General features: G+C 33.3%; 2 protein-coding genes across 2 annotated transcripts; one reads left to right on the top strand and one right to left on the bottom strand.

Annotated features, from left to right (window-relative positions):
- Positions 1–27,802: 27,802 nt before the first annotated feature.
- On the top strand, positions 27,803–28,520 carry LOC126887885 (uncharacterized; the record flags this gene model as incomplete). Its single annotated transcript, XM_050655780.1, has 1 exon — positions 27,803–28,520. A coding segment is annotated over exon 1 (684 nt), but the record flags the coding sequence as incomplete, so codon positions are not given.
- An 82,236-nt stretch (positions 28,521–110,756) lies between these two features.
- Positions 110,757–243,504, bottom strand: LOC126888826 (runt-related transcription factor 2). The gene is made up of 6 exons (XM_050657241.1): positions 242,592–243,504; positions 180,989–181,106; positions 178,728–178,735; positions 140,759–140,878; positions 125,395–125,604; positions 110,757–113,845 (listed from the first exon to the last, which is right to left on the bottom strand). Exons 1-6 carry the CDS (start codon positions 243,016–243,018, stop codon positions 113,214–113,216), a joined length of 1,515 nt encoding a protein of 504 aa, XP_050513198.1. The 5' UTR covers positions 243,019–243,504; the 3' UTR covers positions 110,757–113,213.
- Between the last annotated feature and the right edge of the window lie 44,854 nt (positions 243,505–288,358).

Below are 288,358 nucleotides of genomic sequence, written 5' to 3'. Positions count from 1 at the left end.
AAATAAGCACGCTTTTAGACAGTTTTTCGCAAATAACTCAAATAGTAAGTATTTTGTCGAAAAAACATTCTTAGCTAAAATATAGCCTGTAAAAAAATTTAAAAAATGGTGTATATATCACGTCTCTACACCTAGTAGGAGCAGAGTTATAGCTAATGAAAAATAGGTTCATATTCGTCAAATTCCAAATGGAATACTTTACCGTGAAATAAACGAAAATGAAGCACATTTCGGGGAAAACTCATTACAACTTATTTAAAGTGTTTAAAAAAAGCTTCATTTTTGTTTTATAAAAAAAATTTCTAGCATCGAAATTAAACAACTTACGCTCAAAATAAAGTTAGTCCCTTTTGGTTTTGGTAAAAAATTCGAGAAAATCACCCCCTAATTAGTATCTTAAATGAACTTAATCGTTACGACTTCACAAGTTTCTTGACTCGTGTATATATTGTTTATATGATCTGTAAGTGTCATCGGTTCAAAGCCCTTATTATTGAAAGGGCTGTAGTTAAAAGGGGTTGAACGAGTCACTGATCACGAATGTATGGAAATTTAGAAACACCAAATCTTAATCAATTTTTGTCTAACAGAAAAACAAAAACATACATGAGATTCAGAAAAGCAAATCTGACTTTTTTTGTTTTTTAAGATTTTTGGTATCTTTAACAATTTTTAAGTTATTTTGAAAAAAAGCATATTTTTCAAAATTTAAATTTTTAAAAATTTTACTTTGAAACCAAATTTTTTTCAAAAATAAGCACTTTGAATCGATGTTACTTACAGATCATATAAACACAATATAAGTAAAATAATTTGTGGAGCGGTAACGATTAATTTCATTTAAGTTGCTAATTAGGTGGTGGTCTTCCCGATTTTTTTTGCAAAAACAAAAGGGACCAACTTTATTTTGAGCGTAACTTGCTTGAATTTAATGCTACAAACTTTTTGTAAAAACAGAAATAAATCTTTTTTAAACACTTTAAAAAAGTTATAATGGGCTTTCCCCAAAAAGTGCTTATTTTTTTGGATATTTCACGTCGAAATATTATATTTGAAATTTGGTGAATATGAATCTATTTTTCACTGGCTATAACTCTGGTTCTACGAGATCCAGAGACCTAACTCGTACACCATTTTTTTTTACTTTTTTATAAGCTATATTTTTGCTAAGAACGTTTTTTTCGGCAAAATACTTACTTTTTGAGTTATTTGCGAAAAACCGTCTAAAAATGTGGTTATTTTGTTGAAAAATGAACATATTCACTCGCAAATAACTCGAAAAGTGTTGACTTGGCGAAAAAGCTCTATAGAACAAAAGTTACTTAAAATTAGTCAGTTTACCCATTTCCGGACTTACTTTGGACATATATTTTTTCATCCCCAAAAGGGGGTGAAAGTCACCCCCAGGACAAAAGCACAAATCGGCACAGTATCACTTTTTCTCTTTGACATGTAAGCTATACGTATGCCAAATTTCATGTCAATCCAAGCGGTTCTTTAAAATTTAGAGCAAAAACCGTGAAAGAATGGACTAACAGGCTACATATCTATTAAAACTTATCCACTTTTTCAAACCAGATCTACACTTAACATTAGATAACATCCCTACAAAAACTTCCAAGCACTTCTTTGTCGGGAAGTTTACAGCAGCAAAACTCCTTGGCAACATCATCCCCCCGTGCTCTCGATGGCAGTTAATGAAAGAGGATTTCGCACGACAACCCTGTTAAGACGAAACGCGCAAAATGTCACTTCGAATATACTTCGTTAAAAAAAACTAAAACGAAAGAGAGCGCGTTTTGAATCGAGGATTTTTAATCGGGACCTCGTTAGTAGGCCACTTTGACGTGCCTTCGGTGAAAGTCTGGAGTTCTGTTTTATATAAGTAAAAGCAGTTCAAGGATAAAATGACTTTTATGATCACAACTGACACATCTATTTTTAATTATGACCTCTTTTGATCAACTATTCGTTATAACATATTACAGAAACTTAAAAAGAAAGGTTACATAGTAGTAGTATACAAGAAAAGTTAAATATACAAATAAATCATTGAAGAACATTTTCCTTTCCCTTCTCTCTATTTTATTACTGGTCTTCCTATAATTCTTCTCTTCAATAGAACATAGTTTAAGGCCTCCCTCAACGAAAAAGGTACGTAATATCAATAAAAATGTTAATTCAGACAACAAACGCAATACTTAAAATTTGTCCAATTCTTGGTTTTATTGGAACAACAAAGCGATGTTCATCAATTCATTATTTTCGTTAGTTGAGCCAATGTATTACGTTTATTGAATGGATGAACATTCATTATGTATACCATAATATCACTTTATTGATATTACGAACTCTGTTCATTGAGTCAACGAACACTATTCATTGAAACAACAACGTCGTTAATTGACCGACGAAGACTATTCGTTGTGTCAATAACAGTGTTATTTCTCCTAACGTATTTCGTTTATTTCTACAATTATTTCCGTTTATTCTGACAATTAATTCCGTTCATTCCCACAATAAATACGGTTATTCTTACAAGCGATTATATTCATTCTTACAATCAGTTTCGTTCATTCCTACTATGAACGTATTTTATATTAATAATTACTGAATGCATTAGCCCAATGTATGATATTGATTAATAATAATTTTGCAAATCTCCCTTTTTTGTCCTAAACCTAATGGACTTTACACTGTGTGATTTCTCATAATATGAGAAATCATATTATGATTTCACTTATACAGTGCGCTGTAATAAGTGTTACACTCCCCCTCTCCCTTATTAACTTATTTATTTTTAGCACGTAAGCAAAACGCTCGGATAGGTCGATTTTTAAAATATTCAAAGTATATTATAACATCAATGTTTCAAACTTTACACGATCCCTCTTCAGGTGACAGGCATAACTTTGATTTTTTTTTAATGGGAAAGTACATCACGTGACGGCTCATTTAAAAGCGTTTGAAATAGTGATTCCAAAAATGTATAAAACTTTAATCCTTTTTGAGAGCGCAGGTGCAAAATTTTGATCGAATTCTTTTTAAACGCATTCATTTTTTTTGGAATCCTGAGAAAACTAATAAGTATTTTCGAAAAATTTAAACGCAGAATAAAAGATTACATTATTACCGACGGCTGAAAGTCCCTTAGAATAAACAAAAAGTTTCTTTTGAATGGTATATTTAAAATTAAAAATCATACTAAATTTTCTCTTTTTCGCCCATTTGACTTATTAAAATAATCATTATAGAAGTTCTCAGGGACTTCAGACCCTCGATAATACTGTAATATTTTTTTCTGCGTTTAAATTTTCAAAAATACTAATTAGTTTTCTAAGGATTCGAAAAAAAAATTAAAAAGAATTCGACTGAAATTTCACGATAAACACGAAAACTTCCTTCTACTAAGGACTACACTTGGAAACGAAATGAAATTATTATTCGGCACTTCGGCAGAGGTACCAGCATTGTTTAACAAAAAATTCTTTGTTAAACAATGGTAACATAGAGAAGCTAGGGGTATCACGATAAGGAAAAGCCGTTACATTTCAAATGGTCAAGCAAAACATTTATTGTCTCAACAACTAAGTTTATTGTCACCATGAACGTTTTGATTGTGGTTATTAAACGCAGTAGTAGATTGATTAATGCATTCGTTGTCACAACAATCAGTTTACATCTATACAATAATCATATATTACTCTAAATTAACAACATTTTTACATTGTTTTAATGAAATCTGTACGTTGTCACGATAAACCAAGGTAATTGCTTGTCATCTACGAAATCAAGAAAGTGAGTTGCTGCCAAAATTAACATTATTTAATAAATATACGAAACTAAGTTATTGGCTGAATAAATTGAGCGTTATTGATTAATGTACTCTAGTTATTTTCACAATTATTATTCAATCATTGTGACAACAACCCAAATACATTCGTCAATGTCTAAAAGTTCGTTGAAACAAAAAATTAAATTGTTGTTACAACGAAATACTATTCAATAAACACTGTTAATCAATATTACGAACTAAATTTTTTTGAGTGCTGTTTTGGCCATCGTTCGTCTTTCATAAAAGTTGTTTGGATTCTATTGTATCTACGATACATATTGCAAATCCTTTGTGGTCGTGTTCGTATTTCTTTATTTAAGATGTCACCTCCATCCTCTTTTCCCGAATCTTCTTTATAGGCCATACTTCACTGCAGTACACTAACGCAGGTCTCATTTAATACCTTTCCTTTTCTATGACTTTTCTTTCAGCCCCTCCTAGATTTTTCGATCCTGGAGTAACCCGCTCATCTGCTTCCTGTTAAATCAACCAGCCTGTATTCTATGGGCAATTTCTCGATCTAGTGTCCCATCTTCCGTTATGTAGAGGCCAAGGTATTTAAATTCTCCTACTCGTTTTTGGGGTGAGTTAGTCATAACTCGCCATGCTGGCAAGACGGGTAGGCGAGTGTGGGGGGATTAAGGGAAGGAATTTGGGGTTTAGGGTAGGATAATACTGGGGTTTGGACCTGGTTTCCTCTAAGTGGGGAGTGGAGAAAAAACCAGGAGCTCGCGTGGGCAGGGACGCTAACTCCCTGAAGTAAGTCTATCCTCTATCGGGATCATAGAGGTGTACCTACCCGCTACCGCAACACAGTCGCACACCGCGCACAGTCGTAGTAGAGAAATACCACAAAAACGACGACATGGCCAAAGCCAAAGTGGAAAGAAACTGACACCAAATGGTACAAAACAGAGAAGAGTGGAGAGCTAGGCCTTTGTCCAGGAGTGGATGCAAACAGGCTGAAGAAGAAAAAAAACTCGTTTTTGATATTGATATATAATCAACAGCGCTCCTAATGTATTCAAAAATACATTATTCTAGAACATCTCGATCAGTCCATCTCTATTCTTTATTAACGCCGTATGTTCCGGAATATCACAGTCACTATTCTGAATACCGCGAGGATTTTCTTACCTGATTCATCTCTCAGTCGAATTGTGACAGATTATACGGGTTATATATAAGATAAGCTTTTCCGTTACTGCTCCCCCTTTATATCTGAATGTCTAGATCAGCAACTCTATATTAAGGCTTAGGATGGCGGAATCTACAGAACTCTGCAGCTCTGCATAAAGCTCTCAAGAAGAAATAACAAGTCTATTCTCTTTAAAAGCAAGATCTCTTCGAGTTAATGCAACACACAGTAATTTCCTACAGAGTGATGGCTGACTCCTCCGGTTAAGCCAACCGGACTATACGACCAACACGCTTCACATTCTTGCAAATTATTACTTGTTCGTTGAATTATACGTCTTAGTTATCCGTTGTAGACTTGTTGTAGATGGGCAGGCCAATATAGTTTTTCTAGTCAAGTGAAAAAGGTCAGGTATAATTTTTTTGACCCTCAGTAATCGATTTTAGGATATCCGCAGCATCACTTCATAAAGCAGCAGTCAAAGAAACAGCCGTTTCTTGATATATCTTGATCAATAATTAGCTGTTGCAATAACTTCAAATTATCTAAGGTGTATGAATCAAGAAGACCTCCAGTCCAATGATTGCAATTTGAATTTCATGCCACGTGTCATTTCATCCTTTTTTGGTTCTTCTTTCACTACAGGATCTAAAACTACTGCATTCATTGGCGGTAGCACTTTCGTTTTCAGCAAGGACAGCATGGTTGTCATACTCTCAAATTGTTTGATGTTCTCTTTCACATGGTCTGCATTTTTCTGTATTTTATTGATTGTTCTAGAAACTTCTTTAAATGTATCATTGTTCTCTCTACTTACTTCTTTAATTATTTGAGAAGTCTCATCTAATATTCTAGAAACATTTTCTAACTGCTTGTTTTTTGTCTAGCTGCTTCTTTGATAATTGGAGGAAACTCTTCGAATATTTTGGAAATATTTTCGAATTTATGATCAGTTTTTTTAGAAGTTGTTTTAATCCTTTCCGAAATATTTTCTAATTTTTCATCAATTATTTTCGTTAAAACTGGTTCTTCTGCGGAGGGTCTTGGAATAATTTCTGTATAATAACAAATTTTCTTTTTCCATTACAAAAAATTTTTAACATTTCACCATTTTTTGTTATAGCAGTATGTAATACTAATTGCACAGAACTGATAATAATACTGTACAAATAATTCACAGCAAAGTGAGAAAATTACTTTCATCTTTAAACTGCCTTAACCCCATTTTGCATACTTTCCCAAGTTTTACCATTATATATAGAGCAGCACATTCCTCGCCTAAATGTGATAAGAAAGTTACACTTAGCGCGACACATTTTCTCAAAGGGTTGCTCCAAGTGAAATTTGATTCCCAAAAGAGCACCTCCATCTCAACTCAATGTAAATACTCTCCTCGCCCTTATCATATATTCATTATCATACATTAAGTTTCGGGTTGTCAGGTGTTGATTCAATTATGAATGAACTCGACTCATCCAGAACTCAAGCTCACTCTCTCCAGAAATTTGATTATTTAGTAATGAAAACTATTAGACTTTTCTAAGAATGTAAATATTAAATTTCCAAAATATATTTCTACTACACAGTAGAAGAAAACTTGGGAACAAAGTAGACACAAAACAAGGAAAAATTCATTTAATTGTAAAAAATTCTTCCTAAACTTCTTCCTCTTCGCGTGAATTATTATGCTTTTCAACGTCGAATTGTTTATTTTAATGTTTGTTACTGAATATACTTTTTTTATCTTTTTCTGCTTATAGACGGAGAGGCAGCGCTGAAAAATCTCTTTGAATTTACTAAAGCTAGATTTTTCACAGTTGATTACTGTAAGTGTGTAGAGAAACATACTGCGGTCGGTCAAGCGAAACGTAGAACAGGGGTTACTGAGAGGGTATCAAAGTTGCTTTCCTACGAAGGTAATTAAATCCATTTACTAAGGCTGAAAATCAGTACACACATTCTAAATTGAATATAGATAAAAGTTATTATAGTCGGTCAGCTGTATAACGGGACAGAGCCGGTCGGTCGGCCCCAATGAATGTACAGGGTTATTCACTATATTTTGACCCCCTTGTAAACTGCTTTATTTGCAGAATTGGAAAGAAATGTAAAATACAAAAATTATTCGATTTTTTAATTAGGATTTTTTGACATATATATCGTACTAGTGAAGTCATTCATTTGGGCGTGATGACGTAATGGACTATTTTTTTAAATGAGAATAGGGGTCGTGTGTCAGCTCATTTGAAAGGTTATTAAATTCTCTATACAGTAATATAAACAATAAGATAAACTAAAAATGTGTGTACCATTTTTATATATTCGGCTGCAATACGAAGGAAAAACAATCTTACTTTTTAATCAGAATAAGGAGTGCAGCCAGTCCCTTTAACTGCAATTTTCTGCTCTTATTGGAGCTTCATCAGAAGGAACGTAGGCACTGTTCTCCTTAATCCAATCAAATCGCATCGAAATGTTTTTCCAAATATTGCAGCCAAAATGATGGTATTGGGTGGCTAGCGCCATCTGGCCGTAAAAATACGAAGCAAGCTTTCAATCCTAATAGCAAATAATTAATATTGAAAAATATCAAAAATTACTAAAAGATTTTTAAATTGAAAACTTACTGGTACATCCCCATGTATACACCTCCAAGACTTCTACAATTTGCAAGTCATATGGATGCTGCAGTAAAGACGATAGGGAAGGAATTCTAAACTTTGCAATTCAAATCCCCCGTCTGCAGCCGGTTAGGAACTGAAAGATGCACCATAGTTACTCTACTGAGTAATAAGAAAATAAAATAAAAATGTGTGTACCATTTTTATATATTCGGCTGCAATACGAAGGAAAAACAATCTTACTTTTTAATCAGAATAAGGAGTGCAGCCAGTCCCTTTAACTGCAATTTTCTGCTCTTATTGGAGCTTCATCAGAAGGAACGTAGGCACTGTTCTCCTTAATCCAATCAAATCGCATCGAAATGTTTTTCCAAATATTGCAGCCAAAATGATGGTATTGGGTGGCTAGCGCCATCTGGCCGTAAAAATACGAAGCAAGCTTTCAATCCTAATAGCAAATAATTAATATTGAAAAATATCAAAAATTACTAAAAGATTTTTAAATTGAAAACTTACTGGTACATCCCCATGTATACACCTCCAAGACTTCTACAATTTGCAAGTCATATGGATGCTGCAGTAAAGACGATAGGGAAGGAATTCTAAACTTTGCAATTCAAATCCCCCGTCTGCAGCCGGTTAGGAACTGAAAGATGCACCATAGTTACTCTACTGAGTAATAAGAAAATAAAATAAAAATGTGTGTACCATTTTTATATATTCGGCTGCAATACGAAGGAAAAATAATCTTACTTTTTAATCAGAATAAGGAGTGCAGCCAGTCCCTTTAACTGCAATTTTCTGCTCTTATTGGAGCTTCATCAGAAGGAACGTAGGCACTGTTCTCCTTAATCCAATCAAATCGCATCGAAATGTTTTTCCAAATATTGCAGCCAAAATGATGGTATTGGGTGGCTAGCGCCATCTGGCCGTAAAAATACGAAGCAAGCTTTCAATCCTAATAGCAAATAATTAATATTGAAAAATATCAAAAATTACTAAAAGATTTTTAAATTGAAAACTTACTGGTACATCCCCATGTATACACCTCCAAGAATTCTACAATTTGCAAGTCATATGGATGCTGCAGTAAAGACGATAGGGAAGGAATTCTAAACTTTGCAATTCAAATCCCCCGTCTGCAGCCGGTTAGGAACTGAAAGATGCACCATAGTTACTCTACTGAGTAATAAGAAAATAAAATAAAAATGTGTGTACCATTTTTATATATTCGGCTGCAATACGAAGGAAAAACAATCTTACTTTTTAATCAGAATAAGGAGTGCAGCCAGTCCCTTTAACTGCAATTTTCTGCTCTTATTGGAGCTTCATCAGAAGGAACGTAGGCACTGTTCTCCTTAATCCAATCAAATCGCATCGAAATGTTTTTCCAAATATTGCAGCCAAAATGATGGTATTGGGTGGCTAGCGCCATCTGGCCGTAAAAATACGAAGCAAGCTTTCAATCCTAATAGCAAATAATTAATATTGAAAAATATCAAAAATTACTAAAAGATTTTTAAATTGAAAACTTACTGGTACATCCCCATGTATACACCTCCAAGACTTCTACAATTTGCAAGTCATATGGATGCTGCAGTAAAGACGATAGGGAAGGAATTCTAAACTTTGCAATTCAAATCCCCCGTCTGCAGCCGGTTAGGAACTGAAAGATGCACCATAGTTACTCTACTGAGTAATAAGAAAATAAAATAAAAATGTGTGTACCATTTTTATATATTCGGCTGCAATACGAAGGAAAAACAATCTTACTTTTTAATCAGAATAAGGAGTGCAGCCAGTCCCTTTAACTGCAATTTTCTGCTCTTATTGGAGCTTCATCAGAAGGAACGTAGGCACTGTTCTCCTTAATCCAATCAAATCGCATCGAAATGTTTTTCCAAATATTTCGATGCGATTTCGATGCGATTTGATTGGATTAAGGAGAACAGTGCCTACGTTCCTTCTGATGAAGCTCCAATAAGAGCAGAAAATTGCAGTTAAAGGGACTGGCTGCACTCCTTATTCTGATTAAAAAGTAAGATTGTTTTTCCTTCGTATTGCAGCCGAATATATAAAAATGGTACACACATTTTTATTTTATTTTCTTATTACTCAGTAGAGTAACTATGGTGCATCTTTCAGTTCCTAACCGGCTGCAGACGGGGGATTTGAATTGCAAAGTTTAGAATTCCTTCCCTATCGTCTTTACTGCAGCATCCATATGACTTGCAAATTGTAGAAGTCTTGGAGGTGTATACATGGGGATGTACCAGTAAGTTTTCAATTTAAAAATCTTTTAGTAATTTTTGATATTTTTCAATATTAATTATTTGCTATTAGGATTGAAAGCTTGCTTCGTATTTTTACGGCCAGATGGCGCTAGCCACCCAATACCATCATTTTGGCTGCAATATTTGGAAAAACATTTCGATGCGATTTGATTGGATTAAGGAGAACAGTGCCTACGTTCCTTCTGATGAAGCTCCAATAAGAGCAGAAAATTGCAGTTAAAGGGACTGGCTGCACTCCTTATTCTGATTAAAAAGTAAGATTGTTTTTCCTTCGTATTGCAGCCGAATATATAAAAATGGTACACACATTTTTATTTTATTTTCTTATTACTCAGTAGAGTAACTATGGTGCATCTTTCAGTTCCTAACCGGCTGCAGACGGGGGATTTGAATTGCAAAGTTTAGAATTCCTTCCCTATCGTCTTTACTGCAGCATCCATATGACTTGCAAATTGTAGAAGTCTTGGAGGTGTATACATGGGGATGTACCAGTAAGTTTTCAATTTAAAAATCTTTTAGTAATTTTTGATATTTTTCAATATTAATTATTTGCTATTAGGATTGAAAGCTTGCTTCGTATTATTAATAAGATAAACATTTTTTTTTATTAATTAATCAATTAATTTTATTATAAATTTTTTTATGGACACCCTGTAAAATTATTCATGTTAATGTTTATATTACTGAATAGGGAATTGTATAACCTTTCAAATGAGCTAGCACTCGACCCCTATTACTATTCAAAAAATAGTCAATTACGTCATCACGCCCAAATGAATGACTTCACTAGTACGATATATATGTCAAAAAATCATAATTAAAAAATCGAATAACTTTTGTATTTTACAATTTTGTCTAATTCTATAAATAAAGCAGTTTACAATGGGGTCAAAATATAGTGAATAACATTGTACATTCATTGGGGCCGACCGACCGTCTCTGTCCCGTCATACAGCTGACCGACTATAATAACTTTTATTTAAATTTAATTTAGAATGTGTGTACCGATTTTCAGCCTTAGTAAATGGATTTAATTACCTTCATAGGAAAGCAACTTTGATACCCTCTCAGTGTCCCCTGTTCTACGTTTCGCTTGACCGACCGCAGTATGTTTCTCTACACAATCACAGTAATCAACTGTGAAAAATCTAGCTTTAGTAAATTCAAAGTGATTTTTTAGCGCTGCCTCTTGGACTATTATAGCCATTGCTACCATTTCTTTAATAGCATTACTTTTTTTGTTAAATATTGCTAACTAAGATCTATAAACTGTGCTTGACTATGACCTGGTAAAGATTATCAGATCAGTCTTGTGTAATAGACACTTCTACGTTGTGCTAAATATAAAGAAAAGTAGATGGAGAACTCAAAAAAATTGCCTCCCTCGAGGAAGCGTTATGGCGTCGTCCCTATTTAACATCTACATCAACGACCAGCCAATGCACCCCTAAACTGAGAGTTTTGTTTACGCTGATGACCTTGGTATCGCCGTAAATTGGAAAACTTTCACCCAAGTAGAGTTGACAATGGCTTTAAACATGATGTCAATGTAAAAACTCATTAAAACTAAACCCTACTAAAACCCAACTATCTGCATTCCATCTCAACAACCAATTGGCACATGTAAAACTAAATGTATCTTGGGAGGGACAACACTTGGAACATGCTGATAGTACTGTCATACTGAGTCATACTTGACCGGTCGCTAACATATAAATTCCACTGTAAGAGTACAAGACAAAAGGTTACTACGAGAAACAACCTTCCCCGGAAACTTGTAGGGAGCAAGTGAGGTGCCAACCCAAAGGTCTTAAAGTCAACAGCTGAGACCTTATGTTTCTCAAGAGGGGAATATGCTTGTTCTGTCTACGGTAGATCTAGACACGTCCAACCAGTCACCACGGCATTAAATGAAACATGTATAATAACTACCGGTTATATGAAATCTACCCTTCGATCCCTACTGTACCGGGCAGCTGGATCCGCATCACCAGAAGACCGTAGATGCGCGTTGCAATATGTGGAGAAATTTAGGCAAACTTTCGATGAAAGGCACCAATTATTTGGGTATGATAAACCATCAGAAACCAGCCGACTTATATCAAGGAAAAGTTTCCCCTACACACTGTTTCCCCTACACTCAGAACCACCAAATGAAATGAACCTGGACTGGAGAACCTGGCGGAAACTAACCGAATACGCACCGACGTTGCCCCTGTAAAACAGAACCTCATTAAATGGGGTATAAACACAAATAACGACGCACTTTTTGTATGTGGGGAAATACATAATGTGGAGCATCTGTGAGTACGTATACTTTGTACACCATAGTGCACCATCGATGATTTTTTTTTATTTAAAAAAGACAAAGCCGCATCCACCCGAAGGTTATTAGCGACATTTCTGTAACATTTGTAACAATATTTAATCAAAAATTGGTAAAAATGGATTACAATTTGTAGACAATTAAACCTTTGCAGCAATAATCAAATTCCACGCACTAACACTTTATTTTTGAAATGAACTTTTAGATCACTAGCGACACTCCGACACTCTCTTCCTGATGCATCATTAGTGATAGCGTTACGCGCACTAGTATCTGCTTGTTCATATTTCCTTCTATGCCTATGTGGGATGGTATCCACTGGAAGTTGATTCTTTTGAAACTTTCTTGAGCTTCCATTAGTTCAGCCTCGGTTCTTTTCTCAATGGGGTGTTTATGGTATATATTTTGCATAGCTTTGACTGTGCTAAGAGAGTCGGAAAGGACTGGACAACAAGGGAGGTTTTTAATATATACGTGTTTGATGGCTTTAAACAAACCAAAGAGCTCTGCAGTATAGATTCTGGAATTCGGAGAAAGATGTAGGAGCATAGCAAGACGATGAAAAATCCATCAATATTCTTTTGAAGTAGAAACTTGAATCTTAATGTTGGCTTAATTGAGATGTGTCACTTTCCCAGTCCGATGCCTCACTGCAAAGATAAATATTGATTTTTTTCTTTATGGACGTGAATTTTCGTTTTATGGATCTTTCCTTTAAATGGGGGTAAACTTGACTGAGCATATGGAACAAAGCTGATAGGTCTGTGGTATATTCTTGAATTGTGGTTATAGGATCTGTTGATCCACTGATATTCGTTAGGAGCATGTTAAGTTGATCAAAGTTTAGAGGGAAAGGTAGAGAGTGATTTTCTATGAAGTTTTTAGCAAGGTCAAGTAAGAGAGAAAATGAGCATTCAGAAGTGCTTGCTGAACTAATTTTAGCTTTTTTAGATTTTGCTTAGCCTTTAGGTGGTGGAAAAATGTTACATTCTTTTGAAGATGGATCTGCTTCAGGTGAAATCATTTCATCAAAGGTACGTTTTGGTTGAATAATTATGTGACTGTCTTTATTTGATGCATCTACTTTGTTCGGTATCTCCGGGACATTAGAAATAGACATTGGTTCACACTGAGAAGGGTTTGTATCATTGGGTGCTTGCAAAGATATATTTGTTGCGCTGGATACCGATGCGTCATTGTTTTGGTTGGGGTTTAGTTGAGCTAGTGGTTCGGAGCATTGTGATGAAATGTGACCAGGTTTCTTGCATCTAAAGCAAACTAAACTGTCTTGAGAAATAAATATTCTATATATCGTGTTGTCAAAAACAAGAATAAATGACTCTGGTAGTGTTAGACTGTGAGGACTGATATAGATTTCTCTTCGAAAACTAAGGATGTGATTGTACTCAGGCATAAAAGCACTAATTTTGAGGAATGTCATGGGGGAGACAGGAACTATGCCGATGTTTTGTAACTTATTGATTAGCAAGTCGTGCGGTATTAAAGGACATACGCCAGAGAGCACAAGTCGTTCCACTGGTGTAACTAACCTTCTTGCTCTGACAATTTCACCTTGAATTTCTATTTGATCATGACTATTCATAAAATCATCCACTATTTGTTTATTGGATAAATATATACATATGCGATTATTAGATATTCTAGAAGAGAAGATTATATTTTTCGGTTGAAATATATTTCCAAGTGGGAGAAGGTAGTCTTGAAGTTTTCTAAGGCACTAAAGATAATTGCTTGGGATTTTAAAAGAAATTGCACTCTCGACGCTGCCAAAGAGTATGACTGTGATGCTTTTATTTGACTTTGATGGTCTTGTATTGTAGAACTGTTGTCTGATTCCATGTTTGAATTTATTTCGATAAACGTTAAGTGAAAAGTAAGTCCGACCCTGTACACCTGCTAAAACAGGTATATCGGTCTTTGCTAAAAGCGGTTATTTTGCTGGTTAAACTGGATTTTTTTATTGACAACAATAAGAAATAATTGCAATTTGCTGACTTTAATGCTAATTTAACTGGATATTATGTAAATAGTTTGTACATTTACAGTTTATTTCAATATATCCCTGAGATTCACAATTTATAACTTATATTAAACTTTGTTAATATTAAAAATATTCGGAACCCACAATGAATACAACATTATAGTTATCGATGCAGGACCGGTCTCCCCCATCGATGATTTATGGCTCGCAAATATAAAGCGTGTAGACGTAGCCCGATACTGGACAGAAAAACTGTAGTTATTGCAAATTTCATGGCTCATTGTGTAACTTTGAGTTTACTCGCAGATTTTTGCGTCAGTGTTAAAGTCTCTGCTCCATAAGTTTGTACAGGCAAAACACATTGGTTATAAACCTTTCGCTTAAGAATTGAACTTTTTAGAATATGGCTTAGTTTGCCAAATGCTGCCCAAGTAAGACCTATTCGCCTCTGTATCCTGTAAATTATCAGCGATTACCTACAAGATCATCCACAAACCTCAGATGATTTAATCTCCCTCCATCTATATCGATGCCCATATCTGGCCATTGAGTGCCCTTAAAGATGAACTCTAGAGCTGCCGTAAACAATTTAGGTAAAATATTGGCTCCTTGTCTTACTCCTTGACCTAAGCTGAATTTTTCTGTGTCTTCTTGTAGTCGTATACTTGATGTAGCGTTCTCAAATATGTTTTTAATTAGTGACGTGTACCTGTAGTCTATTCGGCTTTGTTTTAGAGCTTCCAGTACTGTTTCAAACTCTACAGAATCAAAAGCCTTCTCGTAATCTACAAATGCAAGAACAAGTGGTATGGTAGAAATCAATTTTAGCTGTTAGTCTCTTCGTTATGATTTTCATAAAAAGTTTGTACATATGTGTCAAGAGGCTAATGAGTCTATAATTTTCTAATTCAGTGGTATCACCTGTTGGTGTACCAAGACTATAACTGCATTGTTCCAGTCTTTTGGAATTGTACCCACATGTAAGCAATTCTTAAACAGTTCGCTTACTGATTTTTTCAATAACGAGTCCATCATCATCAGGAGATTGATGATTTTTCATTTCCTTTAAAGCTTATCTTACTTCTGGCACTGTAATGGGTAAAAGTGCTTCATATCCCTGATTTATAAGAGTCCTTACTGATGTCGGTTAATTTTCTTGTGATCTTTGGCTGTCTTTATAAAACTTTCTAGTTATTTTCAGAATGTTTTGTTCAGAATGTTTTGAATAAAGTAATTTATAAATAATAAAAATGTATACCATTTTTATTCAGTTGCAATGCGAAGGCAAAACAATCTTATTTTCCACTTAGAATACGGAGCGCAGTCCAGCACTCTGAATCGACGATTTTCGACTCTTATTGGAGTCATCATCGGAGAGGCCTAGGCCTGCTGCTCTCTACTCGAAGTGACCAAGCATGAAAGCTTATCCCCACATTGCAACTGACGTGTATGGATTAGGTGACTACCAAGCTGCAGACGGGGGTTGTGAATTGCAATGTTTAGAATGCCTTCCTTTTGTCTTTACTGCAGCATCCATTTGGCTTGCAAACTTTAGAAGCCTTGGAGGTGTCACCAGGGAAATGAACCAATAAGTTTTCAATTTAAAAATCTTTTAGTAATGTTTTAAATATTTTTCAATATTATTATAGCCCAATAAATGACCGTTTTGGAGTGTAATTTCAAGGGGCAACTCCGAATTGGATGAAAATTTGGATTTAGGTTCTACTTACCCTCCACTTCAAAGTTGAATTTGTGCCGTTGGTTGCTTTTACTTGGGGGGTGACATTTACCCCTTCTCGGGGGGTGAAAAACGCGTGTTTAAAATAAGGCCGGAAATGGATAAATTGACTTATTTTAAGTACGTTTTGTTCTATAAAGTTTTTTACGTAATTCAATACTTTTCGAGTTATTCGCGATTTAAAAAAACTATTTTTTCAGACCGTTTTTTCCAAATAACTCAAAAAGTAAATATTTTATCGAAAAAAATATTTTTAGCAAAAGTGTAGCCTATAAACTAACGAAAAAAATGGTGTACCAGCAAAGTCTACCAATTGAGTAGAAGCAAAGTTGTAGCTTATGAAAAATACGTTCTTATTCGTCTAATTCCAAATCGAATAATTCAACGCGAAATCACCGAAGAAAGGAGCGTTTTTCGGGAAAACCTTATTAACATTTTTAAAACATCGAAAAATAGCTTATTATTTGTTTTTTTACAAAAGTTTGCAGCATTAAAAATAAACGAGTTACACTGAAAAAAAAGTTGGCCCCTTTTTTTTGGTAAAAAAAATCGTGGAAATCTGCCTCTATTTAGCACCCTAAATGAAATTAATCGTTTGGCTTTACCATCTATTTAACTGTATGTGTATTGTTTATATGATCTGTAAGTTTGATTGGTTTGAAGTGCTTATTTTTGAAAACATTTGGTTTTAAAGTAAAAAAATGTTTTCTAAAAATTTTTGAAAAATTTCATTTTTTCAAAATAACTTAAAAAGTATTAGTGATATGAAAAATCTTAAAGAGTAAAAAATGTAGGTTTTGCTATTATAAATATGCTAGTTTCATTTTGTTTCTCCGTAAGACAAAAATTGGTTAAGATATGGCTGTTCAAAATTTGCGTACACTCGTGATTAGTGACCCATTCAAGCTTTCTCAATTATAACCCCTTCAAAAATAAACACTTTCAACCGGTGAGACTGAGAGACCATATAAAAAAATATAGGTAAGTAAATTGTTTGTAAAGCGGTAGCGATTAATTTCATTTGGGGAGCTAAAAATGGCAAGATTCTCATGATTTTTTACAAAAAAAAAAGAGGGCCAACTTTATTTTGAGCGTAACTCGCTTATTTTTAATGCTAAAACTTTTGTTATCAAATAAAACAAAGCTTTTTATAAACACTTTAAAAAAGTTTAAATGGGTTTTTCCCGAAAAGTGCTTAATTTTTCAGTGATTTCACCTTGAAATATTCGATTTGGAATTAGACGAATAAGAACGTATTTTTCATAAGCTACAACTTTGTTTTATTTGATTGATAGACTTCACTGATGCACCATTTTTTTGGGTTTTTTATAAGCTACACTTTTGTTACGGATATTTTTTCGATAAAATATTTACTTTTTGAGTTATTTGCGAAAAACCGTCTGAAAACGTAGTTTTTTTGTCGAAAAATCAACATTTTCAATGGCAAATAACTCAAAAAGTATTGACTTACGTAAAAAACTCTATAGAAGAAAAGTTGCTTAGAATCAGTCAATTTATCCATTTCCGGTCTTATCTTGAAGGTATGTTTTTTCACCCCCGAGAAGGGGTGACTGTCACCCCCCAAGTAAAAGCAACCAACGGCACAATTTCAACTTTGAAGTGGAGGGTAAGTAGAACCTAAATCCAAATTTTCATGCAATTCGGAGTTGCCCCTGAAAATTACACGGTATCGCCGAATTTCCCGTTCATTTACTGGGCTATTAATGTTGCTATTAGAATTGAAAGCTTTTACGTTACCTTTTAATTTATACATATTTAAAAATCTCCATTCCGTCTCTGTACCTGCATATTGAAAACTTGGTTGCTGAATATTATATTCTTATAAACGAAAAATATATACCTACCACGATTTTCAACACGATCATCATATTCTCGTCCTCCCCAGTCGAGGAAAAGTATTCGCTCTCTATTCTATTCACAATTTATAAACTCGCTCTGCTGACTTATATCTTTAAAAGTAGACTAGTCTATATTAATCCATATCTTGTTAAGGGGGGGGGGGTATGGTTTGAAATCAACATATCAAGCACATTTTTGTGAATTTTTTTCGAAGCTATGGTACAGTTATTTTATTTTTAAATAAAATAAACATATTAACTACAATTCAAAGCATATTTAGAAAAAAATTCAATCCAACATATTGAAAAGTAAGCCATTGGTGACAAATTTTGACAGGCAGCTCACAAAAAAATGGATTTTGCGGTGGACATCAGAACTCGTCACTAGATCATACGAAACAAAAAATTCAAAAAGATTTAATTAGCTTATGAGTTTTACGAGGTCACAACGTCAAGTTTTTTTATTTTGAATGATTTTTGAATTTTTGGCATCACTCAGAAATCAAAAAATTGAAATTTTTGGTAAAAATTTTGTGAAAATCAACAGATTTATTATTGTTGAACAAAAAATAAGCAAAAAAGAAAAATATCTCGACGTTGTTACCTCATGAAATGTCTCAAGAAAATATGTGCAAAATATCAGGTAGATCGGCCAAGTAGTTTTTCAGTTACAATGTCCACCGCATTTGAAGAAGTAGTTTTGAGAAAAATGCGTTTAAAGTTTTGACAACTGCATCTTCATCTTCTTATTTGTCTGCCAAATCGTGAAGTGATGCACAGTGAAATATATTTTTTGAATCGAGGAGTAATTTACACAAGAGGAGGCGAACAGTTGTTTAACATTTCTCACTACGCTCACGCGTGCTAGCGCGAAGTCGCGGCAAAGCGAGTCGAAGGTAGGAATATTCAAACACGCTGTATCTCTGGTAATTTTACTCCGATTATTTTGAAATTTTCAGAGAGTATTATTGAAAGTATGCACTTTTATTTGAAATAATAAAAAAAATTTAAATATTTCAAACCATACCCCCCCCCCCCCCCTTAATAAAAGATGAACAATGTGGACATATTTATTTAATAATTTTTGCAAGAATTCGAAAAAAAGGGTAGTAACAAAACAGTAGGTCCGTCCATATAGAGAAAATGTCTTGAATGAAAATGGAACGAGAATGTTTGACCTATATGACCAGTAGGTATTCGTTGAGAATATGTAATGTTAGACATAAAGAGATACAGAAATATACATAATATATGGTGTACTTTACGAATATACGACTGTTTTGGATTACCGCGACAACGAATATTTTAGTGTGCAACCTAAGAAGTACGAAAGTATTTTGCTCTAATAATTACTCCAATAAACAACAATATAATTTGCAATTTACTTTCGTTCTTCATATTTTGCACAGTAAAATATTCGTTGTCGCGATAATCCAAGAGGGTCGTATATTCGTGGAATGGGGTATACAAAACCAGTTCTCACTCAAAAATCAATAATACACTAAGTATGTAATTGGTAGACAAGAGCCGATGATCCACCATTATTTGGTGAAATCAAGAATGTACATGAGAATTAACTATCACAACAGTCTAATAAAATAATGAAATGTAATGAATGAGGGTGAAAACATAAAATCAAAAAGTTACCTTACTGATAAACGAAACGATGAAGTTGATCTATTTTCTTTATAAAATTAGACTAGTATCACAAACGAAAGATATACAAGGAATACAAAAGATATATAAATACACGTAGCAACAGAAGAAGGCATGGGAAGAAAAAGTTACCAGATAACTATAAAAACACAAAACCATATTGGTGACACAACAAAAATAGACAACCAATTAAAAGAAAAGAGGAAAGCTTACCAAAAGTTGATCAAGAGGACAGAAGAGAATATATAAGGCAAACATACGAAAAAAAAAATAAATAAGGAGCAGAAAACACCAATTTTGGCATAAAATATAAGGATACATAGATCAAAATAAAATTTAGTAAAAATCAAAAGCAAGGAAGGGATGGAAAGTAATTATCAAATTACAAGGAAAACGATGTCAATATATCTAATCCGCTAACTTACGAAATAAAAGACAGACAAACACAAATTGCGGATTATATCTGAAAAAGAAATGAGACATGAACTAAACTGATAAAAAATAGCAGAGCAACTGGCCCTAGAGATATACCTGCAGACCTGTTAAAACACATCCCTCGAGCCTTAATACAAAAATTAAAACAAATGCTTATTTGGTGGAAAATACCGAAGGAATAAAAAATGGCACCATAAAGAATGGCTACTTAGACACCATACACAAGAAAGAAAACAAAAAATCTCGATGGATCTTTGGAAAATATACAATGTGCGCATCACCTTCTGTGGGTAGGTTATATGGGAAAATCATTAAGAAAATATGGGGGAACAGCTGCGAACTTTAGAAGAACAGAGTGGTTTTTGTCCCAGACGCTTATGCGCTGATAATATATTTTGTATAAAACAGGCAAGAGAAGTGTAGGAAGAAGAAGAATCTCATGGTTGCGTAACTTGAGGGAATGGTACGACATCAACCGAACTATTCAGAGCAGCAGCATCTAAGATTAGAATAGCAATGATGATTGCCAACCGCCGTCGCGGAGATGGCACGTGAAGAAGAAGATAAAACAGGCCACAGAAAAAACAATAGCATTCAACGCTCAACTGCACATTGTATTAGTGGACCTTAGAAAGGCCTATGATAGTGTCACAGTTAACAACTTGAAACGTGAAAAACAATGGAAAATCACGGAGTAGATAACACCTTTACGAACACAATGAATGTAGAATAAAAGTTGTTGGACAAAACTACTCACAAAAACTTAAAGTCGATAAAGGACTTCGACAAGGATGCTGCGTATCTCCGACTTTTTTAAACATTACATAGATGAAACACAAAAAAGTGGAATAAGAAATGTGGAACATTTTTTATCTTCAAATTAGCGCTATTTGTGTTCAAACATATTAAAGATACATTATTTCAACAAAAAAAGGATATAGGCACCTGTTAATAACTTCAAAACTCAACAGTTTTCAAGATTGAAACTCTTAGTTGTGATATTTGTGTGTTAAAGCACTGAATACCACATGTGTAGATAAGCATAATTAATAGTTAAGTCTTATAAAACCAGCTCAAAGATCACATGCTCGCATGCTCATGAACATAAAAAAGAATGTGTGTGTATTTTGTACGCACGTAAGAAGATATTCTTCTATTATATAATAGGTAATTTAAACGAAGTAAATATACTTAAAAGGGTATTTGTACTTATTTTATTTAAAAATCAAACTAACTTTCTTATCTACCACTTTCAAAAAAGAAGAATATCTTCAAAAATTATATAATAATATACTTACAATCATAAAATCTATAAAAAAAAATAAAAAAATAATAACTTGCTTGGGGCTTGAACCCACTTCACGTCTACCGCGCCGTACGAAAGTTGACGCCATTTCAAACTGCACCAAACTCTCGTATACGTCATGTGGGAATATACACAAACTAAACGTTTACACCATAAATTTATATGAATTTAATAAAATTATTAGTTTGATTTTTGTCGAAATAAAATCCAACAAAATATAGAGTAAGAAAACGATATATGAGATGAAGATTTGTAGAAAGTTTGTTCGTAATCAGATTATGTAAATTAAAGCATTGCCTACTAATAGGTAACTACATTATTTTGTTTACATTTTCCAAATAGATAGGTATTGAAACTATTAGGTATTTCCAACTGAAACATTTAGAATTACGTACCTGCGGCTTTTCAAAACTATTTAAAAAGTCACTATAATTATAAATTTGATTTTATTTCTGTCCACACATCAATAAAAACTAATATTATACAATATTTTTGTTTACCGATAACCTCCATGTTGAACAATTATTGACAGATCATTTCAAAATTTCAACACCCAATCAGAGCCCGTATAACAACTAATACCATACTGTCGGTGTGCGCATGCGCGGGGATCAATCAAATTTTACCCTCAATCGATTCGCCGCTAAAGAAGAATATCTTCAAAAATGCTTTGTTACTCCTGATAGAGCTACAAATATGAAATTTATAGCGAAAAATAAAATTTTAGATTTGAACTTTGTCTCTTTCTTAATATCAACATTTTATTAAAGCAAGTTGACTGAAATCGTAATATTATCCTTATCTTCTACATATTTCATTTGTACAATTACTGAAGGACCACCCTGTATATTAAAACAATAATAAAATTGAGCAAAACATACATAAATATACTGTCATGTAAATCCCGCTATGACGCCAAACATAAAATATGTTCCTTATTGTCAATACTTTCGATTGTGTCGGTACATAACAATCATGGTGATAGTATTTCCTAATGAGACAAAACAAATGGTATAGGTATTCCGTTGGAGACGTTGGTGTAGCGGGGAGTAACGAGCGGTAGTATAAAGTGCTTCCTTATAGCTAATCCGACCTGCAAATATTCCCCGTGTATTTAGCAACCTGCAACCCCTTTCTCATTAATTAGTGTAACTCCACCCGAGGGACCACGTCTCACCCCCTACACAATCACCCTTTCTTAAGGACCTAACTAAATATTAAACGCCGCGGCAGAGTAGGGCTTGCTTTCAAAAACTTTTCACATAAAAAATGGATTAATATACGACCAACAAATTTATAAAAGTGCAAATACGGCCTATGATAAAAACGAAATATTTGAGCTTTATAAGAAATTTATTGTACACATAATGATACTCCTTTTTGATTTGATTTCTACATTTTTCTATAAGTTTCCATCTCAGGTTCGGTTAGGTTGGGTTCAATACATACATAATACCCAGACAGCTCGCTGCAATATATAAAATTCTTCCCCCAGTGCGACAAAAAAATGTTTGTAATTAGGGTACGCATTTTTGAAGTTATTCTTCTTTAGGCGCGATTGATAGTAAAATTTTTCATAAATCTACGCGCATGCGTACACAGACAGTATGTAGTTCGTTTCTAATATTTCAAGAAAGTATCTGTATCAGCGCAAATAAGTCATTAAAAGAATATATTAGTGTTTTTAGTAAATGTATTATTTATTATAATTTTTGTGTCTTTGAATTTCTCTTCTTCTGTAGTAAGATAATAAAATATGTAGGTATAACATTTTTATCACGATAGCACTCAATCTATTTGTCACCGTGTTGTGTAATTATATCCGAAACTTACGTGTCAATTAAAGGAGACTCGGTGGTCTAGTTGTTGATCGTTCGGTCAGAGATCGAAAGGTCCCGGGTTCCAATCCTGGACGATTCATTTTTTTTTATTTTTGGTTGTTTTAATAAAAAATTTTTGAAAGTGGTAGATAAGAAAGTTAATTTAATATTTAAATAGAATACAAATAACCTGTTAAGTATATTTACTTCGTTAAAATTATATAATAGAATAACTTCTTACGTGCGTACAAAGTACACACACATTTTTTTTTCTAATCGGCGAGGTTTATCCAATGATGTTGGGTTTATCGACCACGTGACTTTCTCTCTGCTCTGCTGCCGATTTGATAAATTCCGCCAATTACAAAGATATGCCTACCCTAAATACAAACACTTTTTTATTTTTAGTTGCAGTGCGCAGTTTAGGAATTATATGTCTGTGTTTCAGTATATCGACCTGAGAAGTCTATTGTGGCTCATTCCTAGATTATGGTTGTCCTTTTAACCCAGCCTTTTTAACAAAGTCCATTATGGCCTTAGGTGACACTTGTACGATATCGTAGGGCTCGAGTTGATAATGCTCAAATGTATTGAGCCTTATCCTATCCAATCCTAGTATCCCAGGCATCGTTATTCTGGCAGAATCTGCTATTCTGGCTAATGATAGTGACAGTATGCTGTTAGGAGACCTGTGATGATTCGCAGATAATTCCTCTTCATATCTAGTAGATTTTTAGATCTCTTTTTCAAAGGTTCGCGTATAAAAGCCTTAGAATATTTAAGACTCGTTTTTTCACACCAATGGCTACGTTTCATCCATTCCATTCAATCCTATATTTTTCTTTCCTTATATCTGGGCCTACGAATGTTTCTTTTGTTTTTTCCCTGGTAGCTTGGTCTGCATTTTAGCTCCCCTCAAAACCAGTATATCAACGCAGCTAGAGTAAACTTACTTTGTTACTTTTTTCGATTTAAATCAGATTCTGAAAACAGTTCCAAACTTACGTGAAATCAATCCAATTCAATTTTAGTGCCGTTATAGCCGCCAGGCTATCATGTATAAGTTATATAGTTCTGTTCCTGCAATTCTTCTTTATTGGTTTCTACAGGCACATCTGTACAGCATAAATTTCCGATTGAAAGGTAGTAGAGTAGATCTAGGCTTTTTCACTAAGACTTAGCTTTGGTTTTTGGATACAAAATCAGTGTGCAAAGGCATTAATCAGAAGTTTTTGGGGTCGCTGATCGCGAATATTATGACCACGATGGTCTCCAACTCACTGGTTGACCAGGAGTCGTCTCATCACTAGAAGTATTTTGTAGAAATTCGATACAAAATCAGTGCAAACTGATTACTGGGTTTTTACGATCGTTGAATATTAAAATTATGTCGTCAATGGCCTCTGAGACACCTGTTACTCAGAAGTGTTCTCGTCTACAATAATTTTATGAAAATTCGATACAAAATCAATTGGTCCTGTTCATCAGGCGCCCCGGAGACCATCGCCGACATGAAGTTCGGATTCAGTAGTAGAGGGTTTGCACTGATTTTATCAATTTTCTAAAAAATTCCAGGAGACAAGGCCCGTCATGGTAACCAGGTACATTTGAGACCGTCTCATTCATGATATTTAAAATTAGCGTCCCCAGTAATAAGTTTGCACTGATTTCGTATCGAATTTTCATTATAAGACTCATATGGACAAGACTATGGATAAGACTCATTATGGTCACCAAGTATCTCGAAGAACATCGCTGACGTAATAATATTATTCAGTTACCTCAAAACCAAACAAGTAACGAGTTTGCATAATTTTGTATCAACTTTTTCTAAAACTCCAGGAGAAGAGGCCCATCATGGGTACCTACTAGGTGCCTCGGAGACAATCGCCGACGTGATACTAGTGTTCATCTACACGAAAAAACTTCAAGTAACAAGTTTTGCATTGATTTTACATGCAATTTCCATAAAACTCCAGGAGACGTGGCTCATCCTGGGCAGCAGGTGCCTCGGCGACCATCGCCCTCATGATATTCAGCTAGCTCAAAAAACCCCCGGATAGCAAAATTGAAGTCACCCCCGTTAATTTATTTCGAATTACATCATTTTTTATTACTTGCATGCATTCATATTTATGCATTTTGGAATCTGCATTTTCCTTGTTCAATAGTGCAATTTTCATTTCGTCATCATTTTTGTTCATCCAACTACAAATATTTGGTAGGTTTTGGAATTTTTGTTGCTTCATTGCCTCGCCTAAATAGTAATAACTTTCCTAACGAAAATATCAGGAAAATTCAGTAAAATTTAAAATTGTATCCGTCTCTGTATTTCCTGTTCTAAATATTGAGATACCCCTCGTATATTTCTTTAACCCGCATTTTCTTCCCTCGCCTCTTTACTTTGAGTTGAGGAAAGATGCGTTAATTTAATAGCGAAAATAGGCCATTAGCACTTACTTCTTATGCTGAGGAAATCGAATAATAATTAAGGAAACAATTCACCTGAGCATTACTAATTAGTTACTACTTTTAAGACCTTTTAAACTTCAATATTATGATGCATACAGTAGGAAAAATGAAAGAATACCCATGAACGAACATATAAAACACGCTGTATTTTTCTGTCACCGTATCACACAATTAATTGGCCAGCGCAAGTACATGTAATAATTATTGTTACATGTACTTGCACTGGACAATTTTCTTTGTGACACGGTGACAGGAAAGTACAGCGTGTTTTATATGTTCGTTCATGGGTATTCTTTCATTTTTCCGACTGTATAAACTATTTAACATCATCAGTTGTAATTAAACTTAAATTTTCGAAAAAAGGAAAAAAATAGAACTAATAATAAAATATAATTAATAATAAAATCAATAAAATATTAGAAGAATAGATAATGAAGAACTCCTACCACATACTGAAAGTTCTCAGGACGACGCTGACGTAGTGGATCTGCTATTGAAAGACACAAGGCAAGAAGTTAAACAAATAGAAGAAATTTAAAAAATTATACATACTGGAATTCTTAGAGCACGAGGATCAAATCTTACGAAAAGAAAATATGGCTCTGAGAAATGATCTACTGAAGTATTGAAAACAAAAACGAGAACAGCCAGGGTAAACTAGAACAAGTGGAGAATAGATTACAAGTTATGGAAAAATCCTATAAGGAGAAGAACGTTATAGTTTAGGATCTAACAATCTATAAAAACGGTACTAACACATTAAGTACCGCAATGGAAGTTATTTTCAATAAAAATGTACAGATAAAAGTAACAATCAAAATAGTGAGACTATGAGTAAATACGTGGCTATACAGGGTGTAACAAAAATACAGGTCATAAATTAAATCACATATTCTTGGACCAAAAATAGTTCGAATGAACCTAACTTACCTTAGTACAAATATGCACATAAAAAAAGCTATAGCCCTTTGAAGTTACAAAATGAAAATCGATTTTTTCGAATATATCGAAAACTATTAGAGATTTTTTATTGAAAATAGAAATGTGGCATTCTTACGGCAGGAGCATCTTAAAGAAAAATTATAGTGAAATTTGTGCTCCCCATAAAAATTTTATGGGGGTTTTGTTCCCTTAAACCCCCCAAACTTTTCTGTACGTTCAAATTAAATTATTATTGTGGTACCATTAGTTAAATTCAATATTTTTAAAACTTTTTTGGCTCTTATTATTTTTTCGATAGGGCAGTTTTTATCGAGTTGCGGCTTCTTTTTTAATATGTTTACATAAAAATTTTATGGGGGTTTTATTCCTTTAAAGCCCCCAAATGTTTGTGTACGCTCCAATTAAACTATTACTGCGATACCATTAGTTAAACAAAATGTTTTTAAAACTTTTTTGCCTCTTTGTATTTTTTCAAGAAGGCAACTTTTATCGAGATATGGCTTCTTTTTTAATACGGTTCAAAATATACCTAAAAATGTAAATCATACATAAATTTTCATATTTTTACCAAGTCTCCATAATCGTACTTAACCATATACAAATATGTGGTGGATTTGACAAATATTTAAAATATCTCGATAAAAACTGAATTTTCGAAAAAGTACTAAGAGCCAAAAAAGTTTTAAAAATATTGTGTTTAAGTAATGGTACTACAATAACAATTTATTTGGAACGTACACCAAAGTTTGGGGGGGTTTAAAGGAACTAAACCCCCATAAAATTTTTATAGGGTGTCCAAATTTCACTATAATTTTTTCTTAAGATGCTACTGTCATAAAAATGCCATATGTCCATTTTCAATAAAAAATCTTTAATAGTTTTCGATATATTGGAAAAAATCGATTTTCATTTTGTAACTTCAAAGGGTTGTAACTTTTTTATATGCAAATTTGTACTAAGGTAAGTTAGGTTCAATCAAACTATTTTTTGGCCCAGAATATGTGATTAAATTTATGACCTGTATTTTCGTTACACCCTGTATATTATAGAACTTCAAAATATGGCTGACAAAAAGCTGATTACCAAAAATAAAAAATTAAAAGCTATACGAAATAAAAAATATTCATTGATCTTGAGAAAGCATATGATAGAGTTCCTCGAGAGATTCTGTGGTGGGCACTCAATACGAAAGGAGTCCCTGGTGAATATGTAAAGATTGTGAGGGATATGTATGAGGGAGTTACGACTAGTGTTAGGACAGGTGTGGGAGAGACTGATAAATTTCATGTGAAAGTAGGATTGCACCAAGGCTCGGTGCTTAGTCCGTATTTATTCTCATTAGTTTTGGACCAGATAACAGCGAAACTACAGGGTAACATTCCATGGTGCTTAATGTATGCTGATGATGTCGTGTTAGTAGGAAATAGTGAAAGAGACTTAGAACAAAAACTGGAACAGTGGAGACATGCTCTGGAGGAAAAAGGTTTAAAACTTAGTAGGACAAAAACAGAGTATTTGGAATGTTCATTTAAAGATGGATCTACTACAAATAAAATGGTATCTTTGGATGGTGAAATGATTGTGAAAAGCAATAGTTTTAAGTACCTAGGATCGGTATTACAGAGTAATGGAGAAATAGATGGAGATGCATGCAGTAGAATTAGGGCTGGATGGATGAAGTGGAAAGAAGCGAGTGGTGTGTTGTGCGACAGAAAAATTCCAATGAAGCTGAAGGGAAAATTCTATAAAACAGCCATAAGACCGGCTATGATGTACGGAACTGAATGTTGGGCAGTGAAAAAGAAAGAGGAACAACGAATGCATGTGGCGGAAATGAGAATGCTTAGATGGATGAGTGGAGTGACAAAGAAGGATAAAATTAGAAATGAGTATATTAGAGGAAGTCTAGGTGTGGCACCAATTGATGCCAAAATGAGAGAGCATAGGTTAAGATGGTTTGGTCATGTTCAACGTCGAGACGTTAATCACCCAATACGAAGAATAGCTGAAGTGCAGATTCCTGGAAGGAGTAGGAGAGGAAGACCAAAGAAGACCTGGGGGGAGGCGATAAGGCAGGACATGTTGGTAAAGGGGATTAACATTGATATGACCCAAGACAGAATTGGGTGGAGAAATGCAATTAGGGAAGCCGACCCCGCATAGGGATAAGGCAAAGAGAATGATGATGACGAAATAAAAAATATATTTAAAAAAAAAAGAGCAAAAAAAGTGAGCAAAATGAAGACATATCAAGATAATGTTCAGGAAAATAATAATAGATGGAAAGATATGAAAATGGAACAACAGTAAACAAACGCTAGAAACTGCGTAAGTCAAATAAAAACTGAATGAGCAGTCTGGGTTAAACAGGGGAAAAACTTGGCACAACGGGTAGAAAGTTTAAATATACAAGAGCTGCAAGAAATAGAAAAGAGGCAAAATACATGGAAGAATTATTTGAAAAGCAAAATTGCCCAACAAATGAAGGAACTAGTACGACTAGTATGTCAGCAAATAGATGAGATAATAAAAAGAGTATTCTGTAATTTTCTTCTACTTCTTCTAGTGCCGAGTCCACTATTGACAGTTGAATATAACATATAACTATTGAAAATTCGTCTTTATCATCTGCTTTTGTTAAAAGCCTCTGTGTTTAATCTGGTCTAATCTCAAATGTTTCTCAGCCAGGATATTTGTTGCTTACCAGAACCCCTTTTTTCTTCGATTTGACACTTGATAATCAACTACAACAGCTCACACTTATCATTTCTAATTATGTGCCATATATATGCTCTCTTTCTCCTTTTAATTGCGGTAAAAAACTCTCTGTCTTTTCCTTTTCGGACATCTTGGCTATTAGTGCACCCCAATATGTCTGTGTAGATTTTGGCATTGGATCCGACCATCACTTGTAACACCGTTGCCGTATCCTCTATTTTTTCATACTATCGTACGTTACAATTTTTTGTTATATTATACACGAGCGGGACACCCTCAAAAAGCGCTTAGTTTTCGTGATAATGACCACGGAGGGGTGAATGGCTAATTTTATTGATGCTTTATATTTTCGAGGGTGCTGAAAACGAAAATGAGGTTTATTTTGAATTTTATGTGGGTGAACATTGTCAAAATCGCAATTTTAAAGTAATAATAAAAAAAAATTAAATCACGTTTTTTGCGTTTACCTCACTACAACTCTGTTTTTCTGAAATTTTTACAGTGTATAGCTGTAACATTTCTGAAGACAAAGGTACCTGCTTCAAGTTTTTATTCTTATCATGATGAAGGTTATGAATTTTTCAAAGAAAAAGGTGCGGATTTGTGCATTGCAAAGTTTAATCGCAAAAGTTGTGTGACGAAGTTTAAAATTTAGCTTCTTAATCACGTTTATTTGAAAGTAGAGATTACAAAGAAGTTTTCTAGTAAGTTTTAGATCCAAATGTTTTATAGAAAAAAAAAATAGTGCAACTTTTAATGTCGACATTAGAAATCCCCAATATAACGCTTATTTTTTGAGGGACAGACAATCTAGGTCTAATTTATCACCTTAAGTACTATACTTGTATTATAAGCTTTCATTTGACACCTCATTTGTCATTCTACTTAGTATAATGAAGGAGAAGTAAACGTTCTTATTCTATTATTCTTGTAGGTACATTTAACATTGATTGAAATTATGAAAGAAATGGCATGGCAACACTGTGACGCACAAACATAAGATTCAGCTATGCGTTACATAGGGTGCACTAATAACCAAAATGTCCTTCTTTTCTATATAACACCATTTGGATTGTAATATGATCGCTCCATCGTATTTTCAAAATTCTCCTGAAAAGCCACATCTCACAAGCTTCCAGCTTTCTAATTAAATCAACATTAACAGTCCAAGCTTCGACACCATAAAGAAGAATAGAGTAAATATAACATGTTACTATCCAATATCGGATTTGCAGACTGATGTTACTCAGAAATTTCCTCATCTTCAAATAGGCTGCTCTTGATTGCTCTCTTTGTTGAGAGGAGTGCTCTAAGGAGAGCAAAGAAGTTGTTCAAAAAGGGGGAAGTCAAACAGAAGATGCTACAAAACAAAAAATAAAGAAGACAAACCAAAATATGAAATAATACGAAGAATAATGAAACAAATATAAAGAGGAAGAAACCGTATGTTCTCAGAAGAAAAATATAAACCAACTCTAGAGAAAAATAACAGTAAGAAGACACAAAATAGAACACTTTTAAACTAGAATAAAAAATTATTTCTGTTGGGGACAAGGTACTCGCCAGATAAAAAATAGTGGAGTCACTGAAGGTTTTCACCTCCGATTTCGTTGAACCTTCATCGATTTTCATGAAAATTGGTAAGTAGTTAGAAGATACTTCAAGGAACAAAGGTGACATGATGTTAACTTGGGTTAACCAGGGCTTTTACCCTGGGGGTGGTTGCCACCCCTTCTCGGGGGTGAAATTTTTTTATTAAAAATAATACCAGCAATCGATAGAGGGGCAACTTCTAAGCAAAATTTGTTATATAAAGGTATTAACATAAATCAATACTTTTTGAGTTATTAAATATCAAAGATTTTATTTTTTCTCAAAAAAATGCATGTTTTAAAGCTGTTTTTCACGTATTACTCAAAAACTATAAGCTTTTGTAAAAAAGCTATTATTACCAAAATTAAAGATAATAAAAAATTGAATACACTCCCTACTTAAAGAACTAAACTAATGTTATTTTAAAGTGAGTTATGGGTAATTGAATGTATATTTTTTCGACGAGTACTCAAATCTAAGTATTCAAGCTTACATAACGGAAAAACGATGCATTTTATAGAATATACTTGTTAAATACTTGTCAAAGTACTTCGGAATACCTATCAAATGAGCTGCAGTAGAAGTTAATAGCATCAAAATTAAGCAAGTTATGATGAAAATAAGAGAACCCTTTCGATTTTTTTAGGAAAAAGTTAAAAACTAAACATACGCCATTTCCGCAAAAATTAAAATTTGTAGTAATCCTCACAAGAATTTCTTTATGTTATCATAGTTAATTATTTCAACAAATTTGACCGGTTTAAAATGCATATTTTTGAAAAAAAGGTATAATTTATAAAAATCAGAATTTTTAGAAGTATCGTACTTTTCATTTTCTTTTGATAATAAATCCAAAAATACTCAATATACGTAAAAATGATAAATAACTAAATTTTAGTTTTTTTCTGTGACAAATAGTTCACCCATTTTACTATTTTCGTAGAGTAAAAAATAACCGAGTAGAAACGTTTAAAATTTCAATTTTGCTGCGAGAACCATGTAATCGGGGCCATTTAACCTTTTATTTTTAAAAAAGTAAGAGGTATAAATGACTATTTTGACGTTTTTTAATAGCTCTTGGAATAAAATTTTAACCAGTTATTAGATGAACTTGCTACTTTAAAATTTAACGGAGTTATTTACAAAAAAAGCAATAAAATATTTTAGAAAATTTTTTAAAAGATACATTTTGAAACATTTTTGGTGCATAAACTTTAATGCTATCAACTTGTTTGAGCACTTATTTGATAAATATTTCAATGAGCTTTGACAAATGTTCAATAAGTTTATGTTACAAAATGCATCATTTTCCCGGTATTTAAGCTTGAATACTTAGATTTGGGTACTCGACGAAAGAAATATATATTCAATTACCTATAACTCACTTTCAGTAAACATTGAAAGGTTTTTCTAGAAAGGAATTTATTTGATTTTTTATTAGCCTCAATTTTGACAATAATAAGTTTTTTGTAAAAACTTATAGTTTTTGAGTTATTTATGAAAAATCGGTTAAAAACATGCATTTTTCTCACGAAAAATTAAAATTTTTGATCTTTAATAACTCAAAAAGTTTTGATTTATTTTAATAACTTTATATAACAAATTTTGCTTATAATTTGTCGCTCTATCGAATTGTGGGGTTATTTTTTATAAAATAATTTTCACCCCCGAGGGGGGTGGCATCCACCCCAGGGTAAAAGCGCAAGTTGGCACCATGTCACCTTTGTTCCTTGAGATATCCTCTAACCACTCACCAATTTTCGTGCAAATCGATGGAGGTTCAACGAAATCGGAGGTAATAGCTCATATTCACCTTCAGTGACTGCACTAAAAGCATTTTGAAAAAATACTAAAGCCACATCGAAAAAAAAAAACATATTAAAAAATAATTTTATACCTTATAAGCGAAAAACTCCGGGTCTCGAATATCGTATTATATTTGATTGTGGATATAATAGTCAAAGCAGAACAGAACAGGAACCGAGAGGAGTCGGGAGCAGGGAAAAGCTAATATCAGGAGTGTATTGAATCCGAGGTAGTAAATAATAAGTTGGCACCCCATATTTTGAAAACGTGTTAAATGAAGAGACCGGGGATCGTATCTAGAATCAATTTATGTTGGCAATATTGCATATTTGTGTTTCCCGCGGGACGCCCAGATATCCAGTCTGCCCTCGAAACCTCGGATATACAATCAGGGCTGGATTTACATTTTTCAGGTGCGAGATATTACTTTTATTTTTATTTAATTGAGTTTAGTGTGAGCTTATTAAAGGCAAGGGCCAAAAGAAGTTGAGATGAGAAAACATCTACATACTTTCTTTAGTCCGTAATATATTACTAAAACAGTTTAACGGTAAGCAATATTTTCTTTTTTTAAAACGTTTTTTGGGGCTTGGTGTTTGTCATTATCTCCACAAATTTTGTAATCCATTTTAAACATACTTCTATGTTTCCTAGGCACCTGCAATTTTCAGAATAGCTCAGAACTAACTAACAATGCAATATTTAATTGCTATTATATGGATAAATGGATTTTTTAAATTTCAAATTATTTTAAAAATGTGACTAATAATAAAATGCAATGACATTTAAATACCATTTTAAAGTACGCTAACGAATCGATACGTGGTGGCTAAGTGGCAGAGTGGTAGACTGGAGATTGAGAGGTCCTGAGTTCGAAACCCGTCTGTTACATATCTTTTTTAATTTTTTTAATAAATGAAAAAAGTTAATATAATTAAAATTCATATTTTATAAGTTAATTATTATATATAAATATTATATATTCCATTTTAAATATTTTCTTTCATTTATATGAGTTTAAATCCGCTAGAGAAATTATGCCTCTAAAAAAGTTGATTACAAAATTCTTTTATGATATAGAAATTGAAACAACAAAATAGTTTATAATTTAATATTGTTATATTGGGTCATGTAAATAATGAAAACGTTTTATTATAAAAAGTTCTTTTTTATTAAAGTGTAATTATTAAGTAATCTGAATCTAGAAATCGATCTCCAAATAGATTATTCTAAAAGTTTTGGGAAAATTGTGTAACTTAGTTTTGTTAGGTTAAATGTGTCTTTCAAAAATTGATACACTTGGCCTAGATTAGTGTTGTGACGATAATATAATTTTATCGTCTAGAGCAGCGGTTCTCAACCACCGTGTCGAGACACACTGGTGTGCCGGAAGAACCTATCAGGTGTGTCGCGAGATTTACGAATACGATATTTTTACGAATACTATGTTTTTACTTGTTATAATATACCAATCATGTATTCAACCATTTTTTTAACTATTAGGTACATACCACGTTATACCAATCAATAAAGTGCCAATCCGTACTTAATTGTTTCCTCTCTAACTGTTTTTAAAATTTAACCGAGATAACTTGCGTTATGAATAGTTGCGCAAAGCGGGAGATCTTGTTTACTGTACTTACCTACCACTAGCAAAAAATTGTACATATAAGGGTGTCGCGACTCTGTAAGGAGTACGTTAGTGCGTCGCTGAGTAAAAAAGGTTGAGAACCGCTGGTCTAGAGTACGCCAATGAATTAAGTAAAACACGTTTTTGTACTGTTTCGAACGATATAAAAATCGGATCGAAAAGCCTAGTTGATTATTATTCTTGGAGCGTTGATCGAAGAATCATAAACAACAGCGAGGTACAAGAGGTGAGTTTATGTAGGTAGTATTTCTCGACCATTTTCCGCTGTCGTTTTGGCGAGCTGAGCGAATCCGACAGTTTTCTTCTTACCTATCCTTTTACCTATCCTTATATGAGCGGTGATCGTATATCCTTTATATGTCTTTTCATCCGGCGAGGTGGCCGGGATGTCCTTTTTCTCCTTTCCTTATACATTCATGTCGTATTAATAAAAGCAATTCCTATTTCGCGCGATCGTCAAAATCATTCATTCATGTACAAAAATATCGTCACATCGGCGCGAACAGAAAGCTCGATGCGTAGAAATTATAAATATATTTTTTTAACGAACTTAACGAGTAATTAAGACTAATTATCTTATCTTCTGTATGTTTTGATTCCAAATAAAAATGTTTTAAAAAGCGAACTCTTTTTTTTCGACGATAGTGACCTGAAGCAACAATCAACGCAACGACCTCGTTACATTGGCGCCCGAGCAAACATTTTAAAAGGGTTTAAGACATTTAAACGGATTGTACGAATTTATATTAAAATATGGCGGAATCAGACGGTACGGTGGGTTTAGAAATAGCGGATGAGACGGTAAGCTGGGTATATAAATTAAAGAAAAACTAATTAATCAACTTTTTGATAGAATTTAACTTAGAGACGACAGGTAAATTAGACGATCTTCGATCAAGAATGGTCTTACACTTACGCTCAAAAAAGACAGGCACAGTTACCAATATCGAAACTGAGGATCCTAAAACAGAAAATACACAAAGGAAAATGAACACAGTCAAATAATGGACACAATAAGAAAATGGGGCTTACATTTTGACGGATCCAAAGACCCCACAGAAATTTGGAGAGGCTATACGAACTTAAAAGCTGTTAACGGATTCGAGACAATGCTTTATTGAAAGCACTACCAGAAGTATTTAGGGGAAAGCGATACTATGGTTCCGAAATGTGACGATAATATAATTTTATCGTTTAGAGTACGCCAATGAATTAAGTAAAACACGTTTTTGTACTGTCTCGAACGATCTAAAAATCGGATCGAAAAACCTAGTTGATTAATAATAAGTTGAAGAATAATAAACAACAGCGAGATACAAGAGGTGAGTTTATGTAGGTAGTATTTCCCGACCATTTTCCGCTGTCGTTTTGGCGAGCTGAGCGAATCCGACAGTTTTCTTCTTACCTATCCTTTTACCTATCCTTGTATGAGCGGTGATCGTATATCCTTTATATGTCTTTTCATCCGGCGAGGTGAGCGGGATCTCTTTTCTCCCCTTTCCTTGATTAATTGACAATATATTGAAAAGGCAACTTATAATACCATAGACAAGAAGATAGGAAACAGACAAAACTTGAATGAACACCTGACAGGTGTAGCAGTTAAAAAGAATTGGGTATGTATTAAATTTTTGCAAAATAATACAAAGGAAAATAAAGAAACATTTCACTTAGCAACTTTTTGCATTATATTTAGGATGATGTGAAGAAAAAAGTGTGCTATAGAAAAATGGGTGGAAATATAATATAACACATGCATCCAAAAGTGCATAAACATGATCGCTGAAGAGGAATACGCCATCAGAATCGATCCTTCTGTGGATCTGGTGCCCAAAACCCTTAAAAATCTAAAATATAACATGTCTCATCAGTGACATTTTGCACCAGACGTTCCGGGTGTCAGTTCTGATGGCGTATTCGTATTCAGCGACACCAAAAACCACCTAGTAATCTATAGTGCCAACAACCCTCGAAACTCCACAAGATAACATCCTTAGCAGTGACAGTGGGCACCAGGTGCTTCGGGATCTGTGCTGATGGCACATTCGTTTTCAGCTACCCCAAAAACCCGCCGAGAAATCGGTTTGCATCAATTTAGTGCCGATAACCCTTGAACATTCAGATGACGTGCCTTAACTGTGACCCTGGGTCCCAGGTACTCCGGGGGGTCGGTTCTGATGGTGTAGACGTGATCAGAGACCCCAACACGCCCCAGTACCAAGATCTGGCCCTTAATATTCATATTTTGTTAATGCACTTTTGGATGCATTTCCACCCATTTTTCTATAGTAGACTTTTCTTGGCATCGTTCTGAACACAATGAAAAAGTTGCAAGTCTCTAGGAGCTGTATTTACACTGAAAAAAATATTGTACATAGTACCAATGAACGCCAATCATTGACTTTATTTACATTGATTCCATGAAAATTTCGTTAATACTATAAACACGTAGTCATTAAGTAATGACTAATTAAGTAAGACCATATTCATTATTACAATGTAACTCTATTCATTAAAAAATAATGAATAGAATCATTAATCCAATGAATCTTTTTATCTATCCAATGACTTTTTTCATAATACTAATAATTTGTTCATTGTATATATGAAATTATACATCAGGATTATGCGGTTAAATTAATGAATATAAAACGTTGCACTAATGTACAGTGTTCTTCAAATTACGAACTCGTTTATTGAATCAATGTTTTCGTAACAATAAATCAATGTTTTCGACTTTGATTAATAACTCGATACATTGTTTTGATGTAACGCAATCATTGTATTAATGTAATATACCTGAATCAATGATCAATTCATTGTAGCAATGGTCTTGTACATAAATTGATACATTTCTTAAAACTCTATAAGTGTTTTTATTGGTGTAAAAATATCACGTGACAACAGTTGCAGCCTTCTAGCAGACAGTCACCCTGCAGACTCTGAGGAGCGGTGTTTGGCACTAGTGATTTGTGATTTGGTTGATTTTTCTAAGGTATGTTACATATATTTTTAACTATTTATAAATTATTTTGTTGGATTTCTATAAAAAAAGTTGTACTTCTATTTCCACTTTTGCAGATTGATATGGACTTTGGAGTGGCATTTGGAAATGGAAATGGACTTATTGATGGATGGGACAGCAATTTCGAAAGAATTATCTCCTTTCTTCAGTGTGAAAGTCATATTAGGGATAAAACAAATAAATTTTTATTTGAAAAGATTACCCATGAAGACATTACGGAATGTAAGTACGTACCTATTTCATTATTCAATCCTGCATATCCAGTATTAATTAATTTTTGTTCTCTGTAAATTTGTTCAAAAGCTAATTCGACACATAGGTAAAATAAAATAGCAACCATTTGAAAATATTTCTAAATGGTGTAATCTTATAAAAGATTAGTAAATTAAATCTTTAGGTGATTAAACCGTAAATAATTGAAAAATATTATTAACTCTTGCAGTAGGTAGTATCATCTATCAAAGTAAAAATAAACATCTCAACATCTAGCAATTTTTTTCAGGATAAATTAAAATATTTCTATAAAAAAAGTGATACCCAAAAATACAACTATGTTCACTATTTGGATTTATTTTTTTATAATAATTATTAATATAAATTGTAGATGGCTAACATGCAGTTATTCTTTGGGTTCTACATCGATATTTTGTACGAACTACAGTGGAACTCCGATAAGTCGGCCCCCGATAACCCGGAAGTCCGGCTAACCCGGACCAATTTTCATCAGACAAACATTTCAACAATAAAAATGTATGTAATATAATATTTGAGAGATAATGGGTATTTGTGCAATTTTAACTACATATACGATAGTAACAATGACTCATGGCACACGACGTTCATTGTCGTGTTATCGGAAATAACAGACACCTGTAGTATCCTTTAATTATTTCAAACTGTCTTAGCATTGTTTAAAAAGGACTAAAAGACTATTCAAAAATTCTTTTTTAAACCATGGTCTTAGTCTTTACCGTTATTAAATAACATAACATCGTTGCGATTGAGACCGTATTGTGTGTAGTACAGTCGTATTGTTCGCTTCCGTTCTGTAATCGTGCTTCAGATAGGTTTGTGTTTGCGTGTTTTTTTGTCTACGTAAAGGCAACAAAACGTAAAAATGTTGTAGTGACAATGGAAAAGAAACTAGAAGCATTAGGTAGAATTGATAAAGGCGTAATTGATACGTAATTCAGATGTATACTGTGCATATATATTTCATGTTATTTCAATTATAACGGAGTTTGTATGTAAGTATACCGTATTTTATTAATTTTTACCATTTTCTCCGGCTAATCCGGATTTTCGATAACCCGGATCGGCCGCGGTCCCGATTAATCCGAGTTAACGAGGTTTCACTGTAATAAAATATACCATCAGAGATTTTCAGTAATCATTCTTACATCGGGAAGACCCAGCAAGAAGTCGAAGATCATATTAGATTTTTGAAATCAAAGAAAAATGCCATTCAACCATTTGCTTTTTGTATGGGTGGTGATAATAATTAATCCCAAAGAGATGTTGTATTTATGGAGATGTTATTGTAGATGTATTTATTTTCACGATATCAGGTATACATTTTTTATATAATATAAATATATATATTTTTATATATTTTATAAGAAGAAGCAATTTCTGTTATATTTAGTTCAGTTTTTTCCAAATTACATTATAAAAAGTTGGTAGTGTTAATTAAAAATATATGTTGTTTTTTTTTCTTTAAACTTATAGATAATACTTAACATTAGTATGAGAATCGGCAAAAAATCGTTGCTTCAACCTATATTTGAAATATTTATGCAGATATTAAGTCGTCATTTTGTTTAATTATTAACTATTTGTATGTTATATAAAAATATACATGAAGATGCCATTCACTGAGCCAAAAAAGTACGTAAATATAATGAAAAAAACATTGATTCAAAAACGGGGATCATTAATTTTCGTCCAATGATCACTATCGTTGGTCCAATGTAAGTAGATATTTTAACTAATGCTCAAAAACATTAATTTCTATGAATTAGTACGTTGATTCAGTGTACTTTCTAGTTAAGAATTAATGTACCGATCCATTGATTCAATGTCCCGATCCATTGATTCAATGTACCGATACATTGATTCTTAACTAGAAAGTACATTGAATGAACGTACTAATTTATAAAAATTAATGTTTTTGAGCATTAGTTAATGTATGTACTTACATTGGACCAATGATACTTATCTTTGGACGAAAATTAATGCTCCCCGTTTTTTAATCAATGTTTTTTTCATTATATTTATGTACTTTTTTGGTTCAGTGTAGAAGTCGATTTATTCCGGAGTTTTTAGTGCTAAATGCCCTGGTCTAATCAAATGAAAAATGGAAAGGATAACCATTATAATCAGAAAAATAAATCAATGAGGGATACAACGATACACGAGAATAAATTAGAGAACAAATAGTGCTAAAATAAAAATAGGGAAGGAAAGCCATGTGGCAAGGACATGCACTAATAGATAGACAACAGTAACCGAACGCAAAACATATATTGAAAAAAAGAAGACCTGTATTATGTTCTTTATTCCAAGGTATTATGATTCCAAAAAGTAGCTGAGAAAAACTGGCTTGCAGAAGCTCAAAACACAGATAAATTTACACAGTGAAATTTACTTTATATGCAGAATTTTCAGTGATTAAGTAATAGTCTATATTGTATATAAAAATTCGAAAATATTGTAATGAATACATCTTAAACGAAATCCCATAATATCAAGTTATTTGTCATCATCGTTGTAACGTTAAGACTTAATCATAAAATACATAAATTATTAATAGAGACGCTCTCAGACTTTCAAACATTTCATCGTTTCTGTCTATATGAATATCGCGTAATAAATATTCAGCAGTGTTTGCTCTGTACACCAGTATACACCGAGCACCGCTTCCAAATTTATATCCATCAACTTGCAAGTTTCATGGTAATCCCTTAACACACATCACAGTTGGCCGTACTCTGTCTTAATCTTTACCAGTGCAGCCCCCTAAGGGTCTCAAACAGAACTTATATATAATATTTATTTTACATATTTTTTAATAACTTCTGCAATATGGTGATAATGAAAGTACTCTTTTTTTTTTTGGAAATTTGGAAGATTTAGTAAGAGTATTGGAGGCAAATTAAGGATTTTTTCGATATATCTATTAGTCTAAAAATTAAGCTGCAAAGATATTTTCTTAAAACTTACAATAATATTGTTTGCAAAGAAAATATTTGTTAAGTAGGTACTGGTCTGTGGTACTAATGTGTATTCCCATTTCTGTGAGTTTCCTTCTCCAATTTGTTATTGCCTCCTAAAAATAGATTTTAAATGGCGTTCAGAACAGAGAACATCTTTTTATAAGCGTTTCATCTCGTCTTCATCTCTTAAATTTCTTTCCAACATTGCTTTGGAAATGTCCTTCATCCACGTGGTTGGTGTATTTCTCGTTTTTGTTTTTTTTTGTGAAGATCCATTCGAACACTTTTTGGAGAGTTTTCTTTCTTCTATTCGTCTTACATGCTCGTACCATAGTAGCTATTGTTTTCGATGTCAAATATAATTTTTCTTTCTATTCCAATTTCTTGCTTTTAATCATCGTTTCTTATATATTCTAGTCTAGATCTTCTTGCTGATCTCCTCCAAAAATCCATCTCGATAATAACGAATACTAAATGGTTGGGTAAATCTCTGGCTGTTAGTTTTTCTATAATTTGTTGTAGTACGAAAATTCTCTATATTTTCTCTTTCGCAATGATGTAGTGGCGTCATGTAATTTGTTTGATTATTTCTCTCCAATTACTTCTCTCCTGTACATGTTTTTTTTTGCTTCGGGGAATGAGTAACGAGTTATGTTCTTTAATTGGTCCGACCAGCGAACTGGAGATCTTCCTCTGGATCTTTGCCTTCAACTATCATTCGTTCCATATTTTGGTATTACTTACTTACTTATTCCTCTTCACTCCATGCGGAGCATAGAGCGTCAACTGTCTGCCTCCATTCTGTCCTGTCCTTTGCACTAATCTTTATTTATGCCCAGGTTTTCCCAATAGCATTAATTTCTTTTTCCACACTCCTTTTCCACGTTTCTACGGGTCTACCTGGTCTTCTCTAGCCATGTGGTGTGTATTCTAGGGCTTGCCTCGCTATGTCTGTATCGTAACTCCATTTCCTTTTGCATATTGTCTTAGATATAGGTACCTGGTTAGTTCTTGTCCATAACTCTTGGTTTGATATGCGGTTTGGCCAGTAAATGTTAAGAATCTTCCTTAGGCATTTATTTATAAACAGTTGCATCTGTCAGATACATTTTCTTGACACTTTTCAAGTTTCTGCTCCGTATAATAACACAGTCTTCACGTTGCTGTTAAATAATCTTATCTTGGTTTTACTTGTCATCTGACGTGAAAACCACATTTTCCTTAGCATATTGAATACGTTTTGATCTATTCCTATTCTCCGTTTTACGTCCTCCTCCGTCCCTCCTTTGTTGTTCAAAATACTGCCTAAGTCGTTAAATTTCTCTACCGTTTCTAATTCCGTGCCTCCCAGTGATATTCATATTTCTCTTGGTGTATTTATTTTCATTATCTTAGTTTTTCTGACGCTTATGTTAAGTCCGACCTTCTTCCCTACTTTTTCAGTTTTGCGTTACATGTGTTGTCTTTTTTCTGTTAAAAGGCATATGTCATCTGCAAATTCCAAAGTCCTCAAGTTGGTTAAAAACCTTTCATCTTATTCCAGTCTTATTACTAGTAGCCTTAGACTTAGACATGATCCAGTCGATTACTATCAGGAATAAGGTTGGAGAGAGCACACAGCCTTGCCTTACTCCTATATCAATATCTATTTGTTCTGTTAACTTCCCTTCGTGGACTATGCGTGCTGTGGACCCTTCGTAGAACAGTTTTATAATTCTGATATACTTGGGAGGCATTCCGTATTTCTCTAGCAATTTCCATAAGGCTTTGTGATCTACACGATCAAACGCTTTCTCGAAGTCGATAAAGTTCACATATAGCTTATTCTGCCACTCTAATGATTGTTCTATAATCGTTCTCATCGTACAAATGTGGTCAATGCAGGATCTTCGTGCCCGGAATCCAGCTTGGTTTTCTCTTATAACTTTATCAAATTCCTTTTTCATTCTTTCAAGCATAATCCGGGTCATTATTTTGCTTGTTGTGCATAGCAGGGTGATCGGCCTCCAATTTTTACATTTGAATGTGTCGCCCTTCTTAGGAATTTTTACAATTAAGCCTTGCGGCCATTCTCTGGGTAGCTCTTCGGTCCTCCAAATTTTATTTAAAAGTGTGTACAATATAGAGGTGGACCTTTCGATATCTGCTTTGATTAACTCAGCAGGGATATTTTCTAGTCCGGCAGCTTTTCCTCTTTTTAATTGTTTAATTGCCTCTTTTATCTCTTCATGGGTGAATTCTTCGCTGTTCATATTCATTGGTTGTCTGTTAGGTTCCTCTTCTACTTCGTTTATTATATTCTATTCTTCATACATTTCTTTCAAATATTCCATCCATCTAGTAAGAATTTGTTGTTCTGTTTTCTGTATAGTTGGTGAATCTAGTGTTTATATTAATTCTTCTAGTATTGAATTATTTGTAGAATAATCGGAGGGAAGGGAAAAGGTACACGTCAGCAAATCTTGAACCTCAGACAACTCACAGAAAAGCATTGAAAATTTCAAGTACCTATGATAATATGTTTTGTTGACTACCAGAAAGCATTCGATTGTGTATCTTTGGCCCATTTTAATAGAGATGGGTGCACCAATACATCTGGTTTCTGGTGATATGACATAGCAGCAAATGCACAAAACTGTTAGATCTCCTGCGAAGAGTTGAGTTGAAAAGCATTAAAAAGTTGGTCTCAAAATTAATAAAGATAAGACGAAAATAACAGTGATAAATACATTCCACATTATTCAGCAATAACCACTTGCGGGAGACAGCACAGCACACCAGGTAGGAGACAGCTTCAAGTATCGCGGATCTGGTATAGCTAACAATGGCAACTGCAAAGCAAAGAAGAAGTTTGGAGATACATTAATATAGCAAAAATTGTATGAGAAGCCTAATTAAAGTTATGAAAGATAGATCTCATCAAAAGTGAGATTGGTGTTCAGAATTCACACAAGAACACAAAAAAAATGTATGCCTTGAAGGTGGTGTTGGATAAGAATGTTGCGTCCAGCTTGAACAGATCATCGAACAAAAGTCCCCATTTTAAGCAACTTGGCACTAAAAGAAAGGCTGTCTACAACATGTTTGCTGCCAATTCTACAGGTCTTTAGTCACTGGGTTCCCAGAGGTGACAATAATTGAAGGAATTAATAATTGTTTCTGGAAATGTTCGAGGGAAAAGAAAAATAGGGCGTTCACCAGCCAGACGGTCTGACCAAATTCATAATTCAGCGTGCCACCCGTTCTACGCAACTCTTAGATCAGTTGAAGGTAGTAGTGATGTTGAAAAAGTAACTATTCGTTACAACGTACTCGTTACTTACGAATACCGAAAGTAACGATTACTATACAGAGAGACAAATCGTTACTTTGATTACTCTGATTACTTCGTTACTTCATACCAATCGTATTGAGCGAGTAACGATCATCTACTTTGATTACTTTGATTACTCTGATTACTTAGTACCAATCGTATATCAGAGCGAGTAAAGACTATTGTATCTACTTTGATTACTCTGATTACTTCGTACTTCGTGAAAGTCGTTATTATATCGGAATACCTGTACAAAATACCTACCTACTGAGAAATACGATTCTCGATATGATTACCGGTACTCAAATACAAAAAGTAATCATATGCCTAGTAATCAAATGATTTTTATCTCTTAAAAAGATTGGTGAAGGTCGTTATTATATCGGAATATCTATACAGATCTACCTACTGAGAAATTCGATTCTCGATATGATTACCGGTACTCAAATACAAAAGTAACAAAAGTAATCATAGTAATCAAATCATTTTTATCCCTTAAACAGATCGGTGAAGGTCGTTGTTATATCGGAATACCTATACAACATACCCACATATTGAGAAATACGATTTTCGATATGATTACCGGTACTCAAATACAAAAGTAATCATAGTAATCAAAGTAACGAATACTGTAAATGATTACTTTATACAAAAGTAACGATTTTTAACGAATACTCAAAAGTAACTATAATCAACATCACTAGAAGGTAGGGACTAATGGAGAAAATTTGTTAGGGGTAGTGAAAGAAATCATGATTCTCTGTAATGATGAAGCAACCAGAGAGAACATAGTTTTTTAAATACGTTTACGCGAGAAGAAAATTGCGATTTTAAAACTGATAAACTGTTAATATGGCCTTTCCCAAAGATCCACCACTGGACTGAAGGTATAAACCAGAAAGTGATCTTTGGAATGCAAATTTATATTGTAGATTATTGTAATTTTCTTAGAGTTTTCAGGGTTGTTTATGTAGGGAAATAACTTTCACGAATGCTTTAATTTTCTGGACTAAGAAATGATCATTATTGGCTGAGTTGACTGTTATATGTATGTAACCAATTTTATCTCACAAGGACTTTAATAGGTCCATTATTACAATTTTTAAGAAGGTTTTTAACGTATGTAAAATTGGTTATTCGGTTCTCTTTGCATCATTTGGAATTCGCATAATAGTCCACGTTTATTTCATTGGTTATAATTAATCTATTGATTTTGTTCTCTGGATTTTGGTCTGGATCACGAGATCTATTGATTTTTATCGATCTTATTGGACGAATAATTTCTGTGTTTTCTTAATATCAAATCATATCCATTATCTCTAAACTTGCTCCTGCGTTTTATAGTAGGGGAGGAAAGTATGCTAAATGTGCAGTCACTCGAGCGTTTTGGGGACCTATTGGGTTGTGAAGATTAGGTTCTAAAACCAAAAAAGTTAAGTCAAGTTTTCCATTTTAGCGGGGACTTTCGATTTTTAATTTAATTTTCCATTTCTAACAACCGTTTTTTCCTATTATAGCGCCATTTATCAAAAATTCGTTCAAGTAAAAGTTACTTATTTCTGAAAGGAATCCGAATCTGAAATAAAAATGAAAAGTAACCCCCCACCCCACCTCCGTGGGAGATCGTGTTTGGTGCCATTCGACAGATTTTTTAAACATATTGAATAAGTGTATTTTTCAGTTTTTAGATCTGATGTTCATTTCGCGAAATATCGCGGGATTAGTAATTAAAATTTCAAATTTACCCCCACCCCTTTCCGTGAGGAGTCGTGTTTGGTATCATTCGATAGATTTTTAGACAAATATTGAGCATGTATTTTTTAGTTTCTAGATCTATCCTTCATTAAGCGAAATATTCGCTTTTTTCTTGTAAAACTTTGTGACTCACCCATTTCCTTACGCCCCGATCAAATCGTCAGATTTTTGAAATATACACTGTTTTGCATGCACTTAACTTACCTTATCTTAATCTGACGATTTCAAGTTTTTCTAAGGATAGATTTTTTTCGGCCCCCCTTAACGAACTCCCCTGTGTTTAGAGCCAATATATCGTAGAGATACATCTACAGGGTACCAGGTTCCCCATATGATAATCTGACGCGCTCGAGTTACTGCAAAAATCCCCGCTTGGGTTCCCCTACCATTAGTACTTTTTTCTTGTAATTTGTTGCTGTTTGAGTTTTTCATTATATGTACCTTCTTTTCTCTTAATATTGTTTTAGTTTTCTTTGTTCAATATACATACTCACTTTTAGCGTCTTTTGATTCTAATTTTAGTATTCTTAGTCTTAATTTACTTCGTTTCTCTAATTATTTTCTACACGAATCTAGGTTTTGTTTGGGTGGCTCTGATGGGCTTATAAGGGTAAAACGTTTTCAAGGCGAGAGACGAAATATAGATTTTTTGAAGCCAGACAACCAAGCATTATGGTATGGGGTGCTATCTGTTTGGGAAATACATCACCTCTAGTTCGTACTAACGATACTCTGATATCTCGACGATATATTGGTGAAGTACTGTAGCCGATTTAACATCCTTACCTACAAACCATTCCAAATGCGATCTTTCAACAGGATAACGCAAGTTCTCATATTGTCCGTGATTCCATGGAGTTCATACAAGAATCTGGTACATAGACTTTGGAGTGGCCATCAAGATCAGCTGATTTGTCACCCATCGAACATGAGTGAGATATGGTATGCTCAAACTTAAATCGATTGCTACATTCTCTCGCAAGCTTAGAAGACCTGTGGCATGCCATAAGAACAATAGGGATGAGTAATCCGCATTATGGTATCTTCTTCTTAAAGTTCCCTCTCCTATCGGAGGTTGGATATCATAATGGCTATGGTAACTTTGTTGGCTGCTGCTCTGAATAGTTGTAATGAACCACAGTTAAACCATTCCTCTAAGGTTCCTCAGCCAGGAGATGCGTCTTCTTCCTATGCTTCTTCCTCCTCGGATCCTTCCTTGAATAATAATTCTCAGCAACTCATTTTTCTTCTCTGGTAATGTGACCCAAATATTCCAGTTTTCTAGTTTTTATACTTTTCTACAGTATGATATAGACCAGGGGTTCCCAACTAGCTACTGCGTACCACTTGAAATATTTTGAAGATTTTGGCGTACCACCAAACATCGGGGTGGGGGGCGGCATGAGAAACGAAGGAAATTTTTTTAGAAATATATCTACTAATTATTTCTAATTCTAATTCTTCTCGATGTATGACGGACTGTCTACTTAGGCATTCAGGAGCAATTTTCTTTATTTTTGCTGCTAACCCTGTCAATTTACCTGACATATGAATGTTTGATTCAAGTGGTTTGCAGAACAAAAAGTCTTCTTCTGTAACTTCTTCCTAAAAAGTAAAAATCAAAATGTACAAATACTGTAGCTGTGCTATGTTTGTTATATCGGTGCTTTCACCTACTTGAAATGCAAAATATGTGCATTCTTGAAGTTCACTGTGTTGTTTGACAATGTTTTTTTTTAATTTCTTTGATTGCCTTTTCTGCTAACACGGTTTGGACCATTTCCACAGAGGCCGGTAGTAAAAGGGCCTCACCTATTGTATGAGGCTTTAGGCTTTCCATCCTTTGCAATTATACACCTAGCAAGGTAGGATGCCTCTATTAAGTTAGTATCATATTTACAAAGAGGGTCATGCATTTATTTTCTTTCGTAAAAAAGTAGGTGCTCTTCTAAAAAAAAATCGATTAGCTTACCAACCACAGCAGAGTGCTTTGTGTGTTGGTGACGTATCAGCATAGAAGGCTTCATGCATTGATTCAAAAGCGTTTCGAAACAAATAACACGTTAAAGAATAGGATTGTTACTATTTTCTGTGCCAGAATTCACTATAAAACCACACTGTAAGTAGGTTACGTGGTATTTCCGATTGGCTGGCGGTTTGGGTTTTTAACACTATCCTTTGAAGTCCCAGAGGTCATCCAAACTGCTTTATAGCTTAATATGGAAGCACAACAACTGCACTGGCACTTTCGCAGACAGGGGCCCATTGTAATCGCTTGTTTCACCCACATGACGCGTACCACTTGAAATCTTGCCGCGTACCACCAGTGGTACGCGTACCACCGGTTGGTAACCCCTGATATAGACCACATAATTCGCCACACATTATTAAATTTTTGGTGAAAATGACGTTGGAACTTTTTTTATAATGTTAAAAAAATTATAATGTATACTTCCATAATAAGTACTTAAACAATATTTGTCCTTCTAAGTGTTACATTTTTTTGGTCGTCAGTATATTATACAATTTAAGTCTTAGGTGTATCTACTCTTTTGCGTACTCTTTACTATAATACAACTCACCCTATATACGTACTGATAAAAAGAACCGTATAACAAACCATATAAAACAGATAACTCCACGGACCAAAGACAACAAACCCTAATGCCTTCCCCTACCGCCCTCCCCTCGTTCTATTGCCGTCGCACACCACAGCGCGGCGAGCGGCCACCCGCTTAACTTCAATGCAAGATTTAATTAAATCCAAGTCTTGATTTATTGTCGCTTGAGCCTCTAACCTCTCCCTCCGCCATACCCTTCTCTTTGCGCCCATTTTCCATTTTGTCCTTGCTACCAAACGTAACGTTCCGTTACTCCTTTCGCCCGCCAGTGGTCTTTCCACTGTCGCTGTTTTGTCGATGTATCAAATAATACAAAAGCATGGAAAAATTCAAGTCTTTTAAATTTTTTACACTTAGGTATCTATATCTCACCCATTAAGTGAAAAACTAGTACGCTATATTTTATGATTAATTTTCAATAATCAAAAAGCTACGAGACAGATCTTACTGAAACATTAAAACACATACGTTTGCGTAACAGAAGGACATACGTTAGAGACACCCAATACGTCCTCTTATATTAACTTTAATAATGACTTTATTTCAATATTTATTATTGTTTTGAACAGCAATGATAGGATAATATGTAATGGGTTAAAAATTATCTCCATTGCATCTTTATTACCAAACTCTTTCAACCCCGATATTTTGTTTTCATTTCTATCTTCGATGTTCAACATCTTGTTTATGCAAAACCAGTGGCGTACTGAGAATGGTTCCGCGGAACCAGGGCCCGGGCCCTCAGGGGCCCGCTCTAATATGCTTTTTGTTTTTTTTTATAATTTGACGGGGACATTTTGATCTACACACAAGTACACACTAGGAAATGTAACTACTAATTAAACTTTTGGAATTTTTCCATTGATTTTATATTAAACTTTTATTTTTGTGTAAGTACTTATTAATGAAAACGAAGAATAGCTATTCATAAAAAAAATTGAAAACACAATTTATTAAGAAACACAGGGAACGCTTTTGTAAGGATAGAGATTGTAGGGATCACCCTAGAGGTTTGATTCCGATGTTCATTTTTTAAAAACTGTTTTAGTTTTCCGATAACGGTTTTTAATTATGACTTGAGATTTAGATGTAGAAAATGTTTGAGTTCATTGTTTATAAAAACGGATGGCGTAAAGTGATCAGTCATGTCAGTATGAAAAACGATAGGGTTAATATTAACTTACTGTTTTAATAGTCCATTGTTTTTTAAGTGTTTCTAACATTAAAAGTAGGTAAGTTACGATTAAAATAATGTTGGTATCTTTTTTTTGGTTGGTAAAAAAAATCGTGAAAATCACCCTCTAATTAGCATCCCAAATGAACTTAATAGTTACCGCTTCACAAATTACTTGACTTATGTGTTGTTTATAATATAAAATATGTCAGATTTGTTGGTTCAAAGTGCATATTTTTTGAAAAGGCTGTAGTTAAATGGGCTTAAATGAGTCACTAATCACGAGTGTATGCGAATTTTGAAGAGTCATATCTTATACATAACCAACTTTTGTCTTCAGGAAAACAAAAGGTCCAAAATATTCACAATAGCAAAATTTATTTTTTTACTAGTTGAGATTTTTGGTATCACCAATAATTTTTAAGTCATTTTGAAAAAAAAAATTTTCAAAATAAATTTTTTTTTAATTTAAAACCAATTTTTTTCAAAAACGAGCACTTTGAACCGATAAAACTTACAGATCATATAAACAATACATAAGTCAAGTAACTTATGGAGCGATAACAATTAATTTCATTTGGGATGCTAATTAGGGGGTGATTTTAAAGATTTTTTAATAAAAAAAGTGACCAACTTTATTTTGAGTGTTACATAATACTTAATATTGATGGTAGAAGCTAAAAAAATACAAAAATAAAGCTTTTTTAAAACCTTTAAAAAAGTTGTGATGAGTTTTTCCCAAAATGTGCTTCATTTTTTGGTCATTTCACGTTAAAATATTCGATTTGGAATTTGACGAATAAGAATATAATATACGATCCAGCTCCTACTGGATCTACAGACTTTGGATATTACACCAGTTTTTTTCACTTTTTTATAAGCTATACTTATACTAAGACTATTTTTTTCGATAATAAACTTACTTTTTGAGTTATATGCGAAAAACCGTCTCAAAACGTGTTATTTTTTGTTGAAAATGAACATATTTACTCACAAATAACTCGAAAAGTATCGAATTAGTGAAAAACATCTAAAGAACTAAAGTTTCATAGAATTAGTCAGTTAATCTAATTCCGGACTTATCTTGAATGTATGTTTTTCACCCCTGAGAAGAGGTGAAACACACCCCCAGAGCAAAAGTACACATCGGCGCAACATCACTTTTTTGTTTGAAATGTTTGCTATGTGTATGGCAAATTTCATCTCAATCCGAGCGGTTCTTTAAAATTTACAGCAAAATCCTTGGAGTAAATGGACTATAAATATTAGCTTCAGCTTTTATAAATTATGATAATTATATTTTATGATATATTATGATGATCTATATTTAATGTTTATTAAAAACTTTTGATATTAGTCCAGAGAAATAAGATTTTTCTCGTGACACATCCCCCTCCAGGCCGAAACCAAATTTTTTGAGTAGTATGGACATCTATATTATTAACCTATATGTTTCCTGCAGCCGATTTTGATGATATACATAGTTATAAAGAAATGAAGATCAAAAAACGCTAAATTTTAGCTTTTTTCGTCTATTACCAAAAAGTTAAGCACTTTAAACCAATTTGAGTGTAAGAAACTCATAAATCGTATAAAAAACTTCAATATGACGTTCGCTGAATATGTCCATCCTTATTGGTTGCTTAGAAAATTGCAAAATAAATCATAAATTTTGAGTTTTTAAAAATATTCATAACTTATGTAAAAATTAACTTAGAACCTTCTTATTACACGGAATGCTGATACTTCTTGTACTTAAATTATATTTTAAATTTCAAAGCAATTGGTCAAATAGTTTAAAAGTTATTTAATTTGTTTTTCCCAAATTCATTTTTTTTGCAACACTACAAGTCAGAAAATTATGAGGCTACAATCATACTTCGGACAGTTTATGAAAGAAGAACATTTATACTATTACCATTATTAAAAATAAATGACAAAAAACAATTTTAAACAGTATAAAATTATTTTGAAAAAACATGTCGATTTTTTGCGTACTTAAAAACAATTAGAATAACTTTTTAACCGTTACCTGTAGAAAAATTATTTTTTCATATTTAAAAAGACTGAATTTTTATACATATTTAGAAAGAAAAACAACTGTCCTAGGACAATTAGGGGCAAAGTTAGCCCCCCATTTATTTAATTCACATGCTTTTGCAAAATAATTTTGCAATATTAATAATTATTTTTTTGTAATTTTTTTTAATTAAATTAATACTGTAAATTTCCTTCTTCCATAAACTATCCAAAGTATTACTGTAGCTTCATCATTTTCTGACTTACAGTGTTGCAAAAAAAATAAATTTTGGATAAACAAATTAAATAACTTTTAAACTATTTGACCAATTTCTTCAAAATTTAGGGTATGAATTAAGCACCATAAGTCTCAGCATTCTGTGTAATAAGAAGGTTCTAAGTTAATTTTTACATAAGTTATAAATATTTATAAAAACTCAAAATTTATGATTTATTTTGCAATTTTCTAAGCAACCAATAAGGATAGACATATTAAGCAAACGCCATATTGAAGTTTTTTATACCGTTTATGAGTTTCTTACTCTCAAATTTGTTTAAAATGACTATTTTCTTAGTAATAGACGAAAAAAGCGAAAATTTACCGTTTTTTGATCTTCATTTGTTTATAACTATGTATATCATCAAAATCGGCTGCAGGAAATATATAGGTTATTATTATAGATGTCCATAATACACAAAAAATTTGGTTTCGGCCTGGAGGGGGCTGTGTCACCAACAGGCTATTTTTTTTCCTTATTTCTCTGAACTATATACAATGTGTGTCTATATTGGGTGGGCGAGCCCGCATACCAACTGGAATCAGGGCCCGCTGATCTATCAGTACGCCACTGTGCAAAACTCTGCATATTTGGTGAAATATTACAAGAACAGAAAACTAAATAAGGCAACCAAAGATATCAAAAGACAACGCTTGATGGAGCTTATCAATGAGATGGAGAATGATCCGAGGGGAAGGCCATATAGTCATGACTCACCTGAAAAGCCATTCATTACCAACACCTAAATGGCCTCAGCTCCTAGAGAAGATTGTTCCTGCGCTATTCCCTCAACAAAACTTTTTTTAATCCAATCGATGAGTGCGAGACGGAATCCAGTGAATAACGTGGGATCGATTGATGGATGCGTGCAGTAGAGTAAGAAATAATAAAGTTCCGTTCTTGGATGGAATCCCAAACATCGTTTTTAAAGCAGCCATCAAGGAATCACCGATAATGTTCCTGGAGGTTTACAATACATGTCTTAAGGAAGGTACTTTCCAGCACTTATGGGAGCAACAAAGTCTAGTGCTGCTCCCGTTGAACAGCTGGTTAACAAAAATCAGTATAGTTTTCGAAAAGGACACTCAACTTTGGAATGGGTTAATCTTGTCAGTAACATAATTAAGGTGAAGATCGTGACGATGATACAAAGTAAAGTCTTAAGGAATATAAAATCCCTGAAGGAGTACCACAGCGTTCTGTGCTAGGCTCCATTTTATGTAATGTAATGTACGATGGGTTACTAAAGCTAGAATTATCCAGGGATATTAGGCTTGTGGCATATGCCAATGACGTGTCTGTGGTGATCGTCACAACCCAAGTAGCACCGAACGGGTTTATTAAGTATTTTAAGGATGCTTTAAAACTGTAGAATAAAATTAAAATTAAAACCATTTGGTTTTTAAGTAAACCTTAAGGTTGCAATAAAACCGCTTTCTGCATAAAAGGGCCCACTCTGAAAGAGGTTAATAAAACTAAAAATAAAAACCTTATTAAAACGTTGTTTTCTTAAGCAACTGGTTTTAAAGCTGCTGTGAAAGTGCTTTTAAAACCACGTTAAAAGACACTTTAAGTGCAGTCAGTTTTATAGCAAACTTAAAAGGTTTTCTTAAATGGAGACTTTTAAAGACAATTTACCATATTAAATGATTATTTAAACCCATCTACTCCATATAAGCCAACAATTTTTTAGATATGTGTTATGATAGGTAAATACGTATTTGTAACCATCAAATAAAAAAAGTACTTGGTTATTTCGGACTGTCAAGGTAGAAAAACACTTGCGCACCCAACTTTATTGATAATGTTAACAAAAGTAGGTCTAAATAACTCACGCGCCCTAAAATTTCTGACTTTTGTAGATTAAAAAATAAAAATAATTAAAAAACTTAAATCCGAAAAATATTAATTTGAAAGAAAAATAATTTTATCAACAATTTAAATGTTTTATTGTTAAAATAAATCGATTTTATGTCTTTAAGTCGCTTATTTATAATTTTTCTGTAAGCCTTAGATTGTAATCTATCATGGCTTTTAGCATCCCCAGAAAGCAATATGGCCAAAATTCAAATAAAACTATTTGGTCTATTGACAGAGAATTGTTAAGATCAAATGGTTTTATTTATCCTACATAAAAGCAAGGTTGCCTTGGAATTAAAACCGTTTAGTTTTAATGCTGCTGTCCATAATGCCACTCGGTTTTAATGTGAATCTAACCTAAAATCGAGGCGTCGCGTCGTAGTGCTGTGTGTGTTTTATTTTTCTTTTAAACTGACCAGTTTGTTTATATTTTAAGTACTTGCGACTTATTTCTTTCATACTAATTGTACTTCCACTTTTTACAACACACTATACTACTGTTTTGCTCTAAAAAAAATGGCCGACCATTTTGGACATGAAAGAAGAGGGATGAGTTTAGTTTTACTGTTTCTGACACGATGCATAGTTTAGTCTTTACGATAACCAAATTGATTCAGTTAAGAGAGTTTGGTTTTAATATAGCCTACTAATTGCTTTTAAAAAAAACTTTAGAGAGAACTAAAAAAATAGTTTTAAGGCATATGCAAATTGCGTACTGCAGGTATTACTTCTTGAGATCAAAGTGCCGACATGGAAGAGGTTTTACTGTCGTTCTTTATACTGTGGCAATACTCTGAAAACGAGTATCAAACAGAATATCCGACCAGAGACCTCAGTAGAAAAATGCGTTTATCGCCTTCGATGCATTGGGAAGCAATCAGCACATTTGCGATGGAAGTACTCCAGGATATTCGTCGCATTGAGAGCAGACGAACTGGAAATAGAGACGGTTAGAAGGAGAAAAAAAATGACAAAAGAACAATGGCTAGATTTTCCCCCGTGAAGTAATTCCTCTTAATTGCAAACGAGTTGTACTCTATTTCTGTCTAGCATATCTGCCAATTCCATACTGCTAACTGTAAAACTTCCAAGATTCTTCCAAGAACCTATCCTTATTTCTCTATCCTTTAATGGTGTTCTGCCTGAAAGACTCCTCACCTGGAAATTCAAACTGAGGCCTTGTTTGCTTCTAGAATATTAGGTACTTATGTCTCAAAAAACCGCATCATCATCATTCTCTTTGTCTTGTCCCTATGTGGGGTCGGCTTCCCTAATTGCATTTCTCCACACAATTCTATCTTGGGTCATATCAATGTTAATCCCTTTTACCAACATGTCCTGCCTTATGGTCTCCCCCCAGGTCTTCTTTGGCCTTCCTCTCCTACTCCTTTCAGGAGTCTGTACTTCAGCTATTCTTCGTATTGGGTGATTAACGTCTCGACGTTGAACATGACCAAACCATCTAAACCTATGCTCTCTCATTTTGGCATCAATTGGTGCCACACCTAGACTTCCCCTAATATACTTATTTCTAATTTTATCCTTCTTTGTCACTCCACTCATCCATCTAAGCATTCTCATTTTCGCCGCATGCATTCGTTGTTCCTCTTACTTTTTCACTGCCCAACATTTCAGTTCCGTACATCATAGCCGGTCTTATGGCTCTTTTATAGAATTTTCCCTTCGGCTTCATTGGAATTTTTCTGTCACACAAGCACACCACTCGCTTCTTTCCACTTCATCCATCCAGCCCTAATTCTACTGCATGCATCTCCATCTATTTTTCCATTGCTCTGTAATACCGATCCTAGGTAGTTAAACCTATTGCTTTTCACAATCATTTCACCATCCAAAAATACCATTTTATTTATAGTAACTCCATCTTTAAATGAACATTCCAAATACTCTGTTTTTGTCCTACTAAGTTTTAAACCTTATTCCTCCAGAGCTTGTCTCAACTGTTCCAGTTTTTGTTCTAAGTCTCTTTCACTATTTCCTATTAACACTACATCATCAGCATACATTAGGCACCATGGAATGCTACTCTGTAGTTTCGCTGTTATCTGGTCCAAAACTAATGAGAATAAATAAGGACTAAGTACCGAGCCTTGGTGCAATTTTGCTTTCACCTGAAATTTATCAGTCTCTCCCACACCTGTCCTAACACTAGTCGTTACTCCCTCATACACATCTCTCACAATCTTTACATATTCGCCAGGGACTCCTTTCTTATTGAGAGCCCACCACAGAATCTCTCGATGAACTCTATCATATGCTTTCTCAAGATCAATGAATACCATATGAGAGTTGGTCTTTTTATTCCTGTATTTTTCCATCAGTTGCCTTACAATGAAAATTGCATCTGTTGTTGATCTACCCTGCATAAAGCCAAATTGATTATCGAATATTTCGGTTACTTCACGTATCCGTCTATCAATTACTCTCTCCCATGTTTTCATGGTGTGGCTAAGTAGTTTTATAGCCCTGTAGTTTGTACATTGTTGTATGCCTCCCTTTTTTTGTAGACAGGTACTAATATATCTCAAAATATATACTATCTATAAGACTATACATACTATCTATAATCTCAAAATACCGCAGCATTTCAGTACAATTTTTATGTAAAAAGATTGTCGGATCGAAACTTCTCAGATAATTATGCACTAAGTATCTTGATGAGATTCAAATCAGGCGATTTGTGTGGCCTGATCATTGACCAGATTTATATCTCTTTGAACAGATTCAAGATAAGATTTTAAAAAGTATACAGCTACGAAACATATGCCGCCAGCACAAATTCTATGCTAGCCCTTTTCTATTTTAACGGTGACTTGTGTTATTTTGTCGATTAATATTACTGCATTTCCTTCCAGTGTTTCTTACAATTTTCTCAAAGAAATACACACACCCAAACTTTATGGAATCATCTGATATTTCTTACTATTTCGTGCGAATTTAAAAAAAAAACACACGAAGTCAAACAATATTTATTTTAAAGCAATTTAATAACAAATACATAACAACTAAATAACACAAAAAAGTATTTAACAAACCAATTGAAAGTAGTTGTTTGAAAGTCAATAGCATACAAAATTTAATGTATTGTTATATTTCTATTTGATCTGAAAATTAAATTTTGATAATTATAAGCAGAATTCAATTTAATATAAAATATTTTCAATTTTCTCAACCACGGGCATATAAATTTAGAACAACCTGTATACAACAAATTGTTATATTTAATTTTAAGAAGTGATTAGAATAAGCTTACGAAACTCGGGACAATGCGCCGAGAATAAACAAAGTGAATGGCGAGTACCATTATCGTTGTTCGCGGAAGGTTCGATCATTAGCCTATGCTAAATAAGACTCAGTTGAAATAGACAATAGGTCATTATCGTTGTTCGCGGAAGGTTCGATCATTAGCCTATGCTAAATAAGACTCAGTTGAAGTAGATAATAGGTCATTAAATTTTGTAAATAGTAGAAAGTAATTTTAGAATGGGAATTAATTATTTTCTTTGAAATCCATTAAGCATATTTAGAAAGATTAAAAATTGGTTTTGAGGAAGACTGCGAATGAGAGTTGGTGGTGGAAGTTTGATTTGTGAATCTGGAAGGGATATTTAGAAAGTAGGGGAATGAATGAAAAGATAGATCAGAATGTTTTGAGCTGTCGAGAAGTGAAGTCCAGTAGTAGACGGTAGTGTACGGAGAGTGAGAAAGCCGGTGTAGTTCCGTGAGTGTGGAGTATCTATCGTGGAACGAGAGGTAGGCCAGGTCGAGAGTAAAGAACCTCCTTGAGCCAAGAGTGTCCCGGTAGCTGATTGAAGTTTCGAAAAAGGTAGAAACACGGCATCACGACAGAAGCAGGAACGGGAGCTATACGAGCTAGTTTTCAAAGGAGAACATTACTGGAAGCCAGGACGAGGTTTTGATCGCAGCCAAGGATAGCAGGAAACGGGTCTTGTGTGAAGACATTCTCAGTTCACCAGAAAAAGGTCAGTCTCATTTGTTTGGACATGAATGTATGGGTTTTTCGTATTAAATACCACATTTAAAATTGAAGAACATAATCAATAATATCAGAAAAGCTTCATCAAACTTAAATAGAATTGTTGCTAATAAATCCTAATAGTTAAATGTTAATAAAAACTTTCAATTGGAAACCAAAAGGAAATAAGATTCCCATGTGTAAATGTTATGTTTAGGAATAATAAGATATAGCAAATATTAAGCAGTGATTGCCATTTAAATAAAACAAACAATATTTTGATTATAATTGTAACCCATATGTGTGTATTATTTTACTCTTTTCTTTCCTATCCCGATTAGGAACCATTGAGAAATACTGAGAAGCCACGTAAGTAAGTAATTAATTTTATAATTCGCCCTGAGATTGAAAACATATTGATATGTGATCTGGTTAATTAATTAAATTATTATTAATGCATTGATTAAATTAAATGACAAATAAGAATATTATCTCATATCAATAATCAAGATCGCATCAGTATATATGTATATAATGTATAATTCATATAAAATGAATAATGTTTAAATTGTTTTTATTTTTTTTTGTATTTTGTGGTAGTCAGTGTTATCACTTCTAGTCCTTATGCAAGCTTCAGTTTGCATGGGCACGCTCCTAATCAAATTATCAACATTTTGTTTTGGTAGGTTGCTCCATCCTTTAAGAACAGCTTGTACTAGCCGTGCGGTATTTTGTGGAATATCCCGACGAGCTATAATTTTTCTTTTAAGCATATCCCATTAATACTCTATAGGATTAACCTCGGGTGATCAAGCAGGCCACTCCAAACAAGGGACACCTTCTGCTTCAATTATATCTGTAGTCACTCTAATGGTATGTAGAGGTCCATTATCATGCAATAAAATTTAATTTTCTCCTGTTGCACCTCTCCAGAGCCTGACTACAGGTTATCAACATACCTGTGAGCAGTTAAAGTTGATTGGATGAAAATTAAAGGAGTTTTTTTACGGATCACAATTCCTCTCCAGGACATTACACTTCCCCTTCTATATTAATTTGTGAACTGATCTGACAGTTTTCATTATTACTTTGGCGACTTTCCGTTGCTTTATTTTTGAGCTTTCCTAGTTCCTGTTACCTAGCATAGGTTTTGGAGAGAACGCTCTGTATTACGCCTAGCTCTACAGCTATGTCCCTCTGAGAACATAACTTTCTCCACAAGACCAATAATCTTTCCTCGTTGTGAGTTCTATAACCCCACATCAGGCATATTTTCGTTTATGGACGCAAAAGCTAGTTTATTTATTTTCGTTCAATTTGCAACTCAAGCAAATAACCTATACCGTACCGAGCTGTACTATCCGATTGTCTCATATATTTTGTTTATTTTCAATAAAATACTTTATTCTTCGCAACTACATTAAGTTTTTTCAAAAGAAATAAATATTACTTTAAAATACATGGTGATTCCATATAAATTTGTGTGTGTGTAGTATTGTCATTTTCTCTCGTGTTGTACACTCTACTTTTTCCCACTGGATGGGGTTTTGTCAAGAGTTCAAACTTCAAAATTAAATAATTTATGTGCTTTTAGGTATATTATATGCCTAAATTGAAAAAAAATACATATACACACAATATGTAGGTAGGTATTTCATATTATTAATATTTACATACTCGATTTATTTAAAATTATAATTCACAATTATATTTTTTTACAGTTTTAACAGGTAATTCTTGGTAAGTTTCGCCTCAACACATTTTGTTTGACAAAATAATTTTGTGTTTGTATTGTGCATGTTACCATGAAAACGGCGATCATGTATATAGAAAACCGGCAATGGTCGACTTTTCTCACTGCAATAACCGACTTTTCTCACTGCGTGAGAAATGTTTCCTTTTAAATATATGTAAGTAGTGAGAGAAGTGGCACATTGTATAGCAACCATAAAAACAGTTTATTTTCTATTTTTTTGTTGCTTCTCTTTTCCTTTTTTCATCTAGCTTTCTGCTTAACATATGATATAATTTAATAACATTGCAATATCCCATATTATTCATCTTTCGTTTGTTACTTTTATAAACTTACTTATAACATTTGTAAAAATATAGTATTTCGCATTTAACTTTCTTGAGTATAAAAGCAGAGCTGCCTTTAAACCCAAATAACTCTTGAAATGAAAAATCAATACTCCCAATCAGGTCACTGACTGACCCCAACCCTCCTTCAAGGACAGCGACTCGCATTCCAGCGTTGAACTTTCCGGAAAATCTTAATTTTCCTCCGACCAATTGATCAAAGACAGCTTCTCGTCCACCTAGACTTCCAATAAAAATGTAATAATCAACCACATGCGTAAACCGCAGGATTCGCGACCAATGCGAAGAAGATTTCTAACCGCAACCACGCCCATTTTAACCGCAAACCAACCACAATAAGAGGTGACGTCGCGGCGTCGATAATTTGGCGACTGGAGGCGTCTTACCTCATACTCTCCGTCGTCGAATCGTATAGAGCTTTAACTGGATGGATAACCTATGATATCATATTTAATATGCCCATATTTTATTAAAAAAAAAACTATTTTACCGATTTTTTAATATACTTACGTGGACAATTTTATAAGGACTGTACTGAAATTTTTTTTGAATTTTTATGATTGTGATAGAATAAAAATCACATAACTTAACATATCTTTTCCTTGTGAAAATCCAATGATATAAAAAATAATAAGATATATTTTAAAAACATACGAAGTTTATTTGAATTATGTGATATACTCATAATAAACATATTATGATTATAATTCATTTTGTTGGGATGTACCTATTTGCCTTGAAACACTACGCTGGCAAGGCGGGTTGGTGACTTTTCAATTCAGACGCTTCTAGGTTTGTGATCTTATTTTCTAGGTTTGTGATCTTATCTCTCTCTCTCTCTCTCTCTCTCTCTCTCTCTCTCTTGTCGTTTCCCCATTACAGAGGATCGTGATTTCTTCTAATATTCCTAACAATGTTTCTCCATTGGTCTCTAACTTCAGCTGCTCTAAGAGCTTCGCAGAATGAGTTTCCAGCTGAATGCTTTATTTGGTCGGACCATCTAGTTGGTGATCGTCCTCTTGATCTTCTCCCCGGAACGTTTCCAGAAACAATTAATCTCTCCAAACTGTCGTCACCTCTGCGAACCACGTGACCAAAGAATTGCAGAATTGGTTGCAGACATATTGTGGCCAGCCTTTTTTAAATATTGAGTTGGTTTAGAATGGAAACGTTTGTTCTATGAGCTGTCCAAGGTATGCGCAGCATTCTTCTCCAGCACCACATCTCAAAGGCTTCAATTTTTTGGCGTTCGCAGGCGCGAAAAGTCCAAGTCTCTGCTCCGTATAGAAATATTGAGAATACAAGGGCATTCACCAGTCTCATCTTGATATTTTGAGAGATAGATCTGTCTTTCCAAACTTTAGTTAGGCGACTCATCGCATTTTTTGCCATACCAATACGTCTCCGAACTTCTGCTTCACAGTTAACATCGTTAGTTATACAGACCCGAGATAGATAAAGGTGTTTACTATCTGGTATTCCTGTAACATGTTAGTCAGTTGAATAGTGTCGAATCTGTCGACCACCATAATTTTTGTCTTGGCTTTATTGATTTTCAGACCAACTTTATTGCTTTCATACTCAACTCTTCGCAGGAGACCAAACATTTCTTGCTCATTTGCTGCTATAAGTGTAGTGTCATCAGCAAATTTTAAATTGGAGATTTTCCTACCAGCTACCGTTACTCCACCGGCCCATCCTTCTAAAACCATCCTCATAACATGTTCACCATAAATGTTAAATAAGTCAGGTGACAACACGTATCCTTGTCTAACACCTCTCTCGGTCTTGAATTGGTTTGAGAACTTCTGATCTAGTCGTACTGTCGCTATATTAGACTGGTACAGATTTTTAATTAGTGTCACCAGGTGCATTGGTGTGCCCATTTCTATTAAAATTGATCATCGATTTATTCAGCTTACACAATCAAATGCCTTTTGGTAGTCAACGAAGCATATAATCATAGGTATGTACTTGAAATTCTCCAGAATTTTCAATGAGTTGTCTCCGGTTCAGGATTTGTTCCCTTGTACCTTTACCCTTTACAAACCCCGCTTGTTCCTGAGGTATTTGGTAATGTAGATAGGTTTTTTATCTGTTTTTGATGATATGCAACAAGATTTTACTAGCATGTGTTATTACTTTATTAGTGACAGTGTGCGGTAGTTTCCACATCTGGTAATAGTTCCTTTTTTGTGTAGTGGGATATAAATTGAGGTACACCAATCAGAAGGCCATTTTCCTGAATTCCAAACAGCGACACAGATAGTAAGACACAGTAGGACACAGCTTTGTCACCTAGTAACTGTAGTATTTCACATGGTATTGAATTAATGCCTGGAGATTTATTTCTCTTTAGTGATTTAATTGCATCTTTGAATTCAGCGAGTAAGACAGTAGGTTCTCTAGGGTAGTCAGAAGGCAACTGATTTTTTGCTGATACCTCGTTATTTTTATATAGCTCGCCACAGTAGTTTCGCCATGTTTCCAATATTTCATCAGTATCGGTCTTTAAATTACCTTCCTTAGAGGCCACGTTTGAGGTTTAAATTCTCTGGTAAGGAGTTTGATGATCTTGTACTATCCCTAATATTAAAGAAATTCCAACTCCAGCATCTTCGCCGTACCGAAAGTATTCTTCGTCGCCGTGGGTGCCGTTCTGGACTTCATCCGTGACCCTGGACAAGGGACCCTTAGTAGGTGCTAGCTTCCCGGGTCAAGAAGCTCCTGGAATCTGCGGAAGGCAGGGATTGATTCACTTTCCCTGATAGGACTATCCAATAGAATCCAAGGGACTCCAAAGGAGTTCCTACCCGCTACACATAGAACCAAGGGATCAAGACCTAAGGAAAAGAACAGGTATCACTGATGTCGTCGAACGTATAGCCAAGCTAAAATGGATTTGGCCAGGTCACGTGACGAGAATAAAAGACTCAAGATGGACCAGAAAACTAATTGACTGGCGCCCAAGAGAAGACAAACGCAGCAGAAGACGATCACCAACACGCTGGATGAACGAAATTAAACGAATATCTAAGAAATTGCAACAAGACGAACAGAACCGTGGAAAGTGGCGAAAAATGAGAGAGACCTTTTGGGAGAAATGTCCAGCAGTGGACAGAAGAGGTTGCATGATGATGATGATGATGATGATGATGATGATGATGATGATGATGATGATGATGATGATGATGATGATGATGATGATGATGATGATGATGATGATGATGATGATGATGATGATGACGATGATGATGATTATAATACCTACCTAAGAACATTTTTGAAAACATGAATTTAATTATTTTTTTTTATATATAAAGAGACTCAATTATATTTTTTCTGTTGATTACTTTGAACTTTTCATACAACTTTAACTTCTGATTTACTTACAATAAAAACCTGGTCCGACTCTAAGTTACTGTGTTTTAGCTTGGATAAAACAGTAGCCTTATAACCTTTGCTCCTTAATAACAGTCAGATCAGTACCGTGGTTTCTGCCAAATTTCTTGGTATTTTATAGACAGCAACTTGAAGTGGTCCCTTCATATAGATTTGTTAAGTAAGAAACTAGCCTCAGCTGGCTCTGTAATAGGATCTGTTTCGAAGGAAATCAATTTAGCATTTTCCAAAATAACGTATTTTTCTTTTTTCGAGTCTCATCTTCAATATCGTTTTCTTTTTTTGAGGTTGTAGTACAGAACCCCAGAGACTGCTCCAAGTTACCATGGTAGTCAGCGTTGGCCTAAGATGGTTGCTTAAGTTTCCTGGTAGGGTTTCACCATGTTCCCGGAGGTTATATCTTGTAACATCGGCGTTTAGCCGGTTTAATATTACTTTTAAATAATGTAAATCGAATTATAAATTCAACCATTGTTTGGTTCTGGGGCTATTTAGCAAGTATTCAAATTCACTGATGATGGACCGATAGGTCTGAAAACGTTCTGAATTGGATAAATTTTATTCAATCTATTGGGATTTTTTAAATTTTAATAAATATACCAAGTACATAGAAGTGGTTTTTACTTCAGGTTAGATTTTTTTAACTATATGGTATACAGCCAACCTAGGGAACTTCCCTTTTAGTTTAATATATTATGGTTCTTTGCATCTTCATATCGGATGTTGTTAGGATGTCTGAATAAAATGAATTGTGTTTTGGTAAGGTTAAGAATAACTCTCCTTTTTTTGTACTACCTGATGATTTTGTTAAGTTGATTTTGTGCTCTATCGAATACAGATGGGTGTTTCGGTGTCCTGTGAGCGGTACTTTCAAACAGGACTACAGTATTGTCAGCATATAGCAGGATAGACTCTGATCTGCTTATGGGGTGGGAGAGATTACTGTTGGTAACTGTTAATAAAACGAGAGCTAAAATTGAGCTCTGGAGGACTAGAGATTCTAGAGTGAAAAGTGTCGAGGATTGATTGATGACTTTGACATGTATTGTCTGATTGGAGTAATAGAAGTGTATAATTTTAATAAAAGTAGTTGGTAGTCTAGCAAGGTGAAGCTTTTCGATCAGGCTTGTATGCCAGATCTGATCAAAGGTCTTCTCGATAGCTATAAATATGCCTAGTGGGTATCTATGGTGTTCATTGACGGATTGGAATATGAAAGTGGCTGCTTCAATCAATGCATTATGTCTGGAGTGTTAAGCTTTTAATTCTTATTGCAAATTTGGGGATAATATGGGATATAGAAACCTTCCGGGTCCTCCCGTAGACTTTACCTAAAGTATTTAGAAGGGATATTGGTCTATATGTTTCTGTCCTGATACCTTTTGTTGCGTGTTGTATATCTTTCAAAGAGCAAGAAGTAGGAAAATAGTCGAAAATAAGGCAGTCATTGATTACTTTGATAAGCAGCGGAATAATACTATCAGAAATTTTTTTGGGGCATATTCTGCGTATTTAAACAGGGTCAGCAGATGTGTTTTTTATTGGTTAAATTATATTTGATACTTATATCGTTACCAGTACCTACATATTGGCTACTCGTTATAATATAAAGTTGCAGAGAGATAAAGTATAGCAGAATCACCATAATTTTAAGCTCTATATGTGCTGTGAATCTTATATTAAGAGATCCACCAAAATACATAAGGTGTGGTGACTAGTCCACATAGAGGGCCTCTAAAAGGCTTTTATGACAGACTATTTGACGGGGTATACAACTATGGTAGACGCAAAAAACGATTTAAGAACCAAATATAGGAAATCTTAAAGTATTGAGTATAAAACAGTGAAAACCCAAGGTAAATAATTAGTAGGAATGGCGCCTTCTATAAACTTTTTTTGCGATATCACCAAAAATATATTAACCTAAAAAATTCATGAAAAGTAAAATTCATAAAGTTGTTACATTTTCTGGAAAATTGTAAATGAAGAATATAAAAACTGACACCACATTGATCTAAAAATAAATCACATTATTATCAAAAATATTTTTATAATTTTTCGTTAACCGTGGCGCTCTCTGTGTTACAAGGGAAGAAATTCCCAAGATTTTCTCAAGGAGTTGAAAGAAATGAGTCGGGAGAGCGTCTTTTTAGTTTCTTAGAATACCAGGGAGAGAGCGAAAGGTCGGGAAAAACTGGCAAAAAGAATAAAATATTCTGACTGGGGCTGCTTTAAGAAACTACATGGTATATTCAATATATATTTATTAAATTAAACGATTATGTATTGAAATGTTTAAATAATAAAATAGGAGTGTACATATTTATTCGTTTGTAAATTATTTAGGCATTTTTTGGATTATTGTGGGATAGTATTCTGGCAATTTTTTGAAAATCAATTTAAATTTTATTAAAAAAACCATAAAATCCTTTATAAAACGTATATTTGTTAAAATGGATGGTTAAAAAAGAAACATAATAGTATCTTATATGCTTTTTAGGTATAATGATGGACGACTCTGAAATAAAGGAGCTTATTATTCTAACTGGGAAATATGCCACAATTTAAAGCTGGGACAGAATGATATAATATATAGCTTCAGAACAATATTAAGAAGGAGTTATTAACCAACTGCGGGGCCTTCCAGAAATGGTAGAAACTCATACATGTAAGTACCTTTTTAAAAATGTGTATACCTATGTATCAACTATAATAGGTTTCTTGAATGTATCGTCTTCTATAAAAATATACAATACAACATACAACGCTATATCAAATATGGCGGGTGCAACGCTGAGGATATTTTCTGTTAATTTATTTGAAATAAAGAAATCAGTTAGTCTAAAAGAAATATATGTTTATGGTTAAGAAATGTTATTGCCGAAAACCGTGAATTACTTAATATATATTAAGTGACTTAGATGTAAACTAATAATACTTTCCCGTAATAAAATTTCTTAATGATTAGGTATGCTGTCTCTTTTAGATTATAAAAATTAAGAAAATTACATATTATTTTGTCTGCTTCAATGTTCTACATTGGTTGTATTTTCCCTCTTGTTTTAGCTAAACATTGTTTATTGTGTGACTTAATATTATACAGATAAATAATTAATATTTCATTAACAAAAAGAAAAAAATAAACAAAGATGTGTAGGTTAAATAATGCCATGTTTGAACTAAATATGATTGATTATTATTAGTATTAATAGTTCTTATGTGGGGCCGTGTATTTGTTTTTTTTTGTATTTCCTAAATTTGTCAAAATAAATATCTATATCTTTATAAAAAAATTTTATTAAAGTAAGTTTACTCTTTCTACATAACGATTTTGTTTTAGTGAATTGCTGATATACAAAGTGCTATTAACAAAAGAAGGAAAATTTGAGGAAGTTGGATTTGCCTCTCCATCCTTTTATTGTTGTGTAGAAGTCAGTGGTTTAAGAGTGGAGAAAATATTTGTATGTAATAATAACGTTTTATATCTTGTTTTATTAATAAATAATGATTTTACCTTAACACAATGATTTATTTCGCCGTATGTAATATCACTTTATTTTCAAGAAATATTAACTTAACTATAAATATACGTTTATCTCTGCGATATATATTCCTTAACATTAAATAAATTAATTATTTATAGTAAAATAATAATATTCCTTACTAAGAAATATTACTGCTCAGAAAGAATAGTTTTCTAATGTGTAGAAAATATATTTTTATGACTAATAAAATTAATTAACATCAAGTGTAATTTCTTTCTGATAAATGGGTTTGAAGTTTGCCAGAAAGTGATAGTTCAATCATGTTTAAGATATATTTCTTTGGCTATAGTAAAATTTATTTGAAATATTTTAGAAAATTATATCTTACATACAAAGATATATTTCTTAGGCAATATGCCAAGTCGATCTTTCTTAAATATTAATAAAGTTTCTTTATGTCAAGAATTTTTTTCTCTCGGTGTAGAGCATGAAACATTATATATTTTAAACATCCATGTTTAATTTCACATTTTATTTCTATGTTCCTATGACGGATTAATTTAAAAGGGTTTTTACCCAAATATTTTTCACTTTGGTGGTTAGCATGTTACATTCACGTAAACACTGATGATGATCGGTCATCCGATCGAAAACTAGTTGTGTTCTATGATGTAGCCCTGTATAGGGATTTTAAAAAATATGCCTTTTATAAAGGATTTTATGGTTTTTTTTAATAAATGGTATACAGCCAACTACAGGAAAAATTTTTTCTTCGTGGATTTTTATATTTTATTGTTTTTCTATGACGTTTGTCGTCTAATATAACTGGCATTCTGTATCTTTCCTTCGGGTACTATTTGCTTAAAAGTGTATTGTCCTTCTCGTAATATATTTCCTAAGTAGGGGAACAAGGGGCTTGTTGTAACAGGGGTAAGTAGTAATACGACTTTTTCATAGGTTATTTGACCGTTTTTAACTAATTTAGCTGAATCAATCTTATTCTCTTATCTCCCTGCAAATGACACCGTCTAGCCAGCCATCCTCCGATAGTTGCAAATAGTAGTTTTGTGCACGTGCTTTATTTGGATGAGGTAATTTAAAATTTGACTCTCATACAATTTTGGTTATGGCTATTGTTTTAAACGGAAATTAATCTTTCGGTGTTCATTTCTTTTCTAAATTTAGTTATACTTTGATGTTGCTTAACGATTTTACGATTAGCAAGATATTTTTACAGTTATTTTAATAAATATACAAAAGTGTGCTACGGGGTATGTTGTAACAAAACGTTGGGGCTTGTTGTAACATGTTACAAATTGCGCTGAATCTTGCTAAATTTATGATCTACAATATAAAAACGTATTATTTAGTTTAGTAATATATAGCAAAAATATATATGATTGTTTAATGAAATTTATCTGTGAAACTAAAATTAACCTCTAAACTTTTAATCCTGATAATTTGATATATTATGTACATATGAAAAGAGAAGAAGAAGAAGAAGATGTATAATGGAAAAATGTGGTGGGCAACTTGGACAGTCCACAGCGGCCAGCTGCAGCTTTTGAACTGAGTAGAGAGCTGTGGAAGAGTTTGCTATGGAACTCTAAGGACCTCATTGCCTTCTTTATGTATGAATAGAAAACAAAAAGTTGTGACTGGCTAATTGACACCCAAGTCTATGCCATAAAACAAAAACAAAAAAAAAATAGTTTAGTCATAGTCCAGAACGAGACAACATAAAAGAAAATCAGAAAGGGCAACTCAAAGCCAGGAAGTGAAGTCTACGAGTTAGGCTGAGCTGAAATTTTAGATAATCTATGTAGCAAAAAGCAAGCAAGTAAAACAGCACGGACTGTGTCATGTATTTTTGTAACGATATAGAAAAAAAGAAAAACATTAAGAGTCTACAAGTGGGCTGTACTAAACCAGGGATAGTTTTTACAGCCGAAGAAGAAAGTAAAATGGCTTCGTATATTCTGAAGTGCACCGAAGTATATTTTGGACTAATTCCCATGAAGATGCGAAAAGTGCCTTACCAATATGCTGTGAAACTCAGTGCTAAGCAACTTCCTTCTTCTTGGTATTAAAATTATACAGTTGGTCCAGATTCGGTCCAAAATTTTATGCGTAGAAATCTACATTTATATTTAAGAACACCAGAAGCCACCTTATTAAGTCGAGCAACATCTTTCAACAGGACCAACGTTGGTATTTTCTTCGAAATATTCCAAAAAATTCAAATTTTCGTAATGTTACAACCTGCCCCAATAGATGTTACAACTAGCCCCAAGCGCGGGGTAAGTTGTAACAATGCACTTTTTTTGGTAAAATGCTAGTTGATTAAAAAATAACAGTCTTCTTAACTTTTCTTCAGTTCAGTTTTATTCAGAAAGAGTTAACCTAGCGTTTAGTGTTTAATTAGTGATAATTGGGAAAATTGCTGTCAAGATATATTTGATTTTATGAAAATTGTTACAACTAGCCCCCTGCTCCCCTATACAGTCTTCTTACTTTTTTTACATAATCAATTTTGCTATCATGGAAGTCCGTTCTTCCTAATATTTCTTTATTTCTGACTGTCTTTCCACGATATTCTAACATTCGGCGAAGTCACGCATTTAACGTCTATGCTTCCATTCCATTTAATAGATCAGGCCGAACGTAACACTTTCACATCTTGTATCTCAGGTTGGTGTCCTCAGAAATGGTTGGTGTCCACCTTTGTAACAATACCAAAAACAATATACGCCAAAGATTGTTCGGACTACAGGACAATATCACTAATAAGCCATACCCTCAAAATATTTCTAAAGGTGATTCATGGAAGATTATACAGAAAGCTAGAATATGATATGGATGATACCCAATTTGGGTTCCGCAAAGGACTTGGAACAAGAGAGGCATTGTTTGCGTTTAATGTCCTCTCTCAAAGATGCTTAGATATGAACCTGGATATTTACTCCTGTTTCATCGACTTCGAAAAAGCGTTCGACAGGTTCCGACATGAAAAACTAATAGAATTATTGAAAAACAGAGATATAGACAGACGAGATTTACGAATTATCATCAATCTGTATTGGAATCAAAAGGCCAATATAAAGATAGAAGAACAGGAGTCCGAGAATATTGATATAAAGAGAGGAGTAAGACAGGGTTGTGTTCTGTCGCCGCTACTGTTTAACCTGTACAGTTAAGCCATATTTCAGGAAGCGATAGCGGAGCTAAGTGATGGAATCTCTATAAACGGAACAATAGTAAATAACATAAGATTCGCGGATGACACCGTTATAATGGCAGACACCCTGGAATCACTACAAGAATTGCTAAATAGAATTAACGATTATTGCATTCGATACGGACTAAAAATAAACAAGAAAAAAACTAAATTTATGATTGTCTCAAAAACAGAACATGGAAATGAAAGGTTAATGATAGAGCAAACCCAAATAGAAAAAGTTAAGACATACAAATATCTGGGAACCTGGGTTGATGACAAAAATGACCAAAGCAAAGAAATTAAAGTCCGAATTGAAACTGCAAGGCAAGCATTTATAAAAATGAAGACACTGCTTACAAACAAAGACCTTCAGTTGCCTCTCAGATTGAGGGCTCTAAGATGCTACATATTTTCTATATTGCTATACGGAATGGAAGCTTGGACATTGAAGAGACAACACATAAGAAGAATAGAAGCGTTCGAAATGTGGTGTTACAGAAGAATATTGAACATTCAGTGGGTTCAAAGGATTACCAATGTTGAAGTGCTACGACGTTTAAATAAGGAGTTAGAAATTATGAAAAGTATAAAAACTAGAAAACTGGAATATTTGGGTCACATTACCAGAGGAGAAAAATATGAGTTGCTGAGAATTATTATGCAAGGAAGGATCCAAGGAAGAAGAGGCATAGGAAGAAGACGCATCTCCTGGCTGAGGAACCTTAGAGAATGGTTTAACTGTAGTTCATTACAACTATTCAGAGCAGCAGCCAACAAAGTGACCATAGCCATTATGATATCCAACCTCCGATCGGAGAGGGAACTTTAAGAAGAATCTCAGGTTGAAATCCAACTTGTGAGCAGTCAGACGTTTCAAAAAAGCATTTATGGCTTGTTCTACTCTGCTCATTATTTCAGTCTCAGGGTCCCAACTCTAATTTAGCAGTCAAACCAAGTATCTAAACTGTCTGTCTTTGGAAGGCAGGCAGTTTAAATACTTGGCAGGATGAACAAGGAAAAGAGCTTATGCTTATAATAAATAAAAGAACGGAAAAGACAATATTTTGGTCACATCTTCATCATCATCATCATCATCATGGTGCTACAGCCCTTAGAGGGCCTCGACCTTCTCAAGCGTTCTACGCCATTCTGTTCTGTCCCTTGCCTGCACTTTCCAGTTGCCGACTCCGATCTTCTCGGCATCTTGTGTTAGCCCGTCCATCCACCTCAACTTTGGTCTACCCCGTCTTCTCATTCCCACGGGTTGAGCTGTTAGAATCTTTTTTATCATGTTCGATTCAGGGGCTCGGACTACATGTCCTGCCCACTGCAGGCGATTTCGCTTAACTATAGTGATAATGTCTTTTCCACCAAACGTTTGCTTGTAGATATTCTGCAGTTCAAAGTTATATCTACGCCTCCATATTACGTTCTCACAAACCGCTCCGAATATCTTGCGTAGTACCTTTCTTTCAAAAATTGATAGAGCGGATTCATCTGTTTTAGTTAGCGTCCATGCCTCTGAACCATATGTGAGAACGGGGACTATCAATGTTCTATACAGCCTTATACGAGTTTTTTGAGACAGACGTTTGTTAGATAAGTACTTTGATAGACCATGATAACACCTGTTTGCAATTATTATTCGCCTTTTTATTTCCTCAGATGTGTCATTATTGGGGTTAACCGATGCCCCTAGATATATGAACTCTTTGACCGCTTCGAAGTTTTGGTCATTGATGATTAGATCTGCATCAACAATTTCAGCTCTTGTGTTTGTGTTGGTCGCCATGAATTTTGTTTTACTTTGATTTATATGTAACCCCATTAGTTCTGCTGCTGCTACTAGATCGGTTAGGATTTCCGCAGTTCTCGCCCTGGTTCTTGTTATAATGTCCACGTCATCTGCATATGCAAGAATTTGGACTGATCTATTAAATATTGTTCCTCTGCTATCTAAATTAGCGTCTCGTACAACTTTTTCTAAAGCTACATTAAAAAGCTGACACGCCAGCGCATCTCCCTGCCTTAACCCCTTATGTATTTCAAATGGGGTTGGCGAGTCTTTTTGAATTTTTACTGCTGATAGCATCTTCGCCATTGTCACTTTTATCATAGATATGAGTTTTTTTGGAATTCCCAACTCATTCATAGCATTGTAAAGACTTGGTCTTAAGACACTGTCATATGCCGCTTTAAAATCGACAAAAATATGGTACATATCTATGTTAAACTCTTGCGCTTTTTCGAGAATCTGTCGTAGTGTAAAGATCTGGTTAATGGTTGAACGTCCGCACCTGAATCCTGCCTGATATTCTCCTAGAAACGTTTCGGTATAGGGCTTCAATCTCTCGTGTAAAATGTTTGACAATATCTTGTATGCTGTATTTAGGAGAGTTATTCCGCGGTAATTATTGCATTCCAGTGGGTTTCCCTTTTTGTGTAACGGGCATACTAAGCCTAAACTCCATTATTCAGGCATTTGCTCCTTAGACCAAATTTTACAAACAATTTCTCGTATCACCTTGGTGATCTGCTCTCCACCGTGCTTAAATAACTCTGCTGGGATGCCATCACTGCCTGGAGATTAGTGGTTCCTTAGTTTTTCAATAGATATTTTCACTTCTTCTACCGAGGGGGGTTCCACGAGCTCCTCATTTCGGTATTCCAGCTCTATGTTGTTAGTAGGTTCCCTTCCAGCAACTCTTGAAAGTGCCCTACCCATCGTAACAGGATATCATCTTTGTTGGTAAGTAAGTTACCTTCCTTATCATTGCAATAATTGATTCTCGGTTTGAATCCTTTCTGACTCATATGGCTTTCAAGCCGTTCTAATAAGTCATTTTCGGAGTCTCGTTTCTTCTTTCGGTGTATGCGTTTTTCCTCTCTTCTTAAGTTTTTGTATCTATCTATTGTTGTCCTAGTTTTCCGTTGTTGCATGGTCCTAAATGCCTCGTTCTTCTCATCTGTTATTTTTTTGTAGTCTTGGTCGAACCAGTCGTTTCTTTCTTGGGTTCGGGATATTCCCAAGGTGCTTTCGGCTGCTAAATTCAGAGCCTCCTTGCAATTGTTCCACATTTCCGTGCTTGACTGGTCGACTGCCCAGGTGTGTTCTAGGATTTCTTTTATATTTGACTGGAACTGTTCCTCTATGTTTTCATTTTTTAGCACATGTAAATTATATTTTACTTGTCTAGTGCCCCTTTCTTTCTTGGCATTGGAAATTCTTTGTCGTAACTTGGCTTCTACCATGAAATGGTCTGAGTCAATATTTGCGCCTCTGTAACTTCTCACGTCCATTAGGTTTGTAAAGTGCCTTCTGTCAATTATAACATGGTCAATTTGATTTGTGGTATTTCCATTTGGTGATATCCAAGTTACTTTATGGATATTTTTATGATTAAAACATGTACTTCCCACAATTAAATCTTTGGAAGCTGCCATACTAATAAGTCTTAAACCATTGTCATTAGTAACGTCATGAAGGCTGTGTTTACCAATATAATCTTGGTAGCAAATCTCTTTTCCTATCTGGGCGTTCATGTCTCCAATGATTATTTTAATATCGTTTTTTTTTGGTCACATCTTAAGATATCGAAAATACGAACAACTCCAACTTAAAATTGAAGGCAAAATCAATAGCAAAAAGGGACCAGGAAGAAGACACAACTCTAGGCGTAAAAACCTACGACAACTGACGAATATGACCTCAATAGAATACTTCAGAGCGGCTGCAAATAAGATTAAATGGGAAAATTTAATGACCAACGTCCTTAAAGATACGCCGCCGTAAGAAGAAGAAGTCTTTGGAATTCTTCTCAACCTACACATTATATCTTTGTGTTTGGGTAATTATTTTTACCTATTATCATTGTTTTTGTCTTTTTTGTACTTATTTTCAAACCCAAAGCTTCACTTTACAGAGATAGATCGTTTAAAACGTTCTGCAGACCTTCGATGATATCTGCGATTATCACTGTTTCATATAATATTAGATGTTCGTAGGTTCTTTTTTATATCATGTCGTTTGAAATATATCATATCCTCAATCTTTGAAAGTTTTTTGTTGTACTTGCTTACTTTTACTTTTTCGTGTCTGGATCCGACTAGTTTTTCTGCCCAATATCGGGTTACGTCTACACCCTTTTTATTTGCGAACCATAAATCATCTAAGGTGCACTGTGATGGGCAAAGGCTGCATACTCTCAGGTGTTACACGTTCTGTATTTCCCCACATTCGCAAAGTGGGTCGTTATCTGTCTTGATGCCCCATTTAATAAGGTTACATAAGGTACTGTTGTACAGGGGCAACACCTGTACGTATGCGGTTGAGTGTCCGCCAGGTTCTCCAGTCCAGGTTCATTCCATTAGGTCGTTCTGGATGTAGGGGGAACAGTTCGGGTAGTTTCGCGTGGAACGCTGACATTTCTCATAAACCTTTTCCTTGATTTAAGTCGGCTGATTCCTGGCGGTTCGTCAAACCCTTATAATTGGTGCCTTTCATCGAAAGTTTGCCTGAACTTCTCCACATATTGTGAGGCGCATCTACGGTCGTCTGGTGATGCGAATCCAGCTGCCCGGTACAGTAATGGAAGAGGGGTAGGGGGTAGGCTTCATACAACCGGTAATTATTCTACATGTTTCATTTAACGCCGTGGTGACTTGTTGGGTGTGTCTAGATCTACCCCAGACGGGACAAGCATATTCCCCTGTTGAGAAACATAAGGTCTCAGCTGTTGACTTTAAGACCTGGGGGTTTGCACCCCACTTGCTCCTGTATTGGGATACACTGCATCTCAGTAATCATCTTATTAAGACAAATTCTTTAATAATTAAATGTCTCTGGTAAAACAAATACGTTTGTTTATAATAAATACGATTTACCTACATTACCACATCAATGCATGCGGTTTTGATACAAGGTCAGTTTGAAATAATAATTAGTATACGTTATTTATAATCTAGTCTATTCAGCAGTTTTAGTATCACTCTCACTTTTTGTTTATATAAAACCAATAAACACGGCAATCCACTTTTAGTTATACTTTCACGGAGAAAAGATTAGTCAATTAGTATTTGAGATCCCAGCGGGCAACATCACATCTATTAAATATTATACCACCAGCTACTTACCGTTATTACTCCAACGTACAAATAAATTTATTCACAGTGAGTATTGTTACTTCATCAACCCTTATGGTAGGGGGTAACCACCCCTTAATTATCTGAGGTGGCTCAGAAGCTAGGAGCCACCATACTCCCTACAAGTTTCCGGAGAAGGTTGTTTCTCGTAGAAACCTTTTGTCTTGTGCTCTGACAGTGGATTTATACGTTAGTGACCAGTCTAGTATCACTCCAAGATATTTGAGCCTATCAGTATGTTCCAAGCGTTGTCCCTCCCAAGAAAAAGAAACACTTTGTTGTACTTGTTTATGAGTTCTCTTCATATCTTTTTTATTAAATTTTTGGGTTTTCTTAGTTTTCTTTTTTTCTGCTCTTTTATATCAACCTTTATTTTTGGCACCTTTAAGTATTATTACAATACATTCGTCCAGCTTTTTAGAGTCAACAACACAGCAGCAGAGTTTATTATTTTGTATTTTGTCAGCATTTTTTCGTTCTTCCTTTTTTAGATTTACCGTTTATTTATACCCAAACCATTCTCAGAATGGTACTGTATAATTATTTAAAATTTTCATATATTGTTTTCATCTATAAAAGTATAGTGACAATTTTCTCATTTTTATTAAATACCACTGAGATCTGACTAATAAATTATCAGTCCAGTATAAAGCCTAAAAGTTTAAGAACGCCTTAAACTCACCCCGTACACTCAAACCATCCAACAAAAAAGGCCAAAACAGCCATACGATTTCCTTTAACAGCGTCCGCAAGTGGAAAATCGATACACGACCCGAACTCTCCCGAGAAAATCTTTTCCTGACGTGGTTCAAGAATCCTTGCACTTTTCCCGTGACATTATATAAGAGCTCCATATTAAAAGCTGTAAGAAAACTCTTTTAAGTTTCGAGTTTAGGCGACAGACAGCGCTGTTTGTGAGTTACACTAAAAAATAAAAAGTGAATGTCGAGGTCACTGGTGTGTGATAAGATTTTTTTTGGAGGTTTGAAGAAAATATTTATAGAATTTTATTTTTATATCTTTATATAAAATATAATGACTGTTTTCTATTTAAAAAATTTATATATTTGCTTTATAACGTAGTTATTAATCACCCTATCTACACCCCATCTACATTTTTTAAACGGTTTTCTTTAGTTCAATCGTTTGAGTCAAATCTTTAGACGTTAATTTGACTGCTCTTCTTCAATACAAATGAGTAAACATTTGCAGACCTATGCATTCGCGGAAACAATACACGAATAGTCAATAATTTTTTTTTAATGGCAATTAATTGTTTAAATAAAAAAACGATTTTAATAGAAAATGCTTAAATTCTCTTGTTTTTTACAATCTAGAAACTTGAAACTTTTACATATTGTAGCTAATTATGTGAACTATACATAATTTCACTTTTTACGTTAATTGTTTACGTTATGCTTCATAAATAAACAATAAACTTTCAAATGATTTGCTAATTCCGACTACTTTTCATGTTTGTACATCATGTTTATAAACATCCTAAGCGGCGACGATTTTGAACGCTAATATCTTTGTTTATATAAACATCGAGTCAAATATCAATACGATACGAAACAAAACTTCAACCAAAACTCGTATTCAAAAACTTCGTGTTTTTAATGTAGTCTTAGAAAAACCACCGGTAGAGACGTTTCGTGCTACAATTAACATTGGAATTCGTAATTCGCGAGAAATTAACAGGGTCTACACCGTGAAATGGTGAAGCATTACAAGAAATGGAAAGACTGCGCAAACTGTAATAGGTGTAAATAATGATTTTGATTTAAGAAATGTATGAAGAAATTACAGAAAATGTACGATGCATGTATCAAATGTTGAAATAAATGCAAAAAATGTGTCTATCATATACATCCTTTTTTTAAACATGACGATGTATTTTAATGTTTGAAAAGTGTAAGACTAAAAAGTAAAAAAAAAAAATAAAAATTTTTATTAAGAAACGCTTTTCTTTAGTTATGAGTGACTAAAATTAAAAGTATAAAAAAATCAACAAAAAATCAAGATATAAAAAAATTCAAACTCGAAGGATTATTACAAAAAAATTATTATGCAGATTAAATATACAAAAAAGATTCGTTAAAAAATTGAAAAAATCTAACACATTCGTTAAAGAAAAGCGTGGAGCGCGTAAGGTAAAAAAGTATCTGTCCTCAAACCGTTTCTTCGATGAAAACGAGCCCCACGCTTTTCTTTAAAGATTGTGTTAGATTTTTTCAATTTTTTAACGAATGTGTGAGATTTTTGTATATTTAATCTGTCTAAGAGTTTTTTTCGAATAATCCTTAGAGTTTGATTTTTTTATTTTTTCCTTTTTTGTTGATTTTTTTATAATATTTTTAAATTTATTCACTCATAACTAAAGAAAAGCGTTTCTTAAAAAAATTTTTTTATAAGTTTTTATTCTAAATAACTTTTTTGTATGTTCTGTACCATAATGGAATTATCGACCAATGTCGCACTAAAATGTCATCCACTATATACAGGAAGTATACTGTATACAGGAAGAACATAAAATCTTATCCAACTTGTTTATTTTAAAGATTAAACAAAATCTCAGGGACAAACGCTCGCAATCATCGATTTTTTAAAACTCAAATTTATTTGGTTTATCCTGAACTTTTCGTAATCCTACCAAACTAAATTTAATTCTACTGCTTCTTCTCATATCTTTTTGCCCTCCCAGGCATCGGATTAGGATTCTGGTTCTTCCTTTAACCATTTTTCCTTGTATTCTATTTTTGGCCATTGTCTTTAATTTTCCAATACTTTTCTTCTTATCGTCCCCATTTCTTCGATCTGATCTATCCATTCTCTTCCGGGTTTTCTCCTTCCCCTTCTCCTTTACTTTCTACCTCCCAATTTTAATATTTGCCTTTTAATTTAATGCTTTCTGGAATTAGGAATTAATTAGGCTAGTCGGAACCAGAACATTTGCTTCTTTTTAATATACTCAGTAATAGATTTCGGCTTTGTCATTTATCTGATATCCTCATTTCTAATCTGTCCCGTTTTCTCTTCCTGTACATTTCTCTTAAATGTATCATTTCGATTGCATTGATTTTTGATTAATATTTTTTATAAGTGGTCCATTTTTGGCTGGCGTCTCTTATTATTGGAACTGTTTTCATTTTCTTCTGACTTCCATTTTTACGATTAACTATTTAGATGGGAAATAAGCCCCATTTTTACATTTTTGTATCCTAGTATTGTTGTATTAACCATCTAGTATATTCGTGTAGATTTATTTCTTCTATTTGTTTACTCCGCATGTATGTTGCCATAAGATCAGTCAGCTTCCCAGGTATTCGTAAGTTGTTACTTTTGAAATATTTTTCTATTACATTTAATCTCCTTATTGCTTTGGATTTCCTTTTAATTAACTATCATCAATTTATTTTATTTACATTCATACCAATTTCATTTTCAATATTTCTTCAGTTCATGAATTCATTAGCCTTTGCAATTTAATTTTTATTATACAACATGCATCAGTATCGGTGGAATACTGTTTTATATTCTCGTGATTTTTGATGTTCGTAAGATTATTATTAGATTTAATAGATTTCTATTAGCTCCTATTAGATTTAATTGTCTTGTGGACGCTATACATACATCTATTTGCTTTATCTCTTTCGTGATTTCGTTTTCTGCGGTAATTGTGGCTCCAAGATATTTAAAACTCTTCACTTTTTCAAAGTTGTCTGGGGCTATTCTATCTCATATCTTGTGTCCGTTAATGCAGATATATCTGATTTTATCTTCATATACTGGTTTTTTGCTCTAACTCTAATTAATTGAAAGTTCCCTTTATATTTGTGATTGTATTTCCAACAATGTCAATGTCAATTTTGGTCCATGTACTGTCAGTAGTTCTGTTCTAATTTATGTTATTCTTATATCTTCAGGAAAATATTAAAAAGGAAGAGGTGGATCTAGAGACATTTAGACATATTTTAATGAGCAGGACAGTTTTTTGAAATTAAAAGTTCTGCATTGCATTCCACATCTTATCACTTAGTATGCTTGTCGGAAATTTATGAAGAGATTATGGATAATTATATTGAATTTAGCTGCTTTTTCAAGCAGTATAAAGAAATAACAAACAGTAAAGAAAACTATACAGTGCTAGTCAAAAGTCCGTACCCCCCCCTCGTATCTTTTGAACGGTTATACCTATAATAGTGAAATTTGAAGGGAGGAAATAAATGGACATAAGCTTCTTAACTAGTCATGACAGGTGACGTAATTATGACAGATAACTTTACAGCGCCACTGTGACAGATAATTTTAAATGGTACCTTATGGCAAGTGATACCTCGTTTGAAAGGTATTGAAAATACCTATTCAGTCATACTAATTTTGTTTGAGTTTAGGCTAATTTTGATGAATAAATGAAATAAATATAAAATTGTAGTTTCGCATTTAACTAATAAAAATTCAAAATTCCGCAGATAATTACTTGTCAAAAAGGTTGACGTTGACGTAAAAACTACGAAAGAATTGAAAAACGTCAATTTTTTGACAAAAAAATCATAGGCGGACATTTGAATTTTTATTAATTAAATGCGAAACTACAATATTATATTTATTTAATTTATTCACCAAAATCCAAATCAACTAAAACCCAAAAAATTAGTATCACTGAATAGGTATTTTGAATACCTTTCAAACGAGGTATCATTTGCCATAAGGTCCCATTTAAAATTATCGGTCACAGTGGCTCTGTAACGTCATCTGCCACTATTACGTCACCTGTCATGACTAGTTAAGAAGCTTACGTCCGTTTTTTTCATCCCTCCAAATTTCACTATTATAGGTATAACCGTTCAAAAGATACGAAGGGGGGTACGGACTTTTGACTAGCACTGTATAATATCACGACGAGAAATAAAAAAACTAATTACAGAGAATTAAATAGAATGCGAACAACAGCAATAAGTATGAACGAATGGAAGGCTTCATTCAGACCTAACATCGTATCTGTGCTCGGAAAAAATGATGATCAGATAATAATATCGAAGGGGAGCTGCTCCAAATATGGCCAGAATATTTCCAAAATTTACTAAACATTCATAAAGGGGAAGAACTTGGAGAGGATATATAGATACGTTGGGGTTAATCTACCGGTAGAGAAGCCAAAAATTGACGAAGCATTTAAAAAAATTAACAAATTGAAGGACACAACTAAGAACAAAGGAGAAACTTTTCATAGACAATTACACAACTATGCATATATATGGAATGAATACAATTTGTTTATCGTAATTAATGAACTATTTTTGGTTAACCAAATTGCAGCTTTTAGACATCAAAATGTCTATTTAATTTAATAAAATATCCTCTTGAAAATATCTATCGATACGTTCTTGTCTCCAGTAGCGATGACTGGGGAATTTTCTCTATTTTGCGGTTTCTTTGAAATTTTGAAAGTGTTTGAAGGCGTATTGGGTTCTCTCTATATCTTTGTGCATTTGATGTGCTTTTCAAAAGGGTAGAGCGACTAAAAGGTCGTAAGTATTAAAATTCTTGGAAGTGAAGAGAGTTTTCTAACGTTTCGTTTCCTCATTTGATAAAAAATTTAGTAACAAGCATTTTTAATTTTGTTTTATTAAGTTCGCTCCTAAAATATTTCAGAGAAAAATATTTTTTAGAAAGCATTGTATTGACAAGTTATAGGCAGCTACTAACTTTCAATATTGAATATGGATAATTTATGCTCACTTTGTTTGAATAATATTATTATCTAGATATATCATGTATAAACATAAGAAAGATTCTTTTTCTCCTTCTTAAGGTGACGTATATTTCTGCGTAGGCGTCCACCATACATTGTCTTTTTAAGTGCGATGTTAGTTAGTCAGTATTAAATAGTTCTGTTTTAGCAGCATCACGAAGCATTTCATAACTGTGGATTCATTCCTGTTCATTGGCGAATATTACGTAGCCATGATAGCCATGACATCTTTTTACGTCCCAGACCCCTCTTACCCTCTATCTTTTCTTCGAGTATCAGTTGCTGAAAAGTGTATAGTTCTACTCGTAATATGTGCCCCAAGTATGCAGTCTTCTTACGTTTAACATAATTAAAAAGTTCCCTAACCTGTAAGCCCACTCTGCTTAATATTTTCTCATTTCTGACTGTTCGTTCATGATATTCTAAGCATTCGACGCAGGCACCACATTTCAAAGACTTTAAGTTTGTTAATGTAACTGGCCGTTAACGTCCATGCTTCCATTCCGTACAAGAGCACAGGCCAAATGTAACACTTTAGCTTCTTGTAACAACTTTAGGTTGAAATCCAACAACTTGCAATCAGTCAGAAATTTACGAAGCCTCAAAATGAATTTCTTGATTGTTCTACTCTGCTTTTTATTTCATTCTCAGAGTCCCAACCCTCGTTCAGCAGACAACCCAAATACTTAAATTGCCTGACTTGATCAATTTCTTCTGCAGAGACATAATATATCTTTGCGTTGGGCTAATTATTTCTACTTATAATAATTTTTTTTACTATTTGATATTTATTTTCAAACTCGAACTTCATTTGCAAGATTGAGATTATTTAAAAGGCATTGAAGATCTTTAATGTTATCTACTAGTATTGCTGTGTTATCGGCATACCTAATATTATCAATAAATATGCCATTAACTTCTTCTTCTTCCTTCCTTACTTCTTGAATGTAGGCTTTAAAGCCGGTTTCTTCTTCAACATTAGCCTCCTGAATTGTTTAAATTATCACACCATTCTTTTCTTGGTCTGCCAATACTTCTTCGTCCATTTGGTGACTTATCTCGTGCTATTCGTACTATCCTATCCTCTGCCATTCTACTAATGTGTTCGTTCCACTCCTGTTTCCGTTTTTTCACCCATCTATTTATGTCTTCTACATTACATGATCTTCTTATGTTTTCGCTTCTCTCCCTATCCAACAGACCATTTCCTGATATTCTTCGAAGTATTTTCATCTCTGTTGTTTCTAGTAGTCATCTCGTTTTAGATGTGTCAGGTCTTGTCTCCGTCGTGTATGTTAATGTAGGTCTAATTGCTGCTTTATAGATTCTTGTTTTTGTGTCTTGTCTTAGGTGTTAGTTCTTCCAGATTGTGTCATTACCAGATCCCGCCACTTTACTTGCTTTAAAGCTTTGTTGTCGTACTTCCTCTTCAACATCTCCGTAACTGATTATATCTATTTCCAGATATCTAAATTGTTAACTTTATTAACACTATTAGAGCCTGCCACTGCTTCTGCGAAGGCTTTTTCGACGTATAAATTGAACAAGATTGTAGACAGTATACAACCATGCCTTACTCCTTTAGTATCGTCCAAATTTTTCCCAGATTTTTCTTTTTGCCATTTTGACTACACTTTTTATTATGTCTCTCTTGATAATATATTCCTTCTTCTGGTATTCTATAAATGTTTGGTTGTATGTTTTACGACTTTTTCAAAAAGCACATATTTTGACGTTAGAATGTTTGATATAATAGATACTTTAAATAAAAAAAATACGTTTTTTTAAGATATAAAAAGGCAAGTTTTCACCAAATTTTGGTAAAAGAAAACTTAGTAAAAGATAAAAAAAAACAAATCCTTTTGTTGTGTATTTTTTCTTTTCTAATGAGTACCATAGTATTATATTTTTTTTTTTGTTCCAAAAATTATCGCTCAAGCCTAATCGTTATTGTCCTAATATTGAATAACATCATTATAATATAATGCAATATAAATTATATTGCAAGATATTTTTCTTCAGAATGTTCTGAAATACAATAAAGCTATCTTTTAAGTATCAAATCTCGTTTTAAAAAACAACATCTTAACATACTTTAAATATTTCCGGTTTTCCGAAAGTTCAACATTAACTCAAAACCAAAGAGCAGAGCAGTTTCCCAACGAAACAGCCATCATTAAAATTATATTCTCCGTCAAACGGCCAACGTATGCGTCACTGAACATTATATCCACCCAACAAAATTTAATTATCGTCTTCTGGAAATTCATTCTCGCTACGGAATATGTAAAATCAACGAAATAATATCTCAATAATTCTACAAGACGAAAACCGACGAATAAATAAAGCAGCGAGAGCAAACAAGGCCTAATTTTTAGTTTGAAGTACAAAATTGAATTTAGGAAACACTAATGCAAGCCGCACACCAAAGAAACATGAAACGAAAAACATGAAACATGAAACGAAAAACATGTTTCATGAAAAGAAAACACTGCTAAACAAATCTCAAAGTCCGCCTACCAATGAAACGAGTGTGATTCATGCTCACGACACATTTTTATTTTCGGAGAGTTTCATAAATGGCCGGACATATATTTGTTTAGCAGTGGTTTATTTCCATGAAACGTAATTTACGTTTCATGTTTCTTTGATGTGCGGCCTGCCTAAGGATGTTCCAAAACAAACTTTGAATACTCATTACTAAAATTCTCAAAGCTAAACGACGTTTTTTGTACCATGATGCAAGTAACACACATATGGCTTTTGTTTTCAGTACAGGAACTGCAACAATATTTTTGAAAAAACTAGTGACAGGTCAATTTTTGATTAAAGGGGGACACATTTTTTCAATATTATTTTACTTTTACCTCTAAGACAGATATAACACGATTAATATTGATTGGAACAAATCACAAATACAGAATTATATTTTTATAATTTTGACATTCTAAATTTTGGTGGACGTTATAACTGAATTTTCAAAAGATTTTGTTAAAGCCTATAAAAAAGGTCGATATGTTTCGTATGTCGATATGAAAACAATATACATATAATTCGTTCAATACTGATTGGAACAGGTAACAAATACAGTTTTATATTTTTATAATGGTAGGGGAGCGCAAGCGGGTATTTTTGCAGTTACTCTAGCGCGTCTGATTATCATAGTGCCCTGCAGATGTACCTCTACCATATATTAGATCTTAACACAAGGGAGTCCGAAAAAAATTTATCCTTAAAAATACTCGAAATTGTCAGATTAAGATAAGGTATGTTAAGTACATGCAAAACAGTGTATATCTCAAAAATCTGACGATTTGAGCGAGGCGCAAGGAAATGGGTGAGTTAGAAAGTTTCATAAAAAAAGCGAATAATTCGCGAAATGAACGTTAGATTGAACAACTGCAAAATACACTTAATCAATATTTTGTTAAAATCTATCGAATGGTACCAAACTGGATCCCCCACGGAGGTGGGTTAGGGGTTACTTTAAAATCTTAAATAGAAGCCCCAAATTTTTATTCCAGATTTGGATTCTTTACGTAAAAATAAACAACTTCTATTCGAAACATTTTTTCAAATTATGGATAGATGGCGTTATAATCTAAAAAAACGATTGCTGGAAATGGAAAATTAAATTAAAAATGGAAAGTCCCCACTAAAATGGAAAACTTTACTTAACTTTTTTTCGTTTTAGAACCAACTCTTCACATCCCAATAGGTCCCCATAACGCTAGAGTGACTGCACATTTAGCATACTTCGCTCCCCTACTATAATTTTGATAGTCTAAATTTTCGTGGATGCGCTAACTGAATTTTCAAAACATGTCAAAACTTCAAGTTGAAAAAGCCGTTTTGTTTATTTAAATCATACTAACTTATACTAAATTTTACTGAATTAAAACATCATAAAACACGTTCAATACTGATTGGAACAGGTAACAACTACAGATTTAAATTTTTATAAATTTGATGCTCTAAATTTTGGTGAATGCGCTAATCGTTTTTTTTTATTGATTGAGTTCTCTTAGTACAGGGGTCACCAATTATATTTCCTGAGGGTCAGTTTCTAAAAACCTATGACACTTCCGGGGTCCGGAGTTAACACTACTTGTCTGGTTGTTACAATTCGGTAAACAAATCAAAAGGGTGCAGTGCGAAATTTTTAGGCAGAAATTGTTTTTAACAGTTTTTTAATAAATCCAAAACATCACCTTTTTTGCTCCCGAAAATATGTTTTTAGCATTTTTGAGTCATCTTAAACAAAAAAGATTTTCTGTCAGTTTTCTCAAAACTTGATAGATTTCAAGTTTTAAGCGATTTATAAACTGAAAAATGAGAAAATAAGCATTTTCGAAGCTTGAGAATTCATGTGTACATTATTATTTTTGCCAAGTGCCTAAAGTAAAGTTTAAACATTTAATTTCAAGATTCTGATAAGTTATCGGGGTTTATTTCAATTTCAAACGTTTGTTTTTATTTGCGTATTTAATTAGCACATTGGCAATAATTAATTGAATAAATAAATAAATCATTAAGAAAAAACATGTTAATAATAAATTATAAAATTTTAATAAATGTGAAGTATTTGTTGGGCATTTTTTGCATAAGTACGTACAATATGTATAATAAGTGCGACAGAGACGTTGTTTCCATCCCATTTGTAACAACAGGTCTTATTAGGTTCTTTTACTTAGAGTCTTGCTTCTCAGTAGATTTCTATTGATTCCATAATGATTTTTGCCTTTCAGAATTATTTTTTCTGCTATCTATTAAATCTTTTTTCCAGTTTTCCCTATTGTTACTCCCAAGTAGCTAAAGGTGGATTCAGGTTCAAATTTATGTTTCTGTGTTATTAGATATTTCCGAGTTGTTGTGTCGTCCTTCCTTATCCTCATGCATTTTGTTTTTTGCTGGTTTATTTCTAGCCCTATTTTCTTCGCATTCTTATATAATTTTTTAATCGCTGTTATAAGTGTCATCTTCGTCTTTCGCTCTAATGACTAGATCATTAGCTTTTGCTACTAATTAGTTAAAGTTGATCTGTAATAATTGTTTGCAAAGCTTGTCCTCTTTATTATTACTTCGAATTTCAGGTTAAATGGCTAGCCTGGAACTAAAGTGGTCTAAGTAACAAAACCACTTTTTCGAGAAAATTAAAAAAATACATTTTAATGTATAAGGCGGTTGGTACAGGAACTAAAACCAAAATGTTTGTACAAAAGTTTAATTACGGTTACCAAAAATCTTACAAATATAAAAAAAATTCTTATTGATAACTGAACTTCATTTTGTTAATTTTTTTTTATTTAAAATGTAACATAGACCATTTTAGAATTATTAAAAATAATTAAGTAAACTAATTCATCCAAATCTTCACCTCGAAATGGTGGTAGTATGTCTTCATTATCCTCCGTATCTGCGATTGTAATGGGGTAAAGAAAGATAAAATGGATGATGCACAGAAGGTACAAATTGTAGCATTTTTTTTATATCTTTCATGTTATTAAAAGATAAGGGTCTAATATCTGCGGCAACCTCCGGGGAAAAGTTCTTTAATACTTGTGCAAATTCTTGAAAAGAATTCATTTTATTTAGATCTATAGCATTATAAGGATCCGAGTAATCATCATTGAAAAACATTACCGATGTATCTTTGGAGAACTTGATTCTGCGTATTTGAGAAATCATTACGCCAGAACCCCACAGGGCCTGAGGTGACAAAATTCTTCAACTTATCGAATGACACAAACTTATCCACCACGTTTTTTACACGAAATGGGTGGCGCTTTCGACAATTTTAATTAATTCCATCCATGCTTCAGGAGTGTACACTGGGTTAAATTCTGTGCCCTACTAATAAATGAAAAATCGCCATCGTTGGGTAAATATGTGTGACCGGTAACCAGATAATTTACATAGATATCTTGAATGTTCGGTAAAACGTTAACCATGTACATAAGAAAATGTAACAAATTCCAGTTCCGATTTTGTCCCCCACAACAGTCACTAAAGAGAACAAGTTTTGTAGCATGAGGAGGAATGTCGTTTTTAAAATAGTGATATAAACAACTTATCACTTCTTGAGAACCTCTAGCCCCTTTGGTCTCATACGACATGTCCAGAAAAACGTTTTCTTCACCACTTTCATAAGTATGAATTTCTAAGTTTAACATGTGCATCTGCCTTAAGTAATACACCTCACCGGTATTTATGTGAGATAAGGGAAGTATTCTTTCCAAATCAAATGTAATTAATACACCTGTACTGTCCGGCTTCACACACTCGTTTTTGTAATCTTTCAGAAGTTTCCTAGCCTTTTGAGACAGAGCAATATGCTGGTCCCTTTTTATTTTTACTTCTTCTGATTTTTCTTTATTACTTTCGGCATTTAAACTTATTTGAAATGCATCGCAAAATTTGCAAGTATCTTTTTTAGGTATATAGAAATGAATATTAAATTCGGTTCTAAAGATTTTTTCATAGATACTTTTTTTAAGAACTGGTTTTCCTTTAGTAATTAATTTACATTTAAACAGTTCGTACATTTTGGAAATATTTAAAGAGGGTGCTAAATATTGACGCTTTGAGGTCCTTCCTCCATATAGTGGCTCTTAAATTTAGGAAAACTATTAATATGATCACGAATCCACTTTAATTTCTCCTCGTTTATTTTATTTCCAGGAACTTTTCTTCTTCTTTGATCGGGGAGGGGATATCACTATTTTCGGCTTTTTTTACTCTTAGTGCATAATCTAATCGATGATTTCTTATTTGTAATACTTTAAAAAAAATTTTACACACGTTCTGAACATTTAGTTGAAATATCCGTGAATATTGTTTACGACTCACAGATTCTGGGTGTATTTTTTTTCGGGGACGTTTAGGTGCTTTAGTTCTAACTGTACCACACAACAAGCTAGTTTGAGCGTTCCAATCCTGTAGTTTGTAAAATCTGTCATATACTTCTCTCTGGACATTCTCTGGCACTCTATTACTGCATTTTAGACGACAATTACATTCAATGTAAAAAAACGTTTCAGCGGCCATAACTTTCCCTTTTATACTAGTGTATTTCTCTCCTGAAGCTCTACATCTCTTTCTGACGTATTTCCCCTATAAAGCCTCTTGTTTCATTTTCTTTCTTCCCTTTCTTACTTCAGTTTCGTTGATTAATGTGCTTCATAGACCACTTTAGAATTTAGAATTTTTACTTTGGTAGAAATCAATAGGTCTATGATGCATAGTGTTACATAGACCCCTTACGAATTTTAACAAATTTCAATTTCCCCAAAAGTAAAAGTGGTACCTTTTTATTTTACGGACTCTGACTGAGATTTAGACATAGACCACTTTAGTACTGATAGATTACCCGCCTTTGTTTACAATGATCCATTAGAAGTTATTCCGTTGAAGCTGATCTTTGCTGTGGTGTTCTTCAGTCTCGCTCTTAGCATGTGTCTTAATTTTTCTGGAATTTCAAGATCCTCTAGCTCCACCATCATTTTCGTCCGATTAATTGTATCAATAGGAATTTTGAAATCTATTAATATTAGGTGCAGTTCTCTGCTCTTTTCTCTCGATTTTTCAATTATTGGCTCCATTTACTCTATTATGTTGACATTTAGGTTTAAATTATTTTAATGCTACTTTTGTGTTTTTTCCAAACAAATTTTTCATTACTTTTAACCAAAAAATAAAAAAAATATTCATTAAATTTACAGCATTAGAGAAGAAATTTCTAAGGGAATTTACAAGAAACACAATATGATGCACACAGAAAAATTAAGTTTATTATATCTATAAGTAATTAAATTCATTTTCTTCTTTTCTTTTCTGGACTAAAATTCTTCACTTGAACTTTTCCAATTCAACTAAAGAAAAAAATATAAATATTGCTTGGTAAGTATATTATAATATCATGTCTTACACCTCTAACTTATTCACGAGATAATGCGCATTAACTCAAATAAATATATTCGGCAACCCTGTAATATTATATTTAAAATAAACAAAGTGATACAGCGATATGAAAGTTGCTGAAATTTTCTACCTGGCTTCTAGCCCTAAAGTGAAAATGTCCGAGTGAACAGCAGGCAACATTTTTTGAACTTTCCTTTTACAATTTTGGACCCGCTGTCTCCAGTTTTCAGCCGGGACCGCAGGCGGTCAATTTCAGCAAAAGTTTTCAAACATTATTTACTGAAAGGAATGAGAGAGGATGTACACCAGTATCAGCCTCTTTCTATTTTTATCTCTGCGCGGAATAGCTGAAGCTCGTTTTGGCACAACATTCTCCAAATTTAACGAAAATCATTCCAAGTATTTCTAAAACAATTTAGTTGTGAGTGTGCATATTATAAATAAAAGATGTAATTAGGGGTTTTAATTAAAATTATTTCTCTCAAATAGTTTTACAAGAAACTTGAAAATCCTAAACTCGCGAGTATGCTTGGTAAAATATTGTGGTCATGTATTTTTGAATGAAAATGCAATAAAATTAATCCATCCCATAAAAAAATAAGATGACATTTTTTAAACGTCATTTAATTTTTATATAAAAAATAAATTACCTATAATTTTAGAGTTAAATAATCTTGAACATACAATGAAAAAATAAGGGTTATTCATCGAAATAAATAATATCATATCACATAAGTTGGACCAAACACTATACAGCTGTATTGACAACAATAGTATATTGTACAACAAGTAAGAAAAAAGACATATTTCTCACGAGCGCAGAAGTTTGTTGGCACGAGCCGAGGCACGAAACGAGGGCCGCAAATCAAGCGAGGGAGAAATATGTCATTTTCTCATGTGTTGCATACTGTACTTTTTCTATGGATGCGGTTTTGTCAAGACTTCAAGCTTCAAAATTAAATAATTTAGGTGCTTTTATGAATTGAATAAAATACATAAAATACAAATAAAGTGCATAAATTGAAATAAAATACATATACATGTAGGTATTTAGTATTTAATATTCCTAAAATGTATATATCTTATTTTTTAAAATTCTAATTAACAGTTATTTTTGAACAGTTTTGAAAGGTAATTCCTGGTAGGTTTTGCTTTAACACATTTTATTTGACAACATTAATTGTATTTGTAGGGGTACAGGTAAACAACGAGAAGTGTACTTTTGAAGTGTGTAAAATAAATATTTCCTAGCTGAGCGCTTTCGGCTTATAAAGCATTCTTCAGAGCTATTGTCAAAAAGTTCAAAATACCACTATGAAGAGAGATGGATCCCATGTACGATATACAAATACTTCTATTTCTTATGCAGTTTTTTAATTATGGAAAAAACCTTGTCTGTCTGTTGAAAAATTGCTTAATTTTGCTGTTGGTTTTTGTAGCCGGAAAAGTTAAAAACATCAAATACGAGCACAAAGGACTTTCACACAAAGAACTACATTACATATAACTAGAGAGCGGAATATATGCAAAGTGCATATAGATGCATATATTGCATATTTTCAGACAACAAACACAACATTGCATATTTAAGCTAAACACGATTTATTTTGCATATTTTAGAAATAAATTATATAAAAGTTTAAAATTTTGGAATTTTATAACTTCGATATGAACGAGCTCGTTATTTATCTATCTATCGCTCATCTGGACTTTCCCATTACTACCTGAATTTAACAATTATGGGTGTTCCCAGAAAAATATTATTTTATTAGCGTAGCAAGTCGTAGGTACCTACCTGCTTTTAAGGGTCTAATAATTATTTTGTCAGTTTCCGGCCAACATTTGTTTAAAGTAAACGTTGTATCGTATTTAGTGTTTTTGAAGTAATTGGTATATATTAAATTTAAATATGTCTACCATTCAAAAAAGTGCTTGGATAAAGTGTTTTCCCGAGTTAAAGCTAAGTGAAGACAAAGTATTTTGCAAGGCCTATTCCAAAATCGTAAGTTACATTCATTTTCACATTTCATTTTTTAATTGAGGAACTGACAAACAAAAGCATCATGTCCTACAAAAGAAATTTTTCTGGAAAGAGTGTTTTTATTCGACAAATTCGCTTTTACTTCTATAAAGACGGACATAGAGAGAAGCATCAAAATACAAAAATCCATCAAATTGTAGACAATTCCGCTTTTGTTCTTCATCTTAAGTAACGTACTTTGTTCTTTAAGTAACGTACAAATTGCTAAAGAACTTATGTTCATTAAAGTTAATTTTAGTTTTTTACCAGATTTAATAAAGTCATTAGAACAAAGCAATTTACAGTTAAGTGATTCGGTTAATCTTTTTAACACTTTTTCTGCTCATTGTCAAAAAACTCCCGGAAATACAGGGATTACAATTAGAAATAAATTAAAAAATGTTTTAGAAAAAAATGAGGGCTTCGATTGTTTGAGGAAAGTTGTACGTATTTTTGAAGGCAACTTTTCTGAAGATGTTACGACTTTATATATTGTTTTATTTTTTAGTATTTTTAATATGCATTTGCATATTTAGACAAATTTAGAAAAAATACCTGCATATTTGTAGTAAAAATAATGCATATTATATGCGCATATTTTGGTAATCTTGTGTTGCATATATTTCGCTCTCTACATACATATAACGAATATTTGATCATGGTAAGGTCAAGAAACCCTACCATCTGAAGTGTACGGTGTCAGCATGCAGAATGGTGCCATTCTGGATGCCAATGAAATGCAATGCTGCAATGCTGCAGGCTGACACCGTACACTTCAGATGGTAGGGTTTTTAGACCTTACCATGATCAAATATTCGTTATCTGTAATGTAATTTTTATGTGAAAGTCCTTTGTGCTCGTATTTGATGTTTTTAACTTTTCCAGCTACAAACCAACAGCAACATTTAACAATTTTTTCAACAGACAGACAAGGTTTTTCTCTCATTAAAAACTGCATAGGAAATAGAAGTATTTTATACCGTACATGGGATCCATGTCTCTTCATAGTGGTATTTAGAACTTTTTGACCATAGCTCTGAAGATGGCTTTATAAGCCGAAAGCGCTCAGCTAGGAAGTATAAATTTTACACACTTCAAAAGTACACTTCTCCCTGTTTATCTGTAGTCATCAGTGTGTTCAAAACTATTTCAGTCTTTATAAATCTAAATTTATTCATACACCCTTTTGTACAAACAAAAAACATGCTTATAATTTTATTTATTGATTGCGTGTAGTAAATAAACTTAAAAAAATTCGTAGTGTGTTTACTATGTTTTCAGAGAGAAGAGAGCTGCCACAAGCTCCGTGAAGTAAAAAATTCCCTGGCGCGAATGAAACCCTTAACTTCATCAGGTAAACTTGCGTAAAGGATATATGTACACATAACCTTAAACTTCATTCTGTTAATCTTACTGTAGACTTATTAACTTCCTCTGGGGAATGCATGACTAACTTGTCATAAGTTCGGAGCTCGCTGCTCAAGGGGCCACTTTGCATAAGATATAACATTATGTTTACACATAACGTGAGCAAGAAATTGAGAATATATCTTCTAGAGGAGGTTTACCCCTTTTAGGCCCCTTTTAGGAGGGTCCTCACGAAACTTTAATATGAAACAAGTATCCGGCGATTAGCAAACTCTACTAGAAACTAATTATTAAGTCGCTTGTTTATTAATATCATCTTGAGCTGACGCCATTAAGTACATATCAGGTGTTTTCAATTGTTTTCCAAATAGTTCTCTGTTATTACCAAATTAGAAATCATCTTATATTGATATTGGTATGATTATTACCGATTCAGAGTTATTTATATTTAGTACCTTAATTTTCTCAAGTTTTTTAATCGAAATACCCTAAGTTTGTCTACACGTTTACAGTAAATCTTTGAATTGAATCTAGAACCTTAGTTTTTTCTTAAATCAGTTTTTTAAGTTTGTTACAATTCATTTTATCTAACAATAAAACACTGAAAACGTTTGTTTTCCATACTTCCACAAAATTTATTACAACTATGTGACTACAGCTGTTTCGGCAGAGTGCCTTTCTCAAGTGATTTAGTTTACTATGTGTTTGCCTTTTTAATGATGATATACTAGTATGCTTTACAGGAACTAACAGGCAACTTCTTTTTCTAGGGCACTACAGCCCAAATTGAGCCTTGGTCTCCTTTAATTTTTGCCTCCACCCTTGCTTGTTTGTGGTTGCTCTTATCCATACACTCCTTGTGCGTCGCTGTTTACTATGTCTTCCCAGCGTTTTCTTGGCTTTTCAACCGGTCTCTCTCCCTGCAACAGGCAACTTGACCAATTTCAATCATACATTAATTCACTTCATAGTAATATTCAGTTTACAATAGAAACAGAACAGAATAAGTCCATAAACTTTCTAGATGGAACAATTACCAGACTACACAACAAACATGAGTTCTCCGTATATCATAAACCTACCCATACTAACACAACTATACATAATTCATCATCCCATACATAGACTGACAGAAATTCCCATGTCAAAAAATAACTTCGAGATATAACTGAACATCATTAAACAAATAGCAGTAAACAATGGCTGTAACGAACAACAATTAATACTTTTTTTAACCAAAAACTCCATAAGAAAGCCCTGAAATTAGCGTATCCACCACCACAGAAAGAACCCAGTACATTCTGCTCTCTCACATATACTGGCAAGATAACAACAAAAACAGCCAGATACATAAAAAAGAAAGTAATAACACCAGATTTCAGAACTAACGACAACTTAAGAAAAAATCCATAAAATCCTTTATAAAAGGTATATTTGTTAAAATCCCTATACAGGGCTACATCACAGAGCAGAGCTAGTTTTTAATCGGTTGACCGATCATCATCAGTGTTTACTTGAATCTAACATGCTAAGCAAACACTGATGATGATTGGTCAACCGATTGAAAACTAGTTCTGTTCTGTGATGTAGCAGTGTATAGGGATTTTAACAAATATACCTTTTATAAAGGATTTTATGGTTTTTTGTAATAAATGGTATACAGCCAACTACAGGAAAATTTTTTCCTCGTGAACTTGAATTAAAAGAAAAGATATTTGGAAAATACTAGAGAAGAGAAAAATTGAACAAGATCTAATAGGATGCATTCAGAGTTTATACGAAAAAACGAAAAGCTATGTAAGGACAAGAAATGAAAAATCAAAAGTATTCGACAGCAACATTGGATTAAAACAGGGTTGTTTCCTGAGCCCACTACTCTTTAACCTAGTACTAGATGACGTAATAAAAGAATGCAAACACAAATGGAGAAAATAATATAATGGAGGATATTGGAAATTGAGAAGATACAAATAACTAGGCTACGCAGACTCCCTGGTGATCATTGGGGAGTCAGAAAAACAATTAAAAAGAAAATATAAACATATTTTATTACGAGCTAAAAATCAGAAACATGAAAATAAACAAAGAAAAATCAAAGACAATGATAATTGGAAGACAAAAAGGAAAATATGAAATAGAAGTAGATGGCAAGCAACTTCAACAGGGAGACAGATATAAGTATTTGGGGGTAATCATAAGCCGGGATGAAAAATTAGAAGATGAGATACATGAAAGAATTGCAAAGACTGGTAAGTTGTACAATATCATTAAGAGTAATTTTTTAAAAAGAAAGAAATACCTAACAATATAAAAACGGAAATAGTAAAAAAGATTGTAAAACCCACTCTAACCTATGTCTGTGAATCTTGAGCATTAACAAAAAGGCAAAAGAAAATACTAATAAGCACAGAAATGAGATTTTTGAGAACAATAGAGGGGAAAACAAGGAATGATAAAATTAGAAATCAAACCTTTAGAGAAAATCTGAAAATACACCCAGTTACAACAACAATTGAACAAGGACAACTTAGTCGGCTCGGACATGTACTGAGAAGAGGAGAAGAGAAAATAGAAAGACAAATACATAAAGCGAGAGATATGGGAAGAAAGAAGAGAGGAAGACCAAGAAAGACGTGGACAGAAGAAGTGAGGGAAGCGGCGACAAAAGAGGAATAAAATGGGAGGAAACAAAAGCATTGGCCATGGATAGAAGGAAATGGAAGGAAATGTGGAAGAAAACGACGGAGAACCTAACTCCGTAATAACTCACACCGAAAGGTAGACGAGTTCTATATTAAGTAAAGAAAAACTATCATGTATTTAATTTCCTCATCTTTAATCCATGAATGAACACCATGGTGAAGGTTTTTAAATTGGATAAAAAAACCGTTAATAAAGAACAAAAAAACAAAGAAAATAAACGAAAAATATAGATAGTAATTAAATATACTGAAAATATTGACAATTTTCAAACAAAAATAGCAATTCCAAGGCTTTCCACGACCCTTATCCAATAATAAAATATTCCAAAACTGTTTTATTCAGTGTTCATCGAACGCACGTGGTAGCATCCCCTCACAGGGAATATGTATATGTCCCTGCTACGTATATATTCAGACCCGACGAGGCAGTATATTAGGTTTAATCGACATTTGGATGGCCATTATAGCCTACTAATTAGCGGTGGCAGGTGTACCGTATGGCGACCATGAGGGGCTGTAAAACTTCACTGACCCATCCCCCAATTACATTATTGTTTGCCATATCTAACACTGAGGCGGATCGTTAAGCCTGCAGTATTGTTTTGATATATATTTTATAATACACCTGTAAATTGCATATTCTCTCTATTTACGCGAACTGTTTTATGTTGCATAAAAATATCTCTTATTTCTTTATAGAGTTTCCGGTCAAATAAATCCCTTTAACTTTTGGTCCCCGTTATCTCAGGAAATGTGTAGAATATTTTTTTTTTGAAACAAAGATAAATCACTTGGTGCTAAATCTGGATTAAAAGGGGTACGCATTAGTGACACACACTATACTTACAGTCGGTAAATTTACGAGCAAAATTACATCTACATACCTATCCTTCCCAAACTAAGCCAACTTTTTTGTTGTTTTTAGTCTTTGTTTGCTTACCTTTATTTTTAAGGACCCAAATATTTAGTGATTCAATTTATTACTCAAATATCGTATAAATCGATGTTTCTTTTCTAGTATTTTTGAAAATACATACATGATATTGTTATGATCTGCTTCTTATTAATTTTATATTAATTATTATTTATTTGATTAATTATTTAATTGTCGAAAATCATACATAAAAAATGAATAAAAAATCTCAGGGGTGCCTTTTTATAATATTAAAGAAATGTCTAAATTATCCTACGTTATACTTATCTTCTCTCGTGGTTTCAGTATCTCTTAGTTGATCCTAATCGGGATAAAATAGGAAAAAGAAATAAAGCAAAAATATAAAATAAACATACAGAATTGTCTTTTATTTATCAAAATCAATACTCTAAAAATCTATCAAATCTAAAACCTGTGGACACAGATGTCCGAATGAAATTTTTACCACTTAAATTTATTCTAGTTAAAAAAAACAATTTATCGGTTTGTTCCCGATGACTTTGGTACAACAAAATAAACAAAAGCAAATTATGTATTCGCAAGATTAGCTATACTTCCTATTTACTTTTTGAAATATTGGAAATTTAATTCCTACGTTTTTTACTCAAAATTTTAGTTTCCGAAACATAAAAATATCTTTCACATAAGTTGACTGACCTTTTGCTTCACTCACTCTGATGTCTTCTCGTGACCCAAAACAGCTCTCCCTCGTTGACTATGTTAAAGGCTACTCATCAAAGCCCTCTCCGTTCTCCAGCTTCAAAACTATCAGCATACCAGTACCAATTCTTCAACAAGCCAGGCCTCTTTTGAGGCTATTGATATGATCATAGCCGGTCTTATGGCTATTTTATAGAATTTTCCTTTCAGCTTCATTGGAATTTTTCTGTCACACAACACACCACTCGCTTCTTTCCACTTCATCCATCCAGCCCTAATTCTACTGCATGCATCTCGATATATTTCTCCATTACTCTGTAATACCGATCCTAGGTACTTAAAACTATTGCCTTTCACAATCATTTCACCATCCAAAGATACCATTTTATTTGTAGTAGCTCCATCTTTAAATGAACATTCCACATACTCTGTTTTTGTCCTACTAAGTTTTAAACCTTTTTCCTCCAGAGCTTGTCTCCACTGTTCCAGTTTTTATTCTAAGTCTCTTTCACTATTTCCTACTAACACGACATCATCAGCATACATTAAGCACCATGGAATGTTACCCTGTAGTTTCGCTGTAATCTGGTCCAAAATTAATGAGAATAAATACGGACTAAGCACATAGCCTTGGTGCAATCCTACTTTCACATGAAATTTATCAGTCTCTCACACACCTGTCCTAACACTAGTCGTTACTCCCTTATATCCCTCACAATCTTTACATAGTCACCAGGGACTTCTTTCTTATTGTGTGCCCACCACAGAATCTCTCGAGGAACTCTATCATATGCTATCTCAAGATCAATGAATACCATATGAGCGTTTGTTTCTTTACTCCTGTATTTTTCCATCAACTGCCTTATAATGAAAATTGCATCTGTTGTTGATCTACCCTGCATAAAGCCAAATTGATTTTCGGATATTTCGGTCTCTTCACGTATCCGTCTATCAATTACTCTTTCCCATATTTTCATGGTGTGGCTAAGCAGTTTTATAGCCCTGTATTTTGTACATTGCTGTATATCTCCCTTGTTTTTGTAAACAGGTACCAGTATACTGCTTCTCCATTCGTCTGGCATTTGTCCGACTTCCATAATTCTATTAAATAGACCTGTTAGCCACCTTGTTCCTATCTCTCCCAATGCTCTCCATACTTCCCCAGGAATATCATCTGGTCCTACCGCTTTTCCTTTCTTTATTTTTTGAAGCGCTTGAGCCACTTCCTCGTTGGTTATTTTGGTGACCATTGCTGCTACTGTCTCCGTTGACTCTACAGGCTGTCTGTCAAATTCTTCATTTGATAAGCTGTCAAAGTACTTTCTCCATCTCTTTTTGAAATCCCTTTCGTGAACTAGTATTTTATTATTTTCATCTCGGATACATCTAATCTGATTAAAATCATTTCCTTTCTTTGCTCTCTGTTTGGCTATTTTATATCTACATAATATCAACATATTCTATATTCTACATAATATCAACATTTAAATAAAATTGATTTTGCGCCGAAAATTTTTGTAAAAAATACAGTGTTACTGGAATACAGTGTTTTGTACGGAATAAATCCGTACAAAACGAAAAAAAAAAAGTTTCTACGATGATTAGACACGAAGTTATCGCTAAAAAACCAAAAAACACCTTTTATTTTTTGGAGGGGTCATGGAAGGGGCAAGGGGTCTAAAAAGTTTTTGGTCGAATACTTTTTGATGTAGCACATGTGGTTTTTTTATTTTTGGAATATCGCTGGGAGCATTTTTCACTATCTTAACCCAAGCAGATTTGGCTTCCTATTTTTTTTAAATTGTTGTAATTTTAAAATGTTTATATTTGGCTCTTTGGCTAAAAAGTTTGCCGACTTATATAGGTAAATATCATTCAATCTGTAATGTTGTACATCTAATAAAATACATCGAGTTATATTTTATTTTTGTTTAAAATACACTTAATTTATTAAAAAACCAGAGCAGACAACAGACATTAAATACTTACATTAAAATGTTCTTCACATAAATGAAGACTGTCAGGAACAACTGAAATGGCTTTAATGTCCTTTCCGCATTTACGTAACCACTTTTCCTTATCGACTGGTAATCTACTTATATACTTACTTAAGCCGTCCTCTTATACCTTACATTATCGAGGTGGTAATGGATACTGGTAATCTTACTGATAATCTAATAAATATTTTATTGGGGGTTTTAATGGTTTTACTCTTTCAAGATCTCTTCATAAACTGTATCCAACTCCATAGTAGACAATTTTATATTAGACATCAGCAATGTCATTATAGAATACTATGATGTGACGTCACAAGGGCTCGCGCGCTTTTTCGATCGTTTGAAATGAGTTAAATACACGGTAGACTTTAAATTTGTACTTCTAAGTTAATATGAGGTTTTGAGGTGTGAAATTTTGGAAAACTTATTTTTTAACGAAACTGGACATTATCATGTAATAAAACAAAAATGTGCAAATTCCCTACTGCTTAGATGATAAAATGTGTTTAAAAAATAAAACAATTATCTTCCTTAATATTATTTACTTATATATTATCGTTGTTATGTTACATATCTCAACAAAAATATTATACTTATATAATAACAATAAATAATCATTCTTTACATATTAGATCTAATTAAAGCATATGGTACACTGCCCAAAAAAGTACAGTCACTGCGCCATTCACCAATTTTTAGTTTGAATCCAAAATTTGTATAAAAACTGTAAGTAGTCTGAACTGAATGTATACACCAAGGTCGAAGACGTTGAGAAGGATAAAAAGTGAAATAGAAATAGTAACAGGATGGAAAATCCCTGCACAATATATTCTAAATTCACTCCCATCTTATCATCATCTAACATATTTGGATATTACTGGATATACAGGGTATACCAAAAGGTCGAATATTTCGCGAAATGAACATCGGATCGGAAACCTAAAATAGTTATTTTTCTACAACCACTATTCAAAGTGCACTTTTCTGCACGGTTTTATGTTAGAAAACTTGATATTTTCTCACAGTATAAGATATTTGACATTAGTGTGCAGAAAAGTGACGTTTCTGTGCCTCAAAGTGACGTTTCTGTGCCGCAAAGTTCTTTTCTGCACAGTTGACTACCTCATTCTGAGTAACGTTATATTCTGTTTACATCCGTGGACTACCGCATTCTGCGTAACGTTATATTCTGTTTACATCCGTGGTTAAACTTTAGACAAATATATAACCTATAAGACAATTATTATATTTAACTATAGCATAGAAACTAAATTATGGATGTTACAACTGTTTTATTTTACAATTTTATTCTTATTAAACATTTTATAATTATCAAATAACCAATAAGGATTTAGCAACCTGTGCAAGAGACGTCGAATGAAGTAGGTTTGTGTAAATCCGTGACTGCATAAATATAATGTCAATAATGTGTAATAATTGTTTAAATTTAAACAAATTAAGGCAGTGCATTAATTTTTTAACTGATTTCTGTGCAATTTATTTAGGTATAAGGAATTTAAATTGATTAGTAGGTATTAATTAAATACAGTTTAAAATTTATCACATAGGTACCTATTATAATTAATCGTCGTTTGGAAATTGTGATTTTTATTTTTAGGAAAAACTGTGCTTGTAGAAAAAGTATAGTGTGAAACACGTGCAGAAAGGTAATTTCTCACTCGTCTGAATTGCGGCACTCGCTTGCGCTCGTACCGCAACTTTTCAAACTCGTGAGAAATTAGTACCTTTCTGCACTTGTTGCACAATATACTATTTCCTAACAAGTGCAGAAAGTCATTCTTTTCCGCAAGCGACTGCAGTTTGCCGAACGACGCGAAGCGGAAGTTCGGCAAGCAGTCGAGTGCCGAAAAGAGACATTCTGCAAGAGTTAGGAACAATATTTTTTCTAAGAGTCTTTAAAAAATTACCAAATTTTAATCAATTAATTTAATTAATATCAAAATACATACACAAATTAATTCTTTGACAAGGTTGTCAAAACCAAACTTTCAATATAATTAGTTAGCATGACGACGATCTTGGTTTCCATGACGATGATTCAAAACGACTGTTATTGTCTACCGATTTTACTTTCGAATATTATGTCAAAATAATTTTATTTCATCGAATTGTCGCGTTAATTTCATTAAAACAGGAACACAATAAGATATATTTGAAATAAATTAGTAAATAATATCTAAATATTAGTTTATTGCATGTATTATAATTACTTTAAGCCACATTAACATATCTAAATTATCACGCGTGCGGAAAAGTAAAAACCACGCGCGAAAAAGTAACACGCGTGCGGAAAAGTAACACGCGTGCGGAAAAGTAACACGCGTGCCGAAAAGTGAAACTTTCTAAACTAAAATGCATGCGCGAAAGTAGACATTTTGCACGCTCGTAGAAAAAATATTTTTCCAAAAAAAAATCTTTCAAAAATCTATCGAATGACAATGGCAAAAGTGAGGTTGCACCACCGACGTCATGGGCATGAAAATTGCGTTACCATTTCGTGCCGGAGTTTCGCTTCTGTGTAGTTAGCAATTTTGTGCCCTAGGTAAATTAGAGACGGTCCAAATGAATTGACTATATGTGATGAATGATAAGAGTCCAAATGAAAAACCAAAAAACACGTGTTTAATATTTTTCAAAAACCTATTGAACCCCAACCACGACCCCCCTCCACACCCTGGAGATGAGGTGGGGGTAAGTCAAAAATCTTAAATAGAAACGTCCATTATTTATTGAAATTTTGGATTTTTATTCAAATTGGATTTTGAAAAATTTATTCGAAACATTTTTTAGAATTGTTGATAGATGGCGCTAATAAGTCGCACTTTTCCGATTATAGCGCTATCTATTAACAATTCTAAAAAATGTTTCCGATAAATATTACTTACTTTTTCATGAGGAATCCAAACCTGCAATAAAAAACGGCGTTCCTAAGATTTTAAATTTACCTCCACCCCACATCCAAGGTGTGGAGTGGGGGAGTCGTGTTTGATGTCATTCAGTAGGTTTTTGAATAATATGAAATATGTGTTTTATGGTTTTTCAATTGGAAGTGTATTTCACAGGGTATTAGACCGTTTTTATAATTTATCTATGGTAGGACTATAAATCGTTTTTACCAATTATCGCGCCATCTACCCACAATTCGGAAAAATGTTTTGAATCTTAAGAAATGCAAATATAGCATTATAGCATATGAAATAAGTTACCCCCTACTAGGGGTGAAGTGGGGATTGTGTTTAATGTCATTCGATAGATTTTTGAAAATTATTGAACAAGTATTTTTCAGTTTTTCGATCCGATGTTCATTTCGCGAAATATTCGACGTACCACTAATTTTGGGACACTCTGTATGTATCCACCTGTATCTTCTGTATATTTTGGATTTTTTTAGTTACTGTTCTTACTTTTAAACGATTAATTCATTAAAAACATATAGACTTTTATACAATTTTAGATTCTAATAATTATTATTTGAAAAACAGGCAAGTAGATATTTTTTATCATGTTCAATCGTGACTATAATTTTTTGAACTAGATTGTTATATACAATTTCGCATACAAAAAACTTTTTTCTAGGTACTTGAGATTTAAATTAAGATTAGATTGCACGCAGTTAATCACTTTAAATCACGTTTTTTTGAAAACTAAAGATTGCACTGAATTTATTTATAAACATGAGACATATTGTTACCAGATGCAGATAATACAAAATAGTATAAAAATCTTGGGTATTTTTGATCAAAAACATATTTTAATAAATTAAGACGTACTTTGCGACAGGATTAAATTTATTTAGCTACTAAAATATCGTTAACATTCTATTTGCCTTTATCCCTATGAGGGGTCGGTTCTCCCAATTAAATTTTTTCATATTTTCCTATATTGGATCATATCCTTTTCCATTACAGACATGTCCTGTCCCAGCGTCTCCTCCCAGCTCTTCTTTGGTCTTACTCTCCTACTTCCTCCAGGAACCCCTTGATATTCGTCATCGTCGTATGGTGTAACTAAGTAGTTTTATGGCCATTAGTCCAGAGCAATAAGATTTTTCTCGTGACATATCCCTCTCTAGGCCGAAACTAAATTTTTTGAGTAGTATGGACATGTATAATAATAACCTATATGTTTCCTGCAGCCGATTTTGATGATATACATAGTTATAAACAAATGAAGGTCACAAAACGGTAATTTTCGCTTTTGTTGTCTATTACTAAAAAGTGAAGTACTCTAAACAAATTTGAGAATAACAAATCATATAAAAACTTCAATACTTCAAAACTTCGTTCCCTGAATATGTCTATCCTTACTTGTTGCTTAGAAAATTGAGAAATAAGCCATAAATTTTGAGATTTTATAAATGTTCATAAATTATGTAAAAATTAAGTTAGAACCTTCTTACTACACGGAATGATGAGACTTCTTATGCTTAAATTATATTTTAAATTTCAAAGCAATTGGTCAAATAGTTTAAAAGTTATTTAATTTCTTTATCCCAAATTTAATTATTTGCAACACTATAAGTCAAAAAATTATGAGGTTACAGTAATACTTCAGACAGTTTTGAAAGAAGAACATTTATACTATTAACTTAATTAAAAAAAAATGACAAAAAGTAATTTTAAACAGTGTAAAATTATTTTGCAAAAACATGTCGATTTTTTGCTTACTTAAAAACAATTAGAATAACTTTTTAACCGTTATCCGTAGAAAAATTATTTTTTCATATTTAGAAAGACTGAATTTTTATACACATTTTGAAAAAAAAAACAATTGTTGTCCTAGGACAATTAGGGACGAAGTTAGCCCCCCCCCCTGTTTTATTAATTCACATGGTCTTGCAAAATAATTTTGCAACATTTAGAATTATTTTTTTTTAATTTTTTTTTAATTAAATTAATAGTTTAAATCTTATTCTTTCACAAATTATCCAAAGTATTACTGCAACTTCATCATTTTCTGACTTACAGTGTTGCAAAAAATTTATTTGGGAAAAACAAATTAAATAACTTTTAAACTATTTGACCAATGGCTTTGAAATTTAGGGTATAATTTAAGCACCAGAAGTCTCAGAATTTCGTGTAATAAGAAGGTTTTAAGTTAATTTTTACATAAGTTATGAATATTTATAAAAACTCAAAATTTATTATTTATTTTGCAATTTTCTAAGTAACTAATAAGGATAGACATATTCAGCGAACGCCATATTGAAGTTTCTTATACGATATATGAGTTTCTTACTCTCAAATTTGTTTAAAATGCTTAACTTTTTGGTAATAGACGAAACAAGCCAAAATTTACCGTTTTTTGATCTTCATTTGTTTATAACTATATATATCATCAAAATCGGCTGCAGGAAACATAATATAGGTTATTATTATACATGTCCATACTACTCAAAAAATTTGGTTTCGGCCTGGAGGGGGTTATGTCATCAACAGGATATTTTTTTCCTTATTTCTTTGAAATACATGTAGTTTGTACATTATAGTATATCTCCTTTGTTTTTATAAACAGGTAATACTGCTTCTTAATTCGTCTGTCCATCTTCCATAATTCTATTAAATAAACTTGATAGCCAACTTTTTCTTGTTTTTCCTAAAGCTTTACACATTCCTGGAAATATCATCTGGCACAACTGATTTTCCCATTTTATTTTTTGAAGTTCTTTAACCACTTCCTGGTTTCTTATTTTGGTGACTTGCCGTTACTGTATCCGTTAACTCAACTGCTCAAGAAACTTATGTTGCTGGTTACTGTCTCACTAATTATGTATTATTTTGCAGACATTACATTCATGTAAGAAAATTTCAAATGAAATGACACTGGGTAGGACATATGTGGCCAGAGATATGTCAAGAATAGATCTGGCTAGGGATATACTAAACAATGCATCGGGGTGTAACGTCGATATCACGTACGGTGGTCTAGCTATCTTTGTCTGTCGTGCGAGTGTGAGCGTATCTACCAAGAGGTGGGAGTAATGGAACGACAGTTACACAGAGGCGGCAGCCATCATATGCTAGAGAGAGAAAGAAAGCTAAGCGCCAGTAGAGAGAGATATACAGAGAGAGTCTGTAATTTGGAATAAATTCAATATCTCAAATACTAATTGTTTTTTTGAAAAATGTTCAGACCCGTCGATTAATATTTTAAATTGTCCTTTTTGGCATACAATAATAATGTATACAGGGTGTCCCAATTTAGAGATATGACGTCATCGTTAATTTTCTTAAATGGCAACACTGTCATTTTGATAGCTATTTTGATAGGGTGTATCAAGTTATACACAACTGCCAAATAACAAATTTTTATTCTCAACCATTTACAAGATAATTAGTAAATAACAAAGTTATGTTTGTAATTTGGAATAAATTCAATAACTATAATACTAATTGTTTTTTGAAAAATGCTTAGACCAGTCGATTAGTATTTCAAATTGTCAGTTTTGACATACAATAATAACGTATACAGGGTGTCCCAATTTAGAGATATGACGTCATCGTTGATTTTCATAAATGGTAACACTGTCATTTTGATAGCTATTTTGATAGGGTGTGTAAAGTTATACACAACTGCAAAATTTGAAAATTTCTTCCTTACCATTTAAAAGATAATAAAAAATAACAAAGTTATTAAAAACAAGTAATCAAATAATAATTGAATTTAATTATTTCGAATAAACAAATGCTCATAACGTTGCCCATTGACAATTTAACAATTTAACAATTGAGAGCATCATTATGAGTATTTGCTTAATTGAAATAATTAAATTCAATTATTATTTGATTACTTGTTTTTCATAACTTTGTTATTTTTATTATCTTGTAAATGGTAAGGAATAAAAATTTGAAATTTTGCAGTTTTGTATAGCTTTACACACCCTATCAAAATAGCTATCAAAATGACAGTGTTGCCATTTAAGAAAATCAACGATGACATCATATCGCTAAATTGGGACACCCTGTATACATTATTATTTTATGTAAATAAGGACAATTTGAAATACTAATCGACGGGTCTGAGCATTTTTCGAAAAAACAATTAGTATTTTAATATTATTGAATTTATTCCAAATTACAGACATAACTTTGTTATTTTCTATTATCTTGTAAATGGTAAAGAATAAGAATTTAATATTTTGCAGTTGTATATAACTTTACACACCCTATCAAAATAGCTATCAAAATGACAGTGTTGCCATTTAAGAAAATTAACGATGACGTCATATCTCTAAATTGGGACACCCTGTATACATTATTATTGTATGCCAAAAAGGACAATTTAAAATATTAATCGACGGGTCTGAACATTTTTCAAAAAAACAATTAGTATTTGAGATATTGAATTTATTCCAAATTACAGACTCTCTCTGTATAGACCACCGACCCGAAATGCTCCGCGTTACGCTATTTTTCGGAGTTGGCCAAATCTATGTGTATAAGCTCTTTGTATGTGGCACGACAAAACCGCGAAAGGTGGACGATAAACATTCTACATTGGAGACCACGCGAACATAGTCGTAGTAGAGGAAGACCACAAAAACGATAGCTAGACGACATCAAAATGAAAATGGGAAGAAACTGGCACCAAGTAGCACAAGACAGAGAAGAATGAAGAATTTTTGGGGAGACCTCTGTCCAGGAGTGGATGCAAACTGGCTGAGGAAGAACAAGACATTCATGTATATATTTTTTCTTGTCATGAAATAATCTATTTAGGTGTGATTTTATGCACTTTTGTACTTAATAAGTTGAGTTTCTCTTTTTTGAAAGAATGTTTTAACAATTCATTTGTAGTTCCAAAATAGTGTCCCCGAAAATAGTGCGTTCTTTAAAGGTATAGGTAGAAAAGAAAGAAATAGAAACAATATTAGTAGATGCGAATAATTATTATTCGCATCTACTAATATTGTTTCTATTTCTTTCTTTTCTCTTCTTATTCACATCCACATGCTCACTCAATTTGCGATAATCATCTAATCCTTTTTTCAAAAAATTTTTTTCTTCTCCCAAACAAAGCAATTTCAACTATATCCACAACATCCATTTGTCACAATTTGTACACAACTATATCTATTCAATATCTATCCCATTCTCTCCACATCATCTTTTTCAAACCGTTTTTCGTTTAGTGTCCAATCATAACTATTTCATTCTAAACTAAATCAACCAATAATATTGTACAATAAATCTTTCAAGTTTCACACATCTAGTAGTTATTCCATTCAGCCAACCTTTCACTCATCATTTGGTTTGTTTGGTTGCCTGGTCTCTGGAGTCCCCAGTCTCTCAATAATGTTCATTAGTCTCAATAGTGATGTCAAATTTACTTTTTATACCACAAACTCATCTATCTATCCACCTTTTTATTCTGTTTTATCTACTAATTTAATTAAATAAACACAATTTTTAATTTTCTCATATACTCAATAATCTTACTCAACATTTATCTTCATCTGACCCCACTTTAGTTGTAGCTTAGACACTTTTATCCAAGTTATTAATTTTTCTTTGCCCTAGATGTTATTTAACATAAAAGGACATAATAAAGAAATTTGGACTAAACTTGTAATACAACCTTTTCAGTCTTGTAAATTTGTGTTGATGAACCCATCTATATTTTATTAACTGATAAATAAGATTTTGCATTTACAACTTTTTCAGCATTTGATATCACGACCCCTATTTTGTCTCTAATTTTTCAGCCAGTCTCTCAGCCATCATTTGTGTTGGTTCACAAATATAAATTATCTAATTTCAAAACACAAACCATACATTACATTCTCTGTATGTTGTTTTGCCTACCTTTCTTCATCAATTTACGTACACTTCATTGATGATTGTGGGTACTCAAATTCCCCCCTTCTATTTTACATCTAGATAATCTATTCTCACTGACTCTTTATTTTTATAATTCCAACACACTGATGTTAGCTGTTATCATTGCTTTTACTATAAACAACTATAAATTTAGTAGCTGTGTAACCAACTTTTCATGATACTTCAAGTTCCATTGACAATTATTGTTGTCTTGACATCAGACAGATTCGCTTTTGATATCTCACATCTTAGTTGCCTGTCAGCTCTTGTAACATAATGACCTAATTTTTTACCTTTGACCCACTTACAACGTGTGGGAGTCATATGTTATCCTAGGGCCGTATCCTTAGGGATTATATCCATCCTTTGGAATTTGCTATGTTAGCATTTTGATGTGACTTTTAGTCCATTTTTGAAAGGCTTTGACCTTCGTATTTTTTGGTTGGCTCACCATGTTCTTGTAAGTATAACCAAACTTTGCTTCTACCTTGGTCATCATTTTAAGTTTAACATTTTGATAATTAATATGGTTATACTTATTTTAGGCAACACTGATGATGCTCTTTTTAGAGCGAAAACGTTTTGTTCGATGTTTGTAGCCCTATAGGGCTTTTTAAAATAATATACCTTTTACCAAGACCAAAATTTTTTATTAAATTTTACTTCAAAATTATGTATTATATTCATACCTTAAAGGAACGCACTATTTTCGGGGACACCCATATTGCTTCATATTCTATGTTAGGTTGGCCATTGTGACTTTCATCTCTCATAGAATATCACTCAGTAAGTCTTCTAATTCACCAAAGAAAGCTTTTCTTTCATTCTCCTCACCCAGTTCCCTTCCTAGCTTTACTTTCCCTACATCCCTACACTGTTCTATAGGAAGTAATAAAACAAAACAGACAAATGATTAAACTGTACGATAATTTGATAAAAACAGACAGCGAATTATAAATCCACTACAGTTCATTCATTATAAATTGTACAGTATACATGGAAACAAAAGGAGAAACTAGATGTACAAAGATAAGCCGAAGAAAACACTCAAGAAAAACCAAAGATGATAGTTACGGTTATATTTAGGTAGTTTATTGACGAAGTTATGATGATCATTTTTAAGCACTCGATACACTTATATGCACCTGATAACTATTTCCCTGTAATAGTATAACTTTTTGTTCAACTATGTGGGGTACTCCTATAAACTCAAATTAGTAATTTTATAATAGTTTTTACCTAAAAATCATTGTTTTTGTAAATTGTGTCTTAGGAAACACTGAATTTTCAGACCGCTATCTATTAAATATCAATGGGTCATTCCATTTCAAATCACTCAATTTTGGAGCAAAAAAAATTTTGGACCTCCGATTTGTCTGAAAATTGGTATATAGCTATTTTATATAAGATATTTAAGGTCAAAAAATCTTCTTCTTTTTTTCTCAAAATGTTATTTTATGCGATTTTACAGTGATTTGGTGTTTATTTATACAAATGTGCATTTTCTATCGTAAAGTATCAATGGAAAACATAATATTTTAATAGAAGGGACTCAAAATGTCATTATATGGCATTATAACAAGTTACTTTGATTCAAAACAAGCTTTTGATCAAATTTTATGGTGTAGAAAACGTTAAAATACGTTTTTACATTTTTCTCCATTCCCAAAATACATCATAATAGATTTGGCTGAAAATTTGCCCACAGATAGAAAAAACATATAGCCAGGAAGGTAGTGTCAAATTTGACCGGAGCATTTTAGCATGGCTGCTTTCTTTTTATTTAGTTAGGTATTCCAAAGCTTATTAACAAATGATGTGTCAGCTGGCCCAAAACCGGGGATTTTAGACAAGAAAAGGTAAAATATGAAACTTGATGGAAAAACGCTACAACTTATGTCAAATATTTATCTACATGACTTACAACTCTTAATGGCCTTGCTGACTTCTCTAGTAGCTTTCACTCAGGCAATCCGGGTTCAAATCCTGGCGTTGAAATTTTTTTTGTTTTTAAAATTGACATTTTATTTTAAAAAATAATTATTTTTATAATACCACGTTTGTATTATTTATACTAGGCAATATAAAAAAATCTGTATGTCTTTTATAGAATTATGCATAGAACTTATGAAATAGAACTATGCATTTGATCATAAATATTATGATTGACCTTAATAAGCAAAGTTGTTGTAAATGAACCCCTGAAGCTTCCTGAGTTAGTACGACCAATCAAGTGAAAAAGGGGGTTGCCCTCCCCACCCCCTCCCGACATTTTTTTTATTTTTTGGACAAACTGTTTTTTCTTAATGTAATAGGATGTAGAACCAAAAGATACATACAACCCTAATTTTTCACTTTTCTATTAACAACCCCCATTTTTTAATAGCAATCTAAATATTTCCCTGTTCTCTATAATAGGTATATAAAAATGGATGTTTGTCTGTATGAGGAGCGATCAATCAAAACGCCATAAACCCTGTTTTTTAGAATTTGAGTTAAATTAATATTAAATAGCTTTGTCATGAAATATATCCAGTGGTTACAGCCAATTCCTTTCAAACGCAATATATCCAATAGAAAATAGCTATCGAAAGTGTGCAAATCAATCAAAACACAATAAATACAGTATTTCGCTGAATAACGCCCTCATTATAAAAATAATTATTTTTCAAAATAAAATGTCAATTTTAAAAACAAAAAAAAATCAACGCCAGGATTTGAACCCGGATTGCCTGAGTGAAAGCTAGGAGAGAAGTCAGCAAGGCTATTAAGAGTTATAAGTCACGTAGATAAATATTTGACATAAGTTGTAGCGTTTTTCCATCAAGTTTCATATTTTACCTTTTCTTGTCTAAAATCCCCGGTTTTGGGCCAGCTGACACATCATTTGTTAATAAGCTTTGGAATACCTAACTAAATAAAAAGAAAGCAGCCATGCTAAAATGCTCCGGTCAAATTTGACACTACCTCCCTGGCTAATAGGACTTTAAGTGGTGAGAAGGATTTGAATTATGTTACAATACCAAAAAAGTTACATGCAATATTATAGTCAAAAATATAGGCGTCTACTGTAAGTAAAATTAACTCGAAAATATCGACCTCACGACAAAAATTGTTAAAAAGAAATTGTAATAATTGTAAATACGATTTATTTGGAACAATTTCAGTTCCTACCATTTTGAAAAGTTAAAAATGGCGGAGATATTGAGCAAAACAAGTTCTCCTTTAAAATCAAGATGGCGGCTAACGTAACGGAGGAATTCATTCGTGATTTTAAATTTAGGCTACTATTGACTCCCCTAAAGATCATAAAAATAAAATTTTGGGCAACTTGGCATTCAAGGTCAAATGCTATCCCGACTTGACTAATATATACTTTTGAGTCTGATATTACTGCATGTAACTTTTTTGGTATTGTAATATAATTCAAATCCTTCTAACCACTTAAAGTCCTATCTTTTGGCTATCTGTGGGCAAATTTTTACCCAAATCTATGATGATGTATTTTGGGAATGGAGGAAAATGTAAAAACGTATGTATTTTAACGTTTTTTACAATATAAATTTGATCAAAAACTTGTTTTGATTCAAAATAACTTGTTATAATGCCATATAATGACATTTTTGAGTCCGTTCTATTAAAATATTATGTTTTCCATTGATACTTTACGACAGAAAATGCAAATTTGTTTAAATAAACACCAAATCACTGTAAAATCGCATAAAATATCATTTTGAGAAAAAAAGAAGTAGATTTTTTGACCTTAAATATCATATTTTTACGTCCCGCAGAAGCTATATACCAATTTTCAGACAAATCGGAGATCCAAAATTTTTTGCCTGCGTGATTTGACATGGAATATACCCAATACTTGTAGCACTATGAATTTTCTAAGAGGCTCATTAATATTCATCTGAGCAGGGTGCTATATTCGAGGTGTAAAATATCATATACAAGGGATCTACCTGTTTTATAATCTTCTTCTTCTTCTTCTTCTTCTTCTTCTTTTTCTTCTTTTTATTCTTCTTCTTCTTCTTCTTCTTCTTCTTCTTCTTCTTCTTATGCCGTCTTCTTACGAAGGTTGGCGATCACTTTTTTTACCGCTTCTCTGTCTTTTGCAACGTGAAATATTTGTTCAACACTGAGGTTAGTCCAATCTCTGATATTCCTCAGCCAAGATTTCTTCTTTCTTCTCAAGCCTTTTCTTCCCTTTACTCTTCCTTGCATGATGGCGTGTAGCAGAGAGTATTTATCGTTACGAAGTATGTGGCCCAGATGCGATGTTTTTCTGATTTTAATTGTGTTCATAAGCTTCCTGCTATGTCCAATTCTTGAGTTCTTGACTTCTTCGTTTGAGACTTTTGCAGTACAAGGAATTTTCAGAATACGCCTACATAGCCACATTTCGAATGCCTCCAATTTTCAACGGATTGTGCTTTTAGAGTCCAAGCTTCTACCCCATATAGTAGTTGCGACCAAACATAACATTCGACGAACCTCAATTTTAATGTCTATACTCAAATTCTTATTTGTAAACATTGACTTGAATTTTATAAATCCTTTTCGAGCTATTTCTATTCTGACCTTTATCTCCTCATCTTGATCTAATTGTGAGTTTATAATTATTGCTCCTAGGTATTTTTATTTCTCGACCCTTTCTCTCGGTTTACCCTCCAATGTCAGATGTATGTTGTCAACAGGGTTTCTTGAGATCACCATGAATTTGGTTTTATTTATATTCATTGTTAGTCCCATCTTTTTGCTTTCTTTGTTAATGATATCTAGGAGAATTTGTAAATCGTCTATATTCTCTACCACGAGTGCGGTATTGTCTGCAAATCTTATGTTATTAATGATGCTTTCTCCAATCCTTACACCTTCAATTCTTTCCCATAGTGCCTCCTGAAATATTAGTGAGGAGTACACATTGAATAATTGTGGCGAGAGCACGCATCCCTGTCTGACTCCTCTTTGAATTTACACTTGGTTTTATGATGATCCCTTGTTTATATAAATTTACACCTTGAACAAGAGCATCCAGCTGAATTGAATATTAAAGACTCTCTTATGTAAATAGTAATACTATAATACCACATAGATCGGTGAAAGGTGAAAAGTGAAAGGTTCATTATGTTATTTTTATAAAAATGACTCTAAACAAAGTGCTGAAAAGCCAATATTGAGGTATAATTTACTATTTTTTACAACGAAGGTAAAAATTTGCTTAAATATGAAAAATATTAAGAAAATAAATTTCATATTTGAATTGATATGAAAATAGATCTCTATAGTGCTTACTATGATCAAACGAATGCAAAAAAATGTATCGAAGGTTGTTAGAGTAAATAAATTACTCTTAAGCAACTTTACGCATTACACAATACATGACGAACCTGGTACCAAACGAAAATCCAAAAGTCGACGTCAACGAAATAGCATTGGTCCATAAATATAAATACTTAGGGCATGAAATCCAAATTGCCAGGGACAATCAAACTGCCAAATTACAGAGAAGGATCACCTTAGCATGAGCCGCATATGGAGCTCTATCAGACATCTTCAAGAGCAACTTGCCAAATTATTTGAAAAGAAAGACGTTCAACCAATGTGTGCTTCCAGTCATGACTTACGGCGCCGAAACATTATCGTTAACCCAGGCCCCAACAACGAAACTTAGAGTGGCCCAAAGAAGAATAGAATGGTCACTACTTGGACTGACTCTCAGAGGCAGGGTCAGAAACGAAGAAATCAGAAGAAGGACAGGCGTCACAGATGTCATAGAGCGAGTAGCATGGCTGAAGTGGAGTTGGGTGGGCCATGTAGCCAGAATGAAGGACGGGAGGTGGACCTAAAAAATTACAGTGTGGAGACCAAGAAAAGACAGAAGAAGTAGAGGTAGACCACCTACACGATGGACAGACGACGTCAAAAGATTGCTGGGAATTGGTTGCAGAAAGCCCAAGATCGACAAAACTGGAAGAAATTAGGGAAGGGCCTATGTTCAACTTTGGATGCAGAAGGCTGGATGATCATGAAGCAACTTTAGAGCCAGAATGAGTTTGTAATTTAAAGATTTCTTCTTTAATGCAGCAATAATGTAGACCCACACCAAGCTTCTATTCTATGTGAATATTGACATTATCCAAATGATCAACAGTCTAAAAATTCAGTCTTTCAAGAAAACATATTTACTACAACATAACTAATAGGGTCTCCATACAACGGCATCTCCGTTTTGTCCAGGACCTCTCTGTGAACCATTGCTGCTCAAACCCCTGTTGTGGCCATCATCTTGTCGCGCCGCGGCAGCTGCGCATGTCCCGTTGTTGCTGAGAAGCAAATCGGTAGTACCGTTAACCATTTGCCGCTGGTTACTGGTTGACAGATGGTCCATCACGCTTTGGAGGTCGTTGTGTTGGGCGTGGGTTGTGTGCGTGTGTAAAGAGTGAAAGTTATGGGACTGATTGGCCGCTGAATATAACTGCGAGTACAATAAACCAGGTAAAACGGGATAGATAGAGTTATTACAATTACTAGTAGAGTACGAGCTCTGCGACATGTTTTGGTGCAGGAAGTTGGAACTGTTGTTTACGTGGTTCACTCCTAGAGTACTTTGGGTATTCAGAAGATCATCTTGGACGGGACTTTCGGCTGCACTCGAGTTGTCTGATAAAGATCTAGGACCTGATAAGGTGAAGTCAGTATGGTTACTCGAATATCGAGGTACGAGAAGGGAAGATGTATGTGACGAAGAGTGTGAGTGATTGGTGTGGTTTTGTGCTGACACTAAACCAAGATGCTGGTCTAGATCTGTTGTTGAAGCTTCTGGTATTACTGAAACAAATAAATAAATTTAGCAAAAATGCATATTAATAAATTAAAAAATCGAAAATGACTAATAAAACATAGCTATGTGAATGGAGAGTTGTATTGCTCATTTTTTTTTCGAGTCGAATCGACAAGTTTTGTAATGAAAAACTAAATAAACGTTATCATTTTCACGTAAGTTCATGCATATAAGATTTATTTCATGCAATTTAGATTTTCCAGTTCAATATGGATTCCGTGACCAATGAGGATTGCAAGTGGTATAATTGTAGTAAGTCACTATCAGGTAAAGAATCGATATTTTTCGTTGTGATAGTGGTTCTGGGCGGCTTGTTAATTGGTTGTATTTTAAAATGTTGTGGTTATGGTGACGGAAGTGGAAGAAATATGCAAAGAGCAACAAGAGGACAACAAGTATCCCGCATTGAGTTCGATTTTGACTTCGATTAAGTTTCCATCGACAGCTGTTGAGAAACCCCAAAAACAAACTTTTAAATTTGTATATCCAAAAATTTCAGAACCCCCTTTATCTTAAAATATGTGAAGTGTAAATAGATATTTTGATTTGATTAGAGTTATAGTTATAAATAATATATGTTTTCTACAAACGTGTTTAAAATGCAACTTTTAGCACTCCATAGGAGCGTTAAAAATGTTACTTTAATAGCCCATTAAAATGTTACATTTTTTAAGCCATACCTTGCATTTGTTAGAGGAGTCAGTTTTATTTCTTTAATGTGTAGGTGGGATCAGTAGAAGCTTCAGCTCAAGTTTTTGGAGTCGCCACCCTTGTCCCCCGGCCGCCATCTTGGAAATGGGGTGCAAAGAGGTTTCGCGCTATATCTCGTAAATTACCAACCCTACGGAAAATATAATTAAACATAAAATGTAGCAAATGAAATTTTCTATAATTTTATTTCTATTACTTTTTATCGTCAAGTGAGCAACAAAAAAGATATAAACAAAAATATGTAAAAAATTTTTAACAAGTTTCTTTTTGGAGGTTATAACTTTTTTTCAGTTCATTTTAAAATAAAATAACATTATAGCAATTTTGTAGAGGGTTTTTCAGCGAACAATTTCCACTATAAAGTTGTTTAATTCCATTTATTTACATAATTTATATAGGTTTTACGGCGCTCCAAACTTGACCAGATTCTCGAATGCTCATATGGATACAATAAAAATAAAAGTTTGGCTTACTTTTTTTATCTATATATATTTTTTATTTATACAATTTATTATGATTTTAACATTCCTATGCTATTATTGATCTATTTTTGACCTTTCTCCCCACTATAAAACTTATAACCCTAAGCATATATAGAAAAGGACCAAGAAGTTGTTTGAGGACAAATTCGCCGGTTCAGAAGAAGAATGACGCAACCGCAAAATGCAAAATTCTTAAGAAGAGCAAAAAACGACTATTGATATCAAAATCATAAAGCATGATCAAAATTAGCCATTCACCATACCGTGGTCAGGATCTCGAGATATAAGCGTTTTTTGAGGTGTGCCGCTTGTCTTTGAAGTAACATGACTTTTTCCTATTGTATATTTTGACTTAAAATTTTCCAAGAAACTTCTTCATGAATTATATTTTATTGTTGTGTTGGTTAAAATTATAAACTAAAAAGTTTGTCACTCAACTTTTTTAAGTAAACATTAAACTAACGAAGTATGATGACAAAATGTTTAAATATTAACAACTTTTTTTTAATGTGTTTAAACATTTTGGACAAATTTCATTGTTATCTACATACTTCAGACATGACACAGTAAAATTTTCAAAAGGAAATATTTACAGCGACCAAAGATACAGCGAGGTAAATTTGAAAAATCATCAAAATTGATTTTTGGCATTTTTGTATAAAATTTGATTTTTGAACCTGTTCCTGTTGATGTTTCACCAACTCTAGATAAAAATTAACTTCATATTCGGATTCAGCGACCTCGAAAACATAAAAATAGACCAAAATTGGTCATTCACCTTAAATTTGATTTTCGTGGTCGGCATAACGGTTGATGGCGCTCGCCTAATATATAGATAGAAAAATATTGTTTTTATTGTATTCCTATATGAGAATTCGAGAATTTGGTCAAGTTTGGAGCGCTGTAAAACCTAGATAATAAATAAAATTAAACAACTTTATAGTGAAAATTGTTCACTCTGAAAAATCCTCTACAAAATCTCTATGTTGTTATTTTATTGTGAAATCAACGGAAAAAAAGTTATAACCTACAAAAGGAAATTTCTTACAAAATTTTCTATTATTTTTGTTTATAACTTTTTTGTTGGTCCCTTGACGATAAAAAGTAATAAATATAAAATTATAGAAAATTTAATTTGCTACATTTTATGTGTAATTAAATTTTCTGCAGGATGGCTATTTTAGGAGATACAGTGCGAAATCCTTTTGCACCCCTTTTTCCAATATGGCGGTCGGGGGACAAGGGTGACGACCCCAAAAACTTGAACTTAAGCTTCTACTGAACCCCCCTACTCATTAAAAAAATAAAATTGACTCCTCTAAGAAATGCAACCCTAAATGTAACATTTCGATGGACTATAAGGCACTGGGTGCTTTAAAGTTTTAAGGCACTGCAGTTAAAATTGAAATGTCAAATTTTGAAAACAAACATCAAAATATTTTTTATATTTCATTTATTAACATTAATATTAACAGTACAACTTGCGCAATTTGAAAAAGGTTTTTTAGAAGGTTTTTTTTAAATGTAGTTTAAACTGTATTATTGCATTTTTAACACATTTGTAGAAAAAGACTATTAAAATTTGTTAGAATATACAACAATAAAAGTAGATGTTATTCTATAGTTGTTATGATTTACGTATTGACAATATAGGCAGTTTTGTTGTAATGTAAAGAAAAATATAAAAATGGAATGTCAGTTCAAGTAAAAGTTTTTGTAGTTATTGTCCTGTAATTCAGAATGAATAAATTATAATTGTTGATATATAAGACGTTTGTAGAAAAAATATTGTATGATATATTTTTAATGTTGTTCTGAAGCTATTTCCTTGTGGCATTTTTATGATTAATTATTTATATGGGAAATAAGCCACAATTAAAATGAAAAAAATAATTTTATTAACGTTTCGACGCCCAAATCGGGTGCCGTTGTCAAAATACAAAATATTACTAAAATAAACTAAAGTGTTGTTGCTAAGCAAAAAAATTCTTCTAATAATTTATTTAATCTCACTCATTTATATTGGCAATTCAGACATATATTATACATTTTAAAGTAGAAGACTTTAAAATGATATTGCCAATATTTATGAGTTGCGTTCCTGGGACGACTTACTGAAAGATAGTTCATTCGATTACATGAAATTAACCCCAACTCAAGAATATCCGTCATAAAAAATTATAGCATGTGATATGTCTTTAAAAAGACAACCAAATGCAACGACAGTAAAATTCTCGCGTTAGAGACTTCATAGTAAATCACAAGGGAAAACCAGGAAAAAACCCTGTGATACTATCCCGACATCGTAAGTATTTGGTCTTACATTAATTTACTCTCAAAAAATAATACCAAATTCTGACTTGTAACATGTTTAAATTATAAATATTATTAATAATACTAGATATATAAGTAATACTAAAATATAAAATATGTACTAGCTCGATATTATTGACTTACTAATCTTGGTATTTTCTTTCTATTGACTTCCTCTTTCAGTATGGGTAACCACATCCTACTGCATTCTACCGAGGAATTTGCGACACAATTGGTTTCATTTAGCATAATTAGAGCCGCTTCTTTGATTTTTCTCTTTTTACTATCTGATTCTTTCAGGACTATACTTGAATCTCTCCACTGAACTCTATGTTCATTATCCCATGCGTGTTGACATATTTGAGATCTCTCAAATTCTCTATTTTTAATATAAGATTGATGTTCACTTATTCTAACGTCTAATGGTCTTGATGTCTCACCTAAATAAAATTGTTCGCATTCACAAGGTATTTTATAAATGCAATTTTTTGTTCTTTCTTGATCATTGTTAGGTTTAGTTTTAGATAGAATAGATCTCAATGTGTTTGTTGTTTTGAATGTTGTTGAAATGTTGAATTTATTTCCTATTGTTTTAAGTTTCTCGGATAGTCCTTTTATATATGGTATTGATATTTTCCTCGTATTATTTCTGGTGAATGTTGTAGGATCCCGTTCTAAGTTGTTTTGTTCCATTCGATCCAATCTTGACAATTCCTTATTTATAAACGATAAAGGATAATCATTTTTTAATAAAACAGATGTTAACAATTGTTTTTCTGCTAAAAAGGAATTTTCGTTAGAACAAGTAATTTTGGCTCTATCATATAAGGATTTAATGATTCCCTTTTTAACGTTGATGTTGTGATTTGACTTGTAATTGAGATATCTGTTGGTGTGTGTTGGTTTTCTATACACTTGAGTCTCATATCCAATATCCTTCTTTGAGATCAAAACATCGAGGAAAGGTAGGCTGTTATTGTATTCCTTTTCCATTGTAAATTTTATTGTCTCTTCTTGATCGTTTATAATATTCAGGAATGTATCCAACAATTCTGATCCATGAGGCCATATTGAAAACACATCATCTACATATCTCCACCATACTGTGGGTTTTAAATTTTGTTTAGAAATAATATTAGTTTCGAAATCCTCCATAAATATATTAGCCAATAATGGAGATAAAGAAGAGCCCATTGCTAGACCAAAATTTTGTTTATAGAATTCATTGTTTAGTTGAAAATAGGTATTATGGGTACATAATGTCAATAACTCCATTATAGCTGATACATTTAGTCTTGTCCTAGTTGCCAATGTATTATCATTCTCTAATTTCGTTTTGATTATGTTTAAAGTTTTATCTAATGGTACATTTGTAAATAAACTGTTTATGTCAAAACTTACTAAAATATTATTTGGATTAAATTCAATAGTTGATAATTTGTTTAAAAAATGTTTTGTATTTTTTATAAAAGTGTCATCATTATTAGCAAATGGTTTTAGAATGTTTAATAAGAATTTTGATAGTTCACTACAAGGAGAATTGATGGTACTACAAATGGGTCTAAGTGGTATGTTCGCTTTATGAATTTTCGTCACTCCATAAAAATGTGGTGTCTTACTGTAGTGAGGTGTCATTAATTTTCTTTGATAGTATGTTAGATTATTTTTAAATTTGAATAAAGCTCTATATATTTTGTTTTCCAGTGTCTTCGTTGGATCCTTCGTTAATTTGCTATAAGGTCCATTTGTAATTAGATCTGTAATTTTGTCCTCATATTGTATTTTATTCATTATTACAGTTGCATTGCCTTTATCCGCTGGTAGGATTGTTATGGAGTCATCATTTCTTAAAGTTTTTAAAGCCTTCATTTCCTCTTTGCTGATGTTTTATTTATTTTACTTATTTCCCATATAAATAATTAATATATTTTTAAGGCACTCATGTGAATTGCAGAATTCGCTTCGCTCATTCTGCAAACTTTCACATGCGTGCCTTAAAATTGTACTTTTAACACTTACATCATAAATAACTATTTTCTACAACCGTGTTAAAAATGCAATTTTTAGCACTCCATACGAGCGTTAAGAATGCTACTTTAAGGCACTAGTGCTTTAAAATATTTTTACGGCACTGCAGTTCGTACTGACCGTATACGCTCTGAGCTTCGCTGGTGTCGCTCCTGGCGGATTACTAATTCAACTTTCACCGGTAATTTTTAAATTTATTATTTAATTGTTATCGCTTAATATTTACAACACAAAAAAGTAATTAAATTGTAATAGATTTTTTTAAGATTTTGCTAATCATTTTGACGTTCTATTGATAAAACATGAATTTCTTACTTCGGATACGTTCACAATTATCGTGTAGATGGCGCTAAGATTAATATAATTACAAATTACGGAACATTAAAAAAACTTAAATTCAGTATTTAAAACGTAAATATATTTAAGGTAAAATTATATACCACAGCTTTGACCAACTAATATTTTTTAAAATTAATGTTTTTAATTTTAATTTTAAATTAATCACTTTGACATTTATGTCAAATTTCCGGTAAACGTTTACAGACTTGCCACTACTGGCGCTCGTGAATTTGTAAATATCCCCTCTACGTACGAGCTCACAGCGTATAGACAATTTTGATGTAATGTCAAAAAAATATAAAAATGGAATGTCAGTCAGGTTCAAGTAAAAGTTTTTGTAGATATTGTTCTGTAATTATGTTTGTAGAAAAAATATTGTATGAAATGCATGTTAAAAAGTACATTTTTAAGGCACTCATGTGAATTGCAGAACTCGCTATCGCTCATTCTGCAAGCTTTCACATGCGTGCCTTAAACGTGTACTTTTAACACTTATATCATAAATAACTATTAATTAATACAAATTTATCAGAAACAATAAGTGGTTTTTTATTGATTATAAAAGTTGTTTTTTGTTCTACGTTTTCTGTTCTTCAAATTTTGCTTTATCTATTCATGGGATTTCCCCATACTTCTTCTTCGTTTTATTAGTCGATTTTCAACATTTCTGTTTTTAAACAAGAGAACAAAAAACAAACAGAAGAGAAAAGAGAAAATTCTCTTTTAGATCGGAATGCAGAATGCTTGGTAACAATCCATTGTATGAGCTTTTTACAATTTATAAAACAAACATACCAATAAATAGTGGTAATGGGGGAATTTACAATTTGCATTCATCACCTGTCCACTTATCTAGATAAAAATACAACATATTTATGCATCTTTAGTACTCAAATATCGTGGATACACCACCATCGGTGGACATATGTTTCTTGTTTTTAGAGTCGTCAGAGTGGCCTGTGTAGTAGACAGTCAGATTATAGGGGGTTCTGAAGACTGTAAAAAGAAGAAACATATGTCAACCGATGATGGTGGCCCCTGAATCGAATTAAATCTAAAGATTTATTTCCTTTTTTTTATTTTACTCATATTTGAGTACTAAGGATGCATAATTCTGTTTTTTATCTTATATAAGCAGCGGACAGATGATCAATGCAAATTATAGATTCTCCCGTGTCGCTATTTATCGGTGTGTTTGCTTTATAAATTGTAAAAAGCTCAGACAATAGACTATGACCAAGAATTCTGCATTCCAATCCAACATAAAAGAGAATTTTCCGTTTTATTTAAATAGATGTTGCTAATGCGTCCAGCAGTAAATAATTGATTATTATTTTGCTTAGTAGACAGTCAGATTTAGTTCGCTTCAGAGTACACCACAGTCGATTCTGAACCCTAAAAAAGAAACATATTAGTCTGAGTTGATTATCGGAGAATAGGCCATTTTTGGGAAAAGTTATTTACCAGCAATTTTATTGCCGAAATCGAATCTTATGATTCTATATATTAATAATATAGATATGCAAAGTCCGCAGATAGTGTGCTACTTTTTTTATAAACAAAATGGCGCCCGAAAATCGTGTTTTTTTCAATTTTTGCTCTATAACTCCAAAGATTTTAACTTTAGACCAAAAACACCCAAACAAAAATTCACCACAATTAAATTCTGCATAGAGACGTGTTTTTTCCGATTTACTTCGACGAACGGGTTTTTCCAACAAAAACTTTAATCTTCAACTAAACTTTTAGATAAGTACTTGTTAATCAATAATTAAATAACTTGGTAAAATAAAAGCCCTTTTCGTATGTATTAAAATTCCATAAGCCGATGGAAATTGAATAAACAGTTTAGGAACAATTGAAATGTTAATTAAAAATTTACGGTCACTATAATAACGACAATAATTATGATGCATAAGAATAACTATAATTTTTTCATAAAAAGATACCATACCTATCTAATGTACTTTACAGAATTGAAATTGGACTATTTAAGCGGCCTCAGGAATATTTTAAAATTTTAAGCAATTTTTTGGCTTAAAAACAAATAGAATATATCGGGAAATATTAAACTAAATTAAATCGTGAAAACGGTATTCGAAAGACAGCAGCAGGATGCTTCTTTTAGAATAAAAAACGTTTAATTATAATGAGTGATTCCTGAGATACAACCGGTCAAAGTTGACCGAAATTTACGGCAAAGATATAAACAATAGGATCATAGTTGTCAAACCATCACCTTTTTATTTTTGTCCTCTTTCTCCACACCAATTTCCTCATAACATATATTATTATAATAAAAACTATCGATATTGCCAAAAATAGCAAAATTCCAATCAAAAATTAGGTTGGAGAAAATGTAGCCCTCAAAGTTCAAAATCGGTATACGTTAAAAAAAATGCATTTTCTCGGCTTCCCATGGAGCAATTTCCTTCATTCTTTTTTTGTTCCCAAGTAACTCGAGTAGAGCCATCGAACGAACGTATTATTGAATGTCAAACTTGCTTTATTATTAATAAATAAATTTATAATTTTTATTAATAATAAATATAAAAAAATTTATTTATTTATTATAACACAATATTTTAATTTGTTCAAATAAAAATTGTTTAAATAATTATACAGCTTTCAAATGAGAATATTTATGTTTTTAACTTTAAAAGGTACACTTGTAGTAAGTTTATCTAAAAAAAAGCCTACAACTGAAAAAAATATGTAATTTTCTGTTCTTATAAATAAATTAATCTATTATAACAAAACAAAAGCAAGTTTGACATTTAATAATGCGTTAGTTCGATGTCTCTACTCGAGTTATTAGGGAACAAAAAAAGAATGAAGGAAATTGCTCCATGGGAAGCCGAGAAAATGCATTTTGTTAACGTATACCGATTTTGAACTTCGAGGGTTACATTTTCTCCAACCTAATTTTTGATTGGAATTTTGCTATTTTTGGCAATTTTCACACGTATTATCGATAGTTTTGATTATAATAATATATGTTATGAGGACTTTAAAGATATGAAAATTGGTGTGGAGAAAGAGGACAAAAATAAAAAGGTGATGGTTTAAAAATTATGATCCTATTGTTTATATCTTTGCCGTAAATTCTGGTCAACTTTGACCGGTTGTATCTCAGGAACCACTCGTCATAATTAAACTTTTTTTCTTTTAGAAGAAGCGTCCTGCCGCTGTCTTTCGAATATCGTTTTTACAATTTAATTTAGTTTAATATTTCCCGAGATATTCTATTTGTATATAAACCTAAAAATTGTTTATAATTTTAAAATATTCCTGAGGCCGCTTAAATAGTCCAATTTCAATTCTGTAAAGTACATTAGATAGATATAGTGTCTTTTTATGAAAAAAATATATAATATAATTATTGTCGTTATTGTAGCGACCGTAAATTTTTAATTAACATTTTAATTGTTGCTAAACTGTTCATTCAATTTCCATAGATTTCCGGAATTATAATATATACGAAAAGGACTTTTTCGTTACCAAGTTATTTAATTATTGATTAACAACTAGTTATCTAAAAGTTTAGTTGAAAATTAAAGATTTTGTTGGAAAAACCCGCTTTTTCCGGGGAAAGTTTTCGTCGGAGTAAATCTGAAAAAACACGTGTCTATGCAGAATTTAATTGCGGTGAAATTTATTTGAGTGTTTTTGGTCTAAAGTTAAAATCTTTGGAGTTATAGAGCAAAAATTGAAAAAAACACGATTTTCGGGCGCCATTTTGTTTATAAAAAAGTAGCACACTATCTGCGGACTTTGCATATCTATATTATTAATACATACAATAATAAGATTCGATTCCAGCAATAAAATTGCTGGTAAATAACTTTTCCTTGTATTTTGCTAATTAGCCCAGAGTATATGTCAACCGATGGTAGTGGCCCCTGAACACTGACCCCTAATATGATCGGTCCATGATATTTTCAAAATTTTTCTAAAAAGCCACATCTCAAAAGCTTCCAACTTTCTCATGAAGTCAACATTAACAATCCCCGTTTCGGCACCATAAAGAAGAATAGAGTGGATATAACATGTTAACATCCGATATCGGATTTTCAGATTGAGTCTTTGGTTACTCAGAAATGTCCTCATCTTCAAAAAGGCTGCTCTTGATTGCTCTATTCTTGATCGAATTTCTGATTACGGATTTCGGTCTTTGGTAATCCAGCCTCCTAAGTATTTTCCATGGCATGGAAAAAAATTTATTCCAAAAAATAAAAAAGACACGAATCACCAGACAACCCTATCGAAAAAAATTCAGCATAGAGAAAAGGTTGATAAATGGAACGTATAATGTGCAAGGTATTTGGATTAAGCTATACTAATGTTACAATCAAGATGCAGTAGAAATAAACAAACCAACACACGTTACATGCTACTATAGTTTATTTTTTTAACCAGGAGGAGTAAACTAAAAAGACATACTCACACCCAAGAAAGTCACTAGAATAATAACCAAATACATCTTCTTTTTTGGTTGATCATGTCGGCCCTCGACGGTAATCCATAAATATTATATTAAATTAATACGTCGCTAAAGAGTTCCAAAAACAACTGCTTTTTATATAAAAGCAGACAAACAATCTAAAAATTAAAGGAATATCACAGAAAACAGAAAAATCGCCGATATAACTTAATTAACCTATGAAATGTCACTAGTGTCAAAATTTGATAAATGTCATTAGTGTCAAAATTTTATAACAGTGGAGTAAACTTGCCTGCGGTTGGACCAATTACAAACAAGCAATACAGCGCGGTAAATTTGAATCACTCCTTTTGGTTAAAAAACAAACCATAGGAGCACTCCCGAATCATAATTTTCAATGTAGGTATAAACTTTGGAAATCACGATTTTGAATTTACAATGCATATACATTGTCAATTATAACAAGAATAAAAACCCCTAAACGCCGTAAAAATGAGTGGCGCATACAATATTCCAGCTACAAAAGATCTGATATGAATATTACGTGGCCCGAAAATGTATTTTCATTTTGATGCAAAATAAAATTTTAGTTTTATTTCAAACGATTTTTCCATTATATTTGCTAAATTTGAAGTAAACGCTCCACAAAAGAGTAACTTTGATACAGTTTAAATTTTGAAACTCTTCTGTGGCGCGTTTACTTCAAATTTAGCAAATATTATGGAAAAATCGGTTAAAATAAAACTAAAATTTTCTAAAATAAAAACTAAAAGTCTTCCCGACCTAAAACCTTGTTGTTTTATCTGTTTAGCATGTTCGCAAATGGGGTAGAGAATTCAGTGAAAGCCGAATGAAAATTCACGATGAAGCTGAACTCCTTCTGCTACACCAATTGTGAACATGTTAAACATATATGCACTTTTACCCATAAACTTCGATTAACTGACAATGAATGTCAATAGGTGAAATCCATTTTACGTTGGCGGTAACAGCGACCGGGACCCCCATCTTCGAGGGCTGCTAAGACGACACTGAGCAGCGAGGTGCAACTGATGTAAGTGGTAAGAGAGATGGCGAGTTGATGTGTAAGGCAGCGTTGCCAGATTTCTCCCAGTACGTCGCATTATTTCAGATAAGTAGGCAATCTTATTTCACGAATGACCCTAGTAGATTCAAGTTCTACACAGTACTAACAGAACAAAAATATTAATATACTCACATGAACTAACTGCAGAACTTGTGGTAAAGGCATCTTGTGTGGACGACTGATCGGGTGTACTTCCAGAAAAACCAAGGGCAGGAGTGTTGAACTGAGACGTTGGTGCAGCACAGGAACCTAAGGCTCCTGGTGTAAAGTAGGAGGAGTATGCACCCGCCGTACTGTAGCCCCAATGGGAGTTTGTACTACTTAAACCAAACTGAGGCATATCTGAAACAAAACAAAAAATGTTCTAAAACTATATATTTGTTATATGTATTTCGATTTATTGATACAGACAACAGATCGTTAAGAAGTAGGTCATTTTTATAAAACACAATAATAAGATTAATTACTTACAATTATTTTAAACAAAACTCACATTTAAGTATTTACAAAATTTTTAACTACTTTGAAGGATCTGGTAAACAGTTTTTCTCCATTCACTTATGTTTGGTGCCCTGTATAACTGTATTTTTATGCCTTTGTCTATTTAAAAACTTCTTCTCTTAACGTTACATTCTTTTGTTTTAATTCGCTTATTTATTATCTATATTCTTTTTGATGTCAACGAATTTCGCCGAGCTCTTTTGACTGTTCTTCGAGTTTTTTTCTCACCACTGCCATAATTTTTATATTTTTTTTACGTTTTTCTTCATCTTCTCCCTTTATTGGTAGGAGATAGGAGATCTGCCTATTTTTTGACTTTTGCTGAAAGTCTCTTCCTTTTGATCTCCTTTTCTCCTCTTGTTGCTTTCGTCTGTTATATTACTATCGCATTCAATTCCTGTAATATTAAATCATCATCATTCTCTTTGCCTTATCCCTATGCGGGGTCGGCTTCCCTAATTGCATTTCTCCATACAATTCTATCTTGAGTCATATCAATATTAATCCCCTTTACCAACATGTCCTGCCTAATCGTCCCCCCCACGTCTTCTTTTGGTCTTCTCTCCTACTCCTTCCAGAAATCTGCACTTCAGCAATTCTTCGTATTGGGTGATTAGAGTCTCTACGTTGAACATGACCAAACCATCTCAACCTATGCTCTCTCATATTGGCATCAATTGGTGCCAAACCTAGATTTCCCCTAATATACTCATTTTTAATTTTATCCTGTAATATTAAATATTAAATAGAAAAATAGATCTGCAGCTGCACTTAGCGTTCGTTGACGACGAAAAAGCATTTGGCAGCGTGGAAATGTGGGCAATAGAAAAAGCTATAAACAACTGTAGAATAGATTCCAAATACAGAATGCTAATACATAATATATATAAGAAAGCAACAATGACAGTACGATTGGAAGAAACCACAAAACTCATACCAACTAACAGAGGAGTGCGACAGGGAGATGTTATTTCTCCTAAACTATTTACATTAGCACTGGAAGATGTTTTCAAAACAATGGAATGGACAAACATGGGAATAAACATAAATGGAAAGAAACTAAACCACCTAACTATACAGACGATGTAGTAGTCATAGCATCAAGTTTTGAAGAACTACAAACCATGCTAACCGAACTAGCAAATGAATCCGAACAAATAGGCCTAAAAATGGGGAGACGACATTAAAAAGATAGGAGGAACGCACTGGAAACAGAAATCACTAAACAGAAGCGAATGAAGGAAACTGGGGGAAGCCTATGTTCAAAATTATTATTGAAATTGGACGAATTAAAGGGCAAAAGAAGAAGAAGAGAAATATAATAGAATCAACACATAGAAAGAATGACAGAAAATAGAATGGTACGAATTAATAGTAAGAGACAAATCGCCAAATGGAAGTAGATCATTGGGACAACCGAGAAAAAGATGGTCAGAAAACGTCAATTGAGGCTAAAAACCGAAGTAAAACAAGCATGAGCCTGTTTATAAAGTAGGAAGAAGAAGAAGAAGAAGTTACTTCCATAATCTTTTCAAACTGATCCAAACAAAATGTATATTTGACTAAAATCTATATGCGATAAATAATTTCGCGTTCGAAGCGTATTTTGCATAGTTCGAAAAACAATTTGTTGTGATAAACCGAACGTCCCGTTTCGTTTTTGTAAAATATTTCCGTCAGGACGGTTAGACAACACATTTCCAAAAGATAAAACTGGTGGAGTCCGATAATCCAGTGCTTTGCGTTTAATCCAAACCAATTTTAGGATTCCCTCTGTTGTCATTTTGTTGATCGGAGTGTACTATGTCAATGTGGCTAAAACAGTTGATGAGCATATCGACCAGGTCGCCCGCAGGTTTCACTCTTGTGCATCATGAGTGGTTCATAGCCGTTACTAGAGCTGCTATTTTTTGTTTTGACATTTTTGATTTTAGAACACGGAGTATAGTCCAAGCAAACTCTACAAAAATAAACTCTTCTGTTCAAATGTTTTTATGTTTCGTATACCCTATTCCACGAACATACGCCTGTTTTGGATTACTTCGACAACGAATATTTTATTGTGCAAAATAAGAAGAACGAAAGTAAATTGCAAATTACATTGTTGTTTATTGGAATAATTATTAGCGCCATTTACTTTCGTACTTCTTATGTCGCACAGTAAAATATTCGTTGTCGAATAATCCAAAAGAGGCGTATGTTCGTGGAATGGCCCATATCTACTATGTTCATTGCGCCGTCAATTCATTTATGAACATTTCATTATCATTTTCTAATATTTATTGGGCATATTGTTCTTATAATAGCTATTTGTGTAACAAGGGAGGAAAGTTCTACTTTTCCTCTCTAGAATGAAGTTTACTGCCCGACGGGTAGCGGAGGGCAGTAATCATTCGAGGGAGGAAAAGGCACTTTACTCCCATGTTATACATATGATTTTTCCACCTTCCTCAAATATCAAGTAATTTTTTTATTTTTAAATAATTTATTTATGTAACTAACTGACAAAATTTATTAGAGCGCTAAAACTAACAAGTAGGTACAGTATAACTGTCAACTGTCAAATATAAGTCAAATTATTAATGTAAACATTGTTAAATCAAAATAACAATTTACTGTTTTTACCATTCTGCAAAATACAGGGTGCTCTATAAATAAACGTTAAAATGTATAGATACTTTCGTAATTGATAATAGAATATTGTATAGGGCGTCAATAAGTTATTTCATCAATGACATACCATGACGTCACTTTTACTTTTCCTCCCTAGGGAGTAAAAGTACTTTCCCTCCCTAGGGAAGAAAAGTACGACTTTGCTCCCTACAATCAGGTCAGGAAAAGTATACTTTCGATAGAGGTAGGTGGAAAAAACTGTTTCCTTATTTCATTTACTTTTGGTTTTTTTGGAATTAAAATAAAAAAAAATATAAAACAACGTTGAGCAATTAAAGGGACAGTTTTATAGAAATTTACATCTCTTTTATTGATTTCGAAAAGGCCTTTGACAAAGTAGAGAAACATCAAACAACAAATGTGAAGGTTGAGGGTAGGCTAACAGAAGAAATTCAAATCCGTCGAGGAATTTGACAAGGATGTGTCTTATCGCCACTTTTATTTAATCTGTATAGTAAAGCCATCTGTCAACAAGCACTCGCGGAAGAAGATGTTGGTCTGATAATAAATGGAGGGACGATCAACAATATAAGGTATGCTGAACGATACGGTGCTCCTATCGGGAACGCTAGTAGAACTACAACATCTCGTTCAATGTCTCAATATATATGTACTGTAACAGTTACGGCTTAAAAATTAATTTGAAAAAAACTAATTTTATGGTAATCGCGATATCAAAGAACATCAGAGCTAATCTTGTAATAGACAATACAGCGATTGAGAGTGTGTCCTGTAATAAATATCTAGGTGCTTGGATCACAGACGATACTGATCAAACAAAAGAGATTAAATGCAGAATATACATTGCTAGATCAGTTTTTAATAGAATGCGCAAACTCTTTTGCAATCGTGATATCAACATAAAGTTATGAATACGAATGCTGCGGTGTTATGTCTTTTCCACCCTGTTATATGGAGTTGAGGCTTGAACACTAAGACAGTCGACCATAAAAAACATCGAAGTATTCGAGATGTGGTGCTGGAAAGACCCCATTTTAACAGTCCCCGTTTCAGAGGTTCTCGATTCCACCGACACGTTTCAGCGGCGTTTGGTTCTGCAGCATGCCGTTTGAGAGGCATCGTTCAGGAAAATGAGTAAAAACAGGACCCTCTTGGGGACAGTAGTTTTAACAATAAAAAATGAACATATAAAATTATTTTTTCTTTTTTTATATGCATTTTTTCATCAGCTTTTCATTGAGCCTACATGCAAGCACGGAAATAAAAAATATCTAAGTTATTCTACTTGTTTATAAGCTAAAAAGTCAGGTCTTTTTCAAACAGTTTTTTTAATAACAATTTCAATAAAATGTTAAAATTTTTTTAATACGTCTTAAAATGAAAGTCTCAAATAATCGACTGCGATCTGCTAAATATCTCACAGAGTCACTGTAGGGCAAGAACAGTTGTATAAACAATTGCTCTCTGGGATAAACAAATTGAATAACTTATAAACTATTTGGTCGATCTGGTTGAAATTTAGCACACTTAAATAACTCATTAATAGACATAATTTAAAGTCATTAAATTTTACGTCATTGTGCAAAAAATAAAGTTATTAATATTTATAATTTACTGCAAAAATGAAGGTTTTTTGCAATTATCTCGGTCAATTGTTCATATATTACAATATGCTTACCACCAAATTAAAGAACTTTTTAAGATTTACATTTATTTGAAACATTTTTCTCTAAAATGTACAAGAAACGTTTTATAGTCAAAAAACTGCTTTTTTCATTCTTTACAATTGTTTAAAAAAAAGCAAAATCAGCTGTACGTCTTCACGGAATTATCATCAGTTATCCCTCATCTACCGTTTAAAACTTTGAAAACCCTGTAGAACATTTTTACGTGAAATCGATGATTTTTTTCCCTATTAACTGGGGTATATACCAGATACTTAGATATTACCTGTATATTTTCAAACAAGAATAGGTTAAAATAATATCCTACAATAAAACTAATTACTTATCATTGTCATATTAATATTTTCTTATTGAGACCGCTCTATTGGGGACTGCGTTTATGGGGACCGCTGAATCGGGCTCCGCTGAATCGGGGTACCGCTGAATCGGGGTACCGCTGAAACGAGGACCGCTGTATTGAGACCGCTCAATCGGGGACCGCGCTTACGGGGACCGCTGAATAGGGGTGAAACCGTGGTGCTATAGGCGCATTCTCAAAATATCATGGATGGACCGCGTCACTAACACGCAAGTACCACAAACTTTAGACAAAAGATGCGAAATTATAAATGAGATAAAAACTAGAAAGATGGAATATTTAGGGCACATTATGAGCGCAGAAAAGTACGAACTTTTAAGAAATATCATACAGGGCAAAGGAAGTGTGGGAAGAAGAAAAATATCGTGGCTTCGCAATCTATGAGAATGGTTCGGGTGTAGTTCGATTGAACTTTTTAGGCGCGCTGCTAACAAAGTCGCAGTGGTCATGATGATTTCTAATCTCCGCTAGGAGTGGCACGTGAAGAAGTTTTACGAACAGAGGCTGCTTCACAGTCTATACTCCAGGTTTGATAACACATTTATACTACAAGAACTCCCAAAAAAAAGTAGAAAGCCGTATAAAAATTTATCTGATGTTTGTAGAGCTGAAAAATGCTGCAAAAATATACAAAGTGGTTGAGATTCTCCAGCAACTTTGAAGTGTAGAAAAAGATAAAAGGCTATTAGTACATTATTTCACGGTTTTTGCTCTAAATTTCAAAGAACCGCTTGGATTGACATGAAATTTGGCATACGTATAGCTTGCATATCAAAGAAAAAAAGTGATATTGTGCCGATGTGTGCTTTTGCCCTGGGGGTGAGTTTCACCCCCATTGGGGGTGAAAAAATATATGTCCAAAATAAGTCCGGAAATGGGTAAACTGACTAATTTTAAGTAACTTTTGTTCTATAGAGCTTTTTCGCCAAGTCAACACTTTTCGAGTTACGAGTTGCGAGTGAATATGTTCATTTTTCAACAAAATAACCACATTTTTAGACGGTTTTTCGCAAATAACTCAAAAAGTAAGTATTTTGTCGAAAGAAACGTTCTTAGCTAAAATTTAGCCTATAAAAAAGTAAAAAAATGGTGTATGCGCTAGGTCTCTTGATCTCGTAGAACCAGAGTTATAGCCAATGAAAAATAGATTCTTGCTTTGTACAACTAATTCAATTCAACCCAAACTCTGAAGACGTTGAAAAATCCTAAACAAGGACCAGTCAAGTTCAATCCCAAAATAAAAAATCCTTAGATACGATATCTAATGTGAACGACAACTGACTGAAAATGAAGACATGGAAAATACGTGTAGGTGAATGAGTGTTGCAAGGTAAAAACATGCCATTAACGAAACCGCGTAAGGATAAACTTTGATAATGGACATTTTGCGTCAAAATAGACTGCAAAAAAAAGCAACAAAAAACGTGTAGAGATGATTATTTAATGAGGTTACGCCACTGGCGCATTCATCACATCGTTTTTTACAAAACCCATCCGACCTATGTTACGTCCACATGTTATTGAATCCATTTCAGGCCACAAAAACGAATTAATTGCTTTTTACTTTACTCTAGAACATTTTGTTTTGTTTTGTTGGCGGCGAACTTCGACGCGCGGCGCCGGCACCGGCATTCAAATGCAAATTATTATTGTTTAGTTACTGCAATCCTTTGTAATTGAGTGGTATATATCTATTTAATTCGCCGGATGAGGAATTGAGCCGACTAGTTTTGTACCAGAAAAACTGATAAAACTGATATAACGACAAACTCGAAATAAAAAGTAAACTTCTATGAGAAATACTTCTTTTGTTTGCTTAAAAGCTTTGTCCCCAAAATATAGCCATAACAGTAAAAAAATGATAATCCATATTTTCATGGTCTGTACTATTCTTCTTCTTCAAGTGCCGTCTCCTAATTGGAGGTTGGATATCATCATCACTAACTTTACTCTATCCACCGCTGCTCTAAAGAGTTCTATAGAACTGCATCTAAACCAGTTCCTTAAATTCTTTAACCATGACACTCTCCTTCTTCCTATACTCCTTCCGCCTCTTATCTTTCCCTGTATTATCAGTCTTATACTTCTTGTCTGTACTATACTTCTTTTTAATTTCAGTTTGTAATTTAGTACTTGTTTATATAGTCCCAAGATTCCTAAGAGGAATATACTGCGTCCACGAAGTGTCTCTAGCGAACTCCTGTTCTTGTTAGTGCTTTGATTTTAACTCAGCATTTTCCCATTTCTTTCCTTTCGTCCAGTTGTAACGATGGGCCTCTCAGCAGATCACCGGCAAGGTACCGTGCGCGCATCAACTCAAACGCACTCCCTCTAGGCTCCCTCCACCACCGATAGATGCCAGGTGAGGGACCGCCAAAATGGTATTTAAGAAGAGAACTGATGAAGAACGGTCAATCTTGCGGCATTAAGCTCTAGGCTCTCTGGCTAACTAGTGTACAGAACCAGTAGGCCAATCTGGGTAAATAAACTCTGTAGTGAAGAGATGCTTCGCTCGTAATTAAACAGGATCCATGTAATCGTGTAGTGAACGGTTACCGCCATCTTCGATCCGGAGTTGTTGTAAGGGTGTCTGCGTAGTTATTGATATTTTGATTGTAAGAGCATATATCATTACATTGGATTGAAGTGTAATGAGTTGCGAGTATGTGCGTAATTGCTTCTTGTCTTACATTAATTACATTTTCTTTTGATTGTAGTAAATACAATTTAATTTTTCTTTTCCAGACTTTCGCCAAGGGTGCTTTCTCCGGAATGGGGCGAAGATAGAACGTTATTTTATTTTATTATTTTAATTCTAAACTGTATATTCATATCCTTAACACAATTATTTTATTTTAACCTGTCATAATTCCTGTCATTTGACATATTCTACATGTTCCACTCATTAAAACGCCCATTTGGTGATAAATAGCAGTCTGATTTTGCTCTGTTCGGAGAGTTTAAGTCTGTTCTGTCGGACAAAATAAATGTGCCGTTTTCGTGGTCTGACCGTTCCAAATTTTTAGTCTGTTCCACAATTAAAACTGCCCCTGTTCCAGTGTTCCCATATATCAAAGTTTATCCGACTAGACACCCTTAAGCTATTAACAAATTTTCAGATTGCTATTAATCAACTTTTTTTTCATACGCGGGATCCAGACCTATTACAGTTTTTTTATTTGCTTATCGTAGATAAAATATTGTACGAAACTGTGCGTGAAGTACTTTTTGCGAACTTACGCGATGTATAGCACTCGCGCCGCTGTCGCTCGTGCTCTAAACATCGCGTGCGTTCGCAAAAAGCATACTTCACGAACTGTTTCATAACTAGCTATTTTATCGGATCTTATAATTTATTTTAATGTGGCTTCAGAGCGTTGGTAGAAAGTCTCTTTTTCTTGTTCAATTCAGTCTTCTTTCTTCCATATATTTTCCGTTATGTTTCGTTAACTGCCATATACACTCAGTTCTCTAATGTTCATGTAATCAAAGAGGGTCAAAATACAACCTTTCAGATGCTTAGAAGCCTCTAAAATGAGGATTTATAGAAGACTCTTAGAAATATCTGAATTAGTCCTGTCGCCAGGGGGGGTACAACGGCCTCCTGTATTCAGATGGACTTACCCAAGTTTTTTTTATGTATTTTGACCTGTAGAACACGAATTTTTTGGGTAACAGTTGATCCGGATGTCGATAAGATTGTTATAAACCAAGAAGTTGAGGAATCACATAACAGCGATTTCTCGCAAAACAAAACATTTTTTTGTATTTTTTGGGCCATTTTAACCAAAAAATGTTCCTACAAATTTTTTCGTAGGATGCATAGTTTTCGAGATAAACGAGGTTGAACTTTCAAAAAATCGAAAAATTGGAATTTTTGAACCCGAAAAACTTTTGATTAAAAAATAAAATAGCAATTCTGCTTACCGCATTTGAAAGTTCAAGTCAAATTATATCGGTTTTAATTATTTGTATTGCCAAAAATGTATTATTTTATTGTTAAAACAAAGCTATAAACACCTAGTGCTTGAGTGATGTTTCAATGATTTCTCATTTAAAATCGAACGAGTACGTAGAGGAGGTAAAAGTGTAAGCGGGGCTATTTCTAAGTAGCATGCAATAAAACGCATGTATTAGGCACGGGAAACAGTATGTGTTTATAGCTTTTTTTAACAATCAAAAAATAAATTTGTAGCAATACAAATACTCAAAACAGATATAATTTGACTTAAACTTTTAAAGGCGGTAAGCAGAATTGCTATTTTATTTTTTATTCAAACGTTATTCGGGTTCAAAAATTGCAATTTTTCCATTTTTTGAAAGTTCAACTGCGTTTATCTCGAAAACTATGCATCCTACGAAAAAACTTGTAGGAACATTTTTTGGTTAGAATGACCCAAAAAATACAAAAAAATGTTTTGTTTTGCGAGAAATCGCTGTTATGTAATTCCTCAACTTCTTTGTTTATAACAATCTTATCGACATCCGGATCAACTGTTACCCAAAAAATTCGTGTTCTACGGGTCAAAATTCATAAAAAAAACTTGGGTAAGTCCATCTGAATTAAGAAGGCCGTTGTACCCCCCCTGGCGACAGGACTAAATAGATCGTGTGTGCAGTGGGTTTCTTTAGAGGCTCAATATAGAATGTAAGGCAAATGTGTGATACTCGTTTAAATAAAATTACTTATTTATTATAAATATCATAAACATCCTCTGATCCTAACTTTTTTAAAAAATATTTTCACAGGATCGTTTGTACTTATTATTTTAAAAGTAAAGGGAAGTATCAAGCATCAATCTAACAAAACAATATAACAACTTTAAAAAATTTGGAAAAAAAGCAATAACAGATCAGAATGAAAAAGAATTCTGGAACAGTCCAAGGCCCAAAAAGGGTTGTCGACCCAGTGATGATGATTATGACTAGACATTATACATAGAGATGTCGCATCTTCTTCTTTTCTCTAAGAGATGTCGCTACAGCGCAGCGTCTTAAAACTGGATTTCAATATTATTTTTAGAATTCCACGCAGTTTATTTTCTTCTTGGTTCAGAGGTATTCACGTACCCTACTGAAGACGTCTGGAGACAGATACAGCTGTCCAGGGATGATGGATATCCTCTGAATCGAAAGGAAACATAAACTGTCGTTCACTTTTATCTCTTGTCTTTATCTTTACTTAGATTTTTAGTACTTGGAACTGTCTTTCGGACCTTTTCCTAGACGAGTGAGACAAAATGTGATTGCATTATTTAGAATCCTTTTTGCTTTCTTTATTCTTCGTCTCTTGGCTTATAAATTGTAAAAGTCAGAGATAAAGAATGTTACTAGAAGGTGGTTGCAAGGAATGTCTCAGATTTAAATAATTATTTATCATTTTAATTTTATTTTAATAATGAATTTTGTATCTGGGACGGTTCTTCTTTTCTCTACAGTTCCTGACATTCGAATAAAAATAGATTTCTCAACCGTACAGAAAACCTTGTACTCCAGACTGACTCTATTTTCTTATTAATTAAATCCAAACTCTCCATATATCGTAAATTTATGCGCAAACAGATTAGAGAGAATATTTAGCATTACTGTTTGTATATCTGAGAGTTGAGATAGAGAACATACTTTACATTCAAATCAGTACCTTCGAGAATGAATGGCTTTTGTTTTCATTTAGAGATGTGTATCCCTTGGGGAAAATAAAAGGGTATTTCTAAATTAGATGTATTGGATAGCAGAAGAGAAGTGTTTTGTGTTTATATCTTCGTCCTTGTTGTTTTTTGTGGAACACAAACATTGAAATTTTAATAAGATCAAATAATAAATTGGTTTTATTTTTTTTTTGTTTAAAGTTATATACCATTTTCTTTTCTTTTTATTCGTTTTCCTACATCGACTGCTAGCATCGATGTAGTGTTTCATCGCTTTTGCGAAAAACTAGAATAGAGACGATATACAGATATATGTATGCCAGAGAACAGCAGTTCTCGTCAGTGACGCACTACCCACCTACATGCGACACCATACACGAAATTTTCGATTTTCTAAATCTGACAGAATTTAAAATTCGGTCAAATCCCATCTTAAAATTTAGGAAAAGACTCGCCCATCCATATGTCAACCATCCATTTTGTTGCAAGGGTGTGGATTTTGCGGCCCTTCCCATTTAGGGCCTGTTTTTCGTTCTCGTCCCAAAACTCCGAAAAATTTCGAAATTTAAGTCCGACCTTTGCGCTGATAGTACTGATATTACCTTTCCAACGCATATCTAATTTTGAAAATCGGTTATACCACTAGAAAGCGCTCAAAAATATGACTAAATTTTTATTGAAACAAGGGAAAATGTTTGTGGGTATATGTATGAATGTATTTATGTATGTATGATCAACTATTTTCAATGGAAAACAAGCCACAATTTTATCAAAAAAATGATTTTATTAACGTTTCGACGCCCAAGTTGGGTGTCGTTGTCAAAATACAAAATAATAATAGAGTATTATTTTGTATTTTGACAACGACACCCGACTTGGGCGTCGAATCGTTAATAAAATCATTTTTTTTGATACAATTGTGGCTTATTTCACATTAAAAATAGTTGATTATAAAAATGCCACAAGGACATAGCTTCAGAACAACATATGTATGTATGTATGTGTATGTATGTATCTATGTATGTATCTATGTACGTATGTATTGGAAAAGTTACACCGATCTGATTTTTTCTGTGTTTCATGAGGGGGTCAGAGCCTAGGGTGATAGCAGAAGAGAAGTGTTTTGTGTTTATATCTTCATCCTTGTTGTTTTTTGTGGAACACAAACATCACAAATATGAGTAATTTTTTTTCAGAATAATTGGAGGTGTATGAATACTACTATTAAAAGTTTTTCCCACTTTCCAGCACAAAAATTACATATCCATCAGTGAAATAGTGGCCAATGTCGCAGTAAAGATCTGCTATCCTTAAATAAAACCAGGTTCAAGACTTGCTTGACTCGGAACCACGGGGTTGTGAAGTGCACACCAGAAACAGCTATAGAGGTCTTACTGGACCCCTCCTTTACATATAATTACTAATGGGGGAGGCTAGAGGGGAATATAGACTTTGAGAAAAATTAAGCAAAACTTACCAGATAGATCAGAACATAGTAACACCATAAATGAAATTAGGGATACTGAATGGTCGATGATTCCTGACTATATGACACCTTGATATAGGCTTAAAGTACCTTTCCAAGTGGACGATAGGAATGATGCAGAAAAACACTAAACCCAGACTGCAGGGATATTCCAGGCTCAGATGGGTCTAAAATCCGTAATAGAATATACCTATGTATCTCATGTAGAGATTTTTGAAATCTTGCAGTGTACAAGAAAAATTAATATAAAGGTTTTCGAACTGAAACTTCTTAATTTGTGACAACATCTTCAACAACAACTATAATCGAAGAATACAGTAAGTGAATGGGATTAGAGATTAATACCAAACAGACCAAATTCATAATAATCTCCAGAAACTTGGATGCATTTGAAAACTCCACCATAACACTGACTACCAAGTCCATTGAAAAAGTGAGCAATTTTAAATACCTGGGAACGTGGCTTTTTGAAGATTTGGCATTGGACAGGGAAATAAAATGTCGCATTGGGCAAGCTCGACAAGCTTTTGTAAAATTCAGGAAGTTACTGACCTGTTTAGAATTCGATCTTACACTGAGACTAAGGTTTACTAAATGCTACGTATAATAGGTGCTGCTATATGGCATAGAAGGCTGGACACTTAAAGAGGGATATAGACAGACTAGAAGCCTTCGAAATGTGGCTTTATCGCCGTATTCTAAAGACACCATGGATGGCGAAAGTCACAAATGTAGATGTCCTTAAAAGAATCAGCCAAGAACGCCAACTTTTCGAAAACATCAAGAAAAGGAAAACGGCGTATCTGGCTCTAAACGAAAAATACCAGTTCCTTTAACTTATAATCGAGGGCAAAATTGAAGGCAAGAGAGGAATAGGATGCAAGAAAGTGGCCTGGCTCCGAAACATAAGGCAATGGACAGGGATTAACGACATACAATCTCTGATACACTTTCCAAGAAACAGAGAGTTCATGGAAAATGTGATCGCTAACATCCATTAGTGGATTTGCATCTGAAGAAGAAGAAGAAGAAAAACTAAAACGAATAAATGTAGATAGAGATAGCCAAGCAGCGATGGGGGCAATTATAAGGCCTAAGGTAGACTATAGACCGAGAATTCCGTGTACAGTAAGGGAAAAAAACTCCTTTATGTATTATGTATCAAAAGATGTATATACTTTTAAATAATTTCAGTTGTTACAAAAGATATTGTTTCTAAATATGCAAACAAAACGAAGGCTGATTAAGATAGTTTTGTTTGTGTAACCTCGTAGACGATCACGTATAGTTTTACTTTTCAAAGTTCAAATTATAAGGAGATATAAATAACCCACAGAGGGATTGAGATACGATCATTGTAGTATTGTTATTATTCAGATCGTTACTATGCTAGTGAGCCGTTCTGCGAGAAGGGTGTCCTAAAAGACTACCCCGCGAAATAACATCTTAGTAACCTTATGTTGATTGATGTTGTAAATCGTAAATAAAGTTATAAAGTTAGAGTCAGTGTTTCAACTCGACATTCAACCCCCGCAAGATTATCATGGCAATCTAACAACGTAACAATACCAACATAACATGGCGACCCTTAGCCCTTTAAACCTAGACAGCTGAGACGACAGGAAGTTGAGAAGAAGTAGAATATGGGAAATAACCAAAACAAAGAGAAGAAGGAGCAAGTATTTATAAACCAAGCGGGAAGCAGCGGAGGCACCACAGCTACCAAAGAAAAGGGATACTATATATCTATTCCAGAAATATTGGGAATAGTAACATTTGCCCTAGTATTCATATTCGTCGTCTAGGTTGATATATATACAATGGAGAAGGCAGCTGGAACGACAGATCCGACGAGAGGTGACAAGATCAACGGAACTGCTGAGAGTGGATACCCAGTTTCCAGGAACAGCCACGAACCAATGAGAGAGATAAAAGACAAAGTGAGTACACTGGTTTACCTTTTTTATATGTGTATATTTAATCATTTTACAGCTGGCTATATAGATTTCAGTTTTAATTTTATTATTGTTAAAGAACTTTTCGTTTCGTTTCGTTTGTTTAAATAAAAATTACAATCTCTAAAAATAAAAGTAAAAATAGTATACGATCATGTTTCATTGTTTTTAAATACAAACGCCAAATGCATTAATACAGAAGGCAGGTCATGATTTTTTTTTAGTAAGCAAAACGATTATTTATTACTGCTTCTTATTGCATAAGTGTATCATGGCAATCTAACAACGTAACAATACCAACATAACATCCGAGAGAACTTATAACATGACGAAATATAACACTAGTATGGGTTCCAAGTCACCAGAGAATATACAGCAATGAAGAAGGCTGATACTCTTGCCTGAAGAGTATCAGCTACAAAATACTTCAGAAATTCAATCATAGATCTGCGAATAAGAAGAAGCAGCAATCACATTTTAGTGGTTGTGAAAATAAAAGATGCAGATCATATGAAAAAATGAATTAATTATTAACAAGTATTTGTACAAATGCAAAAATGTTTTTTGTTTCCAAGTAGTATAATTTGTGGTCATATATTTAATATTGTCTCATTGACTAATAGGCCTGGATCCCGCGTACCAAAAAAAAGTTGATTAATAGCAAGCTGAAACTTTTTTAACAGATTAATAATGCCTAGTCGGACAAACTTTGATGTATGGGAACACTGGAACAGGGGAAGTTTTAATTGTGGAACAGGTTAAAAATTTGGAACGTCAGACTACGAAAACGTCCCTTGTATTTTGTCAGAGAGAACTTCCAATTGATTTGTTACCCTTTCATTAAACTCTCATGCAAAAATCAGACTGGTATTTATCACCAACTGGGCATTTTAATAAGTCCGATACGTGGAATATGTCTAATGACAGGAATTATGTTGGTGATACGTAGCAGTCTGATTTTTGCATGAGAGTTTAATGAAAGGGTAACAAATCAATTAGAAGTTATGTCCGACAAAATACATGGGACGTTTTCGTAGTCTGACGTTCCAAATTTTTAAACTGTTCCACAATTAAAAATTCCCCTGTTCCAGTGTTCCCGTACATCAAAGTTTGTCCGACTAGACACCGTTAAGCTATTAACAAATTTTCAGCTTGCTATTAATCAACTTTATTTGGTACGCGGGATCCAGGCCTAAATATAAAAGAGGATAAACAATAATTGTACTTACTGTTGCAGTTACCTATTGGCGGCATTCTAAATCCTGATAAGGGATCGGAGGCAGCAAACGGAAACGGCCTCTGGCCAAAGGCAAAGTGAAATTGTTGTTGTTGTCCTAGAAGAGAGAGCACTATATTAGACTAATTTACTGTCCATATTAGTCCTGTCGCCAGGGGGGGTACAACGGCCTCCTGTATTCAGATGGACTTACCCAAGTTTTTTTTATGTATTTTGACCTGTAGAACACGAATTTTTTGGGTAACAGTTGATCCGGATGTCGATAAGATTGTTATAAACCAAGAAGTTGAGGAATCACATAACAGCGATTTCTCGCAAAACAAAACATTTTTTTGTATTTTTTGGGCCATTTTAACCAAAAAATGTTCCTACAAATTTTTTCGTAGGATGCATAGTTTTCGAGATAAACGAGGTTGAACTTTCAAAAAATCGAAAAATTGGAATTTTTGAACCCGAAAAACTTTTGATTAAAAAATAAAATAGCAATTCTGCTTACCGCATTTGAAAGTTCAAGTCAAATTATATCGGTTTTAATTATTTGTATTGCCAAAAATGTATTATTTTATTGTTAAAACAAAGCTATAAACACCTAGTGCTTGAGTGATGTTTCAATGATTTCTCATTTAAAATCGAACGAGTACGTAGAGGAGGTAAAAGTGTAAGCGGGGCTATTTCTAAGTAGCATGCAATAAAACGCATGTATTAGGCACGGGAAACAGTATGTGTTTATAGCTTTTTTTAACAATCAAAAAATAAATTTGTAGCAATACAAATACTCAAAACAGATATAATTTGACTTAAACTTTTAAAGGCGGTAAGCAGAATTGCTATTTTATTTTTTATTCAAACGTTATTCGGGTTCAAAAATTGCAATTTTTCCATTTTTTGAAAGTTCAACTGCGTTTATCTCGAAAACTATGCATCCTACGAAAAAACTTGTAGGAACATTTTTTGGTTAGAATGACCCAAAAAATACAAAAAAATGTTTTGTTTTGCGAGAAATCGCTGTTATGTAATTCCTCAACTTCTTTGTTTATAACAATCTTATCGACATCCGGATCAACTGTTACCCAAAAAATTCGTGTTCTACGGGTCAAAATTCATAAAAAAAACTTGGGTAAGTCCATCTGAATTAAGAAGGCCGTTGTACCCCCCCTGGCGACAGGACTATATCTACTATTAATCGAAATAAACATTTTCAATTTATAATCAGTTGCATATAAAAAATTTGTGTAGTATAGGTATTTGTAGTGAGCTACAATTGTGTTTATGCAAATTGTATAAATAAACGATCTTCGAAATAAAATTCACACAGCTAAATCTTTTTACCCTCCTGACCCTGATAATCTAAATGAATACTTTGTTAATGTTAGTAAAAATATTACATTAACTATTTTGGCACTACAAGATCTTATTTCCTATCTCCATATGTTGTATAATCTGTGAATAATAAACACGAATTATACGACATATGACAGAAGCTCGAAACAAATGACTGTGAATGAAAAACCCTATTCAGGAAAGATCTGGAATTCATTCTTTATTATAATACCAATTGATAAATCTGAACTAATCCAAACAATCAACAGTATCAAAAGCAAATCTTCCTGTAGTGCTGATGGACTATCCATAAAAATTTTCTCAAATCTCCCAGAAAATGTGTTAGAAGTCCTCATCCCAATAAATAATAATTCTTTTGAGAAAGGTAAATTTCCAGAGTGCCTAATGACAGCTATCATTATTCCTTTTCATAAGGGTGGTGAAAAATTTAATTTAGGTATGCTATTACCTATCCGCTCCGAGTATAACTTTTACCGGAAATTTTCTAGAAAGAAAAAAGTGTTGCCTATACTCTGTCAGCCTTATTATTAAACACGGGCTAACTAACGCCCGACTAACTTTAGTCCGAGGACTAAGTCAATACCATTCATTTTCCCTATTAATAAACAGCGACTAACGATGGACTAAGCTAATAGGTAATAGTAGGTTTAAACCGAGACTAACTTGACATTTTGTATTCATAACCTTACAAACTTGCTAAATGCATTATTTGCTTTTGCTTGGTTGTATAATAAATATATTATAATAACATTATTATGTTATTATTGATAATGGAGAGATATTATTTTATTAATGATTTAAGATAATTAATAGACGAATTAAATGAGGATAGAAATCAGCGGAACGATATTCCTCTTGTGAGTCACATCAAAATATACAAAATTGTAAAAAAATCTTTAGTTTAGAGGAATTAGAAAGTAAATTTAAAGTCAAATACCGATTTTCAAAAGGTACAGCAGTTAATATTAAATACAAAACAATAATACAATAATATAAAATATAGAACACCAGGGAGCACCTTCTCAGAACGAAGTCCAACAAAAAACATCTTAATTAAAATTTATGCAGAAATGGCACCGCCAACTTTTTCTTCTTTTTCGCAAAATTCTCTCCATTTCTCTTCTTTTTCGCAAGGGTTGCCAACATAAATTTGTTGTAACTAGGACTAAGGAAGGTTTAGTTAGTCCGAGCTTAGTCCGTGTTTATTAATGACAATCTTAAAATTAAGTTAGTACTCGCTTAATCTCGGACTAAGTAGTCCGAGACTAGCGTTGGACTAAGCAATTTTTATTAATAAGGCTGTGTGAGTTTCGCTGGTATTGCTTTGCAATAAGATCTGTTTCGAAGGAACTCAATTTACCCAGATAGCACAAGTACGTTTTATGGACATCCAATGGACGTACATCTGTGTACATTGGAACGTCCAATGGACGTCCCGCTAAGGTACAATGGACATCCGATGGACGTCCAACGAATGTCCAGAGTTCACAAAATTGGACGTCCATAGAACGTCCGCTACAAACGTACATTGTACGTTGTATTGGAGCTTTCAGTGTACACCTTATGTACATTCAATGTACGTCTTATGGACATTTGTAGGGCACTTTTCAGAAAGCAATCTAGTATCCATAAGTTTGTGAATACATAGCAAAAAGCTTTTATAGGAAATAGTTCCTTATAATACTAAACTTATAGATACTTAAAAATATTACACAAAATACCTTTTTTATTTCTCTTTACTATAACTTCATTATAATAATATATACTTTATGATAGGAACTAGGAACTTCATTAATGCACGACTGCACTTGCACGATAAACAGAAAACACAAATATATCACAGGATGTATTTTCATAAAGACGAGATTCAGATAATGACGCCCTAGGAAACATGCACATTAAAAGAGGTTTAATCTCTGTTCTGTTTCTGTTCCAAACTATTTTTAGAGTCAGTACCGTTGTTGTATATTACAAGCGCGTTTGCCATTCTGTGAATTATCATAAATAAACCATCCTTCAGTATTCCACAACAATATTAACAGCGATAATCCCCTAAAAGTACCTGCCTAATACTACACCTTTCACGACCGATAGCGCGAAGAGCGACAACGTTGTCAAGAAGATTATCATTTAGTTTGTATTGGGACTTATATAATAGTCGCGTTTTGTGTAAAATATCCATGGACCACAAATGGATGTCCAATGTACGTTGAAATCAAACGTCCAATGGACGTCCCGTAATGTACGTACATAGTACGTCCAGTTTTGGTCCATGGACGTTTGGACTTTAAATGTACGTTATATGGACGTACATCGGACGTTGTGTGCTATATGGGTAGCCTCTTCCAAAATAGCATATTTTCTTTTTTCGAGTCGAATCTTCGAAATGGTCTTCCTTTTTAGGGTTCTGGTACAGCTCCCCAATCCGATGTTATTTTTAAATTACAAAAAAGAGAAATAAGATATCTATTTGTCCTCATAAGAACAACACATTGCAGAAGCACTTTAAGGATCACGGGATTTTAACACTTCCTTCTTTATATATTTTAGAAACTATTTGCTTAATTCGTAAACATCTACATGTCTTTCCAGCAAGCAAGACCTAATCATGACTATTCCACCATAATTCTTCCTTTGAGGAAAATGAGAAAGATTAAGGATCCTATAGAGAAAAATAATTCGGAGAATTGCAGAGTAACAAACATAGGTAATAATACATTTAAAGAATTGATGAACTACGAAGTATAGTAAGAGAACTTTTGAAAGGAGAAAGCATCGTCAGATTCATCAAGGCACAGAGATTTAGATGGATGGGACACATACAAAGCAGAAATCCAGGACCTGAAGATTATGGGAGTTGGAGATTGGATAAACATAAGCAAAAACAGGAACGAATAAAGAAATATTTTGGAAGATGCCAAGTCACATAAGCAATTGTAAAAACCGAAATGTTAATGCGGAGTGATTCCCAGCAACAAATGAATCGGAAGAGCCCCAAGAGCGCGGCTATCAATCTGCTTGCAATGGTGATGCCATGATGAAGCCGATAACTGATTCTTTGTTCTATTTAATTCATTTATGCACTATCGTAATTCAGACAAAAACATTTAACTATTAGACATGTCTTTGAATGATTGAAAAATAAAGAAAATGTTATGTATGTGAAGTATCAATCTTTTATTAACAATTTAAACAGATTTTTACAAAAAAAAAAGAAGTGTTTTACATACAAATTGTCTTCCTTTTGTTGTTTAATTTCAAGAGTTCGTTTATACAAATTACACGCTTAATAAAACGATCAAAACCAACTCTTCTTTCTTTCGTCTTTTCCGCCTAAAGAAGTCCCTTTGTTGCTCGTTATATCGCCAGGCTGTTTATTCGAAAGTTGTGATCGTATAAAGTAGTATAAAAGGTTAACAATTTGTCGGAAAAACCTTTGAAACGGATACTTATAAAGTTGAAAGCCCAAAAACCGGCTGGCACCGCGACGGTATGACGTCACCCACCGCCGAGCCGCGTCTCAAAAGAAATTATGATTTACAAACGACTCGAGCGCCAGATGGATTTTTTTATTCAAAACAATTTTTCGGTCATTAAAATGATTCCAGTTGTAATGTGGATGAAATTTCCTATCTGAATTCATGTGGGCGGTGCTGTTGAAAAATGTTTCTTTTCGCACTGGTTTGTTATTATATTATAATTTAATGCAAATTATTTTAATCTAATATGATCATAAAACGGTATAAGTCCATAGAACATAAATTTAGTAATAGGTAGTATAGTAGTAGTAGTCCTACTTTATATTTATGAGTTTTACATTACAATAAAATGCAGTGGCGACGCGTGACTTTTTCTAAAGTGTTACCAAACCACATGTAAAAAAATCTTATTAAAAAAAATTATTTTGAACCTCCTAAATATAAGTTTTTGTTTTCAATCCTGTGGGATAAAATTAAACAAATCACTATTCCCAAATTATATGTATGTGATTATGTATATGTAACAGGTATAACAATAAATAATAAACAAAATAAACATATTATTCTACCATAAAATTAACATAAAAAATGAACAAGTAGGAAAAAGAAGAGATTTTGAAAACTATTTTTTATTCATATTTTAATTCTTCCACCTTCAATAATATGATTTTTTTCTTCAAAATTATATATAAAAAAAATATACAAGGAGAATAACTTTTCAAGTAGTTGATCAATTACGCAATACGTAGCAACACCTGGCAACACTCTTGCATGTTTAAATGGACGCACACTGTAATCTGTAATAGGTACTAAACTAATGTTACCAATCCTCAAAATGGTGACAATACTGATATACACAGCGTGCCCGCGCGCCGTCTCTAACAGAACAGAGCTAGTCTCGAGCGATAGCGAGGTTTCTCCTGCGTTACCACTGCCAGTATTGGTAACGGCATATAATAACGTGCAATGGATTCACATATCTCGCCAATATTTTCGTGCGTCTAGTTGGCTATTTACTGAATTAGGTACTATTTTAACAAATATTTCTGTTGGTAAAAAATATAAATGGAATTATTTCATAACAGTCATAAAATATTTATTGCAAGATTTTTAACTGTTACCAATGGTAACAGTGGTTACGTGGACGCTTCGCCAGTGATAAAATGCGTTTATTAGAAAGATTAGGTTTTTTTTTTGTTTTCCTAAAATTATTGCATCGAACAAAGTTTTTTTAGTATTTTTGAATCATCGCAAACAAAAAAGGTCTTCACTGATTTTTCTCTTAGGTTAATAATTCTTGACATATAAGCGATTAAAAATTTAAAAATTGCGAAATCGCCCATTTTTAACCCTCAAAAACTATGTGTACCTAAAACTGAAAATTTCAATGTTGCCAAGGTAGGTAGATATTCTTTAAACATCGGTTGATTAAATCCCTAAGGGTTTTTTGCAATAAAATATCGAAAACCCCTTTGATTTTTAATTGTTAATTAAGCGGGCGCGATACTGTAAATACAGTGCGTCCATAAAGTAACGCATAAATTCATTATTTCGTAAACCATTAATATAAAGGAAAAATCCCGAAACAGGTCGATTGTTATTTTTAAATTCCGATTTTTTGGCATATATATCATACTAGTGACGTCATCCATCTGGGCATGATGACGTAATCAATGTTTTTTAAATGAGAATAGGGGTCATGTGATAGCTCATTTGAAAGGGTATTCAACTCTATTCACTAATATAATATTCAAAAACACATTTTTTTAATTAAAATAATTGAGACAAAAAGAAGAATGTATGTAATTTATTTAATTCAAAATACGTTTTACTTTTGCCAGAAAACAGGAAATAAATGTTTATTTGACGAAGAAATATTGTTTTTCGCTTAAATTCAATGTTAAAGCTGACAGCCACCTGTCTCTTGGCAGTTTGAACATTTCGTTTAAACGAAAATCAATGTTTATTTGTCAAATAAAAATTTTTTCTCTTTACTGACAGTAGTAAAATGCATTTTGAATTAAAATAAATTACATATACTCTTCTTTTTGTCTCACTTATTTTAATTAAAAAAATGTTTTTTGAACACCATGTATAAATAATTATGTTAATGTTTATATTATTGGATAGAAAATTGAATACTTTTTCAAATGAGCTATCACATGAACCTATTTATTATTCCTATTTAAAAAATCATCGATTACGTCATCACGCCCAGAAGGATGACGTCATTAGCATGATATATATGCCAAAAAATCGTAATTTAAAAATAAAAATCGACCTATTTCGGGATTTTTCCTTAAAGTCGAAGGTTTACGAAATAACGAATTTATGCGTTACTTTATGGACGCACTGTATATGTACGGAAAAATATTTTAATTCAATTTTTTTTTCACCATCTTGCTTAAAAAGGTTCCCTATTAACATATTTGCAAGTTCACAGGGTCAAAAATGGGTCAAAAATTTTTTAAACAACTTTTTTTAACTTGAAAATTTTCCGCATGTATGTAACAAAAATGCATGATAAAAATTGGCTTTTTGAAAAGTATTAAGAGGCAAAAAAAATTTAAAAACATTGTGTTTAACTAATGGTACCACAATAATAATTTAATTGGAACGTACACAAAAGTTTGGGGACAGATTTAAGGAAGCAAAACCCCATAAAATTTTTATAGGGTGTACAAATTTCACTGTTATCTTTTTAAGATGATCCTGCCGTAAGACTGCCACATGTTCATTTCAGTAAAAAGTCTCTAAGAGTTTTCGATATATTGAAAAAGATCGATTTTCATTTTCTAACTTCGAGGGGTTGTAACTTTTTTTATGTGCAAATTTGCACTAAGGCAAGTTAAGTTTAAAAAAATTGTTTAAACATTTTTTGACCCATGTTTGACCATGGCAACATGCAAATTTGTTAATAGGGAACCTTTTCAACCAAGATCATCATCACTTCTACAACCCTGGGTGGGTCCTGGCTGACTATACAACTTTTTTCCAGTTTGTTCAGTCTTCCATCAACCTAGGGTCAAATGGAATGTTCATTTTCTGGAAATCTGCTTGGATGTTATCTTTCCATCGTTTGTGGGACGTCCGAGTGGTCTTTTGTCTGTAGTAATCTTCTCTAAATTCTAAATTTGTCTTTTTGTAATCTTCTCCCATACCAGTCTTATAAGTCTCTCGTTATGAAGTCTGTGCACGTGGCCCGCCCGTCTTAGTTTTCAAGCAAGATGGTGAAAGAAAATTGAATCAGAATATTTTTCCCACGTATATTTACGCAGGATTTAAGCTGGATTCAGAGCAAACTTTGGAACCAACGATCACCTCCAAACAATAAAACAACTTATCGAAAAATCCATAGAATATAACAAGCCCTTAGTTTTAGCATTCGTACTATTCGTAGATTTCCACAAAGCATTCGACTCAGTAGAACTCGACAGTGTTAAAGAAGCACTAAACGAGAGCCGCATTGATAGCCGATATTCGAGGCTAATATGTAATATATATAAAAATGCGACAAGTTCGATACAACTACACGCTAACAGCAAACAAATAAAAATCCAAAGAGGTATCCGTCAAGGGGATACGTTATCACCTAAACTTTTCATATCGGCTCTAGAAAAAGCGATCAAAACCCTCGAATGGGGTAATAAAGGAATAAATGTGGACGGAGAGATGCTACACCACCTAAGCTACGCAGACGATATAGTCCTGATTGCAGACGATTTGGGACAAATAAAGAAAATGTTGGAATAACTTGGTACGGCATGTCATAAAATAGGCTTAAAAATGAATATAACAAAAACAAAATATATGACGAACTTAGTACCAAGTAAACACCTTGAAATACAAAATGAACAAATAGAACTGGTAGACAAATATATATATATATATATATATATATATATATATATATATATATATATATATATATATATATATATATATATATCTCGGTCACGAAATTAAGATAGGTAAGGACAATCAAACAACAGAAGTATCCAGAAGAATAATACAAGGATGGGCAGCATACGGAGCTCTTAGGGACATTTTTAAGAGTGACATTCCAACAAACATGAAGAAAAAAGTTTTCGACCAATGCGTGCTACCGGTGATGACCTATGGTGCAGAAACATTATCGCTCACAAAGAAAAACGCACAAAAACTAAGAGTAGCGCAAAGAAGAATCAAGCGATCAATGATAGGGGCCATTCTGCGAGACAGGATTAGAAACGAAGATCTACGAGCTAAGACCAAAGTCATAGACGTCATTGAAAGAAGCTGTAACTTAAAATGGAAATGGGCTGGACACGTTGCCAGAATGAAGGACGGAAGATGGACTCGCAAACTAGTTGAATGGAGACCAAGAGCCGATAAACGTAGCAGAGGAAGACCACCAATACGATGGCAAGACGACTTACGAAAGACAACAAAAAACTGGATACAAAAAGCACAAGATAGAACACTTTGGAGACAAACAGGGGAGACCTATGTCCAGCAGTGGATTAAGAGAGGCTGCTGATGATGATGATGATATTTACGCATATTAATTACATGTGGGTACGGTTAAACATAGTGTCGCGCCTGCTTGATTAACAATTAAAAAACAAAGGGGTCTTCGATACTGTATTACAAAAATCTCTTTGGGATTTCATCAATCGATATTTAAAGAATATCTGCCTACCTTGGCAACATTAAAATTTTCAGTTTTTTACATAGTTTTTGAGGGTTAAAAATATGGCCGAATTCGCAATTTTTAAAGTTTTAATCGCTTATATGTCACAAACTATTAACCTAAGAGAAAAATCAGTGAAGACCTTTTTTGTTTGGAATGATTCAAAAATACTAAAAAAACTGTTCAATGCAAAAAAAATAATTTTAGGAAAACAAAAAAACCCTAATCTTTCCCCTCGCCTGTCAAGGTCTTAAGCTGTTCAGAATAGAGTTGCACAAGTTTGACTTGAATGTTTGAACTTGACTTGAGTTTGACTTAATGTCAAGTCAAACTCAAGTCAATCCTTCTGACAAATATTTCAAGTCAAGTCAAACTGGTCAATCGTACAGGTTTGAAAATTCAAACTGTTTGTCAAACTAGTTTGAAAGAGTTTGAAAAATAATTTATTTAGTAGATATACTTTTTTGTCGAGATTGACATGTTAGTTGCCAATTAAGATAAGAAAATTAATAATACAATGAGTGCCACATAAAAGTAACTTAATACGGGAAGCGATTATAATTAAACTAGGGTCGTAAATTTAAATTTCTTGAAAATGATTCCTGAATGCTTAAACTGCTTGCTGGCAAGTTTCGTTTTATCCATATAACTTTTTTATATCTGAGTGTTACTAGATTAAAACAAAGAATTCGTTGGATAGTTTTTTTATCATACAAAGTGTAATTTAATCTACTTCGGGAGCGTTCAGGTTCAAGTATTACGTAACGCAAGTTGGGGGGGGGTCATGTAAAACGTTACGGCGCGTTACACGGGGAGGGGGTAGGATGGTTCGAACAGCGCATTACGTAATAGTGATGTAACAAATGTCATTTTTTGATCATTCGCGAATACGAATGCGAATGCGAATATCTAATAACGACATTCGCGAATGCGGATGCGAATGCGAATGCTCAGTTTTTTTAATTTGTTTTTATTTTTGAAATGTTTTCTAAATTTGTAATGAGAAGTTAAGTGATATTTAGTGTAAATCAATCTGAACCTTAAGCTTTATTACATTATGCCAAATAATAAAACAACGTGAAGGCTGATAATCTGATTATACGAGGTTAAGTTACCTTTTTTTAATAAAAAAGATGAGAAAGAGAATAGATTTTAATTTTATTAATCTAATTTTATTTTCAAATTATTATTTCTCTTCTCTGATATTCATATTCGCAAAACATTGGCACAAATTTTGCGAATGCGAACGCGAATGCGAATATGCAAAAAGATGCGGATATTCCCGAATGCGAATACGAATACGAATATTCGTTACATCACTATTACGTAACATTGTTTTTTTAACTTAAATAAAAAAAAACTACCGAATCACAATCTTCCACCTTTTCAACTTTCGTTTATATTTTACATAGAACCCCTGGATTGTATTATATTGTCCCCTCACCTCCGCTCATGTTACAATAGGATATAATAGTATTCAAGTGTAAAAATCTTAAAATTTGTATTTAGCAGTCAAGCACAGTAATATGTGTCTCAATGGACAGCTCAAAATAAAATGATTTGGAATTTTTATGACTTTCTTTTATTAAAAAAGGCATTTAAGGGCCAGTTAGAAAAACATCTGGTACATACCAATCTGCTAGTTCACTCGAAAATACAATACAAACGTATTGCTGTATATTTGTTGGTATTTCTTTAAAATTCAAAACTAACCATTGGGTTATTAGACCTGGATCCTGCGTACCAAAAAAAGTTGATTAATAGCAAGCCGAAAATTTGTTAATAGCTTAACGGTGCCTAATTGGACAAACTTAGATGTACGGGAACACTGGAACGGTGGAAATTTTAATTGTGGAACAATTTAATAATTTGGAACATCAGATTACGAAAACGTCCCATGTATTTTGTCGGACATAACATCCAATTGATTTGTTACCCTTTCATTAAACTCTCATGCAAAAATCAGACTGCTATTACTAACCAACATGATTCCTGTCATTTGACATGTTCTTCATTTTCCACTCATTAAAATGCCCAGTTGATGATAAACACCAGTCTGATTTTTGCATGAGAGTTTAATGAAAGGGTAACAAATCAATTGGATGTTAATCAATCGGAAGTTCTATCCGACAAAATACATGGAACGTTTACGTAGTCTGTCGTTTCAAATTTTTAACCTGTTCCACAATTAAAACTTTCCCTGTTCCAGTGTTCCCATACATGAAAGTTTGTCTGACTAGACACCGTTAATCTGTTTTTACACCGAAAATTTTCAGCTTGCTATTAATCAACTTTTTTTTGGTACGCGGGATCCAGGTCTATATGGTTTTACCTACATTTATCTACAATTTAAATGTCTTCGGAGACAGGCTACAAATGTTGGGTTTAAATCTTTTAAAAATTAATGTATAAATATGCATTAATAGTATGGTATAACTTATAACTAGTCCCAAACCCAGACATCCAAAGTGAAAGGTATCCTCCAACACCAAATTGTTCTATATGGTCCACATAATGTTAAGAAAAAAGTCACACACACCATTTTCAGCGTCAGGTTTGGGGGGAGAGGGGGAAGAAATCGGTAAATTCGGAGATTTTTACGTTTTTCGTCAATATTTCTAAAACTATGCGGTTTCTAAAGGATTCTACATAAAATTTAAAACAAAAAGGTCCTATACATATTTGTTATAAAATCAGAGGTTCCAGAGTTACGGAGGGTGAAAAGTGGAAGTTTTCGATACTTTTTATATTTTTTGGGAAATTTATAATATTATTACTGATGAAAGAAATTTTCTTTAACAGGATTGTGTTTTGTAAATAAAATTTGCTATTTCAGTGGCATGTTAGTGATAAGCCCTCGAAGAAACGTCAACCTCACCACCCAAAATCATCATCAATTGCCCAAATTGGAAGTGTTGATTATATAACAATTATATATAGGACCTTTTTTGTTTTAAATTTTATGTAGAACAATTTTGTATAGAACATTGTTTACGCTAAAATATAGTTTTAGAAATATTGACGAAAAACGTAAAAAAATACTAATTTACCGATTTCTCCCCAATCTCCCCTCCAACCCGGACGCTCAAAATGGTGTAACTTTTTACTGCACAATATGTGGACCATATAGAACAATTTGGTGTTGGAGGAAGACTCTTTCTTTGGATGTTTGGGTTAGGCCTTTTTTTGACCAGTTATACTATACTACCTCCGTAACTTTGGAACCGTTCATTTTAGAAGGATTATGCAATGGGCCTTTTTTATTTCAAATTGAATGTAGAACATTTTTGTATAAAAGGTTGCTCATGCTAAATCGCATAGTTTTAAAAATATTGACGAAAAACGTAAAAAACTACGAATTTACCGATTTCTCCCCCCTCTTCCCTTCAAACCCTACGCTCAAAATGGTGTGACTTTTTTCTGAACATTATGTGGACCATATAGAACATTTGGTGTTGGATGATAACTTTCACTTTGGATGTCTGGTTTATGCCATTATTTGGATCAATTGTATCATACTATAAAACGCTATAAGCTTTCTTAATAATTATTATCCTAACTGGCGCGCTTATTGGGTTTTATTTGTCTGTCTGCGGTTTAAATATCATATCAGTCAATACATTTCTGTTTATTGAAATTTGTCAAAATTTTTTGGACCTTGTTGGGATTGGGGGATTTCCCCTACCCCTCCCCCACCCCATTACTCCCCCCCGTTGATCCGCCACTGAACAAATAAACACGTTGCGTAATATTCAAACTTTTCAAACTGTTTGAAGATGTTTGAATTCAAGTCAAACCTAAAGATATCGAAATCAAGTCAAGTCAAACTGTTTTATACAAAAAGTTTGATTTTCAAGTCAAGTCAAGTTTGTTGAGTAAAATCAAACTAGTTTGACTTGATGCATCTCTAGTTCAGAACCACCTGTCATTGTACACATTTCTTCTAAATGACTTACTCAAACACATATATACTTAAATTTAAAGTTTACAGGAGTAAGTTTATTTTACCCCCTATACTATGCACCTTTCAATTCATCTGGTAGATACCCGTGCAGGGCTGATGCCTACCAGGTCATGGTTTTTAGCCTTGGTGTGCTATGACTTATCAATATACAAATTTCTAGCCTTACAGGAAGACCGTTACTCGGAGGGTTTACTAGCTCTTCTAATACCCATTTTTTTATATTCTTTGGTAAAATTTATGTTATTAGTCCTTCATTATTTATTTCCTTGTATTTTTAATTTTCTATAAATATTTTTTCACACATAAGTTAATTGTTTTTTATAAATCGTTTGAACTTTTTGTGTCGCCTGTTGATTTTCCACTGATAAAATAGCGCTACGAGACTAGGGGATTCACAGGTTGAAAACAATTTTCCATCTTTATTTATACGCCTATTTTCACGCATTCTTGGGCATAAGAACTCACTCGGGTTAGTCAGGGCAATAAATTACTCAAAGGAGGATGGATTTAACTTCGTTATTATTCACCCTGAATCTATTATTGTTTTGTCTACGATCTGGAACTTTGTTTTACAGGAATCCTGATTAAGTGGAGACAATTAAAAGTTTTTTGTCTTAATCAATTGTTGTCAAATTTGTTAAATAGAAGAAAAGTTTTTTAGTAAGGTAAGTTTGGGCATGTGCACCCGAAAAATGCTTAGTTCGAAAATAAAATTTTGTCAAACATAAAATTCATGTAATCTAATATTATTTTTTATTAATTCTTGTGAGCCTTATGATGAAGTAGGTTTAACCATTTTTTTAAACAGTCAATAATAGGTATCTGAAATTATCAACTTTTTTAAACACCTGAGTGTCACTTGCCCCTATGAAGCGATTTCCTTGTGGCATTTTTATAATTAAGTATTTTCTATGGGAAATAAGCCACAATTTTACTAAAAATTAAATGTATTAACGTTTCGAAGCCCAAATCGGGTTTCGTTGTCAAAATATTATTTTGACATTGAAAAATTTCAACAACATTTTTGTTTATTATAATAGTATTTTGTATTTTGACAACGAGACCCGATTTGGGCTTCGAAACGTTAATACATTCATTTTTTAGTAAAATTGTGGCTTATTTCCCATAGAAAATACTTAATTCATTTGGGAGTTAACAACTCAAAGTAACTAAAAGAAACTTCTTCTTCTTGAAAGGTCTTTACAAAGGTTAAAAAAAAACTGTAACAAACCTTACAAGAACTGTAGATTCTGCGACATTTTTTTCTAAAAGCTCTCCGACATGATGATTTATTTTCCTTTTTCCTGGAAATTACAATCAGCATTATCAGCACTGCGATCTTCCTTGACTAGTTCATCATGTTGTTCCTCCATTCTTGATAGTCTTCCAAAGTTTCATCGTTTTCTTGGTTATAGTCTGGATCAATGTCTGTTTCACTCTCTGATTCTTGTTGCCTTTTTTTTTTGTTTTTGTTTCTTAATGCTTTCCTCTGTTTTTTCTAGGGTTATCCAGAAGCTACTCTTTTTTCTGGTAATTTTTGTTGTACTTGACCATTCGTCATCGAAGATACAAGGAATTCTTCGAAAGCGATTGCACTGGTTGAAGCAATGGACTCGACAGGTTCATAGGAACCATTATTATTTGTAGGTACATTAGTTATAGTAGCCCCATTTATAGCTTCTACCGAATTTTCGGTTGTACCATGTTCAATGTATGGCTTAACGGTATTATTGTAAGCATAAATTCCCGCTCTTTTAAAACCACTTCGTATTATGCCAGGATTCTAATCAGACCACAACTGTTGCATTAATAATGAAAAGGTTTTTTCATTATTTTTTTTTTCACTCTAGAATAAAATACTGATTTACAAGATCATCCTTAAACCTATTTGGTCTTACAAAATTGAACTCTTGGGTTGTAGTAAACCTTGCAACACCAAGAATCGACAAACTTTTTAGTCTAAAACCCTTCGAACAATATCCAATGCTCCATGGTACGTTTCCAACCACACAATACACAACGATCTTGGCATTCCATTCATAAGAGAAGTCATTGACCTTTAGGCAAACAGAGCCAAATAAAGAAATTCAGCAAATGATTTTCAAATCGTAAGAGAATTATACGAACCATCACTACCTATTAGACTTCTAAACAGAACCTAGCCCAAAGACCTTGGGGATTAAAAGACTTTTCGAACCGTTAATGGACGGTACCCGCTACAAGCCATATACCACTCATCATATTTGCTAATATTTCTGTACTAGTGAGTGGAGCGCATTACAGAACAATTTTTAAAGCAATTCCGGAAAAATTATCTTTCCATCCATTCATTTTTGGTTAATTCGTCATAAACATTTTTAGCCTCAAATACTATTAGCACAGTCGCCTTTTCCCATCCTACACTGCATGCCACCAAAACGGTGGTATTTTGTCTTCCTAAAGTACTGGTGATTTGTGTGCATGGAATTACAATTTGGCCAACCAATTTTTGTTTTTGATGAATCACAACTAAAACCACTCTTATCAAGGTTCCATACTTGTACTGGTTTATCTGCAAGTCCTGACCCTTCCATCTCATTCGTCAGTAAATCAAAGTATCTTCTCTCTTTTTTTTTATTTAATAAAACTCCAACAGGAATCTTATGATTATTCTATATACAAAAGTTAGTTCTATATACAAAATATTATAAAAAAATAATGTGTGTGTACTTTCTACGCACGTAAGAAGATATTCTTCTATTATATAATAGGTAGTTTAAACGAAGTAAATATACTTAAAAGGTTATTTGTATTTTATTTAAAAATCAAACTAACTTTCTTATCTACCACTTTCAAAAATGTTTTATTAAAACAACCAAAAATAAAAAAAAATATGAATCGCCCAGGAATTGAACCCGCAACCTTCCAATCTCAGTGCTAACGAATTTCCCACTACTCCAGCGAGGCCCTAGAAATAGACATGTAAGTTTCGGATATAATTACACAACACGGCGACATATAGTGTAAAAATGTTATGCTTACATAATATTTTATTATTTTACTACAGGGAAACACAAATCCAAAAACACAAGAATTATAATAAATAATTCATTTCCTAAAACCACTAATATATTGTTTTAATGACTTATTTGCACGGTCACAGATACATACATACCTATCTTGAAAGATTAGCAATGAACTACATACTGTCAGAACTACATACTGTCAGAACTACATACTGTCAGTGTGCGCAGGCGCGCGGATCATGTACAATTTTACCCTCAATCGATTCGCCACTAAAGAAGAATATCTTCAAATACTTATCTAAGGTCATATTCAACAATATTCCTTAGGCTCTAATATATTACAGTACTACTAGCTAACGTGTACACTGTACACTTTAGCCGCACTTTGCTCTGCTTTTTCACAGTCACGCACTTGAACTTATTGCACTAACTCGAACGGCTTCGTTCTCTTAAGTCTTCTTATCTGATTGGCGCTGTCTAGGAGATTGATGGCCTCGACATTCACATGGTTGGAGAGCCTTTGTTCATGACTCTCGGGAAACTTACTTACTTATTGTCTGGATAACCGTACCCATCTGGAGGTCTCGATGAAGATCACTGTTTCTGAAGTACCATGGAGCTTTGACGATGTTCCTTAATACTTTATTCTGATATCGTTGTATAATTTGGATGTTACTTTCTTTTGTACAGCCCCATAGCTGTATCACATATGTCCATATCGGTTTAAGGATTTCTTATACAATAACAATTTGTTATAAGTAGACAGAGTGGATTTTTTTCCCATCAACCAGTAAATCTTTCTGAACTTAATTTCTAATTCTTCCTTTTTTTTCTTAATATGCGCTTTCCAACGTAGCTTGGAATCTAATGTCATACCCAAATATTTTGCCGTATTTGCATAAGGTATTTGGTTTCTATTTATACTAACTGGGATATGTTGTTCTCTTTTGTTAGCAAAATTGACATGAACAGATTTTTTTTCATTTAATTTAATACGCCATCGCCTGGTCCAGATGTTAATTTGTTCAACAGAATTCTGTAGCATGGTAGCTGCTTCCTTGTGGTTTTGTCCGACTGCTAGAATGCATGTGTCGTCTGCAAATGTCGCAATTGTGTTAGGTTCTAATGATGGAATATCACTGGTATAGAGCAGGTATAGCACTGGCCCCAGGACACTTCCTTGTGGAACTCCAGCTTTAATTTCTCTTAATTCTGAATATGCTTCCTCATTTTTAACTCGAAAGTATCTGTCGGATATATATGATTCTAGTAGTTCAGAATATTGTTTTGGTAAGTAGCATCTCATTTTATGATATAATCCGTCATGCCACACTTTGTCAAAAGCCTGCGCTCCATCGAGGAAAATTGCAGAACAGACTTTTCCTTCTTCTAAAGCTTTTTCTACTATATCTGTTATTCTATGCACCTGATCTATCGTTGAGTGGCTTTCTCTAAACCCAAACTGATGATTAGGAATCAGATTTTTTTCCTCTATAATCGGTTTTAGTCTCTTCAAGAGTAGCTTTTCATATAATTTAGACATGACAGGTAACAGTGAAGTATCTTCTCTTGAGTCTTCAACCTTTTGAAGTTTTTTATAGAAAGTCTATTTATTTTTCGAATCTTCGACCTTTGATAGGTACCTCTCTTCGGGATACATCGAACCTCTTTTTTTCCCTAATTCTTATACAATAATATACAATCTAAGATATTTTTTCATCTTTTGGTGGTTTTCAAAATCTGCAACATTTTTGCCCCTTCTTCCACCTACCTAATCTTCTAAAGTTGATTTAGGAATATTGTACAATAAAGACACTTTACCAGTGGAAAGCTGTCCAGATATTATCAGCTTACAGGTGTTTTTTTAACTACTCCTTTGAACAACCTAAGCCCGCATGGGTCTTTCTCTTATAATTGCGCACTATAATTAAAAGGAGAAAAAACTCATATCAAATGATTGCGATGCGGAGTAAGTGCGCACTTACACTAATAGGCCTGGATCCCGCGTACCAAAAAAAAGTTGATTAATAGCGATCTGAAAATTTGTTAATAGCTTTACGGTGTCTAGTCGGACAAACTTTGATGTACGGGAACACTGGAACAGGGGAAGTTTTAATTGTGAAACAGTTTAAAAATTTGGAACGTCAGATTAGGAAAACGTCCCATGTATTTTGTCGGACAGAACATCCAATTGATTTGTTACCCTTTCAATAAACTCTCATGCAAAAATAAGACTGCTATTACTAACCTTGGTTAGTAATAGCAGTCTAATTTTTGCATGAAAATTTAATGAAATGTTAACAAATCAATTGTAAGTTCTGTCCGACAAAATACATGGAACGTTTTCGTAGTCTGACGTTTCAAATTTTTAACCTGTTCCACAATTAAAATTTCCCTGTTCCAGTGTTCCCATACATCAAAGTTTGTACGGCGAGACACCGTTAAGCTATTAACACATTTTCAGTTTGCTATTAATCAAAATTTTTTGGTACGCGGGATCCAGGTCTATAATGATAATGATTCAATTGCCTCTACACCAGTACATTTTTCGGAGCAATACATTTTTGAAGTTATACTTCTTTACGATCGGGAGTGAAATTTTATAATACCGGGCGCATGCGCACACAGACAGTATGTAGTTCGTTGCTAATTTTTCAATATATGTATGTACTAGCGCTGTCAGCGCAAACAAGTCATTAAAAGGATATATTAGTGTCTTTAGTAAATGTATTATTTATTATAATTTTTGTGTCATTGGATTTGTCTTCCTCGGAAATAAGATATTTTATAATAATAGTAAGTATATTGAAAGTATTTTTGTATACTTCACTTGGTCTATTAAATTTGTCAGTATGTATGAGAAATCTTGTAACCTGTCAAAGCGAAGGGAATATAGCTCAGTGAGAGAGCGTGTGACCGGAGATAGAGAGGTCCCGGGTTCAAATCCCGGAAGATTCATATTCTTTTTTTTTTAATTTTTGGTATCGTTTTAATAAATAATTTTTAAAAGTGGTAGGTAACGAAGTTAGTTTAATATTTAAATAAAATACAAATAACATGTTAAGTATATTTATTTCTTTGAAATTATAGAATAGAAGTATAACTTCTTACGTGCGTACAACGTACACACACATTATTTTTCTCTGTTACTAATATATTCATTTAAGATAAGTTTTATGAAATACAGTTTTTCTACAGTTATTATTATTCTTAACTTACCCAACTTTAAAACACTGAAAATTTTGCAAGATTTAGTTATTAACCTCTCTCTAAGAAAATTTGTGTCCTTGACAGTTGAAGTATTACAACGTTACCAAAATTGATCGTATATACAAAATGTGGGAAGGGCATCACCAAAAATAATATAAACAGTGTTAAATTTTCCATAGAACCTATAATTATGTAGGCTTACATTAATCTGCGTATTGGTGAGTTCATACCTAATTGTTTTTTTTTTGAGTATTTTATAACATTTTGTCTTTCAATAGTTTCATAATTAACTTGCTACAATATAATAGTATATAGTATATCTAGCTACAATCTAAGTAACAAAATACTTGAGGCACTGACATAATACCAATATTTTAAACGATTTTCTGAAATAGCCCCTTGACGTTCAAACTGTAATAATTTCTCCACAATGTGCAACAGTATCAAAAGCATCAGGCATCAGCATACGAAGCAACTCGAAGTTTCTCTCAAGTTGCTTGCTATCTGTCGGTTACGAGTCCTGTGGTTTTCTTAATGCCTCAACTAGAGCATCTTCCTAAAGTTCTATGATTTATTTTCTACTTGTTTCTAATAATTCATCCGAAATTTAGCGAGCGTTGCTTGCTCTTTCGCGTTCTGCTCAATTTGCGTCTATTTTCCGATAATAATATCAGTTTAGAAAGTTAAGTAAAAAGTCTTTATTATTTTCCAAATATCTTTTCTTGAAACTCTTTGTTTAAGTTTATAGTTTCTGTAATATTGCCTAATAAGTTTCTAGATTTTGTTACGAGTTTTTTCAACTTCGAGTTTAACAGGGAATCTCCAAAAAATTATATTTTTACTGAAAGACAACCAAATCTATTGGCGATTTCTATCTTTCATTACAGCTCATAGGTATATCTTCAGCCTGACCTGAATCGATCTCAAATTCTCTTTCGCGTTTTATAGTCATCACATTCTTAGTATATCTCATTTTTTGGCCTTCCATTCTTTAGTAAAAATATTTTCTTTGTGGTGTCTCTAGGGTAATTCTTTCCACATGTCTTCTCGACTTTTAAAACCTATATCATATTCTCGTATGAACCCTTGGAGTTCAGAGCTACTTTAAATTTCCACGAATTGTCTTCCCTCACCAGTCCGTAAATACGAATTTTCGCTCTCTCTCTCTCTCTCTCTCTCTCTCTCTCTCTCTCTCTCTCTCTCTCTCTCTCTCTCTCTCGTGCCTGTTGTTTTGTTTCGATGTTGTTGGACCCTTATTGGGTCCGACGTAATTGTGTGTTTTTTATAATGCCAGTGTTCTTTCATATTTTTGTGAATTTGACTGTTGCCGATGATCTGGATTGTCACACGTCGATGGACCTCGTCTTCGCATCCTGCACTGTTAGTAACCCATTGGCACGACGAAGCCTAAATAACTAAATCGTCTAACCTAACCACTTCGTATCTTTCCACGTTTCTTATCTTTGTTTGGTTGTTTCTGTTTCTATCCATAATGATTACTTTAGTTTTTTTGTATATTTATTTTACTTGTAATTGGAAAACAGATGGAGATACATAGAGTAGAATTAGGGTTGGATGTTCACACTGTTAGCGGTGATGTCATCACTGTTAGTGATGACGCGACGTAGCCTAAGTAACTAAATTGTCTGACCACTTCGTACCTTGCCAAGTTTCCTATCTCTGTTTAGTGGTTTCTGTTTTTATCCATAGTGATTACTTTAGTTTTTTGTATAATATTTATTCTTAAACCATATTTCGTGCTCACTGTGCACCACTTGTAATGGGAAAACAGATGGAGATACATGTAGTAGAATTAGGGTTGGATGGATGAATTGAAAGAAAGCTAGTGGTGTGATGTGTGGGAGAAAAATTCAAATGAAGCCAAAAGAAAAACTCTATAAAACAGCAATAAGACCAGCTATGACGTATAGAACTGAATGTTAGAAAGTTAAAACAAGACAGAAGCAGCGAATGCATATGGCGAAAGTGAGAATGCTTAGATGGATGAGTCGAGTGACAAAAAGGATAAAAGTAAGAATAAGTATATTAGAGGAAGTCGAGTACTGGCACCAATTTATGTCAACATAAGGGAGCATAGGTTAAGATAGTTTGGTCCTGTTCAACGTCGAGATGTTAATTACTTATTACGAAGGAATTGCTCATCTATGGATACACATAGGATCTACATAGGACGAGTAAGAAAGGAACACCAAATAAGACCTGGGAGAGACACTTAGGCAGGGCATGTCGATAATGGGAGTTGATACTGGTATGACACAAGATTATGAGTAAAAATTATGGAGAAATGTAATTATAAAAGCCGACCCACATAGAGATAAACAAAAAGAAAATTATGATGAAATTAAATTATTTACTATCTTTAATGGAGATAAGTTGCAATTTTAGTTTAAGATAAGTATATTTTGACGTTTAGATTTCAACTTCTGAAATCGGTCCGAAGCCGGCTTCAGAAAAAATAGGTCGACAATAGATCAGATTTTTACTCTAATGCAGCTGCTTGAAAAAGGATGGACATTCAATAGAACTATCCATAATATCTTTATAAATTTTCGACAAACGTACGATAGCATTAAAAGGGATCAAAAGTGGAATGCAATGGCAGAACTTTTAGTTTCAAAAAAACTTATCCAGCTTGTTAAGATATGCGTAAATGGCTGTTGTAGATCCAGAGTACTGATAGGTAACAATATCTCAGAAGCAAGTTGTGCAGTTAGCCAAGACCCACCCTGGGGTGTAGTGCTACCAGAAGAAGAAGTAGTAGAAGAAGAAATCGGTCTGGGATGAAAGATTACATTATATGATGCCAACTTTTATCTTGTTGTAACTTCAGGTGTTGGTAGTTCATTATCGTCGCCTTTAGCAAATAGAGATCGAAAGTAGTCTGCCCATGTTTCCTTCTGAATGTGTTTGGCTGTTATTAATTCGCTCATCTCCTTTCTTTGCCCTCTGATCATCCTCCATACTCCTTTTTGTGTTCCGTAGAAGTCGTGTTCCATCGGTTTTGAGAAACTCTGCCAGTGCTCCCTTTTTATTTGCCTCACTAAAGTATTCGTTTCGTTTCTGATTCGTTTGTAGTGGTTGTATGCCTGTTGTGTTTGTTTTGTTCTGTATTGTAAAAAGGCTTTATTCTTTTCTTCACATTTTATCTTAACTTCCTCTCTTAACCACGGGGTTTCCTTCTTTTATATGTGAGTATTCGTTACTTTTCAAAACAACCAAAACAAACGAAGAAATAAACATCGATGAGGGATAGGTAAAGGAAGCATTAAGAAAATTAAAAAATAGTAAATCTCCAGGAGACTACAGAATATCGAACGAACTTCTAAAGTACGGAGGACAAGATCTAACTAAACAACTGTTAAAACTAATACAAAAAAATAACAGAACAAAACAGAATACCACAGAAATTGAGATTAAGCATCCTAATACCTCTATTCAAAAAAGGAGACAAATCGCACCCGGAGAATTACAGAGGAATGAACTTATTAAACACAACACTAAAATTAACAACCAAAGTGATAACAAACAAATTGAATGAAATTATAACATTAGTAGAAGAACAACAAGGTTTTATGTCGGGAAGGTCATGCACTGACGCTATATTATAATGAGGCAAGTTCAAGAGAAATCGTTGGAATAAAACAAATCAGCATATTTATGTTTCGTGGACCTTAAGAAAGCATTTGACAGGGTCACATTAACGGACGTTATCCATTTGTTATACTCGAGAGCAAACATCTGCCAGAACAACACAATAAAAGTAAAAGTGGACGATGAATTAACTGACCCAATTGAAGCGGGCAATTGGATAAGACAGGGGGATTCCTTGAGTTCTTTATTGTTCAACCTGATCATGGACGAAATAATAAAAAAGTGAGAACTAAAAAAGGGTATCAAATGGGAGAAAAACAACTTGAAATAATCTGCTATGCGGACGATGCACTACTATCTCAAAGTGAAGATGATTTACAACGTATGCTGCACCAATTCAACATAATCGCCAGTTTAACATGTTAATTTCCTCACAAAAGACAAAATGCATGATTATAGCAGCAGATTCAATAAGATGTAAATTAATTGGAGCTGGAAGGTCAGATAATAGAACAAGTGATGGAGTTTAAATACCTAGGAATCACACTATCTAGCTACGGAAGGCTCGAAACAGAAGTGGAAGATCAAGTGAATAGAGCAAACAGAGCCGCAGGTTGCCTGAATGACACAATATGGAGAAATAAAAATATCGGAAAAGAAATGGAAGGCAGAATTTTCGGACTAATAATGACATACGCGGCAAAAACACGACCCGACACAGAGAGGACAGAAAGATTGCTCGAAACAGCGGAGATGAAAATCCTTCAAAAAGACGATGGGAAGACTCTATGGGACAGAGCTAGAAATACAGATATACGACGGAGATGCAAGGTGTATAACATTAATAACTGGGTAAGAAACAGAAAACTAGAATGGAATGACCACATAAGCCGAATGACAACAAATAGGATAGTCAGGACAGCGAGAGACGGTTCCTCAATAGGAAGACGATCAGTTGGAAGACCACGAAAACGATGGAACGACAACTTACTAGAGGCATATTGAAAAAACATACAGTCATGTCTATACAAAAAGAAGAAGAAGGACAAGAACTTTTATCTTTCAGCTCCAGATCTATTGAGCTCAATTTATACTTCAATATTTAATAGTTTTCATATGCTTTAGATATACTAAATTCAAAAAAGATAAAATAAATGAAGGAGTGAAATTGGCGAAAACTTGTAATTTTATTTGACCACTCCAAGAATGGTCTGGTCTGGTATATAAAAAGGGACAAAAAATCAAGAGCGTTAAAATGAAGTGAATATTCATCAGATGGCAATTTCCCTAAATTTGCAAGAAAAGCACTCTCGAAGGGGATTAATGGATTGAATTGGTTAATTAATTAATTAAAACTAGCTCATCTACTTCTCTTGTTCGAAATTTAAACCCTTTCGAATATTTCCAACTGTCTTCTGATATATCCTGCGCTACTAGTACGCCGCCATTCTGATCGTTGAAGTATACTCAATTAACATGAGAGTGTGATATATTTTTAACTATTTTTTATGGCTATTTATTTGGTGTATTTAATATGATTTATTATGTGAAACCTTGTGAACCATGTGAATCATTTACTATGAGTAAAACATTGTCTGTTTATATATATTGTTAATAAACATATTAAATTTATAAAATAATTGAGAATATTATCAAGATTTCTGTTACATAAAATATATGTAACAAGAAATGAAACAGAAACTATAATAGGAAGAATAAAAAATGATAACTAACAACGTTTTCACAAGAAATGGAGTATGAATTTTAAGGCCTACAGAAGTAAATATGGCGATTTATCAGAAACCAATGAACAGGAGTGAAAAAAGTAATAGACCCGAAACACAGAAAAGGAAGAACTAAAAATATTAGAATATTGAATAAGTTGCATATATGAGTCCATATTAAATAAAGTAAAGAAACACAGACTTACTCACAATAATTTAATAATACTTTGACGACCGGTTTCGATCTCTACACTATTCAGATCATCTTCAGGTCGGCGTTACAAGTAGTTAAATGCTACAATTAAAGAAAGCAAGAGTTAGAACATTGTCTGGTTGTACAAATGCTAATAGAAAGCCAAAATTTGAAAAGTATGCAACTGTTGACATTTCAGAACAACAAACTGATACATACATATGCACACATATGAGAAACAGATACTCATAAGCATGCATATACACATGCATGCGGTTTATGACTAATTGTTGAACGAGTTAAATTTTAAATCATTAAAAAATTAAAAATGAATAACCATTTACAATTTCGTTGCAAAACGAAAATACAGCCGAACCATATTCTAGTCCAAACAGAGAGTGCTGCAAGCACCTCTACCGGTTTCGAAACTTATTAGTCTCTCATCAGGAGGCCATATGCTGCTCTCCCTGATCCAACCAAAACAAACCCCAGCGTGCAGCCCCGGATTGCAACGAACGAAATGGCATAGATGCCCTAGCCTATTAAAAAATTATTAAAAAATCCTATTAAAAATTTTCATCAAAAATTAAAATGCTCTTAAAATTCAAAAAATAAATAATAATATAATTTTTCTACAACCGTGTTAAAAATGCAATTTTTAGCCCTCCATACGAGCGTTAAAAATGCTACTTTAAGGCACTAGTGCTTTAAAAATTTTATGGCACTGCAATTCTTATTGATCGTATAGGCAATTTTGATGTAATGTCAAAAAAATATAAAAATGGAATGTCAGTCAAGTTCAAGTAAAATTTTTGTAGATATTGTCCTGTAATTACGTTTGTAGAAAAAATATTGTATGATATGCGTGTTAAAAAGTACAATTTTAAGGCACTCATGTGAATTGCAGAACTCTGCAAACTTTCACATGCGTGCCTTAAACGTGTACTTTTAACACTTATATCATAAATAACTATTTGATCTACTTACATGCCGTTACAAGGGATGCGTTGCAAGTTTATCGATAATATGTTTAAACGTCCAACTTATGCTAATGGGATAGCTAGGTGAGGGACAGGGCAAACGAACATGCTTCGTAGGTCAAAACATAGTGAATTTGAATGGATCCTGAAGGAAGATGTGTGCTGAGAAACAGAGAATGTTGTATTAGTAATGAGAAAGACAACGTTCGAGTGGGAATGTTATTAATGGAGCTAAGTACGAAATAGCTTTATTGTAGACACTTGTACTAATGTGAAGGTCTTTGCTCGTAGATGTTTTGAGATATGGACAGAGGTCAAAGTAAGGAAAATGACAAATAGGATAAAAATTTCAAGTATTTATTGTTCCCAATCAAGGGACTTAGTCCTGTCGCCAGGGGGGGTACAAAGGCCTCCTTAATTCAGATGGACTTACCCAAGTTTTTTTTATATATTTTGACCCGCAGAATACGAATTTTTTGGGTAACAGTTGATCCGGATGTCGATAAGATTGTTATAGACAAATAACTTGAGGAATTACATAACAGCGATTTCTCGCAAAACAAAACATCTTTTTAGATTTTTTGGGTCATTTTAAGCAAAAATATTCCTACAAATTTTTTCGTAGAATGCATAGTTTTCGAGATAACCACGGTTGAACTTTCAAAAAATCGAAAAATTGTAATTTTTGAACCCTAATAACTTTTGATTAAAAAATAAAGTAGCAATTCTGCTTACCGCATTTGAAAGTTTAAGTCAAATTATATCGGTTTTGATTATTTGCATTGCTAAAAATTTATTATTTTATTGTTAAACAAAGCTATAAACACCTAGTATGTGAGCGATGTTTTCTATGATTTCTCATTTAAAATCGAACGAGTAGGTAGAGTAGCTACAAGTGCAAGCGAGGCAATTTCTACGTAGCATGCGTTAAAACGTATCGATACATCAGTATCAGACTGCACCAACTCAAAATTTTTCAATATTGAGATAAGTATGAGGAAATGGTTAAATTATGTTTATTTATCAAAAATGAATAACCATTTTCAATTTCGTTGCAAAACGAAAATACAGCCGAACCATATTCCAGTCCAATCAGAGAGTGCTGCAAGCACCTCTACCGGTTTCGAAACTTATTAGTCTCTCATCAGGAGGCACATATGCTGCTCTCCCCGATCCAACCAAAACAAACCCCAGCGTGCAGTCCCGAATTGCAACGAACGAAATGGCATAGATGCCCTAGCGGCAACTGCTAGCAAAAGACTAAGTTTTCACTCTAATGGCATATAACATATCCCACCAGAATGAAAACAATGGGAACCTTCTCTGGTTACACCTCCGAGGCTTCTACAATTTGCAAGCCATACGGATGCTGAGACTAAGGAAGATGAGGGAATTCTACAATTTACAATTCACGTCACATCTGCTCAGCGCGGTAAAGTTCCAACGAGACTGGTTCCCTTCATACTCCACACAGAGTAAATGTAAATCAAAAATGAATAACCATTTTCAATTTCGTTGCAAAACGAAAATACAGCCGAACCATATTCCAGTCCAATCAGAGAGTGCTGCAAGCACCTCTACCGGTTTCGAAACTTATTAGTCTCTCATCAGGAGGCACATATGCTGCTCTCCCCGATCCAACCAAAACAAACCCCAGCGTGCAGTCCCGAATTGCAACGAACGAAATGGCATAGATGCCCTAGCGGCAACTGCTAGCAAAAGACTAAGTTTTCACTCTAATGGCATATAACATATCCCACCAGAATGAAAACAATGGGAACCTTCTCTGGTTACACCTCCGAGGCTTCTACAATTTGCAAGCCATACGGATGCTGAGACTAAGGAAGATGAGGGAATTCTACAATTTACAATTCACGTCACATCTGCTCAGCGCGGTAAAGTTCCAACGAGACTGGTTCCCTTCATACTCCACACAGAGTAAATGTAAATCAAAAATGAATAACCATTTTCAATTTCGTTGCAAAACGAAAATACAGCCGAACCATATTCCAGTCCAATCAGAGAGTGCTGCAAGCACCTCTACCGGTTTCGAAACTTATTAGTCTCTCATCAGGAGGCACATATGCTGCTCTCCCCGATCCAACCAAAACAAACCCCAGCGTGCAGTCCCGAATTGCAACGAACGAAATGGCATAGATGCCCTAGCGGCAACTGCTAGCAAAAGACTAAGTTTTCACTCTAATGGCATATAACATATCCCACCAGAATGAAAACAATGGGAACCTTCTCTGGTTACACCTCCGAGGCTTCTACAATTTGCAAGCCATACGGATGCTGAGACTAAGGAAGATGAGGGAATTCTACAATTTACAATTCACGTCACATCTGCTCAGCGCGGTAAAGTTCCAACGAGACTGGTTCCCTTCATACTCCACACAGAGTAAATGTAAATCAAAAATGAATAACCATTTTCAATTTCGTTGCAAAACGAAAATACAGCCGAACCATATTCCAGTCCAATCAGAGAGTGCTGCAAGCACCTCTACCGGTTTCGAAACTTATTAGTCTCTCATCAGGAGGCACATATGCTGCTCTCCCCGATCCAACCAAAACAAACCCCAGCGTGCAGTCCCGAATTGCAACGAACGAAATGGCATAGATGCCCTAGCGGCAACTGCTAGCAAAAGACTAAGTTTTCACTCTAATGGCATATAACATATCCCACCAGAATGAAAACAATGGGAACCTTCTCTGGTTACACCTCCGAGGCTTCTACAATTTGCAAGCCATACGGATGCTGAGACTAAGGAAGATGAGGGAATTCTACAATTTACAATTCACGTCACATCTGCTCAGCGCGGTAAAGTTCCAACGAGACTGGTTCCCTTCATACTCCACACAGAGTAAATGTAAATCAAAAATGAATAACCATTTTCAATTTCTTTTGCTAGCAGTTGCCGCTAGGGCATCTATGCCATTTCGTTCGTTGCAATTCGGGACTGCACGCTGGGGTTTGTTTTGGTTGGATCGGGGAGAGCAGCATATGTGCCTCCTGATGAGAGACTAATAAGTTTCGAAACCGGTAGAGGTGCTTGCAGCACTCTCTGATTGGACTGGAATATGGTTCGGCTGTATTTTCGTTTTGCAACGAAATTGAAAATGGTTATTCATTTTTGATTTACATTTACTCTGTGTGGAGTATGAAGGGAACCAGTCTCGTTGGAACTTTACCGCGCTGAGCAGATGTGACGTGAATTGTAAATTGTAGAATTCCCTCATCTTCCTTAGTCTCAGCATCCGTATGGCTTGCAAATTGTAGAAGCCTCGGAGGTGTAACCAGAGAAGGTTCCCATTGTTTTCATTCTGGTGGGATATGTTATATGCCATTAGAGTGAAAACTTAGTCTTTTGCTAGCAGTTGCCGCTAGGGCATCTATGCCATTTCGTTCGTTGCAATTCGGGACTGCACGCTGGGGTTTGTTTTGGTTGGATCGGGGAGAGCAGCATATGTGCCTCCTGATGAGAGACTAATAAGTTTCGAAACCGGTAGAGGTGCTTGCAGCACTCTCTGATTGGACTGGAATATGGTTCGGCTGTATTTTCGTTTTGCAACGAAATTGAAAATGGTTATTCATTTTTGATTTACATTTACTCTGTGTGGAGTATGAAGGGAACCAGTCTCGTTGGAACTTTACCGCGCTGAGCAGATGTGACGTGAATTGTAAATTGTAGAATTCCCTCATCTTCCTTAGTCTCAGCATCCGTATGGCTTGCAAATTGTAGAAGCCTCGGAGGTGTAACCAGAGAAGGTTCCCATTGTTTTCATTCTGGTGGGATATGTTATATGCCATTAGAGTGAAAACTTAGTCTTTTGCTAGCAGTTGCCGCTAGGGCATCTATGCCATTTCGTTCGTTGCAATTCGGGACTGCACGCTGGGGTTTGTTTTGGTTGGATCGGGGAGAGCAGCATATGTGCCTCCTGATGAGAGACTAATAAGTTTCGAAACCGGTAGAGGTGCTTGCAGCACTCTCTGATTGGACTGGAATATGGTTCGGCTGTATTTTCGTTTTGCAACGAAATTGAAAATGGTTATTCATTTTTGATTTACATTTACTCTGTGTGGAGTATGAAGGGAACCAGTCTCGTTGGAACTTTACCGCGCTGAGCAGATGTGACGTGAATTGTAAATTGTAGAATTCCCTCATCTTCCTTAGTCTCAGCATCCGTATGGCTTGCAAATTGTAGAAGCCTCGGAGGTGTAACCAGAGAAGGTTCCCATTGTTTTCATTCTGGTGGGATATGTTATATGCCATTAGAGTGAAAACTTAGTCTTTTGCTAGCAGTTGCCGCTAGGGCATCTATGCCATTTCGTTCGTTGCAATTCGGGACTGCACGCTGGGGTTTGTTTTGGTTGGATCGGGGAGAGCAGCATATGTGCCTCCTGATGAGAGACTAATAAGTTTCGAAACCGGTAGAGGTGCTTGCAGCACTCTCTGATTGGACTGGAATATGGTTCGGCTGTATTTTCGTTTTGCAACGAAATTGAAAATGGTTATTCATTTTTGATTTACATTTACTCTGTGTGGAGTATGAAGGGAACCAGTCTCGTTGGAACTTTACCGCGCTGAGCAGATGTGACGTGAATTGTAAATTGTAGAATTCCCTCATCTTCCTTAGTCTCAGCATCCGTATGGCTTGCAAATTGTAGAAGCCTCGGAGGTGTAACCAGAGAAGGTTCCCATTGTTTTCATTCTGGTGGGATATGTTATATGCCATTAGAGTGAAAACTTAGTCTTTCGTTTATTTATCAGTTTCAAATTACACCATCTCAAAATTCCAACCCCATTGTAAAAAATTTTGACTTGTCAACATGCAGAATCCATAATTTTTTTACAATGTCCTAGTTTCATACCGCATCACTTTGAGTTAGTGCATAATGAAACTTGATCGGTATAACTGTTGCCAGCTACTAACTCAAAATGGTCTGTGAAAGCTGTTGCACTGACCGTTACTAAATTAAATGTTCGAAACAATTCAGTGATACAGAAAGAGAAAAACTGTTAAGTATCTACTGGAGTCTCGGTGATTTAAATAGGCAGTGAGATTTTATAGTTAACAATGTAATGCCGGTTAAGCCAAAATATCAATATAAGAAAGAAGGGAGTCATAGAAGCGAAAATATAACTAATTACTTTGAGATGAGTAATGAAAAAATTAGAGTATGTAAAGTTTTCTTTATGAATACTTTAAACATTTCGAATAGTATAATAATGAAAAAGCATGCACAACAATTAAAAAAACAGAGCTAGGTTTTGTACAGCATGACAACCGCGGAGGAAAAAAAAATGCTGGGCGACCAAGGGTGCTAGATGATGAAAAAGAATTCGTGATCAAATCTTTTCCAGTAAATGATTCTCATTATTGCGGAGCAAGAAAAATCAAATCTCTAAACTTAGCCATCGTGTACAGACTGTACCAAGCAAAATGTAGAGCAGAACTGAAAATTCCCGTAAAACTCCATTATTGCACCAAGATTTTCAACAGGGAATTTAATATTGCCTTTTTTCAGCCAAAAAAAAACCAGCGTTGTAAAAAGTATTACAGTAAAACCTGTCAATAACGGTCACTAAAAATGACAGGACTCTTGGCCGATATAAAAAAGTGGCCGCTAATACCAGGTTTTATAGTCCATAAATTTTGGTTTGGGGAACTTTGAAACTGGCTGGCTAGTTCAGGTAGCCGGTTTTGACAGGTGGACGTTAACACAGGTTTTACTGTACAACAACTTAAGTATGATGCACATATCAGAGAAAAAAAATTAGATTCGGTTAGAGAAGGAGTTGGATATCAAAAATTCAAAGGAAGATGACAGTGCTCTGTAGTTTGTTGCTTTCATCTCCAACTTTATTATCACTACCAAATGGAGATCGGAGTGATTTTCTTTTTACATGAGACGCCTATCATGTTACAACTTCACTATATTTGATATTTCTCACAAACCTAGCTATAGTTTTTTGTGGCACGAATGTATTGGAAGCAGAGGTGTTAATGAAATAAGTACGTATCTTTGACAGTATCTAAAGAACCATGGGACCTCAATATGAGCACATATTTTATTCCGATAATTGCCTGGGCCAAAACAAAAACAAGTTCATTGCTTGCTTGATTTTATATTGCTGTCAAAACTTAGCAATAAAAAGCCTAACCCACAAATGCTTAGTAGTTGGACATACTCAAAATTGAGGGTGATGCGATGCATGCCCTCATAGAAAAAGAAAAAAAAGATACCTAAAAGGAAACCCGCTCTATATTTTATCGCAAATGGTTTTGATGATAATTAGACTGGCTAAGAAAACTTCCGATAAAAATATCGGAAAAGAAATGAAAGGCAGAATTTACAAAACAGTCATCAGACCAATAATTACATACGCGGCAGAAACACTACCCGACAGTGTCCGACACAGAGAGGACAAAAAGATTGCTCGAAATAGCCGAGATGAAAACCCTTCGAAAAATCGATGGTAAGACTCTATGGGACAGAGCTAGAAGTATATATATACGACGGAGATGCAAGGTGGATAACATTAAAAACTGGGTAAGAAACATAAGAATAGAATGGAATGACCACATAAACCGAATGACAACAAATATAGTAGTCAGGACAGCGAGAGACGGTTTCCCAATAGGAAGACGATCAGTGGGAAGACCACGAAAACGATGGAAAACGACATCTTACTAGAGGCACATTGAAAAAACAGACAGAGTCATATCTATACAAAAAGAAGAAAAAGAGAAGAATAAAACTGGACGGCCTGGTACGCTACAGAAGAAATTGCCGAAGTGTATAAAGTAAAAATTTACAAAAAATTGGGAACATTTTTATACAAATGAAGCCGGAGACCAAATAAAATGGAGATAAATACAAATTCTAAGAGTTGAGAAAAACCAGCCAAACAAAATAATGTAACAGAAGTCTTATTTTGACGAAAATTATAATGTCATAAATATTTGATAAAACAGAAAGAGCATGGCTTATGAAGAACCATCTCTCACCTTCTCCAATAAACCTCATGGAGTGCCACCACTTAAAAAATGTTATTTGTTGTCGCTCTGCTCCTCGGGTTGAATACCCAGAATCCACTGTGAGTTTTTTCAGAACTTACCAACTTCTGCCGCTACTGAAGAAAGTGACAATTCAGAATTATTTTGATTTTATTATATTTTTTCATAACAAGGAACAATAATAATGTTATAAGAAAAAAATACTTAAATAATTTTATTTGATTTCCATACAAATACCCTATACAAAATGCACTAACTGTTAAAAAATGATGTGTCAAGAGTTTCATAGTGCACCAACTCAAAAAAAAATCTGAATTCTTTAAAAAAAAATTAATCAAAAATTATCATCAAAAAGAACCATAAAATAAGCATCTATTTCCCAAATTTTGTTCCATTTGAAAAACAAATGGACCATTTACAACAGATTAAAAATATTTGCTCCCAGAAAAAATAAGTTAAAGCTGATTTGTGAAGAACTATGTTTTTTGACTTGGTGCACTCTGATACTGATGTATCGGTATGTATTAGGCACGGGAAACACTATGTGCTTATAGATTAGTTTAACAATAAAAAAATAAATTTTTAGCAATGCAAATAATCAAAACCGATATAATTTGACTTAAACCTTCAAATGCGGTAAGCAGAATTGCTACTTTATTTTTTAATCAAAAGTTATTCGGGTTTATAAATTGCAATTTTTCGATTTTTTGAAAGTTCAACCGCGGTTATCTCGAAAACTATGCATTCTACGAAAAAACTTGTAGGAATATTTTTTGCTTAAAATGACCCAAAAAATACAAAAAGATGTTTTGTTTTGCGAGAAATCGCTGTTATGTAATTCCTCAAGTTCTTTGTCTATAACAAACTTATCGACATCCGGATCAACTGTTACCAAAAAAATTCGTATTCTACGGGTCAAAATATATAAAAGAAAAACTTGGGTAAGTCCATCTGAATTAAGGAGGCCGTTGTACCCCCCCTGGCGACAGGACTAACTAAGGTATATCATATATTTAATATCATTGTAGGTGCCTGACACTTTGAAATCTATGAAATGTAGAGGATTATAAGAACACTAATTAGATAAAAAGATAGATCAAAAAAAATTGTCAAAATAATATTGGTTGAAAAACTGTAAAAATTAAAGGTGATCTGAAAAGGAAGGGGTTTCGTTTGAGCTATTGTTGCAGCTATTTGAACGTTGTCTTTCTCATTACTAATACAACATTCTCTGTTTCTCAACACACATCTTCCTTCAGGATCCATTCAAATTCACTATGTTTTGACCTACGAAGCATGTTCGTTTGCCCTGTCCCTCACCTAGCTATCCTATTAGCATAAGTTGGACGTTTAAACATGTTATCGATGAACTTGCAACGCATCCCTTGTAACGGCATGTAAGTGGATCAAAATGATATTATTATTTAATTTTTGAATTTTGAGAGCATTTTAATTTTTGATGAAAATTTTTAAGAGGATTTTTTAATAATTTTTTAATGATTTAAAATTTAACTCGTTCAACAAATAGTCATAAACTGCATGCATCCATGTGCGTATGCATGCTTATGAGTATCTGTTTCTCATATGTGTGAATTTATGTATGTATCAGTTTGCTGTTCTGAAATGTCAACAGTTGCATACTTTTCAAATTTTGTCTTTCTATTAGCATTTGTACAACCTGACAATGTTCTAGCTCTGGCTTTCTTTAATTGTAGCATTAATTACTTGTAACGCCGACCTGAAGATGATCTGAATAGTGTAGAGATCGAAACCGGTGTGGTCGAAGTCTGTGTTTCTTTACTTCATTTAAAAATATTAGGGTTAACTACAAAAACGAAGACATTAATATAAACATTAAGAAAGTGCAATTAAAAAGCAGAAATACAAAATCTGCAGCTTAAAACGGGACTAAATGAACTAAAAAGTCTTGAAAAGCAGTAATGGCGGAACTAGTAACAGCAGTAATTAACAAAATTATAAAACATAATAAAATGCCGGAAAAATGGAGAACTGTCGAACTAATTCTGCTATTCAATAATGGCGATAAAAAGCATTACAATTGAAAAGGTACAGAAATTCCCAGACAAAACCAGAGACCTAGTAGAAGAAGAAAAGCTAATTGGTAAAACATATTTGTTTTCATCGTGTATCTGATGTCTAAAGATTTACCATTTAAAAAAGTTACAACGTTTCTAGGATACGTCCTTTTTTGTATCCAATTTTGTACGTTTCTCGTGGTTATATTATTTATTTTATATTTTGTTTATATACTTAAAATAACATAATCAATTTCTCAATGAAACTTATGCAACTGTCCAAACCCGTTTTTTTATTAGATATTTTATTCTGACAATTTATTACCAAAAACATTTTTATTTGAGCCTTTATCTGGATTATATTTAGGCATGTAAATAATTATATTATTACACATATTAAACCTATAAAATGTATAGCCTCGCTTGTCCATCCAAATTGACATTTCCATTTCTGCCCATAGTGATTTTCTGCCAGTAGCAGGAATATATCAGCAGGAACATACCATCAACCCTTTTCCGGATTAATAAACAAAATTAAAATTACATTGGTGCGAAACAATCAGGCATGTAAAATAATTACGACATGGGGGGAGGACAACATAACTGTACAGCAGGAAAACACTCCTGCCAGAAATGTAATTATTTCCTGCGAGTATATATTAATTAATGTCTGTAGCAGTTGGCGACAGCAGGAGGTGGCAGGAACTAGCAGGACTATCGGGAGAATAGAGCCGAAGTACAGTAGGAATATACTTCGACATGTGGACACTTTCCTGCTGACATGTATTAGATTAGGGTGAGAATCTCAACACTTGCAGGAACGGAAAGGTTTTACTGCTTTTCCTGTGAGTGTCGTCAACACTTAGAGTTTGGGAGGCCGGTGTTAAAGCTTAAAATTAGAGCTTTTTGCAACTTTTTCGGTTCAGTGTAGGATCGCTTTATTTACGACAGCTAAGATTTCGTTCTAATCCAAATAATAAATATAAAATATGTTTATATAAAAAAGAATATTTCATATTAGGTAAGGGTAATTTTTCTCGGGCCCTTGGAATAATCCATGAAGATATCTAGTACTTAAGTTTTATTTAATATAAAATGATAAATAATATATTTTTAGCTATTTTCTGCAAATAATTTTTTGTTATTTTTTTAGTTTTGAACAATGAAGTGCAAAAAAGTAGAGTCACACAAAAAAATTATAATTTAATGAGACCATATTATATGTACTCACTTATTTCTATACTAAGGCTCGCTAGTGATATAGTCATTAGGATAAATAACGTCAGAAAATATATATAAATAGGAAATGTGCAGTTCAAGTGGCAGTAGTAATTAAGGGCATAAGCACAAAATTTCTCGCACTATGTTGTAAATGCATTCATTTTTTTTTCTTATCCTAAGAAAACTAATAAATATTTTTAAAAAATTTAAATGCAGAATAAAAGATTACATTATTACCGAGGGCCGAAAGTCCCTTAGAATAACCAAAAGTTTCTTTTGAATGAGATATTTGAAATTAAAAATCACAATAAAGTTTTTCTTTTTTGCACTACTGTAACTTATTAAAATAAACATTGTAGAAGTTTTCAGGGATTTTCGGCCCTTGGTAATAATGCAGTGTTTCATTCTGCGTTTAAATTTTTCAAAATACTTATTAGTTTTCTCAGGATTCGAAAACAACTAATGCGCGAACATTGGCGCGAAATTTTGCGCATATGCCCTTAAGTTTTTAAATAGTTTCGTCATTGAGTTCGAGTTGTTAACAAGTATTGTAATGTGGTATGCTTTTTCAATAAAAATGATTAAACAGAAGTGTAACAGTGTAACATTGTAAATTGGTGATCTTTTTTAGTTATAGTTATTTAGACCAGTAAGGATATCTGCGAAAAAACGTCTATTTTTGGATGTGAAAGGCGGCATTCGGATTTTTGCAGATAAAGTTAGGTGACACCTTCAGTAATAATAATTGACTTATGCTCCTTCTCAAATATGCCCGGAACATAAAAATTCAAATATTTAAAAATTTCGATAAACCTCGATTTTTTTCTGCTTTCTTTGCTTATAACTTTAAAACGATTCATTTTGGAACAAAGTTGTAGAGAAATAAAATAAAGATAATTGAATTTTGTATGATATACGACTGGTAAAAAATGTCTTAAGTTATTACCTTTTCTGCAATATAGCAATAAATACAAAATAAAGGGGCCAAATAAGTCTGTTGTTATTCAATATTTTTTAACCACTTTGGTGTCACCTAGAACCTTAGTAATTCACTTAACAAATTATTTGTAACATACTTAAATCGTGTACCAAATTTCATTAAAATCGACTTAATAAATTTTGCATAATAAATTTGCAATTTAAATGTTTTTAAAAAAGTTCAAATTTTTTAAAATTTTCCTGAACAAAAAGTAGACCATTTAGAAGTTGGCTAATTTTTTTAAATATAAAGAGGTGCTCTTTTACAAAATTAAAATCGAATTTAAATTAAAATTGCATTTAAATTTATAAACAATTTTTTGGCTTATAAACAAATAGCTTTTTTTAATAATAAAAAAATTAATTTTTAGCAATGCAAATAATTAAAACCGGTATAATTTGACTTAAACTTTCAAATGCTGTCAGCAGAATTGCTATTTTATTTTTTAATCAAACGTTATTCGCGTTCAAAAATAGCAATTTCTCGATTTTTGGAAAGTTCCACCGCGTTTATCTCGAAAACTATGCATCCTACGAAAAAACTTGTAGGAACATTTTTTGCTTAGAATTACGCAAGAAATACAAAAAATGTTTTATTTTGCAAAAAATCGATGTTATGTAATTCCTTAAGTTCTTTGTTTATAACAATTTTATCGACATCCGGATCAACTGTTACCCAAAAAATTCGTGTTCTACTGGTCAAAATACATCAAAAAACTTGGGTAAGTCCATCTAAATAAAGGAGCCCGTAGCACCTCCTCCTGGCCACAGCACTAATTTGTTTATAAGCCAAAATATTGTTTATAACTTTAAAACATTGCTGAGGCTGCTTAATTAATCCGATTTAATTCTGTAAAGTGCATTGGATAGGTGGAGTACTTCTTTATATGTAAAAAAATTGACAAATCTTTGTATGTTCTAGTTTTTGTTGTGGAATATTTTAAAAAATTTAAATTTTTTAAAAAAAGTTTAGACTGCAGAATTATTATGAAAAATCTAGTAAGTCATTTTTAATGAAATTTGGTGTACGGTTTAGCACATTACAAAAATTTTCTAAGCGAATTAGAAGGTTCCAAGTGTAACCTAAGTGATAGAAAATCATTGAATAAGGACAGGCTTGTTTTGCCCCCTTATTTTATATTTATTGCTATTTTGAAGCAAGGGTGATAAATTAAGACATTTTTAACCATCGCATCTGATAGAAAATTTAATTATCTTTGTTTTATTCCTATACGACTTTGTTCTAAAATGAATAGTTTTTAAGTTATAAGCAAAAAAAACTAGAAAAAAACGAAATTTTTTGAAATTTTTAAATATTTTATTTTTTTTATTAATGTTCCGGGCATATCTAAGAAGGAGCATAAATTAATTATTATTAACGAAGTTATCACCTAACTTTATCCGCAAAAATCTGAATGCCACCTCTCACATCCACCTAAAAATAGATCCTTACTGGTCTAATTGGTTAATGCAAGATTTACTGTATTTGATAAAGAAATGGATACGTCCGGACCCCCGCATGGTTGTAAAAATGAAAGAAGAGGAGAGAAGCGTAGACAAGAAGAGAAAGAGGAAATGAGAAGCACAGAGAAGAGAAAGAAGAGGTTGGATCAGATCCGTAGGCAAGAAGAAAAAGAGAGGCGTAGGAAAATAGAGGAAACATCAAAAACAGAACAACAAACAATTTAGAAAACAAAATATTTAGATCAACAATAAAAGGATTTACAATCTAATTGAGAAAGATAAATGGTTGAGTTATTAAAATTCGTACCCACAACTACCTACAACTTCCGTGACTAATATTGTTTCAGTAAATAATGTCGAATCTAAAGAATCATCTTTGATATTTGAAGCAAGAACAATTAGACTAGCAAAATTTTAAAACCACACATGTGGTCAAGCAGCATGAAACATTTTCGATGGTCAAAGCGTTTTCAATTCGAAACTGCAGCTAGAGCAAATCGTTGGACTGAGAAAAAATGGTATAATAGCTTCTTGATAGTATCGCTTCGAGGACAGGCAGCACGCGTCTTGCAACTACTATCTATAACTATCTTATTCAATGTTTAGGGACAAGATATGGCCAACAACATCTAAAGCAGAATATCCAAAGTCAGCTAGAAGTTCGACATCAAAAATATAACGAATTCTTGTAAGGCCTTCGTTATATGTGCCTGCTCAGGCCTAAATATAAATTGCTATACAGGAATTCATAGATGGACTACGGGATGTTGAAATGTAACAAGCTCTCCGAATTCCACAACACAAAACTCTGAATGGAGTATGGAGTACTAATCTCAGCCCAGGGATATGAAGCGGAGAAAAGTATTTCCAGATCTCGCCCAGAATTCGTCACATAGTCCCATTAGAAATAATTATTGTAGACATAGGTCTTTAAGAAATCAATTGTCCACAACTAGCCACAGAAAGGAGAAAGATACTCGGGAATCTGAAGTTGCTCATTTGAAGCAAAAACTAGCGATTAGTAAAAACGAAATAGAAAACTTAAAAGAACAGCTATAAATTTTGCAGAGTGTGTTAAATTAAGAATTACAAGAAATCTAAGATGCTTTAAACAAATATAGTAAAACTATGAAGGCGTTCTGGAATTAGTGGGGGTCTTGTAATCTTTCCAACGGTCTGTTATATCGGAAGTGGGAAAATCCAAAATTTACATTTGAAATATGAAAATGTTGTTAATGTTACTTTAAATATTTACTGACTTTAGTTAGTACACTTATTGACCTGTCATAATTTAATAAAGAAGATAATAAATGATCTTACTCACTTGTTTTCGACCTTGGTTCTCTCGGCCCGTCCACTGTTACTTTGATAGCTTTGTTATACGTAGCGACTTGGGGCGGACTAGAAGATACCATTATTGTTAACGTAAAGCTCTTTCCTGAAAATTAAAAAAACTTTATAAGACTTTACCAATCGTAATGCTCTTATACAGGTGTCCCTGAAAATAACAGGCTCCTTTAAGTTATGGACATAATAAACAGTTTAGAACAAACAAGTTTTATAACAGTTTTTTAAGTTAACCGTTTCCAAAAAAATACATTGTTTTCCATATATGTGAATTTTTATTTTCAGAAAATAAATAATCTGGCAACGTCGTACTCGGTGAAAGAACTGCTGAATAATAACTCGTTTGTGACTTAGGGTATTTAACATAATCCAACCTTACTTATATATTTCCTATTATTTCATGGTGGTTTTGAAATGTACCTAATACCTGCGAAATAAATATATTTCTTTCTAGAACTGGGTAGGACACGTGGCACGGCAAAACAACGAAAGGTGAATGAAAAATATTGTATATTGGAGATCACGTGATGACAGTCGTAGCATATAAGAACACCAAGTAATAGAGGTAGACCACAAAAACGCTGGCTAGACGACATCAAAGCAAAATGGGGAGCAACTGGCACTAAATAGCATAAAACAGAGAAGAATGGAGAACTCATGGGGAGGCATTTGTCCAGGAATGAATGCAAACAGGCTGAAAAAGAAGAAAAACTATTTCTTCTTGGTAGGCTTAGTGCTTTGTTGCCTCGCCTAACAAATTCGCTTTCATTCGATATATATAAAAATATGTATCTAACTATTTTTCTCGTTCTCAGACACACCTAATTGCAGATAATAAAGCAGACTGTTTCGTTTTTCATTGTTATTAAAGAATTTTTAATTTAAAAAAGTATCTTTAATAGCTCGTTCGATGTTTTGATGAATGCAGAGAAAAAAGTTTTTGTTGTGAATAGAGTTGTCCGAGTTTATAGTATGGTGAGTACTTGGGCAAATCAAAGGGTCATATTGTGAACCACGTATGGTTGAAAGAGGGTTAGCCACCGAATCCGTCGCCGTTGGAGCAGTTAGCACTTGGATGTGGAATTCCACCGCCACAGCCACCCCCAAAACGACCGCTAATGCCGGAGCTAGCGGCGGCACGCATTAACCTCCCAGAGGCGGCTGCACAGTGACGGGCACACAACGATTTCGTAAGGTTTAGTTACACATAAATTATATGAATTTTTATACTGATATAAAGAAAAATTTTATTATAAAGCACGTAGCAACAACCTACTAGTACAAGTAATGTGTGTTTTTTAGAAGTATAGACTGGAATAAAACAAACATGTTCTTTTTTTAATTATTATAAAATTCACTTTGATCGATCTTTTGGCATGGCAATTTAAATATGATTTTTGGCATATGCCCTCCACGGTTGGCTATGACGTAGTGTAATCTGGATATCCAAATTTCGCTGACATTTTACAACATTTTTGCTCGTATATCGGCAATAACGCGGCGAATGTTGTCCTCCAAGTGGTCAATCGTTTCAGGCTTATCGGCGTAGACTAGCGACTTCACATATCCCCACAGAATAATATAGTCTAGAGGTGTTAAATCGCACGATATTGGAGGCCAATCCATGGATTCTAAACGTGGAACTATGCAGTTATTAAACGTTTCCTTTAATAAATTAATTGTGGTACGAGCTGTGTGACATATTGCGCCATGTTGTTAAAACCACAATTCCTGCAGATCATGGTAGTTAACTTGGACAATGAAAAAGTCAGTAATCACGGCTCTACAGCCATTGACTACAGCCATTAACGTTCTGGCCAGCATCGTTTTTGAAGAAGTACGGACCAATGATTCCACCAGCCCATAAATCATATCAAACAGTCAGTTTTTCTGGATGTAATGTGTCTCAATATACACTTGAGGATCATCTTAACTCTCAATATCGTAGTTTTGTTTGTTGACGTAGACGTTTAACCAAAAGTGAGCTTCATTGTTAAATAAAATTCGCTTATGAAAATCGGGATCAACGGCGATCTCGTTTTGGGCACATTCACCGAATCTACTCTTTGCTAGGTGATCGTGTAGCTTCAATCCTTAGTTCGATTTTGTGTACACGGAAACCAAGGTCTTTGCGCAAAGTGGATGGACACATATCCTACTGCTCTGAACGATGTCGGATACACTGATACTAATCTTCCTCTATACTACACTCTGCAGCAGCAACAATTTCTTCTGTATGCACTGTACGACGTCTCAGTGGATTCGTGTTATCATTTAGAGTTTTGCTGGGATTTATCAAAATCATAAAATGGAAAATGGACGTAGCCGCGATACATATTTCAAACAGAACCATGATTTTCAGATTAAATTTGCACAATTTGGAAGCGTTGTTTATGCGTCAGTCTATTCATGATGAAAGCAAACTAAAGATAAATCCCTTGACAGCTGATACAATGGATCTATTGAATAAAAAGAAGTATTTGCTTTTACTTACAGGTATTTAAGTATTTACTTAATAGTAATTAAATAAAGTAATTTCTTTAATCCTTTAATCAATTACTATTAAGTAAATACTTAAATACGAGGAAGTAAAAGCAAATATTTCTGTTTATTCAATGGACCCAATGGCCGTCAGTTAAAAAGTGTTGCAAACTTACATTTTTATATTGTTCAAGCAATCTATATAGTGGAATAGGTAAGATTTGTAGCTTTCTTTGGGTTGTTCTACTTTAATATTAGGCCGGCAGCTGGTGTTTTCTGGTAATTAAATATCTAGTTAAAAATATTTATTTATAGTTAGGTAAATACCGTTACAGCAGGACAACGTAGAGGGTCTAAAATCTCTCTATTATTGTATGTGTTAAAATTAGTTTTATCAATTTTTTAATAACATTTAACCTCACAGGGACCTCCTTCTTACCGCATGCTTGCATTAATAACTGATGTAGAATAGCTTTTATAATTAATCTTGTTATTGTTAGAATTACTGATACTAAAAGAACTTTATAAAAACACCGTTAGATCTAAAATTACTTTAGGTATTCAGTTCAAAACTTTTAAAATTCAGCACAAAATGCAAGTATGTCCCCGCTCTTTTTTATTAAAAATACAAAATCTAAAAATATTTTTTTAACCGAGTCTTTTCATTAGTACACTTATGCTTGGAAAATGAATTGCACAACACAACAATTAAAATACTGATACACTTAACTCATTTTCTCCTTCTTCCGTATTTTCTTCGTCACTATCATCGCCCAATTCAATAATAAATTTATTTCCACCATTAATGTGGAAGTGCCCAATCTTCTTATAATATTCTTCCACTTTGATCACTTTGGCGAATCTTTTCTGCCAGTCTACTTTGGTAATATTGGCTACTTCTTTTTTAATTATCTCAATTACCTTTTTGTCAAATTTAGGAAATGTATTTGAACGCCTTATACTTGGTTTTAATTGTCCCCAAATTAACTTAACTCAATAGGATTAAAAACACAAAAGTAGGGGGGAAGTCTCCATATAGTGTGTCCATGCTTTACGGCAATACTCTCTAGAGCGTATAATTTTCTAAATTGCTTCGTGTGTATAACTTCAATAAGTTGTTTTTTGTGTAAAAATCTTCGAAATACAAATCATTTTCCATTAAAAAATTTTGCAGGTCAGCTTTCTTTGAAGATGTATTTGGTATTTTAGTGAGCTGTCGGGAATGATAGGAAGCGTTGTCAATCACTATTACGCTGTTTTTCTCCAAGTTTGGGATCAGCGAGTTTTCAAACCAATCTTCAAAAATGTCAGCTTCCATATTCTTGTGGTAGTCAACGTTACAATCTTCCATTTTCTTCCCACATAATTTTGAAGCATTCGGAACCCATCCCTCACTTCCTCCGCAATGTACAATAATTAGCCGCGAGCCTTTATTTGCAGGCATTTCTGGTATGCACATGCTTGAACCATCTGTTCATCCTTTCTTTACTGTATCGTGGGTATCATACCACGTTTCATCTAAATAATAAGTTCTCCTATTTTCTTGCCTATATTTAGTCATTTCTTCTAGGTACATATTACGTCTGTTGACTATTCTTTGGCTTTCCATAATTGCTTGACGTTTATTTATTTTTTTGAATTTAAAGCCCATTTTTTTTTTATCCAATTTTGAAGAGTTTTCTCACAGCAGTTCATATTTCGACCGGTTGTTTCCAATTTCTTTCTTATTATTTCTATTGTAGGTATTTCATTGCTTTTGTAGCAGTCGTATATTGTGGTTTTCAATAGTTTTACCAATGAAGGATTTAAAGGTCTTGAAAATTTGTAGTCACATCGTTTCTTGCGATGATAGGGTTCATTTTTAACTATTTTATATACAGTAGAAAGTAGAATTTCTGTTAAATCAGAGGTGGCTTGTGCCAATAGTGTTTCATCGAAGCCGAATTTCGTACGTAGATTTTTGTATACATTCAAACATACTTGCTGTGTTTCTGCATTTAAATGCATTCGAATCTTCTTTACGAGCTCTTTTTTTTTAGTAATTACATTCACACTAGCACTGGCAATTTCTACAATATCAGCGTTATCGTACGCGATATTTACATTATCCCACGGGCGCCACATCACTATTCACATTAATTAAATTACAATAATCAACACTTGACACTCTCCAAACGAAATACTAAACCAATATTCAAAATAATTACAGCAAACAAAACACTCGTATCACTTAACACACGTACACTCCAGTACTAATACACTGCTAGCTACCGAACTAAAACTAAGGTTTGGCACGAAACTTGTGAATAGATATGCGGGAGGTCTGGCCGTAAAAACACAGATGCTTTCAAAGGGCCGCTTCTTAAACGTTTGACCTAACATCTATATTTGAAGAATATCATATTTCACCGGCTTAAAGCTATTCCACAATATTTTTTACTTGGACAATACCTCTAAAGAAGCACCCTTTATAAACATATAATAAACTAATTTTTTAAGGTATGACCATAATTTTACACTTTCACTACTCAGAAAGACTAAAATCAAAGGTTTATTATAAAACTGTAAATATCAATTCAACTTTCAATAAAGATTGTTGATAAGGATTTTACAAAACTGGTATTTTGATGCTGCAATTCTGCTACACAGAAAAATTATGGAAAAGAGTTAGATGTTATGACATAAGGGGTCTATTGAATAAAAAGAAGTATTTGCTTTTACTTACAAGTATTTAAGTATTTACTTAATACTACTTGAATAAAGTCATTTATTTAATACTTTATTCAATTACTATTAAGTAAATACTTAAATACAAGGAAGTAAAAGCAAATACTTCTTTTTATTCAATAGACCCATTGGGTCTATTGAATAAAAATTCAATTCAATTCTATTTTTATTCAATAGACCCATTGGGTCTATTGAATAAAAATAAGTATTTGCTTTTACTTACAAGTATTTAAGTATTTACTTAATAGTAATTGAATAAAGTCATTTCTTTAATGCTTTATTTAATTACTATTAAGCAAATACTTAAATACGAGGAAGTAAAAGCAAATACTTATTTTTATTCAATAGACCCATTGCCTTATCCTGCAAGCTTCCAGTAAACGCATTCTAACATCCCGTCGATCTTTTAGTCTCTTTGTAATCGCCAAATAACGGAAGTGGAAAAATGTCTATTGAATGGCTAAGTCCTACGTATGAAACTTTGCAGAGGATTTATTGGGATCACTGCCTATCCCGTGCTAGAGTTTTAAACGATACCACATTTTAAGGGGAATGGGACGTTTCGCCGCGGACGTTTAGCCGCAAGCCCGTTTTGCCGCGAGCCAAAAACAAAAAAATATTTAAAAACCAAAAAAAAAAACGAAACACCTTTTAAACATGTCAGGAGACTGCTGCTAGTCCTAAGTATCGGAAAAAGTGTGAAGGAAAGTTTTCTCCGTATCTTTCTTTTGGCATAGCATTTGATTTGCAAATTTTTTGGATGTAGAAAACTGGATGTAGATTTAAATAGCTTCTAAGTAGACTAGTAAAATGAAGTTTATTATTGTTGTATGTTGACGAACTACTTTTTGTGAAGTGTGAAGAAAAGTTTTAAATAGAGTAAAATAAAATGAAATATAATTTTGTGGTTACTTTCAAAAATTATTAGAAGTGAAAATTCAATATCAATACGTACATGTTTAATTATAACTATCAAACCATCCTGTATGTGTGAGCATTACTTAGATAGTCGTTTCTTCAATTAGTAGGTAAGGTTCTCGTGGCGAAACAGGCCCTCGGCGAAACGGGCTCGTGGCGAAACGGCCGCGGCGAATCCTCCTAGACCCCGTCACAGTATAAAGAGGGACAATAGAACCACTCTCCGAAAAATTGGAAGTAAAATCTTTAGTCGCTCATGGCGACCGCGCAATGTCCCAGTCGCTTTTGCCCCACTTTCGCATTGCTAGTCGCATAGAAACGTACGGGTTTTAACAGGGAAAACCCGCATCCACCACTCGTGAATTACCAATTGCGTACTACCGGTATTACTTCTTGAGATCAAAGTGCCCCATGGAAGAGGTTTTACTGTCCCTCTTTATACTGTGACCCCGTTTAAAGGTGGAAAGGGAGGATGTTGAAAGTGACTAACGTCATGGACGCCATTGGTTAAGTATTAGAGCTACCGCTAAACATTTGTACATTAATAAACTGTGGTACACATTTTGCATGAGAAACGAAACTCTGACATCTTGCAATGTATCAAGTAGGTCTTGTATCTGGTGAGAAAATATGGATTTTTTTAAGATGATTGTGAAACAAACCGGAAATCCATGACATCAAACTCTCCAAGAGCAAACAAATATGGATGAAGTCTAATTTCATGTGAATCTTGATTGCTTTCTTTCATGTGTAGGGTGTAGTTTACATGAAATGGATACCTATTACTCGTCTTACTTGGTAAAATGCCTTCGTCGATATGAATAAACTAGCCACAGTTGAAAGGGCACTGGAAGGAACAATGTTAGGTATTCGAATGTCAGATAAATAAGGAACGACTGGGTAAGATCAGAAACAAGTCGAGGAAATCACAAAAAAAATTGCCAAACTCAAATGGTGTTTCGCAGGTCACACTGATCGACAAAAAGACCAACGTTGGAAAGCCACAATACAACATTGGAAACGTTAAGGCGAATTTAGAGTATTCACTTTAGATGTACACTGTGGATGATTCATCTGTAATGAAAGGTATAAACATACTCTTCATCTACATTTCATCCAAGATGCACATCCAAAGTAAACAGTGAACAAAGTAGAAGGTGTTCCTACTTTTGATGAAATGGATGGATGATTCTTCCACAGGGAATTACTAGTGTAAAGTGTAAACTTGTTTTTTTCGGTATTTTTGTCATAAATTTATATTTTGATACCTACGTAAAATGACTTTCTAGTGGAAAGATGAACATATACATATATTCATAGGCGTAGCGTGACCTAATAATTTGGGGGGGCACGGGGTCTACGGGGCGGGGAGTGGTGGTCCCGTGGAAACTTTTTTGAAAACTACCACTGAAGAACTAAAGTAAAGTATATGTGTATTTTTGTTAAACATTGGTTTTAATCAATTTTTACTATATTGATGGATTGTAAAAAGACTCAATTTCAAAATATACAAGTTTATTCTATTCTAGACATAACTGCATGGACATTTATAACACAAAAACAAATTTGTGTACAAGACAAAGTTTTAAGGTGAACAGAACTACAGTAATGGTTTTCAACGAACCAATTTTCGTTAGTTCTAATGAAGCATTAGCCTCCTATCGGCTAGATTTGAAAATCTGTCAACTAACAGATCTAGTTTTTTATCTTTCATGTATTAAGACGTCAATTCTTGCTCAATAGACATCAGGGCAAGCCCACTTAAGCGGTCTTCTGTCATGGTGCTTCGAAGAAATGTCTTTAGCCTTCGTAGTGTAGAAAACGATCTTTCTGCGCTTGCTGTTGTGATAGGCCACGAAAGTGATATTTCTAGTAGCTGCCAAACATCTGGTGCACTGGCTTGAAGATCATTCTCAATAAAAAAATCAGCCAACTCTTGGAACGTTACTCTTGTGGTTGCTTTGTCTGTTTTGACAAAATTGTTCTTTGCATAACAGTGAAAAAACTTAAGATGTGCAGAGAAACTTAAAGACAAGTTATAAAACTTTTGGATTGCCATAACAGCGTTGTTGTCAATTTCGGTCCAATTAAATAGTAACTGGGCAATGCAGTTGATTTTATCATAATAGTTCTTGGAAAAACGAGATTGCAAGTTTACAATTACTGTGTCTAAAGCAGCAAAGTAAATGTCAGTCTTGAACATCTGTTCAGGTGATTGATGAAATGCAGCATCTGAAGAGCTACTACTAGCTTCAAGTTTTTTCGGAATCTTCCGTTTGCGTGGTAGTGAAGGCCTTTCAACTGACAAACCTTTCATACCATATTTGTTACACTGTTCTTCTGACTCATTCCACATCTGAATAAAGCCATCATCATTTCTGTCCAGTTTTAAACAGTCAATGACTGATTCAACTTTTGCAAAAACCTTAGAAATGTCAAGAGATTCACTCTGCAGTTCTTTGGAGAGTATATCAGTCTGACTCAAAACGCTGTGCAATAGTTTTAAACTGAATACAAATGTGCTGATTTGTTTGGCTAGACCATCAGCTTCGGCTGCAATTTTACGATTTGATACATCGTTTGCAATAACTTCCAAAGTTTCGTACACTTCAGGGAGCTGCTCTAGAATTACATGGATTGCTTTGTGTCGAACTGTCCATCTAGTTCGAGACAAGCTCATCAGTCTTTTCATTTTTGTTTCTCCGCTTTGCTTACATATTGATTCAAATATTGAAAACCTGTTAGCTGATGCATTAATTAAGTTATACAGGTTATTTACTATGGATAAGCAATTCCGAAGCTGTCTTATTTCTTCACAAAATCTCTGAACAGCCAGATCAAGCAAGTGGGCATGGCAGTGTGTGTACAAAGCTTTAGGCTCTTCTTCTTGGAACCTTGAGGCAACACCTTTGAATTTGCTGCTCATGTTACTAGCTCCATCATATGCCTGGCCGTGCATTTTATTTAAGCTTATACCCAACTGCTGCAGATACTGTTTAATAGTGTGATGTAAATTTTCACCAGTAGTGTCTGACACATCAACGAAGCCCAAAAACCTTTCATTGATTTTAATGTGTCCATCTATTTTAGTAATGTATCGAATGCAAATGCTAAGCTGTTCACGGGTTGAAATATCCGTAGTTTCATCACAAATAATTGAGTAGGCCAAAGCCTCACTCACCTCTTGGACAATTTGTTGAAGCATTTCACTTTTTATGCAATCTATTATCTCATTTTGTACCTGGGCACTTTTGTATGAATGGACTGGGGATTTCATTAAAGTTTGGATTCCTTCCTCCATTTCAGTAGATCTCAGTTCTAGCAGTTCTATAAAGTTCCCCCTGTTAAATGAAGCAGTACTCTCATCATGTCCTCTTAAGGCAAGATTCTGTTTTCCAAGGAATAGGATGTTTTCAATTATGAATTTTAAATACCTCCTATTCATCTCAACCATTTTAGTATGTGCCGAGGACAACGAATCTGCTACCGTGCTTCCTGCTTTTCTATACTCATTGAGAAACTGTTTAGATTTTTGATGCATTTCACTCTTCTCATGTTTCCTGAATTTTTCCAAAGCTTTCTTCCAATTGTTCATGCCCAGTTTAGTGAATGACTCCTCCCCGCGACCAGACTTATGTTGACAAAATAGTCGGCATGGGTAACAAAATGCAGCGTCTGTAATGGGGCTATATTCGACCCAATTAAATTCACTGTACCAGGATTCTTTGAACTGCCTCGATTTGGATTGAATCTTGCTTACCTTAAAAACAATCAACAGGCTGAAATGCTCCTTTTGCAATATCTGCACTTTGTACTCCCAATGAAGGATCTCTACTTTCGCCCTGGAATGTAGCATCACGATCTGGGCGTAAACAAGATGGCGATTCATCACCAACGCTACCTCCAGTGCTACTTCCCGCTAAATGTCTATCTTCATTTACACTTTCACTTGAATTTCCAAGTTTTTTAAAGAATGTTAGTACAGAGGACTGTTTCTTAGACATGATAACAAACGAACATCCGCAAAAATTACACAAACAATAGCAGCTCAGCTAGTAACAATAAGCTTATTGAACGAATAAAACGTGGCGACCACCTACACAACACAACACACGCGCACTGAGCTGGTATGATATCCCTCCGCCAGGCGTCGACTGGGCTCGGGTGCATTCGATCGGCTGCTCCAGCTCGGGCGCAACCGGCCAGAGTCGGCTCACCGGCACTTGTAAATTTAGTTGTAACACGCGCATACTTTACACACACAGAATCAAATTAGATGCATACAGAAAAATAGACTAACGGGGGATCTATATTAGTTATTCATTCGTAACTTTTAGTGTATACATATACGTAATTTAAAGATAATTTATATTATTTTTTTCTTTTTTTGCATAATGTTGGGGGGGCACGTGCCCCCCCGGCCCGACGCCACTGCATATATTATATTTCTAGAAATATATCGTAATCATGAGTAATCGTCCCCTGAAGAGGCTCAAGCCTAAACGGGGAATAAATAACATGTCTTGATTGAGTAATCGTGGAATAATAAATCTGAGGACTACAATAAAATATTTTTTTTGTGAAAATGCATACCGGGAAAAACTATTCACACTCGCTATTATTGTTGAGTTAGCAAAAATTGGAAAGTCAGAAAAGAGTGGAGTAGGAAGAGCTGATGTTTTTACTCCTCGTTTATTGTGGTTAAAAAATAGGTAAACTCCCTGATTTTTTTCTAATTTTCAACATTCTTCTAGTAATGCTTTACTTATTAACTCCATGCCAGGACTATTCGCCATTTTGAACAGGTTGTGAAAAGAATTCCGTCAGTGAAAATGTAAATTGCTGAGCTTTTCAATCTACACTTTCACTATTCATTTATCATCCGCAATGTACCGGATGTCCCAATAAGAATGGCTCTCGGTCATATTTCAGGAACCGTTTATAGTAGAGCTTTGAAATAAAAAAATTTATAACAAAAGTTGCCTCAGGAAAAGCCTGGAAATTATTTTCATAATTGTGGGACCACCGCTAGAGGGCGTAATTGAATATCAAAAATTAAAAAATCTAAATTTTATAAAATTTTCCCAATGAAGGGGCACTGGAAATCCGATCGTCGTATTCTTCATAAAATTCTACGCATATTTGATTTGACAAGTTTAGGTCTACCTTTGGAAATAAGAGGTGGGGGTGAGTGGGAACCTTGTTATGAAAAACTGGCTGTGAGTCCGGTTCTGCTCAATCAAATTTTGCAAACTTGATCTTGTTGAAGACAGATCTTTTTCGTCAATGTAAAAGTTATGATTTCGAACCAACTTACTGAGTAATATGCCAGCTAGAAGGCGGTATTTAATTTTTTTCAGAAATCTAGTGTTTCTTGGAAAATATTAAATACAAACATGCATTTTTAATACCATATTACAAAATTAGATAAAATTAGCAACAGAATAGCGAAAACCGCATGTTAATACCTTTTTTCAATCTCGAGATATCTTACAAAACGTGTAAATTTAAAAACATAACTGTTACTGTCAACGGTAAACGAAATAATTCATTAAAAGTAGTGTGCTATGGAAACAACAAAGAAACATTTTCCAGCTGTCAACATATATTAGGTCTTTTCAACGCTTCTCATTTGTTTCGAGCCTCGTTCATATCGTATATTAATATTATACACGGATTATACGGCATATGACAGAGGCTCGAAACAAATGAGAAGAGTTGAAAAGCCCTATTACAAAGAAATAAAAACAACTATTTAGTGATGACATAAACGTTCAAATTTTTGCCCATCATTTTCGTTGCAAACATTTACTCTTTCAAGAGTAGATTGAACAGCAGTCTCAATTTCTGCTCTCGATATGCTTTGAATGGCGTTTAGTATTCTCTGGATAATGTATTCTAGAGTAGTGTATGATGGGCAACAATTTGAATATTTAGGTCGTCACCAAGTAGTTCTTTTTGTTCTGTGTTATATTTAATTTTAATAGTATTGTTTCTCTTTATATTGTTGTTTTAATTAATTATATTTTTATACGTTGACATCTGGAAAATGTTATTTTGTTTTTTTCCACAGCACACTACTTTTCATTAACTTAGTTTACCGGTGATAGTAACAGTTATGTATAAAATTTACACGTTTCTCGAGATATCTTGAGATAGACAAAAAATATCGACATGCGGTTTTCGCTATTCTATTGCTAATTTAATCTAATTTTATAAAGTATAATTAAAAATGCATACTTGTATTTAATATTTTCCAAAGAAAACTAGATTTCTAAAAAAAATTTAATAACGCCTCCCAGCTGGCTTATTACTTATTAGGATGGTTCAAAATGATCACGCTTACATTGAAGAAAAAGATCTGTCTTCAACAAGACCCAGTTTTCAAAATTTGATTTAGCAGAACCGGACTTACAGCCATTTTTTCATAACAAGGTTCCCACTCACCCCCACCTCTTATTTGCAAAGGTAGAGTTAAACTTGTTAAATCAAACATGCGCAGAATTTGATGAAGAATATAATAATCGAATTTCCAGTGCCCCTTCATTAGGAAAATTTTGTAAAATTTAGATTTTTTTATTTTTGATATTCAATTACGCCCTCTAGCGGTGGACCCACAATTATGAAAATAATTTCCAGGCTTTTCCTGAGGCAACTTTTGTTATAAAAATTTTTATTTCAAAGCTCTACTATAAACCGTTCCTGAGATATGGCCGAGAGCGATTCTTATTGGGACACCCGGTACATCTAAAGTGAATAAGTGTAAATTCGCCTTTACAAAGGTAGATGACCCAAGAGGAGGACCACAGGTGACATGGGTAGATGTCATAAAAAGAATAGCCTGAACAAATTAAACGTATGTTGTTTAGGATCGATGAGATGTAGGTATCGATAGAAGGAGTTGAGAGAGGCTTATGCCCAAAAATGGACGATAGAACGCTCAGAAGAAGAAGAAGAAAAATATGGAGACAAATAATTTAGACGTGCATGCCAGCTGCAGTTATTTCAAGGTTGAAATTTTCAGATTTAAAAGTCGATTACTGTTAGAGAAATGTGGAATGTATTGACTACGGGAAGTACCCTATATTATCGTCATGTTAGTGATAGTAAAAGTTAAACGTTTAATTCTTTTAATCATCTACGTATTTTAATAGCTCTTAAAAAGTTTTCAACCTTCATTTTAAAATCTAACTCCCAAATAAATCTTTTGAAACACTGCCAGCTCGTGTCACAATAAAAAATAAGTGCCTTTGTCACGTTCGATGTGCATTATCCTGCAGCGAAGTGTCAAAGCCGCGTTGCGTTGCGTGTCTGTAGCAGGAGCAGGAGATAGACATAATAGGCCCGGTGTACCGCATGAGTGTCTGTGTGGACTTAAAGCAGCAAACACGCCATTTATGGCCGTACCTTGCACGGGCTGTCTCCGTCGCCTTCAGATATATTATAGCTGGAGCTCGATTCTAGTTAGCGGTTCAGACACTTATTTCGTTTTTAGAGGAAATTACCGACACGGGGGAATTTAATCCATACAGAAAAATTTCCTAACATCTTTTAATTGTCTCTTTTAAATATTGTCTGTATATGAGATTAGCCACAGTTGGTTGTAATACAAATTGAAAAAGTATCAAGTTACAAATACTTGGGAACTTTAATAAACGAAACTGGAGACCAAAACAATGGAAAAAAAGACTTATCGAAATTACCAGGGCCACCTTCAGAAAGATGAGAAAATTCTTCTGCAACAGAGATATAAGCATCCCTCTACGATTAAAAATGCTGAGACTACATATTTAACAAGCTATTATACGGTGAAGAGGTCTGGACTCTCAAACATAACAACATAAAAAATATTGAAAGTTTAGTTTCGAGATCTGGTACTACTGTCGAATGCTGAAGATGAGTTGAGTTGAAAGAGTCATAAACTTTAAAGTAATACGAAGGATAGGAAAAGACCCAGATATTTTATTAACGATAAAACGAAGAAAACTCAAATATTAGGGTCACCTGATAAGAGACCATAAATACTCATTACTTCAAAATATAATGCAAGGAAAGATAGAAGGAAAATGGAATCCAGGCCATAAAAGAACGTCATGGTTGCGGAATTTGAGAGAGTGGTTTGGCTGCACCACTAATGAACTCTTCAGGTCAACTGTAAACAAGGTCAAGATAGCCTTGATGATTTCCAATCTCCGATAGGAGTGGGACAAGAAGAAGAAGAAAGTTGTAATGCCAATTACATTTTTATCTAAAAATTTGACGTTTCGATACCTACTCCCGAAGTCGTTCTCAAAAACATTATTAAAGAAATTGTGTTAAAAGAGTGTACAAGTGTACAACCGCCAAGGTGTTGAAGAGGTTATGTCTTATCAAAATTCTTCTTCTTCTACGGCACTACAGCCCAAATTGAGCCTTGGCCTCCTTTATTTTTTGCCTTCACCCTTGCTTGTCTGTCGCTGCTCTTCTCCATACGCGGACCCCTAAAAGGGCTTGTGCGTCGCTGGTTACTGTGTCTTCCCAGCGCTTTCTTGGATTTCCAACAGGTCTCTTTCCCTGCATTCTAGAATTCAGTGCTCTTTTTGGTAGCCTATCCTCTTCCATTCTTATCACATGTCCGGCCAATTGCAATCTTTGTATTCTAATGAAGTCTGACAGGGGTGCTTCCTTATAAAGTTGATAAAGTTCGTTGTTGTATCGACTTCTGAAGATTCCGTTTCTCCTCACAGGTCCTAGTATTCTTCTCAGTACTTTCCTTTCGAATGTGTCAAGTTTGTTTTTGGATGTTTCTTTCAGGACCCATGCTTCACTGCCATGGTCGAATTAAGGTTTTATAGATTCTCATCTTTGTACTTCGGTGGACATTTTTAGACCGAAATGTATGGGAGAGGGTAAAATAAGCTCTGTTTGCCTAGGTTATTCTCTTCCATATTTCTCCATCTTCTGATCTGTCGGCATATATTTCTACTCCCAGGTATGTAAACTTTCCAACCGTTTCAATGTCATCTTCATGTATAATGTTTTGTGGGACTATATTTCTTCTCGTCTGAGTCATTATTTTTGGTTTTTCTGTGTTAATTTCCAGACCCAGCAATTTTGTTTGTGTTTTTAACTCTGGGTATGTTGCCTGTGCTCCTGTTGATGTTCTACTCATAATATTAATATCATCGGCATAAGCGGCCAGTTGAACCGTTCGGTTGGTCAGTAGGTTTCCTCGTTCAGTTTGCATTTGCCTAACCGCATACTCCAGTGCCAGGACAGCAATGTTGGGGCCAGCCCACTTCCCTGCTTTAGTCCCTGCGAAATTTTGAAAAAATCTGTCCGGTGATTTTGTATTCGTACACATGCCTGAGTTTCATCCATTGTGGCTTTAATGAGTGTTATTGGCTTGGGTGGTATTGCCAATCCAGCCAATATATTTATAGTATAGTTTGTTCCTATCAAATTTGAGGTTGACATATTTGGCCACGGTGTTGTAGGCAATAGCCATGCTTTTGCTGAAAAGATCTGAGGATGGATGTCTTAGGCCCTATGATACATTAAATTCTGATTATTCTGTGGGTTTCTGCATTGTTTCTATGTTCAACCTAACCTAAATCCTTTAAATGTTGACAGTTCTTGTGTTATACTACATATTAATAAAAATTATAACCACGTGGTTGGATTTTGAGGATTAAAACCTCACATATTGAAGGTCAATGGGCAACTGATACCTTTTACAAAGGATCTCGTATTTTTCTTTTTTAAGACATTTGCTATGCTCTTTAAATAGGACTCTTTTTATTCGAATCCTGAAAAATTTAAACGCATAATGAAAGATTACGTTATTACCGAGGACCGAAAGTCCCTGAAAACTTCTATAATGTTTATTTTAATAAGTTACAGGGGTGAAAACTAGGAGAAAATTTAGTGTGATTTTTAACTTCAAATATCTCATTCAAAAGAAAGTTTTTATTTATTCTAAGGGACTTTAGACCCTCGGTAATATTTCAATATTTCATTATGCGTTTAAATTTTTCAAAAATATAATTTATTAAGATGAAGTAGTTCTGAAAAAAAAATGGAATTTTTATTTTATTTTTATAATTTATTAGTTTTTTAAGGATCCAAAAAAAATTAACACCATTTCCGTGGTAATATTTTCCAAATCGAACATTCGCTATCTTTGTCATACAACGTACTCAAGTTTCGCAACGTCAACGTCAACGTACTCAAGTCAACAAGTTCGAATAAAAGGGCTGACAAAATAGTGATAATTTTTAAATATTTGGCAAGGCTTCAGAAATATTTTGAGTTGTTTATTAAACAATTTTGATAGTGTATTTGATAAATAAGCGATTTAAGACGTAAAATTGATAAAAAGTTATTTAATTTTTATTATTTATGGAAGATCCCAAGCAGAGAATACACCAGGATATAACATTTGTTGTTAAAGATGTTCAAAATTTATGTAAGCATTTCATAGTAACATTATATTATTAAAAAAAATCACTTTATCACTTTTCCTCTTTTCTCAATTAAATATTAGTTTTTATTGCATAGTATATAAATTACTATAATCACTATAACCGCTTAATAATTTAAGAGATTATAAAAGTAACAGTTATCCAAGAACATTCAAAAGTCATCTCAGAAAGAAAGAAAGAAAGAAAGAAAGAAAGAAAGAAAGAAAGAAATAACAATCAAAGGTAGTGGTAACAATGGCATTATCAAGTAATGTTTATGTAGATATCCATACCAGTGAGAATTTTACCATACGTAATTTGCCGTGTAAAGAAAAAAAAGTAGGGATAGTCGTAAAATATTTGCACTTGTGCTCTTAAGAAATACTATTTTCTTTGTTATAATATGTGTTCCAGATTTATATTTATGATGCTTATAGTATGGTATAGTTAGACCCAAACCCAGACATCCAAAGTGAAAGTTATCCTCAACACCAAATTGTTCTATATGGTCCACATAATGTTCAGAAAAAAGTCTTTTGAGCGTCGGGTTGGGGGGGGGGGGAAGGGGGAGAAATCTGCAAATTCGTAGTTTTTTACGTTTTTCGTCAATATTTCTAAAACTAAGCGGTTTAGCATGAACAACCTTCTACACAAAATTGTTCTACATTAAATTTGAAATAAAAAAGGCTCTATGAATAACCCTTCTAAAATGAACGGTTCCAAAGTTACGGAGGTAGTATAGTATAATTGATCCAAAAAAAGGACTAACCCAGACATCCAAAGTAAAAGTTTTCCTTCAACACCAAATTGTTCTATATGGTCCACATATTGTTCAGTAAAAAGTTACACCATTTTGAGCGTCCGGTTTGAGGGGAGATGGGGGAGAAGTCGGTAAATTAGTAGTTTTTTTACGTTTTTCGTCAATATTTCTAAAACTATGCTTTAGCATAAGGCATGTTAAATAGAAAAATGTTCTACATAAAATTTAAAACAAAAAAGGTTCTATACATAATTGTTATAAAATCAACGGTTCCAGAGTTACGGAGGGTGAAAAGTGGAGGTTTTCGATACTTTTTATATTTACCGATTTCTCCCCCTCTCACCAAAATGGTGTGACTTTTTTCTGAACATTATGTGGACCATATAGAACAATTTGGTATTGAAGGATGATTTTCACTTTGGATGTCTGGGTTTTTGGTATAGTTATATCATATCATAAATATTGCCCAAAAAATATAAAAAGTATCGAAAACCTCGACTTTTCACCCTTCGTAACTCTGGAACCGTTGATTTTATAACAATTATGTATAGAAGATTTTTTATTTTAAATTACATGTAGAACATTTTTGTATATAACATTGTTTACGCTAAAACATAGTTTTAGAAATATTGACGAAAAACTACTAATTTACCGGCTTCTCTCCCATCTCCCTCCCAAACCGGACGCTCAAAATGGTGTAAATTTTTACTGAACAATATGTGGACCATATAGAGCATTTTGGTGTTGAAGGATAACTTTAATTTTGGATGTCTGGGTTATGCCATCTTTTGGATCAACTATACTATACTATTAGGTGATTATGATCATTTTACACCTACTAAAAACTGTTATTTCTACGAGCGTGCAAAAATGTCTATTTTCGCGCACGCATTTTAGTTTAGAAAGTTTTACTTTTCCGCACGCGTGTTACTTTTCCGCACGCGGTTTACTTTTCCACAAGCGGTTTTTACTTTTCCGCATGCGTATCCACCGTCATGGAAACCAAGATCGTCGTCATGCAAACTAATTATATTGAAAATTTGGTTTTGACAACATTGTCAAAGAATTAAATCAACTTTTTAACAATTTTTTTATTATCAAATACAAAATATGTAATTTTAATTATATCTATTTATTATTTACAATGTTTATATTGAACGTACAACTGAAGCCTATGCTTTTTTCTTCAAATATGCTGTTAACTTAAAATAATCGCCTATATTGACATTTTTTTCAATTTTTAATACTGACTTGAGCATGGAATAGCGGGACCACAAAGTATTTGGTTTGCAGATTTTGGATAGACTAATAAAATAAGCCAAAAACACTTCTTCTTTTAAGCTATTGACACTTTTTTCTTTACACCAACTCATAAAAATATTGTATTCTTTCTTGTACCTGTTTGCTGATTTTTCCGGTAACAAATTAAGATAATTGACAACGTCGAGGATAGATGGAGGTAGTTCTTCGTCACTTGATGCCATCTAAATCACTGAATTATTTTTTAATTCCTAAGTAAAGATAAATTTTAAAGTGTGTGACGTGCTTCTTGACAATAATTGCTTTGTTTGACATCGTTGCTATGCCTTTAAAATATTAAAACCTGTACATAACAGGTATTTAGGCACCGCACTGAATTTAATTCGGTGTTATTAGATCGTCGTCATGCTAACCAATTATATAGAAAGTTTGGTTTTGACAACCTTGTCAAGATTTAATTTGTGTATGTATTTTTATATTAATTCAATTAATTTGATCATTTTTAAATGCTCGTAGAAAAAATATTGTTCCTAACTCTTGCAGAAAGTCTCTTTTCCGCACTCGACTGCTTGCCGAACTCCGCTTCGTTTCGTTCGGCAAACTGCAATCGCGTGCGGAAAAGTATGACTTTCTGCACTTGTTAGGAAAATAACTATAGTCTACTCTAATGACGCAATAATCTAGTAGTGAGGACATTTAATTTTATATACGACAATATTTATATCTAATTTCGAATTCTGAGAATACACCATTAGCAGATGATTATTTAGAAGCATCAGCATCAGCAATTCGATCTCCTAACATCTCCTACGTTGTTAATTACACATTGCTGATCTTCTTGAGTGCTGCCTGGAAAATCTTAATCTCACGGTTCTAACCCTTCGCCTTTGAATGATTAATGTGGGATTTACACAAAATTTACCATTAAAGGAATTAGAAGATATCAATACTTAGTTTCGGTGGATCGGATTAAGACTAAGGTTATTATAACTTTTCATATATTCCGCTTGTAGTTGGTGTATATCGTGGAAACTCGTGATTAGTGTTGTGAGTATCTACTAAGTTTCGACTATCTGTTTAAATTGATCGGAAAGTTCTATACCACTCATCTATAAAACGTATATAGGGTGCGAAAATCTTTAAATGCTAGAGATAAACTAGTTCAGAGCGAGTAGACATGCAAATTTAATGTTGGAGTTACGATGGTGTTTTCTTAAAAATGTGAATATTGATCATACAGTGCCACATACGGAATCTTTAATAGTTATCTCTATATTTATGAATCTATATAGTCAAAAAATAAAATTAAAACCACGCTACAAAATACCGCAGATGAAGTGTTGGAAACAATTTTTTAACGAATGTGTGAGACTTTTGCATATTTAATCTGTCTAAAAGTTTTTTTCGAATAATCTTTCGAGTTTGAATTTTTTTTATTTTTTGGCTTTTTAGTTAATTTTTTTATATTTTTAATTTTAGTCACTCGTAACTAAAGAAAAGCGATTCTTCAAAAAAAAATTTCATATTTTTTTATTTTTTACTTTTTAGTCTTACATTTTTTAAACATTAGATCGTCCTGTTAAAAAAAGGATGTATAAGATAGACACATTTTTTGCATTTATTTCAACATTTGATACATACATTGCACATTTTCTGTAATTTCTTAAATCAAAATCATTATTTGCACCTATTACAGTTTTCGAAGACTTTAAATTTCGATAAAAAATGTATGTCCAATAGTCTAGGAGCCAAATAGAGGTCACCGTGTCATTTTCAATTCTGATGGACAAACTCAACGGTTTCTTATGGATTTTTGGCTCCTGATTACGAATTTCGAGGGGGATTACCATCGGAGTGGCAAAAAATTGTTATAAACAAGTTAATTGTTTATAAATTGTTTATAGGCTCTGGCTCATAAACTAAAAGAGATAAAAAAAAATTTTCAAATAAAATTTGTTCCTTAATAAAAAATGAATAAATAACCGTTTACTATACTTAAATTCGACAATTAGAACTCAAGATATTGTAAAATTAGTGCACAATGCAAATTGCAAATTGCAAAATCAGTATTTTTCGAAGCTTTATCGATCGTAACTCGGCTTCTACGCATGAAAATGAGCCTTATAAGGTATCCTTTTAAAGCTTAATTAAGAGGCTTCCAAACAAAGTTTATTAAATTATTTGATCTTCATTTGTTTTAAAGTTATACCCGTTTGAAATTATAATTTTCTTAAAAATATTGTACATTCATTTGTTTATAAGGGTTTCAAGCAAATTTGAGCTATAAACATTTATACTTTAATTAACAATAATGATAGAAAGACTCAAATGGAACAATTTGAGCTTATGAAACTGTTCGTAAGTTTATTTTTGGCTAAGATGTCGAAATTTTAATGGCGCGCTATGAGGCGCAAGAATGGCTCACAGCGTAAAGGTTCACGCGCTAAGATCTCGATGCAAATTATAATTTCTATGTATATATACGTTATCTTCATTTTTCATTTTTGAAGATCCTAATAAAATTTTATCATAGACTTCTTATAATTAAATCATCATAGTGTATCTCGTATCACCTTTCATTCTATTTAGTTTGTCTTCTATTTTTTGTAATAAATGAGAAAAAAAAAACACATTAAAAACTAATATTTCAGAAATATAACTAAAAAGTGAATTGATATAAAAAGTTTGCAAAAAACAGTGCGAAAAAGTAAATCCCATTTAATGCATTGTTACTTCACGCACACTTTAAACTCTTCACGTACTGCTATTTATAATGACAGTTTTCACAAACTAAAAATTTATGCATAATATGAGATAGAGTAGATATAGTATATTAAGTATGGAGAACGGTAAGGGTTTTATACCGATCGAAGACAATTGTTTGGAGGAGGAGCGGAGTGACGACTCCAATTATTGTCTGAGATCGGTTACCCTTAACGTTCGACATGCTCATAACGTTTTTTGCACGATTGATACCATTATAAATTATAAAATTAAACATTTTCGTCATATTGACTAGTTCCATTCATTTTATCAAGATAGATACTTTGGTTGTTAGGTAGTAACTAGGGTGCATAACAACAATGGAGAATTGAGTTTTTATTTAGTTGTCAATAATTTTAAGTACAATTTTTATTATTATAAATTAAAATATGAGCGAAAGTGAATTTGAAGAAATTGAACGGGCTTGGGAAGAAGGGTGTTCCGCAATTATTCCCGAAAAATCCAAAATCCGTTATCAAAATACCTACCAAAGTTTTAAAAAATGGTGCGAAGGCAAGAATTTAAGAATCGAAGAAAAGACTCTATTGGCATATTTCGTTCAAAGACATATGCAGTTGAAAGCTCCTGGAAGCCTCTGGGCAGAATATTCAATGATTAAATCCACCGTTTTTCTTTATGATCGCATTGATATTTCCAAGTTTTCAATTTTGATCGCGTATTTGAAGAGAAAAAATATTGGCTATAGGCCTAAGAAAGCGAGCATTTTTACACGGGAGCAATTTGAAAAATTTCTGATGGAAGCACCGGATGAAGATTTCATTAAATAATTTAACAAATTGTACCATAAGTTTCAATATTAATAAATAATTCGTTAGCTTTCTTTATTCTTTCAAAAAATAAATTAAAATTAAGAGATTTTTTAACTCGACGGTAAGTGAATTACTTAACGTCGAGTTGGAGTACTTACCGTCGAGTTGGATTACTTACCGTTGAGTTGCTAGTAAGTGTCACCTACTGACGTAAAATCTGTCACGGTAAACAGTCAAAAATGATTAATCGTGCAAAAAAATATTTTATAGTATTGTTAACTCTATTATAAAGATATTTATATAGTTTATATAATAATATTAAAAACTTACCATTTTTACCCAAAAGATTTAATCTATGTAATACAAGATCTTTACGAATATTTGCTTTTTCAATTATACGTGCACAACCGTTCTCAGTAGAAGACACTTTGATGTTGATATTTTTTTGACATATAATACATAATTTATTATTAACTAAATTATTCATTATTGCAACGAATCAATATCACATTACACTATTAAGAGACAATGACTTTGTTGTAACAAATAGACAGAATTGACAGTAGTAAATTATATTATTGTAGACATTGATAGACATATAAGAATAGTCAAGGCCTCCTGAGCAAAATAGTGCAACACGAGAGCAGTCGATCGGTATATTTACCATGATATTTATTACTTGACTGTGAGCTGATCTTGAGCCTCAGAGCGTGCTATTATATTTTCAATATCTTGGCCAAAAATAAACCTACGAACACTTTCCTAAGCTCAAAATACACCTTCTTAGTTTTTCTATTATTAGTTTTAATTAAAGTATAAATGTTTATTGCTCAAATTTACTAAAAACTCTTATACAAAAATTAATGTACAAATTATTTAAGAAAATTATAACTTCAAACGAGTATAACTTTAGAACAAATGAAGATAAAGTAATTTGACAACTTTGTTTGGAAGCCTATTAATTAAGCTTTAAAATTAGACCATGAATAGCTCATTTTACTGCGTAGAAGCCGGGTTACGATCGATAAGCGTCGAAAAATACTTAATTGACTGTAAGCCGATCTTCCGCCTCATAGCGCGCCATTAAAATATCGACATATTAGCCAAAAATAAGCTTATGAACATTTTCATAACCTCAAATTGTTCCTTTTGAGATTTTCTATCATTATTGTTCATTAAATTATAAATGTTTATAGCTCAAATTTGTTTGAAACCCTTATAAACAAATGAATGTACAATATTTTTAAGAAAATTGTAACTTCAAACGGGTATAACTTTAAAACAAATGAAGATCAAGTAATTTAACAAACTTTTTTTGGAAGCCTGTTAATTAAGCTTTAAAACGACACACACCTTCTAAGGCTCATTTGCATGCGTAGAAGCCGAGATACGATCGATAAAGCTTCGAAAAATACTTATTTTGCAATTTGCAATTTGCATTGTGCACTAATTTTACAATATCTTGAGTTCTAATTGTTAGATTTAAGTTTAGTAAACGGTTTTTTCTTCGTTTTTTATTAAGAAACAAATTTTATTTGAAACATTTTTTTATCTCTTTTAGTTTATGAGCCAGAGCCTTATAAACAATTTATAAACAATTAAATTGTTTACAACAATTTTTTGACCACGCGGATCGAAATCCTCCCTCGAAATTCGTAATCAGCAGCCAAAAATCCATAAGAAACCTTTGAGTTTGTCCATCAGAATTGAATATGACACGGTGACTCCTCTAGCGTCTATAGACTATAATGTCTAATGTTATTTTAGTAACAGTTTAAAATTTCCAGTATTAGTTAAAAAATGTCAAAAGCAGTTATTCAGTTAATGTACTAGTACACTTTAAAAGACCAAAAATAAGCAATTTTTCAAGATTTTTTTTTCAGAACCTTTCTTAAAAATAAACATAAAACTTTTTACATGTTAATACCTAACTCTTAGAGAATATAAAAAATATATCTTTTTTCATTTATTCACCTACACTATAGAGGGCGCCAAAATCGAGGCCTCGAAAAAAAGTAGTTCCGATGGCGGACAGTTAATCTCAGGATTGGGATCTCTGAAGCAAAAAAGTCATACGGCATTTGAAAAAGGAAGGTTTCTTAAGTGACAATTTACCACCTTTAGTGACAAAGTAGAAAAAAAAAGATTTTACGGAAATTTGAAAAAAATTTGTGAAAGAATCGCCAGTATTTCTTCAGTTTTTCATTGTTAAAAAATATTTATTTTTTGTTTTTTGGTCAAATTATGATAAATTGTCACGTAAGAAACCTTTCTCTTTCAAATGCAGTACGATTTTGTGTTTCAGATATCCCAATCCTGAGATTACTTTCCTGTAATCCAGGAATTCAGTTCCTGTAATTCCAGAAAACCTGTAGCACGTTTTATTGAAAGCCTGATTTTAAAATCCTGTCCTGCTAGTCGCAAATTCAGAATTTTTTCATGCGATATGTGTAGATCAGACGAGATAACCGCTCGAGCTTTTTTTCATTGGCGCTTAATGAGATTGTGGATTCCATTAGCTATGTAGGTGAGCTTTTGGTGAAAAATGCACACTACTTGATGTATTTAACCCTCGCTATTAGGGTTTGTGTTTCACCTCAAACACACCGCGCTCGTTGTAGGGTTGGCTTCATCAATCGATTTTTTTTTTAACTAGCGTTTTGGCTCTGTTATTTTAACTCTTTATTTATTAATGTTGGAAATCGCTCTGTGGACTTCTGGCATTTGCCTGTTTGTGTAATTTACGTAAAAAATATGATTACATACTACAGTTTTAAATTGTTTGTAAAGAACTCGACAAAAATAATTTTATACTGATATTGAAAATATTTGAAAGTAATGTTGCAAGAGTTGTGGTCTGATTCTGTTACAGATAAACCTCTCTAGTATGTTTTAGGTTATAGACAAAAGCAAAATTGGCCTTTAGTTTTTGAGATGTACAATATTATTCAATTTATATCGTTTTTTCTTGTCGGATTGAATTTGTATATCAGAAAAATCGAGCCAGCCTTTTTTTACTTAACTTTTTCATTATTTATATAAGTAATATTTGTATTGGGAATTAAGGACAATTTGAGTTTAACTCTGTTTGAGTTGCTTGTGGGGTGAAATAAGTAGCTTTCTTCTCGATGAAGCCAGTTTCAAGCCCGGATAAGAAAGGAGGGATAGATGAGTAACACCTCTACAGAAAAAATGGTTTGTCTCTCCCGGATTATAGCCCCCTGCAAGGGTTCCTTGTCTAGTGTTACAGATGAAGACCACAACGTTGATGAAGGCGGATGGGAAGAAAATTGGAAATGGTGAATTCGTCGGAAGTGGCAGCCTAACCTCTAGGCGTAGTACAGAATCGTTAACTGAACAATTTAGCACCAGATTATTTGGGTCTTGCTCATGTTAATCTTTAGTCCGATCGCCAAGTAAGCGTGATATAATTTTTCCAATATTATTATTGATGCTCAATCACGACAATCGTCAATTATCATTGACGATTTATTGAAGTTCAAATGACTGAGCTTATCTTCATTTATGTTGATACAGTACTCGTTCAGATCTGACTTACAAGTATGTTCTAAAAGCCTCGTGAATAATTTTGGAAAAAGGGTGCCGTGATCCTCGCCCCATACATAATATATTTGTTTCTTGTTCAGATATTCTTACGCTATCTATTGCATTTTAGTAGATATATTTGTTAATATAGCGAAGTTTTATTTGGTATTATCTCAATGTTTTAAGATTATCTGCTTGCTTATGGTATCGAATGCTTTCTTGCAGTAGACCATAAATATCAGTACTATTTGTATTCTGCAGGCTTTCCTATATCAGTTTCTTTATCGCTAGTAAGTAGTTCTTACTGATATATTCCGACCTTAATCCAACTTGTTCTCTCGGCTAATAGAAGTCTAAATTAGCCTTCAGTTTGTTTTGATAATTTTTGTGAAAACTTTATATTATGTATGGTAGGAAACTGATAGAATGGTAGTTTTTTAGGTCTGTTGTTTCTTGTTTATATGCAATAAAATAGTGACTGCATGATTCCATTGAGAAGGGGTATTTCTTTGGTAGATGTATTGGGTGAAAAGTTTGGCCAAAGGCTGGATAAGTTTATTTCCACTTAGTTTGATCACATCGATTATCCCCAGGGGATTTGTTAGTTTTCATTTCTAGAGATGTCGTTTTGATTTCGTATGGTGTTATTTCTGGCATTAACTCTGATCCACAATTTGTGGTTTTGGACAGGGATTGATCTTGTCTTTCGTTGGTGCTCTCATACATTTCTCGATAAGAGGATCAAGGACCCGAAAATTTCGAGGATTTCGGTTCTATGTATGATGTCTCACTTTATTGTTTCGAGCTTTTCCTCCAGCTTCATCATCTTTTGGTCCGATATTCTGGTCCGATATCTATATGGTCGTCTCTATTATGTATTTGTATTTTAAAACTGGCTCACCTTCTTGTTGTGTATCTTTCATTATTATATAATTGGTCTCTTTTTGGCTTATTTTGGGCCAATGTTTTCCCGATTTTTCAAATATTCTTCTTATATTCTTTTCCAAATCGTCTTCAAGCAAGACATACACTGATGGTTATTTCTCAAATAAATTTCTGTCCATTAAACGTTTTAAATTTAGGAAGCCTTTCAGCCTTAATAATTTTTTGTTCAGTTTTCTCTTTTATGATGTCTAGATTTATATCGATTTTTACGTCTAGATATATATCGATTCATAATAGTAATATCGCCTTGTTTTAAAATTTCCACGCCATGCTTAAAAATGTCTAAGAAATCTGCAGGAATAGATGGGATTATATCTGAAATAATAGTAGTCGACACCCATGTACCAGACCCGTATGCAACAAATTGGATTAAACCTATTTTCGTATCAATCAACAAAATAGGGTTTTTTTATTTAGATATACTTCAAGAAGCATAGTGCACTTACCATCTTGTTACACAAAAAGTGCGATCCAACAGAACTCGTAAATTACCGGCCCATAAGCCTATTAGACCACCTCTAAAAGTTATTCACAAGAATAATAACAAATAGACTGGAAACAAAATTGGATTTTTACCAACCTAGAGAACAGGCGGGTTTTAGGAAAAACTTTGGCACTAACGACCACCTACAATGCATAAAAGGATTTATAGAAAAATCTATAGAATACAACTGACCATTGGTCCTGGCTTTCGTAGACTTTCGCAAAGCATTTGATACGATAGAAATTAACAGCATAATGAGAGCATTGGAGGAAAGTTGTATAGATTATTGGTACTCCAAACTGATAGCGAACATATACAATAATGCAACCATGACCGCCTGACTGCACAAAGATACCAAATCTATAAAAATCAAAAAAGGAATTAGACAGGGAGACACGTTATCTCCCAAACTCTTTACGGCACTACTTGAACATGCTTTCAAACAATTGGAGTGGGACGCCAAAGGAATAAATGCCGACGGTGAAAGGCTCTCCCACCTACGATTCGCAGACGACATAGTTCTTATAATAGACAATTTAAAAGAGATTAGGACTATGCTTACTGAGTTAGATGCCGCCTGTAAAAAAGTTAGTCTAAACATAAATTTTGGAAAAACACAATACATGACAAACCTGGTACCAAGCGAAAATGCAAAAGTCGATGTCAACGAAATAGCATTGGTCCATAAATATAAATACTTAGGGCATGAAATCCAAATTGCCAGGGACAATCAAACTGCCGAATTACAGAGAAGGATCACCTTAGCATGGGCCGCATATGGAGCTCTATCTGACATCTTCAAGAGCAACTTGCCAAATTATTTGAAAAGAAAAACGTTCAACCAATGTGTGCTTCCAGTCATGACTTAGGGCGCCAAAATATTATCGTTAACCCAGGCCACAGCAACGAAACTTAGAGTGGCCCAAAGAAGAATGGAACGGTCACTACTTAGACTGACTCTCAGAGACAGGGTCAGAAACGAAGAAATTAGAAGAAGGACAGGCGTCACAGATGTCATAGAGCGAGTAGTATGGCTGTAGTGGAATTGGGTAGGCCATGCAGCCAGAATGAAGGACGGGAGGTGGACCCCAAAAATTACAGTGTGGACAAGAGAAGACAGAAGAAGTAGAGGTAGACCACCTACACGATGGACAGACGACGTGAAGTGGATTGCTGAGAATTGGTTGCAGAAAGCCCAAAATCGACAAAACTGGAAGAAATTAGGAGAGGCCTATGTTCAACTTTAGAATAGAATAGAATAGAAATATGCTTTATTGTCATGAAAAATTGTACAATGTTATCGACAAAGCTTATAAAAAGTCAAGAAAACAAAACAATAACAATCCAATTTACTAAAATTACATAAATCGTCAATATATTTACAATAATAAAAATAATAATGAAGTTAAACAGAAGTAATCAATTGCAAAATTTAAGTAAATTGCAAATGCATAGTCTACCTAGTAATTAATAAGTTTAAAAGTTAAGCTGTTGCATATGACACCCAAATATAGACAAAAAAAATGATAATAAAAATACTACTTGTGCAAAGGGTACTGTAATTTCTTAGTTATTGATTAAGAAAATCTTCTACTGAATAATATGGTCTTTCAGATAAGTAGGCTTTTGTCAGTTTACGGAATTTGGGGAAAGATGCTGCAGATTTAAGTTGTAGATGGAGATGGTTGTAAAGTTTTTTTGCGGAATATAATATAGATTTCTTTACTAACTCAGAGGACGGGGTCGGCATATAGACGTCAAACGTAGAATTTCTCGTGAAGTAGTCATGATTAGGTCTTAGTGGAAAGACATGTAGATGTTTACGAATTAAGCAAACAGTTTCTAAAATATATAAAGATGGAAGGGTTAAAATTCTGTGATCTTTGAAGTAACTTCTGCAATGTGTTGTTCTTCTGAGGCCAAACAGATATCTATGTATATACACCGTTCTTAGGCCAACGCCCTTCGGTAGGGATCTATGGGGGAGTTTCACCGAGCCGCAAGCCCTTATCCCTTGCCGTACTGCTCCCTCATAGGTCGATCAGATGCCCTCATATTCAGGTCTAAGCGCCAGATTCATATTTAGAATTTTATACTGACGCGTTAGCCTTTTTGTTTTCCGATGTCCTGGGCTGGGCTTGAACTCTCGTACCTCACGGCGAAGTGAAGTGCGGGTCAGCCGCTAGTCGCACTGAGCTATCTGATCGACCAAACAGATATCTAATTGCTCTTTTTTGTAATTTGAAAATAACATCGAATTGGGCAGCTGTACCAGAACCCCAAAAAGGAAGACCATAACGAAGATGTGACTCGAACAAAGAAAAATATGTTATTTTGGAAGATGCTAAATTGAGTTCATTCGAAACAGATCTTATAGCATAGCAAGCTGAGGATAGTTTCTTCCTTAACAAATCGATATGGTGGGACCATTTAAGGTTGCTGTCTAAAAAAATACCAAGAAATTTCACAGAATCAACGGTACTGATCTGGCTGTCATTAAGAGGTAAGGGTTAAAGGACTCCTTTATAAGACAATGCTACTGTTTTATCTACGTTAAACGAGAGTAAATTAGAGTCAGACCAGGTTTTTATTGTAAGTAGATCAGAAGTTATAGTAGCATGAAGAGTTGCAATATTTGAGTTGCTCCAAGTGATACTGGTATCATCAGCAAAAAGAAAGATTTTTCCATCGATTTTTAAACTAGTGATGTCATTAATAAAGACAAGGAAAAGTAGAGGACCCAATACTGAACCTTGAGGTACCCCACATACGATGTTTTTGAGACTAGAGTCTGTATCATTTGCTCTAACCAGTTGTTTCCTATCATCCAAGAAAGATTAGAACCAATCTAAAGAAATACCTCGAATTCCGTAGAAATTTAGTTTTCTTATCAAAATGTTATGATTTACACAATCAAAAGCTTTGGCGTAGTCACAAAAAACGGTGGCAGTGTGAAGATTATTGTTCAGTGCTTGATAAACCTCATGTAGTACAGAAAAGATGGCATCAGTGGTGCATTTATTATTTAAAAAGCCGAACTGATTTTGTGATAAAATGTTGTTTTCAACTAGAAAGGACATAAGTCGGGCTTTTATGAGTCTCTCAATAATTTTGGAGAGTACCGGTAGTAGTGCAATAGGTCTATAATTGCAGGTATTAGATATTTCACCACCCTTAATAAGAGGAATAATGATGGCTGTCTTCAGGCACTCTGGAAATTTACCTTTCTCAAAGGAATCATTAATTAGTGAGATGAGGACTTCTAACACATTTTCTGGGAGATTAGAAAAAATTTGTATCGATAGACCATCAGTACTACAGGAGGATTTGCTTTTGATACTATTGATTGTTTGGATCAGTTCAGATTTACCGACTGGTTTTATAAAAAATGAATTCGAGACCTTTCTTGAATTAGGGAGATAAGCAATGGGATCTTGTTCTGGCAAAATAGCTGATGTAATATTTTTACTCACATTAACAAAGTATTCATTTAAATTTTCAGGGTCTGGAAGGGAAATTGTTTTAGCAGTGTGGGTTTTATTTCGAAGATCGTTTATTATGGACCAAGTTTCTTTTGCAACACTTTTTGAGCTTCCCAAACGGTTATGGTAGTAGTCTTTTTTAGCTGATTTTATAAGTTTAAGATAGGTTGCCCTGTACTTGGTGATATATTCAGTGATAGAAACGTTGGTAGTAAATTTCCTGATATAGAGAAGAGAACGCATATTCTTGGAAGATATTCGGATACCTTTAGTAGTCCAGAGTTTGCGATGTTTTGGCTTAATTGCAATTAAAGGAAATGCTTTATTGAAGATATAGACAAGCTTATCCAAAAAAGCACTGAAATTATTTTCCACGTCCATAGCAGGAAAGCGCCACTCAGAGGTTAAGCATAAATTTTGGAAATTACGAAAGTTCCGGGTGGAAAAAATCCTGCCTAAACGTCGGGTTTTCGAGGAGGGTTTGCTCAAGATATTAAACTTCGTATAAACGGCTTCATGATCAGATAGTCCAGCATTAATAATTGTAGAGTCGACGTCAAGGGATGAAAAATCTGAGACAGTATAATCAATTATGGTAGATGAAGTTTTTGTAATCCTTGTAGGAGAATCAACGTGCATTGTTAGACCATACGATTCAAATATGTTGACCAAGGATATTTGTGTAGCACTAGCAGCAGCATAATCAATGTTAAAGTCCCCGCATAAAATTTTTCTACTTTTATGGGGCAGGTCATCTAACAAATTTAGCAGGTTCTGAAAAAATAGTTCTACGGAAGAGTTAGGTGATCTATAAATGCAAATAATATAAAGATTAAGATTCTTATTGAAAATTAACCAAAACTCAAAGAAGGCTTCACTTAGCAGAAAGTCATATTTTGTTACCGAAGAAAAATCATTGCTCGTAGATAGAATTAGGGTGCCTGCGTAAGCTGAGCTTGGACGATCATACCTAGCAATTGTGGTGTATTTTTCTACAAAAAAAGGCTCGTTGACTTCAAGCCAGTGCTCTGTAACCGCAACGACCGGGGGAAATCCTAATTCCTCTAGGAACAAAAATAATTCATCAGTTTTGTATCTTATAGAACGAATATTAATGAGAACCATGCTAAAGTTGTTATCACTAAAGCAATTTGAGGATTCTAGTCCCTCAGAACACGTCGTGATGTTTAAAAATTTCGTTTTGGAGAGGCAGCGGAATAGTAATTTCGGTGACATTCCCTTGATTTCTGCGGGTGAATAATTCTTTCAGAAGTGAGAAAGATTCTGTAAGCATCAAGATCAGCTTCCACCTCAACTTTGGATGCAGAAGGCTGGATGATGATGATGATCTTAAGAAGAAGCAGGTTTAATTGTCTCGAGAAGGTACACGAAAAACATTTACTGAACATGCGATAAAGTAGAGTATCGCGTTCATCTTATTGGAAAAACAAAATAAAAGTAGAAGATGAGTAAATGTTCCTGAATACATAAAAGAGTACGACAAAGCTGAATTCTTTTGACCATTTTGTTTAATATATATGGGGAATGGATTATTTGCAAAGCGACGAATGATTGGAATGCAGAAATATGCATTGCAGGGAGAAAAATTTGAATCTACGGCAGGCAGTAATAATACTACTGTCCTTGGTAACAATACGCCCTTGGGTTCCCTTTCGCCAAGCCTCTCTATTCTGCCAGTCTTCTTCAGATAGATTTCTTGCTGACATTGCTTTTGAGATTCCTTGCATCCATGTTGTTGATGGTGGTCCTCGTTTTCTTTTCTCTGGTTGTACCCATTCTAATATTTTTTTTGGTAGTCTTTCTTCCCCCATACGTCTAAAATGTAACATTTATGTCTCTTTTCTTTTAAGGAATCTATCTTTATAGAAGTTGTTTCAATGTATGTACTCTATAAAAATCAATTTCATTATGTCCCCTTAAATAATATTCCCTATGGTTAAACGTATGGCCACAGCAAATGTGATATTACAACACTTTTAGAATACTTTATAGATTCCATATAGCAGAGCAGTTCTCATTTCAGGTGTGCGGTCTGCTTAAATTGGCTACTATATATTGACGTGAAACCACTGTAATTAGCTGACTATATTCCCAACATTGATCCGCAAAATGCAATGAAGCTCCCACACAAAATGGCGATGATATCAAAAGTGTAGCGTGCAATACCAGCTCAAATGTAATTACCTCAATACATCACTTTCGGACACAGAGTGTGTATCGTTTGATTTTTCAGCCAATAGAGATAGAAAAATCGCAAAAAATAATGATTAATCCGTTCTTTTCAAGTGAATATTCATTAAAAATGATAAAACACTTAATCATGAGCTAATTTTTGTTTTATTCATTTCAGCCTTAACTACTAACGTGGATGTTTCAGGACGTAGACTCCTGTATTCTCCTTTATTTTCAATATGAATTTGTCTTATATAACTCTATTTGTCTTTTGCATCTACTACGGAATGATTCTTCACACTGCTGTGGAATAAAATGCTCTTCTTCTTCTTCTTTTTCTTATAATAGGCTTCTTGGCCTGTTCCTTACCGATTTTGAGCTTGGATTCGTAACTGTGATGTTGACTGCCAGCTATCTCGCCACGTTTTAAAGGGCCTTCCTATTGGTCTCTTGCCTGTTGGCTTCGAATCCTTGGCTATACGGGCTATTCTCTCGCTGTCCATTCTCGTCACATGCTGATTCCACTCTCGTCGTCTCTGTCTTCCCCACCGTACTATATCTTGTATGTTACAGAGATCTCTTATTCTGTCGTTCGGTATTCTGTCTTTCAGTGTTTTCCCAGTTATTGACCACAACGTTCTCATTTCTGCTGTTCTGAGTATCCTCTTGGTTTCTGCTGTGTCACATCTTGTTTCTATCGCGTACGTCATGATCGGTCTTACATATGATTTGTATATGCGTACTTTCCCTTGCAGACTCATATCTTTGTTTCTCCAGATGACATCCCTCAGACATCCTGACACGTAATTGGCTTTATTTGCTTGCTTTCGGACGCTCTCTTTAACATCCCCATAACTACATATTTCGACTCCCAGATATTGGAATCTAGAGACATGTTCAATTAGTTCGTTGTTAATTACTAATTTGTATCTTATGAGTTGACACTACCTTGACACTACCAGGGATTTTGTCTTAGCTGTTGATATTTTCATGTTGTAGTTCTTCGCCACTGTATTGAAAGTTTGTGCCATTCGCTGTAGGTTATCCTCGTTATCGGAGATTAAGATTGCGTCGTCAGCATAACAGAGGATTTTTATTTGTTTTTCCCCCATCTTATATCCTTTTCCAGTACCTTTAATGTTTTCTATGATTTTGTCCATGACTAAATTAAAAAGCAATGGGCTCATGCTATCCCCTTGTCTGATTCCCGAGTTCATTTCTACTTCCGATGTTAGTTAATTCTCGACTTTTATTCTGGTTTTGTTCTTCGTATTAATGTCTTTAATTATCCTTATCATCTTGTTAGGCTGATTTTTCTCCTTTAGCAATCTTAGCACATTTTCCAATCTTACACAATCGAAGGCCTTAGTCAGATCTATAAAGCACATAAATGCAGGTTTATTATATTCCAGTGCTATCTCAGAAATTTGTCTGGCTATGAATATGGCGTCTATTGTGGACCTATTTTTCCGAAAACCTTGTTGTTCCTCACTAATTGTGTATTCTTCATTGATTTTATTGGCAAGTATGTATTTTTGTTAAGAGTTTAAGAGTTGCGCTCAGCAAGGTGATGGTACGGTAGTTGCTAGGGTCTTTGCTGTTTCCGCTCTTGTGTATAAGTATTATTATACTCGTCCTCCACTGGTCTGGTACACGCTGGCTACATATTATTTCTTGAAAGAGGATCTCTATGTTTTCGATTAAGGTTTCTCCTCCGTATTTCAGGAGTTCATTTGGTATCCCTTCGGGGCATGGTGCTTAAAAAAAAAACAGAAAAGCACCAGGAAAAGAATACAATGCTGCTCCACATAAAATAAACTTTATTTTTTCAAGAAAATTGTGAACGCATGCATAATATTAAAAAAATGGTGGAGGTTCTTACAAAATCCTTTATAAACTGAATTACAAAAAAATTGAGTATTGGTAACTCTTCTTCTTCTTCTTCTCGTTGTCCATATGCCCTATAAGAGCGTCGGGCTTTGGTATCACCTATCCATCTTTTACTCATTTCTTCCACGCCTTACAGTCTCCTGTCATTTTCTACATTTGTTACACTGTTTTCCCGCACTTTGTCCCGATTCCCTCGATTTGTTCCATCTATCCCTTTCTAGGTCTGCTCTTTTCTTCTTTTCCCCTCTCTTTTGGCATCTGTCACTTTCTTTACTAGTCTGTTTTCGTTCCTTTCCCTGTCCATCTTCGTCTTTCCAGCTAGTTTTCTCAGTTGCTTCATTTCTGCTGCATTTATGGCACTTTCATGTCTTTTATTTGTGACTCATATAACAAGCTAAAAAATTAATTAAGCTGTGTTAAAATGCAGTTGCCCTAGGTTAAGTTTTAGGTTTAAGTTTAACAATAAGTAATAAGTTACAGAATGTGTCACAAAGGTGTTCGAATGGACCAGTACTAATCTGATGTTAACTGTTTTAGTCAGTATATGATATATTATAAAGTATTAATAATGACTATTGGTACTTACATATCAGTACAAGAAATATACAGTGTACAATGAGGTGTTATATTGTAACATAGAGCCCCTGTATCTTCCTCGATTTCAAATTCATATGATAATCTAAATGTGTAACTTAGTTGCGTAGGTGTTCTAAATTGTCTCTCACTTATTAAAGTGTATGTGTGAGAGATCCAAAGTCGGTTATTTTTGTGCAATGCCAAAAAAGGTACAAAAAATATATGACAAAAAACAAAGTTGGTACTTATGCAAACATGTCTGGGACAACGAGCACAGAGTACAATGGAAAGCTACATCAATAATCATGAAAGAAACATATATGGAAAAGAGAAGCCAAAGAAGAAGGAGAAACAAGTCAAAAAAGTAGTCCTCCTATTTAACTAACAAAAATCTGTAGCAACCTTATCAGCAGAAGGTAGAGTTTTGTTGGTGGTTACTAGAGGACATAACACAAAAAACACACAAAACAATATGAGGGTAAAAAATACTACCCTCAGATTTTTTCATCCTAATGACTTTTTTTTTCATCGCCCTTTCTACAAGATCGAGGCCAAGTATGTTATTTTGAAAAGCCATATAACCTAATAACAATCAACTTGGACATGCCACAAGAAAGTAGTTTCAGAAAAATATCTAAGGTTCTCCGTTATAAATATTAGACAAGGCGAAAACGGCGGGTTCTTTAGACAAAATATTCCCATGATTCAAGAAGTCGCCCACGCGAAAAGTGGTCTAAATTTTTTTTAACAATTTTTTTTTTAATCAAATTGCAAAAATCAATATTTTTGGTCGGAACACATTTTTTTTAGGTTTTTTGGATCATTCTGGATAAAAAAGGTCTCTTATAATTTTTCTCTAAAGTTAATCGTTTTCGAGGTAAAACCATTTTAAAATTGAAAAAAACGAAAAATGGCGATTTTCAAGGCTTAATAACACGGTTAAAGGTTATTACTATAAAAGTCAAAAAGTAACTAAATCAAAGTTTGAAGTCCCCCCTACAAGGTCCTGAAGAAATTTTTGTCATTATTTGATTACTAAGCTGTTATTTTTAAGTTAAAATAATGAGCTCCATGCACGTATTAGGCGGCCGTCCATGATGAGTGCGAAAGAGATGCCATTCAGGCAGTCTAATGGCGCATCTCACTCGCACTCATATTTACAGCGGCGTTAATACGATCTTACCACTTATTATTAATAATTAAAAATAACAGCTTAGTAATAAATTAGTGACACCAATTTCTTCAGGATCAGGGCTTTAAACTTGATTTAGTCACTTTCTGACTTTCATAATAATCATTTTTAACAGAGTTATTAAGTCTTAAAAAATGGTCATTTTCGCGTTTTTCATATTTTAAATTGCTTATAACTCGAACACGATCAACTTTAGAAAAAAATTATAAGAGACCTTTTCTGTCAGGAATGGTCCACAAATTCTAAAAAAAAATCTCCGGCTCAAAAACTTTAATTCTTGCAATTTGATTAAAAAAAATTGTTAAATAAAATGGACTACTTTTCGAGTGGGCGACTTCTTGAGCCTTATTCTGGGGTGTCTCACGAATGTGATTATGCAAAAAAATCTCATGGGAATATTTTTTCCAACGAACTTGCCGTTTTCGCCTTGTCTATATAAGTACTTATACAGTATGTCCCTGTAAGTTGTATCCATATGGAAAACTTTTTTAATATTAATTTTACGAAAAAAAGTTATTCTTTATAAAAAGCTCTGCATGGTCCAAAACCTAAGATTTAACAATCAAATATCAAATTTTTTGAATAATATACGAGGTATGTCAAAAAGTTTGAATTTCACTCAAGAGTAAAGTAGCTTTATTTTTCGTAATATTGGAAATTGCTATTATGAAAAGTTGTTTGGAATTAAAAACTATATTCTAATATGCAATTACATCCTTCTAATTGGAAAAAAAAATTTTGAAAAATTATGGATAACTCATTATTTTTTCAGTTATTCCAATTCTGATAACTCTTTTATTATTAATTTTACAAAAAAAGTGATTCTTAATAAAAAGTTCTGAATGGTCTAAAACTTACAATACAACCCATCTTATATCAAATTTTATCAATTTTATACGAGGTATGTCAAAAAAGATAAATTTAGATCAAAAGTAAAGTACCTTTATAGTTCAGAATATTTCAATTAGAAGGATGTAATTACATACTGAAACATAGTTTTTAACTCTAAATAACTTTTCATAATAAGAATTTTCGATATTGTGAAAAATAAACGTATTTTACTCTTGAGCGAAATTCATATTTTTGACATACCCCGTATAAAATTGATAAAATTTGACATAAGATGGTTGTATTTTAGATTTTAGACCATGTATAACGTTTTATTAAGAATCACTTTTTTTCGTATAATTAACAATAAAAGAGTGATCTGAATTAAAATAACTGAAAATAATGTTAGTTATCCATAATTTAAAAAAAAAACTTTTCAATTAGAAGGATGTAATTGCATACTAGAATACAGTTTTCAATTCCAAACAACTTTTCATAATAGCAATTTTAAATATTGTGAAAAATAAAGCTACTTTACTCTTGAGTGAAATTCAAACTTTTTGACATACCTCGTATAATATTCAAAAAATTTGATATTTGATGGTTAAATCTTAGGTTTTGGACCATGCAGAGCTTTTTATAAAGAATAACTTTTTTTCGTAAAATTAATAATAAAAAAGTTTTCCATATGGATACAACTTACAGGGACATACTGTATATTTCGCTATTATAGTTCTTAAAACTACTCTTCCAAATTAAAGAAAAAAATGTCTTGTTTTATCCATGCAGTGGTTAGCACAGTTAAATGTTGCAATGTATAATCAATTTAATGTCTGATTGTGTATTCCGCCAACGAATGGCGGCAGACGAACATAGTGAACTGCAATATCTGGCAGACCGACACATTATTGCCAGTTATTTTGGCTAAATTCTATGCCCGATGTTTGTTTTGGGATTCGAAAAATCTCTTTGTAGCAGTTTTGTTTGATCTACTTTTAAATCTCTATTAAATGTCTATAATTTTATTATTAAGAACATGTTTTTCTAATTACCTGAAGGTTGTATACATTGAAGAGCAGCATTGCAACAAATAAAACCGACGAAACCATCAAATAGATTTTATTATTTTTAAGAAAAGATTTCGGAAATCCATACAACAAGTTTTGGAATTTATATGTTTTATATGGTTTGAGACTACCTGAGAAATCCTGTAGGTCCAGACGAAATACCTGCGGAATTACTGAAATGTCTAGACGATGAAACTCCACCTGTACTACTAGATCTCTTTAATGACGTATATAAAACACGAAAAAATCCATCAGGAACAGTTGGTGTCACCTTTGTAACAATACCAAAAACAATATATGCCAAAGATTGTTCTTTAGATTGATTTTTTAGGTAACTCCATTGCGTTTTTACAATATCACTAATAAGCCATACCCTCAAAATATTTCTAAAGGTGATTCATTGAAGATTATACAGAAAGCTAGAAGATGATATGGATGATACAAAATCCGCACAGGACTTAGAACAAGAGAGGCATTGCTTCCGTTTAATGTCCTCTCTCAAAGATGCTTAGATATGAACCTGGATATTTATTCCTGTTTCATCGACTTCGAAGAAGCGTTCGACAGAGTGTGACATGAAAAACTAATAGAATTATTGAAAAATTATCATCAATCTGTATTGGAATCAAACGGCCAATATAAAGATAGAAGAACAAGAGTCCGATAATATTGATATAAAGAGAGGGGTAAGACAAGGTTGTGTTCTGTCGCCGCTACTGTTTAACTGGTACAGTGAAGCCATATTTTAGGAAGCGATAGCGGAACTAAGTGATGGAATCTCTATAAACGGAAGAATAGTAAATAACATAAGATTCGCTGATGACACCGTTATAATGGCAGACACCCTGGAATCGCTACAAGAATTGTTAAATAGAATTGACGATTATTGCATTCGACATGGACTCAAAATAAACAAGAAAAAACTAAATTTATAATTGTCTCAAAAACACATCATGGAAATGAAAGGTTAATACTAGAGCAACCCCAAATAGAAAAAGTAAAACATACAAATATCTGGGAACCTGGGTTGATGACAAAAATTACCAAAGCAAAGAAATTGAAGTCCGAATTGAAACTGCTTACGGGTCTAGGACGTTTCATCGCCGCCGTTTCGATGCCGCCAGTTCGATGCCGATGCCGGCCGATTCATCGCCAGTCAATTAATCGCTATCTGATATATTTCCGAATTTTCGACAGTTACAATTATTAGTTATTTTTAGTATTAATTAGGAATTCTAGGAAATGCGAGATATGACGGCAATGAAATGGACTGGCGATGAACCGGTGGCATCGAAACGGCCGGCGATGAACCGGCGGCATCGAGTCCCATTTCGCTGCTTACAAAGACCTTCAGTTGCCTCTCAGATTAAGGGCTCTAAGATGCTACATACAATTTTCTATATTACTATACGGAATGGAAGTTTGGATATTGAAGAGACAACACATAAGAAAAATAGAAGCGGTCGAAATGTGGTGTTACAGAAGAATATTGAAAATTCAGCGGGTTCAAAAGATTACCAATGTTGAAGTGCTACGACGTTTAAATAAGGAGTTAGAAATTATGAACAGTATAAAAACAAGAAAACTGGAATATTTGGGTCACATTACCAGAGGAGAAAAATATGAGTTGCTGAGAGTTGTTATGCAAGGAAGGATCCAAGGAAGAAGAAGCATAGGAAGAAGACACATCTCCTGGCTGAGGAACCTTAGAGAATGGTTTAACTGTAGTTCATTACAACTGTTCAGAGCAGCAGCCAACAAAGTGACCATAGCCATTATGAAATCCAACCTCCGATAGGAGATAAGAAGAAGAAGAAGAGAAATTCTGAGAAGAATTTTGCCGAACGACACCTGCTATGCATATTTAAGCAGAGAAAAACGGCATACCTGGGGCACGTTATTAGAAACGAAAGATACCAATTTCCGCAAACCTTAATCGAAGGAAAGATCGAAGGAAGAAGTTGAGTGGGCAGGAAGAAAATGTCATGGCACCGTAATGTCAATATGTTAAACAATGGACAGGGCTAAGAAACATAGAAGACCTGATACACACTACAACGGAAAAAGAAAAATGATCAAATGTGATCGCGAACATCCATTAGTGGATTACATAAAAAGAAGAAGAGACTACCATATTCGATTAGCAATGCCGAACATAATTTCTTTTATTAAACAATAAGAATACAGCTAATCTGCAAGATTAATGAGCATTTTCTTCTTTAACCTAATTTTCCCAAAATTGTTTGTAATCTAGATGTCACCTGGTCCATCCTAGTTTTTTGTTTGACATGAAATGCCCACTTCTTTGTTGTGGCTACACAGCACAGCACTTACTCTGCTTTTAACTAACTGCCTACGTGCTTATTCTGGCTACAATGCACAACACTAGTTAAGCCTTGCACAACTTCTCACATTATACAAGCTCGAACGGTTCAGTCCTCTTGAGCCTGAACATAATAACTCAAAAATTTTGGAAGGAATACAGAAATATTTTAACATAGTGCGTCACACCACAAGTCTGGATGAGTTCTATATTGATCCAACACTTCATGCAAAATCTGCAAAAGGTGTATGCGAAATGGAGGAATATAATTTGCCAGAAAAATAATGTTGTTCTTTTTCTACTAGTTGTGATATTATATTAAAATAACCTGACAATATCCAAAATTATATCCAGAATTTATCCGGACCAAGCGGCAGATAGAGCAGCTGAAATAGTTGCACAATCTCAAAACAATAAATAACATCCTAAGAATAACATACTTGTATAATGCCATGTTGCACACAAATGAAAAGCAAGACGCAGATGGCAAATCAGTTGCAATCCAATAGATTAAAATAAATATGACAGATTAAGATGACATGCTCTACAAGCACCAGCGATGGCACCTTTGTATCATTCATTAACAAGCAAGTTAAATAGGGTCACTGAGAGTTGTGAAAAAATGGGGATGAAGATCAATACTGCGAAAACCAAAGTTATGAAAATAGCAAAGAGCAAAAATTTACCCTTTCCAATATATTATGTAAACCACCAACAGCTTGAATACGTACACCAATACAGATATCATGGTTGCTGGCTCAGTCTTAGATGAGGTTTTCGACATTTCTATTTATGTCCAATATTATTATAAGGATGCTCAACATAACGCTGTTGAACAAGTTAAAAGCCTTTGAACTCTGGTCCTGAGTAGAATAGGTACCCATAGGGAGCTGTTAAAGGTCATCAAAGTTAGAAAAGTTAGCTACCTGGGACACGAGGTAATGAGAGACTAAAAGTACCTCCTCGCTCAACTGATCATCCAGGGGAAAGTGGAGGAAAAGGAGGTCCCGGTAGGGCTTAAAAATATCAGAGACTGGACCGTCCAACATCTTTGTTTTGAGTCACATTGGACAGAGACAGATTTGCCAGTGTAGTCGCAAACCTCCACATCACCACAAGAAGAGATTGTATTAACAAATATGCCTTTTCCGCCCATTCGGTCATCAGTTTATAACCCAGTGTCTTCTAGATAAAGTGTAGTATCATTTTTGCTACTAATAGCTACTACTTTTGATTTATGCCACAGTAGTTGCCTATAGTCGAAGATCCGAATCTAGGTCGATCTGCGCCCATCTGCTTTCCGGATGAAACATTTTTGAAGTTATACTTCTTTACCGGCGAAAGAGGGTGATTTTTTTATATGTTAAAACCTATCAGCCCGGCGCATGCGCATTATAACTTTGTTCTGATTGGATGTTCAAATGACATGTCAAAAATTATCCGATATGGCAGCTGTGGTTTGGAGGTAAAGGTAAAGGTAAACAAATGTATAATATATTAGTTTTATTGTTGTGAGGACAGAAACAAAAAAGTTTATAATATTGTAGTGACTTTTAAATAGTTTTTAAAAGCAACAGGTACGTAATAATTGTTAATGTATCATGGGTATAAACCTACCTATTTGATCTGCCAAAATACATAGTATGTAATACTTTTATTTATATAATTTGATTACCATCAAAATTTCTATCAATATTCACCTAATATATTGTTTTTTTACCCTATGTTTTGTTGTATTTTTTCAATTCTAAATCATTTCAATTCAAAATTAAAATAATTTGATCAATTTTCAAAATATTAAAATACCACAAGTTTAATCCGTTTTGTTAGTCGATCTTCGTAAATAATGACACATAGTGTCCGTGGCTAAGCGGAGAAGGCGAATGAATTCCAACACCAACCACTCTTATCAGCGCTGGTTCGAGTCCCAATAGAAACTTTCTTTTTTGTTTTTTTTTTAATACATTTTATGATTGTAAGTATATTTATTATATAATTGTATTTTCAGAAAATACATATTTAGTTAAAAAATTTTTCGACAATTAATGTTCAGACATCATTTGTGGCTAGTTTAATGTGTTTGTGTGTGTTTTATTCTTTTATTATTTTAATTTTTGGCACTGTTCTAATAAAAATGTTTGAGAAGTAGTAAGTATAAATTAGCTTAATATTTAAACAAAATATAAATAAAAAGTATATTAATTTCATTTAAATCATATAATAGAAGTATAACTTCTTACGTGCGTACAAAGTACACACACATTCTTTTTTTTATTAAATGTCATACATAGACAAATATTTCTTGCATGAGTTGCCTATCAAAATCGTGTTATAGCTATCCGTAAAAGGGGGGCGTAGGGTTTAAAATCAACATTTTAAGCAATTTTTTTTAAAGTATGGTAGAATTAATTTATTTTTAAATTAAATAAACACATTTAGTACAATTCATAGATTATTTAAACAAAAATTCAAGGAAAAATATTGAAGCCAACGGTGGCAAGTTTTTAAAGGCACCTAAAAAAAATGGATTTTGCGTCGGACATCATCATTGGATCATGTGAAACAAAAATATTTTATTGGATTATGAGTTTATCGAGGTAACTCTGTCGAGTTTTTTTTAGTTATTTTTGACTTTTTGGTATCACTCAGAAGTCAAGACAATGAAATTTTTTGAACAAAAATGGTGAAAATCAACATATTTATTATTGTTAAATAGAAAATAAGCACAAAACAAAAATATCTCGATAGCGTTACCTCACAGAATGTCTAAAGAAAATATATATATAATTCCAGGTGGGCAGTTCAAGTTTTTGAGTTATAATGTCTACTGCATTTGAGAAAAGCAGTTTTGAAGAACACGCGTTTAAAGTATTGTCAACTTTTATTTTCAACTTCTTTCTGGTCTGTGTCGTAAAGTGATGCACACCGGAATATGTTTTTGAATCGCGGAGAAATTTACAAAAGAGAATGAGAACAGCTGTTGCCCCTTTCTCACTACACTCAAGCGTGCTGGCGCGAACTTGCTGCAAAGCGAGTCGAAGGTAGGGAGATAGGTAAATAGTATTGAATATCCTTACCTTCGACTCGCTTTACAGCAGGTTCGCGCCAGCGCGCTTGAAAGTAGTGAACAACGGTCAACAGCAGCTGTTGGCTGCTGTTGACAGTGTTACCTTTGAGTTACCAAACTAAAAATTGACAGTGTTACCTTGAGAAACTCATAAAATAAAAATTTTTGAATGTTTTGTTTATCATGATCCAATGATGAGTTCTGATGTCCACCGCAAAATTCATTGTTTTTTGAGGTGTCTGTAAAAATTTGCCACCGTTGCCTTATTTTTCAATATTTTTCCTTGAATTTTTGTTTCAATAATCTATGAATTGTACTGAATATGCTTATTTAATTACACAAAAAATATGTGTGAAATGTTGATTTCTACCTATGCAGGTCGTATTTGGTCTATGTATGAAATTTAATAAAAAATTGTTTCATTCCGAAAGCAGATGAGTGCAGGTCGACCTATATTCGGATCCCTTACTACTAGCCACTCATATTAGAGAGATTTTGCACCTCTAATTTTGCAATTCCGTTATGGTTATCGTTATACTACGTCTGCGCAGTAGCGAATATATGATCCATTATCGTTATTAAACATAAGGGATTCCGTAATTTACGGAGGTTTAAAGTAGTGCTAATCGTTATCGTTATAGTAATGGTTAAATTGCTTTGTTGGCAGAATGTAAAAAATTCAGTAAAATTACATTTACATAGATTCTAATTTTGATGACCTATAAATTAAAATATCAAAAACTGTTCAAGTATGCTTAAAATTACAATAACGTTGTGAAGTGAGGTTATGTTTAAATAACGATAACGATGACACGAAAAACCTACTTGACATGCTGCAAAAACTCTGCTTTTTAACGTTGCCGTAATCGTTATGCTTAATTAAGTTAACCATAGCCCATAGCGGAGCCAAAATCAGCGGTTATTTTAAGAGGTGCAAAATCTCTCTATTTTTTCTTGATCTAAGTGTGTAGTAACTTATATACTCTGGGCTAATTAGCAAAATTCATGGAAAAGTTATTTACCAGCAATTTTATTGCTGGAATCGAATTATAAGATCCTATATATTAATAATATAGGTATGCAAAGTCCGCAGATAGTGTGCTACTTTTTTTATAAACAAAATGGCGCCGACAAATCGTATTTTTTTCAATTATTGCTCTATAACTCCGAAGATTTTAACTTTACAAAAAAAACACTCAAATAAAAATTCACCACAATTAAATTCTGCGTAGAGATATGTTTTTCACGATTTGCTCCGACGAAAATTTTCCTCGGAAAATGCGGGTTTTCCTAACAAAAGCTATAATTTTCAAATAAAGTTTTAGGTAAGTAATTATTAATCAATAATTAAATAACTTAGTGACATCAAAGATTTCTTCGTATAGATTGTAATTCCAGAAGCCAGTGAAAATTAAACGAATATTTTAGCAACAATTCAATTGTTAATTAACAATTTACGATCGCAATAATAACCAAAATAATCATGATACATTGATCAAACTTATAAAGCTTATAAAGATGAGATGCTTGTTCAATATTTTATCGACAAAATATAAATTTTTCTTTTTTTTTGCATAATCTTTAAATTTTGAAAAAAAAAATAGTTATAATACGTTGGTCTAATTAGTAAAGTACAAAGAAAGGTTATTTACCAGAAATTTTATTGCTTTAATCGAATTATAAGATCCTATATATTATTAATATAGGTATGCAAAGTCCACAGATAGTGTGCTACTTTTTTTATAAACAAAATGGCGCCGACAAATCGTATTTTTTTTCAATTATTGCTCTATAACTCCGAAGATTTTAACTTTACACCAAAAATACTCAAATAAAAATTCACCCCAATTTAATTCTACATAGAGGCATGTTTTTCCGATTTGCTCCGATGAAAATTTTCCTCGGAAAATGTGGGTTTTTCCAACAAAATCTCGAATTTTCAAATAGATTTTTTGGGCCAGTAATTATTTATCAATAATTATATAGCTTGGTGAAATAAAAGCTTTCTTAGTATAGATTATAAATTCAGAAACCGGTTAAAATGAAACGAATATTTTAGCAACAATTAAATTGTTAATTAACAATCTACAGTCGCAATAACAACCAAAATAATCATGAGACATTGATCAAACTTAGAAAGATTATAAAGGTGTGATGCCTATTTAATATTTTGTCGACAAAATATAAACTTTTCATTTTTTTGCATAATCTTTAAATGTTTAAAAAAAATTGTTATAAACAAATTAACATTTCTTAGAAATTGTTTATTATATTCTAATTTTAAAAAATACTTAAAATACGTATTTCATAGGTCTTGAAAATGAATGCCTTAAAAAATTTTCCAACCATGTGCAAACAAGTTAGGAAACAGCAAAATAAATATACGATATCTCCATTGTTTATAATTTGTTTTAATTGTTTCAAAGCTTAAAAGTGAGTCTATGGTACAGTCTAATTACTCACAAAGTATGTCAAAAATTAGTAAAATGGTTATATTTTAATCAAAGATTAAAAATACTTTTTTTTTGTAATTTTTAGCACGAAAGTAGACTTGATACAGAGCCGGAGATAAAATGTTCACTCGAAGCGACTGACACGCTTAAACTCGCGCGAGTTGTGTATGTGGGCGGGTAGCTACGGTACTGTATTTTTCTACTTTCGCGCGTGTAAATTACAAAAAAATATATTTATCATCTTTAATTAAAATATAACCATTAAGATGATAATCGATATTGTTTTATAAATAATTAGCTTGTACTTTAAACTCACTTCTACGCTTTGAAAGAATTTAAAAAAATATATTAACACCGTAGTAATCGTATGTTTACTTTGCTGTTTCATCACTTTTTTGCAAATAGTTGCAAAAAAGTTTTAAAGCATTCATTTTCAAGATATTTGAAATGCGCATTTTAGCTATTTTTTAAAATTATAATATAATAAAAACTTTCTGAGAAACGTTAATTTGTTTATAACTATTTTTTTTAAACATTTAAAGATTATGCAAAAAAATAAAAAATTTATATTTTGTCGACAAAATGTTAAATAGGCATCTCATCTTTATAAGATTTCAAAGTTTGATCAGTGTATCATAATTATTTTGGTTATTATTGCGACCGTAAATTATTAATTAACAATTGAATTGTTGCTAAAATATTCATTTCATTTTCACCAGCTTCTGGAACTATAATCTAAACCAAGAAGGCTTTTAAGTCGCCAAATTCTTTAATTATTGGTAAATAATTAGTTATCTAAAACTTTATTTGAAAATTAAAGATTTTGTTGGGAAAACCCGCATTTTCCGAGGAAAATTTTCGTCGAAGCAGATCAGGAAAACGCGTCTCTATGCAGAATTTAATCACGGTGAATTTTTATTTGAGTGTTTTTGTTGTAAAGTTAAAATCTTCGGAGTTCTAGAGCAATAATTGAAAAAAACACGATTTTCGGGCGCCATTTTGTTTATAAAAAAAGTAGCACACTATCTGAGGACTTTGCATACCTATATTATTAATATATATGATCTTATAATTCGATTCCAGCAATAAAATTGCTGGTAAATAACTTTTCCCAAAAATGGCCTATTCTCCGATAATTAATCAGCCCAGACTAATAGTGTATAGAAAGTAAGAAGTATTCTTAAAGTTTCTTTTATACTGCATTGTATTGATACCAGTAAGTGGCCTTGCCATGGTCCTCTATTATTTTGTAGGTAAATCGATTGCGTTTATTCTACTTCATTTGTTATTACTAGCAATTCCACTGTTTATCTATTTTGGATTCTATCTATCTGTATTTTAACATTAAAACATCTTAAAGTACCATATCTTTCGCGAACATTTTTTAAAATTTTTATCGTTATTGTGTTCACTATTCTATTAAAAAAACTATTTAAGTTAAAGATAGACTTGGCTATACAAATCCCAATTTAGTCTTATCACAATTTAATTAATTTTACTATATTTAATTTAGAAAATGTCGAAGATTCTTTAACCAATTATTTACATTTTTATATGTATCTCACTTGCTTCCACCATCGATATAGTCGTAAATTCCTGAAATATCATCCCTAGTTCACGAAAATCTTTCTGGAATTTTAAGTGTTAATTTTCTTAATAAGCGATCTCGATAACGTGGTCGATTTTGCTTCCAATATTCTTGCTTTAAAATATTTTCGCAGCAGTGCTCTTGCGAAATTAAAATAGTTGGTTAATAAGTAACATATTTTGATTAAAGTTGAATATGTTTGTGGCAAAAGAAGATAATGAGAAGATTTCGAAAATTATTAACTATATTATGTGTTATATAGGGTGTCCCAAAAGTAGCGGAACGGTCGAATATTTCTCGAACTAAACATCGGATCGAAAAACTGAAAAATACGTGTTCAATCGTTTTCAAAAATCTATCCAATGACATCAAAGATCAATCCTCACTACACCCCCTGGAGGTGGGGTGGGGGATAACTTTAAAATCTCAAATGGAAACCCCCAGTTTTTCTAACAAATTTGTATTCGGCAACTTTTATTCAAGACATTTTTTCAAACTGTGGATAGATGGCGCTATAATTGGGAAAACCATTTATCCTGATACCATAGGTAAATTATAGAAACGGTCTAATATCTCACGAAATACACTTCCAAATAAGAAACCAAAAAGCAGATTTTTAATCTTTTTTGAAAACCTATCGAATGACACCAAACATGACCCTCCAACCCACCCCCTGGAGGTGGGGTGGGGGGTAACTTTAAAATCTTAAATAGCAACCCCCACTTTTTATTGCAGATTCGGATTCGTCATAAAAAATTAAGCAACATTTATTGGAAACATTTTTTAAAATTTCTGATAGATGGCGCTAATAAATCGTATTTTTCCAATTAAAGCGCAATTAAATCTATTAACAGTTTTAAAAAATGTTTCGAATAAATGTTGCTTAATTTTTCATGACGAATCCGAATCTGTAATAAAAGGTGGGATTTAAGAATCTGTAATAAAATCTATTTAAGATTTTAAAGTTACCCCCCACCCCACTTCCAGGGGGTGGGTTGGTGGGTCACGTTTGGCGTTATTCGAAAGGTTTTCGAAAAAGATTAAAAATGTGTTTTTTAGTTTCTCATTTGGAAGTGTATTTCGTGAGATATTAGACCGTTTCTATAATTTACCAGGATATCAGGATAAATCGTTTTTCCCAATTATTATAGCGCCATCTATCCACAGATCGAAAAAATGTTTTGAATAAAAGTTGCTTACTTTTACGCAACTAATTAAAATATGCAAGAAAAACTGGGGGTTTCCATTTGAGATTTTAAAGTTAACCCCCCCCTACCCACCTCCAGGAGGTGTAGTGGGGGTTGGTGTTTGGTGTGATTGGATAGATTTTTGAAAATTATTGAACATGTATTTTTCATTTTTTCGATCCGATGTTTAGTTCGCGAAATATTCGACCGTTCCACTACTTTTGGGACACCTTGTATAAGCCTGCATACTACTTTAAATTAAAAATATAGTACGTGCACAAGAACTCCAAATAAAACAACAAGGCAAACAAACAGGAAAAAAAGAAGAATTCCTAGAAGAGTGAAAGAAATTTTAAAAATCCACCAAGAAAAAGTGTTCCTGTAGTTGGCTGTATACCATATATTACAAAAAACGACTAAAATCCTATATAAAAGTTATATTTGTTAAAATTCTATAAAAAGAGCTACATCACAGAACTAGTTTTCGATCGGATGACTGATCATCATCAGTGCTGACCTGAAATGCGTATAAACTAATAAGATAATGTTTTAAAATTTTGAGTGCGGTTTTAAGAAAGGTTATAGGTTATACTCACGCGATGCTGACATGCTAACCACCAAAATACAGAATTTTTTTTTGAAACGTTTATTCAACAATCTGTTAGTTATAAAAATTGTAACAATAAGCGTCTTTGGGATTTGAAGCAAAAAAATTGACGTTAGAGAGGTCAGTCTAATGACTGGACCTCTAGTATGAACAAACATGACATTCCGATAATATGCTACACACAAACATACATTTTACATTTACAAACAATATATAAACACAATTACGGTGAGTTATAAGACTTACTTATAAATAAGGTCCAGTGGATTTTTACGTTTTAGTCTGTGAGTTTGTTGACTATTATCAAGCAAGTTTATTGCCAGGGCATTTGGATAGCTTTCTAGGCGTTTTATGTACCGACCGAACACTGCACTGAACTATCACTTCACTGACCGTAGGTACTTCTATATCACAATAAATGTCTTTGTTTGACACGAACCATGGGGCGTCTGTTATAGAGCGTAACACTTTGGATTGTAATCTTTCCATTATGGATATGTTGGATTTTGCTGCTGTACCCCATAGCTGGATCCCATAGGTCCGGACCGGTTTGAGTATTGTATTGTATACCAACAGTTTGTTACGTATAGGCAACTTCGATGTTCTGCCCAGTATCCAATAATGTTTACGAAATTTTAAATTTAACTGTTGGCGCTTTTTCCATATATGTGTTCTCCATGTCAAAGTTTTGTCCAGGTGCATACCAAGGTATTTAACGCTTTCGGCTTGTGGAATTGCTTTGTTATTTATTTCTATATTAGGCGATATTTTGCGACATTTTGTAAATATGATATGTTGTGATTTTGATTCATTAATCTTTATTCGCCATTTCTTTGTCCACTTTTCAATGTTCCTAATATGCCTTTGAAGAGATTCGGTAGCTGTTGCGGGATTTTCATCTGTGACTAATATATCTGTGTCGTCTGCGAATATTGTAGTCGTTACATTTTCGTTTGTTGGTATGCCGTGTGTAAACATCAAATATAATACAGGACCCAGAACACTACCTTGAGGGACTCCAGATCGTATAGGGTAAATTTCTGATGTATCTGCTTCATGCTTGACACCAGCAATTCCTGTTCCTCCCAACCACATATACTTATTTTTCAGTCTGCTAACATTAATGCCCGCATTAAAGGCCTGTCTGTAAACTAGCATTGATACGTAGAAATAAAGCAAAAATAGAAAAAGACAAAAATAATACACAGCATACGGCAGAAAATATATAAAATGGCAAGAAGAGAAGGACGCAAGGAACTGCAAGGAGTAAAACAAGTTACTGTAGAGGTAAAGACGGTGTGTTTTTAGGAGAAACAACAGAAAAATTGAACAGATGGGCGGAGTATTTTGAAGAACGATTAAATGCGGAAAGCGGAATACCGGCAGAGATTTTTAAAGCAGGAGGAGAAAAGCTGCAAGAAAAAATTTTCCGACTAATATTAACAGTCTGGCAAAAAGAGGAAATGCCGCAAAAACTGAACAATACACTCATCTGTCTAATCTACAAAAAAGGTGATGAAACAAATTGCGAAAATTATAGAGAAATATCTCTATTAGAAATGGCCTATAAAATACTTGCAAAAATCATCCGAAATAGATTGCAGAAGGAAGTAAACAAGATCATTGGAGAATACCAAGGAGGTTTTAGACCAGGAAGATCAACAACAGATCAAATATGTTTATTAAAACTAATACAGAACAACAGCTACGAACAAAATTTGGGACTACACATGTTGTTCATTGATCTAAAACAGGCCTACCACGCAGTAGAGCGAGATATGCTATACGAAGCAATGAGATTTTTAGGTATTTCAGGAAAGCTGGTTAAATTAGTGAGAATGACGCTCAACAATACAGAAAACAGGGTAACAATGGAAGGAAATTTTTCAAAACAATTCACAGTGAATAAAGGACTGAAATAAAGGACCCTCTATCCACAGACTTATTTAACTTGGTACAGAACACATAGTAAGAAGGATAAAAATTAGTACAAGCGGTACCATATTTAACAGCAGTTTATAGCTTACGCTGATGATCTAGTCATCCTAAGAAGAACAAAGGAACACCTTCAAAAAATCTTCCAAAAGTTCAAAGCGGAAGCAAAAAGGTATGGATTAAGAATTAACCAAGGAAAAACACAATACATGGTCATGAAAGATATAAAGAAAGAGGATAACTATATAAAAATGAAAGGAGAAGGAGATGAATATAAATTTAAGGAAGTATCAGAATTCGAATTCCTGGGAGTAACTGTAACTAATACTGGAAGGGAAGAAAAAGAAATAGATAAAAGATTATTGAAGGGAAGTCGAGTTGTGGGTTCCTTAAACGCGATATTAAAAGTAAAAAATGTATCAAGAGACGCGAAAATCAGAATGTATGAAACGATAATACGACCCACAGTGTTAATTAATCAACAAGAGGAGAAAAAGATACAGATATGTACAAATATATACAGAAATGAAGAAGTAATGAGGATGTATGAGAGACCAAAAATAGCAACAAAAATACGAGCCCAAAGAGCTAGATGGCTGGTACATATTACTCGAATGCCAGGAAGTAGAAACGTCAAACGAATATTAAATGACAGAGCATTGGGAAAAAGGAGACGAGGGCGCCTAAGGAAGAGATGGTTAGAGGCTGCAGAGAGGGATTTAGAAGAAATCGGGGTGAAGGACTGGAGAAACAGTGCAGAGGACCGAAAAGAATGGAGAAATACTATCCAGAATTTAGAAGCCGTAGGCCTATAAGGCCTGTTAGCGCTGTTAGCTATAAAATAGCTTTTATCTAACCCTCCAACTTCTCCTCCAGTATTTCTTTGCTCTCCTCCAATAACAAGATATCATTAGCAAAGAGCATTGGCTCTTCTAAGGAGTCCCCTTCCTTACCGTCTCTGTCAGTATATACATAACAGGATTAAAACAGCAATAAACCAACCGTCACGGGAAATCTTTCGGTAAATTCAAAACAAGTCCTTACTTTGATGTCGTCATATATACTAAGTTTTCAATATAATAGCACAAAAAATAACATCAAAATATTACTCTACATCCCACCAGACTGAAAACAATGGGAACCTTCTCTGGTTACACCTCCGAGGCTTCTAAAATTTGCAAGCTATAACGGATGCTGAGACTAAAGAAGATGAGGGAATTTTACAATTTATAATTCACGTCCCATCTGCTCAGCGCGGTAAAGTTCCAACGATAATGGTTCCCTTCATACTCCAATCCGAGTCAACATGATTGGACAGGAGGTGTATCTAGAGAAGGATCCCATTGTTTTCAGTCTGGTGGGATGTAGAGTAATATTTTTAGTATTGTTTTATGTGCTATCAGATTGAGAACTTACGTCTTTTGCTCGTAATTGCCGCTAGGGCATCCCTGCAATTTCGTTCGTTGCAATCCGTAACTGCACGCCGGGGTTTGTCCTGGTTGGGTCAGAGAGAGCAGTTTATGTGCCTCCTGATGAGAGACTAATAAGTTTCGAAACCGGTAGAGGTGCTTGCTGCACTCTCTGATTGAACTAGAATATAGTGCGGCTATAGTTTCGTGTTGCAACGAAATTAAAAATGGTTATTCATTTTTGATTCTCATACATATCATTCACGAACCTTACAAATTTATCCCAAACTCGGATAAAGGATGAGGGTTTGAGTCAGGAAGGGCGTCCGGCAGTAAAAAAACCTTGCTTCAACAATGGAAAGAAGGAATATGAAATAAAGAAGCATATAATAGCTAAGTAGGCCGAGGAAGGCTCTAGAATCTAGAATAATGGACATTTAAAAAACTAGGATGATTTACGCCTACGAAGGAATTATACAAGAATGCTGCTTATCGCCTACTAAGTCCAAAATATTCTTAGCATAAGAAGTAATGACAAAATACAAAAAAGGACCTGCCATTCAACGAACATACTTAACGACAAATGAACTACAATAACGGATAGATTTTAAATAGTCACGTGAAAATATATACTAAAAGTATTTAAAAACTGTAAAGATGGATGGATTATGAAGCACTTAATTTAAAAAGATGGAGCAGGAATAGGCAACATATGACTTACCGGTTGATTAACGAACAAAAAGTTATTGGAGCTTAGTGTTATTGTAATACAGTTCAATGTTCAATGTGAGCGGCCGTGGAGTAATGGCATATTCGCTGGCCTCATACGCCAGTGCACGTGGGTTCGAGCCTTGTAAAAGATAAACCATTTTCATTTCCAATAATGACACGGGCCGGCTCACCGTGCCTCGGAGAGCACGTAAAGCCGTCGGTCCCCCTGGGCTAGTGTACATCGGCACTAGTTACTTGAAACAGGGTTAAAGATGTAAATGGCCCCGGAACTGTCCGAAAAGATCTTCTCGACAAAAATGCCATACGATATTATTTTTATTATTACAGTTTAATATTACCACTACATCTGAATAGAGTTAAAAGTAACAAAATAGTTTTTTGCTGAATGCAGATATACATCTTCCAATTCTGTTGTAGTCATAGGAACAACACATTATTTTCAGCAAATCTAATAAAAGTCAAAACGTTTATTGAACATTCTGATTTCAAACATCCTGAACTGTTTCATCAGAATGTGATTTTTCTGTCCGAACCTTGTTTGCCAAATATTTGTTCTTGCAGGATGGCTTGAAGGAGGGCATATCTGGATTCTTTTCACATAATGTATCTAACGTACTGTAGCTTTCGAGATTTGATAGTGGTCAGATTTTCTCGGTTCTTCTTCATTCTACTAAGAACCTTGAGTATTCTCCGATATAATTATCTCCCAAATTCTTCCAATATTCTACACATATCTTCATTAAGATCCACTACTCAATACCATAAAGACAGGGGACAATACCTCTGAAAAGGACAGAGAAAACGTAGAGTTGAACACAAAACAAAAAACTATTGTTGGGACATCTGAAAGAGCAATTGGATTATGAATGTCATAAACATATAAATGGACAGTGAAAAAAGGGTACAATATCAGGAACAACAATATAGAAGTATCATAAGAATTCTGTCAAGTTGGTCGATTAAAGAAAATATTATCAAATTTATTAATAATTTTTTATATAGGCGAAACTTAAAAGTTCAAATAGACAACTTTCTTTTAGACTCCAAAATTCAATTAAACGGTATTCCTCAAGGGTCTACTCTTAGTGTTGCACTTTTCCTTATTGCCATCAATGACATCGCTAAGTCACTTAGCCCATTAGTCAAAGCCCGTCTATTTGCTGATGATCTTGTTATATTCTGTCGTGGTAAAAATATATCAACAATGACGACCTATATACAGCAAGCCATTTACAAACTAGAGAACTGACCGAATACTACTGGATTAGAATTTTCACCCACTAAAACGAAAGCAACGATTTTCAGTAAAACTCCAAAGAAACACATAAATCCACCAAAACTCTACCTAAAAAATGTACCAATAAAATATTCAGAATCGATTAACTTCTTGGGAGTAAAACTTGATAGCCGACTATCTTGGCAAGACCACATCCACTCTCTCCGTTTGTCAGTTCAAAATGACCTTAATTTAATGAAAAATATCTCTCATAAACAATGGGGTGCCGATTTCCAAACTCTTATGACTGTATAAAAAACCCTAATTCTTCAAAAGTAGATTATGCTGCTGTTGCCTACAACTCAGCCAAAGGTGCACTGTTGAAAGTGCTAGACACAGTTCATAATTCAGCAATTAGAATTGCACTGGGAGCACACTACACAATCTCAGTTAAAGGTATGTATGTTGAATACATACCTCAACTCAGGAGAGAATACCTTAGCCTCATGTATGCCTCAAGAGTATCAACTAACCCACAGGTACCTGTTTATAAAACCACATTTATATTTATATAGATTTCTATCGACATTTAATAGTGGGAAAAGATTGGATCCTCCGTTTTATCATCGAGTGAGAGCAACGTTACAAAGCTTAGACACAATAATTCCACCCACTTACAATGTTATTAAAGTCAGCCAACACATGTCACCATGGACAATGCTCTCCCTGATTGTATCATTGTAATACAAACCTATCTGTATTCAAGAAATGTGACACACCAGCAAAAATCTTCAATCAGAAATTATTAGAGATATTAAATGGTTTTAATGATCACATCCATATTTTTACTGATGCATCCCGATCTGCAAATGGAGTAGGAGCGGCTTTCACAACAGATAACTATAACAGTTCCTACCAGCTCTCTCCCCAAACCTCCATATTTTCAGCTGAACTCTTTGCTATCATCCAGTCATTAACGTTTGTTAGCACACATGACATCAAATTCCCAATAATCATTAGCGATTCCCTAAGTGCATTAGCAGCCTTAAAGCAAGTATACCCCAAACATATTGTCCTGCTTTTAATTAAGGCTGAACTCTTGATATGCCAACAAAATCAAAGATTAGTTCACTCCCTCTGGGTACCTTCACTTCAATGATAAAGCTGACATATTAGCAAAAAATGCGATTAAAAATCCGTTAGCAGACATCATAACTACTTGCGTTCATACTGATATAAAGCAATATTTTAAGAACAAGATCATGACAAAATGGCAAACAAATTGGAACAAACCAAACTCTACTTTAAGAGCAATCAAACAAAGTGTATTGCCGTCGAAACATCCTACTAAGAGAAGAGACCAAGTGCTCATTTCCAGATTGCGACTTGGTCATACGAAGATCACCCACGACTTTATATTAAAGAAGGAAGCCCTTCCGATGTGTTATGTGTGTAATAGTGAACTAACAGTGCAACATATAATAATTATAGACTGTCCCCTCTATGTTATAGAACGACAACATCAACAGTTACCAAATACATTTGAATATTGTTTTAATATTTGAATATTATATCAATTTTTTACGTACTATTATAGGATTCATTAACCAAATTTAATATAAACTTTGAAATTTGATGTCAAAACAGTTCATGCTAATAACCCTTTGTGGTTGAAGCTAATTGTAAATAAAACAAAACAATATAGAAGTTGTAAATGAATCATAAAAATGGAATAAATCACAAAAACTTGCAAAGTAAACAGTCAAAAACAAAAATATATACCGATTACAAATGCCTACCCTGGAATATAGGTTTGTTTTTATAGAATATAGAAATGCCTAGGAAGAAGAAAATATAGGTTTATTTTTATATGTATTCGTGTACTTTATAATAGTGTTTTATTTTACAACTATGTATCAGTTATTTTAAAGTCCTGTTTATCCGCCTGACAAATTGTTTAAAAAAAATAAATTGAGAAAGCTAAAATTTGGTCCGCTTCAAAAAAAAAACAATTATCCTCAGCCCCAATTTCCAAACATTCGAGAGAGAAAATTGTGCATTCTCTTTGAAATCCCAGAAAACCGAAACATAAACAGAATCACCGAATAAAAAGCAAATGTTTTTCAACGATAATCCCCGACCAAACTTTATTTTTAAATTAAATGATATCAGAGTTTGCAGCTGGAGACTGATAGAAATGAAAAGGGTTAGACAAACAGTTTATTTTATGGGAGATTAACTTTTATATTCTGTTGACAGTTTTCCGGAACCCTGTGGCCGCTCTACCGCATCATATTCCCGCCTTTTTAGTCATGCGTGCAAACGAGAGGAGTTTTCCTTGAGATTTTCGCTGGTTTTCTTATTTATCCCGACGTTAAAATCTCCAAGATTAAGACGGAAATTGAAATTTCCATACTAAGAATTTTTGACAAATAGACGATTTAAAATTAATACATTTTTATACGGAACTTTCTTATACAGTGAGGACTGATCTACAGAAAATACTTTGCTACTAAAAAATATATTCATTGTAAAATAATCAGCAACATTACTTCTATTCGTCTTAGATCCTTTACAAAATTAACATACTTTTTAAAGTGTTCTCTTCTTAATTGCTCTGTTCTACTAGTGCGGTATTGCAAGTTTCATTTCTTACGAACTTTACTGTCTAGCTTCCTGTGAATATGCCACAAAATATCTATAGTTATAAGACTGTGTGTGTACCTGTGTGTAGTTAAACTCTTCTGTAACCAGAATATTTCTAGTGCCGTACTTTTTTACTTTGCATTGTCCAAGCATGATCATTCTAAGGGTTTGTTCACTACGAGGCGCCAAGCCTTACACCGATCAAATGTATCGTACCCATGTATCCAATACCAGGTATACTGTCGGCAAACGTACAACAAACACTGAGTAAATACGAAGGGGGACGACAACAATAGATACAAGGCAAGGATACAATCCATTGCTCTCCGTAGTGAAACGACCCTTAAGTGTGCGGTCAAGCATCGGGCACAGTTTATTGCCTTGATGTTCGCCTTACACAGGTTGTCCATCGTGCACAAAAACAGGTATTGATTGCAATGGAGCAGGTGGTTCATACCCTGATGTTGAGGTATAATTTTCATCGAGCTGGCCCCATCTTGCTCTGGTGGGCTTCATAGCGCCAGCGGCTACGCTTGATCTCATTTGGTTCAATGTTATTCATGTCCTTCAGTCCCATGTCCAGTTCAAGCCAGGCGGTGTGTTTGGTTGCGGAGGATACCGTGCTGGAAGTTCCTCAGGAATGACATTAAGATAACCTTTCCTGGATTTCAGCTGCAGGCTGGACATTTCTAGTGAAATGTTGTGGTTTATATATTGGTTAACATATCATTGGTTTTTCTTTTATTGCTTATTTCAAACCTAATTTTTACACCAACTATCCCAATTTTAGATTACTCGAAGTTTGTATCTAGTAATATACCCACTAAGGCATTGTGGTTGGATATTATATTGCTCTCTATTTTTCGTTACTTTCTATTTTTTCTAAAACATTGCCTTCTCCAAGCTCTCCGCACGGGTAATGTGGTCAAAAAAGTTTACTATCATTGTTGGAAAAACTGATATGTTTGGCTCTTTGACTGCTGAAGGTATTGGATGCATTTTTACTCAGCTCTATCCAACTAAAATTTATTTGGGTTAGATTCTCACTAAACCGGAAAATCAAAAAGCATTGCCAATGTTATCTCTTGCAAGATAAGGATAAGCCACAAACTAATAATTGATCTAACGCAACTACACTATATTTATTCTTGTCCTTACTTAGGTCCTCACTAGGTGTCGTCCTACATTCAAAAGTTGGTTATCATCATTATTATTTGGATTCTGCTTACTACTGCTCCGAAAAACTGATTAGATGGACAGTTCCACCATTCGATGAGATTGCCAAGCGAAGATATCCATCTTTTTAAAACGCTCGCTTGCTTTTAATTTCCCCTGTATAATAAGTTTAGTAGTTGGCGTTAAGATCCTCTGATTATGTTGCCAAGTTGTTGAATTTTCTGTATTTTTATTTCATTAACTAGTTGTGTAGAAGCAGCAGACATACAGATTCAACAAAAACAGATTAATTGGTCTGATGATACATTAAATTTTTTTTTCGCATTATTCATGGAAGAATAAATACTTGTAGATGAAATCCAGTTTGAATTCAAAAATGGTACCGGTGAGAACCACAAACGAAAAAGGGGAAGGCCACAGATGCGATGGTCGGATGACCTGAAGAAATACACTGGGTCAAATTGGATGCAAATTGCCCAAGATAGAGAGGCATGGAAGAAGGAAGAGGAGGCCTATATCCAAGGATGGATGTTTAGGGCTGATAGATAGATAGACCGGTGAGACACTTTTTGGTTTATATGTACTTCTCCAAAAATGCCGCGACCAACCTAAATGTGGCTTTTATTGATTACGAAAAGGCTTTCGATAGAGTATAACATGAAATGCTTTTGAACATATTAAGAACCAAAAGCATCTTTGTAGAGACCTACCTACCGATCATAGAAATCTTGCATTTGAAGTAGAAAGCAGTCATACGAGTCGATAGGCGATTAACCGACGAATATTACATTCAAAGAATGGTCAGACAGGGATCCATTATATCCCCGCTGTTAGTTAATATCTACATAAATATAATTTCCAAACAGGCAACAGGCTTTGCAAGATAAAGATGTTTTAGGAGCGAAAACAAATAATAAATTGAATAATAATAATCTCTAATAATACATTGACGATAATATTATCTTTGCGATAGTCTCCAGGGTCTGGAAGAGCGATTAGATTGTGGAAACATGGCAGGAAGGGAAATGGGTCTAAAAATTAATACTTCTAAGAGACAACTTATGATATTTAGTCGCCAACCTGACAAGAATGCTTCCCTGCAGATGGATCAACAAAACATTGAGAGAGTTACTCACTTTAAATATCTTGGATGCTACATTATAGATCAATTAGACAGCAGTAAAGAAATCAAATACATAATTGAAGCAGCTTGCACAAAGTTTCTGAAAATAAAATCATTCCCCTGTGACCACAGTTTAAACCTAAATTTATGTCAAAGAATGATCAAATGCTACCTATATTTGGTCAGTGTTGTTAAATAGCACAGAGACCCAGATTCTGAGTTGTATAGCCAAATACCTTGGAAAATTAGCTCATTGGATATTAAATTGATGACCAGCAGAAGACTGCAGATCATAAATGTAGCGTGTATCTTAAGAAGCAAGATGAATGACAACAGAACTAAAAAAAAAACAGCGGAAACATAAAGTGGTCTTAGTCTACAATGCCCAAAAGAGATTACAAGATACAAATATGGATATTGATCAATCAATGATATATATTAAAATTAGATAAAATCATTGTCAAATAGACTTGAAAAGAAGAATCTTGACAAGAAAAGAAGACAAATCTGAATATGTTCTTCGTATGAAGCGAAACAAAACCAAAATCTTGGAAGAATAGGTGAAAAATAGATGAAAACCAAAAGATGATATAGAAGGTTTATTCAGTGCAAAAATAGTAAAAAATGAGCTGAAAAAATTTAGGAAAGAAGTTTGATAATAAATACACATTTCGCGAAAAAGAAAGCAAACACAGCAAAAGCTAAAACAGAAGCTTGTAAAAATCTATGCGATACACCAAGGATGGTAAAACGAAGATATACAAAGTAGTAAAACATAGAATAAAGCAATTAAAAGACTTTAATTAATTTAAAGGTATTTTAGACGAAAATAATAAAATCCTAGCTCACGAGAATATGTAAAAAAGCGAGGGAAAAATTGAATTTCGCATAGAGTTAATAAAATAACAAACAAACGATTGGTCAAATTAATGATTCAAAAATTAGGATAGCTAAACCAATAATTGGACTTGAAGACATCCCTGGGAAAGTGTTGATAGCTTTGGAAGAGACAGAAACAGGTTTATTGGTCAACAGGTTTGTTTCATAGAATTATGAAAGCTGAACAAATTGCAGATGAACGAAGAAGTATTTTTTGCAAAAACGAAGGAAATCTTCGACAGTGATCAAAATAGAGGGTCACCAAACTACTTGGCAACACCATTATAATATAGGAAAAGAGTAATTGATAGACGGATACGTACGACAGATCAACATCAAATGCTCTTTTCACTAACAATTTGAGACCTTGAAATAAAAACTGCAATAATTAAGCAATAACTAAAGAGAAGCAAGGAAATCTCAAATAATATAATATAAAACTGATACAGATACTAATAAAGAAAATAAAAACCTAAAAAGAGCTATCAAAGAAACGTAAGGAAATTTCGTAGGAAGAAGACGAAGAGAAAGTCCTGCTACAAGATGGAAAATGTACGTAGGAAATGCTATGATAGATACACACCTAGAAGGTGGCTGGGAGAATAAAATGCTGTAGAGGACAAAAACGGCGAATTCATAATGGGAAATAGTCGAAGAAGAAGGAGGATAATTTTGGGTCGCTTAGTCAATTGTAATCTTCTAAACGACAAAACAAATAATCTGTAACACGAAACTGAGCTGTCAATGTATAGTAATCACAAATACATAAGAAAACTTTGGAAAATGGTATTGTAACACATAAAAATGGAACCATATATCATTGACTGAATAAAAAAATACCAAAATAACATTCAGCCGTTTTGAATCAAACGTATAAAGTACATGTTCTAATAGAAGCAATGATCCCTTACCTCGTCCACTTCTTCCCACAAACCTAAGATCATTAAACTTCGCAACTTGATTCTTCATAACAGCCGTACAGTTCCTCAACTCCGCACAATAATTCTCGTCATTCCCGGCTTTCACAGTCACCACAGTCCCATCTCCAATGTCCCCCAAAGCAACCACTTTGAATGCCACAGGAAGAGTCTTGTTGGACCTCCAATGAGGCGGTAGAACCGTACAAACAAACAATGGACTACCCGTCCGAATCAGCTCCCCGGGATGTTCACTCAAAAAGTCGTTTAATGTCCTTTCGGCGAGAATATCACTGGTCATTTTGGTGTAAGTGTCCTGTATCAAGCTAGTGTTTCCTTCTGGAGTGGAGGTGGTACCTCCAGTACCGGAAGGAGTGTTGGTTAGATGCATTGTTGAAGACGCGTTCCAATCACCGATCATCAGCAAACAGTAGATGGTATTGTCGATTTCATGGTGTTCTCGATTAACTTAATGTTCAATAAATCAACAGAATTTATCACAAAAGACACACAAATTGTGTTTTCTTAATTATTTACATAACAATTTTAATATTAGTTTTCATAAATTGGTAAACAAAAACGTCGAACATTATTTAAATTAACAGGAAGAACTTCGTAAGTTGCGAAACTTTTTTATAAGAGGGAATTTCTTATTTTAATGACACTATCTTGAAGTTTTGGAGTTTTGGTGCATGTCTTTTACAAGTTGTTTATGATGTTTTATAGTATTTTTAAACACTTTTTAACTGATTTCAAGAATGTAGATGATTTACAGAAAATGTTGTTGTTTGATGTTGTTGTGTTGATATTTATCGCGGAACACTAGTTGAAGTTGAAAATATTTTGCACAATAACGCCGAGTTTTGAAATTCCACATGTCGGTCAAAAAATGCATGCCACACGCTCTCGTCGGTGGTTGCCTAGCAACACATGTCAACACTTTTTCTGAATGAAAACTTTTTATAGGGGTGGGGAATCATCGGAATAACGCACACACATATTAGTACAGCAAGTCGATCAGGTGTGAGCAGGTTTTTTAAATTCCATTTACGCGCGCGAAAAAGGGGGTGGGTGGTAATGGTCGAGGCACTCTTTTGCGGCGTGTCTATTCTATCGAAAAGGATATGTTATTGGGATTGCTGGTTACCGCATCTGCCGACATTTAAACCAAAACTAAAGATTTAGCCGGTATGTTGTTGATTAACTAACAAAAACGGCGTGCATCGTACGTTCATTTCCAAAAATAACCAGCTATAAGTGGTTAGAGGAAGACAAGTAGCAGGAATGTTGTCTACTAAAGCAGTAGCTACAGCGCGTTTGATAACCCTTTACTTATCAGGGGAGAGTCGTACACCCACTGAATGAGAGCGAGAGAGACAGCGGACGGCTAGATTAAAACAGAAGCTAACATAAAGGGTACACGTCTGATAGAGAGGAGATAGAGTGTAAGAGAGACCCATCTTGTTTGCGGTCAGAAGCGGGCCGGGCCTAGAGCCCGAAAGAGAAGGAAATACGATGGAAACTTGGATATAGAGCGAGAGAGAATTTCGAAGCGGTTTTTTGGCCACAGAGCGCTAGACGCAGGCGTCACGTATGGAGTGAGATGGTGTACTTTGAACGGATTGTCATATGTTTTGTATTTGGCAACGGGTTGCCGTGATGTGGCTATTATACTAACGGGATACACCGCTACATCCTTTACGCGGTAACACAGGATAAAACGCAAGGATTTAGAGGTTTATTTTGTTCTCTGGCAAAAGTTTGTTTTGTAATTCTTGTGTATACTCTTCAGATTTTCTGGCGCGATAACGAGAATGTGTTTATTATCTCTATAATAGAATGTGGATTGATAGGTAAATGGAAATTTCAGAAAGTTCTCTTTGTTTATTCTTCAGATTAACTTTTTCTATATTTATATTAGAAAAAAAGTAATTTTAATTTAGTATGTCTGTATTTTTTAATAATATATTAAAAAATTATATTTTTGTAAATTCTTTCTAATTAGGCCACATTATTTCCTAACTTGTTATAATTTTTTGGATTTCAAAACTCACTCAGTTATAAGTAAATGGACGATTGTTAGTCACTAAAAACTTTTGATATAATAATTATTAAACGTTTTATTAGAGAAGTCACTACTAAAGTTCTATGTTTTTTATACGCTTTTCTTCGAATTTTTTTCTTCCTATCTAAGGTTTTTTCGCTGGGTTGTATTTTATAAAATGTTTCCATTTTCTTCACATTTTTTTCTTCCTCTCTAAGGTTTTTCGCTGGGCTGTGTTTTAGGAAATGTTTCTATATACACATAGTTTCAAAAGTTATGCATCACCCCTCGTATTCACGATGCTTACGCTTTTATAAATCCGTATCTTTATCACATGTTAATGGGTCGTTTTTATAAAAAATATACTATATTTGGTTTTTTATTTTATTTGATTACCCATTAAATTGACCTGGTTTTGCCAAGGTGTAAACATTTAAAAAATTTATTTTAGTCAAATTTTTGAAAACGCGATTAAAAATGAATCGTACTTTAATTTCTGAGTTGGACCGTATAAGAATTATCGATTTAGTTGAAGAAGGCCATTCACAGCGTTCGTGGAGGAAAGAGTGGGTGTTTCTCAGAGTGATGTCTCACGGATATGAAATAGGTTTCTGGAGACAAACTCTATACGGAATAGAGCTCGGTCTGGTAGACCCCGAGTTACCAATGATCGACAGAGTAGATATATTAGAATTTCCATCCGTAGAAATTCTTCTACGTCTGTACCAGTCCTCCAAAGAGAATTCAGGCATGCTACAGGAGTCAGAGTATCGTTGACTACAATAAGAAGAAGAATTTTAGACTCAGGTTTGAAGAGCCGTCGACCAATAAGAGTTCCTCAGCTACAACCTAGATATGTTTTGGAACGCCTCCAGTGGGCTCAAGAACACATAGAGCTCCCCCAACTGTTTTGGAATTTTGTGCTTTTTCAGACGAGACCAGAATCAGTTTAAATAGTGATAACCGGCGAATTTGTGTGTGGCGAGAGCCAACAAAAGCTGCACAACTAGGCACACACGAATTCGCCGGTTATCACTATTTAAACAGATTCTGGTCTCGTCTGAACAAAGCACAAAATTCCAAAACAGTTGGGGGAGCTCTATGTGTTTTTGAGCCCACTGAAGGCGGTTCAAAACATGTCTAGGTTGTAGCTGAGGAACTCTTATTGGTCGACGACTTCTCAAACCTGAGTCTAAAATTCTTCTTCTTATTGTAGCCAACGATACTCTGACTCCTGTAGCATGCCTGAATTCTCTTTTGAATTCTAACAGACGTAGAAGAATTTCTACGGATGGAAATTCTGATATATCTATTCTGTCGATCATTGGTAACTCGAGGTCTACCAGACCGAGCTCTATTCCGTATAGAGTTTGTCTCCAGAAACCTATTTCATATCCGTGAGACATCACTCTGAGAAACACCCACTCTTTCCTCCACGAACCGCTGTGAATGGCCTTCTTCAACTAAGTCGATAATTCTTATACGGTCCAACTAATAAATTAAAGTACGATTCATTTTTAATCGCGTTTTCAAAAATTTGACCAAAATAAATTTTTCAAATGTTTACACCTTGGCAAAACCAGGTCAATTAAATGGGTAATCAAATAAAATAAACAACCAAAAATGGTATATTTTTTATAACAAAGACCCATTAAATATGTGATAAAGATACGGATTTATAAAAGCTTAAACATCGTGAATACGAGGGGTGATGCATAACTTTTGAAACTATATGTATAACAATCTAATTTTTATAGTATATTCATTGCTACTCTGTTTTCATTTATGTGTTAAAGTCGGGTCCATCGATATTTCGCCCGTCGGCAAATTCAAAGAGATAATATTTGTATGTTATGAAATTCGAGTAAACCGATATCCCTTTATCTAGGCACATGCCGGTATTTTTACAACCCGGTTACTCATCGTAAATCAATCAGTTGAGCACTTAAAAATTTATACTTGGGGATTAGTACAGTTAAAATTGTTAGACAATTATACTATTAAGCAATATAATTGAAACTTTTTTCTACTTTGAAGGACAAAAAAGCAAGTTCATTAGCGGAACGTAATTCAAAATTATTCTGCAAATTACATTTGATACAATATTTGATTAAAATATCTCATTTTTGATGGTAAAAAATATATTAAATACATATATTAATTTGTCTGGACTAAAGGTGGTAAAAGATGGTCTGGAGTTATATTTTTGTTTGAATTTGCCGACGGGCGATAGATAGATGGTGTCAACTATATCCAGTTTTACATTTTGTAGTTTTTCGACTTCATGTAATGTTTTGTCCTGTTTCAATATCTGGCCATCCGCATTTCTCCAAGTCGTTTTATATCACCTTCTTCTCTTTTATGTTGATCCTCTTTTCTCTATTCGCATAACAGGTATGTTGTTACTCATTCTTTATAAGTGCCACACCAGGCGAAGTTGTTCCATTTATACATAGGTACTATGTTATTGACAATCGCCTTATAAACAATGTCTTGTGGGAAACGCCAGATGGAAGAAAGTCTGTAGGTCGGCCTAGAAAAAGGTGGAAAATGCAGTCAAAGAAGATCTTGAGAAAATGGGAGTGAGACAATGGGAATTACTGGTACAGGACCGACAAATATGGAAGGCAATAGTAAATGCGGCAAAGACTCCCGAAGAGTTGTAACTCCATTGTTGATGATGATGGTGTTGATACTATGTTATTGAGTTAATATTCAAGTCTGTCCTAATTATTTAATTTCTCACTCCGTCTATTATTCATAAAATGCCCTGTACTCCTACTATACTAGAAAAACATCTAGCCAGGTATTTATTTGCAAACAGCCTAAAAAAATCTGAAGTTTGTCTTTTGGGACATTTCCATTTCCATGACAGACCTTGTCAAATGCCTTCGAGACATCAAGGAAGGCAACTGTACTGTAGTACTTGTTTTCATCTCTAGTCATCTCTAGCTGTTCTGCCTACTCTATGTATTTACTTAATTCTGTACCATATTTTTGTCAAAAGTCAAAATGGGAGTTTGGTATTAAGTTATTTTCCAAGATAATAGGTTTGATTCTAAGCATAAGCCTCTTTCCAAAAAGCTTTGTGAGAGTTGGTACCATCACCATACCGCCTGGTAAAGACCCCATTTGGTTCTTTGCTAGGCGATTTTGCATGTTACATCTTTTACGCGGTAACACATGATAAAACGCAAGGATTTAGAGGTTTATTTTGTTCTCTGGCAAAAGTTTGTTTTGTAATTCTTGTATATACTCTTCAGATTTTCTGGCGCGATAACGAGAATGTGTTCATTATCTCTGTAATAGAATGTGGATTGATAGGTAAATGGAAATTTCAGAAAGTTCTCTTTGTTTATTCTTCAGATTAACTTTTTCTATAATTTAATTATAAAAAAATAAAACAATATAATTTTGTATATCTATTTTTTAATAATATCTTTAGAAAATATATTGTTGTGAATTCTTTTTAAAGATTGCTCGAAGATTTTAGGGGTTCTTTTTAGGAATTAGGCCACATGATTTAAAATATAGATACAATTTTTAGTAACTAAATACTTTTGATAACAATTATTATAAATATATTATTAGAGATGTCACTACTAAAATTCTGTCTTTTTCTATACGTTTTTTTGCAGTTTTTTCCTCTTGTTTAAGGCATTTCGTTACGTTGTCTTCGAAAAAATATTATTATACAACAACCCATTTTTATATATTTATTAGTACTCTGTTTTCACTTTTTGTTATCTGGTTTTACAGGTTTTTCGTTAGGTTTTTGGCTTCATGTAATATTCTGTCGTGTTTCAAAATCTGAGCAACAATCTGACAAGCCATTTTAGGCAATCTTCTTTTATCCTTTTTTTATTTCCCTTTTTTAATTAACTATTTTGATTGGGAAATAAGCCACAATTAAATGGAAAAACTAATTTTATTAACGTTTCGACGTTAATGATGTCGGATGTCGTTGTCAAAATATAAAATATTACCAAAATAAACAAAAATGTTGTTACTTAGTAAACAATTCGTCTAATAATTTATTTAATCTGACTCATTTATATCGGCAATTCAGACATATATTATACATTTTAAAGTAGAAGACTTTAAAATGATATTGCCAATATTTATGAGTTGCGTTCCTGGGACGACTTTACTGAAAGAAGTTCATTCAATTATATGAAATCAACCTCAACTCAATAATATCCGTCACAAAAAAATCATAGCATGTGATCTGTCTTTAAAAAGACAACCACATGCAACAACGACAGTAAAATTCTCGCGTTAGAGATTCCATAGTAATTTACGAGGGAAAACCAGGAAAAAACCTCGTGATACTATCCCGACATCGTATTAGGTCTTACTTTAGTTTACTCTCAAAACTAATACCAAATTCTGACCTTAATATGTACATATCTTATTTTAAATTATAAATAATATTAATAATACATAGATGTATAAATTTACTATGGAATCTCTAGCGCGAGAATTTTACTGTCACCGTTGCATGTGGTTGTCTTTTTAAAGGCAGATCACATGCTATGATTTTTTGTGACAAATATTCTTTAGTTGGGGTTGATTTCATGTAATCGAATGAACTATCTTTCAGTAAAGTTGTCCCAGGAACGCAACTCATAAATATTGGTAATATCATTTTAAAGTCTCCTATTCTAAAATGTATAAATATATATCTGAATTTCCGATATAAATAAGTCAGATTAAATAAATTATTAGAAGAATTTTTTACTAACCAACAACATTTTTGTTTAATTTATTAATATTTTTTGTATTTTGAAAACGGTATCCGATTTGGACCTCGAAACGTTAATAAAATCATTTTTTTAGTAAAATTGTGGCTTACTTCCCATTACAAATAGTTAATTACAAAAATGCCACAAGAAAATAGCTTCAGAACAACCTTTTTTAATTTCCATGCAGGCCTAAAAGCGGCGAAAAACGCGGTGGTCCACGACTTGATTAGACCATGATGGTCTAGTATTCAGACCGTTGAAGAACACTTAACTCGACTACTAACACAAAGACTTCTGCATTCAAATTGAACAAGAACTTCTATACTTAAACTCAATGGGATCCGCTTTCAGCGGCGCTCCGAGGCTCCAGGAACTTCCTAACCTGTCGACAGCTCTCTCCGAACTGAATGTACCGATCTCCCAAACTCCAATCTTCTCAAATTCAACGCCCTCTCCAGAAATCTTTAAATCTTTTCATTGACAATTCTCGACCCAATTCCGACTTAAATTCACTCCATCAATCAAAATCTTGGCCAATAGAAAATTGCAATTTCATTCTCCGCCAAACCTCTAATTCGACGCCATGCATGTTTCTCAGCCAATAAGAAAATACTCATTATCTATAAGCAGTTTCCTCTAAGCTCCCATGGTCAGCCAGATTCTGACATCGTCAGCAATACTGCACGTGTGAACCTATTGGATTAACACAAACAACTCAAAGGCACTTAGTGACATTCCAACTCAAGTGGACAGAATTCTATCTCAAAAAAACATTAAACTCTTTTGATAGTTAGCCGAAGACAAACAAATACTCTACTTATTAAAGAATTATGAACAAAATCCTCAGACGAAAACAGATATGATATTCACGCTAAAATCCCGAGAACGCAAAATCAATCCAACATAGTGAGAAAACGAATTACGTAATACTCCGAAACACAACACTTGATTAACGGACTGAGTATACACGGTGGAGCAAAAAGAATACTTGGGATTCGAAAACGTTAATGACTTTCGTACCCGTTACAATGTTATATGTTTCGCCTCTTTCTTTTGTTGTGTTTTCAATTTACCTCTCTCTGCCTATTCTTCTTAACACCTCTATATTCGTGACTCTATCTATCCATGAAATCCTTAACACTTTTCTAAATGTGCACTTTTCAAACGCGTTAAGTCGATTTGTTGCATTTCGATTTAATGTCCATGATTCAGCTCCATAGTAAAGCACACTGTGTATATAACATTTAATTAGTCTTAATCTGAGGGCCAATGTCAAATGTTTGCTGCATAAAATCTTTTTCATTTTCACGAAGTTGGCACGTGCTTTTTCAATTCTCACTCTTATTTCTGCAATACATAATAATCGTTATTTTCCAAGCATAAGTCATTTTATTTGCAGTTAGTATAAAACTAATATAATAAATGAAATAAGAACTCGTTGATCTATGACACTAGGTATCGCTCCTCCGAACTTGCACAGAGCGAATATAGATATCGTTGGTTTGGAAGAAAAACGTTACAAGTCGAAAAGTTCTAATTTTCAGGAGAGACGTTTTAAAATTTTAATGTGCTAGTTTTCATTATAATTTTGGTAAGGTAAAAAATAAGAGGTAACATCTTTTACAATATTAAAGAGCCCATTATTATCATTTAAATATAAATAGAAATACCTTTCTTGTTCTCACCTTTCTACCTTGTAACAATTTTTCCCAAAATTTGTTGAAATGTTATTGTGTTGCTCATAATAATTCTATATAAACGCATATTATATCCTGTAAGGAATACTTACCTAAGACGAAATGTAACTATCTTGCATTAAATATTAAATACAAAATCCCCAGAAAAATACGTTCCTTTTTTAACTTGTAACACTGTTCTCCAAAAAACACGTGGTAACTTCCACAACAACTGAAACACAACGCGACGCTCTTCCATAAAATGTAATGCATGGGTTTGACAAAGTCAAACTGTTATAAGTCGCCATCTAGCGGTAATTACATGAGTGCAACTTCTGACAATTTTTTCCATAATAAAGTTTAACATTTAGAGTTGGTTAGAGTGTAAAACATAAAGTTGGTTAGAGGCTCTTAACATAAAGAAGACCAAATTTATGACAATTAGTAAAAAACCAATATTAAACGCTCAACTTACAGTCAACCAACAGAATATCGAAAGAGTTGAGCAATATACATATCTGGGTACGAATTTAAATAGTCAATGGAACCACTCAACAGAAATTAAACAGCGAATAATAAAAGGGAAAGCAGCATACGTTAGAATGAGACCCATTTTCAACAGTCGAGACATATCATTAAAAACAAAATACCGTCTGTTGAAATGCTACATATTCACAGTTCTGCTCTACCGAGTGGAAGCGTGGACACTAAATGTTGCATCTATGAATCGGCTCGAAGCTTTCGAAATGTGGTGTTATAGGCGCATCTTACGTATATCCTGGGTTGACCGAATTACTAATGTGGCAGTCCTGCATAGAATGGGGAAAGAGTGTGAAATTCTCATAACCATCAAAACAAAAAAATTAGAATATCTAGGACATGTAATGAGAAATCGAGAACGTTACGGCCTTCTCCGACTGATTCTCCAAGGGAAGGTAAATGGTAAAAGAGGACCGGGAAGAAGACGCATTTCCTGGCTTCAAAATTTACGAAAGTGGTATAACTCCACTACCACTGAACTGTTCCGCGCTGCGGTAAACAAAATCAAGATAGCCATGATGATCGCCAACATCCGGAACGGATAGGCACTTTAAGAAGAAGAAAGAGAAACCTGAAAAATGGCAATTTTTGAGTTGTAGCGTTCTTCTTCCAAACCGACGATATAATTTGACATTTGGTCCAAAAAATAACCTGTCTCACCAATAGCTAACTTCAACAACGGTTGTTTTTTTTTTCAAAATTTAATTTTTCTTATATTATTTGACCTGGCCTGGTAGATCAAAAATATTTGTTTAATATCAACAAAATAGCATTGATTCGAGGGCAGATATATGTTCGGAATATGTGACCACCTAGAAGATGTTGTGTTTGTTCAGACTGTAATGATTGTTTATAGAGTCAAGTAGCTCTACACAAAATAAAACACACGTGTAGGCTTCCGTTTATATATTAGTTATGGGTCTTCCGCTTGTCTGTTTTGATGTTAGTGGAAAAACGATGTGTGGTCCATGGGCCAACACTGGTCGTCTGGTTACATGATCATTTTGAAATAGGTATCAAACGCGGTGTTGGCGGTTCTGAGGAGAGTTTAAATATGCGGAAACGAACTTTAAGGTATGGGAGTAAGTATGTTATTTGAAAATACAGTAAAACCTCGATATAACGGACTAATTGGGGCCCGTTAGCGTTTGGGATCCACGGGGGCCCCGTTGTTATATAATGTATCTTCGCATGGGCAGAGTTAAGTATGTATAATATTAACAGGACAATTTTAATTTTTTTACATTTGACCGGATTTTTTGTCCGTTATATCCGAAGTCCGTAAAATAGAGGTCCGTTATATCGAGGTTTTACTGTAATAGTAAGAATTAAAAATATACTAAAAACATATCTGATAATTCTACAACAATTATTTATTGTAATAATGATTTTGATAGAAGAAAATTAGTTGATGTGGCCTCAATTATTATCAATTTGCAACATTGTAAAACATGATTTGGAATTTAAAATGTACATACATTGTAAATCATGATTTGGGAGTGCTCGAAGTGCACTCGAAGCAACGATCACAAATGACAACAAATTAGAGCGAAAAGTTGAAACGCGAATAATGGCAGGAAACAGATCTTTCTTTGCAATGAAACATCTAATGAAGGCAAAACTTCTTTCACGAGGTGCAAAAATCCAGATATACAGGGTGAGTCATGAGGAACTGTACATACTCCTACTAGTGCAGTCACTGAAGGTTTTCACCTCCGATTTCGTTGAACCTCCACCGATTTTCATAAAACTTGGTGAGTAATTAGAGGATACCTCAAGGAACAAAGGTGACATGATGCCAACTTGCGCTTTTACCCTGGGAGTAGATGCCACCCCTTCTTGGGGGTGAAAATTATTTTATTAAAAATAATACCATAAGTCGATAGAGGGACAAATTATAAGCAAAATTTGTTATATAAAGTTATTAAAATAAATCAACACTTTTTGAGTTATTAAAGACCAAAGATTTTATTTTTTCGTAAAAAAATGCATGTTTTAAATCGGGTTTTCATGTATAAATCAAAAACTATAAGCTTTTCCAAAAAAATTATTACTACTGAAATTGAAGACAATAAAAAATTGAATACATTCCTCACATAAAGAACTAAACTAATGTTGGTTCAAAGTGAGTTATTGGCAATTAAATGTGTATTTTTTTCGACGAGTACTCAAATCTAAGTATTGAAGCTTAAATAACGGGAAAACGATGCAATGTATAAAATATTCCGGCTAAACATTTGTCAAAGTACTTCGGAATACCTATCAAATGAGCTTCAGAACAAGGTAATAGCGTCAAAATTAAGCAAGTTATAATGAAAATAAAAGAACCGTTTCGAGTTTTTTAGGATAAAGTGAAAAATAAAACATACGCCATTTCCACAAAAATTAAAATTTATAGCAATCTTAACAAGAATTTCTTTATATTAGCATAAGTAATGTTTTCGATAATTTTGACCGGTTTAGAATTCATATTTTTGAAAAAAAGATATAATTTAAAAAAATCATAATTTTTAGAATTAATGTAATTCTTATATTCTTTTGATAATAACTCCAAAAATACTCAATATACGTAAAAAATTATATAAAACTAAATTTTATTTTTTTCTATGCCAAATATTTTTCCTGTTTTACTATTTTTATAGGGTAAAAAATAACCGAGATAGAAACGTTTAAATATTAAATTTTGCTGTGTGAACCATGCAACCGGGGTCATTTAACCTTTTATTTTTAAAAAAGTAAGGGGTTTAAAAGATTAAGTTCAACGTGCTTACATAGCACTTGGAATTAACTTTTAAACAGTTTTTAGACGAACCTGATATCGTAAACACGAACGGAGTTTAAAAAAAAGCAATAACATTTTTTGGAAAAACTTTTAAAAGATAAATTTTGAAAAAATTTTGGAGAATAAATTTTTACGCCATCAACATGTTCGAGGGCTCATTTGATAAATATTTTTAAGTAATTTGACAAATGTTGAATAAATTTATGTTATAAAATGCATCAATTTCCCGTAATTTCAGCTTGAATACTTAGAGTTTTTTACTCGCCGAAAAAAATATACATTCAATTACCTCTAACTCACTTTTAGTTAGCATTAAAAGGATTTTCTAGTAAGGGGTTTATTTTATTTTTTATTAGCTTCAATTTTGATTATAACAACTTTTTTGTAAAAACTTACACTTTTTGAGTTATTGATGAAAAATTGATTAAAAACATGCATTTTTCTCAAGAAAAATTAAAATCTTTGATCTTTAATAACTCAAAAAGTTTTTATTTATTTTAGTAACTTTTTATAACAACTTTTGCTTGAAATTTGTCCCTCTATCGAATTATGGGGTTATTTTTAATAAAATAATTTTCACCCCCGAGAAGGGGTGGCATTCACCCCCAGGGTAAAAGCGCAAGTTGGCACCATGTCACCTTTGTTCCTTGAGATACCCTCTAACCACTCACCAATTTTCATACAAATCTATGAAGGGTCAACGAAATCGGAGGTAATAGCTCATATCCACCTTCAGTGGCTCCACTATACCTCGTATAGAGGCTCCTATGGGGAATAACAAATGACCATTAAAAAGTGTATGCTCCCATTGTTTAATAATATACAGGGCGAGTTTCGCATTTTGACAGAAATTTGTATTCGTCATAATTTTTGAACTGTCAGATCGATGTGTCTCTTATTTTGGCCAATCGTTACACTATTACCACCTAATCAAATGATTTATTCAAACTAGAAAAAAATCAGGTCCGGCTTTAAAAAATTAGTTCGTTTGAGTCTTAGAAAAAATTTCACCCTGTATATGCTTTTTGAAAACTCTAATATTAATTTTACAAATTAGGCAAATAGGCACCTAAAATGGCATATTTATTTTTTCCGCACACAATTACTTAATTTTTTATAAAAAAATCAAATTTTACTATGAATTAAAAGTTTGGTAAAGTGAACCATAGATTTAAAAAAATTAACTTTTATTACAAAAATTAATTTTTTTTAACAAATATTTAATTTATGTTACCATCAAATCAACTGATTTAATCAAACTAGAGAAAAATGAGGCCCGGATTTAAAAAATTAGTTCGTTTTGGTCTTAAAAAAATTTCACCCTGTATACGCTTTTTGAAAACTTTAATATGAATTTTACGAATTAGACAAATAGGCAATTAAAATGGAATATCTATTTTTTCCCCACACGATTACTTAATTTTTTATTAAAAAATCAGATTTGTCAAAATCGGAATTTTAATCTAAAAATGAAAAAAAAAATGAAATCACGGTTTAACTCGCTACAACTCTGTTCCATTTTAATATTTTTTTCTGAAATTTATACAGCACGTATCTCTTACCATTGTGAAGACTATGAAAATTGTTGTAGACTTTCAGTCTTCTTCTCGTAAAAGTTATGAATTTAAAAAAATAAAAGGTGCAGATTCGTGAATTGCAAAGTTAAATCGCAAAAATTAAGTGAACAAATTTAAAATTTATCTATTTGTTCACGTCTATGTTAAACTATAGAATCCAAAAGAAGTGTTATGGGGAGTTTTAGATCTAGAGGTGTTATAAAAAAATGGTAAAACTTTTACTTTTAAGAAAAACGTTGGTTTTTGTAAATTAATGTTTGTAAAAAAAGTTAATTTTTTTAAATCTATGCAAAAAATTTGCCAAACTTTTTATGTATAGTCAAATTTGATTTTTTAATAAAAAATTAAGTAATCGTGTGGGGAATAAATAAATATGCCATTTTAATTTCTTATTTGTCTTATTTGTAAAATTCATATTAGAGTTTTCAAAAAATGTATACAGTGTGAAATTTTTTCTAGGACCCAAACGAACTAATTTTTTAAATCCGGGCCTGATTTTTTTCTAGTTTGAATAAATCAATTGAATAGATGGTAACATAAATTAAATATTTGTTAAAAAAAAATCATTTTTGTAATAATAGTTAATTTTTTTAAATCTATGGTTCACTTTACCAAACTTTTAATTATTCATAGTCAAATTTGATTTTTTTTTTATAAAAAATTAAGTAATCGTGTGGGGAAAAAATAAATATGCCATCTTAATTGCCTATTTGTCTAATTTATAAAATTTATATTATAGTTTTCAAAAAGCGTATACAGGGTGAAATTTTTTCTAAGACTAAAACGAACTTATTTTTTAAATCGGGGCCTGATTTTTTTCTAGTTTGAATAAATCAATTGAATGGGTGGTAACATAAATTAAATATTTGTTCAAAAAAAATTCACTTTGGTAAAAAAGTTAATTTTGTTAAATCTATGGTTCACAAAAAAATAAATATGCAATTTTAATTGCCTATTTGTCTAATTTGTAAAATTAATATTAGACTTTTCAAAAAGCGTATACAGGATGAAATTTTTTCTAAGGCCCAAACGAACTAATTTTTTTAAAGCCGGACCTGATTTTTTTCTAGTTTGAATAAATTAGTTTATTAGGTGGTAATAGTGTAACGATTGACCAAATTAAAGACACATCGATCTGACCGTTCAAAAATTATGACGAATACAAATTTCTGTCAAAATGCGAAACTCGCCCTGTATATCATTAAACAATGGGAGCAGACACTTTTTAATGATCATTTGTTATTCCCCATAGGGGCCTCTATACGAGATAGGAGTATGTACAGTTCCTCATGACTCACCCTGTATAAGACCATAATACGACCAACAGTCTCGTATGGAAGCGAAACATGGACGCTAACAAGAAGAGAAGGAAATAAATTGCTGGTGTGGGAACGTAAAATCCTTCGAATGATATATAGCCCTTGCAGAGACAGCGTGATAAACGAATGGAGGCGCAGATTATACAATAACGAGCTAGAGTCTCTATTCGACAATCGCCTTATAAACAATGTGTCCTGGGAAAGGCCAGATAAAAGATGGTCTGTTGGGAGGCCTAGAAATAGGTGGAAAGATACAGTCAAAGAAGATCTAGAGAAAATGGGAGTGCGACAATGGGAATTAGTGGCACTGCACCGACAAATATGGAAGGCAATAGTAAACGAGGCTAAAAGACTCACGAAGAGTTGTAGCGCCATTGATGATGATGAGTACTCCTCGTAACATTCAACGGGTTTTGGTTTGTTTATTTCTAATGCATCTGTATAGTGATTTTAGTATAGTTAACATAATAGGGAATCTGTATGATAAAAACTATGCCAATGTTAAAGTACCTGAAAAACAAAAAAGGAAACTAAAATACTAAAATGACAGGGTTGCCTACTAACACCATTACTATACAACATGTACAGTGAGCACGTAAAAGTTGGAATAAATTTATTTTTTCATAAATGTGCCATTTTGGAAATAAATCCGGATGCAGGTCGATTTTTATTTTTTAATTAAAATTTTTTGGCATATAGATCATACTAGTAACGTCATCCATCTGGGCGTGATGACGTAATCGATTATTTTTTTAATGAGAATAAGGGTCGTGTGATAGCTCATTTGAAAGGTTATTCAATTCGCTATCCAGTAATATACACAATAACTTAATTATTTATACAGGGTCTCCAAAAAATTTGTTTTTGGATTAAACTAATTGAACAAAAATAAAAATGTATGTAATTTATTTATCACAAAATACACTTTAATGGCCGCCAGAAAACAGAAAAAATGTTTATTTTTAAAATAAATATTGCTTTTTGCTTAAATTAGTGTTAAAACGGCCAAGAGACAGGTGGGTGGCAGCTTTAATGTTGAATTTAAGCGAAGAACAATATTTATTTGTAAAATAAACATTTTTTCCTGTGTTCTGACAACAATAAAATGTATTTCGAATTAAATAAATTACATACATTCTTCTTTTTGTCTCAAATAATTTAATTAAAAAATTTTTAGAGCACCCTGTATAAATAATTATATTAATGTTTATATTACTGAATAGAGAATTAAATAACCTTTGAAATGAGCTATCACACGACCCCTATTCTCGTTTAAAAAAATCATCGATTACGTCGTCACGCCCAGATGAACGACGTCACTAGTATGATATATATGCCAAAAATCATAATTTAAAAATAAAAATCGACCTGTTTCGGGATTTTCCCTTAAAGTCACCGGTTCACGAAATAATGAATTTATTCCAACCTTTACGTGCTTTTTGTTGTTCATTACTGTATCTCTTATCATTTTCGAGTTACATGGAGAAAAAGGACGATTTTAAGAAAATTTAAAATGCGCTCTATAATTTGATCTTAATTTTTTCAAAAAACATTCATTTTAAATCCGTGCAACTTTTTGAACATAGAACTAACACTATAGTAAAAGGTTTTGTAGAAGGAAAACGATGCATTTAAATTCTGGTGGATGAGGAGTTAAATAAACTTCTCATTTTTTCTTAAAATACATTAGTCATAAATTTTTTTTGCAGCAAAAATATCTCGCTTAGTTTTAATGCAATCGACATTTAATATTGCTCATTTCAAAGGCCTTTTCGAGCACTAGGAAAGCTATTGGTAGCATTATACACCTCAAATCGACCGTTTCTGTTACTTCAAGTTGAATACACCGATTTGAGTATGCACCAAAAAAAAAACAAACTTGATAAGCTACAAAAATGTTTTATAAAAATTTTTTTCTACAACCGTGTTAAAATGCAATTTTTAGCACTCCATACGAGCGTTAAAAATGCTACTTTAAGAGGAAACAGTAGCGATCAACAGGTAGCGAAAACGCGTTCCAAGATTGCGGCTGTAATTTTGAATATTTTTTCGAGATATTTGGCACACGTATTCGTAATATAATAAAGAATGGCGGTACAGAGCCCAATTTGAAAAATATATTAATATGCGGAAATTACTCTGTAATGAAATACAAAATTTTAAAAACGAGCCTGTACCGCCATTAAGAAGAACAAAAAAAATACACTTTCTTCAAATAAACTTTTTTATCCGATGCCTAGATTTTGTGTCATTTTGGAACTACTAATGAAGTAAAAAATTTTAGTAGTTCCAAAATGACACAAAATCTAGGCATCGGATAAAAAAGTTTATTTGAAGAAAGTGTATTTTTTTGTTCTTCTTAATGGCGGTACAGGCTCGTTTTTTTAATATTGTATTTAATTACAGAGTAATTTCCACATATTAATATATTTTACAAATTGGGCTCTGTACCGCCATTCTTTATTATATTACGAATACGTGTGCCAAATATCTCGAAAAAATATTCAAAATTACAGCCGCAATCTTGGAACGCGTTTTTGCCACCTGTTGATCGCTACTGTTTCCTCTTAAGGCACTAGTGCTATAAAATTTTTATGTCACTGCAATTCGTATTGACCGTACAGGCAATTTTGATGTAATGTCAAAAAAATATAAAAATGGAATGTCAGTCATAAAAGTTCAAGTAAAAGTTTTTGTAGATATTGTCCTGTAATTACGTTTGAAAAAAAAATATTGTATGATATGCGTGTTAAAAATACATTTTTAAGGCACTCATGTGAATTGCAGAACTCGCTATCACTCATTCTGCAAACTTTCACATGCGTGCCTTAAACGTGTACTTTTAGCACATATTATAAATAACTGTTTTAGTTAGTTGCATAGTTTTTAAGGTATTCGCAAAAAAACCGTCCGAAAACATGTCATTTTTCAATGAAAATGGGCAATTTTCAACCACGAATAACTCGAAAAGTATTGAGTTTAAAAAAAAATTATAGAACAGTTGCTTAGAATTAGGTTCTCTAGCCATTTTCGTGGTTATTTTGACCAAAAAATTTTCCACCCTCTTGAAGGGGTGGTAACTGCCCCCAAGATAAAAGCGCCATAGTATATAGGGTAGACTTTGAATTGGGAGATAAGTAGAGGCTATTCCCAAAATTTCATTAAAATCCATGCAGTAGGATAGAATTCGGAGGTAATATCCTATTCTTGCTCCCATTGACTGGCGTATACGATACCAGAAATAATTTTATACTATAACTAACGAATATATTATCAAGGGTTTTAAGGGAATATTTTCACAATATTTCTTTGGCATTTGTTTGTCCACAATCAAAAGATGAAAGAAAGCGACAAACGGGGAAATTAAATTCAGATCAAAATTAACATCGCTAACTGAGGGTATGCAAAACGTGCAGCCCTTGGAAATAAATTATTGAGAAAATAGAAGACATTCAACAAAAGGGAGATGGCCCTCGGGTCCACAACATTCTCCGGGGAAGGCGGTCACTGAAAGCTAATGTTCTAGGGTCAGTGTAACAGAGGGTCTTGTACAGAATTAATATTCTCCTTTTCAATTTATGGATGAGACACTGTCATTTATCTGGTTTAATTACTGGAAACGATTGATTAACTTTATGCTGTGATGTATGTCATTTTTGAAGGGAATAAACGGGTCTGAAATAATATTTAGCATGATGCGAAATATTAAGGCAAGTACAGTAACCTTGTGGTAAAAAGTAATATACATTATACATAATATGTATACATAAATACAGGTAAGGAAAATTGTACGGTGGGTATTACAAAATTAGAGAGGGATACTAACAAATAGTAAATCAAATACATTAATGTTTCCAAAGCTATGAAGTAGTTATCACAAATTTAATAATAATAGTCTCCCGTTTTATACCGCACGCGGCTTTGGGAGTATAGCAGGGTAATCTGCTATATCTAGGGCCTACCTACGGTTTACAAGTAAGGTAGCAGGGCCAGTGATACGCTTCAACCGCCTATTATTACCCCTGGTTTTACCCAAGGTACTCATTTTATTCAGGCTGAGTCGACCTTGGGCTTACAAACATTTTAAAAATGTCTAGTTGTTCTTGCCGGCGATAGGATTTGAACTCCGGACCACCGGCATGCGAGGCAAGCACACTACCACTTGCGCTACGCCGGCCCACAAATTTGCTCAGCGAAATGTTGAAACAATTGGTTCTCAATACACTACAAAATTTATCAAAATTAGTAACACGTATATAGAAAATATAGCTCAGCTCAACGGGCCTCAGGAGCCCAAGGCTTCAATGATTTTCTTCCATTTCTTTCTGTCTTGTGCTAAGTTTATCCAATCTTGTACCCTTAGCGACTTCAGATCTTCTTTTGCCGACTCCAACCATCTTCTTCGGGGGCATCTTGTTTTTCTTTTTGTACCAGCATCCATGTTTATTAATTCATTGGAAACTCTTCCTTATTTCATTCTAGCTGGGACCGTGTTCAAGTATTACGTAACGCTGGAGGGGGGGGGGGGGGGATTAAAAATCTTCAAAAATTACGTTACGCAATAGTTAAACGCCCATTCGAGTGCGTTAAGTAGGGGGAGGGGGGTCAAAAATCTTCAAAAATCGCGTTACGTAATACTTGAACGCTCCCCTACATACAGTGAGCACGTAAAGGTTGGAATAAATTCATTTTCTCGAGAATGGACGATTTTGGACAAAAATCCCAAAACAGGTCAATTTTTATTTTTAAATTGCGACTTTTAGGCATATGTATCCTACTAGTGACGTCACCCATCTGGGCGTGATGACGTCATCTTAAAAATTTTTAAATGAGAATAGTACTGTTATATAGAAGTATATATTCGTTTTTTTACTATTCTGGATATTATCTTCGACCTCAGTATCTTACTCACAGACTTCCAGCACTCTTACTACGTTTGACCATTCTTTTTGCGATTTCTTGGTTCTCTTCTTTCCTATTTATTAGTGTTACTCCCAAATAATCGAATTTTCTGACAATTTCGAAGTTATATTCTTTACTTGGGCTTTGTATCTTACAGGACTGTCCCATGTGATTTTCATTTGTCTTTATCACCATATATTTAGTTTTTTTCTAAACCATATTCCTTGGCCTATTATCTCTAGTCTATTAAAGATTTCTCTTAATTCTGCAGGTCTCCTTGTTATTAAGGTAATATTATCTGGGTATGCTATACAGTAATTCCTGTGATGATATATCGTGCCTTTAGTATAGATGTGTCATTCTCGTAAAATCTTCTCTAAAATCAAATTGAAGAAATTTGTTGATAACGGGTCACCATGTCGCAGGCCTCTATTGGTGATAAAGCTATCCGAAACCCAGAGGTTCTCAATCCCTCTTCAAAGTATATTTTGTGTCCTCTTTATCGTGTTCCTGATCTTGTGGTTAATCTCTCTCTATTAATTTTTTATCTTTCCATCGTCATTCATTCCTTCTTTCTCTTGCTGAATTCTTTAGAACCTTTTACACGGTTCCAGTAGACAATGTTTTAGTAGATCTCAGTGCTCGTCAATATCATTGGTGTCTATGTTCAGTTTGCTACAGTTCATATGCAGTTCTTGTTGGAATCATTATTTTATGCTGGGTTCTCTACTCTTGCTTGTATCTATTGTAGGAATTCTTTGATGTCTTTTAAAATGTTTTTAAGTGTGAGTATAATTCTGGTGATAACTGGGATGTGATCTGAGGTTACGTATGTTCCGGGATATAGAATATAATAAAAATATGCTTTATTGTCACTAAAACTTGTACAATTTTATGGACAAAGCTTAATTTAAATAAGCAAATTGCATAATACAACCCTTAGGAATTGAGTTTAAGCTGCTGCCTATGATATCCAAATATAGATAAAAATACCTTAATTACTTGTACATAAAGGTACTGTAATTTGTTAGTTATTCATTAAGAAACTTTTCTACTGAACAGTATGGTTTTTGAGATAGACAGGCTTTTGTCATTTTTACGGAACTTGGGGAAAGGTGTTGCAGATTTAAGTTGTTAAGGGAGATTGTTGTATAGTTTTTTGCACAACATAATATAGATTTATTTACTAACTGAGTGGACGGGATCGGTAAATATACATCAAAGGTTGTATTTCTGGTGGAGAGGTAGTACCTACTGGGAAAACAGTACGTGTTTACGAATTAAGCAAACGGTTTGTAAAATATGTAAACAGGTAAGTGTTAAAATTTCGCGTTCTTTAACGTAGTTTCTGCAATTTGTTGTTCTTCTGTGGCCAAACAGATATAGTATTGCTCTTTTTTGCAATTTAAAAATAACATCAGTTTGGGCAGCTGCACTAGAATCCCAAAAAGGAAGACCATATCGAAGATGAGACTCATCTTCACATGAACCAAAGAAAATTATATTATTTTGGAAGATGCTAAATTCATTTCCTTCAAAGGAAAATGTTACTGCCTTATCTACGTTAAAAAAGAGTAAATTAGAGTCGGATCGGGTTTTTATGATAAGTAGATCAGAATTTATATGTATGAAGAGCGGCAATAATAGAGTTGCTCCAAGTGATACTGGTATCATCAGCAAAAAGAAAAAAATTTCCATCGATTTTTAAAATAGTGATGTCATTTATAAAGGTAATAAATAATAAAATATTGCAAAACCTCTAAATTTTAAAGAACCGCTTGGATTGACATGCAATTTGGCATACACGTAGCTAACAAGTCAAAGAAAAAAAGTGATATTGTGCCGATATGTTCTTTTGCCCCGGGGGTGGTTTTCACCCACTCTTGAGGGTGAAAAAATATTCGTCCAAAGTAAGTCCGGAAATTGATAAACTGACTAATTTTAAGTAACTTTTGTTCTATAGAGTTTTTTCACTAAGTCAATACTTTTCGAGTTATATGCCAGTGAATATGTTTATTTTTTCAACAAAATAACCACGCTTTTAGACGGTTTTTCGCAAATAACTCAAGTAGTAAGTATTTTGTCGAAAAAATATTCTTAGCAAAAATATAGCCTGTAAAAAATTATAAAAAATGGTGTATATATCACGTCTCTATACCTAGTAGAAGCAGAGTTATAGCTAATTAAAAATAGGTTCATATTCGTCAAATTCCAAATGGAATACTTTAACGTGAAATAACCAAAAATGAAGCACATTTTGGGGAAAACTTATTACAACTTATTTAAAGTGTTTAAAGAAATCTTCATTTTTGTTTTATAAAAAAAATTTCTAGCATCAAAAGTAAACAAGTTAGGCTCAAAGTAAAGTTAGTCCCTTCTTTTTGGTAAAAAAATCCTCAAATGAAGTTAATCGTTATGACTTCACAAGTTTCTTGACTCGTGTATGTATTGTTTATATGATCTGTAAGTTTCATCGGTTCAAAGTTCTTATTTTTGAAAGGGCTGTAGTTAAAAGGGGTTGAACGAGTCACTGATCACGAATGTATGCAAATTTAGTTGCCCGTGTGCACGTGTGTGTGGCCACGTGTTGTTAACAAGACGTTTAGAAGTGTTCCCTCTCCCAAAACATAAAATTCTGGTATGTACACATTAAATTAAAATTAAAGCAATAAACAATATACCAATACCAATTACAAGTAAGAGCCTGAAATAAAATTAAAATTGAATAACAAGTTAACAACGAAGAAATAAAGAAAATCTCATATAAATATCTATAAAATTATACAGAATTTGTTTACTGAATTAAGTTTTTATTTACCAAACGTTTTTATACCGAAGGTAATTATTAAAGTTCATTGTAATAAAGGTGACCACACACTGTAAACTGTAAATATTAAATATAATGGGAGAAAACGAAAACAACATAACAATTCATGAAGTAATATCAGAAATTAGAAAAAATAGAACAGAGATAAAAAATGCAATAGAGGCTCTGGAAAGTAGATTATTAATACAGATTGCAGACTTGAAAAAGAAAAATAATACGTTAGAACAAGAAAATCAAACATTAAAGAAAGAAATTGAACAAATAAAAATAAACAGCAACGAAAATAGTATTGTAGTCTTTGGACTACACACATCTGTAAACAAACTAACCATTCAAGATATTTGTTTGCGCATATTTTCCCTAGTAGAAGTTGAAATTAAACCATCTGATATCAATAATTATTATACTTTGGGAAATAAATACAACAGCCCATTAAAAATAGATCTTGTAAACCATTGGATGAGAAGAGATATCCTAAAGAACTGTTTTAAATTAAAAGAAAAAAAGGGTATTTCCATTGCACCGGTGTTAACAAAGAAACAACAACAAGAATCCAAAATACTGCGACAAAATTTATTCCTAGCAAAACAGCAGAATAAAGAAAACAGCTACATAAAAAACGGCAAACTCTACGTAAATAATCAGCCCTATACCATTGAAGACTTAATTGAAGCTGAAGAAGTAAGCACTGATAGACTTTCAAATAGTGCTCCATCAACACCAAAACTAGAGACAGACACCCGTGTAGAAAACAACCCACTACCAGGAAATACCGAAAAGCCGAAATTTAAACCAGAAGAGAAGAGTGACCTAAATACAACACCATCATCTTCAAAAAATACCAGCAAGCCCAATACTCGCTTTCAAGACAATAAAAAGAGAAATAACTCCACTTCCACTTCTCATAGCATAATTAAAAAGTAAACTAGTTTGCTTAATTCACATATCCAGTGAGACTATATTTTAATATATTCTAGATTTATTTATATACCATATTTTATTTTAGATTTACAGATTATTATTTTAGATTACTGTAATTTAGATTTACTTATAAATTGCAATTTCTGTCATTGAGAAACAGGAGAAAAAGTGAAGTTTATTAATTAATTATTTCTTTCTAATATTTTTTCCTCACTCTTTTGAATTATTTTATATTTGTATCGTATTATAACATATTTCATATAAGGAATATTTTGTTGTATATATTATGGATACATACATTAGGGACATTAATCACATACCTTTTGAAACAAAAGAAATTAATAACTTATCAAATTTAAAAATTTACTTACAAAATGATGATCAACATTTTAAAATTTTACACCAAAATATAAGGAGCATTTACAGGAGTTTTAATGAATTTGAAATTTTGATTAAACAATTAGATTGCAACTTTGACTGTATCGTGTTAACGGAAGCATTTCGTATTGGCGACGTTGGTTGTCATAAGCTTGAAGGGTACGAGATAATATACAACCAAGGAAATATTAATAAAAATGATGGAACAGTACTATACTTCAAAAACTATCTTGATCACTGTACAAAAATTATAGAAGTAGGGGAACATAAAGTAATACAAATGCTGGTAACATGTAATAATAACAAAAAAATACTAATCACTGCTCTTTACCGACCACCTTCAACGAATGTAGAACATTTCGTGTCACACCTAAAGGAATATCTAGAACAAACAAAATCATGTCATGCGGACTGTCATATTCTGGTTGGAGATATTAATATAAACATATTAGAAAATAATGATAATGCTAATGACTACTTAAATACTCTCTCTGAATACAACTTTAATTCTTTAATAAATAAACCAACAAGACTAAATAACTGTCTGGATCACGTATTTGTAAAATTTAAATCCAAAGATCCAATAAACGATTGCAAGGCAGCTGTTCTAGATACAAATATTACAGATCATAAGGCAACTGTAGTCACTGTGCCACTAAATATTATAAATAATCTACCCAACAGAAAGAAAGAAATATTAAATTACAACAACTTAAAATTGGACATTAAAGATTTTGATTGGACTGAATATTATAACTTAAAAGATATTAATGATTTAACGGAATACTTAATAAAGATATTAACGTCTTACATAAATAAACATACTGACACCATTAAAATAAAACGTTATAATTTTAAAAGAAAAAAATGGATTACAGCAGGATTAGTAAACTCCATCAATAAAAAAAATAAACTATACAAACAACATATAAATATGCCAGGTAACAAAGAGATAAAGGAAACTTATATCAGATACCGTAAACACTTGAATATAGTTATTAAAGCTGCAAAGAAAGATTATTTCAGACAAGAAATTATTAAAAATAATAAATGTTCCAAAAATCTGTGGAAAATAGTTAATAACTGTAATAACGAACAAAATAATACCAAAAAGTTTAAAGAAATAGTTACTGAAAATAACCAATCTCTTACGAACATTGATGAGATAGCTGAAGAATTTAATGATTATTTTTCCACAGTCGGAGAAAAATACGCGCAAAAAATAATAAAACCTTTATCTCAACCTCCAAAAAGATGTACTACATTGAATTCCTTCTTTTTAGCAGATGTTAACGAAAATGACATTAAAATTATAATAAACTCACTGAAATCCAACAAAGCGCCAGGAATGGATAACATAAAATCAGAAGTACTAAAAGAACTGGGGAATATTTTAACTCGCCCCATTACACATTTAGTAAATAGCATTTTTGCTGTAGGAAAATGGCCCGCACAGTTAAAGCAAACCGTAGTTGTCCCCATACACAAGAAAGGTGATCCTAAATTAACAAAAAACTATAGACCAATTTCCATAATTAGTTCACTTTGTAAGATTTTAGAAAAAGCTTTAAAGAACCAGCTAGTAAAATACCTAGAAAAATTCAAATTAATATCAAATAAACAGTATGGTTTCAGAGAAGGGTTCTCCACGGAAAATGCCATATCATATCTATCAAATAAAATATATAACTTAGTTGATAACAACATACCAACGGCTTGTGTATTCCTAGACTTGGCAAAGGCTTTTGATACAGTAAGTCACACACAATTACTAGATACTCTGATAGACACAGGTATAAGAGGGAAAGCATATAATTTGATGGACAGTTATTTAAAGAACAGGCAACAAGTAGTGAGAATAGAAGGGACACAAAGTAGTACAAGGAACATTAACTTTGGTATACCACAGGGAACGGTATTAGGACCAATTTTATTTATTATATATATAAATAACATACTGACTTTCCAAACTAAAGGCGACATTTTAAGCTTTGCAGATGACACTGCGATCCTATACTCTGCTGACACTTGGACCAATTTAAAGCTTAAAATGGAAAGGGACCTAGGAAATATTATAGATACATTCAGTCATAAACTACTCACGGTAAATATTGAAAAAACACTGTATGTCCCATTTACCAGTTATAAAAGTGGCTTACCCGATTATAACTCGTTAATTATAGGAAATCTGATGATTAACAGTGCAAGTAGTACAAAGTATTTAGGAATTCAGATTGATTCATATCTTCGCTGGGATAAGCACATAAATCAAACTTGCAAAACTTTAAGATGTCTTTTATATAAATTTAGATATCTACAAAGTATACTAGATATTCATCATTTAAAAATTATTTATTTCTCCTTAGTAGAGTCACGTCTAAGGTATGGAATTCTTAGTTGGGGTGGCATTGCAAATACGCACCTAAAGCAAATGAACATTATACAAAGAAAAATATTAAAAATTATTTACAATAAAAAACTAGGGCACAGTACTGACGATCTGTTTATTGAAGCTCAAGTGTTAGATATAAGGCAATTGTTTGTACTTGCAATGTTCACTAATCTATATAAAAATAAACAGTTACTTGTACCACTAGAACACACATACGATACCAGAAGTAGATCTCAGTCCTTTATTAGAACAAACTTAACAAAGAAAGTAGTTGGACAAAGAAACTTTGAATACCTTCAAATAAAAATATATAATTTGCTTCCTCAAACATACAAAACCTACTTAATTACTATAAATTCCTTTAAATTAATAAAGTGCATATTTCAGACGTATCTAAAAATAAATAATAGAAAAATGTTTAACCATCTTTTTGAATAAATAAATAATATAAACCTGTAAACCTATAATTAAACACAAAAAAAAATAAATAAAAAATAAACGCTCAAAAATTGATAAACTTCACTTCATACCATGTTCTTTTTGTTTATATTAATTTGTATTGTTCTTGCATGTAAAAATTTTACTTCTTAAAAAAAATTATTATTATATCCAACACAATAAAATAATTGTTATGTTGTATATCTAACACAACTATACTAAAATGGCCCATGCACAACTTAATTGTTTTAATGGGTTCTATGGTTTGTTTGCGTTGAATACATAACAACATATCTAAAACACATAGATATTATATTGCATCATAATAATTATATATTTTTTTATATGTGTATATTTTTCAAGTGAATAAACGTTATTATTATTATTATTATTAGAAACACCAAATCTTAATCAATTTTTGTCTAACAGAAAAACAAAAAATACATGATATTCAGAAAAGCAATGCTGACTTTTTTTGTTTTTCGAGATTTTTCGTATCTCTAACAATTTTTAAGTTATTTTGAAAAAAAAACATATTTTTCAAAATTAAAATTTTTAAAAATTTTACTTTAAAACCAAGTTTTTTCAAAAATAAGCACTTTGAATCGATGAAACTTACAGATCATATAAACACAACAAAGTAAAATAATTTGTGGAGCGGTGACGATTAATTTCATTTAAGTTGCTAATTAAGGGGTGGTATTCCCGATTTTTTTTGCCAAAACAAAAGGGGCCAACTTTATTTTGAGCGTAACTTGCTTAAATTAATTGCTAAAAACTTTTTATAAAAACAGAAATAAAGCTTTTTGTAAACAGTTTAAAAAAGTTATAATGGATTTTCCCCAAAGAGGCTTAATTTTTTGGATATTTCACTTCGAAATATTCTATTTAAAATTTGGTGAATATGAATCTATTTTTCATTGGCTATAACTCTGGTTCTACGAGGTCCAGAGACCTAACGCGTAAACAATTTTTTTTTTACTTTTTTACAGGCTATATTTTTGCTAAGAAAGTTTTTTTTCGACAAAATACTTACTTTTTGAGTTATTTGCGAAAAACCGTCTAAAAATGTAGTTATTTTGTTGAAAAATGAACATATTCACTCGCAAATAACTCGAAAAGTGTTGACTTGGCGAAAAAGCTCTATAAAACAAAAGTTACTTAAAATTAGTCAGTTTATCCATTTCCGGACTTATTTTGAACATATATTTTTTCACCCCCAAGAGAGGGTAAAAGTCACCCCCAGGTCAAACGCACACATCGGCACAATATCACTTTTTTCTTTGACATGTAAGCTATGCGTATCCAAATTTCATGTCAATCCAAGCGGTTCTTTAAAATTTAGAGCAAAAACCGTGAAAAAATGTACTATTTAACGGTATCATGATTTTCGAATTTACATCGTATCAATTCTTTAAAAGTGATCATAAATTTTCTTTTTCTGTTAATATTACTCTTCTATTTTTTAACGATAATGTATTTCAACAACATAAAAAATAACACCAACATGCTAGAAAAAGTTAAGAAATTATAACAAGTGTTCAAGCATTTTAACATCAAAAGTTAACAGGCAAAAATTTAAAAGTATGTCTATAAACACCTTACACCTGCGTCTAAAATTGTAAATAATAAATTTTATCTGAAGTCCCCACAGCGAATTTGTCTAGAAATAAAAAAATCGATGGGTGGAAATCCCATTAAATGTGTCTGTATGTGACCCTAGTAATTAAACTAACAACCGGGGGGAAGCACACACACACACACACAGCGTCCAGTGCACAAAAATGCAGCTTTAAAGTCTTAGTTAGGGGTCTAATTTAGGGTCAGTAAAGGAACGCAGGGTGAACTACCAAAGTAAAGGGATTATCCAGACATTTTACTAAAAGGGTTAGGGATAACGATGCCCAGGAATATGTTATGGGATATATTTATCGTGATTTAGGAAGTCAGGGATAATAATGGTGTATGTATATTCAAAGTAGAATGGCGATTTTTATCTATGTGAATACGAAATGATAAAAAAAATATCAAAATATAGATTATAAATAGAGCTTCAAGATATTCGATAAAATATCGATATTGTATTGATATCGTATCGAAAACCAATACGATACCGATACAATACATACCTTAGCAATATTAATGTCGATACGATACTCATTATCTGAAATCAACACAATACTCTTGTATTGTCGATACGCTTGCCTCGATATTATTGAAAATATCGATATCGAGAACAAAAAAATAAAACGCTAGAGGTGTTTGATTATATTTTGTGGAATAGGTATTTAGATCATAATTATTTACATAAAAGTATTAAGTGACCTGCAACCCAAGCATCAGCTGTTATAATATTTTACACTTTAGTGCCTGAACTTGAAACTCTTGAGAGTGAGTAAATGACTCTTATGATTTGTTTATCAAGAGCAATTTGTGGCAATAATAATAATATAGGAAGTGAGTGATGATGACACAAAAATTATTTTCAACAAAAATACTGAATTGCGATTTATTCCGGATCTCCGGGGACTTCTCTATCTTTTCAAAAGTAGTTTTTAAATAATACAGAATTAGTAAGTTTTAGTCGACTTTCAAAGACGCATTCAGCCATATTCAATTTTTATAAGAATCTATAAGTTATAAGAAATCTATTTATGTTCAAATTATTTTTTATGTAGTCTATTGCTAAAAATTATTAATATAGCTAAATGTTTTAATTTTAGTATACAGGATTGGTCGAAACTGAATGAGTATTTCTTGAATTTTCTCAAATGGACCACCTTGTATTTTCGCATTGTATTGAAATGCCATTTTATGATACTTCATTATTTCCTATTTCTATTTATGATTTCATTATTTGTGAGTTATTGTTGCCCAACAGTAATTGCTACAACAATTACGTGAAATTTTATTTAAGCTAAGGTTGCTAAAATGGATGAAAAAACAATTACAATCATAAATTATACTTACGACATAATGCTTAAATCTGTATTTTTCCATTTAAAAAGGGTGGATTTCACCCCTAAAATGCAAGAAGCGCAAGTTGGCACCATATCATTTTTGTTTCCGGAGGTATCCTCTAACTACTCACTAATTTTCATGAGAATCAATGGAGGTTCAACGAAATAGGAGGTGAAAACCTTCGATGACTGCAGTTTCAGAAATATAAAAAATAATTTTAAAGAAAGGGGTGGATTTCACCACTAAAATTCAAAGAGCGCAAATCGGCACTGTCACCTTTGTTCCTTAAAGTATCCTTTAACCTCTAACCACTCACCAATTTTCAAAAGAATCTATTGAGGTTCAACGAAATCAGAGGTAATAGCTCAAATCCACCTTCAGTGACTGCACTATGTATATTTTAAGAGCTTTGTTTAATAAATAATAGTTTTTTTATCAATCTAATATCTTTTTAGTTATGTCAAGGATTATTATATTTAATAATCCTTTTTATGTTGATATTTTATCGAGTATTGTATCGATATCGTATCGAAATCAATATCAATACGATATGTTTATAAGAAAGTATTGCCGATATCGATACTCGATACGATACTTCATTGGCATAACCAATACAATACTCAATACTTAAAAAGTATCGATATTGTATCGTATCGTGAAGCTCTAATTATAAAGGTTCTTACATAATGACACGTAACAAAAAATTTTGAGTTTTCGTTTGATGAATGAGTGTGCCTTTTTCTTTACTCCAAAACATTAATGTTTATAGAACATTCCCCATTTTTTCTTTCTTTTTGTTTGTAATTCGTTATTATTTACAGGGTGTCAGTAAATAAGTAACCAAAACAGAGATAGTATCGGCCAGAACTTCACCATAGATGATTTTAACTTTGAGCGCGTTAGAAAATTTAAGTACCTTGGAACAAGAACTGAAGACAATAACGGATCACAATAAGTAAACAATAGGATACAAGCCGGCAACAGATGTCTTTATTTGTACCCTTCAAAACCTTATAAAATCGAAACAACTAACAAGTCGTACGAAGATACAACTATATAAAACAATCATACGACCTCAATGATATATAGCAGCGAAACGTGGACGATAACAAAGGCAAACGAAGAGAGAAGTATACGTGTTTGGGAAAGAAAAATCCCAAGGAAAATATTTGGGCCTGGGCTTGATAAAGTAGCAGCATAATATAGGACATGAAATAACAAAGAGCTCGAAGAACTATACCCAGAAGCCAACAACATAAAAGAAAGAAACTCCAGAAGACTCCAATAGACAGAACACCTCAGAAGACATTCTGAGGTCATTCTGAGGCATCAAATTAGGATGCAAGAAGCGGATCCAGCTTTGGAAGACTCGATTAATATTATTATACATAATATATTATTATATCATAGTTAATGACGCCAAGAGTTGAATCTTATGTCACGAATGAGGCAGATTACTTCATAAAAAAGATAAGAAAAAGATAGTGAGAGAGAGGACCAAAGTGACAGATCACATAGAAAAAATTGCACAAGCCAAATGGAGATGGGCTGTACATGTAGCATGTTTAAATGATAACAGGTGGACGAAAAAACTAATAAAATGAAGATCTAGAGAAGATAAAAGACACCGAGGTAGACCATCAAAAATATGGATGGATGACTTGAAAGAAACAGTGGGAAATTGGATACAGAAGGCACAAGATGGAGAGGAGATATATCCAGCAGTGGATGCAAGAGATTGAGGAATAATATTGATGAAGAAAAAGAAGGCATTTATGAAAAGTTAATTAAGTGGCCGTTTGCCAAAAGCTATATGTCCATTTTCGATATTTTTCAGAAGAGCAAATTCATGAAATCACAGTTTTAGAAATATCATATTTGGTTTTGAGTCAATGTTTATACAGTATACAGCTATTTATGTGAGTTGACATAATATAACTAAGAAAAAACTGTAATTTTATGGACATATCAAAAATGGACATATCTGCTTTAGGCAAACGACCACTGAATTGAAACATGACGAAAGAGTATAGTTTACTTAACAATCGTAGTAAATTAGCGCGAAGCTTAAAAAAATAGAAGAATCAAGACCAAAAAACTTGACAACCAGAAATAATTTTTGTTGCTCGCCACACTTTTCTAAATTTTTAAACTGTAGGTTACTCATATTATTTTAATTATTATTTTTTCCTAAATATAAAATAGTTTGTTGTTAAAACAAATAAGGCTTTCTCATTTGCATCTAATAGAGATTCCGTATACTAGTTCATTTGATAGCCGGAGCGGAGTTTATGGGCAAATCAAGCCATACACATTATCTGGATCATAATGTAATGCTAAGAATAGAACAATCGGACACCAAAATCGATAAACCGCACTAATATAATGTTTAATGTCTAATGCAGGCACACCATCGACATGTGTTAGATGATAATTGTCCTCTCCAGTGAGAGACATATGTTAGAGGGTAGTAATATCTCTATATTGGAATCTGGACTGAACAGTCACACTACATGACTTTGAAACATTCGAAGGGAATTAAATATCGGCAATAGGTAATTATTCATTATTATAACTATACCATATTCCGAAGTGTTTTATATTACATTATATAGTATACGGGGTGATTGATTAGTGTAATAAAGCTCAGTAGATCCGCTGTAATAATAGATAGCAGTAAAGATTATTTACAAAAATTGTAGGCAACTGTGGAAGCTAGATAGATGGCAGGAGCATTTTATAGAGCTGATTAATGAAGGCTACAATGGAATTACAACGGAAAATATACGACCTAATAATAAGGATTTGGGAAGAAGAAAGAATGCCCGAAGAATGGAAAACTGGATGGATATTTCCGATTCTTAAGAAAGGGGACACCACAAAATGTAACAACTATAGAGTAGTAACACTGTTAAACAGCTGCTACAAAATATTGACATCATTAATCAGACAAAAACTCTCAAAATACATTGAAACTAAAATAGGAGACTACCAGCACGGATTTAGGGAGGGAAGGTCAAAAATAGACGCAGTTCACATAATCACACAGTCAATTGAGAAATGTTACGAACATAATATCGACTTACGCATCCTTTTCATAGACTTTAAGCAAGCCTTTAACAGCTTAACAAGACCCGACCTAATAGAAGACATGAACAACCTAAATATACCAATGAAACTTATAAAAAAGATCAAGGCAGGTTTTGTTTATATTTGATTCAGAGTTGGACCACCATCTCCATATAGCTATTTCAGCATCCTTATGCCTCATCAGTGAAGCTCAGAAGTCTCAACTCAGAAACTTGATGACAATGGAAGGATCGACTGCAGTAATAATTACAGATAACGGAATCACCAAAAATATAGAAATAGCAAGTGGAGTACGACAAGACGACTCTCTATCAACGTCATTATTTAATGTCGCTATAGAAGGAACAATAAGAGCTACAGAAATAAAAGATACGATTATAACATCGACGTCGCAACTTGTGGCGTATGCTGACGACATAGCATTAATTAGCAGAAACCTAAACAGTTTAAAGGAAGAATTTACGAAGTTATGCAAAGAAGCATCCAAAAGGGGTTTAGAAATAAATCAAAACAAAACAAAATACATAATATGCTCAAGAAAAAACCCAGTTAATATGATTAAAAAGGGTTCAAGTTAATATGATAAGCCTAAATATTGGTGAATATGAATTTGAAAAGGTAGAACAATTTAAATATCTTGAAGTTTCAGTTAATGAAACTAATGATAGAATTATCGAAATTAATGAAAAAATCCAGGCAGGAAACAGAACCTACTGGAAATACAGTAACTTCCTCAAAGATAAGAAGCTTACTCAGAATTCAAAACTGAAAATTTACAAAGCAGCAATTAGACCAGTAATCACATATGGTGCTGAAGTAATGTGTCTGACACAGAAAGAGGAAGAAAGATTGAGGATCCTAGAAAGTAAAATAATTCGGAGGATAGCAGGACCACTAAACTTAGGTAATAATGAATTTAGAAAACTCATGAACCACGAAGTAAGAGAACTTCTGAAAGGAGAAGATATCGTCAGATTTATCAAGGCACAGAGACTCAGATGGATGGGACATATAGAAAGGAGGAATCCAGAAGCCGTTATCAAGAAAATTTTCAAATGGAGACCTGTATCAGGCAGTCCACGAGGAAGACTCAAAACTACATGGGAGAACCAGATAGTGGAGGACCTTAAGAAGATAGGAGTCAGAGAATGGGTAACCAGAAGCAAAAACAGGAACGAATGGAGGGAAATTGTAGAAGATGCCAGGTCACACAACCAATTATTGTAAAACCAAAATGTTAATGCTGATTGATTCACCGCGACAAACGAATCGGAAGAGCCCAAAGAGGGCGGCAATCACTCCGCTAGGAGTGTAGATGCCATGATGATGATGATGATTAATGAAGAACCAGATAAGAATGGTGAGTGGCGAGTGGAAATAATGGAGGAATTTAACGACCCTGCGGAAACAATGGAGACTCCAACCGTGGAAGAAATAAGAGAAATCATATATAGCACACTCAAAAAAATTTAGTTCTTAATATTGATTAACAGTGATTACTGAATAGTATTTCGTTGTCACAACAATTTAATTTGTTGTTTCAACAAACTTTTAGACATTGACGAATGTATTTGGTTATTGTCACAATGATTGAATAATAATTGTGAGAATAACCAGAGTACATTAATCAATAACACTCAATTTATTCAGCCAATAACTTAGTTTCGTATATTTAATAAATACTGTTAATTCTGGCAGCAACTCACGTTCTTGATTTCGTAGATGGCAAGCAATTACCTTGGCTTATCGTGACAACGTACAGATTTCATTAAAACAATGTACAAATGTTGTTAATATAGAGTAATATATGATTATTGAATAGATGTAAATTGATTGTTGTGACAACGAATGCAATAATCAATCTACTACTGCATTTAATACCCACAACCAATGCGTTCATTGTGACAATAATCGTAGTTGTTGAGAGAATAAATGTTTTGCTTGACCATTTCAAAGTTAACGGCTTTTCCTAATCGTGATACCCCTCCCTAGCTTCTCTGTGTTACCGAAGTGCATTTACATTTCGTTTTCAAGTGTAGTCCGTAGTAGAAGGAAGTTTTTGTGTGTCTATTATCGTGAAATTTCGGTCGAATTCCTTTTAGATGTATTTATTCATTTTCTTCGAATCCTGAGAAAACTAATTATTATTTTTGAAAATTTAAATGCAAAATAAAATAAAAAAGTATTAACATTATAAAACATTATAAGTATTAAAAGTATTATAAATAAATATAACAGTATTATCGAGGGTCTGAAGTCCCTGAGAACTACTATAATGATTATTTTAATAAGTCACAGGAGTGAAAAAGAGAAAATTTAGTATGATTTTTAATTTCAAATAGGCATACCATTCAACAGAAACTTTTTGTTTATTCTAAGGGACTTTCTGCCCTCGGTAATAATGTAATGTTTTATTCTGCGTTTAAATTTTTCAAAAATACTTATTAGTTTTCTCAGAATTCCAAAAAAAATGAATGCGTTTAAAAAGAATTCGATCGAAATTTTGCACCTACGCTCTCAAAAAGGATTAAAGTGTTATACATTTTTGGAATCACTATTTCAAACGCTTTTAAATAAGCTGTCACATGACGTACTTTCCCATTAAAAAAAATCAAAGTTACGCCGCGCCTGTCACCTGAAGAGGGATCGTGTAAAGTTCGAAACATTGACGTTATAATATACTTTGATTATTTTAAAAATCGACCTGTCCGAGCGTCTTGCTTATGTGCTAAAAATAAATAAGTTAATAAGGGGGTGGGGGGAGTGTAACACTTATTCCAGTACACTGTATAAGTGAAATCATATGAAAAATCACACAGTGTAAAGTCCTTTAGGTTAAGGACAAAAAGGGAGATTTAAAAAATTATTATTAATCAATTAATATCATACATTGGGATATTGCATTCAGTAATTATTAATATAAAATACGTTCATAGTAGGAATGAACGAAACTGATTGTAAGAATGAATAGAATTGCTTGTAAGAAAAACCGTATTTATTGTGGCAATGAACGGAATTAATTGTAACAATAAACGGAAATAATTGTAGAAATAAACGAAATACGTTAGGAGAAATAACACTGCTATTGACACAACGAATAGTCTTCGTCGGTCAATTAACGACGTTGTTGTTTCAATAAATAGTGTTCGTTGACTCAGTGAACAGAGTTCGTAATATCAATAAATAGTGTTCGTTGACTCAGTGAACAGAGTTCGTAATACCAATAAAGTGATATTATGGTATACACAATGAATGTTCATCCATTCAATAAACGTGAATACATTGGCTCAACGAACGAAAATAATGAATTGATGAACATCGTTTTGTTGTCCCAATAAAACCAAGAATTGGACAAATTTTAAGTATTGCGTTTGTTGTCTGAATTAACATTTTTATTGATATTACGTACCTTTTTCGTTGAGTGCATGAAAACAATTAAAGTGCAGGCAGCAATGGTATTACTGCAGAAATGATCAAACATGTGGGAGAAGCACCTACAACGCGGATATGTAACATGCTGACAAAAATCAGGAAGCGAGAGAAAATGCCGGAAGTATGGAGAGAGGCCATAGTAATGACCCATTCATAAGAAGGGAGATAGTGCTGTGTACGAAAACTGTAGGGGTTTCGTTCTTTTAGATGTAACATACTGGCCAGATTCATAAGAAGCAGACTGGAAAGACACTTAAACGAGCAGATCTCCCAATAAATCAAATATTCGTGTTAAAAATGATTCTGAGCAGTACGTACGAGCAACAGCTAAAGTTAAACCTCCACTTTATAGATTTCAAATAAGCTTACGACTCCGTGATAAGAAAGTCTATACCACGCTCTAAGAGTACCTACTTGGAATTCCGGAAAAGATGATCAGACTAGTAAAAATGACCTCAATGAAGACCAATAATAGACTAAGGGTAGGAGTAAGCCTAAGAGGAAAATTTTAAGTTAAAATGGGATCAAAGCAGGGAGATCCGCTGTCCACAGTACTCTTCAATTTCTTGTTAGAGCCAGTATTGAGAGAGAGTGAAATACGAACGATAGGTATAATTTATGAAAACAGTATAGTCCATTCTTTCACGGTTTTTGCTCTAAATTTTAAAGAACCGCTTGGATTGACATGAAATTTGGCATACGTATAGCTTACATGTCAAAGAAAAAAAGTGATATTGTGCCGATGTGTGCTTTTGCCCTGGGGGTGACTTTCACCCTCTTTTGGGGGTGAAAAAATATATGTCCAAAATAAGTCCGGAAATGGGTAAACTGACTAATTTTAAGTAACTTTTGTTCTATAGAGCTTTTTCGCCAAGTCAACACTTTTCGAGTTATTTGCGAGTGAATATGTTCATTTTTCAACAAAATAACCACATTTTTAGACGGTTTTTTGCAAATGACTCAAAAAGTAAGTATTTTGTCGAAAAAAACGTTCTTATCAAAAATATAGCCTATAAAAAACTTAAAAAAATGGTGTACGTGTTAAATCTCTGGATCTCGTAAAACCAGAGTTATAGCCAATGAAAAATAGATTCATATTCACCAAATTTCAAATAGAATATCTCGACGTGAAATATCCAAAAAATTAAGCACCTTTTGGGGAAAACCCATTATAACTTTTTTAAAGTATTCAAAAAAAGCTTTATTTCTGTTTTTACAAAAAGTTTCTAACATTAAATTTAAGCAAGTTACGCTCAAAATAAAGTTGGTCCCTTTTGTTTTTGCAAAAAAAAAATCGGGAAGACCACCCCCTAATTAGCAACTTAAATGAAATTAATCGTTACCGCTCCACAAAATATTTTAATTATGTTGTGTTTATATGATCTGTAAGTTTCATCGATTCAAAGTGCTTATTTTTGAAAAAATTTGGTTTCAAAGTAAAATTTTTAAAAATTTAAATTTTGAAAAATATGCTTTTTTCAAAATAACTAAAAATTGTCGAGATACCAAAAATCTCGAAAAAGAAAAAAAGTCAGATTTGCTTTTCTGAACATCATGTATTTTTTTGTTTTTCTGTTAGACAAAAATTGATTAAGATTTGGTGTTTCTAAATTTGCATACATTCGTGATCAGTGACTCGTTCAACCCCTTTTAACTACAGCCCTTTCAATAATAAGGACTTTGAACCGATGAAACTTACAGATCATATAAACAATATATACACGAGTCAAGAAACTTGTGAAGTCGTAACGATTAAGTTCATTTAAGATACTAATTACGGGGTGATTTTCTCGATTTTTTTACCAAAACCAAAAGGGACTAACCCTGTTTTGAGGGTAACTTGTTTAATTTTGGTGCTAGAAATTTTTTTTATAAAACACAAATGAAGTTTTTTTTAAACACTTTAAATAAATTGTAATGAGTTTTCCCCGAAATGTGCTTCATTTTTGGTTATTTCACGTTAAAGTATTCCATTTGCAATTTGACGAATATAAACCTATTTTTCATTAGCTATAAGTCTACTTCTACTAGGTGTAGAGACGTGATATATACACCATTTTTGTAAAAATTTTACAAGCTATATTTTTGCTACGAATGTTTTTTCGACAAAATTCTTACTATTTGAGTTATTTGCGAAAAACCGTCTAAAAGCGTGGTTATTTTGTTGAAAAAATGAACATATTCACTGCCAAATAACTTGAAAAGTATTGACTTAGTGAAAAAACTCTATAGAACGAAAGTTACTTAAAATTAGCCAGTTTATCTATTTCCTGCCATTTTTGGACAAATATTTTTTCACCCCCAAAAGGGGGTGAAAACCACCCCAGGGCAAAAGCACATATCGGCACAATATCACTTTTTTTCTTTGAGTTGTTAGCTATGTGTATGCCAAATTTCATGTCAATCCAAGCGGTTCTTTAAAATTTAGAGGTTTTGCAATATTTTACCGTTATAGAACGGACTAGTATCCAGAACCTGGACTTTGCGGACGATGTAGTGTTATTGACAAGAATTGAATGGGCATTGCTGATGATTATCAAATTCTTTGAAGCAAAGACAAAATATTATGAACTGATTATTAATGAGCAAGAAACGAAGTATATGGAAACGGGGCAGACGTTGCAAATACATATGAAGACACACAACCGAATACTACCACAAACAACGAGATTAAAGACTATTGCTACAAAAAGGTGACGGAGTTACAGCATCTAGGAGTAAGCATAACAAGTAAAGGGGAAGAAGGCCAAGAAATTGAGAAGCGAACTTCGAGGGGAAGAAACACTGTCAAAGCCCTACACAAACTACTAAGAGCAAAAAATATCTTTAGAGAGGCAAAATTGGGATTATACCGAACAGTGTTACAACCCACAGTCATTTACGGGACCTAAACACATGGGTTATGAACAAAAATCAAAAAGATAATATGCTGAACATCTGGAAGCGGAGTCTTCTATCGAAGTTATTCGGGGGAGTAGATGACAATGCAAAGACTTGGATTAGGCGAACAAATGCAGAGATCAGATAGCTGTATTAGAAATTAGCCAGATCGTCAGAGAAAATAGACTTAGATGGTTAGGCCATCAAGAAGGTTGCAAGAATGCCTGACTGAAAGGTTGAAACAGCTACATACGAATTCGTGGATAAGATTTTGAATGGATGAAGAACGGGGAGATTTTCTTGGGAATGTTCCTGGACTTATCAAAAGCCTTTGACAGCATACTAGAAAGATATGGAATTCGTGGCCCTGCTCGAGACTGGATAAGAGATTACCTCACCGACAGACGACAAAGTTATTATAACTCGAGAAGGACAACAGTTTCCTTCAGAAGAAGGGAATTTACAACTTGGTATTGCTCAGGGCAGTGTCAGGGGACCACTTCTTTTTGTTTTCTACATTAACAGTCTTGGTAGCGAAATACTGAGCAGGTTTGTCAAAATTTATATGCTTATTTTCATGTTTTTTTTTTGTATAATAAAACGATTTTTTTCGTAAAATTGTTATGCTTTTTAAGCCCTGTTTTTGCGTTTATTTATGCTTTTAAATCCGAACTCTAGTTATAAACGTATAAAAATAACATTACATTACACAGATTTCCACCTTTAGACGTATCGGAAGAGTATGGCAACTGTCACTGTGACAGTAGAATTTTATAAAATACTCCTGTCACAGACGCAGACGTCTAAAGGTAAGGTGGGAAACTATGTACTGTTATGTTGATTTATACGTTTATAACGATCATTTCCACCTCCACTAGTTTCGTCTCTTTTTGTTGCGCAATGTATTATATTTTCCAACTTTTGCGCTATTGTATAATATTAATAATTTAATAGAAGAATTTTTTTGTATTACCAAGTAACAAAACAAAATTTGTTTAATTTATATTTTAAGCAGAATTTCTGAAGTAGAAATAGAAACGCCTCAAAAATATTTACTTACTTACTTACTTAATAGGTCTGGATCCCGCGTATGAAAAAAAAGTTGATTAATAGCAAGCTGAAAATTTGTTAATAGCTTAAGGGTGTCTAGTAGGATAAACTTTGATATATGGGAACACTGAAACAGGGGCAGTTTTAATTGTGGAACAGGTTAAAAATTTGGAACGGTCAGAACACGAAAACGGCACATTTATTTTGTCCGACAGAACAAACTTAAACTCTCCGAACAGAGATTAAACTCTCATGCAAAAATCAGACTGCTATATATCACTTGTCATAATTCCTGTCATTTGACATATTCTACATGTTCCACTCATTAAAACGCCCATTTGGTGATAAATTGCGGTCTGATTTTTGCATGAGAGTTTAATCTCTGTTCGGAGAGTTTAAGTCTGTTCTGTCGGACAAAATACATGAGCCGTTTTCGTGGTCTGACCGTTCCAAATTTTTAACCTGTTCCACAGTTAAAACTTCCCCTGTTCCAGTGTTCCCATATATCAAAGTTTGCCCGACTAGACACCATTAAGCTATTAACAAATTTTCAGCTTGCTATTATTCAATTTTTTTTTCATACGCGGGATCCAGACCTATAAGCCGTCCTCTTGTATCTTAAGATGTCGAAGGTAAAAAAATATTTTTAAAATTAAAATTTTGGTTAATTCCCCATAAAAACTAATATAATTTGCAAATAATTGGTTTGTCGAATTTATTGATAATAAAAATACACATGAATTATCTGCAATAAAATTTATTGTTTGTTTTACATACTTAATTGTATTTTTTAATGGCATAGATATTAATCATTCATTCATTGTGTTTGTTTTCACACAAAGCAAAATAATGAGATAATTGCAGAGGAGATTGAGTTGGATGATCAAACTGTTGTATTATCAACAAATACAAAATTCTTGGGTATTTACATAGATCAACATCTGAATTGGTCAGAGCATCTGTGTGTTGTTCGCAAAAGAATCAACACGGCATGTTATTCATTACGAGTAATGTCTAAGTATTTGAATTTACAACACCTTAAGACACATTATTTTGCGAACATCTACTCAGTGCTCAATATGGTATTATTTTCTGGGGCGGAGGATCTGATGTTGGTAGAGTATTCATTGCTCAGAAGAGAGCAATAAGAACAATGCTCAAGATAGAAGCTCGAAGGACTTGTAGGGGAAAATTTAAGGAGTTAATATTATTAACGGTGGCGGGGCTTTTTATATATGAGTGTTTACTGTTCCTGTTCAAGAATAGGGATAGGTTTACACATTCTGAGCCAAAACACAGCATACTCAGTAGTCAGTAGGTATGTAGGGCTCAATTTTCCATAGGCTAGTCGCAACAGAGAGAGGACCTACATATTCGTGTATAAAAATTTTTAACAAATTACCTGTTAGAATTAAATTGCAACAGAATTTTAATATATTTAGAACTGAAATAAAAAGCATTTTATTTGATTTAGAACAATATTCTGTGTATGACTTTTTAAATCACACATTTTAACTTTTAGCTTATTAGTAGTTGTAATTGTAATTTTGTATGTATATTAGAGACTTATTATTCAATTGTGGCAATTTGATAAAGTGCCTAGAACCATGTAAGAAAGACCTTGAAACAATCAGAATTTGGAAATGCAAGAAAAAGGCCTTTGTTTCTGAAATAATGAATTTATTCCATACTTTGGCATCATACTGTATAACTTCGTATGTACTAAATTTCATTTCTTTCACTTTTTGATGTGCTTATTTACCGATGTTAGGTACACAAATTTGAAAATAAAACCGTCCACCAGATAACAATAACAACAACGATTTATTCCAACGATCTAGATTAGTTGTAGGTAACAAAACAACATCGGGCAGTATCTCGTTTTCCCAGATGTCCACGTTTGCGGCAGAATCAGTGTGTTTTAATTTGACAGCTAGCTCTCGGCAGGGATTTCAGGCCTACCAACTTATGTAAACTATAAAGGGCACGTGTGAAAAATTAACGCTGATGTGTCACGTTCTGTCTCGTTATTCAAGTATTCATAGCTCTACAGTGTAAACTATTAGGGCAGGACTGAACGGTGTGAATGGGAACATTTAAGTTGAGTATCTTTTACGAGGGTGTACAAAATATAATAGACCAGGGCGGATCTGTAAAAATATTAGTACATTTGGACGTTGAGAGGTGACTCAAATTTTTTTGCAGAAATTTCTTGAAAATAACTCAAATAATAATATTTGAGTTATCCTCCCTCTCAAAAAGGTCCGGAACATTGTTTAAATAATCAAAATGTCAAAAAATGAAGGAAAAATTCGATTTTTTTCTTCGTTTTTTGATTATAACTTTAAAAGTGTTCATTTCCGAGAAAAGTTGTACTGACATAAAGGTTGCATAATTAAATTTCCTACAATATAGAATTGGTTAAAAATTTAGAAAATAGTCACCCTTGTTGCAAAATTGCAATAATTGCGAAAAAACTATACAAAAACAAGTATTCGCATTTTACGTTTTTTTAACCATTTATGCTACACTCAGGACCTTCATATTTCACCCAGAAAAACTATATGATACAATGAAATAATACTGTAAATTTCATTAATATCGGTTCAATAGATTTTGCAAAACAAATTTTGCAATCCAGCTTTCGCAAAAAAAATTCGTTTTTTTAAATTGTTACAGGACTAAAAATAAAGCAGATAGCAAGTTGACATTTTTTTTGCGTATGGAAGTATACTGTACCTTTTATTTGCAATTTGAAAAATTAAAATCGATTAACTGCTACGGCGTTAGGAATTTTTTAAAGTAAACATTAATTATTGGTGCTACGCGCAGGACAGCGGATAGTTGGCTCTGATTGGGCATTTCAATGACTTTTGATAATGATTGATACATTTTAATTTTTATTACATTTCGATATAAATAAATAAATTTGTTTATTGCAAAATAAAAACACATACTCTATCCTTTTAAATAACACTTTTTTTAGCAAAAACTTTCTTTGTTCATATATTTTAACTTAGAGAATAAAAGTTTATTATTTTTCAACATATACAATTGTTTAAACAATATTTCACAAACAATAATAAAATTAGTTTGATTTTTGTGGAATTAAAATATTAAAATACAACAAAATATAGAGTGAGAAAATAATATATTAGATAAAGATTAGAAGAAATTTTGGTAGAAATCAACTTGTGTGAAACAAACACCGCTGTCCTGCGCGTAGCACCAAAAATTATTGTTTATTTAAAAAATTTCCTGCCGTGGTAATTATTTGATTTTAATTTTGCAAATTGCAAATGAAAGGTACAGTACACTTCTATAAGCAAAAAAATTCAACTTACTATCTGCTTTATTTTCAGTCCTGCAACATTTTTAAAAAATGAATTTTTTTTGCGAAAGCTGGATTGCAAAATTTATTTTGCAAAATCTATTAAACCGATCTTAATGAAATTTACAATGTTGTTTTACTATATCATAAAGTTTTTCTGGGTAAAATATGAAGGTCCTAAGTGTAGTACAAATGTTTGAAAAACCTAAAATGCCAATACTTGTTTTTGTATGGTTTTTTCGCAATTATTGCTATTTTGCAACAAGGGTGAATATTTTTTAAATTATTAACCAATTCTATATTTTAGGAAATTTAATTATGCAACTTTTATGTCTCTACAACTTTTCTCAAAAATGAACAGTTTTAAAGTTATATTCAAAAAACCAATAAAAAAATCGAATTTTTCCTTCATATTTTGACATTTTGATTATTTAAACAATGTTCCGGGCCATTTTGAGTGGGAGGATAGCTCAAATATTATTATTTGAGTTATTTTTAAGCAATTTCTGCAAAAAAAATTGAGTCACCTCTCAACGTCCATCTCAAAACAGATGAGCCCTGGACTATAACGAAAGTTTTGATTTCTGTTTTTAATTGCCATTATTCATTTTCACTTTTCTTCAAGAAAAATTTCTTCGAGAACAACACAAAACATGGGCAAACTCAACGGTTTCTTATGGATTTTTGGCTGCGGATTACGAGTTTCGAGGGTGGATTTCGATCCGAGTAGTCAAAAAATTGTCATAAACAATTTAATTGTTTATAAACTGCTTATAAGGCTCTACATAGATATATTTAACAACATATACTTCTACATGTGCCGTGCTCGATTATCGAACGTTGGCTGTGAAATTGGCTATAGCAATTTTGTTAGCGGCAGCTCGGAAAAGGGATGCAGAGGATCTGTTATACCATCCTCTCAGGTTTTAAGCCATGACGTTCTTCTTCGACCTGGCCGTCTTCTTCCGTCTACCTTGCCTTGTATTATTAAATGGAGTATATTATATCTCTCTGGGTGTCGCATAACATGGCCAAAATATTCAAGTTTTCGATTTTTAACTGTTCTGACGACTTCCGTGACTTTTTCCATCCGGTGCAAAACAACTTCGTTACGAACTCTATCCATCCAACTTATTCGTAGGATTCTTCGGTATGCCCAAATTTCAAAGGCTTCCAATTTCTTGAGAAGAGTATCTGTTAAATTCCAACCTTCGACACCGTACAAAAGAGTAGAGAACACATAACATCTCACTAATCTAATTTTAAGATTCAAAGTAATGTTGTTTCCACATAAAAAGAGAAAACTTGAAGATATGGGGCATATAATGAAAGGTCGCAGACTTCATACTGAATACTGCAGTTAGTCCTTAACGGAGAGATCGAGGGGAAAATGTGAATTGGTAGAAATAAATACTCGTGTCTCAGAAAACTTCGTCAACGGGACTGGCTTAGGGAGAGTTCAAGTATTACGTAACGCGATTGCACTCTGGGAGTTTAACTATTGCGTAACGCAATTTTTGAAGATTTTTGACGCTCCCCCCCCCCCCCCCCAACCTGCGTTACGTAATACTTGAATGGTCCCTTAAGAGAGAACATTATCAGCAGATTGTCATGGAAGCTACCCATGCTCATGCCTAATATTTGGGCACGGTACTAAAAGAAGGAGAAAAGTGGTTTAAAATGCATTTTTTGTGTGTATTAATTAGGGTGCCTGCTACTCGTATAACTTCAATTTATGTCGATCCGTAAACCGATCCTACTTATATGCAAATTATAAAATCACTTCAATCCATTCAACTTTCATTTATGTTGTAAAACCATAAAGTGGCTTCCACGAAATAGTTCCCGTGCGGGAAGGGGGGAAGATGAAACGAGGGTTGCCGACGGCCGGCAGAGCAAAATAAGGGCTGTGGATTAAACCGGCCACTGTCCAAGGGGTGAATATATGAAGCAAGGGTTGAAAAGTACACTGTTAACGAAAAAGGACCTTGTTAGTAAAATTTCACACAATGCTCAGTAATTCAAAGTGAACTATGAAACAGACAATAGAAGCGAAACAAAAGGAAATCAACGCTCCGTGCATTTGTTTCGCGCTCTTGTGCTAGCAAGAGCGCAACATTAATTTGGTTGCTTAAGGGTAGTAACTTATTTATAAAACAAGAATCGGACAAACTAGGAAGTTTCTTTAAACATTCAAACAGTGTCAATGGTACAATTAGACTGCGCCACTTTAACGTGTATATTTCTATTATCTCTAATACACCTAATTCTAAAAGTCAAATCACTCAAAATTTTCGCTGTTATTAATAGATCTGTCAGAAACTACTATTAGAAAAATCATTTCGACGCTTGAAATGTATAATACGCCACTTTTTGTAAGATAGACTTTATAATATACCATTAGATTCAGTGAATTTTCCTACGTTAATGGGGATTTAGGCTGTTTGAACTACTTTTTTGGCGTATTAAACATTTT

This window comes from Diabrotica virgifera, chromosome 7 (genome assembly GCF_917563875.1).
Source record: "Diabrotica virgifera virgifera chromosome 7, PGI_DIABVI_V3a".
Lineage (NCBI taxonomy): Eukaryota > Metazoa > Arthropoda > Insecta > Coleoptera > Chrysomelidae > Diabrotica > Diabrotica virgifera.
Note: the sequence above shows the minus strand (reverse complement) of the source record. Positions and strands in the feature narration are given on the sequence as shown.

Bases quoted from the DNA above. Each gene is read 5' to 3' on its own strand.
- LOC126888826 (XM_050657241.1), bottom strand. From the start codon at position 243,018: ATGATCGGTGATTGGAACGCGTCTTCAACAATGCATCTAACCAACACT. The intron at 181,107-242,591 runs GTAAGGGATCAT...TTTAATTTTCAG, and splicing joins TGTGGGAAGAAGTGGACGAG to GAAAGAGCTTTACGTTAACA. The intron at 113,846-125,394 runs GTGAGTATATTA...TATTTGTTTCAG, and splicing joins AAGTTCTGCAGTTAGTTCAT to TAATACCAGAAGCTTCAACA.